This window comes from Rhinolophus sinicus, chromosome 17 (genome assembly GCF_057876585.1).
Source record: "Rhinolophus sinicus isolate RSI-liver-muscle chromosome 17, RSI-T2T, whole genome shotgun sequence".
NCBI classification, from domain to species: Eukaryota; Metazoa; Chordata; class Mammalia; order Chiroptera; family Rhinolophidae; genus Rhinolophus; species Rhinolophus sinicus.
In genome coordinates this window covers 100,699,313-100,987,670 of record NC_142517.1, presented here as the reverse complement: position 1 = coordinate 100,987,670, position 288,358 = coordinate 100,699,313, and the positions used below count along the sequence as shown (strand labels likewise).

Genomic DNA, 288,358 nt, shown 5'->3' with positions numbered 1-288,358 from the left:
CCACTATCTAGAAATATGTGCCCAAATAAGAAGAGAAGGAACGTGGGAGATGGCTGTACCCCAAGTGGCCATTCTACCCTTCGTTCTGTTTTCTTTTGTCTAACACGTTTATTTTTCCCATCATTCATCCTGTTTGATATTTCAATGGTAGCGCATTTCCTCCTGCTCTAGAGCTAGAGCTCTTTTCTCCAGTACGCATCCTTCATATTTACTAGGCCCCCTACCTGGAGTAAAATGGGTCCAAGAGTAAAGTCTAATGAGTCAGGTTTTGTATCTAGAGACCAAGCTTGGGAAATGGGTGGGAAGCATCCCTACAGCAGCCCATAGTAAGAGAAGCCAATAAAAATCACCTGAGGGCTCAGCTACCTTTAAAGCCAGAGCAGCTTAGTGCTACCTGTCCAGCCCCATCCTCTTAGGAATCTCTCTAGATGGAAAGGGACCTTAATACTATTAAGCAGGTTCCTGTCATCTTGATCTCATTTTTAGAGCCTCATGGGAATGCCTGCATGTTCAGGAAAACGAAGACCCACCTGCTGGCCTTCTCCTCAGCACTCTGAGAGTGTTTAGGGTTTGGCAGCAGAACTAGGCTCAAGGAACCACGGAATCCTTGCGGTCCAGGGCTACCATTTGAAAGCAGGAGTACATGAGAAGTATTTAAGAGGTCAATTACATTAAAGTAAATGTTTCAGATACCTACTGCTGCAAAACAAGCCACCCCAAACCTACTGGTGTAAACTGATAAAAATAATTTGTTATTATTATCTCTCATGGTCCTGGGGGTTGACTGAGCTCAGCTAGGCAGTTGTTTTTCAAGGTATCTCATGTAGTTGGTTTCCGATGGTGACTGAGGCTGGACTCATCTCAAAGGCTGTCTGGTGACTGAGTCTGGCTGTTGTCTGAGACCTTAGCTGAGACTGTCAACTAGGACATCTTCAAGTGGCCTCTCCATGTGGCCTGGGTTTCCTCATACTATGGTAGCTGGGTTCCAAGAAGTGTCCTGAAGGAGCCAGGCAGAAGCTGTATCACCATTTATGACCCAGCCTCTGAAATCACACAGAATCACTACCACCACATTCTGTTGGCAGAAAGGTTCACCGAAGCCCACCAGGTTCAATGGGGGGTTATAGATTCCACTTGGTGATCAGAGAGAAGCAAAGTCACATGGTAAGATGAACATGTGGGATGAGAAATAATGTTATAGCCATCTTTGGAAAATATGTCCCACAGCAAGTTTCTTTCAATAATATTGACTAGATGCTGGCTGAATGAATACAAGGTATCTTTATTATCTGAATATTAATCATCAGGAGCTCCCCTAAAACACTGTGATATGGGAAAGCAAAAGTCACCATATAGTGAAAATATTCTCTAGTATGCCCTCAAGCATCTCTTCCCACTTAACAGTGAGAGTATCTCTGTTGGGAATTGTAATATCCAAAATGAAAATGGTAATCTTGCAAACGATAAAAAATTTCATTAAGTCAATTATTTTCAGAGGATATTTGGAATCTCATGTAACTGGTAGGGCAGTTAACAAATTAAGAAAAAAAATTAATAAGAATGAACATGTGTTAGTGGAATTATTTTAAAATCTAAAGATTAAGAAAGGCATTAGAAAAAGTTGTTGAAACCCTTTGAGTATTTCTGCATGGTAAGTGAAGGTTGTCTTCTGTGTTGTTCAATTTTGTTGGAAAAATTATGTGCTCTCCAACAAAAAAAGCAATACTTAATTCAGTCTCTATACATTTCAAGAACTAACCCATAGTTTCTACGATAACCTAAATTTTGTTACATGTAAGACAAAATTGTTTTTATAATTTTCAGTTTTAATTTTCAGATGTAGTCCAAGCCAAACTTCTTCCTATGAAAATTTTATCTATTTTGTCTGGATTTACTTCAGTGGCCTTCTTTCTACTACTTTTCATAAAAGGCCCTCCTATACTTTGCACAAGCTTTCATTCTTCCCTAGAGAGTTAAGTATGAGCAAATCAATTAAAATAACTTCAACAATTGTATTTTCACAACTTTCTTAACCTGTTACATCAAGTGAAATTGAACCTGAGATCTTTACAAGAGTATTCCTTTTTTGCCTTAGATGTTAGGGCAACATGCGCCTGCTAGACACTCTTTCATAAAACATTTATTGAGCCCCTGCTTTGGACAAGGCAGTGTGCTAAGTACAGTGGGAATCATAAAGATGAACAGACTGTGATGAAAGCATCAATACATGTGTTTTCATTCAAGGTCACTATGAAGTTTACACCACCATCTCCACCACCACCAGCAGCCACATAGATCTAACAGCATAAAACACATTTACTATGAAAACTGGATTTAAATAAAAGCTTTACCCTAAAATTATTTGGAAAACAGTATCTCCCATGCATTTAATTCACTTGTATTTCTTGGTATGTGTCACCTATTACTAAAAGATGACACACCAATATGCTGAAATGTTCAGAGTGGTTTTCCAGCATTTTGACCTGTTAAAAGGAAATTTTACATGTGAAGGAATCATAGAAATTATCCTAACTCCTTCATTTTTTAGATGAGGAAGATGAAACTCAGAGAGGTGAAGTGTCTTGTCCAGGGTCACACGAGTAATAAAGGACAGAACAAAATAAAAACTCAATCTTCTTAACTTACTGCCCAAGTTCTTCCTCTCTCCTACAGCAGGAATCTGACTGTAGAAGGACTAAGTAAGAACTATCATTCCAACCTGAAAAAAAAAAATTATCACACCTCTAAGGCAAATAGACACTCTCTGAAGAAAAGGGGAAAGTGCAAATCTTCTCCTAGGAGTCTTACCTCAGTTTGTGTCTGGTTATGTATATGAGGAGGCCTTGGGAGAGAATGGGGTCATGTGTTTCCTGGGGATTAAGTATGATAATGCTGTGTGCCCTGGAAAGAAAATGATACTTTGCACTTGTATAATACCTTTAATCCATCCAACAATAATAAATAAGACTTTGTACTTTCAGCCAAATATTGCAAAGTACTTAACAAATGTTTAACTCATGGATCCTCAGGACAACCAAAAAAGGAAAACTTTTGAAAGGAAGAAAGAAAGCACTCTCATCTTCATGATTCAATGGGGAATCTAAGGTCAGAAGAAATGAGTCTACATCTAGCAGAGAGACCACTGGCAGGACTCGTGACACGCAGAGACCATTCTGTGCTGGAACACTGTCTAAGGTGACCTAGACATGGCATTTCGAAAGGACAGAGGTGGACCAGAAAAGACCCTGCTCCCTCTTCCAGCCCAGTGAATCTATGAAGCCTTCTAAAGAGATTTGGTTCTAAGTCTATAAAGGTTCTTTGAAGTCTCTTCAAAGATTTTTGGCATGTCCCCTAAAGTAATTTTTTAAAACCATGTATCCTGTCACAAAATTTTAGTTGACGTCTAAAATATCTCATGTTTAAATAATTGCAAAGGTTGCAATTTCCAGCATCTTATTAATATAGGTATTTTAAAATAAACTATTGCAATATTCTTTTAAAATATCCAATTGAATCTAAAATCCAAGCAATTTTGTGCCTATCATTAACCATTTAAAACATATGTAAATAATTTCTTCTTTAAGAAATCATTCCCTTTTCTCCTTAAGCTCAGATTTTTATCCCACTTCTCCTACATACTTTTATCTTAATATACTATATTATTATGCTCAAAGGTCTTCATATTCATTGTTATACTTCTCTGCAATAAAAATGTTCGTAAATTAAATTTTTTAATTTCCTGTATTTTTGTTAGGTTGAGCTATAGTCAGAAATAGACCCAACCACATAATGGCTCAACAAAATCAAATTCTATTACTTTCTCACATAACCATCCTGGGTAAGGTGCTTTCCTCCACACAGTGATTAGGGGGCCCAATTTCCCTCTATCACATGGATCTGAGATCTTGTAGAAGAAGGATCTAGCTTGCAGGCCTATTTTTCCGTGTCCTGAGAGCTAAGAATAGATTTGCATAACTTTTAAAGGGCTACTTAAAAAAAAAGAAAAAAGCAGAATATGAAACAGACGCTATGTGTGGCCTGCAAAGCTTAAAATAGTTACTGTTTGGCCCTTTATCAAAGTTTGCCAACCCCTCTCCTAGAGCTTCATTCTTCACTATATGTATCTGGTAGAAGGAGAAGCAGAGTGCATGGAAGAGATTTTATGGGGAAAGGCCTGGAAGTGACCCCCTCACTTCCACTCACATTCTGTTGCCAGACTGATTACATGGCTACACCCTAGGGCAAGGGAGATGAGGAAATGCAGGCTGGATGTGCACCCCACAAAGGGGAGAATAAATTTTGGGAGGCAGCTAATAGATTCTATCATGGTCAGGCTCTAAAGTGCTAAAAGAATTTTATGATAATTATTATTAGTGTAAAATTTATCAAAAGAGCCCACATATGTGACAAATTAAGATAAACATTAAACATAAGAAGTAATATTTTAGTAGAGGTGCAGTTCTTAATAAGATGGATGAGACTGTTTTTTTTTTTTTTCAATTAGTTCATATTTCCCAAGTTAGAGCATCAATTATATTCCTATTGTTACCACCAAGAAAACTTCACAAAAATAAGCAGTTTGGAATGGAAGAAACTTTTTCAAAATGCAATTTTAACTAAATGATTTGAACTTATTCATAATTTTGTAACAAATAATTTTATAATCTATCATCAAAAATTTGCTTTAATAATCCATCAGCTAACAATTCAATTAAAGACTCCTTGAATTTTATGGAAAGATTTTATTTATTTATTTATTTTTTAGAAACAACCTAATTTGCAAAATAATTTGGTACCCAGTTATAAAAACCATTCACTTCTGCAATGTCTGGGATATTTGTTAAAAATTGCTACTAAGATTTATCAAACAACTACCTCTGTTCTCTTTCAATTAAAGGTGACTTGTTTACTCTGAAAATAAAAATATTAGTTCAATCACTTTTGCTAATAATTATTTTCCAAAAATGCTTTTATTTTAACACATTTTAAATAACATTTTTGTCAGAAGTTCGGAACTGCTGATTCAGCTCATTCAACTTATAGGAAATACCTTCCATACAGACTAATTGGAAAAGACAGTCCTCATTGTCAAATCAATCAGCTAAATCAGACTTGAATTTTGTTGCAAAAGTCTGAATTCATTTATCAATTCAAATAAAGGGTTAAAATCCAATTTGAAGAATAGTATGAAACCATGGAGAAAATATGGAATACATCTTGTAAAATAAATTACTCAAAGCTGTACATCGCGATGTAGAGCTAATGTAATTAATGTATACATTTAAAAATGTATAAACAATTAAAAAATGCTATTTCTCATTACTTAATTTGTAATAATCTAAGAAAACGTGGCTGAAATTTTAAGTTACTTGTGAAGCAAGGAATGATAGAAGTCCTGGTATTGCTTTGGTAAATGTGCACGTGTGCAGAAAATAGACTTGAAGTGAGGTGGGGGGCAGAATTAAATAAAAATCACAGATTAAAAAATCAGAAAATAATCTATTAAGGTTTTTAAAACTTATTAACTTTCCTATTTGTTTAGTGAAAAAGAAAAAGTATGAACTGCTAAAAACTAGTATGGCGGGGCTAGACCCGGTGGCTCAGGTGGTTAGAGCTCCATGCTCCTAACTCAGAAGGCTGCCGGCTAGATTCCCACATGGGCCAGTGGGCTCTCAACCACAAGGTTGCTGGTTCAATTCCTGGAGTCCTGCAAGGGATGATGGGTTGTGCCCCCTGCAACTAGCAATGGCAACTGGACCCGGAGCTGAGCTGCCCCCTCCACAACCAAGACTGAAAGAACAACTTGAAGCTGAACGCGCACCCTCCACAACTAAGATTGAAAGGACAACAACTTGACTGGAGAAAAGTCCTGGAAGTACACGCTGTTCCCCAATAAAGTCCTGTTCAAAAAATAATAGTAATAATAATAAAAGTAAAAAAAAAAAAAACTAGTATGGCAGCTAGCATATAATTTTATTTTGTGTTAATAAGAGTGAGAAATATGTTTTTTAAATTAATTAATTTTTTATTTTAGTTGATATTATATTAGTTTCAGGTATACAATTAGTGATTTGAAATTTTTATATCTTACATGGTGCTCATCCCACTAACTCCAGTAATCATCTGTCACCATGCAAACTTAGCACAATATTAGTGATTATATTCCACTTCCCCTTTTTCACCCATCTCTCCATCTTTCTCCCCTCTGGCAATCACCCTTTTGGTCTCTGTTTCTATGAGTCTGGTTTTGTTCTGTTTGTTCATATTAAAAGAATAAATAAGATGAGAATTCACTATCCCTGGAAAAATATTCCATGAAATAATTTTATATATATGAGTTTTAGTTACTCAAGTTTTAATTACTCAGTGACACCCATATTATATAAAGGAAGTATGTGAAATTTTTATCTGCGAGTGTTATCTAGTGTAGTAGAGAACGCAGTCGTCTCAGAAAACATTTCAGTTAAATTTAGAAGAATTTGCACATCACCCCCAAGTTGCACCAGTTTAGAGGGCATCATTCACAGGTATTCTAGTAGTAAAGGTGAATGACACTCAGAAAGGAGTGTGAGAATCTGATGTGTGTGGCATTTTGTTGTGCCACTCAGCCCTGCGTCAACATCAGAAACCTGCCATGTTTCCACCACTCGTAGGTGTCTCTTTCCAACTAACAGTGCCTCCCAGGGCCAAATTTGGAAAATAACTAAAAACAAACGGCAGATACCATGTTCAGTGTTGAAGTGTTCTTTGTTTTGCTGTCATGGGTCTCTCCTTCTAGAGTTATCCATTCTTTGACAATAATTGAGACAAGAGATGCTGAGTCACTCCACCTCTGCACTTTACAACAACATATCTGAATCTAGAGCCTCTCAACACGGGCACAAATACCTCAGGTCTAAAGCCACACTTCCCCTTTAATGGTAAGACCTGCCTGGAGATTTTGCTTATTCATGAAAGGAGGCTGTCCCAGAATCAACGCTTCAAATCTTTCCTTTGTTGGCCTCTTCCCCCATTCCCCAGAGGCTCTCAAGAACCTGGAGGTAATACTCCAAGGTAAGTTTCAGGATGGGTAAAGAGAAGTTATTTCAAAATGGAAGGTGAAAATAAAGAATTTGCATTAAACTTAAGGCTAGTTTTCAGAAAGAACAAGTTGAAAATTTGGAAATTGATTCCCTTAAAAAAAGAAAAAGAAAAAAGAAATCCATGTGCATACAACCACCTTGGAATGTTGCTTCACTCAGATTGAAGATTGCTCTTTTGGGAGATTTCTGTAGAGCATGCCTTTGGTTAGACAAAATAAACATTTAGGTGAGACCACACGTCTGTGTTTTCTAGCTTACAGCTGATATTCCTGGTGTGAGCCTTTGACATTCCAAGCTCCTCGGCCCTTCAATTCTTATGTTCTATAATTCGAAAATTCTATGGTAAGTTTGAATGTTTTTCTGAAGGTCAGGGAGAACAAATGACATTTTTTAACAACAGGGCTAGGTGGCAAAGCAGTTTCTGGAAGATGAATGTGGCAATATTGTGTAAGGCGGGCTGTGAAAGAAAGAAAGTTGAGAGACCAGTTAGAAAGCTATTATACTTGACCCTGAGGGAAGTTACAAGGGCTTGGACCAAAGTGGTAGATGGAAACCAGGATGACATATCTTCCTTCGTTTTATTTCCTCCTTATTTATCATTAGTAGAACTCTAATTTTATGTGGGCATCTATACCTCAGGAAAATTGACCTTGGTCCTGGCCCAGGGGTATATCCTAATCGGTCTAAGCCAATCAGGACAATCCTGTTCTCCTTGCCAGTGATTGCTTTAAAAATGGGCATATGGCCCAGTTTTGGTCAATGAGATGTGAGAAGACGTCTACAAAGGGACTTCTAGGAAAGATTTCTTCATTCTTACTAGACATACATGAGGCGATGCCCCTGTTTTATCGACACATTGCGATACCTAGATCTCTGCCATTATTTTGTAACCGGAAGTGCAGCTGGCCTAAAGGTGGGTAAACAGAAAGACAGGAACAGCAGCGTCCTTGATCATGTTGTTCAGTCACCCAGTCTCCCAATTTTTAAAAAAGATTTTTATTAAAAATATAGTTAACATACAATATTATGTTAGTTTCAGGTGTACCCAGTCACCCAATGTTTGGGCTTGTATCAGCAGGAGAATAACGGCACTGAAGTGAGAAGTGAAGAAGGCCAGAGGAAAAGAAAGATTTGGAGGAAGATGATGAAACTCTCAGTGCTATAAATGTTGAATATGAAGAATAGTGGTGTTTCTACGTGGAAATTGCCAGCACCTAATTAGAGTCATGGGAATAAAGCTCAGGGGAGCTATCAGGCCCAAATGTCAATATAGAAATCATTTGCAAATACTGGTATCTGCAAAGGAAGAAGTAAGGAGGAGCATTGCCTCTGCCCCAAAGTCCCACAGCTAACTCTCTAGGGGATTCTAACATCAGAGGAAAAAAATAATACATGACCACCTGCTTAAGGAAAGCAGAGAGAGAGATGCCACTGCCAACATAGTCTTAAGATAAAGATCTATTTGTATTCCGAAACAGGAATTCTATCCCCCAAATTTAATAAGAACGTTACTGGACAATTTAAGGATTCCAGCATCTCTGGTTTTAACTTTGAAGTTTACATGCAATTTCTGACTATAGTTTCCCGACAGTGATTTCTTCCACTACTTATGAAAGACTTTTGCAGATATAAAATTTAAAAACCACAACTTTTTGCATAGACATTCAAAATTTTACATCAATTGATGTTATATTTAAAGAACCTAACACCGTTGGCAAATGTAATACTGCATTTCTTGAGATAGTGAAATGGATTTCTAATTCATTCCAATTCTTTCCTGTCGGCCATTTCAAAATTATGTTGCATCTCCAACTCACGGAACACCTACAATTTCTTATTACGGTTGCCGTTCAGCTGGCTTGGATGCCACTAAGATGGCGCGTCAACAAATAGACAGAAGTGTCCAATATAGGTAAAGACAGGAATTTAGGCACATCACCTGGAACTGTGGAGCCCCCAGCCATCCTTCCCTCATCTGGAACACAGCTCCTCTGACCGCTCTGCTGGGCTCTGTTCATGATGGGCAGTGGCATGTGCTACATTAGCTGTTGAAGATGATAAAGTACCTCCTTGGCCATGTTCAGTACATCACAGGAAGCAGAGAGTGGCAGATGCTCTTCAGGGACTAAAGTCTGCACCACCAGATCCCATCCTCTGGAGCCTTCCCTCTCATCTCCACCTGCAGTCTGAGGTCCCTACCCTGCCACCCTAAAGGTTTACGAGATCAATATCTTTACATACCAATTGCCAGTGGCATGCTGGTTGGGAAGTTCTGACCCCATCTACCTAATTCTGTCTCCACTATCAAAGATGCGTTTACAGATTTTCCATGAAGCTAATAAACTGTAAGCTTTAGGACCTCCACTTCCATGGGAACTTCCCAAGGCCTTGGGTTGGCTCTTTTAATATGTTGATACGCAATATGCTTTTTGTAAAATTTACAAGAGGAGTATATTTTAATCTCAATTAGGTAAGATCACGGCTGCTTTCCTCTCTGACTTCCCCTCCATCGTGGTTCTCTTCAAGTCAGGTATCAGTGGATTGGCCATGGGCATTTTGGGGGACTGGGTTAAGAGGGAATTGAGTTCAGAATAGATACATTTGTTTGAGTTTACTGAGATATATTTATGTGCTTCATTGTTTCCACATAAGAAGAGTGGGGACAACATTATCTACCTTTCACGGTTGTTGTGAGCATGAAATGAGATGATAGCATGAAACCAGCGTATTAACTATTTCAAGCTAAATAAGTGTCCTCACATTCTAAACATCCAGTCTCTTTCTTCTATACTATTCAGCTTTTCCAGATATATTGGCTCCTAGTAAGGTAGTAAACAATTTGTTGAATTGATATAGTTTAGTTGGAGAGACCACAGTACATATATGTGAGATAAATGTCATTACACCCCTTGGGGTGGCTGTATTGTATCCTTCTGGAACTGAGTGGAGACTACTTCCTCTGAGAAGCCTCCCCCCACCCAGGCTAACTCTGCCCCAACTCTGATCACTCCTTCACTCTGTAGCCATAGCAATCTTTTCTTTCTTTTTCTTTTTCTTTTTTTTTTTTTTTTTAATATTTTATTGGGGAAGGGGAACAGGACTTTATTGGGGCGCAGTGTGTACTTCCAGGACTTTTTTTTCGAAGTCAAGTTGTTGTCCTTTCAATCTTAGTTGTGGAGGGTGCCGTTCAGCTTCAAGTTGTCCTTTCAGTCTTAGTTGTGGAGGGCGCAGCTCAGTTCCAGGTCCAGTTGCCACTGCTAGTTCCAGGGGGCGGAGCCCACCATCCCTTGCGGGACTCGAGGAATTGAACTGGCAACCTTGTGGTTGAGAGCCCACTGGCCCATGTGGGAATAGAACCGGCAGCCTTTGGAGTTAGGAGCATGGAGCTCTAACCACCTGAGCCACCAGGCTGGCCTTTTCTTTCTTCTTTAAGTGTTTTGTTTTTAATTTTGGATCCTTTTGAAAAGAAGTGACATGCCTGATGCTAAAGAGAAAGAGATGCATAGGGCAAAAAAAACACTGTAAAACTATGTTATAATCAACCTTTGAGCATTCTTTCTACCAAATCATTGAACTTTATATAATGTGTAATTTGAGAAAAGCTATGCTAATAAAAATGAAAGTTTATATGAATAGGGTAAATGTTTAATCCTTTAAAGACATGTACTGCTGAAATTTCTGAGGAGTGAAAGAATTTTTTAAAAATCAAAGAAAAAAGAAGATACTACTGCAACTCAAAAGAAAAATTTAATAAAAGGCACAATGTGGGCCAGCCCAGTGCCTCAGGCGGTTGGAGCTCTGTGTTCCTAACTCCAAAGGCTGCCAGTTCGATTCCCACATGGGCCAGTGGGCTCTCAACCACAAGGTTGCCAGTTCAACTCCTCGAGTCCCGCAAAGGATGGTGGGCAGCGCCCCCTGCAACTAAGATTGAACACGGCACCTTGAGCTGAGCTGCCTCCCAGATGGCTCAGTTGGTTGGAGTGCATCATCTCAACCACAGGGTTGCCGGTTCGACTCCCACAAGGGATGGTGGGCTGCGCTCCCTGCAACTAGCAACAGCAACTGGACCTGGAACTGAGCTGCACCCTCCACAACTAAGACTGAAAGGACAACAACTTGAAGCTGAACCGTACCCTCCACAACTAAGATTGAAAGGACAACAACTTGACTTGGAAAAAAGTCCTGGAAGTACACACTGTTCCCCAATAAAGTCCTGTTCCCCTTCCCCAATAAAATCTTTTTTTAAAAAAAGACACAATGTAATGCAAAAAATAAAATAAAGGGAAATAAAATGTTTTTATACCATTTGGTACTTCCACACTTTTTATTTAGTTACAGTAGCTACTAACGATGCTATGTGCCAGACTCATGTTTTTAACTCATTTAATCTTTAAAACAATCCTACAAGGAAGGTACAATTTATTATCATTCCCATTTTGCAGACAAGGAAACCGAGGCACAAGCGGTTGAATAATTTGCAAAGATCACGCATCTAGGTATTGGCAGTGTCTTTAAGGAGACTGGTGTGGTGGAGAGACGTGGGCTTTGGAATCAGACAAATGCAGACAGGATTTATGGCCTCCGCCAGATCTGTCCCTCCCATGTTTCTGAACTCAGAGACCAGCACCAGCACCAACTCAGGTGGCGAAGCTTGCAACCAGGGAGACATTTGGCTCCTGCTTTTCCCCCTGCCATTTTCTAAATGCTCAGTATGTATGGGGATTACACTAAAGCCTTTACAGGGACTTTCTTAATTCTTACGATGAACTTATGAGGTGTGTGCTATATTATCCCCATTTAGATCCAATTTTTACTCCCATTTTACAAGTGAGAAAACTGACACTGAGAAAGGTTAGAATGCCTTGTACAGGGTCACAAGTAGTTCTCTCCTATAGCTCTGCTGCATATCATAAGCAGTTCAAAATCCAACAGCTCTGCTGTTAAGAAGCAGCAGAGCAATGATTCCCGGTGGTTCTAAAGTCTCCCTCCTGACCATTACTGCACAACCAGACCTTGAAAGTCTATTGGTTCCACCTCCCAAATACCTCAGCCTTGACCCTGGCTCAGGCCACCATCATTTCTCCCGTGTGATAGTCTTTCAACCAGCATTGCCCTTTGCAGTCCATTCTCCATTCCACAGCCAGATGGTGTTCCTAAAGTGCCCCTGTGAACACACTCTCCTGCTAAATCTCATCAGGTCTTACAATGCTTGGCCTATTGGGCCTCAGTTAATGCTCCCAGATCTGCTCTGGACACACCCAGAGCAGCCCAGTCATCCTGAAAGCACCTCAACACCTCAGACTTCAGGCTGCGACCCATGCGGTTCACTTGCTTGGCTTACTCTTCTCTCTACTCTCCCACATCTTCTCCCTGCATCTGGCTAACTCCTACTCATCCTTGAGGTGTCAGCGTGGAGGTCATTTTTTTGTTTTTAATTGGGGAATATTGGGGAACAGTGTGTTTTCCCAGGACCCGTCAGCTCTATGTCAAGTCGTCATTTTCAATCTAGTTGTGGAGGATGCAGCTCAGCTCCAGGTTAAGTCGTTTTCAATCTAATTGTGGAGGGCGCAGCTCACTGGCCCATGTGGGAATCAAACCGGCGACTCTGGTGTTATGAGCACTGCGCTGCAACCACTGAGCCAACTGGCAGGTCCCATGAGGTCATTTTTTTCTAGCAGCCTTACTCTGAGTTGGGCTGATGCTACTCCAGGAAGCATCCACAGCACACAATGCCTTTTTAAAACCCCTCCAGGGAACTAAGAGGAGAGGCCTGTGAGTCTCACCATCACATCCTAAACACCTAGCACGGTATCTGGTCCATTAGAGTCACTCAGTAAATACTGAATAAATGAATGAATCTTGGCTCTACTACTAAGAATTTAAGTAGTTACTTTCGTACACAGAACCTCAGTTTTGGACTCTGTAAAATGGGGACTAAAAACTGCATAAAAAATGTAGGCTGAACCCATATACTGGCCTCCCTTTCTTGTCCCAAATCCCAAGAAAAGACCAAAAAAAAACTTTTTTGTATTAAATAAAGTTGGAGCAATAACCAGGAGGCTTAAATGATATCATATATATACATATATACATATATATATATATATATATATATATATATATACACACATATGTGTGTGTATATGTGTGTGTGTGTGTATGTATATATATATATATATATATATATATATATATATATATATATATATAATTTACATTCCTGGTGTTTCTGGAAATATTACACAAAACGGTTAACAATGATTAACTCTGGGAAGTAGAATCATAAGGCTAGGGGCCACAGACAGAGGGAGTCTACCTTTAGTATCCTTCAGAAGCCTTGAACATGTATAGCCTATTTAAAAGAACAGGTAAATTAAAAAAGAAAAATGTGCCTGGCACACATTAGGCATTCGACAAAGGTGAGCTTCCTTCATAGGTGACAAGCCCAGTACAGCTGGTTAGCACAGACACCAGGGACACAGGACTCCAAGTTGTTGCCGTGTCTCTACCAGGCAGGGAGCATGTTAGACAAAATGGCTGCCCAGCAAGCAGCACTCTCAGCGGGCCCCTTCTCTGTCCTGGGTTCGCCATCTGTGTACCTGTGTTGGAAGGTGATTTGCTGGGCTGATGATCTCTGTCATGTAATTGTATATCTTGTATTATAGAATGGACAAGTTTGACTCTGACTGTCATATAACAGCAAGAATAAACACATTTCAGATGTGCCCTACATTCAAAAGTAAACACTGTACAAACCATCTATAAGTGTCATGGACATTGTCTGTCTGGGCATGGCATGCTGGCTCAATGCAAGGATTTTGAGAAAATTTTGAAAGATTTTGAGAAAATTTTGAAAATCCTGCTTTTCGATACCACTTCCATTTTTAATAGCTCTGTGACCGCAGGTAAGTTGCTCAATCTTTCAGAGACTCACCTTTTTCTTTTTTCATATGTAAAATGAATCCAATAATAACACTGCAGAATTTTTTGGGAAGATGAAATGAGACCATGTATGTGAAGCATCCAGCAGCTAGTAGGCACTAAGTAATAACAATTACTATGATTCTTTGATTTTCCAAAGCAGCTTTTCTCAACTTTAATCTTATAAACCAAAATAGTTGTCAGACACATTCTGGTTGACTAATAAAATAACAAGCAAGATTAGCTATCGTTTGACTACGGAGGCCAAAACTCAGTTTAAGGAACTTCAGTTTTGACTGTGCTTACCAGGCTGGCCATGGCATTTCTGAGGTTGCGAGGGCTGTTGATTCTATTTTGCTGAGAGACTGGCCACATGCCGTACACTCCAGGCCCACTCAACTTACTGCCAGAGTCGCTGCCCCACCCCCGAAATTAGCTCTGCCAGAAGGGTGTCAGTTGTAGGAATCCTCACATAAAATTAAAGTTTAAAATGTGGAAGATGGTAACATTTGTACCATGGACCTTACCATGGATGAGTCTCGTTACTCATCTTGTTACTGCCCACCTCCTAACCCTAAGCCCAAATCTGTCCCCACACCTCACTCTACAGAAAGAAGGTAGAACATAAAGGTTCCTATTGAACTTGATATTGAATGGAAACCTTTTCTCAGTGTAGAGATCTTAGTCACTGAGAGATTTCTCTCTGCGGGTGCCAGCATGTGAGTTGATAGGAATAGATTTAGAGACTTGTGTTTGGAAGCCTCTGGTGTTGTGAAGAAGTGTGTCACAAAGTGGGAGCCTGGATGTCAGAGCCCATCTGGGGCACACATGTTGTTTACATCTCTCACCACATAAAAGGTGATGAACAACTCAAGAGGGTTTTGCCAACAAATAGGAACATTTACCACACAGCAGTTATAATGGCCAAAATATTAAAAACCCGTTAGAAATTAATAAATACATTTACAAAACTGTCCTAAACAAATTAGCTGATCTCATCAGAAATATTTAATTTGAGATTCTGGCACAGACAATCTAATTTTTCAGAATACATCATTACATTAAAAATATATTTAAAAAAAATACTGATTAAAGATGGCTGACTAAACAAATGCATTTATCCCTCACCCAAATCTCCATTGAGATAGAAATAAAGGGATTTTTAAAAATTAAAAGGAAAAGGAAATTACAGCAACAAAATTTTGGAGGCTGAAAAATAGGACCATTGGTATCTGACTTAGCAAATTGAGAAAGCTAAATCCTAAACTGGCAAAGAGGAAAACCAAGAAGCAACTCAATTCCTAGGATAGGCCACCCATAAACCCCCCTTCCGAATGCAGCTTAGCTAACTGCCTTTCCTCAAAACAGCAGAAGACTTAAGGTTTTCTTCTGCAGAGGATAAGGCTTTCTAAACCAGAATTAGAGCCGTGGGGGGATGATTAAGACTGGGAATACTTTACTGAAAGCAGAGAGACTGGAAAAAAGTTTTATATAATGGATTGTGATTCCCCCCATCCACGTTCAACTTCCAGGACACGGGCAGCCAGTGTTCTCTAGGCAGGAGAGTAGACATTTCCTCCCTGAAAAATTTAAACAGACCAATAAAAAAGACCTAAAGATGATGACATTTCCCCCCATATAAATGTCTCAAGCAGTTTTCCTTAGAGTAAAGGCTGAACTCAACAAGCTTCATCCATCGCGCAGCATTTCCCATCAGCTTTAAATATGAGTGAAGGGCAAGGATCATCAGCCATCTGAAGAAAGCCTCTACCGGAGACTATAAAGACAAAACACGCAAAGATTAAAAAGAAAAAGAAAAAAATTAACTAGAGAGGAAACAGAGACTATGCAGGGAAATAAATCTTCCCCAAACAAGCTATGATTAATAGTTTCAGAGAAGTGAAATGGTATTATAAGAATAGGATGCTATAAAAAAAGTATTAGAGAACAAAACAGTACTTTTAGAAATTTAAAATATGATAATAGAATTTAAAAACTTAACAGAAAGCTTAAGGTGATAATAAAGTTGAGGAATTCTCAGAAAATAAAACGAAAGGACAAAAATTAAAAAAGGATAATAAGAAAGAAAAGACAGAAGATACTCAATAATGTAGGCAAAGGCTTGTATTACTTTATAGGAAAACGTCAAAATATGAAATAATGTTAAGATGGAACTCAACATCCGTCTTCTAAAGAAGCTTCTTTATTTTACAGTTCTTTTTTTAAAGATTTTTATTATAATATAGCTAACAAACAACATTATATTAGTTTCAGGTATACACCATAGTTATTCAACATTTATATACCTAAAGAAATGATATCTATGCACCGTCTAGAAGGTGCAATATCCTAATAAATAGGAGTTCCTGAAAGAGAGAACAGAAATAATAATGATGAGGAACTCATAATAAATCAATGATTCAAGAAGATTTCCAAAACCCGGGGATACAACCTGCCAGATTGACAGGGCCCAACAAATACCTGGTACAATGGATTAAAACAGACCAACACTAAAGCACATCATTGTGAAATTCCAGAACCCTGGAGACAGGAGAAAATTCAAGAAACTTTCAGAGGGAAAAAACAGTCATCATACAAAGGACCAGGAGTCTGAATATTAGACTCTGTATGAGACAACAATTATTAATCCATACAAGAGAAAGATACTGGTTCGGTTTCTAAGACATAAAGTGAAACAGTAGGAAGAACTCTAGGGAACACTTTGGGGAGAAATTCTAATTCTAAAACATACATCTGTAGGACAGAAAACTGAAAGCAAATGCTCAATGTTTTGGGGTTAGATTGAGAAATAGATTATAGTAGGGATTTCTTCTTAATCCTTGGATATCAACCAAACCACAATCATAGTAGCGAACCTGGGCGAGGCATCTCAGTAAGCATTTCTAACACACTTTAGCTTGTGCACTCCTGATGACAATCCAAATAGGCAGACATAAATTACTACAATTTTACAAATCAAGTTGTGCTAATTGAGTAATTTACCCAAAGGTCACTATCGTTGGTTAAGGGGAGGAGCTAGAACCCAAACACTAAAACCCATTCTTTTAGCTGCTGTGCCACGCAGCCTTGAGAAATAATGTTCATAGTTAAATATTTCAGTTAGAATTTTTGTAAAGCTCAATATTTCTGCCAACACTGACTTCTTAGAGAGAGCACAAGTGTGTGCATCAGAACTCTCTTTTATATCTTTATACTTATTCTAATAAAATAAATTACTAGTTTATGATTTTTCAGAAAAGAGTATCTTGGTTAGCTGGCAGGACTTCTAGGAAATCTTTTAAGAAAAGGAAAGCCTCAAAGATGAGGGTCCAAGAAAGAACAACAATATTTCAGTTTTAGCTGGACTTCCACTCAATTGCTCAGTGGTATTTATGCCCAAACTACAAGAGAATTGTGCACAAGGCTTTTATAAGTTGGCCTGGCAGCCATTTTTATGTACACAAGCCCTCCCATACTGAATTTTCCATATTAATGTGCTTCCATTGTTCTCAGTTGGGCCTGCAGTAACTTTAGCCCTCTTCCAGATGTTTCCTGACATCAGCATCCAAGATGTGCTGGCCAGCTGTCTTTAAAATTGCAGGAACTCTGTGTTGTGTGCATTAGTTATGCAAATGGAAAAGCAAGGACAAGAAGCCAATGTAGAGGATAAAAAAGAACCAGGGGAGGAATTGGAGCAGTGCTTTACTGGCACAAGCAGTGTAGGTAGAAAGCCAAGAAAACAAGCTGTCTTTGATCAAAACCCCCAGCAGCCTTCACCACCACTGCCCACGCAGAGAGGGGTCAATGTCCTCAGTTCCCAGGTCAGGCCTGAGTTTCTGGAAGTTTCCTCCCTCTGTTTTGGTGACTTCACAGGAATACACTGAATACCCACAGATCTATCAACCCTCTAACCAGTTTCTCCTTTACTCTACTTTGTTAACGGAAAAATATCTGCATAGACCAGAGAACAATTCCCCAAAGTGTAGTCCTCGGTAAATTAATAGATGTTTCATGAAAACACACACACACACACACACACACACACACACACACACACACACAACAGTTGGGCAGTCAAAGGAGTTTTTAAAAGTCTAGGTTAAACAAAGTTAAGCAATTCCCTTTCCCAAAGCACTCTCAGGGCCTCTGATATATTTATGTACACTGAATATCGGACAGAACCATTTCTCAGAGGATTGACTCCACCTGAGAAAATGCTGGACAAGAGGCAATATGGCAGCCAGCCCGGTGGCTCAGGTGGTTAGAGCTCCATGCTCCTAAATCCGAAGGCTGCCGGTTCGATTCCCACATGGGCCAGTGGGCTCGCAACCACAAGGTTGCCGGTTCGACTCCCGCAAGGGATGGTGGGCTGTGCCCCCTACCACTAAAATTGAACACGGCACCATGAGCTGAGCTGCCACTGAGCTCCCGGATGGCTCAGTTGGTTGGAGTGCGTCCTCTCAACCACAAAGTTGCCAGTTCAACTCCCTCAAGGGTTGGTGGGCTGTGCCCCCTGCAACTAGAAACGGCTACTGGACCTGGAGCTGAGCTGCGCCCTCCACAACTTAGACTGACAACAACTTGAAGCTGAACAGCACCCTCCACAACCAAGATTGAAAGGACAACAGCTTGACTTGGAAAAGAGTCCTGGAAGTACACACTGTTCCCCAATAAAGTCCTGTTCCCCATCCCCAATAAAATTTAAAAAAAGAAAAGAAAAAGAGGCAATATGGCTTCTCAGCTCCAATCACCCTCTCAGATGCCAAACTAACTGCCAGCTGAACAGCTTTCATATCCCAAACTTAACACATCCATTACTGAACTCACAATTGCCTCTTTGACCTGCTCAGGCTCCAGCTTCCCTTTCCTGGGTTATGGCAGTGACATCACCATTCCCCTAAACTAGCATGATGGCAGTTGTTCTCCATGTTTCCTCTGTTCTCATCTCCACCCATCCCCATGTACCACACTGTAGTAAAGGGCTACTGCTTTGTCTTTGCAGCACCTCCACTGGTACAGATCACCAACTTCAGACCTGCATCCCTAGCTGACAACTGGACATTTCTATTCGGTTCCCTAAGGACCACTGTACTGAGGCTTGTCAAGGATAGTTCCAGTCTTCTTTATTCAAAAGGCACTTTTCTCAATGCTTTGTTAATCTCAACAATACAGAATCACTATGTTCTCAACCCCACTGTGTTGGGTTTTCTTTTTATTTGTTTTCACCTTTTTTTGTTTTGTTGGTTGGTTCATTTTTTCATTCATTTTATTTTTAATTGTGGTAAAATATACATAACAAAAAATTTACCATCTTAACCATTTTTAAGTGTACAGCTCAGTAGTGGTAAGAACATTCACATTGTTGTACAACCAATGTCCAGAACTCTTTTCATGTTGCAAAACTGAAACTGTGCTCATCAAACAACTCCCCATTTCACTCTCCCCCAAGCTCCTTCTAGTTTCTACAATCACTGTTCTCCTTTCCCTCTATGAATTTGACTACTCTAAGTATCTCACATAAATGGGATCATATAGTATTTGTCTTTTTGTGACTAGCTTATTTCACTTAGCATAATTTCCTCAGGGTTCATCTGTTACAGAATATGCCAGATTGCCTTCTTTTTAAGGGCTGAATAATACTTCATTGTATGTATGTACGACATTTTGTTCATCCATTCATCTGTCCGTGGTTACCTGGGTTGCTTTCACCTTTTTTGCTATTGTGAATAATGCTACAATGAACATGGGTATACACGTATCTCTTTGAGACGTTGCTTTCAATTCTTGCAGATATATACCTGAAAGTAGAATTGTTGGATTATATGGTAAATCTATTTTTAATAAATTTTAATCTAGGATAGGTGACTTAACATCTATGCTTTGGTTCATTTGTAAAATTAATTTAATTATATTAACTATCTTGTAGGGTTATTGTGAAGATTAGATGAATTAACAAATGCCTGCAGAACGCTTATAAGGCATTATCATTATCCCCTTTTAACAAAGGAAGGATGAACATAAAGGAGTTAAGTAACGTCCCCAAGTTCAAATATCTAGTAAAAAGGAGAGCCAGGGTATGAACTGAGGTTCACAGCTGAAGTCTGTTCTGGTAACCATTGTGCCAAAGTAATTTCACTCCCCAGTTGAGTGAAATTATTACTGATTAACCCACCCAAGTTAATTATGTATTGATTTAATTATATGAGCACAGTTTTGGTGAAAGATGGGGAAAGGGAAAGGAGGGAGTCTTACATATTTGAAAAGAAAAAGAACAATTAGATTTAGTGTGGTGATCACTTTGTAAGTTATACAAATGTCTAATCACTGTATTGTGCACCTGAAACTAATATAATACTGTATGTAAACTGTAATTGAAAAATAAAAAAGCGGAAAAATGGCGGCGTGAGGTGAGCCTCTGTAAAGCTCCCCCGGAATTTACAAAGAATCGAACAACAAAAACTCCACAAAGGACTCCCTGCACAGCAGACAGGCAACACGAAGAGGCCCACTACCGACTGAAATCACCTACAGGTGGGAGATTCGCGCGAGTGGAGGGAGGAGGAAAGGGAGAAGCGCGCAGAGATGGAGCCGCGCGGGCGCAGGACGCAGACCTCGCTCAGTGCGCCGAGCTCGCTGCTTCCCGGAACCACCGCAGCTGCGGGAGAGGGAAGAACTCGGACTGCTAGGGCTCCGCCAGGGCTCCACAGGGCTCAGGGGACAGCATATAACATGGCTAAACCCAACGCTCACGGCAGAGACCTCGGAGAAAAGACTGAGGGAAAAAGGCTGAAAACGGTGGTTTAAGCCCGCACTGCCGAGCAGAGAACGGAGCCTTAGGCACTGAGACTAGCCGCCCCCTCCCTCCCCTCCCAGAGCTCGCCCCGCGCCCACCTGCCCGGGGCTAGAAACATAACAGTGGCAGTGTCAGATCAAAACAACAGAAAATTTGCTGTTTTGAGATCTGTGGACCGCAAACACAAATTCACAGCCCAACTAGTTCCAGCAAAGGGGAGAGACCAGTGGAAGCAGGACCGGCTGTGGTGGGGGTCGCCGCCATTGCTCTGGGCCACCTCTCACAGCTCACCCCGCCCCTGGCCCCACCTATCTGGGCGGATCCCTGCAGGAGTAAACAGAACTGCTGAAACATACGGGCTCTGAATCAGGAGCTGGAAGAGCTTTCCAACATCAAAAGCTCTCCGCATACCCACCGGGACACTGCGCCCTGTAACCTAGACGAACTATTAACAGAGGAGAAGCCCGTCTCCCAGGGAATCCCCCCTTTGCGTGAGAAGTTGGAATAGTGCAGAGAAAACATAGCATTACTGTGTGGGAGAAGAAAAATAAGTTGCAGTTGGAGAAATAATAAAACATTCTACCAACAAGTACTGGCAAACAAAAGAAAGACCGCTTTCTATCAACCTGTTGCAGAAGTCACTCCTGTAGATGTCTAGGAAGAGAAATAGTAAACCAGTAATCACCATGAATAACCAAGGCAACAAGATAGCTCAGAAAGAAAGTGAAAAATCTCCAGAGAAGGCACTTAAAGATACAGAAATATGTGACTTAAATGACAGAGAATTCAAGATTGCAGTTCTGAAAAAACTCAACGAGATACAAGAAAACACAGATAGGCAGTTAAAGGAACTCAGAAACTCAATCAAAGAACAGCATGAGCATTTCACGAAAGAGATTGAAATTTTAAAAAAGAACCAAATAGAATTTCTGGAGATTAAGAACTCAATAGAAGAAATTAAGAATGAAATAACCAGCTTAGGTAGTAGAGTTGACCAGATGGAGCAAAGAATCAGTGACATCGAAGATAGAAACCTGGAAATGACACAGATTGAAGAAGAAAGAGACTTGAGACTTAAAAGAAATGAAAGAACTCTACAAGAACTTTCTGACTCCATCAGAAAGAGCAATATAAAAATAATGGGCATACCAGAAGGAGAAGAAAGAGAGAAGGGAACAGAGAATATATTCAAACAAATTGTCGATGAGAACTTCCCAAACTTGTGGACAGAACTGGACCCTCGAATCCAAGAAGCAAACAGAACACCTAGTTACCTCAATCCCAACAGACCTTCTCCAAGGCACATTGTATTGAAGCTGTCTAAAATCAACGACAAAGAAAGAATCCTAAAGGCAGCCAGGGAAAAGAAGACGGTAACTTACAAAGGAAAGCCCATTAGATTATCATCAGATTTTTCAGCAGAAACTCTACAAGCCAGGAGGGAGTGGAACCAAATATTCAAACTATTGAAAGAGAGAAACCATGAGCCAAGAATAATATATCCAGCAAAGATATCCTTTAGATATGAAGGAGGAATAAAGACCTTTCCAGACATACAGACGCTGAGGGAATTTTCTAATACACGACCTGCACTACAAGAAATACTAAAGGAGGCTATTCGACCACCATCAACAGGGACAATTTGTGGCAACCACAACTCAAAAAGGGGGAGAGTAAAGGCCTGAACCGGAATATGGGAATGGAGAAAGTACGCGTGCTGAAGAAAATGGAATACTCTAAATATCAAACTTTCTTTTACATAAACTTAAGGGTAACCACTCAAAATAAATCCAGAATTGAAATATATACTGAAATAAAAAAAGAAACAGAGGGAAACATCATAGAATACCACCACACAGAAATAATAGACAACAACAAAAAGGCAAAGAAACAATGGAGACACAACCTTACCACAAAACTAAGGATAGAATGACAGGAAATCCTCACATATCAATAATCACCCTAAATGTAAATGGACTGAACTCACCAATAAAAAGGCACAGAGTAGCAGATTGGATCAAAAAACTAAACCCAACCATATGCTGTCTCCAAGAGACACATCTCAGCTACAAGGACAAGCATAGACTCAAAGTGAAAGGGTGGAAATTGACACTCCAAGCAAATGGTACCCAGAGAAAATCAGGTGTAGCCATAATGATATCAGATGAAACAGACTTCAAGGTGAAAAAGATAACAAGAGACAAAGATGGACATTTCATAATGGTGAAGGGGACTGTACAACAAGAAGACATAACAGTCATCAATATTTATGCCCCCAATCAGGGAGCACCGAAATACACCAAGCAACTTCTAACAGAACTAAAGGGAGAAATTGACCAAAACACAATTATACTAGGGGACTTAAATACATCATTGACAGCTATGGATAGATCATCCAAACAGAAAATAAATAACGAAATAGTAGCCCTAAATGACATATTAGATGAAATGGACATAATTGACATTTATAGAGCACTTCATCCTAAAACATCAGACTATACATTCTTTTCTAGTGTACATGGAACATTCTCAAGGATAGACCATATATTGGGACATAAAATCAGTCTCAACAAATTTAAGAAGATTGAAATCATACCATGCATATTCTCTGATCACAAGGCTTTGAAATTGGATATCAACTGTAAAAAGAAAGCGGGGAAAAACACAAATACATGGAGACTAAACAACATACTTTTAAAGAAGGACTGGGTCAAAGAAGAAATTAGAGGAGAAATCAAAAGATACATAGAAACAAATGACAATGAAAATACATCCTACCAAAATTTTTGGGATGCAGCGAAAGTAGTTTTAAGAGGGAAATTTATCTCATTACAGGCCTATCTCAAGAAACAAGAAAACTCCCAAATAAATAACCTCATGTTACACCTTAAAGAACTAGAAAAAGAAGAACAAGTAAAACCCAAGGTCAGCAGAAGAAAGGAAATAACAAAAATTAGAGCAGAACTAAATGAAATAGGGAACAAAAAGACAATAGAAAAAATTAATATGACAAAGAGCTGGTTCTTTGAAAAGATTAACAAAATTGACAAACCCTTGGCTAGACTTACTAAGATAAAAAGAGAGAAGACACTGATTAACAAAATCAGAAACGTAAAAGGGGAAGTTATCACGGACACCACAGAAATACAAAGGATCATCCAAGAATACTATGAAGGACTATATGCCACCAAATTCAACAACCTAGAAGAAATGGACAAGTTCTTAGAAACATATAGCCTTCCAAGGCTGAACCATGAAGAACTGGAAAATCTAAACAGACCGATCACCAGTAACGAAATTGAATCAGTCATCCAAAACCTTCCCAAAAGCACAAGTCCGGGACCAGATGGCTTCACTAGTGAATTCTACCAAACCTTCAAAGAGGATCTAATACCAATTCTGCACAAACTCTTCCAAAAAATTGAAGAAGAGACAGTACTCCTTAACTCATTTTATGAGGCCAACATTACCCTGATACCAAAACCTGGTAAGGACAGCACAAAAAAAGAAAACTACAGACCAATATCTCTAATGAATACCGATGCAAAAATCCTAAATAAAATTCTAGCAAATCGAATACAACAATGCATTAAAAAGATTATTCATCACGACCAAGTGGGGTTCATCCCCGGGGCACAAGGATGGTTCAACATCCGCAAATCCATCAATGTGATACATCACATAAACAAAATAAAGGACAAAAATCATATGATTATATCAACTGATGCAGAAAAAGCATTTGACAAGATACAACATCCATTTATGATTAAAACACTTAATAAAATGGGTATAGAAGGAAAATACCTTAACATAATAAAGGCCATATATGACAAGCCCTCTGCTAATCTCATAATTAATGGAGAAAAACTGAAGCCCTTTGCTCTACGTTCAGGAACACGACAGGGATGTCCCCTATCACCTCTGCTTTTCAACATAGTGTTGGAAGTCCTTGCCAGAGCAATCAGGCAAGAGAAAGAAATAAAAGGCATCCAAATTGGGAATGAAGAAGTTAAATTATCACTCTTTGCAGATGACATGATGCTATATATAGAAAACCCTAAAGACTCCACCAAAAAGCTATTAGAAACAATCAACGAATACAGTAAAGTTGCCGGCTACAAAATCAACGCACAAAAGTCCATTGCCTTCCTATATACTAACAATGAAATCTCAGAAAAAGAAATACAAAAAACAATTCCTTTTGCAATTGCAGCAAAAAGAATAAAATACCTAGGAATAAACTTAACCAAGGATGTGAAAGACCTATATGCTGAAAACTATAAGACATTTTTGAAAGAAATTGAAGAAGACACAAAGAAATGGAAAGACATTCCGTGCTCATGGATTGGAAGAATCAACATAGTTAAAATGGCCATATTACCCAAAGCAATATACAGATTCAATGCAATCCCCATCAAAATCCCAATGGCATATTTTAAAGAAATAGAACAAAAAATCATCAGATTTGTTTGGAACCACAAAAGACCCCGAATAGCCAAAGCAATCTTAAGGAAAAAGAACAATAATGGAGGTATCACACTTCCTGACTTTGGCTTGTACTACAGGGCTACAATAATCAAAACAGCATGGTATTGGCAGAAAAACAGACACATAGACCAATGGAATAGAATTGAGAACCCAGAAATAAAACCACATAAATATGGACAGATAATTTTTGACAAAGAAGCTAAAAACATACAATGGAGCAAAGACAGCCTCTTCAATAAATGGTGCTGGGAGAATTGGATAGCCACGTGCAAAAGAATGAAACTGGACTGCTATTTGTCACCATGTACCAAAGTTAATTCAAAATGGATCAAAGACTTAAGCATAAGACCTGACACAATAAACTGCATAGAAGAAAACATAGGTACTAAACTTATGGACCTTGGGTTCAAAGAGCATTTTATGAACTTGACTCCAAAGGCAATGGAAGTAAAAGCTAAAATAAACAAATGGGACTATATGAAACTTAAAAGCTTCTGCACAGCAAAAGAAACCATTGACAAAATAAAGAGGTCACCAACTGAATGGGAGAAGATTTTTGCAAACAGTGCCTCCGATAAGGGGCTAGTATCCAGAATATACAAGGAACTCATGCAACTCAACAACAAAAAAACAAACAACCCAATTGAAAAATGGGCAGAGGACTTGAAGAGACATTTCTCCAAAGAGGACATACAAATGGCAAATAGACATATGAAAAAATGCTCAACATCACTAATCATCAGAGAAATGCAAATCAAAACCACAATGAGATATCACCTCACCCCAGTCAGAATGGCTATCATCAACAAGACAAATAATAACAAATGTTGGAGAGGCTGTGGAGAAAAAGGAACCCTCATACACTGTTGGTGGGAATGCAGACTGGTGCAGCCGTTATGGAAGGCAGTGTGGAGGTTTCTCAAAGAATTACGAATAGAATTGCCATATGACCCAGCAATCCCTCTTCTGGGTATCTACCCAAAAAATCTGAAAACATTTAGAGATAAAGACACGTGTGCTCCAATGTTCATTGCAGCTTTGTTTACGGTGGCCAAGACATGGAAACAACCAAAATGTCCTTCGATAGATGAATGGATAAAGAAGTTGTGGTATATATACACAATGGAATACTATTCAGCGGTAAGAAAAGATGATATAGGAACATTTGTGACAACATGGATGGATCTTGAGAGAGTAATGCTGAGCGAAACAAGTCAGACAGAAAAAGCAGAGAACCATGTGACTTCACTGATATGTGGTATATAAACCAAAAACAACAAAAGAACAAGACAAACAAATGAGAAACAGAAACTCATAGACATAGACAATAGTTTAGTGGTTGCCAGAGGGTAACGGGGGCGGGGGGTGGGGGGTGGGAGATGAGGGTAAGGGGGATCAAATATATGGTGATGGAAGGAGAACTGACTCTGGGTGATGAACACACAATGGGATTTATAGATGATGTAATACAGAATTGTACACCTGAAATCTATGTAATTTTACTAACAATTGTCACCCCAATAAATTTAATTTAAAAAAAAAAAAAAAAATATATATATATATATATATATATATATATATATATATATATATATATTTCAAGAGTATATACTAAAGTAACTTTAAAAATATTATAAAGGTCTAGTAGTTAGTTAATAAAAATATTATTGTTATGACTTTTGTTCTCATTCTAAATAAATATTCACTTTTCATACCTAAAGAATAGAAAAAGAACACTCAGAATCTTGATATAACAATCAAAAGTATATAAAGTCAGTAAAATCATAACAAATAATTCTACTATTATTAATAGCATGACTTGTCAAAAGTGATACAAACCAAGTAGATTCACCTCTGTTTTATTTTTGTGTTGCCAAGTGTCAGCAACTTCTCAAGTGTGCGTCTGTGAATAGGAGTGAAGGTGTGAGAGTGTATTTGTGTGTGCTGGGAAGTGGGTGTGACATTATTGCACCCTAACTCCACTCACCTCATCAGCCATTTGACATTCAGTATGGTTATTTCTCTCTCCCTTTTCTTCTTAGGAGTCTATATGAAGGGCATTTTTGTAAGAAACACATGTCTAAAATGAAAGGAAAAGGCTGTCTAATCGTAAGTAATAATATTTTACAAGTAAGTCACAGCTTTAAGCTCAGTACTTATTTTTTTTCTGACAATGCTTCTAAACAGCATAGAAATTGCTAACAAGTTTTCTGGAACCTCTGTTTACCGCATGGGGAAATACCACTAAAGATTAAGTGATTTGTTCAGAGAGACTTAGTAATACACTCTAGTCTTTCATGAAGATGAGCTCTGGTGGTGGATCATTCTGAATGAAAGTGGTTAGGTCAACCAGATGCTTCACTGAGTGCTACAAAAGGCTCTGCAGTTACACCCAAGAGAACTACAAGATGCATTTGTTTTGTGAGACAGTGGTAGTGGAATTTAATTTATGGACAAAAATTTACCTTAGTTCCAGGGCATACACAGTCTGACCACTAGCTCTGTCCTTAGTAGATTTCTGCCCTCAACCTTCACTAGCCAGGCTTCCACCCAGATCACTCCACTGACCCTGCTTCTGCTCAAGTCACCAAAGGCCAACCCTAATAGTCACCACTGGTTTTCATCTCACCTACCCTCTCAGCGGCATCAGTTGACCCGGTCTCTCTTGAAACGTTTTCTTCCCCTGGTTTGCATGGTCCCACATTTTCCTGGTTTTCCACTTATCACTCATGCTGCTTCTTCTGTCTTCTTTGACATCTTCCCTTCCACCCACCTGAGCTCTTAAAGGTGAAGGGCCCCAGGACCCACAGGGATTTCATCCATTTCCTAACTCACAGTTCTGCGGCCCCCTTGCCCTGTGCATGCCATACATGTTCTCATCTTGGGGAGTTTGCACTGGCTCTGCCTGGGACACTAGTCTCCCAGATACCCACAGTGTTACCTCCTCACTTCTCTGAAATCTTAAACTTCAGCTTCTCAGCGAGGCTCCCTGACTTCCCTACTTAAAAGCCCCACCCCTCCCGATCCTAACTCTCCCTTCCCTTCTCTTTTTTATAAAATTTGCACCTTCTAAGATACTATATAATCCACTGCTCCAGCACCAGTATACTGTACGTCCACTAATACATAAGAGGCACTCAACATATATTTTTTGGATAAATGTTTCCATCTCCATGCCAACAGCTGTCACATTATTTCTCTTGAGCTTCAGAACAATATATTAAATGACTATTTCAAAGTAATCTCAAAATTAACATGTCAAAAATAAGCTTGTGACATACATCCTTAACTTGAACTCAGTCAGTAACATCTCAGTAATGGCACCACTAGCATCCTCCAAGTTGCTCAGGCCAAAAACCTGGGAGTCATGGTTGATTCCTTCTTTTTCTTGACGCTCTGTGTCTAATCTATGAGCAAGTCACTTTAACCCTTCTTCTACAGCATGTTGTCAAATGTCTACTTCTCACCTTCTCAACTGCTACCACTGTGTTCCAGCCACTATCATCCCTTGCAAGGAGAATTGACATGACCCCCCTAACTGGTGTCCTTGCTTCTAATCATTACCACCCACAATCCATAGCTATTTTTTAAAGTATGAAGCAGATTATGTAAGCAGATCCCTTGTTTAAAAAGCTGCAGTATAAACACCAAAACCTAACCATGGTCTAGGTCTTTCACAAAATGCCTCTTCAGTTCTGCTTCTTTCAACAGACTAAGTCCATTTCCACCTCAAAGCCAAGACATTTGGGGTCCTCCAGGCCTGGAAAGCTCTTCTCTCAGAACTTCAAAAGGCTCAGACCTGATCAGCCAGCCAGGTCTCAGCTCAAGGTCACTCCTCAGAGAGGTCTTCTTGGCCCACCCAATCTAAAGAGGCTCACCAGTTACTCTCCATTACTTTGGTTTGCTTTATTTTCCTCACAATGTGTAGCACTGTCTGAAATCTTATATTATTTTGTTTGTTTCTGTTTTCATTAAGTGTGTTTTTCCAGGACCCATCAGCTCCAAGTTGTTTCAGTCTAGTTGTGGAGGGCGCAGCTCACAGTGGCCCATGTGGTATGGAACCAGCAACCGTGGTGTTACAAGCAACACACTCTAACCACTGAGCCAACCGGCTGCCCCTGAGAGCTTATATTATTTATGTTCATGTATTCATTATTGCTTCCTTATTGTCTGTCTTCCCAACCAATGTGAGCTTCATAAGATCAGAGACTACGGCAGTTTTGCTCATCGTTGTATTCTCAATGCTTAACATAGTGTCTGATACACAACAAATGCTCAAGAAAGTTTGTATTTCTTGATTGAATAAATGCTGAATGAGGTTGAAGTAAAGCAAAGAAAGAAAAGGGAAGGGTAGGCCAGAAAAGGAAGGGAATGAAGGCAGAATTTTCTTTTATAGTTTTAAATTTTAAATTATTGGGAACTTTGACAGGGAAAAGAAAAGGAGAGAAGGGGTGATTAAAAACAGAAAATTATCATTTCCCCAAATCAGACTTTTTTCTAACTATGACTTTCTTCATGTTCAGTCCTTGATTTGCCATTTAACCAACATTCTCCTTTTCCTGAATTTCCCAAATTCACATTTCCTATGTTGTGATATGATATGATCCCACTTCTTGGGATTCAGGGCATTTTTAGTTGCTGACAAAATCTTCTATCAAGAGGAAAAGCAAGTGTGGCCAACACAATTAGGATTGTGTACCTCCCACTTCATATTTTTTTTTATAAGTCATTGTCCTCCTTTTATTGTTTTATTTATTTATTTATTTTTAAGATTTTATTGGGGAAGGGGAACAGGACTTTATTGGGGAACAGTGTGTACTTCCAGGACTTTTTTTCCAAGTCAAGTTGTTGTCCTTTCAATCTCAGTTGTGGAGGGTGCCGTTCAGCTTCAAGTTGTTCTTTCAGTCTTAGTTGTGGAGGGCGCAGCTCAGCTCCAGGTCCAGTTGCCGTTGCTAGTTGCAGGGGGTGCAGCCCACCATCCCTTGCGGGAGTCGAACCAGCAACCCTGTGGTTGAGAGGACACGCTCCAACCAACTGAGCCACCTGGGAGCTCAGCGGCAGCTCAGCTCAAGGTGCCATGTTCAATCTTACTTGCAGGGGCACTGCCCACCATCCCTTGCTGGACTCGAGGAGTTGAACCAGCAACCTTGTGGTTGAGAGCCCACTGGCCCATGTGGGAATGGAACCGGCAGCCTTCGGAGTTAGGAGCATGGAGCTCCAATTACCTGAGCCACCGGGCTGGCCCCCACACCCCACTTCATATTCTTGAACGTTATGAATAAGAAAATTTTAAAAAGCAGACATCAGTTAGTCTGAGGCCAATCCCAAAAGCTAATCCCTAGGGTATAGTAACAGCCCTAGGTTTACTGACCATATTGATTACTCTAACTGAATAAGTGAAATGGCAAAATAATTTATTGATAGAAATTACCCAGTTTACTACTAAAAAGTATAGGAAGTACTTGAAAACCAAATACACTCCAGGACAGTACAAATGATACCTCAAAATAACTCTAGGTGGCATATATTAATATTATTATTATGATTATGTTATTGCTGAAATGGAAACGGAGGCTCAATCAAGTTAATGTCTATTCAAGGTTGTGCTGTAAATTAGTAGAAAAGTGTCTGATGCCCAAAGCTACATTGTTGTCTCCATCCGCACTGCCTCCGAAACAAATATCCACATTTGACAATTCCTGTTAAGTGAGAGCGACTGCCCTGGTGAGCAGAGTACGCGGGTGGAAAGGAAAGGTAATACTGTGATATGAGAAGGGGGCTGAAACTTAGAATTTGGAGGTGGGTTGGAGGTGGGGGAACTGAAGCTCAAAACATACTTTTCCATGCACGCCATATTAGTTTTAAAATATAGCTCAATTTGAAATATTTGAATTAAAAAAGCTTTTTACACATAAACCATTAGAAACTCAGCATTGTTAGTTCTAAAAAATAAAACAAACAAAAACCTAATTCTCTCCTGCAACGATGTGCATGTCGAATTTTTTAAAAACAGAGCAGGCATTGAATGAGTTTCTTCGTCGTAAATTTACACCACCAGTTCTTGCGGACGAACTCCACTCCTGAGAGCAAACGAAGAGCGAAGGGAGCCCTGGAGCGGAGGAACGACTTTGAGTTTTGGCAGAATTGGAGAGTCCAGGGCTTTCTGACCAAACCTGCGCTGCTCTGTGATCTCATTCTCTTTCCCTGTGGCTGATCTCACCCTCCTAGGGCTTGCGCAGTTCCTTCTGCTTGAAATAAGCATCAGTGATGCTTGGGGATTCTCGTACCACTGATGTCAGTTTTGGTGGAGGTGGCCATGACAGGTTTCTGGTGTGTTCTACGCAAAGGAACTCGATGGAGGGACAGAGGTCCAGTCACAAGCAGCAAAAGCCACTGCACAGCTGCTTCAGGAAAACTACCCTCTTGCCTGGGGGGCTGGCAGTGAGGATGGTGAGAAGGTCTGGGGGGTGATGCTGGCCCCAAGTTTCCTCACGTGCTGACTGAAGGGTTTCTTGTCGTGGCTCAACAGCTTTCCAGGCACATCTTCAGCAGGACAGGATCTAGACATTTTGCGAAGGGTAACCACTCAGGTTGCCACCATTCTTGTCACCACCACTGGTTTTGTGACAGTAGTAAGAACCTTCTCCCTTTTCTTTTCAACCCTGGATTTGGATGAATACTTTCTGTTGTACATGGCCTTTCAGGAACACAGCCGATCGAGACTATCTGCTGATTCCTCTGACCCGGAGGCTGCCCCTTCTGAGGCATTTTGGCCGGGAGGGTACCCGTCTTAACCTTGCCACCTCCTTGCCCGCTTGACTTCAGGTTTCTTCTCTTTAGCGTCCGGCTTCTCAGCTTTTTCACCCGCCATCTTGCAAGATGGGAAAGATGTATGTTGAATTTCACATCAATTTATTTTACTTCTCTGAAGCAGTTGTCCATTCCATAAAATGGAGGTAATAGTCCCACACAGATGTATCTCACATGGGAGTTGGGAGATGGGTAAATACAACTGGTACGTGTGAATAAAATGCTCTACAATATTAATTGCTCTTCCTGTTACTTACAGTAACCACAAAAAGTTAAAATAACAATAGCAAGAGTAGTGGGGATCCCAGAGGAGACTACAACATATTTAACTAGAGAAAATGTTTCACTTTGTCTTGTTTGGGGTAGGGGACATTTGGAGAGCTTTACTAACATTTATAACATTGTCTTCCTAGGAATACTGGTCCCAAGTTTGCTTAGAAAAACAAAATGTTGACAAACTTTGAGCACAGAATCTCTTTATCTAGTGAGGGCTATTTATGTTGAATTCAGAAATTGCTGTTCTGATGCTCTGAAGTCTCACACCTCTTAACCTAAAATCTAATCATAGTTGTCAAAGGAGCCAAAAGACAGATTAAAAACAATCCTAAAAAGTTTGAAACTACTCTAAATATACTGTGATTAAGAGATGGCCCAAAGGAAAATAAAATGTTTTTACTTGGTATCAGGGAAACAAGATATTCTATATATTTGTACTTTTATATTTTCTCTTGGAATCATTTACTCACTGATGGTTGAGACCTGGTTTCTGAAAGTAAACAGACAAAAAAGTCATATTTTACTTTTTAAATTCAATTTCTAAATTTCTTAATAACCACACTATTCTATAAGTGAACAAATGGCTGCTTGAGTGGTTCTGAATGTGCAGTTTAGGAAAAGTCCACAAGAGTTAACTAAAAGGTTTAGAAAATGAAAATTTTTAATAAAGAAAGCTCAAAAGAGAAATCATAAGAAAAAAACAACAACTAGAAGACCTACATTCACAAGGACAAAAAATTAATTTCACTCTTTTCAAAAATGTGTCCCTAGCAACCACTGTTGACCATTTATTGATTACTTACTGTATTTCCCCAAAAATAAGACCTAGCTGGACCATCAGCTCTAATGCATCTTTTGGAGCAAAAATTAATATAAGACCCAGTCTTGTTTTGCTATAATATAAGACGGGGTATAATATTATAATATAATATAATATAATATAATATAATATAATATAATATAATATAATATAATACTGGGTCTTATATTAATTTTTGCTCCAAAAGACGCCTTAGAGCTGATGGACAAGCTAGGTCTTATTTTCAGAAAACATGGTATTAGGCAAATGGCCTTGTCTTGTTAACTCAACTACTTTGCAATTCTATGGTGCTTCTTTCCCCTTTGAAAGCAGTTTCCCTTTATTATCTCACTTTATAAGCTTTGAAGACTAGAGTAAGGAATAGAATTTTGGATTGTCTTTAGCCCTAAAAACAATTAAGAACAAAAAAAAGATTATGAATTGATTGTTTACAAAGACTTTACAAGGACAATTCTTTTGATTGTGCAGATTGATAAAGGGTGGCAGCCTCCTGAGTAATCATTATTTTCTGTCTCTGGTGGGTGTGGTGAGCCATCATGAGAGACGTTCATTATCACGAAGAGCAAACCTCAATTATTCTGTTAAGCTTCTTCAAGGTGCTGGAGCCAGGCTGGAGGGCAAAAGGATTTGTGTCCTAGATAAGTGAGACTTAAGATATCTGCCCTCTGGTGCCCAAGAGGCGAAGGACAGGCTGACAATTCCAACAACCAATTGTTGTAAATTGTAAATGTGTAACATGTTGAAAGACTTTAATTCCCTGATTAGGTGTGGGGTGGGGGTCGTGAAGTAGAATATGCTCAGTTTGAGGTAAGGACATAAAAATTTATACATTTGGAAGGTCTCACTTAAGTGGCAGTTTAGAAAAAGACTGTAATAACTATATTTAGACATTTTCAAAGCATTTATGTTTCTCTCCAAGATTTTATATCACTGTTAATAAAACAAGTAACATTATTATCCTCATTTTGGAAAGAATAGAAATTGTCATATCATCAAGGCTGTACTTACACTGAAAAATAAGTGACCAACAGGGGAAATTATATAAAATTCCAAGCCTAAAAGGTTTATTCAAGAAAACTGGACCATCAACCCAAATATATCATAAAATTGCTTACTCCTTTACCCTGACATACCATTATTGATACTACCGTGTTTCCCCGAAAATAAGACCTAGCTGGACAATCAGCTCTAATGCGTTTTTTGGAGCAAAAGTTAATATAAGACCCAGTTTTATTTTACTATAAGACCGGGTATAATATAATATTATACCCGGTCTTATATTAATTTTTCCTCCAAAAGATGCATTAGAGCTGATGGTTCGGCTAGGTCTTATTTTGGGGGAAACACGGTACTAATTTACCAGGCCTGTCATGCAGGGTGTCATGCGGGTGACCCTGCTCGCTGCACCATGTGTCATGCGGGAGGCCTGCGGGGCCTCTAGTCCCGCGCCCCACATAAGAACATGGTGAGGACATGGTGAGGCCAAAAAGGAACACCCACGGAGTCATAGATAGGGGAGTCATACCACTATAGTCTCACTGGCGGCTGGGTTGGAGACACAGGAAGCAGGATCCAGACGATCTGCAACCCGCCATGCACTTCTCTCTGCCAACAAACCCCACTTGCTAACTGCGTTCTGCCTTGCCAGCCACCATCTTCTTGTTAGCCCCCATTTCCTGCTAGCGTAGCCACAGCAGTTATATTAGTGGCCAATGGCTCACTGGTTACAGCTGACGGCCAAGTAGCCACAGCTGATGGCCATCCAATCACAGTTGATGGCCATTTACTACCTGAGCCAGCACCTTTCCATGTGAGGCCGAGAGCCTGGAAACTGCACTCCTGGCTCTGTCCCCACACGGCCCCAGAGATTTTTTTAAGTCTCTGTGACTACACATTTTTTTTTTTTTTTTTCATCATCATCACAACAAACTTGGAATTTAAGATCTCAGGAAAGTGGGGTTTTTCTCTCAGGGAAGCAGAACAGACAAGGGGAATTGAGGAAGACAAGGGAGCTGATGGTAGGAAATGGGAGCTCGTTACTAACCACTTACTCAGTCACAAGGTGCTGTGAGCCACTTACCTCTGCTCTTGGGACAAGCTCAATGGCTCTCGGGGACATTTTCTCAGGATTTTGTTGCTTTATCATCTGGGGCACTTTGTTTTCAAATATTTTCCATTTTGAAAATTCTGGTAAACATACACAAAATTTTAACCATTTCAAGTGTACAGTTCAGTGGTAATAAGTACATTCATATTTGTCATGCAAGGCGTCTGGCAGGGTCTCAGCTCCCACTCCCCACATAAGAACACAGGATATGGTGAGGCCAAAAAGGAACACCCACAGAGTCATAGGTAGGGGAGTTATACCACTATAGTCTCACTGGAGGCTGGATTCACACGACGTGCGACCTGCTGTCCGCTTTTCTACCAACCGACCGACTCTCCATTTGCTAGCTGCAATCCGCAATCCACACTCCGCCGCTTGCAGGCTCAGCCACCATCTTCTTGCTAGCCCCCATTTTCTGCTAGTGTAGCCACGGCAGTTATATTAGTGGCCAATTGGCTAACCAGCTATAGCTGACGGCCAGCTAGCCACAGCCAATGGCCATCTACTACCCGAGCCAGCCAGTACCTTTCCACCTGAGACTGAGAGCCTGGAATCTGCTCTTTGGGGCTCTGTCCCCACAATATTGTTGTGCATCCATCACCACCATACATCTCCCGAACTCTTTTCATCTTGCAAAACTGAATCTCTATCCTCATTATACAGTAACTCCTCATTCCTCCTTGTCTCTTAGGCTCTGGCTACCACCATTCTACTCTCTGTCTCTATTATTTTTCTGTTTTCTATTTCATTTCTGCCCTAATCTTTATTATTTTCCTCCTTCTGTCAGTTTCAGGTTTAGTTTGTTCTTCTTTTTCTAGTTCCTTAAGTTGTAAAGTTAGGTTGTTGATTTGAGATATTTCTTGTTTTTTAATGTAAGCATTTATAACTACAATTATTCCCTTAGCACTGCTTTCACTGTGTCTCATAAGTTGGGTATGTCGTATCTTTGTTTTCATTCATTTCTATTTCCTAGTTTCTTGTGTGATTTCTTCTTTGGTCCACTGGTTGTTTAAGAGTGTGTTGTTAAATTTCCACAGATTTGTAAGTTTTCCAAATTCTTAGAGAGCTTTGGCAATTATTTCTTCTAATATTGTCTCTGCCCCTTTCTCTCTTCTGCTTCTGGGACTTCCATAATGCATGTTGGTCTATTGATGGTGTCCCACTGGTCCCTTAGGCTTTGTTCACTTTTCTTTTTTCTTTCTGTCCTTCAGACACTATACTTTCCATTGTCCTACCTTAAAGTTCACTGATTCTTGCTTCTGCTTGCTTAATTCTCCCTTTGAATCCCTCTAGTGATTTTTTTTTTCATTTTATTCATTGTACTTTTCAGCTGCAGAATTTCTTTCTTCTTGTTGTTTCTTTTTAGGTTTTCTCTTTACCAATATTTCAAAGTTGTTCATACATAATTTTCTTGATTTTTGTCACATCTTCCTTTAGTTTTTGAGTGTCTTTAAGGCAGTTGTTTAAAAGTCTTTATCAAGGGTGACTGGTTAGCTCAGTTGGTTAGAGCATGGTGCTAATAATACCAAGGTTGCCGGTTTGATTCCGCATGGGCTGTGAGCTGTGCCCTCCTTAAAAAAAAGAAGTCTTTATCAAGTACATCTACCGTCAGGTCTTTTTCAGGGACAGTTTCTGCTGGTTTATGTTTTCCCTTTGAATGGGTCATACTTTTCAGTTTCTTTGTATTCCTTGTGATTTGTTGTTGTTGTTGAAAACTGTACATTTGGGTCTCATAATGTGCTAACTCGGAAAATCAGATTCTCCTCCTTCCCCAAGGTTTGCTATTTTTGTTTGTTTGTTTGTTTGTTTTTTTGTTGTGGGCTGTCTCTGTGACAAAGATGAGCCTGAGGTGTAAACTTAAGATCTTCTCAGGTCTTTTCTGAGCCTGCGCCTTCCCCTGGGCATGTGCAGTGACTTTCTAATTCCCCCTTACATGAACATATTAAATGTCCTAATCTTCAATGTCTGGCTCCCAGAGGGGGGAAAAGAGAGAACTAAAAGGTGAGTGAAGATGCTGGGTCTTTAAGTTGCCTGGAAGTTACTTCAACTGGAGGGGTGGGGGCTTGCAACAATAAGGGGAGGTACAATAATGGCTGTCCACTTCTTTGTCTGTACCTTTGTGATCAGGTCCCCACTATTTGGAGGACAGGATCCTATATTCCCACCCTCATTCCCATATATTGTGCACAAGCTGCTATAGGAACACATGCTGCCTGCCACAAAGCTGAGGGGTGGGAAATGGGGAGCTGCTACTGTGCAAAGAGCTCAAATGGACCAAAATTAACTGCAATTTCCAATCCAACTCTTTCCTCTGGAATTTGTAAGCCCTCCATAGACTTGAGATTTCTCAAATAGTTATGGGTAGATTCTGCCAGTGCAACTGTTGTCTAGGTGGGAAAATGGATTTCTGATACTTCCTACACTATCATCCTCCCTGAGTCCTCTCTGGGGCCCTTGATTTTTTTAAAAAAAGGTTTTATTGTAGAAATTTTCAGACCTAATGAAAAGTAAAGAGATGATATAATGAATCCCTATGTAACCGTCATGCAGTTTCAACAATTACAAATTATCTGCTCCCTCATCTAGAATTTCTGTCTATAGTTTCTTTCCCACCTCTTCTCTGCCTTTCCCCCCAATGGCAGGCTTCAAACAACGTGATTACTTATTTTTTGTTCCAGTGCCAAGAACCCATGGGATCCCTCCAGATACATGACTAAATCAAAAAGTTCTCTCTTCTATCCTCCTAACTTGAATAATTTTTATACCCTCCACTCCTGCCCTCCAGACATGTTAAAACATGTTAAAAAAAAAAAAAAAAAAAAAAAGGTAAAAGAAAGCACCATTAATCCTTTCAAATGGTTTGAGAATCTATTGAAAGTTATGGATCATTACCTCCCTCCACCCCCCACCCCACCCCAAAAAAGGGCACAAACACAATTTCATATGGAATTCCAGGAGATTCATGGATTCCTTGAAGCTTTCCAAAGATCCCAGGATAAGAATCCCAGTTTTAGTTTACTCTAAAATGTAAACCCCCTTCCTAGGCCTTACCTGACCCTTCTTGCCATGGTTCTCTTTCACAGATACATAGAACTATAAGGCTGGGAAAGCATCCACTTCCAACCCTCTTCCCCTTTTTTTAATTGTGCTACTGAGTCGATTAAACATAAAGAACTAATGTGCCGGCCCTAAATCCCGGAGAGTGAGCAACAGAACTAGAAGCTTCATCAATATTTTTCATATTAAACACATTCTACCTCTGTTGAATATTTTTCTGCCCCTTTAAAGCGAATTAATGCCAACGTGAAAATAATCCTAAAACCTACTCTAAAAATACCTTCTTCAGCACACCCTATTCTCTCTTCTCCCTTCTCTTTATTCATCCAGCATTGCAGTTTCATGAAATGCAAGGAAGAAAAATACTAACAGATTCAGAAGTCAGAGTGGAATTAATTGAAAAATTAGTTCAAAATAACTTTCTAACAAATATATATATATATATATATATATATATATATATATATATATATATATATATATGGTATTTCCCCGAAAATAAGATCTAGCCGGACAATCAGCTCTAATGCGTCTTTTGGAGCAAAAATTAATATAAGACCAGTCTTATATTAATTTTTGCTCCAAAAGACGCATTAGAGCTGATTGTCCGGCTAGATCTTATTTTCAGGGAAACACAGGGTATATATATATATATATATATATATATATATATATATATATATAATTAAAAAAAAAATTTTATTGGGGAATATTGAGGAACAGTGTTTTCCCAGGGCTCATCAGCTCCAAGTCAAGTCGTCCTTCAATCTATTTGTGGAGGGCACAGCTCAGCTCCAAGTCCAGTCAGTTTTCAATCTTTAGTTGCAGTTGTAGTTCAATCTTTAGTTGCCCACCATCCCATGCAGGAATTGAACCGGCAACCTTGCTGTTGAGAGCTCACACTCCAACAAACTGAGCCATCCAGCCACCCATCTAACAAATATATTTTAACTCAAAGGTGTCCGTGCTTCTTTGTCAGGGTTCAATTTATGTGCAGCTCTGCTATTGGTGCATTTGCGGGGAATCTTTGGGATGGACCAGTCAATTAACACCTACTCACCTTGCACAGCAGGTTGGGTTGAGTCCTCTGGTGGTGTTCCCTGTAGCAGTCTCCCCAGGACTTCAACTGTTGCTGAAAGTCAGAATCACCTAGAGCATTTTTAAAATTAAGAATACAGGTGGGCTCATGCGAGCCCATTCCAGGTTTATTGGCCTTCGGGCCGGGCTTTGGGTGCCCAGCCAGGAATAAGAATCCTGCTCTAATGCTACGCGCAACGAATTAGCATTGTTACTAGTGGTATAACTCTGGAAGAATACTACAGTCATTCCACAGCTTGCAGTTCAATAATGGAGAGATATTTCATCTTGTTTTGTTAAAAAAAAAAAAAAAAAAAAAAAGGCAGAAACATTTCAGAAGGAACTTGGCAAATGTAAACCAACCTGGGGTAATGTTAAAAATATGCTATTTTTCTCCATTATCTAATTATCTAATTATCATTAACTTCTTGGGTCAGTTGGGATATGGTTTTAGGTAACATATAATACATATTTTAAAACATATTTTATCTTATTTTAATTAATTTATATTATAAAAATAATACATATACTTAGTAAATTTTTTTTTAATATATAGAATACAAAATGAAATCCTAGGGGAAACCCTTAACAATTTTTCATGTTATCCTTCTGGAAATTTACTATCCACATTGATCATGTATATGACACACACTGATATTTATTTATCTCTGGCAGGCTCGGGACTCACAGATCTTGGAGATTAGCATGAAGGCATATTTCCTTTACTTCCATCCTACCCATGGGGTAACAGGGAGTCTAGACTTTTACCAGGTTCCCTTCCCAAAAACCCTAAGAATTCCGGGGAACATTCTCCTGTCCCATAGAACCATTGTGGGCATTGCATCTGGCTTCAGAGGATGAATCTCTGCAAATGCCCCCCTGCCATGTCAGGACTGGTCTCTCACAGCAGGTTGCTATTATTCTCCCGTGTACAGATTTGTCTTGTATGTGTACCCAACCTCTTTTCCTAATTTCATGCCAGACTCATGGAAACAGACTATAACTTTTAACATTTTATTGAGAGTTCAGAGGAAACAGAAGGAAAATATAACACAGAAGACAAGTTATAAGTCTTACTAGATGTGGTCTGTATCAGAATGTTCAAACCCAGATCATGGACCCTCTGTGCCTAACTCCCTGCCAGCCCCAGTAAGGCAGGGGCCAGTTCTCCTCCCCTTTCTAAGTGGGCCTCGAGCCTGTTTTTCCTAACTGGAATCCAAGCTCCCAAGTTCCCTTGGGCCATGAGAGAAAGGCATATGTCTTAACTTCAATCAAAGCCCACCATGGCTGTGCGTCTATCTCCAGATGACAACGGGAATGTCTACTTCCTTCAGGGAACACCTTACCTTTTCACTCAGGAAAATGTAGTCAGAACTCAAGACATTTTCCACAGTCTGGATTCTTCAGTCTTGGAACAAAACCACGTGCGGCAGGAAGGGTCTCCTGTAGCCACTATGGGTCACACCCTGTCAAACCCAGGCCAGCTCCCAAAGGCCCAGGGTGAGATCTGGCCTGCACACCTTTCCTGGAATCCTCAGACTTGCTCTTGTTTCCTGTGAACAATCCCTTAAATAACAGCATGCATCACACGCCCCGAAGCACAAGTGAAATTTTACTAGGATAATGCCTCCTAATCCTATACTTAACAAAGACACATTACTCTAAGGGAATCATAATCTGAAGAAATATAAGTCATCTAACCATAGTAATTTTCATATTACCAGCAAGAATAAGTTTGATTCTCAACTGAAAAATCTCCATCTCAGAAATGATGTCTGAGATTTCACTCAGAATTACATGGGAGTGGGAATGGTGACACAGAGCAAAGTGGGAGGGGTTGTGATAAAACAAAATTGGCCATGAGTTGATTGTTACTGAAATCAAGTGATGGGCATATGAGGGTCCATTATACTATTCTATCTACTTTTGTGTGTATTTGAAACCTTCAATAGTTAAGAACAACAACTGCATCTCTGCCGAGGGTTTGCCAGTGATGTTTCATCACTGGAAGATCCCTCTGTGTTTTTGAGAATAACGGAACTTGCAGTCCTGCAGATGAATTCAGTCTCCACCTCTCACCAATAAGTTTCTTCCTTCCTTGCACAGACGATCCAGAGATTTTAGGGCCAATCTTTTCTCAATGCTCACATTCAGGCTACTGAGCTCTTCTTCACAAGCACTCTCTCTTCAAGGGAGCTTCTCGTAAGCAGCCCGAAGAGGGTGACACCTGATGGTCTTGTTCTCCTTCTACTATGTTTTGGAATGTGTGCCATCTTGCTAGGTACATACTTGTACACCGAGGATTCAGGCACTGCATTTCTAAGTGGTAAAAGAAACTCTACCTGTGTTATTTTATGTCGTTTTAAAAGGATTTTACTGGTACAATTTGAATGGAAAGGAGTCTATTGAGGGTGCTTGAAAAATGACTGTCAGGCTACCAGGAAAGGATAACATCTCTGGTCTTAGTAAAGTTTATGGCAGGGTGCTTGTTCTGGAATGTGGTCCTCGGTTTAATAAACTCAGAAATTTAAATGTTAGCACACGTAGACACAATGGGATTCTAAAAGCTGATGAATGCCAATAATTAACTTGCAATGGGAAACATAACTACAAGCAGACCCTACATCCATGTTTGCTGGTTAGCACATTTCTGTCTATGGGAAACTTTTTATGCAAAGCCAAATTATAATCAGAAGGGTATTTGGTGAGAGCAAGCTCTAGAACAGTGAGTTTTCAACTAGGGAGAGTTAGCATCCCCTGGGAAACTGGGGGGAGGCTTTTACGGGAATTTTTCTGTGTGGTGTTTTTTTCTTTTTAAACATATGTCATTAGAAATGGCATACCCAATGTTATAATCCAGTAATATATTTCAGGGTGGGGGGGGGAGTTTAAACCCTATTGCTTTTATAATGAAAATTATAATAAGCAAAGTCACACAGAATCTTCTTGGCTGGTGACACTCAGCTTGGAGGGTCGAAAGCCACAAATCAGACTCTCTGGAGGTTCTAAGACCTTTGGTTTTCAAAATAAGGTGAGAAGATATTGTTCACTGAGGCACTAAGTAAATGCATACATGAGGCAACTCACATTTTCAGGATACAAATCAAATTTTCTGTTCTCAAGTTCTTGAGAACCAAACCATTTTGTGATGAATATAATCATATTTAGTTTATCATTAGCCACTAACTGTGGGCATTGATGTAAAAATATAGCTGGGTCACTTATAAAAAATTATGTACTTTATAGTATAGTATATAGTATAGTACTATAAAGCAATACTCCAGTTTTTGACCAAATTCTGCAGCTAGGCCGAACCACTGTGTGGTCCTAGCAGACATTTGATGGTCTCAGCATTGCTGTTTCTCCCCTCCTCCTTCCCCAAACACCTATGATCATTTGGGGATTGCTATGGTTCCTGGGAAGATGACTCCACTCTTGTTCTAGCATATTCTAACCCCTGGAATACAACAATTGATCTGTAACCTAACCCAGTCCAATCATCGTGAATTTGAAAACTTTTCCTAATAACGATACTGAGACAAAGATCAGTTCACTTTCAGGTCCCGTTAGCAGCCATTTTTGGCCATGAGGAGGGTCTTACTTAGGAGAAAGCCACCAGCAAGACAGGTGAGAGAAACAGAAAGATAAGTGGTGGCCACTGGATCCATCGCTGGGCCACTGGATTGAGTTTGCCTGAAACCAACACTATCTCTGTACTGGACAGTAATTTGTACCAATGAATTGTTTTTTACTGTTTCAGTCATTTTTAGTTATAGTTGAAAGCCCTAGGGGATGGATCAGGGCACTGCTGAATCTGAATTGTTTGAATAGTGTTGGTTTCAGGCAAACTGATAGTGTTGGTTTCAGGCAAACTCAATCCAGTGACCCAGGCAAGAGAATGGAGGCCACAGGAATGGAGAGGAGTGGACTAATTATAATGATGTTTAAGAAGGTGGAATTGATAGGACTTGGTAACTGACCAGTTGTGGTGAGTAAGGGGGAGAGAGAGAAGCCAAGAGTGACACACATGTCTCTGATTTGAGGAACTGTGTGGATGACAATGCCATTTCTTTTTTTTTTTTTTAGGTGGGGATATGATGCAGATTAGACAATGCCATTTCTTGAATAAAGAACACTGGAAGAAAAGCAAGTTTGTAGGGGATGAGTTGAATTTTTGTTCATCTTGAGTTTGAAGTACCTGTTAGACATCTAAGTGCAGAGAGCTGATAGCTAGTTACCGTATTTTGCCCTGTATTATGCGCACCTTTTGGCCCAAATTTGTGAGGAAAAAATAAGGATGTGCATTATACATGGATAGTACTAATTCTGTATCTACATGAATGTTTTTAATTATTTTATTTATACTTATGAGTTAAAAGTGTAACTCTAGAAATCAATAACAAAATCCATATGCAAAATAATACCCTGGAATATGATAATCAGTTTTATGACGAACTTGCAACAATGAAGAGTTCTTTACCTTCTATGATGGCTAAATATTGTAAATTTGTTACCGGTACATAAAATTTCTTGTACCTTGTACCTGTTCTTGCGTTTTGTAATTATTTGTGATATAAAATTTATTGTACCATAATATGTTAAAAACTAAACGCTAAAATTCCTTTATAATACAAAAAACAAGTACCTAAATGTAAACAAATAAAAATTTGAATTAAATAATTAAAACAAAATATTTTTTTCCTGAAAGTTTGGGCCCAAAATATGGGTGCACCTTATACACAGGAGCGCATTATATATGGCAAAATATGGTACATGTGTCTCAAATTTAGGAGAGCAATATGGGCTAGAGATCTATAGTTGATAGTCATTAGAAAATTAATGGTAATTAAAGCCAAGAGAATGAACCAAATTACCTGGTAAAAGTCTGTAGAGAGAAATGGCGTAGGACAAAGCTCTGAGGAAAATCTACAACTAAGAGGAGAGTAGAGAACAGTCTTGCAAAGAAGAATAAGAACGCATCACCAGAGACATAGGAGGCAAAAGAGGAGAGTGTTTCACTGAAAGGAAAAAAAATGGGGAAGGGTATATGTTTTAGAGAGTGATGAGCCTGCCAAATGCTGTTGAAAGACCTAGTAAGACGAGGACTCGAAATGTACGTTGGATTTAGCAACATGGAAGGTCTGGAAATGTTACCTGGAGTGGCTTGGGAAGGGAAGGTGAATTTTTCAGAAGTCACTGAAACGGAGAAGAGAGTGTGTGGTAACATAAGAAGGATGTGGGTCAGGGGTATGTAGCTGAGAAAATGCTTTTTTTTCCCCTCCTGACGGAAAGAAATCAGGAAGATGGATAAGTAGAAGATAAAAAAGTTTCAGGATCCTGACATGTGAGGGATGCCTCTTCTACTGGATTGGAGAGAAAAAGGAGTGCAGAGAACAGTGAGAATTATAGGTTCATTGAGCAGAAGTGGAGAGAATTCCTACTATTTGTTCTGTGAAGCAGGCAGTCATCGAGAGAGAATGAAGAGGGGGTGGTGGGTGGGTCAGAGGTTTAAGGCGAATGGAGAAGGTTTGAAATAGTTGTTGAAAACGGGAGACAGCTGACTAGGGAAACAGTAGGCTAGTCAGGAAATGTTAAAGGCTTAAATGAGATCGATGATCATTCATATATAAGCTTGATAATCAGTGTGATTCTGCATATTTCTCCTGTAGGTCTCAGCAGCCCATGAAGTAGCAAGAAAAAAGATGCACAGTTGAATTCATACATGGTGGGCAATACAGGTGCAATGGAAGGTGAAATGGAAAGGACGTAGGATGCTGGCAGTGACGGGTGGCTTGAGTGATGGATTGTGAATCGAAGCTGGACAAGGAGGGAAATGTGGACAGGCAGAGGCTGAGAGTAGGGTAGGAGAATAGAAGGTCCATTTGAATCTCAGGAGCTGGACTGTCGGAAGTAACTGACCAGTGAACTGGATCGATTTCAGAGGATGAGATGTCTGAAGTTGTGATTTCAGAAATAGAACAGTTCAGTGGATGACAATGTCCAGCGTATACCAGGGGAAGCAAGAGGCTGAAAGAAACAGGAAAGACCTTGGGAAATAAGATCAAGGAAAGGAGAAGCCAAGGTGTTGGACAGATCGTGCACGTACCAGTCTGATGGAAGAACCTGGGGGAGAAGAACAGTTGGAAGCTAAAGGCCCCGCTTAATCTTGCTGCTGCCCATTGCTCTGATCACGTCTGCCCTCACTTTCCTCCAGGCACACCAACCTCCTCACAGTTCCTCACACATACCAACCTCATTCGCACCTCTGGTCATTTGCATATACTTTTCCTTCTGTCTTGAATACTCTTCTTCCAAATGTCCCACAGCTCACTCCCTCACTTCATTCAGGTTTCTGCTCCAACATCATCTTGTCAGCTTTCTCTGACCAGTCTACCTAAAACGGCCACTCTCAACTTTGACCCTTCACTCGAACCCCTAATCTGTTTTCCTTTTCCTTCAGAGCATTTAGCACAACCTAAAGTTATAGTACACGCTTATTTTCTTTATTGTCCATCACACCACTAGATGGAAAGCACGAGGGCAGTGATTTTTCTCTTGTTCCCACTGTATTCTCAGCACCTAAAACAGACCCTGGAACATAGTAAGTGCTCAATAAATACTTGTTGGATGGATAGGTGGATGGATGGACGGGTGGACAGAAAAGAGGAAGAATCCAGCAAGTACATGAAAGGCAGCTATTAATGATAAAGGGGGCATAGCTGAACAGTATAAATTCTAATGAGCTAGTGCTTTGAAACAAGGGTGAAAGGGGAAAGTTCGAAGGCACAGTGGGTAAATGACACTGACACATGCCCCCACCCAATACCTGAAATACCCAAGGCTCCAGAGAACACCGACCTGCACTAGAAAAGGCAAAGGGAAATGGGTCCCGAGGGGAGAGCCGGATCTAAGGTTGCAGTGATAGGGGTTCATTCGGCACAGGGACCTACACAAGCAGCAACCACAAGCCATACCACAGCTCAGGCTACAGAAGTGCAGCCCTGATTGTCCACTTTTTTGCCTTTTGTTCACCTCCTGCACAGAACGCCCACCTTGCTCATATACGTGCTCAAATCCTGCCCTTCTCTCAACAACTCAGAAACTTTTTTCCAGCCACGCCAGGCAGAAGTGCTTTTTCCCTATTCTGAAGTTCCACAGAGCACACTGTACATACTATTCACTCACTCTTATTTCCTCGTTCATTTGTTCATTGATTTCTTTAACTCTTATGTGGCAGGTACGGTTCTTGGCACTGTTTCATTTGATAATTACTGTTTTATGTTTTTATCTTATTTCTACAAGCAAACCGTAATATATTAATTAAAAAGATTACAGTGAAACCACCAGATCATTGTAACTTCTAAAGAAATAGCTAGGAGACATGATAGAGAGGACACAGGATGCAAATAAAAAGAACAGAACGGCATTAAGAGCAAAATGCTAATTAAGGATGTTTGTTTTGAATTTTCATCTCTCTAATCAACTGTGAGATATTAATTATGAGTCTGTTGCACTCAACCTATGTCCTAAAATAATGCCTAACTTTTATTTTTAATTTAATTTTATTAGGTTCAGGTGTATAAAGCAATGTAATAGTTAGACATTTACACCCCTCACAAAGTGACAACCCCCGCATCTCCTACCCCTCTGACATTGTATGTAGCTGTTACTATGCCATTGACTCTATTCCCTGTGTTGTACTCCACATCCTGTGACTATATATGTATATAGTCATATATATATATGACATTCAGCTTCAGGTGTATAGCGTATTGGTCCGGCATCTAAACAGTCTATGACGTGATCCCCCTGATAAGCCCAGTGCCCATCTGGCACCTTACACAATCTTAACAACCTTATTAATAATCCCTAACTTTTAGATGCCTGACAAAAGAGGTATTTTACAAAAATCCCATGAAATAAAGTATGCAATTTTTTAAATTAATCTAATTGTATTGTTAGCCTCTGTAACATTTAGGGTTATTTAGACCTGAACTTAAGCAGAGAGCAAATTTATTGGGTATGTATTAGGTACTCTACAGAATCAAGGAGCAGCTCTGAGACCAGGTCCATAAAGGACAAGAAAGAACATCTTCATGAGGCCATGGACAGGTCATCAAGGCCCATGCAAGGCTGCCACCACCTTCCCTCTGCCTCGTCAGGTTTCCAAGTCCCGAGAGAGACTCACAGGCTCGGCATGAATAGCGGAAGGCATGGTCTCTTGTCAGACAGTCCTACCCAACTATATTCAATGGGGAAGAGATTATTCCCCAAAGGTAAATGGGATGCAATTACCAAAACAGCAAAAACAACCAAGGGAAAAACGTGCCTCCTGACGTTCTAGCGGAAACTGCTCACTCCCTGTCTATATACGCAAAGCCCCTCGTTTGTTGTGTCTCTCCCTACACTTACTCACACTTTGACTAAATCAACATTATTTTCCTTCCTTTTTCCTCCACTAGCTTATAAGCCCTGGGAGCAGAGGCTCAGCAGCTGCAGCGTCTGGAGAATGGTGTTCCAGAGACGGCTCAGTGCACTCAAAATTAGTTCAGAAGTATTCTGAGGAGTGATACAGTTATTATCAATTTTTAATAGTTTTACCTTTCTAATATTCTAATATGAAAAAGATACAAAGTGAATATAGGAAGACATAAATCTTCCTTAGTTGCTTTCCTATCTTCTCTAAATCTATAAAATGCCCACAGAACATCCCTCATTTTAGTAGGAAATCTTTTAAATTAAAATAAAAAGCGATATAATACTAATAGAATTTTCTTTGGGGCTGAATTCAGCTAAGAATCTCTTCCACAGTTTAGCTGACTAGCTCCCAATACAGTGTAACTTTTGAATAAGACTGAAAATAAAACAGCTCACTGGAGAATAACAAATGACTAGAAAGAAATTGCTCTCAGAATTTTCTACTTGTATCTGGGAAGATAATTCTAGAAAACCATCATCATAGAAAATACATTACTAAATCTGTTAGAGGTTCTGTTATAAACACTACAAAACAAAATGCAACAGATAAATTTCATAGCATCAGGAATGAGACACAAATACTGTAAAAAGTAAGTGAGTGTCCATACAATGGAATATTATTCAGCCATAAAAAGGTATGAAGTACTGACACATGCTACAACATGAACCTTGAAAACATTATGCTAAGTGAACGAAGCCAGACACGAAAAGCCATACGTTATATAATTCTGACACGAAATGTCCAAAAGAGGCAAATCCATAGAAAGTAGCTTAGTGGTTGCCAGGGGTTGGAGGCGGGGGGTGAAGAGTGACTGCTAATGGATATGGGTTTCTTTTTGGAGTGATGAAAACGTTCTGTAATCAGATATTGGTGCCGGTTGCACAACTTTGCGAACATACTAAAACCCACTGAATTGTACACTTTGAAAGGATGAATTTTCTATTATATGAATTATTTCTCAAAAATAAAAATGTTTTTAAAGGGAGGGAGGAGGCTTAATGAGAGGTTTGGCATGAAAATAAATTGCTCTAAGGGCCTAAGAAAGGCATGGAATTTGGTATTTATTTGTAGACAAAGGTTGGAAGAAAAAAGCATAGAAAAAAATACCCAATAATTACATCCTTAGAGTCTAAACATTAAGAAAAAAGGTTTTAATTACATCGCTCGTACCGTGAGACCAATCATTTTCGTCTTCTAGGTGCCAAAAAAAATCTCCTGCAGACTTTCTTAGTTCTCCTAGTCTATGAATTCTGCAAGTCTCAGCTGCAAATCAAGCAATTTTATTATGCTGCAGCACTTAAACTCACTTGAGCTTTGTAAGAACTTTTTATTTATTTGGAATAAGAGCATGGTTTGCAGACCATGCCAGGAAATCATATCCTAACTATTATCTATACTTGCCCCAAAGAAACCCAAAGACTTCCCTGGATTTTCTTTTCCTCATTCTCTGAATTTTAATCTGTGTGTTTTTAGCCTTTGAGTTAACTGAGAAGCCTTTTCATTCTGTGAACTAAGCACATTCCTTCAAAACCACAGGCATCCACTTCTCATTGGATTTATGACAATCACAACACTGGCATGCAGGTAAAAAAAGAACCTGATTTGCTTTTCCCATCACACCTCTGGTTACCTCAGGGAACCCCACTTCAATGGAAAGAGTAAGGATCATTCCTGGCACCCTAACCACGCCCAAGTATTCCATAGTATTCGAGAGTGATCTATTCTTTCCTCTGCACATTCCTCCAGCTCTAGCCATTGAATCATATGGAGATGGAGCTCCAAGGAAAAGTGGTTCAAGCAGACAGCAGCCCAGAGCAGCTTCCCTTCTTCAGAACAGCCCCCTGAGGAGATTCTCTTCTGAAGCCTGATGAGGTTAGGGTTAAACTATTTGCAAGTATGGAGTAGCAGGAGAGCATTCTAAACTGAGATTAGGACTTTATCCTTTGTTCCACGGATCACTCTAAGAACTCAATCAATATTTAACAAAACTGAGTCAGTACCATCATAAAACAGCTTGAAAAGCTTTTACATGTTGCTTTGTTTTCCGTCAACACAATACCATACATAAATGGGTGGATTATAGTTCAATGTAAGAGAGTAAGGACTAAGAAAAATGGAGAATATGAGAGGTAAAAGACCTCACATGGTTCTTGAGAAAGGGCAAAAATCCCTTTCTGTGTTGCCTCTCTTTTTAGCTTGTTGGGCGGACTATTCTGCAAGACAAGATACGACAACTGCAAGAAAGGAAAATGAAAATTGTAGTCTGCAACTAACAGGCATCAATCTTGGCTCAAGTACAGTAAGAGCATGGCCTCCAACTCTGAAGGCCACAGAATTAGTAAGATTCCTATAGATAACAATTTATAATTATAAAAAAACCCTCTCATAAAAAGTTGCTTAGATTTAAAACGGCAACACCCAGAGTAGAGGCCACGTTCAGGTACATTCATGTAGGTACTTGTATTCCTCACACTCCTTTTCACTTTAAGCCCATTAAGGAAATAAAATGACTTTTCCCGTATTTCCCTATTATGGTAAGTAGAATCTTACGGATTTGTGGCTATCAAGAATAATGAAGTCATTTGAGCGCCTGGGCAGTGAGGAGTGCAGCAATGTAAACATAAAACAAGGCGCCTTTACTATTCAGTGATCAAACCATTAAACATGTGATTTATTGCCATAAAGCATATCATTGTTTCCTTCTCTCCATAGGATACTGCTTTGCAAAGCTGAGAAATGAGCTTATTCTGCTTTTATAATTATAAAATCATCATTTTCAGAGTTTGTAAAGCTCACTGAACTAACCATGTCAATGATGGAGTTGGGCGTGTTTTGTTTTTTTAAAAAAGTATTTAAGTTTGAACATAACAGTCATGGTGGTTTCAAAGGTGAATGTATTTAAATAAAAGGCAATGTCTTATGACACCCTTTTCACCAAAATATTTTCTACCATTTGAGAAAGGAAAAGAGATGAGACTAACCTATGATTATGGAAACTGTGAAAGGGTAAGCTAAGGAGGGACTTAATCAAATATGTATTTTAAAAAATAAGTACAGAGATGAGTGAGTAAATTATAGCAGGAAGACTTTAATACAGCGGCTGAAAGAACCTCCTGACCATAGGGCTGTGAAAAACTACTAAGTATTATGTGCTTTCCTCTGGAGATTAAGAATACAGGATAATGCTCTGGTTAGATGCTGTATTACCTAGAAAAAGAGCTGGCTTAGATATTTTCTTGAGATTCCCATTCTTCTTTCACTGGTATGGAGGAAAAATGGACAGAAAAAAGGGCCTCTAGACAAAGCCTCTATGTAGAACCCTCGGTCTGTCCATCTGAGTCCTTTGGGGATTGAGTAGTTTTGAATGACTGTTTTCTGGAGAACTGTATCATTCCAAGAATTAAAATTTTGGATGAAAATATTACTAAAAGTGTATTTAAATTCCCTGATCCGTTTTCTCCTTCCTTCAGACTTGAAAGCTGTTTCTAAAAAATATTGAGTCATCAAATTATAGAAATTAAGCAAGAAAAGAAACAGCCATAATCCTACCACCCAGAAACTACCAGGTAACGTTTTCTGTTTCTTAAACAGAATATATTGTACGTAATTCAAGGCTACAAACTAGTGAGATCCTCAGTCTAACATGAGGATTTTCTAAAGCCTGGTACTATGCTAAACATTCTAGATACACCATCTCATTTAGTCCCCACAAGCCAATGAGGTAGGTGTTATTCCTCTTTTGGAGATAAAGAAAACAAAACTTTGGGAATTTATCAAGGACCCATAAGAAGCCACAGAGCCTAAATTCAAACCCTTTTGTCCAGCTCCAAAGACTGACCTCTGAACCTTCCCATAGGGTTACAGTCTAAAAGGCCACATAGTGTTATGAATTTTAAGGGCTCCCACACATGCGTCCTTTATAACACACACTTAGTGATTTTTTAAAACAATCTTTTTCTAACATTTCTTTTTTTTATTAATTATTTTTTAAAGACTTTATTGGGGAAAGGGAACAGGACTTTATTGGGGAACAGTATGTACTTCCAGGACTTTTTCCAAGTCAAGTTGTTGTCCTTTCGATCTTAGTTGTGGAGGGTGCCGTTCAGCTTCAAGTTGTTCTTTCAGTCTTAGTTGTGGAGGGCACCATTCAGCTCCAGATCGTTGCCTTTGTTAGTTGCAGGGGGCACAGCCCACCATCCCTTGCGGGAGTCGAGGAATCGAACCAGGAACCTTGTGGTTGAGAGCCCACTGGCCCATCTGGGAATCGAATCGGTAGCCCTCAGCGTTAGCAGCACGGAGCTCCAACCGCCTGAGCCACCGGGCTGGCCCCCTTAATGATTTTTCAAACTTTCCCTACTGTCAGGTTATTTTTCAGTTTTCAAAGAAGGTATATTTTCTTATAATTTCCCCACCACCTTTCCAATTCACTGCTTTAAATTTGCCTCAGCTTGGAGACATCAACAAACAAGCTCATCGAAATCCTGTGAAACACAAAGGAGACTTCCAGTGGGTGAAGTATGTAAAGACTTTGTGATACATAGATTATTTCCTACTCACAGCTCTGTTCTGAAAGCTGAGATGTTACTGTTCTGGGTTTGCGACATGAAGGATGTGACACTTAAGTCTAAACACACATCAGCCAATCCAGAAAAATCAGCACGCTCATAATCCAAAATGTTTTAATACGAATTTAGATAGTTATACATGGAAAGGCACATTACCCTGAGTCAAGAAACCTGTGACTCCATCTGCAGAAAACATGTTCATATACAAGCTACAAAAAAAAAATAAAAAAATCCAACGTGCCATAAAATAGCAAGGCAGAGGAATCCATAGGGGTATGGGATGTTTAAACAAGAAAAGGAAGAGGCTCATTCGATGGCCTGCACTAAAAGGTGAGCCCCAGGTTCAAAACGAAGTTGGGAGACTGCTCCCAACTCACTTCGGCCCAAATAGGTGAAAGCAGAACACTGGAAAGAATAATGGAGTATAGAGAAAGGGGGCCAGGGGAGTTTGATACAAATGAAAAAAGAATAACACATGCTTTCTTGTTTTGATTGGGGTAAGGACAGTGGATATGCGGTGGAAGGAAGGTTGCCCTGAGGAGACACAGGGCTATTATTTCAGTCTTGGCTGGGGTCAGCCCCGCTTATCTTCCACCAAATGTGGACAAATAGGAAGCCTCACAGAGCTATTTTTATCATCTAACCTTGGCAGGCATGTTGCTTTTAAACCCAATGACATATGCTACTATTTCATGCAATAAATAGTTTTCTTTTATTTGTGAGGTTATTCATATGAAAGCTTCATTATCACCATAATTAAAAATTATTTCTGATTATAGTTTGCTAATATCTGATAAAATTATTTTGCAACTGCAGAACATATACCTAAGGGAAAAAAGAGTGACTCAGATGTCTGCAGGGGGCGAACGGGCGGCCATTTCAACTGTGCTTTTCTTTCACTGGCCTCTTCCCTGCTAGGCTCCCTGGTGAGAGAAAGAAACATGAGGTCACTGTGACCTGAAAATCTCTAATTCTCAGGAAGCAAAGTGTTGATAGGCCTACAGGGCAGCTTGGTCTGATGGCTCTGGAGGCCATCCTGGGTTGCTCCAGGGGATGAGACTCTCAGAAGAAGGCCCTGGATAAATATGTACCCCATTTCCACCCTTCCATATGATTTTTACCCTTAAGTCTCCTCTTTTCCTTAAGTCGCCTGTGTCCCTGCACTCTCTCAAGCTGATCTGACACATCAGCCTCTGGGCTTTTCAGGCCAATAGCTTATATGAGTAGTTAGTTACCTACTGAAAAACGAAAGAAAATCGAGTTGTAAGGAAGAAGAGATATTTGCTTGGAATGTGGTAAACATGGTTTCCCTTTGCTCTCTTTATATTTTATTCAAACAAAATTATAAAAGTGACACTAATTTATATCCAAAGAATTACGAATTGATTATATTACTCCTACATGCATTGTTTATAAATTTAAATGATAGCATGTTTCTTAAATGCTTTGGGTGTTAGGGAAAAAAGTTGTCCTTGATAAAATGCAATATATGGTCACACAAATTTGAGTTACTATTTAAGCTAATTAGCCACAACTCAAACTTAAGCAACATGACAAGTACTTATTAGCTTCACATGCCAAGAAAAATGCACGAACTGCCTAAACAGTATAGCATTAAAAAAAACTGTTATTTATTTCCAACTATTCTGTGGCTATTAACATCGATGGGTTGCTTTTTAAAGGTCAAAAACATTGAACTGTCTGGAGACATTCTGAATAGTAAGAGTATTAAACTGTCAATTTTATTTTCAAACTTTGGTCAATAAGGAGGAAAATAATAAAGTTAAGCAGTGAAAAGAAATACCAAAAAAGGATAGTCATTCATATATACAGAAAATATCAACAGTACAGATTCACTTCCAGTTGATTCGATCCTATTTACACATTTAAAATATCAAATACATCTTAATTTGTTAAGGAGCGGATCATATTTAGCAGCAGGAAAGGAACTTTACTTTAGCTTTTCAATATGACCTCCATATCTTGTCACAGGAAAAGAACTTCCATGGAATCTACATGTATTTATCACCATCAAGTCATAAAAAAATTAGTTTTTATAAGTAATGTGTGCATATTATTAATTCACAAGTAATTCAAAGGGAATAAACCTTAAAACTGGGACTACTTGATATTACGCACAACTCTCCTACAGTGGTTTGTTTTCATCTCCTCCAATGCTTGTTCCAGTTGCTGAACCAAATGGACCAGGGTGGCTGGGTCTGTCTGTAGAACTTGGGTGCTGTGATCTCCATTCTGATTAAGGTGGAGCTTTATAGTCACTGATGGTTTTATTTGTTGCCTGAGGCTTCTGCTTGCAAGCTTGATTTTAAATGGAATAAGAGCATAATAACTGCTTAATTAGCATGCCAAATATATAATATTTATAATTACCTTACATCATACACAAAAATCAAATTTCACATGAATCACAGACTTCAAAGTGAAAAGTACACTTAAAAACCTTTGGAAAGAAAAAAGAAATGAGATTATATATGCAACCTTAGAGTGAGCACAGATTCTTAAACATGATATGAAAGGCATAAATCATAATGAAAACAATGACAAATTTAACTACATTAAAATTATTAAATTTTCTTCAAAGGATAGCTTAAGATGGTGGGGGAAAAAATGCCACAAACTGAGAAAAGATATTTTGTAACACATATAACCAAAAACAGATTAGTATCCGGAATGTATGAAGAACAGCTCTGATTTATAAGGAAAGAAAACACAAAACCAAGGAAGCTGTGCACAAGACCTAAGCGAGCACTTCACAAAAGAAGTAACACAAACAGATAAACACAGGTAAACGTGCTTAACATTATTAGGAATCAAGAAAATGGCCAATAAACCCATAAGATACTGCTTTACACATACCAGACAAGCAAGAACTAAAAACCTGTCCACATGGGGCACTGCACGTGATGGGAATTGGAATGGGAATTGGAACGCTCATCCACTGCTCGTGAGAGTGATGAGAGACTCATTTTGGAAAACAATATATATTTCCAGCAATTCTACTCCTAGGTGTAGGCCTTAAACTCTTAAGCATATACATATTTTTATAATAGTATGTTTCTAAGAGTCAAAAGTTAGAAACATCTCAAATATTCTTTAACAGAATGGATAAAGTGAGGATATTCATACAATGAAATGCTTACTAAATGGCAGCAAAAAGAAATGCACTACAACAACATAGATTGTCATGAATAAATCTAAAATGAAAATGTTCAATCAAAAAAGTAAGTTGCAAACAAGGTTGCAGGTTCGACTCCCACAAGGGATGGTGGGCTGCGCCCCCTGCAACTAAAACTGAAAGGACAACAACTTGACTTGGAAAAAGTCCTGGAAGTACACACTGTTCCCCAATAAAAAAAAAAAAGTCCTGTTCCCCTTCCCCAATAAAATCTTAAAAAAAAAAAAAAAAAGTAAATTGCAAAAGAATACATGAAATCTAAAAATTATAGTTTACTGAAAAAAAGTATGTTAAAAAAAATCTGCAGAAAAGATTAAAAAGAAAATTCAGGACAGTGCTCCACAGGACTGGGAGGGGGTTGTAACTGGGGGATGGCGGTTCAAACATACTGGTTTTCTATTTCTTAAGCTTAGCAATGAGTATTTGTTTTATTATTAATATTATTCTTTAAACTGAATACCTATAATCTTTTTTTTTTATTGGGAACGGGGAACAGGACTTTATTGGGGAACAGTGTGTACTTCCAGGACTTTTTCTAAGTCAAGCTGTCCTTTCAATCGTAGTTGCGGAGGACACAGCTCAGCTCCAGGTCCAGTTGCCGTTTTTAGTTGCAGGAGGTGCAGTCCACCATCCCTTGCCGGAGTGGAACCGGCCACCTTGTGGTTGAGAGGATGCGTTCCAACTAACTGAGCCATCCGGGAGCTCAGCGGCAGCTCAGCTCAAGGTGCCGGTGTTCAATCTTAGTTGCAGGGGGTGCAGCCTACCATCCCTTGCAGGAGTCCAACCGGCAACCTTGTGGTTGAGAGCCCGTGCTCCAACCAACCAATTGAGCCATCTGGCACTGGCCCATGTGGGAATCGAACCAGCAGCCTTCGGCATTAGGAGCACGGAGCTCCAACTGCCTGACCCACCAGGCCTGCCCAATACCTATAATCTTTTGTTTGTATATTCCAAAATTTAAAAAATAAGTACTAGTGACATATTATTAAAAGAAAAAAAAACACACTAGAAACTATGACCAATTTGGAAGTGATGGTATATAACCCTAGCACCGGAGTGGGCTCGCTGAAGAGCATTCTCCCTTAAAAGTAACCAGGACCTCCTTGAAATAGTAGCTTATTTGAAGTCTGGGACAGGAATTGGACAAGATGAACCTGAAACATCTTGTTATACAAGAAAGCAAGATTGTTATCTAGGACTATTGGAGTCATGTCAAAAGGACAAAAAGCCAAACTGAAGAGGCTTCCAAGTGAGTAACAAATCTAAACCTAAGATTTCAGGATTAATTTAATACCACAACACAATAACTTCTTCCAATTAATTCTAGGTGATTTGGGCATCCAAAAGAATCTAAAATGTTGATTAAGGCTGAAATTCAATGTCTCAAAATAATTTGAAAACAATAGATGAACCAGTCCCCAAACCTAAAACAGGTATTTGGTAAAGTAAAGTATCTCTTTAAGATCGTTTATCTAGTATAGAAGATTATAGATAGACAAACGGTAGTAAATATGATGATTGAAAATACTGCTTATTCATTCAATTATGCATTGCTTATACTTCTTTTTCCTGTATATCTGCACTGTCAGATAGTGATCAAATGTATCTAGTTGTGTAATTAAGCCACAAATTTTTTGTTGAAGGACTTAAGGTCACTCAATCTATCCTCCAATTTTCAGACAACATGATATCTAAATTAATAAGCTTTACAGATAATACCTATACCATTTTCAAAAATTTCTAAAGATTAGGGCCGGCCCGGTGGCTCAGGGAGTTAGAGCTCCATGCTCCAAACTCCGAAGGCTGCCGGTTCGATTCCCACATGGGCCAATGGGCTCTCAACCACAAGGTTGCCTATTCAATTCCTCGAGTTGATGGTGGGCAGCACCCCCTGCAACTAAGATTGAACACAGCAACTTGAGCTGAGCTGCCTCCCAGATGGCTCAGTTGGTTGGAGCGCATCCTCTCAACCACAAGGTTGCCAGTTCAATTCCTCGACTCCCGCAAGGGATGGTGGGCAGCGCCCCCTGCAACTAAAATTGAACACGGCACCATGAGCTGAGCTGCCGCTGAGCTCCGAATGGCTCAGTTGGTTGGAGCATGTCTTCTCAACCACAAGGTTGCCGGTTCAACTCCCGCAAGGGATGGTGGGCTGTGCCCCCTGCAACTAGAAAAACGGCAACTGGACCTGGAGCTGCGCTGCGCCCTCCACAACTAAGACTGAAAGGACAACAACTTGAAGCTGAACAGCACCCTCCACAACTAAGATTGAAAGGACAACAAATTGACTTGGAAAAAAGGCCTGGAAGTACACACTGTTCCACAATAAAGTCCTGTTAAAAAAAAAAAAAATTTCTAAATATTATATAATACCCCTAACAAATACCTAGTAAGATATAATTAGGCCTAGTTTTTTCTCCGAAAGAAATCTGAATGACAGTACTATAGGATAAAGAACAGTAGCCCACAGAGTTCTTGACCTGGGCTTATTTTTTTATTGGAGAAGAAATTCTGTCCTTCCTGTAAAAATAACAACAGCAACTTGAAATGAATCAGCCCTAAAGGTAACTCTCTCCTCCATCAATCTCAGATGCATTCAATTTACTAATGCTATTAACAAAGGCATTAATTATGCTGGCATTTATGAAGTATGGGAAATGTTTCAATTAGAAACTGAACTATGATGTTTAATTTTAATTTACCATAAGCAACTGCACAGTAATTAGATGGTAACTATCCATTCACTACCAGTCTCCATGAGATAAATCAGTTACCCAAAAATGAAAGGTTCTGTATCCATTACTAGTTTCCTAGCATTTTACATGGTCTTCATGTAAGTCTTCCTTTCATAAGCAGAAGAGTCCACTCCAGTTAAAATTCCTTGCAATAATTTCAACTAAGCTCAGGAAATCAGTTAGTTCTGAGTAGCTTTTTTAGTCCTTGAGTGCATTTCACTGTGAGGCAATATTCCTTCAATATACTCGCAACTTGAAACTGTATCAATCCTTGCAGTAACATAGCCATTCAAATTCATTTCAGTGGACAAATGAACTCTCTTGAGTTCAATATTAGAAAATTCAATTGCTTAACTTTCTGACTTCTAAAAACGTCTTCATAATGGAAAAACTTCAAGCAAATCAATAAAGCCAAAAAAAGACCTTCTAAGGACTACTGGACCCCAAATGTCAGAAGATATCCCCACACGAGAGGTAAACATGTCTAAGATCAATTACTGTTGAACCATGAACGTGACCATCCCGTCTCCTCCACCTGGTTATTATGAGGACCTAAACATAAAGGCTTAACTGGTGATCTCCTTCTGCCCATGAACTCTGCAGCACTTGCTGCTTATGTCGTCTCCAAGAGCACAAACTGTGTCCTGTTCTTTACTGTATCCACACCACATAATAGGTATACAGGAAATATTTGATAAATAATTTAAGAAAGTGCTTACCACCACTAGCCCCACCCCACACCTTTTTATATTAGCACTGAATGCCTATTATGTGCCAGGTATTGTGTTGGGGACACACTAGTGAACAAGACATAGTAGCTGCCCTCACAGAGCCTATAACCTGGTTTATAATACCATATCCCATGTTAATATCCATTCACACACTCATCACACTAGATTATTGCTAAACTCCTCTAACTGAATTTCTATAACCTATTTGGACCACCTTACCACCACCATTCAAATCAGGAAGAATCTACTGTAACAGTGGTTTACGAACTTATTGCACATTAGAATTACCTGGGTGAATGGGAAGCTTTTAAAAACCCTGATGGCCAGACCAAACCCCGTATCAGTAAATCAGAAACTCTGGGAGTGGAACACAGAATTTTTTAAATCTCCTCGATCATTCCAATACGCAGTCAAGTTTGGCTAGTGGGCTATACTGCATATTCAATATGCTCATTCCCATATCCATGTGGGCCTTTCCAGCTTCTGCTGTCTCCTGTCAAGAATATTTACCCTGGTTTTCTCTACTCATCTATCCTTCTGAAATTTCACCTCCTTTTGTTGAATCTTTTCTGGATCATTCCTGTGTACACCGAACTGAACTACCTGAGCTATAGCTTTTTAAAAATACTACGTTGTACCTTGATTTATACAATTGTATTCTTTTCCCCCCTCCAGAACCATACTTTATAACTATCTTTAATTACTAGTTACTGTGAGAACATCTAACCTTCCTAACCAGATAACATCTTTTCCAGCTGAGAAAGTATCTTACGCTTCTTTTGTTTCCCAAAGCATTTAGCACAGCTCTAGTCAGCAAATAAATGACATTCAATAAACATCTCTTAATTTATCTGTCACTGTTTGATAAAGGGCTACATGCAATAGTCTGAAAACTCCCTTTTGGTTATCTATGTGGCTTTAAAAGCAACTGAATCACACAAATATTTTGTTTAAAAAGAAGCCAGACGAAAGAATATTTACTGAATTGTTCCATATGTAGAAAGTTAAAGAGCAGCAAAAGTAATCTATGTATCTGAAGGCAGGAAGAAAAGGAAGGGAGAATAATTGGCAGGAGACCAGGAGGATGCTTCTGGGGTGCTGGTCATGGGTAAGTGTTGGTTTCAGGGGTGTTTTCACCATGTGATAATTCAGAATTGTACATGGACCTGTGCACTTTCCTGTATGTGTTTGTTTAAATAGAAAAGTTTTAAAAAATCTAAGCACCACTTAACCATCTCCTTTTTCAAAATAACTTATTTCTTATAAATTTTGCAAATTAAACTAATTTGAAAACATTAAAAATATAAGAAAATGAACTATTTGTGAAACGGTCTGAAAATGAACATTAAAAAACTAGTTTCAAACCAGATTTTGTTTAAGGTGGTAAAGAATACAGTAAGACTGAGGACATAAACCTAAAATAAATCCTATATTTTATTTCAGGTTAAAAAAAAAGTCATACCTGTACATCTAGTCGCCATTCAAGGCTGTGGTAACTGGGAAGATCTGGTGCCAATTCACTCAGAATCGTTCTGATCTCCTTTCTGTTGTCCAGATAAAGCTGAAGCAACAACTTGTTCAACTCTTCAGAGAATCCCAGAACAAAAACAGAGTCTTGGAAATCCAGTTCAGAAATCTAAAAGTGAATCAAGTTTAACAGAACATCAAAATGTACCTTTGTTTATTAAATGCTAAAATACTTGATATACACAAGAGAATATGATATCCCCTAATTCTTTTCTGTCTAGTAAAAGAAACAACACTCCTTAAAGGCAATCCTTGCCCACTATTCCAAAATCTGAGTTTCTGATACATAAAAATACTTTATTAAAGTATAAAATGTAAAGAGTTGTTAAAATGCCCAGTGTTCATTCCTATTCTCTCCATCAAGCCAAATATTGCTAATATGTAAAAAAGTAAATGGTTTAATTTTCCCTCCTCTTAGGATACATATTGTGGTATACGGTTCAATAACCTGCAGAATTAGAGGCAATTCGAATTTATAGGAACATGAGGTATTCACACCAGCAGGTCACATTATAATCATATTGTTTAGGCATGGCTTCACCAAATCAATTATAAACTATTAACAACAGTACTGAAATAAGAAGGTACCTGCCAGGACTATGATACAGAGTATACAGGACCTTCTTAAGGTCCGCTTAAAACAAAAGAAGGGGCTGGTCCGGTGGCTCAGGCAGTTAGAGCTCCAGGCTCCTAACTCCGGAGGCTGCCGGTTTGATTCCCACATGGGCCAGTGGGCTCTCAACCACAAGGTTGCCAGTTCGACTCCTCAAGTCCCACAAGGGATGGTGGGCAGCACCCCCTCCAAGAACATGGCACCTTGAGCTGAGCTGCCTCCCAGATGGCGCAGTTGGTTGGAGTGCATCCTCTCAACCACAAAGTTGCTGGTTCGACTCCTGCAAGGGACGGTGGGCTGTGCCCCCTGCAACTAGCAACCGGCAACTGGACCTGGAGCTGAGCTGCGCCCTCCACAACTAAGACTGAAAGGACAACTTGAAGCTGAACAGCACCCTCCACAACTGAGATTGAAAAGACAACTTGACTTGGAAAAAAAAAAAGTCCTGGAAGTATACAGTGTTCCCCAATAAAGTCCTGTTACCCTTCCCCAATGAAAGCTTAAAAAAAAAAAAAAAAAAAAAAGAGTCCACAGAAGCCCTTACCATGAGCTTTGAGCTTTCAGTGAGGAGGTATGTTAATCCTTCCACACCATGCTGTACAGTGTCACTACTCACATTGAGTTTTCCTGGGGAAAAAATGAGCAAATAAATTATTGTGTGATATTTATCCTTTTATCCAAACTGTTATTTAAGACTAACTATTATCCATTATTTTCTGTGTTCAAACATTGCAACTAAAAATAAGTTGGTAACAGCCTCGTGTTCTTTCTCCACTCCCAGCCAAATGCGGTCAGCATTTCCCGCCGTGTAGGCTTCTTCACAGAATGCTGACCCCGGAGACTAGCACCACGCGCACGGTCCTTGTTTTGAATGCGCAGCTCCTTCCAACCCGGCTGAAGAGGAACTCAAAGGGCCGGACTTAATCTCACAAACCGCCCCTCGTCCAGCGGGAAAAAAACACCATTTCATCAGAAGCAGATGTCTGAACAACAAATAGTCAAACACCTGCATGATCCTTATGGCTCATCGGCTACTCCACACACTTTGCTGCATTTAACGTTTATACTTTATAGTATCTCTGGCGGATGGTATTATGTCTATTCTAAACATGAAAAAGCCGACTTAACAGAAGCTTTAAAATAGAAGCTTTTTATCTCACAGCTACTTAGAGGACGGGTGGGATTTGCGCCCTGACCGAAGAGCCTTTCTGGTTTTCTTCTAGCACAACGGGAACAGGACCCTCGGAGTCGCAACAACCCCTTTCGCTCCAGGACCACAGAGAATGGCTAGCACTTCCCCACCCATCCAGAAGGGCCGCACCCTTCCCTTACTTACTGGCCGCGCCATCGTAGATCTTGGGGTTCGATCCTCGCCTCAGGAACTCCACCGCAATCCGCCCAAACTCGGCAACCACTGCAATGGAAGCCAGGAGACCATGAGCGCCGGGCGCTCCCCCTGGTCGCCTCCCCATACCACTGAACCACCCTCCGCTGCCGCGTCCCCTAACCCGCGCTGTCCACTTGCGGCAGGAAGGCCAGGTGCTCCTTATGCTCCTCGGACAAATCCAGCAGCATCTTCGCGGAGCGACGAGTTTCCCCGATCCGCGCAGACCCCGCCCTCACCACTTCCGGGGCTCGCGTCCAAACGCGAAGAAGCTCCGGCGCCTCAGCATCCCGAGCTTTCGGTTCCGGCCTACGGCAGTCCGACACTCAGACGGCCCCTGCGGTGTATGATGTTGGCAGAACATTCGTCCGTTGGCAAATATCTCGTAAAGACGTGGGCTGCTGGGTGCACCGTGCTAAACTCTGTGGGAGACGAAAAGATGTTTAAACATCCGACACGCCCCCTGGTGGAACTTACATTAATAACATCAATAGCTAACTTGTTAAGCACTGTATCTGGAATTGTTCTTACATTTATTAACACATTTAGAGTTCACAAGAACCTTATGAGGTAGGTACCATTATTGTTCCCATTCGAGATAAGGAAACTGACAGGTCGAGCAACTCAAACTAACTTTTATAGAGCTATTACTTTGCACAGAGCTTTTGTATGTTATATTATCTCATTTAATATGTTTAATAGCCATGACCTTGTTCTTACACATGAAGAATCAGAGCTCCAAAATTATGTAATAAACCAGTGACAGAGCTGGAAAGAGAGGATCAGATCCTTTGACCACCTGTTCCAAAGTCCATTCTACACAGCAGGCCGAAAGATGAAGGTCTGTAACAAGTTCTATGAGTCATTATAAATTAGTATAAAATGATGATGCCTACAATGGCGGATGCTCACGGAGTTTAGAACAATGTCTTTATTTTTATATGTTGAGTGGGGTATGAGAATGTGTTTCTTTTCCCAGTTGTCTCTTACCTACTATGGTTCAAATGTGAGACCATAGAATTGCTAATTGATAGGAATATGACTCTCCAAATCTCACCCACTTTGTGTATGGATATTCAGGAGACAGACCTAGAGAGAAAGAGAGACGCTTTTTATCTGTCTTATATCTAGGGATTAAGACAACTCTTTCTATACTATATGTTTCCTGGGCAGAAATGAAAGTGGAAGTTTTTCAGCTTTGCTCTCTGTGTCTATCTTGTCCCTCACATCTGACTGAAATTGAAATCGTTTTTTTCCTCCACTATGGCACAGAAAGGCAGGTCCTTCAACTTGTTAACGCAGTTAGGTCTTGAAGCAGCGTTTAGAGAGAATACAATTTTTACTTAGACTATAAGTGGCAGATAAGCAAAAATGGCATCATTTCCTGAAGAAGCTTTTATTCATAAATTATTGAGAAAATGGCCATTATTTAAGAACAATGTTCAGAAAAGGTAAAGTGATTCTTTTATAAATATATAATGAACACACATCAAGATTGTAGTGTAATCATGAATTAATGAGAGAATCAATAAGGTTACAATAAACAGTTTCAACTGGTTCAAAGGAGATATTCAAGAACCATACATGTAGAGATGTTCCTGGACTTACAATGGTGTTACATCCCAAAAAACCCATCGTAAGTTGAAAATATCAAAAGTCAAAAGTGCATTTCATACACCTAACCTACTGAACATCATAACTTAGCCTAGACTACCTTAAGCATGCTCAGAACACTTACATTAGCCTGCAGTTGGGTAAAATCACACAAAGCCTAATTTATAATAAAGTGTTGAATGTCTCATAAAATTTATTGAATACAGTACTGAAAGTGAAAACAAATTGGTTGTATGTGTATTCATCATCAACATACATAGTTGAAAGCACACTGGGCCTGAAGAATGTTTGAAACATTGAACTAAAACAACAACCGAAAAAAACACACAAACCAAAACACTGGCAACATAGTGCAATGTAGAGTATTGGTTATTTACCCTCATGATCTCATGGCTGACTGGGGGCTACACAGCATCACCAGAAAGTAATTAGACTGCATTCCGGTAGCCCAGGAGAAGATCAAAATTCAAAATTCGAAGTACAGTTTTTTACAGAATGCATATTACTTTCATACCATTGTAAAATTGAAAAATCATTAAGTCGAACCATTGTATATAGGGTACTGTCTGTAGGGAATAAGAAGTGCTGAAATGAATTTACAAATAGATACAATATTATATTAATACCAATATGACATAGCCTTTCTACCCTGTGATGAAGTGGAGGCAGGGGAGGTGAAGGTAGAGAATGGGGAGCAGTAGAATGGGATTGCCAAAGACGGCGGTCAAAAAACCAAGTTATAGCTTGGGGAAACCAGCCTGGGAGTTAAAACTCCCCAGGCTAATTTATAGAATTATTTTTCACTACCAAATGTGATGTAGTTGTTTAGAGAAAATTATCTGAATGAAAAATCAAGTCTAGATTCCAGATCTCGCTCTGACACTACCTGTAGAGCCAACAAGTTGTTTTTATGTTATAAACTTAGCCTCTTCATTTGTAAAATGAGTATTTTAATGATGACTGTCCTTTTGTGCCATGAAGTGCTGTTATGTTGCTCAGATAAACTAATAAATTCACATTAAGAAATAAATTTTAATGATCAAATGAAACAATAAATTAGCAATTGTTTATTGTTAATAAATGGTTGTTTAACAATCAATTAAACAATTGAAAGATTTGTAAACTGAAGATTTATATTTTATAGGAGATTTTATATGCACAAATCATTGAGAATTCCATGTGCTTGATTATCCTAAAATTCACTCATTTAATTCAACAAATATTTATAGAGCAATTATCCAAAGGTTCGGGCATATGCTATGCCTTGGTAATTTGGAGATGAATAAAGCTATGTCCTTGCCCTCTAGAATATGACAGTAAAGTGAGAGAGACAATCAAATAATTTCAGTGCAGTGGTTATACTTGAGGAATAAAGACAATAACATGGAAACATAAGGTGGCAATTAACTCTGATTTCAATAATACTGGGCTTAGAAAACATATTCTAATAACTATGCTTTAAATTGTATGACGTTATAAGTACATAAGATCTTAACTCCATCTGTCCTAAGTAAGCTATTTTCTTACGCTATCTTATTTCTGGGGCTAAAGTAAAGAAAGAATAAATACTCAGTATTTTTTTCAGCTGATTCTGTCAGAGAGCCTGGCTTCATACCAATTAGCCTCTCATACTCCTCAGCTTTGTATCTCTCTCTACCTTATCCACCGTCCTTTTCCCTCATATGTCCCCATATTCCTTTCTCATTCTTAGGCGTTTCAGCCCCAAATCTTTGCACCGGCCATTTCCTTGGCTGTATTTCAATGATACATAAACTGTTATCATCCCCTGCAAGGAATCACAGTTCAAGTCAGCATACTGTCAAAGGGACACCAGCATGGTGACACCCATCATTCACATGAACTGCCCTCTCATGAGTCTGATGCTAGCACCAAATGCATAAATTAGCCTCCTGAGATTTCTTTCATCATTTTAGTTCACTTTTTAAATTTGATTATAAATGCCTGTGAAAAGGGTACAGATAAAATACTTCTTGTTGAATTTTCTCAAACTGCACACACCCATTAATCCAGATGAAGAAACAGAATGTTTTAAGTACCCAGAACCTCTGCTGTGCCCTCTTCCAGTCACTATCTCCTTTTATTGTCTCTACATGGAACAAACATCTATAAACGTGCTGCCTTACAACACCTCTTTACATCATCGTTGTATTTTCTTTTGCATTAACCTTCTATGTGCCCCAACCCCAAAATATCTAACTAGGAACTTAAAGGTATTTTAAAAATGAGCTTTAAGCTTTAGATGCCTCTGGCTGTTGTAACAGAATCTATCTTAAAAATCTTCCTACCAAATAGAATAAATAGTATAAAATATTTAGGAAAAAATTTAACAAAAAATTTGCAAGACATCTATACTAAAACCTAAAAAACATTGATAAGAGAAATTAAGGAAGACAAACTAATGGAGACATATAGCATAGATAAATATATCCTGGGTTGTAAGATTCAAATATTATTAAGATGTCAGTTGTGCCCAATCAAAATCCCAACAGGCTTTTTCATAGAGAATGACAAGTTCATTTAAAAATGTATATGGAAATGCAAAGAACTGAGAATAGCCAAAATCACTTGAAAATGACAAAGTTAGAGTATTCATAATACCTGATTTCAAGCCCCATTAGAAAGCTACATAATTAAGACAGTATGGTATTATTATGGTATTATTATAAGGAAAAGTTAGTAGATCAATGGAACAGAATAGAGAGTCTGGAAATAGATCTATACATATACTGTAAATTGATTTTTGACAAAAGTGCCAAGGTAATTCAATGGGGGAAAGGAAAGTCTGTTCAACAACTAGTACTAGAACAATTTGATAAACTGTTAAAATGGGGAAAAAAAGAATCCTGACCTTCATCTTACATCACACAAACAAAAATAATTTGACATGGATTATAGCCTTAACATAAAGACTAAAATTATGAAACTTCTAGAAAAAACATATGAAAATATCTTCATGACTTTGGGGTAGAGAGAGAGAATTCTTAGGAAACAGAAAGCATGAACCATGAAAGAAAAAAGTGATAAATTGTACTTCATCAAAATTAAAAACTTTTTATTCATCAAAGACACCATAGTACAATGAAAAAGTGAGCCACAAACAGGTAAAAAAATTAGCAATACATATATCTGATGAAGTACTTGTATTATGAGTATATAAAAATCTTCAATAAACCATTAATTAAAAGATAAACTTGAATTGACACTTTAGAAGATATACAAATGGCCAATAAGCACATGAAAAAACATTGAACATCGTTAGACATCAGGGAAATGCACATTAAAAACACAATGAGGGGCGGCCGGTTAGCTCAGTTGGTTAGAGCGCGGTGCTCTTAACGACAGGGTTGCCGGTTTGATCCCCACATGGGCCACTGTGAGCTGTGCCCTCCACAATTAGATGGAAACAACTACTTGAGTTGGAGCTGATGGGTCCTGGAAAAATACACTTAAAATAAATAAAAGTTAAAAAAAACACAATGAGATGTCATTTCTTTTCTTTTTTCTTTTATCTAGAGATGTCATTTCAATCCCACTAGAATAACTGAAAATCAGAAACACTTTTTGACATCAAATTTTGGCAAGTACGTGAAGCAACCAGAACATTGGACATTGTTGGTGGAATTAGAAAATCATAAAACCACTTTGCAGAACTGTTAGGCAGAACTGTTCCTTGTAATGCTAAATGTACATTTACTCTATTATCCAACGATTCCACTCCTAGGCATCTTCCCAAAAGCAATGAAAACATATATCCATAAAAAGACCTTTACAATAATGTTCATAGCAACTTTATTAATAATACCCCAAACTGGAGGCAACTCAAATGTCCATATAGTTGAATAGATAAATTACAGTGCATCCATACAACGGCATGCTACTCAGTAATAAAAAAGGTTGTACTACTGATACATCCAACAATGTAAATGAATCACAAAATATTACAGTGAGCAAAATAACCCAGGCGCAAAACTGAACAACTGTATGATTTCTTTGATTGGGAAGTTTTATCCATAGAGATAGAAATCAAAATAGCATGGTTGCCTATAGGACATTGGGATAGACTTGGATAGAAGCTTAAACAAACTTTCCAGGGTAATGGAAGTATTTTACATCATGATTGGGGTATTGGAGACACAGATGCATGTATTTGTCAAAGTCATTGAATCTTACATTTAAGATCTGTGCAACTGACTGTATGTAAACTTTACCTCAATTTTAAAAAATTAATAGAAAGCAATCTTTTAGCAGATGTTCAAAACATATCTGAGACCAGTTACTGGACCTGAGTGGTATTTGTAACTGTCCTAGGGACTTTCTCTATATAGAATTAAATTAAAAAAAAATTTTTTTTTTTACTATGTACTACATTCATATGGTTTTAAAAACAAAAGGATTCAAACAAACCCAGGGAAGAAAGGAACAGTAAAAATTCTCATTTTTGTCTTTGTTTCTCATCTTCCCAGTTTTCCTACTCCGTAGGCAACTGCTGTTCCCAGTTTCTTATGAATTCTTCCTCAGACTCTTTATGCAAAAATAAGTGCCCTAAATTTTCACTTAGGGTGAGGAAGTCCAAGAAAACACGGTAGTTAACATTAAATATCCTGTTGATAGTCATGTAGCATTAGAACTGTTATTAGAAATTATAGCATTAGAATTGTTATTCGTAGAACTGTTAACATTAGAACTGGAGGTTCTTTTGACCATGTCTTCACCGGAACTTGGATTGTCATGACTCTTCAAAGCACAGGTTCTGGAGGATTTTCACATGCTCTCAAGCCTCCTTGGGTAGTCAGGTTAGAAATGCTCTTTTTGGCTAGGACTCTTGCTATTTCTAACTGCTGAAGCCATCGTTTCTCTTTAAAAGCACTGTAAGAAAACAAGACATAATTGTTAAGGAAGTCCAATCTTGTCCCACTTATAGTTGAAATGGTGGAAGTCTTCAGGTTGATTTTGTAGCTGTGGCTAGTTTCTGTTGTCACATGAGGTGGAATGTAAAATAGGAAAGAGGAATCTTTCTAAAACCAGTTTCTTGTGAAGCCGGGGAATGGTATTTCCCCAAGGCAGTACTTACTAGAAACTTAGAACCCACACCTGGAAATAAAAAGCCACTCAACCCAGAATTCTCTGGGTCGAAACTTGTTCTATCTGTTCCTCCGATTCATCCCTGTACATGACATGTTCCCTGACCTATTTATTCTGCCTTCTCCTTCTTCTCCCCCACCACAAACACACATCTTTTTCATCGTAAGATATTGTCGTGCAGGGAGTCCGGCAGGGTCTCTGCTCCCGCTCCCCATACAAGAACGCAGGATATGGTGAGGCCAAAAAGGAACACACATGGAGCCATAGGTAGGGGAGTCACACCACTATATTCTCTCTGGCGGCACTATACTCTCACTGGAGGCTGGATCCACACTGTCCGCAAACCGCCATCCACACTTGCCAGCCCAGCCGCCATCTTCTTGCTAGCCCCCATTCTTTCTCTCTCTCTCCTAGCATAGCCACAGCAGTTATATTAGTGGCCAATGGCTCACTGGTTACAGCTGACGGCCAACTAGCCACAGCTGATGGCCATGCAATCACAGTTGGCCATTTACTACCTGAGCCAGCACCTGTCTATGTGAGGCCGAGAGCCTGGAAACTACTCTCTGGGGCTCCGCCCCCACAGATATGAAATATTTTGATGGACTTTAACTGAAACAATGTTTTATTATAGCTACGAGGATAGCGAAGTCACTGTCTTCACTTGTAAATTTGAATGTGATTACTCCTAGTTTGTAGGCTGCAAATGTGACTTACTACAGAGGGGTTTTACATTCCCTTGAATGTTGGAGTCTGCAAGATTCTATCCTTTGTCCTCCTCTCTTTCTTTCTGCACCCTCCTGGGAGACCTCATTTCCTAATCGCCTATATCTGTGACTTCTAAATTCTGACCTTTCTTAAAAGTGCATACATAATCTCTGATTATCAAATAAAAGCGTTTCATAATTGTACATCCCACAGACACTTCTGATTTACGCATCTTTTATCTTCTTCCTACACTGTCCCCCTTCAGTATCCTTGCTAACCGTCATTTTGCTATTCTCACCATCTCCAAAGCTAGAAACAAAACTCAATTCGCTTTATCTGTCCATTCCTACACCCACTTAGTGATAAATTTTGACAATTATTCCTCAGAAATACCTGTCATATTTTGCCTTTCTCCTCTTCTCTAAGTACTTCTGCTCTAGTCCAGGTCTTTGTTGACTCTTGCTTCTCTTATTGCAAAGTCTCCTAACTATTGTAGTCCTTTCAGACCCTTGACATTACTTCTTTCCAGTGAGTCATCCACACATCTCCACCAGATTACGCGACTTGCCTGATTAAAAAAAAGAACTTCTGTGAGTTCCTACCTACTTCCTATCTCACAGAAAGGGGAATAAGAGGCAAACTCTCTACTTGGGCACACAAGACGCTTCTCAGTGTGGGTGCAATCCGTCTTGCCAGTCTCATCTCCTGCCAGTTTCTCCCTGTCCCCTAAAACTCCTTGTGCAGATCCACTTACTTTCCTGAAAACAAAATTTATTTCTTGCCCTTTCACAAAGCAGTGCCTTTGATCACGTACCACCTCTACTTGGCTCCTTTCCTTACCACCCCCACCCTTTTGTCTGGCAAAGTTCTGTAAATTTAAAGGGCTTTCATTCACTCTACCAGGAGCAATCTTGCATAAAAGTACCTTAGTGCTTCAAACATTTAAACTAGACCCAAGTTTCCCTGATTTATCGTTAATGTTCTGGCTCAATTCCTTGCTTTACCTCAATGGCTCTGGCTCCTGGGACCCTCTAAGTGGGATTAACCCATCAGTGCTTCCATAAAATCAAGTCCAAGCCTTGAGGAAATCACGCGGGCACCTTTAGCTTTCCCCGTATCCCCTGACTGATTTAAAGCCCTCTGTCTCCCTGTCTGATATTACCTTGGCCTCTCCTAGGCTCGCTGCTCATCCTGATGTTCTCCCTGGCATTGTAACTCTGGCTTTTCTGCATTTATTCAAAAACTATTTATCGAGCACTCACTATGTGCCAAGCACGATTCTACGTGCCCAAGAAACAAAAAGTGAATAAAACGCACAACGTCCCTGCTCTCATGGAACTTACATTCTAGTGAGGAGGCAAATGCACCAACAGAGGGCTCATGTAATATCAGACTGTGAGAGCACAATGCACATACACAAAGCAGAACTGGAGGGAGGGTGTAAAGGCTGGCACCTCCCAGGTCGGTTTCTTCTCTAAGGCCCCTGCCTCTTTGCCAGGCTCAGCCCCCACTCGGTGAGGGTGTGTGAGTGGGCTAATTGAGGCATTTTTGTCGCCGAGTCATCATTTCCTGGGCTCCTGGCACCCACCCAGGAGAGCAGTTCCTTTCTACCCTCAGGCAAGGATACGGTGCATGCTTATCAGCAGTGCTCCGTGCTCCAGCATGATCTTGCCTCCCCCCGTGGGCGTTTGCTTGGGCTCTCTGAACACTGGGGCCTGCTCCACGTACGTCTGTAGGCTCCTGAGAAGACCTGGGAATTCCTATAGCTGCCTGTGTCTCTCTTCAGGCAGGAGCAGAGCACTATGGGCCATGCTGCTGGGGCAGAGGCTGAGCATCTCCGTGCTCCCAGGACCTCACCCCTACAATCTACCACCAAGTCCTACCTGTCAGTTTCCTTCTTACATTGTCCCAGCCCATCCACTTCTCTCCATTACTCGAGTCAGCCTACCATGTCTCCCCTGGACCCCTGCAGTTGCCTCTCATCTAGATCTGCAGAATCCAGTCTAGTTCTACACTGCCTGCCACCCAAGTGGTCTTTAAACATCCTGAAGCTGGGGTGGCAGGTTAGCTCAGTTTGTTAGCGCGCGGTGCTCTTAATACCAGGGTTGCTAGTTCGATTCCCACATGGGCCACTGTGAGCTGCACCCTCCTTAAAAAAATAAAAAATAAAAAAATAAAATAAAAGAACTATGAAGCTAATCAGGTCAAACCCTTCAGTATTCCTTCATTGTTTTTAGACTAAATCTGCCCAATCCTTCATATGGACCCCTGCCTGCCTCTCCATGTTTGTCCCATACTTCTCTTCTCTCTCTTTGTTCTAGCACGTCTTTCTACTCATGTATCACAGATGCACCATAAGCTTCGACCACAAGGCCTCTGCACAGCCGTTTCTTCTACCCGGAGCGCTGTCTCCACTCTTCCTTCACCTGGTTAACCCTTCTGAATTCAGCTCAAGCATTTTCCTAGGCAGGTCTGAGTCCATGGAAGACTCCCACAGACCCCTCCCTCCAAGGTCCTCTCTTTCACAGCACTTTGCTCAGTTAGCCTGCGGGGTAATGCCCATCACACCCTACTAGACAGTTTGCTTCACAAGTGCAGGACTGTATCTGTGTTTGCTCCCGATTGTTTAGGGTGACCAACTGCCCTGGTTTGCCCAGGACTGATGGATTTCCCAGGAAACAGGACTTTCAGTGCTAAAACTAGGAAAGTCACCAACCACTGTATTTCCAGCTCAGTAAATGTTTGTTGAATGAAACCTGTTCCTTCCACGAGCCTCCCTTCTGCACTACCTCTTTCTTTAATGTGTTTTCCCCAACAATTCCCTTCTTAACCTTGAAATTGCTTCCCCCTGATAACTCCAATCTTTATACCTACAAAAACAGCACGCTGGTACCTCTTTGGAAAACTGTTTGGAGGTGTTTACTCAAACTACACACAATAGACGCTGGCAGCCTTTCTCACCCCAAACCACACACACGCCCACCTCACACACAGATACTTTTGCACATCTCCATCATGCCTCGCCCTGCACTGGGGCATTGTAAGTACTTATTGGATGCTCGAAAAATAACCTCATTTTTAACATGAACCTGTTGATAAAACAAATTAGTATTTTCTTTCTTATGTTTACAGCCTGATTTTAAGATGGGGTATATACATTTTTTCAATTAATAATTGTCTAGTCTTTTTCTAGAATTTTAGATGATCTCTTGTTCTACATTCTAGTCAGAGATACCTCACAAATTACAAAGATTGAAGCTATTAGGCAGTTTCTTCATTTACGATGAACCTCTTTATCCTGAATTATGCCGGTGTTAGAGCTCAAATTACTCTCACCACTAGGTGGCAACAAGCTAGCTGAACTAAAGACCAACCCAGAAATTGCCACTAAACAATTTAGCTTTGTTTTTTTTTTCCTTCACATAAATCGAGTAAGGAAAAAAGCCACTTATAAATCTATATTTCTACTGTAATATTGGCACCCAATAATACCTCATAAGTAGTGAATGGGACCTGAAATATGATCAGAGATGTTTTTTCAGTGAAATCTGATGACCAATATATAAAATATTTCTTATGAAATGAATGTACCTGAAAAGTTCACTTCAGATACACTTATTTATGTCTTTAAATGTGATAGTGCATTACTTTTTAAACTTACCTCAAATAGTAATGTCAATTTTATCACACCCCCCCCCCCCCCCCCGTATATTTTGCCCAATAAGTCAACTGGAAGTCTTTGTGGTTGTCTGTCATTAAATTGTTTCTTTCTTTCCTTCCACTTTCATTACCGCCCACTCTTCCATGACACTTTTGATTTCTCCCTCCCACACTTCAAATTTCCCCCCTTCTCCTTTTAACTATAATTAACAAGTTTTTATTGGTTAAAAGAAGAAGCAAGGGACCTTGTTCATTGATACGGTTCTTTTCATGGTGTCTTTTTTCTTTCTGAAAGCTTGTGGAGTAAAGTATCACACTGCTTGGATTGGCCAAAATCAGTTTGTTTTGTCCTAGACATGAGGCTAAGATGAGGTCTTGGAAGCTGGGTACGGATGCGTTGGAACAACCTGTGTCATACTACCGGGGCTGCCAAAGAAATGCATACAAGTGGACACTTTGGTAAACGCTGCTCAAGCAGTAGTTCGTCGTAATCAGAAGTGTTTGGACACTGATGGTAATCACTTTGAGCACCTCTTGTGATTGCAGAAGTCAAACGTGACTTGTATTCATCTTTTGTTATCGGTATATATTGAATATTACAATTTTAGTACAGTTTTCCTTTCTTAAAATGTGTATGCATTTTTTGGCCCCCTCTGTATATGGCATGGTGGGGCTTCATGGAGCATCCCCTGCACCTAGACCTGCCCTATTAAAGGTTCGCCCTCGTATCTTTAAAGAGAAAGCATTACCTGGCTACAGCTAAGCAGTAGATGGCATTTTCCCTTGGAGTTCTCCCACTGTGCTCTGAGAAAGATGCAACGGAGGATCTGAGTAAAAAGTCAGCGCTGGGGGTTGCATAGTAAAAAGATGGGTGTGAATAGCCCACTCTCGAAACCGGAGGGAGGGGAACTTGGGGGAGATACATATTTTTTATGAGCTTTTCTTTTTTTCTAGCTGTGGCAGTACTTTTTTTCTGATTTTGTTGTTGATGCCTTTGTAATTCAGCGAATGTATTTGCATCTACCAGAGGAGGAAATTTGAGGGTTTGTTCTCTTGTGTCCTGCTGTGACATTGCCAACGGATTGACAGGTTTCCTGCTTGCAGTTTGTATCCCGAGAGGGGGTAGCTTGCCCACAGAGCTTTGTGAGTCTTTGTTTCCAGCCTCATGCCACTTTTTGGAGGTCATTTTTGGTTTGGTGAAACCATCCACCATCACAGTGTCTCCAATTCTTGCCCCACAGACCCTTGCTCCGCAAAGCTGGCTTTTGTGGAGGTTGTGAGTCTGAGCTCTGAGGATCCATTGTTTTATTTTAATATAGATTCTCATGGGGACTGACATTTTCAGAAAAGAAACCGTGGACCACATTTTACCCAGCAGATATAATACACAGTCTTTATGCTTGTGTTTGACCGTGATGGTCAGGGGAGTTTGTCCTGCTGCATTTTTGCATTCCAGGCACAGCACACTGCAGTTGACAAAGGCCTTCAGAATCAACAGCTGGCCCGCTTCTGCTGCTGCATGAATGGGGCATTTAGAGACATCTGCATGAAGGGCGTCCTGGCACCACACTCGGCAGGGGTGGATACCCACCGCCTCGTTGGGCCGCACACCCTGCTTCAGGGCCCATTCGGTGAGCTCAATGTGGCCGTAAAAGGCGGCTATGTACAGGGCCACCCTTTTCTGAAACCTGAATGAGTGAAACAGGTAGAAGGGGGCGTGGTTAGTAAGTCAGCAAACAGACAGATGTAGTCACACCAAATACTCATGAAACATTCCAGTTACAATGTTTGTTTCTTCCTAACTTTTACCTCAAATGTTTTCAGGAAAGGCATGGTGACACAGGTTAACCTACACAGGTCCTGCTTAGAACACATTGCCCTACTATGCACGTGTAAGTAATTCAAACTCGTTTCCTTGGAGCAGTTTTCTTTCTCAGGAAAATCACATGCTCAGGAAAAATATCAAGCTTCATATCAGTTGAGAAGGTACTGGAAGAAGTTCAGCACATTCTAGAAATTTGAAAGTTGTGCATGTTTGTTCTGTGTTTTCTAACCATCATTATTTTCTGGCTTCTCCAAGTCTCCACTGATCGATGCCACTAGGTGGCCTTCCCACCCCCCCACACTCCCCCGCCAGGGCCATAGTCTCCTAACTGGTTTCCCGCTTCCTCTTGTCCCGTCCAGGTTTTTCCTCACACTGTACTCAGTGATCTTTATATTCCATGAACTAGAGGTGGCCCATCCTCTGTTCCAAATCCTCCAATAGCTTCCCACTGCACTTGGAATTCTAACACCTCACCTTGGCCTATAAGGCCCCTCGACTTCTGGCTGCTGCCCCCTTCTCCCACCCCACCTCCCACCAGTCCCCTTCTGTTTCACTGTACTGCAGCCACACTGGCCTTCCTACTGTCCTTTTAATACCCCATAAGGCATAAGTGGAATGATACGTGAAGGCTGTTGAGAGAAATAAGAATTAGGGAAGGCAAACCTAGACAGAGTACCACCAGGTATCATTCAAGATACACGTGGGCAGGGCTCTTTGACCCCATTGTACACATGGAGGCAAGCTAGCCTGGTAGCATCCAAAACACACTGCCTATAACTAACTCTCCTCTCTCTGAGTGTATGCTCACCACACCATTTTTGTTGTGTGTGTGTGGCTTACCATGCAATCTCCCTGAATGAGATAGATGGTCTGCCCGGAGCATGTGGGTCTCTAGGACCCTCTGGCAGTTAGATATAATTAATTAGAGTTATACATTAATACACTGCCATTTTGGTTCACACATCAGTTTACTTTGAAATTCATTAGTGCAAATCTGCATCTCTGTATCTGATCAGTTTTCCCGATCTGGGGAGAGGAGCCCCTCGTGGATGGACTTACTGGCCTTTGCTTTCATCCTCAGCATTCATGTTGTGGGACCTAGAGGTGCTCTTGTTATTGAGACCAGTTGATCTTGCCTCCTAAATATATCTTTTTACAGTCTATCTTCTTAGTCCTAAACCTAATTCAGGCTGCCATCATCTCTTGATTCTCTCCCAGTCTCCGTGTCTGCCACTATTCCTCACGCTGCAGCCAGAGCTAGCATTCTAAAATGCAATTTCATCATGGCCTCTCTCTACCTTCAGAGTCTTCCCAACACTTAAACAATCAAGTTCAATTTCCTTTACATTCCTACGGAGGCATGCATGAGCTGGACTCTTCTTTTGGCATGCATGAGCTGGACTCTTCTTTTCAGCCTCTGGCCACTAGCTCCCTCTCACTCTATGACCTGCCATGTGGAACTTCTTTCAGTTCCTTGAATCTATTCTCTCCCCCACCCCCAGCCCGTCACCCCCAGTCTTTGTACACATGGTTCCATCTGTTTTGGAACGTGGTTTTTCTTCTCCCTGCCATTTACCTGAGTACCAACAATTCAGGTCTCAACTTCAATTCTCTTTCTCAGGATGATCCCTGAAGTCTAGTTGTTCTCGATACTATACATTCCCATGTCTTCTTGCATTATGCCGTTGTCATACTGAATAATAAAGGCAACAACACCGAACATTTATATCCTGCTTCCCGGGTGCCAGACAGCTCTCTAGAGTTCCTTATCGTCACTAGGTCATTTAATCTCTAAAACAGTTCCCTGAGATAAATACTATCATCATTCCCATTTTGTACAAGAGGACACTGAGGAACAGATGACTGTAACCTGCCCATGTTTACACACCTGAGCGCTGAGGGGGTGGGGCTTAGAACGAGGCAGGTGGACACTGCAGTGTGTGCTCCCAAACATTTTGCAGTTCTGCTTCTTGAGGGATTGGTTACTGGTTTTCTGATCCCCCTACTGGACTGTAACCTTGCTGAAAGCGTGGCCGTATCTTATTTATTACTGTGTTCCTAAAATGTTGCATAATCCATAGCAAATGCTCAAGAGATATTTGTTAATTGGGTAAAGGAATAAAAGGAGTGCGATCGTTTATATTCTCTGAGCTCTTAGATTTCGGTTAAATATTAAGTCAAGTGGAGATGGAGAAGCAGATGAGCACTAGAGTTAATTGTCAGGATCCAGTACCTGCCTGGTTGTGGCTTTGCGAGCTGTGAGACATTGGGCAGATTTCCTAACATTACTTTCCTCATTTATAAAACGAGATGAAATAGTACTTACCTAATAAAATTGTTATAAATATAAAATTAGGTAATATTTATAACACACAGTGTCTGCTACAAAGTACTCAGTAAATATACACTATTAAAAGTAACAACATAGTACACCTGAAACTAATATAATAAAAATTTTTTTTTTAAGTAATAATGTAGCACAGCTATTTCTTTAGATTTAGAGTATGAAAAAAGAGAGTTATCACTACCCCCAAATAGAAATTAATTTAGAATATTTGAATATTTTATAAAATTGCAAAAACTGGCTTTCCCATCTGTCACTTCACAGAGCCCTTAGACCTCCTGGTGGGTGTGTGGGCCTCTGTAAAGCATAATTAAATAGCCCACGAGGGGGCGCTGTTCTAAACCACAGAACCACTGAACGAATGGAAACCTAAAAGGAAGTGCAGTTTATGCTTTTGGGAAGCTGCTGAGACACATTCAAAGGTCCACCTGCTTCTCTGAGCCTACCCTCCTCCACTACCTCCTCCACTTGTTCCACTTCGTGTACTGCAAAAGTATGAATGTTGTATTAAATGCAGTTTGAAAATTTACATAGGTGCTTAGGAAAAGTCAGCCCATTTTTTCAGCCAATCAATTAGCAAATGGGGGTGGTGTGTATGTGTGTGTGTGTGTGTGTGTGTGTGTGTGTGTGTAAAATAATTGAATGTGAGAGTGGCAAGGTACTTACTCTGACAGCAATGAACAGAGCTATTAAAAGTCTGATATCCAAACCAAAGTCAGCCATTTCACTAGTGTTTCCTGAGGAATGTCTAACCGAATTCCAATCCATCCCCAAAGGCCGCAGCCCTGCTGGCATCCGGCAGTTTCATTCCAGCAAATATCTCAATAATGACGTGGGCTGAGACAGGCTAAGTGGCATTGGCATGGAGCAGCACACCAGCTGTGGAGTGAACTGCAGACTCCAGGTCTTACGGAGGCTTAGTAAAAATTACTTAACTCAATTTAGCATTTGCTTTATCTCCTTACTTAAGTACTGGTCCTTCATTTGATAAATAGCGTTGGACTTCAAGTTTTTGTCCGAGGAGACAACCCATCAGAAATTCCTTCCATCCATCCCAGACGTCCAAGCGAAGCGTTGAGCCTGTGGATTGAGAGACTCAGTTTATTGTCCTGTTTGTCATTGTGGTTTGGCAATCCATAAACCTTCTAAAGATAGCTGTCCCCAGACAGAGGCATGAATTAGATGCAAAGCGAAAAGTACCCTTGCAGGGAGTAGACAGGGATGCTATGTCCAGCGTAGGACTGAACTGACTTGGAAAAGCCATTTATTTGGCTTTTGTGCACTTCCATTTTCTCTTCTGCCCAGTGATTGCATATAATGCAGAGATTTTTTGCAGTCATCTTAAAACAGCCCTGTGGATATTGATTCCACAATGATGTATACATCACCTTGTAAACGATAGCTGTTATGTTTTGTTAGCTGAAACTAAAGAAACTGTGGCAGGACAGTGGGCTTGCTTCTTGGGCCTTTGGCTTATGAGTGGGCTGTGGGTGGAATTGGGTGGGCTTCTGTTCTGTCTTTCACCCTGTGGTATGAATGTCCATCGCTGCTGGAGGATTTATCACTTGCTCCGCAAAAGTTTACCCTCTTTCGATCCCGTGACACCACACTCGCCTTGTTCCTCAGGCAGGGTTTTCCAGGAATCTTTCCCCAGCCTCCTAATCTGCTCGCTCTACATGTTTCCCTGGATGAAGCCCCATCTGGCCCTGCCTCACCCTTCTCATCTTGTTCCAGGGCACTCTGACCTTTCACCTGTCCTGGAGGCACACCGTGTCCACTCCCATCTCAGGACCTAAAGACTTACAATTTCTTTTGCTTCAAAGGGCCCTTATCCAGATTTTCACAGGGGAGTGTCCTTCTTAGTTTGCTTTCAACTCAAGCACCATGTGCTCTCAGAGGACCTTCTTGCCATTATAGCTAAAGTGACGTCTGCCACCACTGCCTCCTCCGCTCCATAAGCTTTATCCCATGACCTTATTTTAGCTTCTCCATAGCCCCTATAATCAGTACTTGAAATCATTTTACTTATGTAGAGATTGTTTTTCATGCCCTCAATAAAAAGAAAGGCTCCTTCAGGACTCGCTACACAGCCTGACACTTGGTAAGTGCTCATTAAACACCAGTTGGCTGACTAACAGGCACTCGTAGTGACATGCATAGCTTCACTGTCCGCCATGTGCTACTCACGGCCAAGTCCAAATCTCCAGCCCAGGCCTCTGCTGCAGCTGCAGATTCCCCCTGGTGGGGATCTTGCCACCCAGGGCACTGCGCTACTGTCATATTGTTCTAAGATATCCCATCACCTTTCATCCCCAGCCTGCTCTTCCTCCTGTGTTCTGTGTCTCAGTTTGTTGTGCCACTAGCTTCCTGCTACCTAAGCTAGAAATTGCGAGTGGCTCTTTATCCTTCCCTTTTTCTCATGCCCTACATCTGTACAGTCGCTGAAGCCTGACAATTTATCCCAGAAATGCTTAAGAACTCTGTTTCCTTGCATCCATCTCAACCAGCTCCATCCTATTTCAGGTAATCCAAGGTAATCTCTCACCTAAATCTACTTGGAGAAGCTCCCGACAACCTCTCCCTCCCTCCCTTTATTCAGGTCTCTGCTCAAATGTCATCTCCTTTCCCCATTTCTAGCTATCTAAAATAGCCTTCCCTGCCTTACCACAGCATTCTGTCCCCTTATCCTGTTTGTTTTACTTCATAGTTCTTATTTCTATTTAAATTTTGATATTTTTCGTCCCCCATCTTTCTTCGCGTCGTCCCCCCCCCCCCCCCCCACCTCTGGTTCAAGCCGTTGTTTCTTAGTCTAATTGTGTAGGACACAGCTCCCTGGCCCAAGCTGGTATTATGAGCCTTGCATTCCCCTCAGCTGAGGCACTCGGTCCGCCGCTCACGGCAGCTCACGGCAGCCTGGAGCAGCTCATGCCAACCTCCGGCTGCCCACAGCAGCCCAGCTCCAGGGAAAGCTGTTGTTCACAGTCTTAGCTATAGAGGGCGGGGCTCACTGGCCTATGTGGGAATCGAACTGGCGACCTTGGCGTTAAGAGCACGGTGCTCCAACCACCTGAGCCACTGGAAATTTGATATTTTTCTGTTAACTTTATGATGCTTGCCTACTGCACTGAAATGCAAGCTTCAGGAGTGTAGGAACCTTGCTACTCTTGCTCATAGCTCTATGCCTGCTTTCTCAATGGTGCCTGGCTAATATAGAATGTTTGGTAAATGTTTGTTGAATGAAGTTCTGCCCCACTCCCCAAATCCATTCTGGGCACATGCTGCCCTCCTGACCTGTAGTAGGCCAGCCCGCTGGCACTTCTGTATGCACACCAGGCTATTTCTGGCCTTGGGGCTTCTTCTTTACTGCCCCTTCTGTCTGAATTCTTCTGACTCCTTCCCCACCCCCTCCTACCAATAGCTTATGATGCAACACTAGCATCATCTTTTCCAGGAATCCCTCCCTGACTACACCAGCCTCTCATTTCTCCAAATAGGTTCCAGGACTGCGCAACTGGCTGCCATAACATACTTTGAAACTCTTCGTCATTGAACATACATTTCTGCTCTGCAATTGCCAGTTTGAAAACACTAATAGAGAACTCTTTGAGACCAAGCACCATGTCTTATCCAGTCTGTGGGCTCAGTTTTAGTTATGTTCCTGGGATGCAAGGAGGCCTCAAGAAAATGGATTTATTCTCCTGAGATAATGACCGGAAATGGTGCGCATTAGGAATCAAGGCTCCAGAATCTCTTTCATGCCCTCTATGTCTCTTTGTATGTCTTTCCCCTTTCTCTGCTGACAGGCTGCCCTGCTTACAGTTTCTGTCCTATCACCGCTTTGGCATGCCTGCAACATTGCTTTGCCATGATCCAACATGACATCTTTCATTTCTGCCCCTACGGATAATCAGTTCTGTCTCTCTGCATTTTCCAAATTGAATTTACAAGACCAATAATAATGAAGAATAATAATATATGGAATATGAATGGCTAATATTCATTGAATGCTTATTATATGCTCTGCATTGTTCTAAGTACTTTACGTGAATAAGCTAACTTAAAATTCACAACAGCCCTAAGTGATAGGTTGTATTATTATCTCCATTTGACATCTGAAGACACTGAGGCATTATGGGATTAAGTAACTTGCCCAGGGTTTACATACCCAGTATGTAGTGGAACTAGGCGTTGGCCCTTGGCAGTCTGGCTCCTGTGCCCATGTTCCTGTTCTCTGCGTCGTACTTGTCTCCAAACAAGAATCTAGTTGGCTCAGCTGTGATAGCTGATGTCACTGGACAAGCTATGAGTTCACTGCCTTTGAATCAACATGATGGCCTTGGCAATAGGGGCTGGGGTGCATGTGTGACTTGGCTTATCCATACATATCTCAGGCTCGGACACATAGTAGATTCATAATAAATGCTTGCAGGGAAGGAGGGAGGGAGGGAGACCTCATTAGCATTTTGGAGGCATACAGAGCTTCTAACGTGCTTACTTTTGTTGGCTGGGATGTTGTAACACCAGTAATCTTAGTCACAGAATATTGAAGCTAAAAAGATCCTAAAAGACAGCCCACTCAGTTGCCCCTTTTTATAGACTAGGAAGGTGAAGCCCAAAGATATGGGGGAATTGCCTAAAGTTACGTAGCACGCTGGGAGTAGAATTTGGCCTGGAATTTATGACACTTCCTAGTGCCTAGAAAGCCTCCTCCTTTCAGTTGCCTTTCTCTGTCTTTTCTTTCTGCTTCTGTCTCTTTCCCTTCTTGCCTCCACTCCACAGGTGGACACGCTACACACCCAGGTATATGTTCTCTCTGCTGATTGTTCTCTTTCTGGTTGTTCTACATTATAACCTGTAATCCTGAAATGGGGCTGTTCCTCTGTTACTTTCTACTTTGGTTTTGTATTTCTTGACCTTGGCCTTACGTTCCTATGTGGGTTGATTCCTGTTTGCCGCGCTTGTTTGCTCACAGAGCTTGATCTGCACTGTTGCCTCACCCCGCTCACCTGCCTCCACCCCCGCAAATCTGGCCTCAGCTAAGAGAGGTCATTTTTGCTGGAGAATTATGGTATTCTGTAGAGACCAAGTAGTGGTTCGCAGATTTCTGTAGAAATGCCTTGATAAACATTTTCCAAAATATGGATCATCTTTGACAGAATAGATTTAGTTTCTCTAAAGCTTCTTACTGTACTTAAACTTTCTTATAAAATGTGTGATTCCTATGGGTAGCACTGGAAACAAAGGACTTTAAATACTGTTCTAAGTGCATTTATTTTATCTCCTGACTTAAGTGATTTGCGGTGTTTTTAGTTTACTATGCTGCAGTGTGTTCGGGCTTACCATCAATACACGCCATGAAACATTTACAGTGAAAAGAACCAAGGGCACAATCCTGTAAAGGAAAGGCATTCATTCATTCCCTCATTTGTTTAGGCACACCTTGTTCCAGAAAGGATTAGTGTCAGTTTATGAGCATATATAAAACATAGACCGAACAACAAGCAGACAAACACATAGGTAAGCAGGAGGAAAGTAGGGGCCAGGATAGAGATTTAGGAACTAGAGATGGGCTAAAATAAACATCTATCTCATATAGGTCGATACAAGAAAAGTGTGTGTGTGTGTGTGTGTGTGTGTGTGCGCGCGCACACGCGCGCGCGCGCGCGCGCCTATATGATGTGCCACTAAACTGCAAGTCACAAAATCGCAAATATTAGGGGCTTTTAGCTTTGATCAGTTCTTGATAAGTTAGTCATTAAGTATCCTACCACACCAAAAAAATCTCCTAATCCCTTTATTATTTGTCTTCTTAATCCCTGTGATCTTCCTGTCTCCCTCCACTTCATTAAAAATGTTCTCTCTGAGTTCACCAATGACCTTTAATCCAAATAAAAGACCCTAGTGCTGAGTAGCAGCTGGTATCGAGTGTAGTGAGCAGTACAGTACCCGTGTCAGTCTGGTAGTCACTGAGGGTGTTGCAGTCGTACATCTCCAAGCCCCTTGGGGTCCGGAGACAGAAGACACTCACAGGGAAGCCGCATCTCAGAGCTATCAGTGTTCTCAGCTGAGACACTTTTTTACCAAGAAGGGAAGCGCTCTCCAGTATTGGCATCGTCTCTTGGGTCACTGCGTTGAACACATAGAGAGTGGGCTTATCTTCTTCCTAGGAGGCGAGAAAAGGAGGCGACTCAAATAAGCATCATCTGGAGATTGGGACAGGGACAAACCTTTCGGAGGGTGGCTCTGATTGCCTCTAGCTCCCACACATGGGTGCTCAGGACGAAAGCAAAGGCCAGGTACGTCCCCTGACTTCTGGCCTGAGTCTGGCTCTTCCATCTGAGGACATGAATGAGTTCTCCTGCTTCCAGTAAAGTGAAGGAGACCTGGCAGGGCTTCGAGATCCTTCTTACTTCTTAGTCTCCAGACCCAAACACACAAGAGTGCTGATCATTTATATCAGCACTGCGCTTGGGGTGGGGGTGTTAGTTTTGAAACAACTCCTCCATCACCCTGCACTTTCATTTGGAAATACTATGGATTCTAAACTTTCAATTTTAAAGAATGCTTTCTGTGAGGTTATCTCTGGAGAGTGGAATTGATATCCGGGTGGGAGGGGACTTTTGCTTATCATTGTATGCTCTTACTTGTCTGTATCATTTGATCTTTTTAAAAAATAACCATGTGGACTGTAAAGCTCCCCTGGAATTTACAAAGAATCGAACAACAAAAACTCCACAAAGGACTCCCTGCACAGCAGACAGGCAACACAAAGAGGCCCACTACCGACTGAAATCACCTACAGGTGGGAGATTCGCACAAGTGGAGGGAGGAGGAAAGGGAGAAGCGCGCGGAGACGGAGCCGCGCGGGCGCAGGATGCAGACCCAGCTCAGTGCGCCGAGCTCGCTGCTTCCCGGAACTACCGCAGCTGCGGGAGAGGGAAGAACTCGGACTGCTAGGGCTCCGCCAGAGCTCCACAGGGCTGAGGGAACAGCATATAACACGGCTGAACCCAACGATCACGGCAGAGACCTCGGAGAAAAGACTGAGGGAAGAAGGCTGAAAACGGTGGTTTAAGCCCGCACTGCCGAGCAGAGAACGGAGCCTTAGGCACTGAGACTAGCCGCCCCCTCCCTCCCCTCCCAGAGCTCGCCCCGCCCCCACCTGCCCGGGGCTAGAAACATAACAGTGGCAGTGTCAGATCAAAACAACAGAAAATTTGCTGTTTTGAGAACTGTGGACCGCAGACACAAATTCACAGCCCAACTAGTTCCAGCAAAGGGGAGAGACCAGTGGAAGCAGGACCGGCTGTGGTGGTGGTCGCTGCCATTGCTCTGGGCCACCTCTCACAACTTACCCCGCCCCTGACCCCACCTATCTGGGCGGATCCCTGCAGGAGTAAACAGAACTGCTAAAGCATACGGGCTCTGAATCAGGAGCTGGAAGAGCTTTGGAATATCAAAAGCTCTCCGCATACCCACCGGGACACTGCACCCTGTGACCTAGATGAACTATTAACAGAGGAGAAGCCAGTCTCCCACGGAATCCCCCCATTGTATGAGAAGCAGGAATAGTGCTGAGAAAACAGCACTACCGTGTGGGAGAAGAAAAATAAACTGCAGTTGGAGAAATAATAAGACATTCTACCAACAAGTACTGGAAAACAAAAGAAAGACCTCTTCCTATCAACCTGTTGCAGAAGTCACTTCCTGTAGTCTAGGAAGAGAAATAGTAAACCAGTAATCGCCATGAATAACCAAGGCAACAAGATAGCTCAGAAAGAAAGTGAAAAATCTCCAGAGAAGGCACTTAAAGATACAGAAATATGTGACTTAAATGACAGAGAATTCAAGATTGCAGTTCTGAAAAAACTCAACGAGATACAAGAAAACACAGATAGGCAGTTAAATGAACTCAGAAACTCAATCAAAGAACAGCATGAGCATTTCACGAAAGAGATTGAAATTTTTAAAAAGAACCAAATAGAATTTCTGGAGATTAAGAACTCAATAGAAGAAATTAAGAATGAAATAACCAGCTTAGGTAGTAGAGTTGACCAGATGGAGGAAAGAATCAGTGACATTGAAGATAGAAACCTGGAAATGACACAGATAGAAGAAGAAAGAGACTTGAGACTTAAAAGAAATGAAAGAACTCTACAAGAACTTTCTGACTCCATCAGAAAGAGCAATATAAGAATAATGGGCATACCAGAAGGAGAAGAAAGAGAGAAGGGAACAGAGAATATATTCAAACAAATTGTCGATGAGAACTTCCCAAATTTGTGGACAGAACTGGACCCTCGAATCTAAGAAGCAAATAGAACACCTAGTTACCTCAATCCCAACAGGCCTTCTCCAAGGCACATTGTATTGAAGCTGTCTAAAATCAACAACAAAGAAAGAATCCTCAAGGCAGCCAGGGAAAAGAAGTTGGTAACTTACAAAGGAAAGCCCATTAGATTATCATCAGATTTTTCAGCAGAAACTCTACAAGCCAGGAGGGAGTGGAACCAAATATTCAAACTATTGAAAGAGAGAAATCATGAGCCAAGAATAATATATCCAGCAAAGATATCCTTTAGATATGAAGGAGGAATAAAGACCTTTCCAGACATACAGAAGCTGAGGGAATTTTCTAATACACGACCTGCTCTACAAGAAATACTAAAGGAGGCTATTCGACCACCATCAACAGGGACAATTTGTGGCAACCAAAACTCAAAAAGGGGGAGAGTAAAGGCCTGAACCAGAATATGAGAATGGAGAAAGTAAGCGTGCTGAAGAAAATGAAATACTCTAAATATCAAACTTTCTTTTACATAAACTTAAGGGTAACCACTCAAAATAAATCCAGAACTGAAATATATACTGAAATAAAAGAAGAAACAGAGGGAAACATCATAGAATACCACCACACAGAAATAATAGACAACAACAAAAAGGCAAAGAAACAATGGAGACACAGCCTTACCAGAAAACTAAAGACAGAATGACAGGAAATCCTCACATATCAATAATCACCCTAAATGTAAATGGACTGAACTCACCAATAAAAAGGCACAGAGTAGCAGATTGGATCAAAAAACTAAACCCAACCATATGCTGTCTCCAAGAGACACATCTCAGCTACAAGGACAAGCATAGACTCAAAGTGAAAGGGTGGAAATTGACACCCCAAGCAAATGGTATCCAGAGAAAATCAGGTGTAGCCATAATGATATCAGATGAAACAGACTTCAAGGTGAAAAAGATAACAAGAGACAAAGATGGACATTTCATAATGGTGAAGGGGACTGTACAACAAGAAGACATAACAGTCATCAATATTTATGCCCCCAATCAGGGAGCACCGAAATACACCAAGCAACTACTAACAGAACTAAAGGGAGAAATTGACCAAAACACAATTATACTAGGGGACTTAAATACATCATTGACAGCTATGGATAGATCATCCAAACAGAAAATAAATAACAAAATAGTAGCCCTAAATGACACATTAGATGAAATGGACATAATTGACATTTATAGAGCACTTCATCCTAAAACATCAGACTATACATTCTTTTCTAGTGTACACGGAACATTCTCAAGGATAGACCATATATTGGGACATAAAATCAGTCTCAACAAATTTAAGAAGATTGAAATCATACCATGCATAGTCTCTGATCACAAGGCTTTGAAATTGGATACCAACTGTAAAAAGAAAGCGGGAAAAAACAAAACAAATACATGGAGATTAAACAACATACTTTTAAAGAAGGACTGGGTCAAAGAAGAAATTAGAGGAGAGATCAAAAGATACATAGAAACAAATGACAATGAAAATACATCCTACCAAAATTTTTGGGATGCAGCGTAAGCAGTTTTAAGAGGGAAATTTATCTCATTACAGGCCTATCTCAAGAAACAAGAAAACTCCCAAATAAATAACCTCATGTTACACCTTAAAGAACTAGAAAAAGAAGAACAAGTGAAACCCAAGGTCAGCAGAAGAAAGGAAATAACAAAAATCAGAGCTGAACTAAATGAAATAGAGAACAAAAAGACAATAGAAAAAATTAATGTGACAAAGAGCTGGTTCTTTGAAAAGATTAACAAAATTGACAAACCCTTGGCTAGACTTACTAAGATAAAAAGAGAGAAGACACTGATTAACAAAATCAGAAACGTAAAAGGGGAAGTTATCACGGACACCACAGAAATACAAAGGATCATCCAAGAATACTGTGAAGGACTATATGCCACCAAATTCAACAACCTAGAAGAAATGGACAAGTTCTTAGAAACATATAGCCTTCCAAGGCTGAACCATGAAGAACTGGAAAATCTAAACAGACCGATCACCAGTAACGAAATTGAATCAGTCATCCAAAACCTTCCCAAAAGCAAAAGTCCGGGACCAGATGGCTTCACTAGTGAATTCTACCAAACCTTCAAAGAGGATCTAATACCAATTCTGCACAAACTCTTCCAAAAAATTGAAGAAGAGACAGTACTCCCTAACTCATTTTATGAGGCCAACATTACCCTGATACCAAAACCTGGTAAGGACAGCACAAAAAAAGAAAACTACAGACCAATATCTCTAATGAATACCGATGCAAAAATCCTAAATAAAATTCTAGCAAATCGAATACAACAATGCATTAAAAAGATTATTCATCACGACCAAGTGGGGTTCAACCCCGGGGCACAAGGATGGTTCAACATCTGCAAATCCATCAATGTGATACATCACATAAACAAAATAAAGGACAAAAATCATATGATTATATCAACTGATGCAGAAAAAGCATTTGACAAGATACAACATCCATTTATGACTAAAACACTTAGTAAAATAGGTGTAGAAGGAAAATACCTTAACATAATAAAGGCCATATATGACAAGCCCTCTGCTAATCTCATAATTAATGGAGAAAAACTGAAGCCCTTTGCTCTACGTTCAGGAACACGACAGGGATGTCCCCTTATCACCTCTGCTTTTCAACATAGTGTTGGAAGTCCTTGCCAGAGCAATCAGGCAAGAGAAAGAAATAAAAGGCATCCAAATTGGGAATGAAGAAGTTAAATTATCACTCTTTGCAGATGACATGATGCTATATATAGAAAACCCTAAAGACTCCACCAAAAAGCTATTAGAAACAATCAACGAATACAGTAAAGTTGCCGGCTACAAAATCAACGCACAAAAGTCCATTGCCTTCCTATATACTAACAATGAAATCTCAGAAAAAGAAATACAAAAAACAACTCCTTTTCCAATTGCAGCAAAAAGAATAAAATACCTAGGAATAAACTTAACCAAGGATGTGAAAGACCTATATGCTGAAAACTATAAGACATTTTTGAAAGAAATTGAAGAAGACACAAAGAAATGGAAAGACATTCCGTGCTCATGGATTGGGAGAATCAACATAGTTAAAATGGCCATATTACCCAAAGCAATATACAGATTCAATGCAATCCCCATCAAAATCCCAATGGCATATTTTAAAGAAATAGAACAAAAAATCATCAGATTTGTTTGGAACCACAAAAGACCCCGAATAGCCAAAGCAATCTTAGGAAAAAAGAACAATAATGGAAGTATCACACTTCCTGACTTTGGCTTGTACTACAGGGCTACAATAATCAAAACAGCATGGTATTGGCAGAAAAATAGACACATAGACCAATGGAATAGAATTGAGAACCCAGAAATAAAACCACATAAATATGGACAGATAATTTTTGACAAAGAAGCTAAAAACATACAATGGAGCAAAGACAGCCTCTTCAATAAATGGTGCTGGGAGAATTGGATAGCCACGTGCAAAAGAATGAAACTGGACTGCTATTTGTCACCATGTACCAAAGTTAATTCAAAATGGATCAAAGACTTAAGCATAAGACCTGACACAATAAACTGCATAGAAGAAAACATAGGTACTAAACTTATGGACCTTGGGTTCAAAGAGCATTTTATGAACTTGACTCCAAAGGCAATGGAAGTAAAAGCTAAAATAAACGAATGGGACTATATGAAACTTAAAAGCTTCTGCACAGCAAAAGAAACCATTGACAAAATAAAGAGGCCACCAACTGAATGGGAGAAGATTTTTGCAAACAGTGCCTCCAATAAGGGGCTAGTATCCAGGAACTCATGCAACTCAACAACAAAAATACAAACAACCCAATTGAAAAATGGGCAGAGGACTTGAAGAGACATTTCTCCAAAGAGGACATACAAATGGCAAATAGACATATGAAAAAATGCTCAACATCACTAATCATCAGAGAAATGCAAATCAAAACCACAATGAGATATCACCTCACCCCAGTCAGAATGGCTATCATCAACAAGACAAATAATAACAAATGTTGGAGAGGCTGTGGAGAAAAAGGAACCCTCATACACTGTTGGTGGGAATGCAGACTGGTGCAGCCGTTATGCAAGGCAGTGTGGAGGTTCCTCAAAAAATTACGAATAGAATTGCCATATGACCCAGCAATCCCTCTCCTGGGTATCTACCCAAAAAATCTGAAAACATTTAGAGATAAAGACACGTGTGCTCCAATGTTCATTGCAGCTTTGTTTACGGTGGCCAAGACATGGAAACAACCAAAATGTCCTTCGATAGATGAATGGATAAAGAAGCTGTGGTATATATACACAATGGAATACTATTCGGCGGTAAGAAAAGATGATACAGGAACATTTGTGACAACATGGATGGATCTTGAGAGTGTAATGCTGAGTGAAATAAGTCAGACAGAAAAAGCAGAGAACCATGTGATTTCACTGATATGTGGTATATAAACCAAAAACAACAAAAGAACAAGACAAACAAATGAGAAACAGAAACTCATAGACACAGACAATAGTTTAGTAGTTACCAGAGGGTAAGGGGGGTGGCGGGTGGGAGATGAGGGTAAGGGGGATCAAATATATGGTGATGGAAGGAGAACTGACTCTGGGTGATGAACACACAATGGGATTTATAGATGATGTAATACAGAATTGTACACCTGAAATCTATGTAATTTTACTAACAATTGTCACTCCAATAAATTTAATAATATAAAATTTAAAAAAAAAAAGATGTATAACGGAGAAGATATACAACAAACGGCCCACAAAGCCTAAGATGTGTACTATCTGACCTTTACAGAATAAAAAAATCTGCTGCCCTGAAAAAAAAAAAAAATACCATGTGCATTTACATTTATTATTTTAAAAAGTACTAAATATTAAAGTGTTCTTTGTTCCTTTTATTTTGTAATCTAAATAGGAAAGCAAGCGGAACAGAAATGTCTGAAATAGAGTTAAGAAGGAAAGTTTGGGGAAAGTATTAATCCTTCTATTAACAATAGTTAAATCAAGCCAAACCAAAACGGAAAACACGGCCAACATGGAAAATGGGAACAGGGTGGGGAGGAAAAGATTACTAACATTTTCACTTTTCTAACAAAAAAATGGCTTCACTTCCCCTTTAGTGGATTCAGGTCAGTCACGGCTTTCTTCCATGCCCAGCGTTGGCTTGGTAGATGGGAGCTGCCCCTGAGTGACGGGGTAAGCCCTGCCTCTCCAGAGGGGCCTTGAGCAAAGCTGAGAAGCTGGATCTGGCCCTCAGAGGGGCTCCAGCCAGTCACTGCTCTCCAGTCCTTCCCCTGTACCCCTCCCCCTTTTCTCCCATCAAAATTCTGTCTCTGGTTTCTCCAGGGGCCCCTCCCTGCTTCCGGCTTATTATAATGCATTAAATTCATCCCCCACCTCCCAGATAACACTTTGCCATAATATGGTCAATATGCACATTTCTTTGATAGAGCCTCTAAGGAATAACGTTATGGATGGAAGTGTAGGCTGCAGTGCTTTGATCTAGTGTCCCTTTCAGTGACTCAGCCCCTGGGAGCCGGTTCAGGCTCTCCTCCACTGAGCATAAGCCGTCCCGCAATGAGCATAAGCCGTCCTGCAATGAGCTGCCCACAGAGTCTGAGCGCTTGGAACAGGCTTCCTCAAGGGCTCCCATAAATCCTCTCAGTGAAAACGGAAAGGACTTAGGCTTCCTCCTTTCCCTTTCACCATGCTCATGCTTTCCTACGGCTCCATTAAGGCAAGCATCAACCCATGTCATATCTATGGGCAGGAAGAAATTCCTATGCAAAGACAGAAAAAGAGAAAAATGGTATCTTATGTAATAGCTGTTCCTGATTTATTTTATGATTGCTCTGATTTCCCTTTAGCCCTTGAGAAGGGTACACATTTATGTTTAAAATTAAATGGGTAATTTACAAGGTAGCAAAGGCCCAAGTTTCTCGGCTAACTAGCTAGAGAAATAAGTTTGAAAGGTACTACTTAAAATGTGAGTAAACATATATCTCTCTATATATGTAAAAATAAACATCTGTAACCTAGGTGTACATATAGCTCTGAAACAAGTAATACAAGGGAGAATTTCAGAATACCTGGCAAGCTTTAGATGAAAATCAAAAGTGCAAGGAAGAAAATATTAATGAAGCTAGTTTCTTAAGTCTCAAGAAAATTAGCACCTACAGAGCTTGTTAGATTTTCCCCTTTGTTTTTATGTTAGCACCTGGGAGCTTCCCAGGCCATTCAATTCAAAATGTATCTGGAACATAGTTTTCCTTGCACTTTTTTAACTCTCTCTCTCCCTCTCTCTACATATAGATAGATAGATAGATAGATAGATAGATAGATAGATAGATAGATAGATAGAGATATATGTAGATATCTATATCTATATCTATATCTATATCTATATCTATATCTATATCTATATATATGTATATCTCCACCATTTTATAAACCTTGTGTTTGTGGAAAAACCCATTTTAAGTTCTAGTAAGGCACACCAGTTGGAGACACTTCCTCACGTTGATTATAAGGAGCAGGTTGGTGCTGATTAACAGCAATTTACTCACTCACCTTATCTACATAAGAGAAGGTATCTCTCTCTCTCTCTATATATATATATGATACCCCTCCCTAAATATTCTGAATGAGGGAGCACTGGTAGTTATACCCGAGGAAGTCAGATGCTATTAAGTAAACAATATATACACAAATCACTTGGACACATACAAAATTAGATTTTCCCCTTTACAAACAAACCAAGATACCATGGTAGGTAGTACGTGCAGTGTCTTATTTTTCAATAAAAACAAATACATAGATCTAGTTCATGGGAATAATTCCACTTTCATCTTCAAAAACTAAATGCAATTCATTGTAAATACATACATGTGCATTAAAATAGGAAAAATTAAGGAGAAACAGACAGAAAGAAAGCAGAAGTCAATACAAATTTTGAACACTGCTCTATTTTTTTTCAAGTTCTGCTTTTTTCTATTTCGCTATTTTGGAGTTGCAGCACCAAATAAGCAGAAACTTGCCCCAACCTTCTAGAGTAGACAAAAGAGGAAATAATGTTTGTTTTTGCTGAACTGAATGAATTCAAGCTGAGATGTCTTCATAGACACCGAAACCTCATAAATGTCCCTTGTTATATAATAATCATCCTCATCTATTCAACACATATTGATGAAGAGTCTGCTATGTACCAGGCACTATTCCAGCTACTGGGTGACAACAGAATGAAGGAGGCTAATTCAGCAGCACCTCTGCATGCTGGACCATCACCTAGGCCTTGGCAACACCTCATGCCATGGTTTCCAGGAACTCAGTTACTGTCCAGCATCCACAGCGAGGGGCTGGGCTGACTCCTGTGTTAACTGACATGGAGATGTATGCCGTAGACCATATTTCTTACGGTTCCTACAGCATTTTTTCCCCAAAGAAAGAAAAATTAATGCAGTGTTCTTTCCCCACTGTTCTTACATCACGCCCCCCCACCCCCATTCACTTTTCCAAGTGTGTCTACATTACTATTAAAGGGGAAGGTGTAATATGCAGGGAAATTGAAAAATGTACTGACTATTTTAAACATGTATTTAAGAGTAGATCACCTCTTAATTTAAGCTAATGTCTTTCCCTCTTTTCACACAAGCAAAAAATCCACACACAAATATAAACACAATAAAAAAAACCCAAATAGTTTAGAGTTATTTCATATCTACTTGTAACTTTTTAAAAAGAAAAATTGCTTATTTGCCAAATTTTTAAACTTTGCAAAAGTGTTTGGGTCACATCTTGGTATTTCTAAGTTGTGCTAAAATAAATTAAGAGACTCTAGCGTTCCTAGACTTTCTTTCTTTTTTTTTTTTTTTCCTAGACTTTCTGAAGGTAAAACTAATTGTATGAAGTAACATAGGAAAGATACTACTTAAATTTGTACATATCTAACTATGCAATAAAGTAATAATATGACTTAGATTGCAGCCCTTGGTTACATAAGATAGATCAAACAGCGCAGAGCTGGCATGACTGCATTCTTTGTGGCGTGGGATATTTTCATGAAGTATTTTTGTTGTTGCGAGTCCATTTTGGACTGTTAGCATATATACACAGGAAACAGTATGGATTTTTGGAATAGGACTGTTTTATCGTCTGATGTAAACAGGAGTTAAGTTAGGATAGAACCCATATTTATGACTTTCGCATGTAATTCTCTTCCTTCAGATTCAAGATAGTATTTTATTTCGCAGACCCAGTGATAAAAAATTCTCTAAATGTGATTCTGCTAGTGAAGATGAAGAGTAAGATCAGTAAGATTTCCAGGAACTTGAGAGTTCTTAATCAAACCCTATGTGTTGGTCAGTCCTTACTTAGTTATATCCTGCCTCCCTTGAATAAACCCTTTACCTCTACGCTGTTTTTTTCATTAGCAGTTTAAGCTTCAGGGAAGGGTTAGCAGCTTGCATCACTGTGATGGATGATGCTTATTGGCAGAATGAAATATTTGTATAAGTAAAACTGGGAACATAGGTTGTCTCTGGGGAGAAAAACTGGGAACCAGAGGTAAGAAGGAGACTCCTTACTGTGTATATCCTTTTCTATGATATCTTTTGAATTGAGCACAGTGTGAATGTCCTACCTAGTCAAAAATAAATAAAATTTTTAAATTTTTAAATAAGAAAAATAAAGTCAGTGCTTAGTTAAATAACAGTATCCTATTCATATTGTCAACACACTTCATATTTCTGAATAGCCATGGTTCAATCGAATTTCTCCAGCTATCTCAAATATTAGTAATGAACTTATACCACTGTCTCCAACTAAGCATACCACAGAAATGTCTTGAATATCATTATTGTCACTGGATAATTCCAGAAAATTTTAGAGGGTTATCCTATAGAGTACCAAAACCACAGTCTATAAATATATTTAAGGACTTAAGAAAAAACATTGAAGAAATGACATGGAATTTTGTCTGCTTAAAAAAGTATTACGTTACAATTTTCTGAGTGTCAGAGAGAGAAAGGAAGAAATCAGAGTGTTTTTTATTTCCCTTTTTGATATTAAACATATTTAATAGTATAAAAATGAATAAATGAATAAAAGCTTATAAAATAATAAAGACACATGTATAAATAAGGCCTTTTGGTTTATATAAACAGGATCATACAATGCTTATTTTTTTGTGACTTGTCTTTACTACTAAATAGTAAATATTTTAGAGTATTCCTTTTAAATATGGACTTCCAACTTAGTCAATCAGTAAAACATATTAAAACAAAAAGAGTGAGCTTTGGCTACCATAAAAATTTTTTAATGCTAATGCTAAATATTAAAAAATTAGTGCCTCGTTTAGCAGAGAATACATACTTTACTAAGTTCCTTGCTGCTCATGTTCTCATATGGGGTAAAGAACTAGTATTGAATAATATTTCTGCCCTAGGCAGCAGCTCTTCAAGTTTCGGCCACCTATCTCTTTAAGAAATTGTCAAAAGTTAAAGGTCCTCCACCCAGAAAATCTACAGGTACATAATTTCGCATATATTAAGATTTTAGGGTTTTGTAAAGTTCTTAAAGCCCATCTGTAGACCACAAATTAAGCACCACAGATTAAGGACCCTGTACATGGAAAAGACTATCTCTGTCATTCATACATTTAATTTATGAATGGTTACTCTGGCTGGATTTACATGTAGAATCTGCCCCTTCCTGCTTATTGTTACCGAGAATCGCCTCCCTTTCCTCACCTCACTGCCTCTAATCCACTGTGGACCCATGGAAGTCGCCTAATATTTTCCCACCCACATCAAAATTCCAGATCATCTTCTTGGTGTGGCTCCCACGTTGGTTTGCAGGTTGCTCTGTGATGACTGTTTGGGGCGGGCAACAAATTAGATGGGGGAGGGCAGGGAGACAAGGCATAAATGAGGGGAATGGTATGCTACCTCCACCCATTACTGGCCCTCACAGCACAAACTGTCTGAAAGACCAACTGTACAATTAGAAGGGAGAAGAAGGCAAGAAGAGAAAACCTCTTCTGAAGTTATGAATTTACTCTCGTTGAGTTATACACAACTTCATTGAAAATGAAATAGACATCACACACAAATGTTATTCTGATCATCATACCTTAACAAAGCATCTGAGAGTTGAACCAAAAGATATTCCAACATCAGCAAGACTCCAGCTGTCCTTGAGCGCAGCCCCAGCATACAGCAGCTCCAGATAACGCCTGCCTTGTTTGTCTTCAGAGAGAGGAATGTGGAAATAATCCTGAAACACCAATAGCTCATTATGGAAACAGTACATCTCTACATCACTAGACCAACTATGTCATGTGTTGTGTTTACATTTTTCCACTGAGCATTGTAAAATTGTTTGGGACAGTGGGAAGAAGTATTAGACAAGGATTTTTAACTTGGAGTTTACAGACCTTCCCAAAGTTTATGGATAGAATTCAGATGGGGTAAGACTACATCTTCTTTTTATTAATTCTAAATAAATTTGAAGTTGTCTTTCAATTATGCATGTAGGCAACAAGCTAAAGTAGTAGTAGCTGGCTGTGCCTGTGACTTTGTCTCCAATAGGAATCAGCGCTACTTTCCTAGCACATCACAGTTGCTGCAGATATCTAAAAATATTATACTGATCGGTACTTTGAAATTACAATAGTTATTAGATATACTGCGAGAACTTGTTAACTTGTTAATAAAGAAGCCCACATGTCACTATATAATACATTTGTTTTTTAATGTTTGACAATTGTTTCAGTGTCACTGGTTTTCTGTTGTTTGTATGTATTTTATCTTATGCTTTTAAAGACATTCTGAGGAGTCCAGAGGCTTCACCAGATCGTCAAAGGATCCCTGACACATAAAGGTCAATAGCCTCTGTGTTAGAAGATACAGATTTCAGTGATTGCAGCGATCTGCTAAATATCATGTAACTATGATTCAATAGTTTAGCTCCTTAGCGAGTGGAAAGGACCATTTCCAAGTTAAATACCATTTGATGGTCAGGACCTAAATATTTATCTTAATTTCCACTTTAGAGTGAATATTTGTAAGAAATTTATAAGAAAGTTATTGCACCCAAATTATTTCTTATTCTGGCTCTGTGATCCTCAGTAAGATGGAACCTCTCTGAGCTTCATTTTCCCACGATGCATAATGAGGCTGTAGCCCAGAAATTCTCTAAAATCCTCTCCACCTCCAAAATCCTTTGTTTGTTTGTTTGTTTTTTATTTTTAAATTTTGTTGGGGAACAGTGTGTTTGTCCAGGACCCATCAGCTTCAAGTCAAGTCATTGTTTTCAATCTAGTTGTAGAGGGAGCAGCTCACAGTGGCCCATGTGGGGATCGAACCGGCGGTCTGGGTTTTATGAGCACTACGCTCCAAGCAACTGAGCCAACTGGCCGCCCCCCCCCCTTTGGTTCTTTATAGATGCTTGCTCACCAAACAAGCCATCTAGCACGCTCCACCTATATAGTCTAGAGTTAAGTGTCCTCTTTTTATCCTTTTATGAAAAACTGCAGTAATACTATATGGCCTATGCACAGCCCACAGATTCCATAAAGAGAAGTTAAACTTTATTTTCCTGAGAATATACTGACTCACTTTGCTTTGTTGTCTGATATCTCCTTAGTTACTATCTTCTTATGAAACTATTGTGCAAGTAAACAATGATGTTTTGAAATAGTTTTGGTTCCCTGTTTGCTGAAAATGTATCCAATAGTATCATCTCTATCCCATGTACAGTTCACTGCATAGTTAAAATTAATATACACCTTAGTGGCTCAGGGACAAAGTACATACCTTTATTATCAGTTTGACAGCCTCCACGGTTTCATCTGCTGAAACTTCAAATGGTTCAAAAGAGCCCTCAAAGGCTATGAAAATCCTCATTTTCTCAAAAACAAAACACCACAACTTATTTTCAAATATCCTGTTGGATACCTGGAAAAATTCCAATCCGCAATGAAGGACAAAAATGATTGGCAGAAGCAGCTGTTACTGTCTAGATTCAAAGGTGAGTTGAGAGAATGTGAAGACACAAGTTCCACGGAATCACAGTATCCGGTAACACAGACAGCAGCTCTATTGGAGAAAATATTTCTCTACTGATGGCAGCAGTTAACAGCTACCTTGTTCCTGTATTACGGAAACCGGCAAACTGGACAATGGTTGGGGCAAGTGTGAACAAGAGTCAAACATGCCATACAAAAATGGCACAAGTAAATGACACTTTTGTGATGTGACCACCGTCCATTGATTCTTGACTCTGTATTCACTCCGTACAGCTAATTAAAGGACCCTTCAAAATAGATATTTGATTGGCATGCTTAGCATAGAATGAAGCAAAACATAGTTGCTTTTATTGCATGTGATAATCCTGGAAGTTCTCTGCAAATAACTCTGAGCTGAAGCATTCTGGTTTCCATAACAACTTTGTGTACTTGTTTCCCAGCGGTATTTCTAATCCTGCCACAGGGTGCAGAACAATACTCACTCGCACCAGGGAGATGAATGTGTAGGCAAATTATTCTGTGGCTTTCTCATCTCTGCATAATGGAATCTGCCCAACAGCAACACAATATAGTTGGTATTTCTTTTAGTCCTTGTCTTTATGTTATTTAGAACAATTTACCATTGTTATCTCCTTCAACTTCCCGAAACTTGTTGGTGGAAAATATTTCAAACCCCACTCAATAAATGAGCAAAGATGTTAAGCACCATTACTGAAATTTATAGAGTTAGCATTTTACTTAGAACTTAATTCTAAGACTCTTCTGAAATCTCCAGTATGATACACTTGGTTTAATGCTATTATGTCTGATCATTTTTTTCATGTAAGTATGTAAATCCTGTCTTCTTCCTGAAATTCCTCCTGCTTTAGGACAGAATTCTCATCCTGCATTTCTTTTTATTTTTAGTGGCATTTAGCGCAATGAGTCACATGATAGGTGCTCCGTATATATAATCTGTTGATTGATTCTCTTCTGATTCCCAACTATAAGAAATGAAAAACATAAAAAAGGCAAAGGATTTCATTTCAAAGCTAACTCTTTTTGCATTATATTTTTCAAGTGTTGCAACATAATTATACCTTCTTGTGCTGGCAACATTTTAATAGAAAGTATGTTAACAAAGGATGTAGTTGATGCTGTTTTGGTGTCTTGCCTAGCCCCATACACCTCAGCTGCTGTGACTATTGACTGCTAAAGGCTCATAGCTACACCACCTTCTCTAAAGAATTGCCCTCAGTACATGAGAGCTGCCTTGCCAGGAAAGCTAGGCACCCCTCTCAATAACTGAATGCTAACGGGCTACAAAAGGCCCACCTTCTCATCTTAACAGGTGAAAACTCTACCAAGGATCCCTGTAGATCAGGCCATGGCTGGACTTTACCTGAGACTACATCTTTCCTAAGCACTCTCTTCTTGCCAAACCTGTTTAACTCTCTCCCTTATGAGTTTTTCTTTAAGAGCACTCTCTCATATCTGGTCTTCATTATATTGAGGTATATTCCCTGTATTTCCACTTTGCTGGTAGTTTTGATCATAAATGGATGCTGGATTTTGTCAAATGCTTTTTCAGCATCTGCGAGGTGTGATCAAACAAGATTTAAAAAACTTCATTACAGTAAAAGACACATTGCCATTGTGTCTCAAAATACTCCCAGTCACTTTGAACATACTTATCCCATCGTTCTTGCCACTTTCTGAAGCAGTTCTGGAAGTCTTCTTTCGTGAGTCTTTAGTTGCGCTGTCGTAGCTGCCTTCATGTCCAGAATCAATTCAAAACGTTTACCTTCCATGGCCACTTTGATTTTGGGGAAGAGTCAGAAATCACACGGTGCCAGATCTGGTGAAAAAGGTGGATGAGGACACACAGTAATGTTTTTATTTGACAGAAATTGCAGTACCAGAAGTGATGTGTGACATGGAGCCTTTCCATTGTGATCACAAAATACTGTGAATGCTGCTGTCAAGTGCCATCCAATGGAAAGGCAGGGATTTTCAATACAGGAAGTGGCATGTTGAACCTTAGAAACAGTTTGTGACAAGTTTCAACTTGTTTGGTGCAATCAGTTGGGTGTGAGCTATGACTGAGAGAAGGTGTGTTTTAAAGTGTGTAATGAAACATCCTCTATCATGACAATGTGTCCTCCATCACTTAGTGCTTCTGGTATATGGCAACTTCAGTCAAATAAAAACATGGTGTGTCCTCATCGACCTTATTCACAGGATCTGGCACCTTGCAACTTCTGGCTTTTCCCCAAAGTCAAAATGGCCATGAAAGGTAAACGTTTTGAATCCATTCAGGACATGAAGGCAGCCACGACAGTGCAACTAAAGACACTCACGAAAGAGGATTTCCAGAACTGCTTCAGAAAGTGGCAAGAATGATGTTTGAAGTGATGGGGATTATTTTGAGGGGGGATTAATAGCAATGTGTCTTATACTGTAATAAATTTTTGAAAATTTAAACATTCACCGTATTGTTTGATCACATCTCATATTGATATGATGGTGTGATTTTTATCTTTTGTTTTGTTTATGTGCTACATGATGTTAATTGATTTTTGGATATTGAACCAACCTTGAATCCCAGGAATAAATTCCACTTGATCATGGTGTATGATATTTTTAATGAATTGCTGAATTCAGTTTGCTAATTTTTTTTTTTAAGGGCACAGCTCATGGTGGCCCATGCGGATATCGAACAGGCATACTCGGTGTTATTAGCACCGTGCTCTAACCAACTGAGCTAACCGGCCATCCCAGTTTGCTAATATTTTGTTCAGAATTTTTGCATCTATGTTCATCTGGATATTGGCCTATCATTCTCTTTTCTTGTAGTGTTCTTGTCTAGTTTTGGTATCAGGGTAATGCTGGCCTCATAAAATGAGCTTGAGAGCCTTCCCTCCTCTTGAATTTTTTGGAATAGTTTGAGAAGGATAGGTGTTAATTCTTCTTTGAGTGTTTGGTAAAATTCATCTGTGAAGCTATCCAATCCAGGACTTTAGTTTGTTAGGAGTTTTTTGATTACTGACTCAATTTTGTTTGTAGTCTGTTCAGATTTTCTGTTTCTTTTTGATACAGTCTTCAAAGATTGTATGTTTCTAGGAATTTATCCATTTCTTCCAGATTTTCCAATCTGTTTTCATATTATTGTTTGTAGTATTTTCTTATAATTCTTGGTATTTCTGTAGTGTCAGTTGTCAGTTCTTCTCTTTCATTTCTGATTTTATTTATTTGGGCCCTCTCTCCTTTTTTCTTGATGAGTCTTAAAGGTTTACCTATTTTGTTTATCTTTTCAAAGAACCAGCTCTTGGTTTCATAGATTTTTTAAAAAATTTTATTGGGGAATATTGGGGAACCCAGTGTGTTTCTCCAGGGCCCATCAGCTCCAAGTAGTGGTCCTTCAATCTAGTTGTGGAAGGTGCAGCTCAGTTCCAAGTCCAGTTGCCATTTTCAATCTTCAGTTTCAGGGAGCACAGCCCACAATCCCATGCTGGAACTGAACCAGCAACTTCGTTGTTGAGAGCTCGTGCTCTAACTGACGGAGCCATCCAGCCACCCCTCTGGAAGCTCAGCAGCAGCTCATTGTCTTCAATCTAGTTGTGGAGGGCACAGCTCACTGGCCCATGTGGGAATCGAACTGGCAACCCTGTTGTTCAGAGCTCGCACTCTAACCAACTGAGCCATGTGGCTGACCCTCATTGATCTTTTTTATTTAGACTATTTTGTTTCTTTCTACTCTGATCTTTATTATTTCTATCCTTCTACTCACTTTGGGCATTCTTTTGCAGTTCTTTTTCTAATTCTTTTAAGTGTAAGGTTAGGTTGTTTATTTGAGACTTTTCTTGTTTCTTGGGGCATGCCTGTATTGCTATGAATTTCCCTCTTAGAAATGTTTTTGCTGTGTCCACAGATTTTGGGTTATGTTTTCATTTTCATTTGTCTCCAGGAATCTTTTGATATTTTTAAAAATCTCATTGTAAACTTGCTATTGTTTAATAGCCAGTTAGTTATCCCCCATGTGTTTGTCTGTTTTTCATTTTTCTTCTTGTAGTTGATTTCTAGTTTCACACCAATGTAATCAGAAAAGATGCTTGATATGATTTCAAACTTCTTATATTTATTGAGACTTATTTTGTGGTCTAACAATTGGTCTATCCTGGAAAATGTTCCATGGGCACTTGAGAAGAATGTACATTCTGCTGCTTTGGGGTGAAATACTCTAAAAATATCTATTAAATACAACCGGTGTAATGTGTCATTTAAGGCCACCGTTTCTGTATTGATTTTCTGTCTAGAGGTTCTCTCCATTGGTGTCAATGGTATTATCATCATGTTTTCTAAATTTGTGTTTTCCGTATTGGTCTGGAAACTCCCAGAGGGAGGCAATGTATTGTCCTCAGGTAGCCATGAATGACACTCACCTATAGGGATCCCATGCAGAGTGTTCTGGCAAAACTGCTTGCTCAAATGTAATTTAAGACTGGTTTTCTCTTGATTCTGGTCTACATCATTCATTGAGACATTTAATAATACATTCCCTACATAATTCCTTCAGTGACACACAGAGTTACTTTTTGCGTCTGAGGCCACCCTCAGACCCTTCAACTAGGTAGCATTCTGAGACTCTCTTGTAGGCTGGCTTCGGGGCTCTTCCTTCCCTAGGATATTCCCAAGAGTCCTCCTCATGTCCTTTCTGAGCTGAAATTTTGTTGAGATGCTCTCATGGTCCCTGGAAGGTTCCTGGGAGACTCAGCTCAGTCCTGATAGATCCTTACTATTCTGGCCCTGAAGCTCAGAGAGTTGTAAGTGAGCATGATGGCCTTTGTACTGAGATGTGTCTGTTAATTTACATTGAGGCGCCATCAGTGCTGAAGAGTCTAGATTTCTACAGGTGTGCAGGCAGCAGCGTGGGATTATCCCCTTTGGAACATGGAGCTGCAGTTTTTCCTGCAGTTCACTGGTGAGATGATAATGGCCAGGAAGCATGAACCGGGGATGGGACACAGGCCTGGGACAACCAGCTGACCAATGGAAGGTTGGGAGCTTGAGGACAGTGGCCTCTTGAGAGCTTTGGGGAATAGGGACTAAACCCCAAAAACTTTCCTGTTGCTTCTGCAACACATGCCATTCCCGGTGTTGATACTCAGTCAAGATGTGAGAGTCCAACTCATTCTGGGTTCTGTGGGATGACACTCCACAGTCCCTAATCTGGAATGGAGAACAAATTGGAAGGACTGTGAGTCAGGAATGAAGGTGGGCCTGGCGCTAGCCCTGAGTGACAGATTGGGATGGGGGCCTTATTTGGCGCAAAGTTTGAGGATATACATTGAGGAGGGGAAGGACATGGAAATGAGGAGCTGGTGGAGATCCTTGATGCTGCATTTTCCCTGCAGAAGCATTATAGGTTCTATTAAATAAGACACAGCAAGACTCTCGTTGGGAGCTACTTCCTAAAGCCAGGAGAGTAGCTACTAGGACTCACTCTGCAAAGAAGGAAGACCCCAGAAGAGGCTATATGTCTGCTGCACGTTTTCCCATGGACCCTTGACATAAAACAGTTGCTGGCCAAAGTGCTGTGGTATGTCTTCAATGTTCCATCCAGTTTGGGGAGCTGTGGTATCCTGTACCTCAACTGGCTGCAATGAAATTCATGCAGATGTCCGTTGGTATTCTGTCATATATGTTCTAAAAATCGTCTCTCTTCCTTGTCTTTGTTCTTTAAAATCTGAAAAGCCATTCTCTTTTTTCTTTGTCTTTCCAAGTGGGCCTGTACATTATCACCAAGAAAGAATGGCTACTGGCCTCCATGTGCTTTGAAACAGTCTCCCCAGAGAAAGGGCTCTGGGAAGGGGAGGGAAACATGTTCTCACTGAAAAGCAGAGTGTGATAATGTGGGGAGGAACATGTTCTAGGTATATACCTGCCAACAGGACAAGTCTGCAATTGACAGGTTTGAATCGTCAGTGCCTCTGACTGTTGGGACACAAGTGGACAATGCATCAGGTCTATGTGGAAATGAGTCCTGTGGGACAGGCTTCAATAAGACGGAAATCGACTTAGATTGAGTCACTGATAAGTGCGATCTGGTGGTGGTGAAATAGACAGCATTGGTGACAAACAATGCATCAGAGGGATTTGTTGTCTGTTATAAACCTGGTGAGGAGTGGATACCTTGGGAAAGGGAAGGTCAAGTGAAAAGATGGTAATCAGAGAAAAAGAGGCTTCTGGTTGGACAACAGGATCCACACTCTGAGTGCGGTGGTTGGAGGGGCAAAGACAAGGGATTGGTGTAGGGAATGGTCCACTGGGAATTTGGATTTCAATGTAGGAAAGGGTTCTGGTAGCAGAGTGTGAACTGGTGGAGAAGGTGAAAGAAAATCAGCTAAGGGGACATTGGATCAGGGAAGGGAATTGGGGGTGGCGCTGGGAAAGGCTCAGGCCGAAGGGCAGGGATTGGGTCTCTTGGTGGGACACCTGAGAAGGCAGGAGACAGAGTGAATGGTGACTTAGTCACAGGAGCTGTGGAAGCCAAAGGGGACACAGAGGGAGTTATTTGTGGAATGAATGATTTCTGGATAATTCTGGAGCTGAACTGGTCTGGGTGTGAGTAGACTTGAATGTGGAATTTAATCCAGTATTTATATGTTACTTTTAGGAAGACATTTCTGGAAAAACAGAGGTGAAATTTTGCCAAACAGGGAGAATTAAGTGGGATTGGAAGAGGTCCATTTGTAGTGGTGCTTTTTAAACGGTGGTTACCTGAGAGACTATTAATTCTAGCTGAGACAGGGAGGAAAATAAGAGCTGGGATTGACAGGGAGTAAGTGGGAAAATGAATGGAGTGGAGTTTAAGAATTTACAAGGGCCAGGTAAGCTGGAAGGATATAGGAATGCGGCCAAAGCTCGGAATGTATCCTATATTATTACAGAGAGAAGAGATGTGCCTGGTAATAAGCTCTATTGTGTGGAAGCAACTGCACTGGAATGAAAGTAAAGGACCCTAAGATGGGAAGATGTAAGATGTGGGAGGCTGAGTTATTGCTGCTCCGTCCACATGGATGTCAGAGCCTCCACTGCCTTTTCACCCCTTCATGCTCCTGCCATGGGCCCCAACCCACCTTGGTCCTTCCCAGGGCCTCCACAAAATCTGCACTTTTTTCTGTTTCCCCAAACTTCACATACTGTATGGTCAATGGCATAACTTGGGACACAAAGCTTCAAGTGTAGTAGAGAGAGAGGGATGTGGAGGACAGCAGTTTTCTTTGCTTTTGTCCTTACAGGATGCACATATCTTGCTGGGAAAATGACCTTAAATGCGCTCTGGGACACTCACGCCATTTTTGAGAACCAGTGTGTACAAGTGGAGCTGCCTTCCCTTCAGACCCTGTTGTAAGGGTGTGTACGTGTGCAGTCTTGGCTAATGAAAGCATTCCATGGAGGATCATGGCCAGCCCCCAAATATCTGTAACCCTGGATCTCACCTCTGGTTCATGAGCTACAGGTGTTCTGGGGGAAATTGATGAGGGCTCCACCAGGGCCATGAGGATCAAAGGGGACACGTCCACCCTGAGAGCCAAACGGCACTCGCTAAGGACAAGATCTTGTATATTTCCCTGAAGCATGGATGGAGGGAAGTCACCATGATCACCTTCCCCAAACACAGGGACGCCAAGCCTGACCACATCCCCACAAATATCGTTTTCCCACTCAAACAAGAGGCCCCTGCCATTTGGTCTAAGGCATCGGCATGCTGTGTGGTGCTCTGAGCAGCCTCAAGCAGGTGGAGCTTGGAGCAGACTGAGGAAGCGGGGAGCCAGGCAGGGTCTCAGTACGGGGATGATGGGGCATAAACCTTTGTTCCACCGCAAGGTCACTCTTTCCCCTCTCTCTTTCTTTTTATTCTCCCACTCACTCTAAGGCAGCTTTTCCTTACTTTCAGCTTTATTTTACCCTGGAAGCTAGGTGGCTCCCTGGTCAACATTCCTACCGCTGAGAGTTAAGTGATGCTATTGTTTGCAAAAAGAAAAAAAGAAAATGTCATCAATCTGACAGCCCAGAGAAATACCTAGGATGGAAACCACATTGCCAAGGTGACTTTCCAGGAGGGAAACTTCAGTGTCAAGTTTAAAGGATGCTTCTCCAACAGATTAACACGAGCCACGAGACAGACTTGTAAGCAGCATCAGTGCTGTTCCTGGACCCGACCCCAACCAGCCCAGGAACCACTGGACAATGTCCGCCCCAAACACACCCACTGAGGATTCACCCTCCATGGGATCCTCACCACTGACTCTCCATAGCGATGAAGCCACTGTTTCTTCTTCACTGATACTTTCTGAAAATGTAACTGTCCCTGACCTTCTTCAGATGTAGAAGACCTGTCTTCCCCACCGCCCTAAGGGATTTAAAGCATTCCAGGAGGGGGAAGTTGTGGGCTGTTATCCATGGTCACTAAGACTAAGCTAAGAGGCAGGAGACACAGCCCATCTCCTCACACTGCACCAGGGACAAAAGGGGCTTTTGGGGACATGTTGTCTGTTGTGTCCAGTGCAACATGGGCAGTGAGGGTGCAAGAAGGGGCGGTTTGGGTTAAATTTTTAAGAAAGAAACAAACAGAGACTTAATGCAGTTAAATCTCTCCGAAGGCCAGAGGTCTCTCAGTCTCAGAGGACTGGAGTCCAGAATATGGCCGACTGGGCGTTTTTATTGAATAGGTATGCAAAAACAAGAGAAAGCAACATTGTTTCTTACACGGTCTATGAGATTCATACATCATAACAGAAAAATATTTATCTCAATCACCCTTTGTCAGTCAACAGCTGAAGCACAAGGTCCCACAATGTCTTAATTAAGGTATGTACCTTCTCAGGGTCAGAAGGGTCAAGTCTCTTATTTTGTAACAGTTCCGTTGAGCTAAGTGAAGAGAACTGACCTTTATTGTTTTTGTAACTTCTCTCACAAACGGGTGCCAGGGAAAAGGCAGAGCCGGCGACAGCTTTTCCCAGGCAGGGGGAAGGGGAGGCAAGGCCCCTTCCCATATTTTTCTAAGGCAGCTCATTGGGGGTCCCCACTCAGTTCCGTCTGGCTTAGGTTGTATCTCCCGTGAGATATCTTACCCATCTTTGGCTGCAAACCATCTTTTGGGGACCAGACAGAGAGACATAAGGTGTAAACATAAGGATGGAACAAAGACCCAGAAAGGCACAGTCTCACAGATTCTTCTTTCCTTAAGGAAAGACACGGGGGGACAGTTGGCTAGGCTGTTGTGTGACCACAGTTATCTATTTCTAGGCTAGAGCTGCAGGGGACTGGTCACCTTTCAGAAGCCAAAGGAAGCAAACGATAAGGGCTGAACTAAGTCCTTCCTTTCCCTAAGCACAAGCCCTGAGTGACCCAAAACCCATGTCCTCCACACAGCACACAATCAAAACATCACTGTTATTAGAGTGACATTTATTACGGAGAATCAACATTATCCCAAGGTAGGAATTACGTGGGGGTGGGAAAATGTTATGCCTGGAAATTTGGGAACGGGTGTGGTGGGAAAATAATATAGACACATCTCAGAAAGCTGTGCCTGCAGCAGTGGTGAGAGAGAGAGAAGCCGGAGGCTCCAGGCCAGCTCGACGCCTGCAGGTGGGGTTTGGATGGGCCGCGGTCTCCCTGTGAGGCCCGGATTGGGGGTGCTTCTGATGGAATAGCCGCTGCATAAATGCTGCAAATGTCTGGGGTTGTCTGTTCTTGTGTCTTTTTTGTTTAATAATTGGACAAGTCTTGCCCAAACAGACAGCTTCTTCCTGGATGGAACTCTTGTTTTCCCACTTTCCAGCAGGGAGCCCTGGAGTTGAGAGGAGGCCCCTGGGGGGACTCTGCCTGGGCCCCTACTTCTGCCTCCTGCTGAGCTTTCCCAAATTTCACAGGGGAGGGAAGGGGTCTTGGGGGCAGGGGATGTCTGCTGCAGGCTGACGCCCCCGTTTCTCCCGTAGGTAACTCCCAAAACCTCTCCTGACTTTCTTATTCCTGGTCGTCCCAGGCAAGGCATCTCTGCCTTGAACTGGGCCTCTGCTCTGTGCACATGATATGGGGCTCCCTGTGGCCTGGGGATTTTCTTGCTTTTTGCCTTCTCTGTCAGGTTGTAGACAAGGCAACAAGCGTTTTATTTGCTTCCTGAATGGGCTTTCAAGAGCAGACTGCCCCTTCTGTGACGTGGTCTGGGAAGATTTGCTCCCCAGCACCTCCTCTACTGCCACGTCCTGAACCTTCTTACTACGCCCCAAACATCGAGTTTGGGATGTTCCCAACCCTGGATCGCCTCCACCGAGCACTTCTGATGTGGGGCCTTGAGGACTCAGTCTCTTTTGAGCTTGTAGAACCTTCTTCCTATACCACCTGAAGACCCACCTAGGGCCCCAAGGCTCCTGCCGCTGCTCCATCCTGACTCCTCGGTCCTCCACATGGACAGGCAGCCCCTGGGAAGCTCCCACGTCCACACTGGAGACACCCTCAGTATGAGTCAGGAGGGCTTCGTCTGTCAAGCTGTCTGACGGACTCACCCCGGGACCATCTAGTTCCTCCTCAGAGCCATACATGAGAGCTTCATCTGAAGAGCTGTCTGAGTCACCCAGAACAGGATCTTCGGGGCCACTCTCTAGGCTGTTTCCCTTAGCCTTCCCCATATCTTCCTCTAGATGTTGCATTTCTGAGCCCCTCTCACAAAAGCTTCTGGGTGGGCTCAATCCTACATTTAGCATTTTCGTGCTCTGACCTTTGTAGACAGAGATGTACGATAATTCATAATTGCTGTCCAGCTCAGATACCTCTGACAAATCGCTCAGACGCCTCATGAGTGCCTGAGACTCATGGATTCTGCGGGGCAGGCCCCACTGGTGTTGGATGAGCTTCTTTCTAAGGTGACGTTCCTCATTTTTGGAAAGCTCATTGATCAGAGGAAATGCTCCAGGAAGGATGGAGATTGAAACCTGGGCCTGGGAAGGCCGGTGGTAAGCAGAGTTGGGACGGGAAGAACAAAAGTCCTCCTGAGAACTTTGGGCCACAGAGGGTAAACCCCACAGATGCTCAAGTTGGTGGCACAACAGACGCCATCCCAGGTATTGAATTATTGATGAGGTGGAATCATCTGATTCGCTGTGGAGGTGATGGAAATACTCTCCACAGATACCAATCCGGGGTATAGGACCAGATGGTACATTTGGGATTGTGCATTGAAGATGGACTAGAAGTCGGATCTGACTGAGACGTTGGAGCTGGGATGGGGGCAGGGACTGAGGGAAGGGATGAGGCTGCACCCCAGGCAAGGATGGAAGGAAGGCATTGGAAAGTACTGGGTATAACTGGCCTGTGGGAATATTTGTGATTCTACGGAAAGTAAAAACTGATGAATAGTCACCCAAGACATGCACAGAAAAATGTAAGATCTCGCTGGGCAAAGATGGAAAAACCCAGAAAAGATGGATACGATTCTCCACCCAATGATCCTGCCAGGTCCTAGGATGTGAGGGCTGCTGATGGACATGCCGTTCCATTGCTGTGCCTTTGTTTCTCCAAAAAGGAAGGGCGACTAATGAGTCATGCTTAGCAGAAGCTAAGTGTGACACTTTGCGTGAAGAATTTAGGTGGTAGTCTGACCTATGTTGTTTGAGGAACGATCCATTTTTCTTCCCCTTTCCCTTCCACCTCAGGAAAGGACTCCTCTTTTGGACTTGTTTCTCGGATAATGCCATCAGTTGACCACACCCTATAAGGTTGGCTGCAGGATCTCCCCCAAAAGAGGCCTGTAAAGAATAGAGGGCAAGAAACTTGCTTGCAATCACATTGTGCCAAGGGGGGAGGGAATGAGTCTTTGGCATGAGCACGTCTACACCAGGAAAGGTTTGCAAGTGACAGGCGGGAATGGTCAATGCCTGTGACTGTTGGGACAGAAGTGGACAATGCACCAGGGCTATCTGGAGATGCGGTCTCTGCATCAGGCTTCCATGGGATGGATGTTCACTTAGAGTGAATCACAGTGAAATTGTAGCCTGGTGGCGGTGAGGTGCACAGCACTGGTAGTACCTGATGACAAGCCAATGAACCAGTGGGACTCCTTGTCTGGGACATATCTGGTAAGGGGTTGGTATCTTGGGGTGTGGGGGGGCGTTCAGAAAGGTGGTGTTCAGAGTCAGAGGGGCATCTGGTTGGAGAAGAGGATCAGCTCTTGGAGTGCCATGTGGTGGGGTGACAAGGGGTTGGGGTGGGGAATGGGACACTGGGAATGCAGATTCCAAGGAGCAAAAGGCTCTGGTGGAAGAGTGACTCAGTGTTGAAGGTGAAGGAAAGTCAGACAAGGGGGTTGTTGGATTAGGAGACAGATTTGGGGGTGACGGTGGGAAAAGGCTCAGGCAGAGGGGCTGGTATTGAGTTTCCTGGCAGGACTCCTGAGAAGGCGGCGGATGGGAAGGATGACTCAATCACATCATCTGTGGAAGCCAAAGTGGACACTGAGACAGTAACATCTTTCCGGGCCTCAGGGGACTGTAGACAATTGACCTCAGTGGTTGCATTATTGCTCACCTGACAGAAGGGGTCTGGACGTAAACGCTGATGAAAGCAGGTGGTATCATGACGCCGGTGCAGGGGGCTGCAAGAGACAGGAGGTACAGAGCTACAGCCAGGACGGGAACAGAGAGGAGGCCCTAATGGCCCTGTGGGGGTGGGGCCACCTGAAAGAAGCCTGCTGCCCTTCACATGGCTCCACATCCCTGACTTCACAATACACCCAATAGCACTCACCCCGGGCCTTCATTCCCACCCCCGTTCCTATGGCTACTCCATCCCATGACTATGGAAGGCTGCACCGAGCCCCTGGAATTGCACAGAACATGCTAAAGAGGGATCACCGAAGGGGAGGAAAGACTACTCACCTTTTGTAGATAGAAATCAGCCGTGTTTTCTCCTCTCCTGTCCTCTGGTAATGTCTCTGACCTGGGAAGGCAGGAGAGTGAGTTATGTAGGTGAAGGTAGAAGCACAGGTAGTGTACAAGAGTCCCTCTATGGGAAACCATTGTGATACTAGACTGTGACGCCCCAAGAATCAGTCCATGAAGTGAAGTGGTCCCTGACAATACAAACAAGGTTCCCATGTGTCTGTTGCTTCATTTGTAAATTACTTTCACAAACATTATGTCATTTGATGCTGAAAACCACTCTGAAGCATGGAGGTCAATGGTTATATCAGAGAGGAATCTCATCATCCAGGAAGTCAAAGTACTTTCACAAGTTCAGAGGACATAAGTTCTGAGTCTCCACATCTATTGCACAATGTCCCCTGCTCAGGTCCATCACTGCTCATGCCCAGGGAGGGCAGAGCAGGGGACCAGAGAAGTGACTATGTCTCACTGCCTTCCCAGGAGCCTCTCCTCTGATGGCTCTGTTTTCAGACAGGGACTGTATCTAGCAACAAATGGCCTCAGAGGTCATGGACCAGGGACCTCATGGAAAGGACAGAAAGGGCCACCCTTGGAGAGCGCAGGTGAAAGAGGCAGAACCTTACCTTTCCGTGTCCCACCTTTCCTTCTCCTCTTGGCTCTACCCCGGTGCTGAGAAGAAGAGAATCATTTCTGTCACCTTTCTCCATAGGAAACTTAGACTTTCATGATCCCAGAATAACATGATTCTATTTTAATTACTAGAACTCGTGTTTCTTCCTTTGATCCATTTTTATGGGTTCAAAATGTTTTCAATTTTCCCTTCTTTGAAAAACTCAAGGAAGGTTTTGTCTATGAGTCCACACTTGGTATTCTCAGTCAGAAGTCCTCTGCTCAAGGAGGGCAGAGAATCTGAGGCCAACAGTCGCATCGCTGCTGCCTCAGTTAGGACCCTGTAACCTGGGCAGAGCTCAGGCTCCAGCCTCTGCTCAGAGGCTCTCAGAGGCTCAGCGCTGCCCTCCTGATCAGCCCAACACAGAGGAAGGCTCTTTGGAATGATGCCTGACATGGGAATATGACTCCTGATGAAGTGCTGGGGAACACGCTTCTCCTGCAGAGATCTCAAAGTCTCTGAATAACCCAAGCCAGGGCCAGGAGATCAATGTTTGGGGTTTGATCCTGGAATCAGTCCTCTACCATATGCACTTGGTCTGTGAGCTACCAAGGAAACAGGCCCAGCTGAACCTAAGCCCGGTCCTGCCTATTTCCCTAGAAGGATTTCTATTCTCTCAGACTCCCCACCTCAGGTGTTACTCTCAGCAAGCCCTGCTCATTTTCAAAGGTGGGAGTAGAAATAGACACAACACTAAACAAAATCTCTTGAGGCTCCTCAGGGTTCCTTACCTTTGGGATGTTTTTGGTTTCCTGGACAGGTGGTAAAGGTGGAATCTCCACCAGGTAGCACAGGAACAGAAGGAGGGAACACAACCCCCACAGACAAGTGAGGAGAACCTGTAATGAGACAGAGCAGAAGCTCACACAAATTTCAATAATGCTATTCAGAAATGCAAACACTTTCCATTGTAGGAAATCCATTATCTGAATCGCCAAGCTGCCTGAGGCAACTGAGCTGTGACAGTGCAGACTCTTGACTTTATTGTCAGGCCTGCCTCCCAGACCATTGAAGAGTCACAAAGGGTTGTGACACAACCCCTCCCCCACCCACCAGACCAGCAGATCCCTCCACCCCTGTTGGGCTTCTAGGTCCCTCTGCCCTCGGCTGCCATCCTATTTTCCAATCCATCTTTCATCATATATTTACCTTATGGAAAGGTTCTTGTTTCACCTGTAACCCAGATATGACCTGGGTCCCCCTTTACCGTGTGGAGACCTTGACTTGGGGCTAACCATGTCCACTACTGTGGAAGTCTGAAATACCGCCTGGAATGTTTGCTTGTACCCAGACATTTACACTCAGGGTCACATGTATGTCCTCCAATCCATCTTTCCTATACAATGTTTTGCCGTTCGTGAACCCAGGTATATAACTTCAAGTTTTTGTATACTTAGTTCTCTGAATGTTGAAAAGCAAATTTTAGTTTATTTCAGTTAGCCTTTTCAATCAGAGGGGCTGCCTCAAATAATTAGAATGAATAATTCATTGTTCAACATTCACAAACCTGAACTCAGTAGAAAATAAATGTAAAGAATTAAACCTTCCAATGATTTTGGGGGTAAGTGTGACATTAATGAAGGTTAAACTGCCCAAACACTTTCTGGACATGCTACACACACACACACACACACACACACACACACACACACGCACACACAAACACACAAACACACACACACACACACACTTCCCCACTATCACCAGACAGGACCAGACAGGACAGGTTTAGAATGCGAGGACCTACATGGACACAGCGTTATCACTCACACACTCACAGTCCATAGGTCACATGAGGTTCACTCTTGGTGTTGCACATTTATGGGTTTAGACAAATGTATAATGACACGTGTTCCCCCTTATAATCTCAAACAGAGTAAGTTCACTGCCCAGAAAATTTTCTGTTTTATGCCTATTCATACCCACTCACCCCCACCCCAGGGCAAACACTGATGTCTTTACTGTCTCCAGAGTTTTACTTGTCTAGAATGACATCTAGTTGGAATCACACAGGGCATAGCCTTTTCAGGTTGGCTTTTTTCTCTTAGTAATATGTACTTAAGATTCCTCCATATCTTTTCATGATTAATAGCTCATTTCTTTTTAGTGCTAAATATTATTCCCTTATCAGGATGAAGCACAGTTGCTTTATCCATTCAGCCTGGACATCTTGGTTGCCTCCCAGTTTGGGCAACTATGAGTGAAGCTCTTATAAACTTTAATTAAAAAAAATAAAAACCACCTTGTGGAGATATAATTCTCATACCATACAATATACATATTAAAAGTGTACAATTCAGTGGCTTTATATATTCACGATGTTGTGTGCATCCATCACCACCATCAATTTTAGAACACGTTCCAGACTCAGTAAGAAACTCTGTTCCCTTTAGCCTTCACCCTTCAAACTTTTTATTTCACCCCACCCTAGGTGACCACTCACCTACTTTCTCTGTAGTTTGGTGAATTCTGAACATTTCATACAATGGAATCATATAATATGTGTCTGTTTGCTGGTTGTACCCCCACTGATCAGTTCATGTAATAAACGTTCTATTTGAATGCAAAGCATCATATACGTATCTTTAATATGCTTTCGGTGAATATACCTAAATAAGCATCAGTTGGTTCCTGCAGGAAAATTTCAATCTTCAGAGAGCAAAGGAAGAGTTTACCCAGACGTGGGCTGGGGTGAGATGTACCCAACTGATCCAAGATGCAAAGCAGCAGAACCAGCAACAATAGGGAGACCTCAGCATCCCTAGGCCTGAACGGGGAATGGGAGGGAGGGATCGCTCAAGTCCAGAGAGACAGAGCTGGGCTTCTCGCGGACCTGCTGGTGCCTTGGACATCAGCAGGCAGGGTGCCCAGTTGGTGCTGGGCACTGAGCAGGACAGAGACAGCTGAGACGCTCACTGGGATTGGCCAATGGCAAGTATTCAGCCCATGCATATTATATATTTCAGTTTCTAAATTCTGGCAGATGTAATTGAAATATAGAATCCTGAAATTACTTAAAACTGGCAATAAGGTAAAATTTCCCCCAAGTTTCTCAATGAAAATAGAGCTATATTCCTCAAGGCGAAAAAATTAACCTCAGGCCAATGAAATCAGCCTTAAGTATATAGAACATAGAATATCATATGATAAAAATGATTCACCCAAACAAATCTGGAAATAAAAATACTGAAAATAAAAGCTGAAGAAGCAGTGATCCTATGTCAGATCACAACTGGAGCCCCGAGCCTCAGGCTCACGTCCCCCACGCTGACCCGTCTTCATAGACCATTAAAGTACTATCTCCTCTGACATCTTTGTGAAGACAGGTCCTCGTTGCTACATTTTCTGACATTTACACTCTAAAACCATGATGAAATCATCTACAGTCTTAGCGAAACCGTATGCTTTGTCCGGAATGCTTAGCGTCTTTCAGGATCGTTGCTCCCCTTTGCATCACTTCCCGTTACTCTGCCTTCTTATCTTTGTGAACTTCAAGAGGGCCACCTAGACTTTCCATATCTTTGTCTTTTCTCACTGATGAAATAGGAAGTGAGATTTATTCAACTCTTCTTTCCCCAACCCACCCTTCCAGTTGGTTCCCACATTCTAACAATGCAAGTCTCTTTCTCTTTCTACATTCAGATAATGGCAGAGTTCTGTGTTCTTCCCTGTGTTACCCCCACCCCCTCACACACACACACACACACACACCACAGACACACACAGACACATACACACATGCACACACAGAGACATATACACACAGACACACACACACAGATACACACACACCCTCTCAGGTTCCCTTCACTGTCCAAGGTAATCATCACAATGTTCAGTTTCAATGTCATCTCTGTGTCAACTCCTCAGTAATCTTGCCCCGTCCCGTGCCCCCCAGAAGCCACCCCTCCCTCCCACCAACATAACTAAACATCCCCTCTCCTCTGCTCACCTGGCACTTAGTCCCCAAGCTTTAGAACGCTCCTATCACCTGTGTTACAGTTACCTCTTTCGGTGATCATTTCCCCATCAGACTGTCAGCTCTTGGAGGCAGAAATCATGCAGTTTACTTTTGTGTCCCCAGTAGCACAGGGAGAAGGCTCATAATTTATGCTGAAAGACAGGAAACAGTCTGAACAGGTTTTCAAGGTAACTTTAAGGATTTGTAAGAAGACAAGGAACCTTTATGCCCCCCCCCCTCCACTGGCAGGTCCACCTGGGCCAGGTGACAGGGGATAGAGGGTGCACACCTGGCCTTCCCACTTGATCCAGAATCAGGCCAAGACCATCACAGCAATCCCTTTAAGGAAAACACATGAACAGCATGTAATAAACTAAAACCTCCTTTTGCCACTTAATTCTTAGCCAAGTTCTGTCTGTGAAGTTGCTTTAAAATGAGAGGTGGCTATTAATATCTTCTTGTTTATTAATAAGCAATGAGCTGTGTTTACAAAATAGGTTGTGGCTGTAACACATTTACACAGTTAGGAATAAAGCAAACTGCAACGAGATTAGCAGTGGAAGATCTGAGACTTTGTTTCCACGAGGCCCCTCCCAGTGACATCACGTCATAGCAAAGACATGACCGTACCCTGAGGTCTATTTAGCCAAGACTAAGCGGCCAGCAGAAGCCCCGGTGATGCCACAGCAAGCTCAGGGAAGGTGCTTACACACCAGGGAGGAGAATGACGTCACTTTGCTTTTAATAGACACAGTTCCAAACTCTGCATTTTCTTCTCAGTCAGTAAGACAGACCCCAAGTGCACAAGAGAAGCTGCTGAGGATCAGAGCTCCCTTCACGCCTGCCTGCCTGAGTCGTGTTTACTATGCACATTAGTGTTACCCCGTGTACAGGAAGTTCCTGGTATTTATTGCCCTTTGTTTCCTAGCGCTGCTGGGTGACTATGAAATTCACTCCTTTTCCTGCCTGAGGGTGGGACACTCCTCCTCCATCTGCAATTACCGGGACACAAACCACAACTACCTACCAGTGAGATGGACTTTCTCTGATTTCTAAAGCAACGCACTAATGTGGAAAGAATGCTTTCTTTAGGCTTAGGTCCAAATTCTGGCAATGTTACCAGGTCTGGGATTAGGGTGAGGTGAGCGAGGGCCCCAGGGATCAAAATTTAAGGCAAAACTCCCTCTCAAGTTCCCGCTGGTCCTACCCCACCCATTACAAGCTCTGTCATTTTTTCTAAATTGAGGCCAAATTCATATAATGTAAAATTAACTGTTTTGAAGTGTACAATTCAGTGGAATTTAGCACAGTCACAATGTTATATAACCACCACCCCATCTAGCCTCAAATGTTTTCATCACCCCAAAAGGAAACCACATGCTCAGGCAGAGGTCACACCCCTTTCCTTCCTCCCCACAGCTCCTGCCAACCACCAGCTGCTTTTCCATCTATCTCTATGGATACAACATGTGAGCATTTGAATAATAGTTCTAATAACTAAGTTACCTTCTGCCAAGACACTATTTGAAGAGTTTTATGTGTATTAATTCAATTAATCTTCACAAAAATCCAATGAGGTAGGCATGACTATGCCCACAAGAATGGCTTATTAGTCTCTAAATGTTACTTCTAACTGTAAAATGAACAAAATAGCAACATGGTGGGAACAGTTTGCCAAGCACATTTGTGTGAGAGGCACGGTTCTAGGCTAGATCAGGGTGTTATATGAAAGAAAAAGCAAATAAACAAAAATATATGCAGGCAAAAAAAGTTAAGAAACACAACAAGTTAGATTCCACTAATGAGTTTAATAGGCAGCCATTTTAATGGGAGAGAAGGTAGACTATAAGTGAGAAATTGGGCGACTTAAAGAGTCAAGAGCCAAAAACATAAAGGGACCCTTCCTGCCCTGGGGATTCTTTTGGTTCTGAAGTGTTTTCATCCAGCTGAGGAAAGATCTGGTGAGGACATCACATATCCTCTAAAAGGGGCATCCACCAACTAGAGAAAGATGTGCTGTTTCTGTCCAAAGCTCATTAGCAGATTGAAAGTGTGACACTGCATTACTCTGATTAAGGATTACTTTCTAATTCTAGGGACAGAACTCTCCTCAGAATGAGTAGGCCTTCACACAGAAACAAAGACTCACATGGCACGGCTAAGACACAAATAGCTTTTAAGGCTGCTTTCCATCTTCCCAAGACCCAGTGGGAAAGAAAGGGGAGGGTCTCTAGCAAAGAGGGAGTTAAGGGTTAGAGTTGTCAGCTGCCCAAGCCAGGTGCCTTTCCCACTAATAGGGGAGGAGTGTGATGCCATCTTCCTGGCAGAGGAAACCTTGGAAAACTGGGTCCTCACAGTCTCTTTAGGGAAAACACAGTACTTCCAACCTCCCACCCCAGCGGGACAACAGCAACATCACAGACTAGAAGAGGAACCCGCTACCTCAGACGCTCCCAGGGAGACAGCACTTGGGCTCCCACAGTTTATTGGGATAACTGGGTCCCGGCCCTTTGGAAATGCCTAGACATTCCAGGGCTGGGCTTCTCAGGGAAAAGTCACCTGTCAATCCCTTTAAAATAATGTAACGAAAAGCAATCTGCACTTTTATATTTTAAATGTATTGTTGGGGCTTCATTTCAAACTGCAATATTGTAAAATTGCTTGAGGTAGCTTTAAATCCAAGGGAGTTGCTTTCAAACTTTTTTGACAGAGACTCACACAAATATACATAAAATAATTTTTATCATCAAACACTATATACACACATGCACAAAACTAGTATAAAAGTTTTATGTAATATTACGGACCCTTGTTATATACAACACACTCTAATATTATCTATTGCATTTTGTTTCACTGTTTTGTAAGTGTTTGTTACAATCACACAATTATTTCATAATTCATTAATGGGTCAGAATCTGCAGTTTGAGAAACACTCTCTTAAAATTATAGGTTCCAGATAATCTCTGTAGTCTGGTGTCCAAATTTTAAAAAGGACCATTTACAATGCATTATCAGAAAGCAGTATTTGCTAAAGGAACCTCAGTCCCCCAGAGAGCGTTGAATCTAAGACAGGTGCAGGGAAAATACAAGATGGTCCTCATATGTGTTGCATGAGAAAGAAAGAAAATGTTAAAAAAAAAATGATAGAGACATGTCAAAAGGACCCAGAAGCCTATTTAAAGTGACTCCCACTGTCTAAACCTGTGACAATATGAACATCAAAATAAATATTGATTACAGACTACAATTAACAGAGTAAAATAGAAAACCATGTGCTCATCTGAATATAAATGAATGGAGTGAATGAAAAAATATATACATATAGTCTCTATTTCTAATTAAAAATATATACAGAAAGTACCACTATACAAAATAGTAATAACAAAGAAAAAAGAGAACTTTACAGTATAAAGCTCTGGCAGATAACACCTTAATCAAACACTTAAATTGAGTAATGAGGTAAATGAGAATCATGCAGGATGAAATAAAAGGTCAGCTCACTTGTGTGCTAATCCTACTAAAGACATATAACCTAAAACTAAGCATGAGGAAATGACAAACAAACCCTAATTTAAAGACATACCGCAAATAGCTAGCTTATACTATTTAACACGTATTAAAATCAAGCATCAACTGAGGAACCGGTCCAGACTAAAAGACACAACCTTTTGCTACACAACTTTTCAATGATTTTTTTCACCATGTGCATTTACTTCCTATTCAAACAATGTATTCATTGAGTGTTTTACATAAGTAAATACATGCTTTTAAAAATGTGAACCTTCTGACCCACAAGAGTGTGATCCATTTCTTGGAACATACTCTAGAGAAGCACTTGAACGTATGCACAGGGAGGCAGGTAGAAAGATGGTCACGGCAGCATTGTCTGTAATAATGAAAAGTAGGACACAGACATGCAGCAATCTGAGCGTGCTGACTATACATTTACAGAAATACCACACAGTGGTTAAAAGGCATCAGAGACGTCTATATGTGCTGCTCTAGGTAGGTGGACAGGATATCTGTGGAACACAAGAAACATGCTGCAGACAATGTGCACTACATGATACCGTTTTATGTAAAATCAATAAATGAACCATACATATTCCAGGTCAATGCACAGCACAGAATGTATCCAAACAGGTATAGTGATCATAGTGTTTACCTCCTAAGAAGGCGTGATCAGTGGGCGTCTTTATTTTTACCTTTATTTTGTAATTGTTTTAATGTTTCAATTACAGTTGACATAGAGTATTATATTAGCTTCAGGTGTATAACATAGTGATTAGACATCTATATACCTTAGGAAGTGATCACCCTGATAAGTCTAGTACCATCTGACACCATCCATAGTTATTACAATATTAGTGACTATATTCGCTACGCTGTACCTTACATCCCTGCGATTAGTTTTATAAAGGACAATTTGTACTTCTTAACCCCTTTCACCTTTTTCACCCACCCCATCCTCAACCCCCTCCCATCTGGCAACCAATAATTTGTTCTCCGTATCTGAGTTTGTTCCTGTTTTGTTTGTTCATTTATTTGGTTTAGATTTCACATCTATGTGAAGTCATATGGTATTTGCTTTTCACTGTCTGACTTATTTCACTTAGCGTAATACCCTCTAGCTCCATCCATGTTGCTGCAAATGGAAAGATTTCATTCTATTTTAGGGGTGAGGAATATTCCATTGTATATCTGTACCACTTCTTCCTTATCCATTCATCTAGCAATGGACACGTGGGTTGCTTTCATATCTTAGCTATTGTAAATAATGCTGCAATGAACATAGTGCTGCATATTTATTTCTGAATTAATGTTTGTATTTTCCATGGATAAATACCCAGAATTAGAATGGCTGGGTCATATGATAGTTCTATTTCTAACTTTTAGCAGAATCTCCAAACTGTGTTCTGTAGAGAATGCCCCAATCTACATTCCACCAACATTTCACAAGGGTTCCCTCTTCTCCACAATGTTGCCAACACTTATTTGTTGACTTTTCGATAATAGCCATTCTCACAGGTGTGAGGTCATATCTCATTGTCGTTTCGACTTGCATTTCCCTGATGATTAGTAACATTGAACATCTTTTCATAATGTCTGTTACTTATCGGTATGTCTGGGATATGTAATCTTAATGGGAATGTTTTAATTTTGACTTAGATAATGTCAACTTATATGATTTAATACAATTAAAAACTAATTTAGGGGCCGGCCTGGTGGCTCAGGCGGTTAGAGCTCCGTGCTCCTAACTCCGAAGGCTGCCGGTTCGATTCCCACATAGGCCACTGGGCTCTCAACCACAAGGTTGCCAGTTCAATTCCTCGACTCCCGCAAGGGATGGTGGGCAGCGCCCCCTGCAACACGGCACCTTGAGCTGAGCTGCCTCCTGGATGGCTCAGTTGGTTGGAATGCGTCCTCTCAACCACAAGGTTGCCAGTTCGACTCCCGCAAGGGATGGTGGGCTGTGCCCCCTGCAACTAGAAAATGGCAACTGGACCTGGAGCTGAGCTGTGCCCTCCACAACTAAGACTGAAAGGACAACAACTTGACTTGAAAAAAAAAAAAAGTCCTGAAGTACACACTGTTCCCCAATAAAGTCCTGTTCGCCTTCCCCAATAAAATCTTTTAAAAAAAATTTAATTTAAAAAATACACCTCCTGATCTAAAAGATCTTACAGTGTATTTTGGGGGGTGTAGTGGACGGTGAGAACTTTACGATTGCTCTGCCCAGCATATCTGTCCATCCCATGGAGAAGATGACAGGCTGTGCGGGAAGTGAAGAGGGAGGAGCACAGAATGGCTCTTGTGTCCAGGTGCTGCTACTGATACTGGGCAGATAAGAGGAAGAGACGGTTGAGGGCAGAGATAATGGGTTAAGTTTGGGAGATTGTACGTTGAGGATGCTTAGCAGGCTTGGTTTTGTTGACTTGAAACTCAGGACTAGCCTTTAAATAGCTAACCACATGAGGGGGTAACTTGTCTAAGGAAGATTGGAAAAAGAGAAAAGTAGTCAGCCCATGACAATATCCGGAGTTAAGCAGACATCTAGGAAAAGTTTTGTGCTGTTTGGCATAGAACAGTTAATGAGCAACTATAATTATGGGCAAACATGGTAGCAAAATATTGAAAATTTTAAAAATTAGAAACTACCCAAATGTCAACAAAAATAGAATATAATATTCTACCACTTCTAGGATGTCATCATTAAAAATGTTGTTTATGAAAGTTTATGACATAAAAAATATTTATGATGGTGAGTGCTTTTCTTTTAAAGTGCATTTCATTTAAGCAATGTAAATATGGGCATAGCAAAATATGGAAAGAGATGCATCAAAAAGTTAACAGTAATTGTCTTGAAGGTTCGTCTTACTTTTCCGTCTTTCAGATTCACTAAATGATATTTTCTAACAGGAGAAACAGTCACGAAAAGGATTCTCTTTCAGGTCTTTCTAAGAGAAACATGGTGACAGTGCCTTATTCACACAGAACCGCTGCACACAGTAGTTCCTCAGTAATCGCATGAACCTAGCAATACCTGCATCCAAGGCAGTTACCTGAGATTTTCTTACCTGTAAGAAGCCGCTCAGCTGGGGAGGCTCACGTGCTGTTGTCCTGGACCTCGCAGGGCGTGACAAGGGCTCTGCCTCTACCCTCTCTGTCCGCTGACACTAAAGCCTTCATGGTCTTTACCTGGGGTTCCCAGGAACCACTCCTACTAGAGTCACTGATGGGTCCCACGGGAGATAAAGCTCTGAAAACAACCACCAAAGGACCGTGAACATCCTTCTTTGGGTCACTGGTCCTGCAGAGAATCAGAGATGACGACTTCTTAATTGAGTGTGTGGACCGGGGGCATCTTGACATGTCACTGTCCCTCTGACCTGTGCAAGCACGTCCACGGCACCGGGCTCTCTGGGGGCTGGCGAGGCGCGTGTGCTAAGTGCATCAAGGACCCCAGCCTCCTCATTAACAACGGCTCTTAACTCTATTTCATGGTTTTCACTTGTTTCTTCCAGTTCTCAGGACATTATGCTATTAGTCCGCATTAGTATCACCTTACACAAGAGATGAGATCTGAGACGTAGTTTATTTGTGCAAAGCCAGGCAGCCTGTGCAAAGTGAAGCCTTCACACCTGTCAATATTGTTATTGTGTTTATTACTGTCATCGCCTTGGTGGAGTTTCCGTGAGGTTCCTGATGTGAAGGGGCCAGTGGTCATCAGTCAGGCGCAGCACCGCACCCACGTCTGAGCATCTTCTGGGGCGGCATGGACTCGCGCGGGGACTGGGGGCTGAGAGGGCACGAGGCCAGGCTGCTGGGTGTGGAAATGGAGGTTGGAGGGAAGGATCCATCCTACAAGCAGGGCGGGGGGGGGGGCGTTACCTGGGAGTCCAGAAATCCTCCTCAGAACTTGTCTTTGCGTTAAATCTCAACTCTAATCTTCCAGAAGCCATGGATGGATGACCAGGAATCCCGAGGTCAGACGCCTGGCCATCTGGTGCCGTCCTTAAGAAGCCAAACCTCTTAGGCTCTCAGGCCCCGCCCATGGCTGTGGCCCCGCCCCCGCAGGCTGGTTGCTCGTGGGGCACCTTGGACTCAGCACGGTGGGCGGAGCCTCCCTTGGGAAATCCCTCCCATCGCTGACAGGTTCCTGCAGAGGTTTCTGAGCTCCACTAGGTGCACCTGGCTACGATGAGGTAACCACGGTCTTGGTCCTCTGGGAAGGTAGATAATGAAGGCAGATGTTCCCCCTGGTGTGAAAAGTGCTGTGAGTTGGAAAGCAAGGGCAGATCCCAGCTTGGGAGGTGGAGAAACGCATCCAAGGGAAAACTTTCAGCATAATGGGAAGAAAAGGAAAGAAAGGATGGGCTTTCAAGTATCGGTTTGGTTCTTGTTTTTGTTGTTGTTGTTGTTAGTTTGTTTTCTTTTAGTTTTGTATGACTTTAAATTTTTAAATTAGTTTCAGGTGTACAAAACAATGTAATAGTTAGATCAACTCTCACAAAGTGGTATCACCTGTCGTAACTCCCCTCTCTCAATCGATTACCTCTCAGACATTGTCTTTAGCTGTTACAATACCGTTGACTCTATTCCTTATGCTGCACTCCACATCCTGTGACTATAAAATTATAGTTGACATGCAGTAATATTCAGCTTCAGATGTATGTACACTGCAGTGGTTAGACAGCTACACTGTCCATGAAGTAGACTCCCTAACAAGACAAGTGTCCGTCGGATACCCTACCAAATCTTTATTGATTATATTTCCCCAACCTATCTTTCTTTCCAGGACCCATCAGCTCCAACTCAAGTCGTTGTTTTTTCAGTCTAGTCGTGGAGCGTGCGGCTCAGCTCCAAGTCAAGCCCTTGTTTTCACTCTAGTTGTGGAGGGCGCAGCTCACTGTCCCAAGTGGGAATCAAACTGGCAATGTTGGTGTTATGAGCACTGGCTCTAACCAACTGAGCCACCCGGCTGCCCCTCCCTGTGGCAATATTGTAGTTACCAATTTGTGCTTTCTATTCCCCTCCCTGTTTTCCTCATCCCCTCCCCTCTCCCATCTAGCAACCCTCAGTTTTTCCTCTATATTCCTGAGACTATTTCTGTTTAGTTTGCTTATTTATTTAGTTCTTTAGATTCCACATATAAGTGAGATCATATAGTATTTGTCTTTCTCTGTCTGACTTATTTCACTTAACATAATGTTCTCTAGGTCCATCTATATTGTTGCAAATGGTAAGATTTCATTCTTCTTTATGGTCGAGTAATACTTCATTGTATAAATGTACCACAGTTTCTTAATCCGGTCGTCTACTGATGGGCATTTCGGTTGTTTCCATGTCTTGGCTATTGGGAATAGCCCTGCAATAAACATAGGGGTGCATATATTTTTTTGAATTAGTATTTTGGATTTCTCTGGATAGATACCTCAGAGCAGAATTGCTGGGTCGTAAGGTAGTTCCATTTCCCGTTGTTGTTATTTTTTTTTCTTTCTTTTTTACAGGACTTTATTGGGGAACAGTGTGTACTTCCAGGACTTTTTTTTCCAAGTCAAGTTGTTGTCCTTTCAGTCTTAGTTGAGGAGGGCGTGGCTCAGCTCCAGGTCCAGTTGCCATTGCTAGTTGCAGGGGGTGCAGCCCACCATCCCTTGCGGGACTCGAGGAGTTGAACTGGCAGCCTTGTGGTTGAGAGCCCACTGGCCCATGTGGGAATCAAACCGGCAGCCTTCCGAGTTTGGAGCATGGAGCTCCAACCTCCTGAGCCACCGGGCCGGCCCCTCCATTTCCAGTTTTTTGAGATACCTCCATATTGATTTCCATAGTGGCTGCACCAATCTGCAATCCCACCAACAATGCATGAGGGTTCCCTTCTCTCCACATCCTAACCAGCGCTTATTGTTTGTTGATTTATTGATGACAGCCATTCTGACCAGAGTGAGTTGGTATCTCATTGTGGTTTTTATTTGCATTTCTCTAATAATTAGTGAGGTTCAGCATTCTTTTCATATGTCTGTTGGCCATCTGTATGTCCTCTTTAGAGAAATAGCTCTTTATATCCTCTGCTCATTTTTTAATTGGGTTGTTTGCTTTTTTTGGTGTTGAGTGCTTTATAAATTTTGGATATTAACCCCTTGTCAGATGTATCATTGACAAATATCTTCTCCCATTCAGTAGCATGCCTTTTTGTTTTATTGATGGTTTCCTTTGCTGAGAAAAAACTTTTTAGTTTGATGAAATTCCATATGTTTATTTTTTCTTTTACTTCCCTTGCCCAAGGGGGATATATCAGTAAAAATATTACTCATGGTAATGTCTGCAAATTTACTTCCTATATTTTGTTCTAAGAGTTTTATGGTTTCAGATCTTACGTTTAAGTCTTTAATCTATTTTGAATTTGTTCTTGTATATGGCATAAGGAGGTGGTCCAGCTTCATTTTTTTTGCATGTATCTGTCCAGTTTTCCCAGCACCATTTATTGAACAGACTGTCTTTACTCCAATGTAAATTCTTGCTTCCATTGTTGTAGATTAAATTATTTTATTTCTGGGCTTTCTGTTCTGTTTCATTGATCTATGTGTCTGTTTTTATGCCAGTACCATGCTGTTTTGATTACTATAGCCTTGTAGTATGAGTTAATGTCAGGTAGCGTGATACCTCCCACTTTGTTCTTATTTCTCAAGATTGCTCTGGCTATTAGGGGATTTTTTATGGTTCCATATAAATTTTAAGATTATGTATTCTATTTCTGTGAAAAATGTCATTGGTAATTTGATATGAATTGCGTTGAATCTGTATATTGCCTTAGGTAGTATTGACATTGTGACTATATTAATTCTCCCTATCCATAAGCATAGTATGTGTTTCCATCTATTTGTATCTTCTTTGATTTCTCTCTTCAGTATCTTATAATTTTCTGAGTACAGGTCTTTTACTTCTTTGGTTAAATTTATTCCTAAGTATTTTATTGTTTTTAAAGCAATTGTAAATGAAATTGTTTTCCTGATTTCTCCTTCTGATAATTTATTATTGGTGTACACAAATGTAACTGATTTCTGAATATTAATTTTGTATCCTGCTACTTTACCAAATTCTCTTATCAGTTCTAATAGTTTTTTTGTGGAGTCTTTGGGGTTTTCTATATATAGTATCATATCATCTGCATATAATGACAATTTTACTTCCTCCTTTCCAATTTGAATGCCTTTTATTTCTTTTTCTTGCATGATTACTGTGGCTAGAACTCCCAGTACTATGCTGAATAAAAGTGGTGAAAGTGGGCATCCTTGTCTTGTTCCTGATGTTAACCGTGGGTTTATTGTATATGGCCTCTATTATGTTGACATGTGATCTCTCTATTCCCACTTTGCTAAGAGTTTTTATCATAAAAGGATGTTGGATTTTGTCAAATGTTCTTTCTGCATCTGTTGCTATGCCCGTATGATTTTTGTTTTTTATGTTGTTAATGTGGTGTATTACGTTAATTGATTTGCAGATATTGAACCAACCTTGCATACCAGGTATGAATCCCACTTGATCGTGGTATATGATGTTTTTAATGTATTGCTGAATTCGGTTTCCTAATATTTTGTTGAGGATTTTTGCATCTATGTTCATTAGGGATATTGGACTATAGTTTTCTTTTTTTGTAATATCTTTGTCTGGTTTTGGGATCAGAGTAATAGTGGCCCCATAAAATTAGCTTGGGAGGCTTCCCTTCTTCTGGATTTTTTGGAATAGTTTGAGGAGAATAGGTGGTTTTTTGTTTTGTTTTGTTTGTTTGTTTATTTTGACTATTTGGTAAAATTCACCTGTGAATCCATCTGGTCCAGTACTTTTGTTTGTTGGGAGCTTGCTGATTACTGATTCAATTTCATTGGTAGTAATCAGCCTGTTCAGATTTTCTGTTTTTTCTTGATTCAGTCTTGGAAGATTGTATGTTTCTAGAAATATATCCATTTCTTCCAGATAGTTTTATTTGTTGTCATATAGTTGCTTGTGGTATTTTCTTAAAATTTTTTTATTTCTGCGGTATCTGCTATCACTTCTCCTCTTTCATTTTTGATTTTATTAATTTGGGTCCTCTCTCTCTTTCTCTTGATGAGTCTGGCTAAAGGTTTTTTTATTTTGTTTATTTTTTCCAAAAACCAGCTGTTGGTTTCATTGATCTGTTGTTGTTTTTTTTGTTTTTTGATCTCTATTTCATTTTTTTCTGCACTGATCTTTATTATTTCCTTCTTTGTACTCTCTTTAGGCTTATTTTGCTGTTCTTTGTCCAGTTCCCTTAGGTGCAAAGGTAGACTGTTGATTTGAGATTTTTCTTGTTTTGTTAGGTAAGCCTGCATTGCTATGAATTTCCCTCTTAGGACTGCTTTCACTGCATCCCACAGATTTTGGGTCATTGTGTTTTCATTTTCATTTGTCTCAAAGTATTTTTTGATATCCTCGTTGATCTCATTTTTGGCCGACTTTCTGTTTAATAACATGTTATTCAGCCTTCATATATTTGTGAGTTTTCTGGTTTTCTTCTTGTAATTGATTTCCACTTTTCATAGCACTGTGGTCAGAGAAGACGCTTGATATGACTTCAATCTTCTTAAATTTATTGAGATTTGTTTTGTGGCTTAGCATGTGGTATATCTTGTAAAATGTTCCATGTGCCCTTGACAACAATGTAAATTCTGTTAATTTGGGTGTAATGTTCCAAAAATATCTATGAAGTCTCTCTGATCTGATGTGTAATTTGAGGCCCCTTTTTCCTTGTTGATTTTCTGTCTGAATGATCTACCTACTGAAGTCGATTGGGTTTTAAGGTCCTCTATTATTATTGTGTTACTGTCAATTCTCCCTTTATGACTGTCAATATTTGCTTTATATTATGTATTTCAATGTTCCTATGTTGGGTGCATAGATGTTTATAAGAGTTATGTCCTCTTGTTGACTCATCCCTTTATCATTATAAAATGCCCTTTTTTGTTTTTTGTTACAGCATTTTGTTTTAAAGTCTATTTTGTCTGACATAAGTACTGATACCCCCCACTTTCTTTTCATTTCCATTTGCCTGAAAAATCTTTTTTTGTCTCTTTATTTTCTGTCTGTGTCTTTTGATCTGAGGTAAGTCTGTTTTCAGCAACTTACGTATGGTTCTTGTTTTCTTTTTCACTCAGCCACCTTATGTTTTGATTGGAACATTTAGTGCATTTACATTTATGCAATTGTTTATAGATATGTAGTTATGATCATTTACTGATTGTATTTGTAGTTCTTCTCTGTTCCATTCTTATTCTGTTGCTCTCTTCTCTTGTATGTTCATGACTTTCTATAGTGTCATGCTCAGATTCCTTTCTCTTTGTTTATTGTATAGCTCTTATAGATTTTTGTTTTGAGGTTACCATGTGGTTCATATATACCAAACTGTAGTTATAGTGGTCTATTTTAAGATGATGGTCACTTCAGTTAGAACATATTCCAAAATCAATTTTAGAGTTACCATATGACTCAGTAATCCCTCTTCTGGGTATTTATCCCCCAAATTTTAAAAACATTTATTTGTAAAGATATACGTATCCCATGTTCATTGCAGCATTATTCACAGTAGCCAAGTAGAAACATGGAAAGAACTAAATGTCCTTTGGTGGATGATTGGATAAAGAAGATATGATACATATATAGAATGGAATAATATTCAGCCATAACAAAGGAGAAAATACTGCCATTTGTGACAACATGGTTGGATTTTGAGAGTATTATGCTAAGTGAAATAAGTCAGACAGAAAAGAACAAGAACCATGTGATTTTACTTGTGTGAGATATAAAACAGAAAGCAACAAATTAACAAACAAAACAAATAAACAAGCAAACAAACTCATAGATCCAGACAACAATATGAAGGTTACCAGTGGGGGAGGGGACGAGGGGAGGATGAAAAGCGTAAAGAAGATTAAATATATGGTGTAAAAGGGAGACTAGACTTTAGGTGGTGAGCACACAATGCAATATATAAATGATGTATTATAGAATTATACACTTGAAACTTATATAATGTGATGAACCAGTGTCACCCCAATAAATTTAATTTAGAAATAAAAGAAAATCACTACAATTTTTACTCACCCCCTCCATGTTTATGTTTTTGTCATTATTACTTCTTTTGTGTGTGTGTGTGTGTATCCATTAATCAATTGTTGTAATTACACATGATCTTGCTACTTTTGTCTTCTGACCTTTATACTAGATCCACAATTGATTGATCCACTGCTTTTACTAATTGTTTGCCTTTGTCAGTGAGATGTTTTTCTTTCCTATATTTTCTTATTCCTGTTTTTTATCTTTTCTTTTTAAAGAAGTTCCTTTAAGATTTCTTGTGCTAGTGGTTTTGTGGTAATATACTCCTTTAGCTTTTTCTTGTCCAGGAAACTCTTTTTCCTTTGATTCTAAATAATGACAGCCTTGCTGAGTAGAGTAATATTGGTTGTTGATCTTTGCCTTTCATCACTTCACTTTGAATATTTCTTGCTGTTCTCCTCTGGCTTGCAAAGTGTCTGTTGAAAAATCAGCTGACAGTCTTATGAGAACTCCCTTGTATGTGACTAACTGCTTCTCTCTTGCTATTTTTAAGCTTCTGTCTTTTCCTTTAAGCTTTGGCATTTTAATTATGATGTGTCTTGGTATGGGACTCTTTGGATTCAGCTTGTTTGGGACTCTCTGTGCTACCTGGACCTGTATATCTGTTTCCTTCACCAGGTTAGAGAAAGTTTCAGTCATTATTTCTTCAAATAGGTTTTTAATCCCTTCTCTCATCTCTTTCTGGGGACCCTATGATATGAATGTTGATTTGCTTGATGTTGTCCAAAATTTCCCTTAAGCTGTCTGCAATTTTTAAAATATTTTTTCTTTTTGCTGTTCTGATTGGATATATTCTGCTACTTTCTCTGCCAGATTGCTGATTTGATTCCCTACTTCATCTAATCTACCGTTGACTGCCTCTAATCTATTCTTCAGTTGGTGCTTATTTATGTTTTCTATACTTTGTCATGTTTTCTATCTCTTTGTTGAGTTTCTCATTGAGTTCTCATATTTTGCTCCCAAGGTTCTTGAGCATCCTTATAACCAGTGTTTTGAACTGTGCATCTGGTAGATTGCTTGTCTCCATTTCATTTAGTTCTTTTTCTGAGATTTTGTCTTGCTATTTCATTTGGGACATGTTTCTTTGTCTCCTCATTTGGGTTCACTCCCTGTATTTGTTTCTATGTATTAGGTAGATCTGCTACATCTCAACATAGTGACCTTATGTAGAAGGTGTCCTGTGGGGCCGTGGCGTAGTCTCTCTGGTTGCCTGAACTGGGTGCTCAAGGCATGTCCCTTGTGTGGGTTGTGTGTGCCCTCCTATTCTAGTTGGGCCTTGATTGCTGCTGGCACATCAGTGGTTGGGGTTGACCCTCAGGCTGACTGACTGTGAGGGCTGCCCACGATTACAGCACATGAGCTGTTGTGTGGGGGCTCACCCCACAGAGAGGAAGTAGCTTTAACAGGATTCTGGAGCCAGCCAAGTCCACCCTTCCTTTGTGTTGGTTGTGGAGCTGGGTTGGTGGGGCTCTGGTCAGTTTCAAACTGGCCACTGGGTGTGTTGGGTCTCGAGCGTCTTGGAAGTGGCTCTGAGTTAAACCAAGTTTACCTACTGCTTGTGCACAGCATGGGTCTGTTTGGTAGGAGCTACCATGTTTCCCTGAAAATAAGACAGAGTCTTATATTAAGGTTTGCTCCAAAAGACGCGTTAGGGCTTATGTTGAGGGGATGTCATCCTGAAAAATCATGCCAGGGCTCATTTTCTGGTTAGGTTTATTTTTGGGAAAACAAGGCATAACATGATCTGTGGTTGGTTGTATCTTATGCTAAACTTGTAGGCTAGGCTGTGATCTGAAGCTGGTTCCCACCTGTGTTGGGTTTGGGATCTGTTGGTGGGCACTGTGTTGTGAGCTGAAGTCAGCCACCACTTGTGCTGGGCTTACAACTCCTTAATGGGAGCTATGTTATATACCAAGACTGGCCACTGCTGTCACGTTTGGGGCTATCTGATGGGAATTACAACGTAAGTTGAGGTGAATTGCAGCTTGTGCTGGTATTAGGGCCACTTGGCAGGAGACTGCCACTGCTTATATGGGGTTTGTCATCTTTTGAGAGAGTGTGTAGTACATGCCAAGGGCAGCCACCACTTGTGTGAAATTGGTGGACCTTTGAGAGAGTCTGCAGTGCAAACCTATGACAGCCACCACTTGCTTGGGGTTTGCAGTCCTTTGAGTGTGTATGCAGCACATGCCAAAGTAGGCTGCTCCTGTGGAAGAACCCCTGGAAGAGGCTCAGGTTGAGCAGGCAAGTTGCATGGGGTGGTGTCTCAGGGAATTACCAGGGTGGGGCAAAATATTTTACCCAGTTTAATAGAAGCACAGATTTGGAACAGGGTTGGGGGAAAGGAGCTCAACAAAAGAACAATGGTAACTGCTGGAGATAGCTGCCCTGACCATAGCCCCTCTAGCCCTTGCCCTGAAGTTAGTCAGTTTAGTTCCTCCCCATATATCCCTGGTGCTTCTTGAGCTGCTGCCCCTGCACTGGAGCTTAGAGCGAGTGAGTTTGTGAGCCAGTGAGTTTGTGGGAAAGCCCTTTAAGATCAGTGCCTTGGTCTCTAGCAGCCCTTTGTCTCTCTGGGACACGATCCCTGCTAGTTTTCACAGCTAGATGTTATAGGGATTCCTATTCCTGGCACTGGTGCTCCAGGCTAGGGAGCCCAGTGTGGGATTGGGACCCCTCGCTCCTCAGGGGGGACTGCCACCGCTGACATATCCCTCCAATTTCTTAATTGCCATATACAGTCTACATCTGGGACATATACAGTCTACATCTTTGTCAGTCCTTCCAGTCTCAACATGGCTTCTTCTTTATAGCCTTAGTTTTCGGAATTCTGTTATAGTTAGTCTTCAGGTGGTTTTCAGTTGTTATGCTGTAATTTAACCATAATTTTGATGTGATCATGGGAAGAGGCAATCTCAGGGTTAACCTACTTCATCATCTTGACCAGAGATCTATGTTGTTCCATTTTTCTGGGTGTTCTTACTCAGCATTTGTTCTATCTTCTTTTGATAACATCATCCCAATTTCAACATCCAATGGTGTATGATCCGATGGGACAGTTATTTAAGGCACTCTGATCAAGAGATGAGCATGTGTCACAAGGTAAGCTAGTGGGAGGGGGTGATCTCAGAGTTAAGCTACTCCACCATCGTGACTGGAAGTCCAGGTTGTTCAATTCTTTCTGAGTGACCTTACTCAGCATTTGTTCTATCTTTTTTAATAACATCATCCCAATTTCAACATCCAATGGTATATGATCTGACGGGACAGTTATTTAAGGCACTTTTATCAAGAGATGAACATGTGTCACAAGGTAAGCCAGTGGAAGTCTCTGTTCCTGGAATTTGAACTGTGAGCAGAGTGATAAAAATGGAGTGGTACTGCTGGGATGAGAATGTTGATTCTGTGGGAAAATTAGAGCTACTGGTTATTGGTCTTTCAAAGACTGTACTTTCAGCATCCTTTTAATGCTGTGAGTATTCCCATATCCTTCAAATAAATTACTTTTTTTTTTTTAACCTAAATTTGCCAGAGTTGGCCTCTGTGGCTCACAACCTAGGAACCCTCATTCTTTAAGTCTCAGCTTATGTCAGCTTTTCAGAGAGGTTTCTTGGAAAATCTTGTACATTATACATCCTTCCTTAAATCCTCAAATGCTTTTTCTGCATATACAAAGGGTGCCAAAAAAATGTATACACATTTGAAGAAAGAAAAAACTATATTAAAATTGTAATATTCAATATATACCAATAACAAAAGATGAATACAAGTCACGATTGACTTTTGTAATTATAAGAGGTGATCAAAGTGGTTACCATCAGTGTCATTTTAATACAATTTTTTCCTTTCTTAAAATGTGTATCCAAAAAATGTATGTTTTTTTGGTACCCTCTGCATTGAGATAATCTAATAGCTTTTCACTTTTAATGCATTAATATGGTGAATCATATTAATACACTTCACAATATTATCTTACATTTAAGGAATAAACACTGGTCATTTTTTTTAAAGCTTTGCCAGTTTTAGTTTATCAGTGTTTCATTTGGGATTTTTGCAAATTCATTCAAAATGAGATTGGCCTATAATTTTTCTTACTTGTACTATCTCTTCAGTTTTGGTATCAAGAGTATACTACTTTCATGGAATTAGTTGAATAGCTTTCCCTTTTGATTCTATAAAATGGTTTTTAAAAATTTTATTATCTAATTATAATTATTTTATTCTAGCATTTGAAGATGTTTTCATTGACTTCTAGTCTCTTTTGTTGTTATTGAGGAGTTAGTCTCTATTCCTCTATAGTATAGTATTTTATTTTTCTTTCCGCCTACGTAAGTACTTTTGTTTTCCTTTGATCATCTTTAAATTTCACTATAATGTACCTCAATGTGTATTTTGTGTTTCTTTAGGTTGTGTTCCCTGGTTTGAAATTGCTGTGTCATAGAAAATGTTTTTTTTTCAGCCTTTCCAGATAATGCCAATTTGTTTCCTAACATGACTGTATAGATCCGTGCTCTTCAGTTATGAATTTTTGCATGCATATTTGGTAATACCTTAGTTAGAAAGTAGACTGCCTCTCAATGCCCCAAATAAGAAAGGAAAGGTTGAATGTGTGTCAGTTAGCTGTTCTGAAGTTTCTCAATTCCTTGAGAATAAATAAACCTTTTTTGAAAAATCCTTTTGATTGATACCTGACTTTTTGTGTTTTGAACCTTTCACGCATTATCTTACAAAATACATAAACTTATTCGTTAGCTTAGAACTTGGTAAAGAAATGCGAGGTGTTTTTTTTTCTAATCTTTGGCCAAAAATTCCCTAAAACAGTTTTTAAAAGTTCTGTTTGGTAACTTTTTCAAATGTACGTACTCCATGCATGTGTTGATGTAAGAAATGTCAAAAACTGTAGAGAATTTTATGAGTTTATTTGAGCTAAACTGAAGACAACTGCTTCAGGGAACCAAGATCTCAAATGCTTTCAAGAATAATACTTTTGCAGTTTCTTTTGTACATTTGAAATTAAGAAGGGAAGTAAGGAAGATTATATGAAGGTGGGAGAAAGCAAGGGGGGGATGTGATTACAGAATAGTTACAAGATTATGTGCCCTTCAAGGGGTATTATTACTGGAATTTCAAAGGTATGTTAACCTAGATGCACAAGAATAATAGACAGGTCTGGCTTAAAATCCTGTCACCAAAGAAGCTGTGTGCCTGGGGGGTGACTACTCATCATGACCAGTGTAGTTAGGAATTTATGACCAGATCACTCTAGGAAGTTACCTTTCATAGAATCCTTTTATCATCCACGTATATGGGTTCCTGTGGATTCTTTATAGATTCTTTTCCTTCTTTTATCACAGGAATAATTTTATTTTCTCCTTTTCAAAATAAAAATAGCATTTTCTCTGATTCTAAAATTACCTTTTTTAAAAAAAAAAAAATTCTAAATATAATAATGCCTAGAGACAAAAGTTTAATGTCTTTGGTTGAGCTCAGTGCTTAAAGAGATTTCCTGCATTCTTTTCATATTCTAGGGAGAACTACTTCTAGACCATTTTAGACAATTAGCTAATTGGGTATCTTGTTTTTTTAGTTGTTATTGCTGTCTTAAAATATTTTGGAGGTAGGAAATTCTACAATGTTATATTCTGTTTGTACTTTTAGGAGGATTTGAAAAAACACCTGTCAAATGCAAAGTCCCAAATGTTCATTTTCTTTTGTTTTCATAAAGATATAATTAGTGGCTATTAGTAGCATGTGCCATGGTTAACCCCTATGTTCTTGAAAATCGTAATTATCTCCCAACCTTACCATCTAACCTACTTTGAAAACTTTAGTACGTTTTTCCAATCTATTTTCTTCCCATCTGCCTTCATTCAATACAGTGGGGAGAATAAATGCTTCTGCAGGGTGGAGCACAATTAGTCTGCCTCTAATACCAATTGTGATCTGAAGATCAGAATAGTTGGATTAAAATGTTCTGTACTCAAGGCGCTTTTATTTACAGAATAAACAAAGTTCTTTGTTCTTTTTTAACCTGTAATATGTGAACATTGTTATTATTTTTTACTTTTTTCAATGTCATGCAAGAAATCTCTGAATATAAAACCAATTTGAGAATTTGATGAAGTGCTTGTAGATATTGTAACTGTGTTTACACTAATTCCACTAGCCTTCATAGTTAATATTCCCAATTCTGAGTTTTATTTATGACTATCTTAAAGACACGACTATGTAATAAGTATTGAATGTCTAAACAACTGGTGAAATTTAAAAATATATAGAATATATAATCATAGAAGAAAACACTTTTGATGGCTTTTATTTGTTATTTTATTGTAATTTGATTTTTAAATTTTTTGTATTTAAATTTTGAGTAGGTAATATTCACAAGGTTCAAAATTCAAAGGCACAAAGGATACACAATAGAGACAGAGTCTTTCTCCCATTCCTGTGTTCCAGCCACTCAGGTCTCCTCAGCAATCACGGTTACAAGTTTCATCCAACGGTATTCTACAGGGGTTCTACGTTATAGTCCTCTCTCGCCCCTCCTTTGTTTAAAAGCCGAGGTTGAAGGATAGAAACCTGTAAAGGCCTTTTAAAGTCGTCTTAGTTTGAAGCAGAAGCAGGACCAGAATCTAGGTCTCCTGGCATTCTAATTCAGGACTCTGCATTCTTTGCACTAAACCCATTGCCTCTTAAAGTGGCTAGCAGCCGTGGATGGTCCAGTCCGGGCAATTTAAATTTCAAAGTAGCTTGTTTAGACGTTGGAACACCTGGGGCAGGGAAGGTTTATCAGAAGGGCAGTAGGGGAATAGATTTTTTGGTTCATCAAAAGGAGGCAAAGTTTTAAAAGGCTGTCCTAGGACTTAATCACATGGTTTAGCTTTTGCTGAGTCTCTGGATGGCCAGTGTCAGGCACAGAGTGCTGACGTCAGCACGGCTCCCAGCCAGGAGTGGGAGGACTCGCGTTCAGCCCGCTGGCTGCTCACACCTCTAGCAATACGACCCGGACTCGAAGGCTTTGACCTCGGTCTCATCCATCCCGAACTCAGCCTGGATACCGTGCAGAGGCAGTGAGGCGTCGTCCGTCCTCGCCTCTTCAGCGGGTCGGCTGAGTGCGGTGCAGGGAGATACGCGCTGGCACCAGAGTCAGGCCCGCCCAGGGGCAACCCGCCAGCTGGGTCTGGGGCTGCTATGGCTCAACAGCCAGAGCGGACCAGGCCGGGTGGTCCTGGTCACTAGGTCTGGTCTCCTCCTGACCCCACGGCCTCCACTCCTGGGGGCACATAGCGCTCACAGCCAATACCCTTGGCCAACCTGTTCTTCCCCCGCCAGAAGCAGATCCTTCAGCTGCGCTCCAGAAGTGTGCCCCACCCTGCCCTTCCCTCCAGGGAAGATCCGTCACGCGGCCAAGAACGCGACTCTGCAAACTGGGCATTCCTCCGAGCCCAGCGCTAGCAGGCAGAGAGACCTGGCGTGAGAGTGGGAAGGAACCTTAACAAGCAGCTCTGTAGCCCAATGGCTTTCTTCAGCCTTCGGGTGCGGGCCAATGAGGCGCGCGGGGCGGGACTTCCGCCTCATTTCTGTGTTGTCCCCGCTCCGACTCCGGGTTGTGGGGTTAGGTGCGCATCTTCAGTCATGGAGTCGGGGTAGGGACTCCTCCCGCAGCGACGCAGCCGACGACCCTGTTTATGTTGCGGGGTCAGGCTTCCAGGTAAGAACCTCTCGGACTCTCAGCGGCCGGGCGGCGGATTGTCTTCGCGGGGCCTGGCCGGGAGAACACACCCCCTCGCGGGCCCTGGAGCTCCGAGGCGGCCCCGCCGCTTAAGGTCTTTTTGGTACTTGACCCCAGGCTGCGCGCGGAGGAAATCTGGCGTTTCTCAGAAGGTTAAAAAAATAAAAATAAAAAGCCCTGCTCTGGGAAGGCCGAGTTCACCCATATTCCCATCCGGTGACTTTGTACGTAGCTAAAGTTGGTTTATCCGTTTGGCTTCTCACATTCCCCTGCTGAGGTGGCAGGAACCTGGGAAGATGTTTAGAAGATCTTCTCTTGGTCGAGTACTTGCCGCAAGTTCCGGGGCGAAATTGCTTGACTGTAGTTGCGGAGACTCTTCAATCTTTGAGAAAAAGAGGGTTGTCACCTCCTTTCTTTCTAGTCTTCACCCCCTCCTCCTACCCCCTCCCCCGCCTCACTGGAAACTCAGCTTGAAGGTGGGACGTGACTCTGCCGGGACAGATTGCACATCCCTTCCCTCTTCGAGTCAGCAGCTCGGTCAGAACGCTTATTGAGTTGACCCGCACTGATGAAAGAAATCGACCGGAGAGGAAGTGGGCAGACACGGAAGCCCAGCGATTCAAGAAGAAGTCACACAACTTTGGTGGTAGCCATTGAGTGCTCTCTGCCAGCTTTTGGTGAATTCCTCTGTTTTGTGCTGGTTTGGCAATAGTAAATTCCCGAAACTATCGTTTCATTCTCAGTTTCAGCATCGTAGGCAGCCCCTCAAGTCCTCAGTTGTTGCCCCAAACCTGCCCGACTTTTAGTGATGCTGCGGGAACAGTGAAAACTAATGCGTTTCTTTCAACAATGATCTGTTGTTCTCCAAGGAGAACATCTGCAGTTTTTGATAACAATATAAACAAGATGGGTGTGTGCCAAAGAATTCTAGTAGAGAAACATCGATTCAAGATTTAAGGAAGGTCTTTGAAGCGTTTAATCTATTTAAGGACAATTTTTAAAGGATCGAGGAGATTAGCTCCACTTTAGAGTAACAAAACTGGATTGGGCTAGCAATAAAAAAGAACTTGAAACAGGAGGTAAGTGTAGTGCAGTGCTCTAGTGCAGGGACATGGGAACGTATTCATGTATTACAGAATCAATTTAGTGGATTGACATTAACATTAGAATGAAAGAAAAGAAAAGTACATCCTATGGAGTAAGAGTAAATATTTCATGAGGCTTTTGTTTCAGTTTTATAAAACAATGTGTGTGTGAAGAGGGAGGTGTAAATGTACACCATGTTATTGTGGATTATGGCACAGCACTGGATCCCAAATTTGGGAGTCTGGCTGGGTGCAGCCTTCAGCTCTGCCACTTACTAATTCGGTGGTATTACCTGTAAATAAGGGAAGAATTGTAGGAATTAATTGAAATAAAATGTTGTTATATAGTTAAGCTTCAAAATTTTTTTTAAATGATTGGATAGCAGCCCATTTATTTCTGTGTCAGGAAAGACAACTGTTTTATTAATATATTTTTCACCTCTGCCTTTATTTGAAGCCAGCCGGCTTGATGTCTCCATGTGTTATAGTAAATCATATGGACAGAATCTTGGTTTGTGAGATTTAATACCTGAAGGGTTTGGAGTCAATTCGTATCTGTCCTTGTTTAAAACTCATTTCTCTCAAGCATTTTGGAGGGGCCTAAACTGTTACTAGCATCCAGCGCCCTTCCTTTGGTATTCTTCTGTATTCCAAAATAACATAGATTTATCAGAAGTTTTTTAGGCACGAATTTTAGCGAAGCAAGGACAGGACTAAGGGTCTGATAGGTTTATGTCTTTGAGTTAAATTGGATAGGAACCCATTTTATGTTTTATACTTCTTGCCATAGATATATACGGAATGAAATGGGTTGGTCAACTATCGTGGTATACTTCATGTTGGTATGACCTAAAAACGGTTGGTGTTTTAATAAAAAGTATGATTTTGGACATTTTAAAATCTGGGAATTAATAACGTTTAGCAGGAGGCAAAATGGGTTTGACTCAAAATAGTGTTGCACCATTTGACGTATTAGTACTACCATATGGCATTGCATATGGTAGTTTCACATGACAGAAAAGGGAAGAAAGTTGGTAAGCAGTGTTAGTTTTCTCAAAAGATGAAACAAAATTAATAGGCAAGTGAATTTCTTTTAATAAAGCATGGTGGTTAATCATTGTTAAAAAATTCGTATATTCTGCAAATATTTATTTAGCATGTAAAATACAGTATTAAGCTTTTGCAAAGCTTTTACATTACACAAACGTTGATTAGGGAACAATGAGAACATATAATTGGTATTATCAGAGTTTACATATCATAGCATATCAATAGCACCAACAGTAATAATAGCTACCATTGATGGTTAACTGTGGGCCAAATACAATTGTAAGCACTTTATATTATCTCATGTAATTCTCACTTTATCAATGTGGTAGATAGTAGTACCATTATCCCCTTTTAATAGCTGGGGGGGCGAAAGAAAGCATCACAAATACTATATAACTTGCTGAGTTCACACAGATTGTTAAGGGAGTAACTGGAATTTACAACTAGGCATTCTGACTATAAAGCCCTCTGTCTTGTGTCATGTTTTATTAAAAAAGACAGAATGCTATGGCGTTACTTTGAATTTTTTACTTGGAGGTTTGGATGACTTTGCATAAGCTCCTTTGGCCCCAGTTTCCTCAAGTCCTTCCTCAGAGATAGAATATTAAGCCATTATGTTTTTGTGGGCATTAGGATAATTTATAAAGCACTAGACAGATTATGAATCTGTCTGTTCAATAAATATATGCCTCAGCTGTTTTGCTTTCGTTGAGGATGTGGCCATTCGAAGTATTGTTAGCAGTTGGAGAAGGATGGGAGAATAAAGCTAGTTCTGCATAAGAACACTACCCCACAAAAGTACAGAGGTAGGAAAGCAGGACATTTGCCAAGGTTGTATGTTTAAGGAACAGGCTGGTAAGGATATTTGGATACAGATTATGGAGATCCTTAAATACCAGATAAGGATTTTGTACATGATTCTTACTTGAAAAGAACCCCTCTTTATGGACATTAAACTGGAACAGAAGTCCAGTGAAGGAGAGGAAGCCGGGAGGTAGGAATAACATGGAGTGTAATTACAGTAGTTCAGGCAAGAAGGATGATGGCAGGATTGTAGTGAAGGGTGTAGATCTGAGAAACGTTGACATTGACATTGGGAATGGGCTTCAGACAAATTTTTTGGGTGGATAATGGTGCTGTTTAGGATATTATGATGAAGAACAGCATTTGATGGAAGGGGATTTAGGAGGAGGATTTATGGTAGGAATTATAGTTTTGGAGCTGAGGAGTTGTTTAGATATTTGGAAATGTGAAATGGGAACTGGGAGCTTTGTGTATTCCATAAAAAGGGAAGAGACAGATGCTTACATTTTGAGGAAATGGTCTAAAGCAGTTGTCTCCGTGGAGGTCAGAGTTTCACAGAAGTGATGTGACTTGAAGAGACGCTCAGAAATGCGCATTTCTCACTTGGTAGAGAAGTACCCACCATTTTCCCTGTGACATATTTTGTATCCTGGGAGGACAAGAGGAAACGTAGTGGGGAGGACAAATTTTGGAAACCTAGTAAGGCTCCCATTTTTTATTTCAAAAGAGGGCCAGTAGATTGGAGGTTCACTAAGAAGTTGGAAAGATGCTGTGATTTTTATATAGTGCTAGGCATTTATACACATGGTTGAACTTTGAATTGTTGTAACATCTCCAGATTTTGTCATCTCCTTTGTTCCCCGCAATTGATTGACAGCAAAATCTTTAAAATCGGAGAGGCTTTGTGCTTGTTATGGGGCTACAACAAAGAGGGAACATAGAGAGATTGTATTCTACTTATAGCTAAGACTGTGGGAGAAGAACCTCAAAGGATCAGAGGAAATGGTATAGGGGAGAGGGAGAATAGAGATTCTGTGAATGAATTCCTGTGCCACCCATTCTCTGGCTTCAGTTTCCTCATTCTGTAAACCTATGATGGTAATACCAATTCAGATCTGTTGTACGAAAGAAAGAAACAAATCTGGAGACTATTTACACTTGAAAAACAACTCAGGTCTAAGTAGTAGAAGGGCCTGTAGGTTTCCTCTTTTGGCAGATTTTCTAGGGTTTGGTGCATTCGGGTGGGGTCTAATATTAAACCATATAATTTATCTGTCTCTGAACTATGTTTTAGTTCTTTGTAATGCAAGGCCAGAGTAACTGGCCAAATCAAATAAAAAATTGAACATTAGGCCACAAGCCGTAGGGCAAGGAAAGGTTTATATGTTGACACACCATTGTTGGAAATATTACTTGGATTCTACTTCTCATGGGTTTTTCTATAGCATGAATTCACTCAATAAATATTTAAGTATCCTCTATGTCAGGAACTGTTCTAGGTACTCAGAGTACATCAGTGAACTAGAGACAAAAATCCTGTCTTCATAGAGCTTGTCTTCTAGTGGGAGAAATAAGAGATATTTTAATAATGGCAAGTAATCAGATTTTCTTATACTATGTTTTTATAAAATCACTATTAAATAGATGCTGGTAATAAGAGTGCTATACCAGATTGTACCTAATTTTGTAGAACACTTTGAAGGAAGGGACTATGCCATTCTTACTCATGTGTGTCTCCCCATTTCCTTTTCTTTCCAGTGGAATGACTTTCGTGTAGTTAATACTCAGCAGATATAAAAAGTTTATGATGGGGAGAAGGAGGCCGTGTTAAGGTGGAGGCCGGATCTAAAAGAAATCAGTTTAATGTAGCAAGTATTAGGACCCATGTACTCACTACATTGAAGGTAGGGAAAAAGAAAAGGGTGCTGTGAATTGCATCGCCTGGCTTGCCTGTGAGGTTGAAATAGAAATAAGGTTATGTTGCAGCTGACAGCATCAACATTGAGGGAATTTGGGTGTTACCCTACATGCCCACTAATTAGCTGGGTGACTTTGCATAATTACCTTGACCTTTCAATTCACTTCCTCATTTGTAAAAAGAGATAGTTGGAATTTTCCAGTTTAAAAAGTCTGCTTTTAAGATTTTTTACAAAATGTCTGTTGCAGTAATGTGTCACTTTACTAATATAGATAAAATAGATCTGATCATGATCTTCCATTGAATAATCAGAATAAATTTATACTCTTAGTTAATGAACTCGATGTTTAAAAAAGATGCTTACAAAATTAATGTTATCTATTTGATGTTATTTACTAATAAGACTGCATTGTAATTTTAGAAAAATAAAGCAAAGTATAGCGTAATATGTAGTTTTCTCTTTTGTTGTTATTAGGAAAAATAAACCATAGTATTTTACACTCTAATAATGGATCTTGATAGTTATTCATACTTTCATACTTTCATTTTATAACAGCCTTTGATTGTTGTGCTAGGTACTGAGTATTTATATTGTGGTGGCACAGAGAAGGCACATAATGAGAGTCTGGAAGAGGAAAATGTTCACGTGGTTAGAGAAGAAAGACTGAGAAGGAATGGCAAGAGGTAAAGCTGGAGTCATAGGCAGAGCCAGTGTATGAAGAACTTGCTGTGCTAAGTCATAATTTAGTTCTGAACTTTATTCTGAAAGTCATTTAATCTGTTAAGGAATTTCATGCAGGGAGTAACATGTTAAGGCATTTTTATATTTACTTCAACTCATATATTCCTCTATTATCTAGATCCAAACATTTTTATCACTCCAAAAGAACACCCTGTACCCATTTAAGCGGTTCTCCCCATTACCCGCTGCCTCCAGCCCCTGGCAACCACCAGTTTGCTTTTGTTTCATACGGATTTCCTGAGCATCTCATATTTATTCTGGAAATCTCATATAAATGGAGTCAAACAACTTGTGACCTTTTGTATCTGCTTTTTTCACTTAGCATACTGTTTTTGAGGTTCTTCCATCTGTTGCAAGCTATATTGTTATATGTATCAGTACTTTCCTTTTTACGGTTGTCATTTTATTGTATAGTATTCACCACATTTTATCCTCTCGTCTGTTGGTAGACATTTGAGTTTTTTCCACTCTTTGGTTAGTGTGAATATTGTTGCTGTGATTCAGGTACAAGGATTTATTTGCATGCCTGATTTTCATTTCTTTTGGATATATACAAGGAGTACAATTGCTGGATCGTATGGTAATCCTATGTTTAGCCGTTTGAGGACTCGCCAGACTGTTTTTCACAGTGATCGAACCATTTTACGTTCCCACTGGCAGTGTACGAGGGTTCCAGCTTCTCTGCATTGTTGTCACCAATACTGTTCTGTTTTTTAAAAAAATTAATATTATTGCCATCTTTATGGGTATAAAGTGGTATCTCACTGTGGTTTTGTTTTGGCATTCACTAATGATGTTGAGCATCTTTTTGTGTGCTTGTTGGTCATTTGTACTCGTATATCGTCTTTGGAGAAATGTCTATTCCAGTTCTTTGCACATTTTTAAATTGGCTTGTTTGCCTTTTGGGGTTGTGTTTTTATATATTCTGGATTCTAGACCCATATCAGATATATGATTTGCAAATATTTTCTCCCATTGTGTGGGTTGTCTTTTCATTTTCTCAATAATGCCTTTTGATGCATAAAAGTTTTAAATTTTGATGAAGCCCAGTTTATTTTTGTTGCTCATGCTTGTGGTGTCACATGTCTAAGAATCCATTGTTGAATCCAAAGTCATGAAGATTTACCGCTATGTTTTCTTCTAACCCCTTATCTGATGTCATTGGTGAATATCTTCTCCGTTTTGTAGGTTTGTTTTGTTGATGGTTTCTTTTGCTGTGCAAAACTTCTTAATTTGATGTAGTCCCATTTGTTTATTTTTTTCTTTTCTTGCCCCTTGCCCAAGGAGACATATCCAAAAAGATATTGCTAAGACTGATGTCAGACAATTTACTGCTAATATGTTCTTGTAGGACTCTTATGTTTTCAGGTCTTACATTTAAGCCTTTAATCCATTTTAGTTTATTTTTTTATATGGTGTAAGAACCTGGTCCAATTTCATTTTTTTGCTTGTGTCTGTTTAGTTTTGCCAACATCACTTATTGAAGAGACTGTCTTTATCCCATTGTATATCCTTTTTTTCTTTGTTATAGGTTAATTGACCACATAAGTGAGGATTTATTTTTGGCTTCTCTATTCCATTGTTCTATATATCTGTTTTTATGCCATTATGATACTGTTTTGATTATTGTAGCTTTGTAGTAAAATTTTAAATCTGGGAGTGTGATACCTCCCACTTTGTTCTTTCTCAAGGTTTCTTTAACTATTTGGGGTCTTTTGTGGTTCCATGTAAATTTTAGGGTAAGTTGTTCTAGTTCTGAGAAGAATGCCGTTGTTATTTTATTAGGAATTGCATTGAATCTGTATAGTGCATTAGGTAGTAAAGACATTTTAACAATATTACTCCTTTCAGTCTAGAAGATGGTTTATTTTTCCATTTATTTGTATCCTCTTCAATTTCTTTTTTTAGTGTTGTATAAGTTTTCAGAGTACAGGTCTTTCACCACTTCGTTAAATTTTTCCTAGGTATTTTATACTTTTTGATGGAATTGTTCTCTTAATTTCTCCTTTTGATTATCCATTATTGATGTATAGAAACACAAGAGATTTCTTTATATTGATTTTTGTGTCCTGCAACTTTACTGAATTCATTTATTAGGTATAATAGTTTTTGGTGGAGTCTTTAGGGTTTTCTATGCATAGTATCATGTCTACAAATAATGAAAGTTTTACTTCTTCCTTTCTGATTTGGATCTGTTTTATTTCTTTTTCTTGTCTGATCGCTGTGGCGAGGACTTACAATACTATGTTGAACTGAAGTGGTGATAGTGGGCAACCTTGTCTTGTCCCTGATCTCGAAGGAAAACCTTTCAGCTTTTCAGCATTGAGTATTACATCTGTTGTGGATTTGTCTCTTATAGCTTTTATTATGCTGAGGTATGTTTCTTCTATACCCACTTTGTTGAGAGTATCATAAAAGAAGGTTGACCTTTGTCAAATGCTTTTTCTGCATCTATTGAGATGATTCTATGGTTTTTATCCTTTATTTTGTTAATGTGATATATCGTGTTGATTTTATGGATGTTTGAATTATCCTTGCAATCCTGGGATAAATCTCACTTGGTCATGGTGTATAATTCTTTTAATGTGTTATTGAGTCCAGTTTGTTAATGTTTTGTTGAGAATTTTTGCATCTATGTTCATCAAGGACATTGGCCTGTAATATTTATTTTGGTAATGTCTTTAGTTTTGTTATTAGGGTAATGATGACTTAATAAAATGAGTTTGGAAGCATTCCTTCATTTTGAAATAGTTTAAGGAGGATAGGTATTAATTTTTCTTTAGATGTTTGGTAGAATTCACCTATGAAGCCATGTGGTCCTGTACTTTTGTTTGTTGGGAATTTTTGATTACTGCTTTTATTTTATTGGTCGTAATTGGTATATTTAGATTTTCAGTTTTTCTTGGTTCAGTCTTGGAAGGTTATATGCTTCTAGAAGTTTATCTATTTCTTCTAGATGGTCAAATTTTTTGGCATATAATTGTAGTATTAATGATTCTTTATATTTGTGTGGTGTTGGTTGTAACTTCTATTTCATTTATGATTTTATTTGGGCTCCTTTTTTCTTGATGAGTTTGCTAAAGGTTTGTCAATTTTGTTTATTTTCTAAGAACCAGCTCTTAGTTTCATTGATCTTTTCTATTGTTTTTTAAAATTTCTATCTAGTTTATTTCTGTTCTGATCTTAATTATTTCCTTGTTTTTGGTTTTTTTTGTTGTTGTTGTTTTTTTGTTGTCCTTATTTTTCTAATCAGTTAGGAGTAGAGTTAGATTGTTTATTTGGGAATTTTCTTGTTTCTTGAGGCAGGCCCATGTGGCTATAAACTTTCCTCTTATATGCTTTTGCTGCATCCCATACGTTTTGAAATTGTGTTTTCATTTTTATTTGTCTGAAGGTAGTTTTTGATTTTCTGTTTGATTTCCTCTTTGATCTATTGGTTATTTAGTAACACGTTGTTTAGTCTACATATACACACACACATTGTCCCACCCCTTCCCCCACTCCCACCCCCAGTTTTCTTTCTGCAGTTGATTTCTAGTTTCATGCCATTGTGGTCAGGAAAGATTCTTGATATAGTTTCAGTCTTCTTGAATTTATTGAGGCTCATTTTGTGGCCTGTTCTGTAATCTATTCTGGAGAATGTTCCATGTGTACTTCAAAAAAATGTGTATTCTGCAGTTTTTGGATGAAATATTCTATAAATATTTATTAAGTAAATCTCATCTAATGTGCCATTTATGGCCATTATTTCCTTATTAATTTTCTGTCTGGATGATCTGTCCACTGGTGTGAGTGGGATATTAAAACCTATTCTATCAAATGTATGGTGATGGAAAGAGAACTGACCCTGGGTGGTGAACACACAATGTGATATATAGATGATGTACTACTGAATTGTACACCTGAAATCTATGTAACTTTACTAACAATTGTCACCCCAATGAACTTTAATTAAAAAAACAAACCTATTCTATTATTGTATTATTATGGATTTCTTCTTTTATGCTGATTAATATTTGCTTTACATATTTACGTGCTCCTATGTTGGGTGCATTGATATTTATGATTGTTATATCCTCTTCTTGGATTGACCCTTTTCTAGTTATGTAATGGCCTTTTTCTTTCTTTTTTTTTTTTTTTTTTTACATTTTTTAAAATGTTTTATTTGTGTGAGTATTGCTGCCCTAGCTTTCTTTTTGTTTCTGTTTGCATGGAATATCTTTTCCCATCCCTTCACTTTCGGCACATATGTGTTTTCGATTTGAAGTGGGTTTCTTGTAAGTGGCATATAGATGGACCATTTTTTTAATCCAGTCAGTCACCCTATGTCTTTTTATTGGAGCATTTAATCCATTTACATTTAAAGTAATTATTGGTAAGTGTGTATTTGGTGCCATTTTATTAATTTCTTTTAGGTTGTTTTTATAGTTCTCCTCCGTTCTTTTCTTTTTCTCTTGTTCTCTTCCCTTGTGGTTTGCTGGTTTTCTTTAGTGTTTTGTTTGGGTTCCTTTCTCTTTATTCTTTGTACATCTCTTGTAGGTTTTTGGGTTGTGGTTACCATGTGGTTTATGTATATCATTCTGTAATTACAGCAGGCTATTTTAAGCCGATAGGTATTTAAGTTAGAATATATTCTAAAAGGACTACATTTTTACTCCCCCCTCCACATTTTATATTTTTGATGCCTTATTTTACCTCTTTTAGTCTTCTGTATCTCCTAATTACTTATTATACTTTGAGTTGAGTTTGGTACTTTTTCCTTTTAACTTTTGTTATATCTTTTTTTTTTTTAAAGATTTTATTGGGGGCAGGGAACAGGACTTTATTGGGGAACAGTGTGTACTTCTAGGTCTTTTTCCCAAGTCAAGTTGTTGTCCTTTCAATCTTAGTTGTGGAGGGTGCCGTTCAGCTTCACGTTGTTGTCCTTTCAGTCTTAGTTGTGGAGGACGCAGCTCAGCTCCAGGTCCAGTTCCCATTTCTAGTTGCAGGGGGCACAGCCTACCACTCGAACCAGCAACCTTGTGGTTGAGAGGACGCACTTTAACCAACTGAGCCATCCTGGAGCTCAGCGGCAGCTCAGCTTGAGGTGCCGTGTTCAATCTTAGTTGCGGGGGTGCTGCCCACCATCCCTTGCGGGAGTCGAGGAAATTGAACTGGCAACCTTGTGGTTGAGAGCCCACTGGCCTATGTGGGAATTGAACCGGCAGCCTTCGGAGTTAGAAGCATGGAGCTCTAACCGCCTGAGCCACCGGGCCGGCCCCTGTTATATCTTTTAAAATGTCTGGTTCATTGTATTTATTTTTCTTTTTCATATTTTCTTATTTCTGGTTATGGCCTTTACTTTTCTGCTTAAAGAAGATCCTTTAACATTTCTTATAAAGCTGGTTTAATGATAATAGTTTTTGCTAGTTTGGGAAACTCTTTATCCTTCAATTTTGAATAATAGCCTTGCTGAGTAAATTATTCTAAGTTTCTTTCCTTCAGCACTTTACAGATGTCCTGCCACTCCCTTCTGGCCTGTAAAGTTGTGGCTGAAAAATCAGCTTATAGCCTTATGGGGCATCTTTTGTATAGAATTGTTTGTTTTCCTCTTCTTTCAAGATTGTTTGTTGTTTTAATGGTAGCAGCATGGTTTATTAAGCTGTGTGTTAGTACAAGCATTGGGGCTTGCCCCTCGTGCTCTGGTTGTAGAAAGCCTGGACGTTCTGCCAGTTCTTTTTGAGCAATGACACAGGAAATTGAGAGCTAAGTAGATGTTGTACATAAGCTCTTCATTTATCATCTTCATATGGCAGCTGCCACTGCCAGACATGGGGCCTTCTTCTGGGACTTGACTACGGATTTCACTTCATCGACTTTGGCCACCATGTTCTCATTGTGGGTCAGCAAGGAAGGGAACTTGCCGGCCTTGATTGGAGACTCTGAAGCCAAAAATGCATCACACTTCTTGGCCAGCTTCTTGACCGACTTCTCATTCTTGTTGAGTTTTTTCAGGGCCTCAATGTCCATGTGGGGAATATCTACCGCCTTAGCCTCATCACAGTGCTGCTGGTCCCCAGAACATAGACAGAGAACTGGGAGTGGAGGGTGAATTTAAGCCTGATGGTGCCCGAGAAGCATCTGTTCTTCATAGTTCTTCAAGCTGATCTGCAGCTCCATTGTCTCCAAAAACTGGCGCTTTGCACTGGTTTTCATGCAGGACTTCCCGCACCACCTTGTAGAAGGTATCACGGGAGACTTTGCTGCTCGTGGGGCCTTGTGCTGCAAAAACCAGAAAAGAATCAATATTGTACTTTAACTTTTGCCATTTGAATTACAAATGGTGTGGTTCTTGTTGGGTTCGTCTTGTTTGGATGCTTCATGGACCTGGATGTCTGTTTTCTGTCCCAGGTTAATAATGTTTTCAGTCAGTATTTCTTTAAATAAAGTTTCTGTTCCTTTCACTCTTTCTTCTCCTTCAGGGATCTCTATAATGTGAATATTTATATGCTTGATGTTATCCCAGAAATCCCTTAATCTATCCTCATGTTTTTGAAATTCTTTTTTGCTGTTTCGATTGGTTGATTTTTACTAGTCTGCGAAAATCTGTCTTCCAGACTAGTCTCCTTCTGTATTAGCTAATCTGATGAGCTAATGTATTTTTTATTGCCGTTATTGTATTCAGCTCTGCTTGGTTCTTTATTATACTTTCTAACTGTTGAAATTGTCCCTAAGTTTCTCTATTCCACTCTCAAGTTTGGTGAGCATTCTTATGACTATTTCTTTGAATTCTTTATATTTCTGCTTCCTTAGGGTTTTTCCTGGGGATTTTTCTTGTTCCTTCATTTGAAAGATATTCTATGTTTTCATTTTTTTTTTTTTTACTTTCCAGGTTTACTTATATGAGTTAGACAAAATAGCTCTCTCTCCCAGTCTTGAAAACAATGGCCTTGTGTAGAAGTGGCCTTGATGTGGGCTGTGTGTGCTGGGTGCCTTTGGCAGGGAGTTGGAGCTGAAGTGCCTCTGCTGCCTGGGGTTGGAGTGGCCCAGGCGGGAGGCCAGGTGCAGGGATAGAGCTCTGTTCATCCTGTTGCTCCCTTTGTCTAGGGCCATAACTGGCTGGGCAATGTCTCCAGGACTGCTCTGCCGGGCCCTTGCAGGTGGGCCAGAGCACCTGGGTAAAGTTCCCGCCTGCTCTGTGGGGGTGGAGGGGGATGTAGGTCATGGCTCTCACTGGCACCTGTATTCCCAACAATCCCTGCTGTTCTCGGAGAGCTCCCGCCCTCCCCTCCCGTCGCTTTTATACCGTCTCTCTTGTTTGTTTTATAGAGAGCGATCTTGTGTAGAAGTGACCTGTGTAGGTTGTGTTGTATGTGCTGGGTAGTTCTGACAGGTTGGGTGAAGCTGGGCAGTGGCGTATGTCCCTGGGGCACTGGCTTGCTCGGCTGGAGTGCCTGCGGGCACGGAGGCCCGGGTGTGGTGACGCCCTGTTGCTTCTTCTTGCTCCTTTTGTTTGCAGTGGCGGGGATTGCCCTGTGGTGACCTTGCAGGTCGGCAGAGCACCCTCACAGAGGTGCCCCTCGCCCTGTGGAGGTGGAGCGGGATGTACACAGTGGTGTTCACTGGCATCCTCAGTCTGGAGAGTTCCCGCAGCTCACTGAGAATGCCCCAGTTTCCCAGCCTTCTCTGTTATCTTCTCTCCGTTGTCGAGAAGCAGTTCATTTGTACTTCAGTTGTCCCAGAGGAGTAATTGCTCTCTCGACGTGCGTATTTCAGTGTGCTCACGGTGGCGGCGAGCTCAACAGCCTCCTGCTGCCACCGTCTTGGACATCCGTGATTCACTTTATTCATGGGTATTGTGTTTTGGATACCTAAACATAACTATAATTGTTTTTTAAATTTCATTTTTGGATTGTTCATTGCTGATGTATAGAAACAACTGGTTTTTGTGTATAGCATTAATTGCTTTTAACAGTCATTTATTTAGGTAAATAAGAAAGTGCAACACTAAAGAATCTTGATCTTGATGATGTGTGATTATTCTGGATGTGAATAATATGGGGTGTCCTTTTAGCATGGTGTTAAATGATTACTTAATTATACTTATGCTATTGTATTTCAGGTAACATATTACATGTACTTGGCTATTAAAATAGAAGGTAGAACATTTTATTTTCTTTAAGCTTAGAGAAAAGTATGAATATAATAATTCATTTTAAAAGTTATTATTATTATTGACTTAATTCTGATGTTACAGTGAAAGCCTTAGAGATAAAACGTATTTATCCCCAAATCTGGTTTAGAGATTCATGAATGATAAAAATAAGATTGGAATGGAAGATGATTTGAATATATAAATTATCATTAATATACTTTAGTTTACTTTGCTTAGTTTTCCTTGAAAGAAGTTTTTAAATTTAGCCTTAAAATTTCATTATGAATAGACATGTGAACAATTTCAACCAGTAATTAAAGAAATGCAAATTTTTACAATAACTGGATACCCTAGAAAGGCTGGCATTTCATGACACAGAGCGGTATTTGAATCCTGGATCCACTATTTAAGAGGTGTCATTGGGCAAGTTACTTAAAAAATAAGAGCGGATATTTATAAAGTGCTTGATATAAGAACTTGATATAGGCACTATTATATGTTATTAATGTAACTCTCAGTTTCCTATCTTTGTGGAAAAATAGTAGAACCTACCTCTGTTAATAGTGTTGTGAGGATTAAAGGCAGTAATGCATGTTCAGTACTTTGCCAGAGTGTAGTAAGCATTCAAGAAACATTAGCTGTTTTTATCATTTGTAACTTCATCTAACACCAACAATGATGAGAAAAGGGTAATCAGTGCAATGAAATGCACATTTATATGGAAATACAAAGAGGGACACTTTTTCTAGACAGCATTTTGGCAATGTGTATAAAGTTTAAAAATCTTTCTTTGGCATTGTGATTCCACATCTAGGAATCAATCCTGAGAAAATAATGAGAGATGTGGAAAGAGATTTATATTTATCATAGAATTATTTGTTATTTATTACAGAATTTGTAGTTGGGTTCAATTTAAGATTGAACAGTAGGGGAATAGGCAAAGACATGAGTTAGCCGTATAATGTGACGTTAAGCAGCTGTTAACATAATGCTTATGAAGAGTTTTAATAACAAGGGAAAATGATACAACTTTAAGTAAAAGCATGCAAATCATAATACAGTGTGGTACAAATGATATAAAATATGCATGGGAAGAAGACTCACTCATGGTTGGATCAGAGAATGAGAAGCACTGTGAGTGAGATGAGTGATGTAGAAGATGAGATTAGACTTCAAGAAATTCTGACGGCTGGTTAAGAAGTATATTACGAGGCTGTTGCCTTTGTGCCTTGTATGTTAGGTGAGGGGGGCCCATTATAGGTCAGCTGGGCGGCAGTGCGGAAGGAGAGCTGAAAGTGTGGCTGGGAGAGCAAGATTATATTAGAACCTGTGAAAACAAACTATAACACACGAGGACAAATACTCATGTTACCTGTAAATGTTAACATTATGGGTAACCAATATTTCATCTGTACCTTCCAATGAGCATTATTTTTAGTATTAGAAGAAAAGCCATAAACATTTTTAGATACCAACATAATGAATAATGTATGAAGATTAGAGGCTAATTACAGTGGCATTAACTTAAGTCAGTAAATGATGGAGCCAGGATTAGACCTTTGATCTCTTATATTACATTTCTCATTATAGTCTTTGCCATTATACTTTAAAAGCTAAATTCAGTTTGCCAGGTTCTGAGAGAAATCACAGTGATTTTTATAGCTGGTAAATTTTCAGTTATCTCCACTAGTAACATTTAGACAAGCCTCAACTAATTTATTTTGAATTTTGGAAGACATTCTATTATTAAAATAAAATATTTTTTATTTTGCTGGAATCACAAAGTACCAGAAAAGTTGTAAGATCAGTATAGAGACCTTCCCCCCACGCCCACCTTAATCATTTGGTAGTAAGTTGACCTGATGCTCTATATTCACTAAATACTTGAGTGTAAGATTCCTACAAACAGGGATATTTTCCTTGGAGAAATGGCTCATTTCAGGGCTGGGTCAGGAAAAAGTACAGGATGGGACTGGAAAATCTTGTGCCGGAAAACAATAAGTGTTCCAGAATGATGGGAACATGTCAAAAACACACGGGGGCCTTTTGAATGGGCCTCGTCTGGCCAAACTGGGAACAATTGGGCATCCAAATAATAACTACTATATTATAAAACATTGAATAAAACAGCAATCCATACTATATAAATGAATGAATTGAAATTTTGATGAGAAATGGGATACTTACTGTAGTAGACAGAATAATGATCCCCCTTTCCCCGAAAAGATGTCCATATCCTAATACCTGGAAGCTGTGAATATGTTACCTTATATGGCAAAAGGAACTTTGCAAGTAGTTAAGGACTTTTGGGTGAGAAGATTATTCTGGATTATCTGGTAGGCCCACTGTAACCACAAGTGTCCTTAAAAGTAGAAGGAAGAGGCAGAAGAGGAGTTTGGAATAATGTGATGTGAAAAAGAATCTACCCGCCATCGCTGGCTTTGAAGATGGAGAAAAGGGTCACAAGTCAAAGAACGTGGGCAGCCTCTAGAAGCTAATATACACAACAATCAATTATTGTACAATTTAAAACATTTTTATTTTAAAACACACGTGGATAATAGCCAAGACTAGAATAAGAAATTAGTGTGATTTAAAAATAAATGATACTTCAAAGAGACAATGGGCGCCTTTTTCAGATATTGGATCTTGATAACACAGTAATCGCCATATATTCACTTACCTCTTTTCCCTGTTAAGTGAGAAAAGCACTGCCTTATTTAAATACTGTTAAAAAAATAACTGTCAGTTATCTATTTTCTTTCTGCTCCAAGGTCACCCTTCAATACCTGTTATGCATAATGTACTGGACTCTTAAGGATTTTTCCTTTACCAAGAGGCATGTTAAGCTTTGTCAGGTATTGGAGGGGGAAAATTCTAGAGGGAACTTACAAGAAGAAGTTTTTTCCTTCTTAGTTTCCATGAGCTGTTTTCCTTTTCCTTGCTTCTGCTGCGTGGTCTGTCAGCAGTACATGTGGGAGGGGATATCTGGTGGTGCTCTGCCTCAGCCATGGACCTAGAAAACACGGGGCTTCAGTGATCTTGTGGCCCCAGTGCAGACTGGTGACCACCTTGCCATAGGCCTTCTGAAGTGGACGCTGCCCACCTTAGCCTCATGCCTGCAGTGTCTGGATTACGTCTGCGTGCCTGCCTGCCCGCCTTGGCTTGCCTACACCCCGGGAAATAGTTCCCTGCAGTTCTCTTGACATGGATACTGTGAATTGCAGGCATTGTACCTGCAGCAGTGTCCTGACTGCCCACCAGCCCCGCCTTGCCTGTACTCCAGAGGATTGTTTCCTACTTGCCTGGTAAAATTGCACCAGCTCTGGTTTTGGACAACCCAGTGAGATTCTCTGTTATCTAGTGTGCTGCACCCATACCTCCGCTAATGAGAAACCCCAGCCTTCCAGGGGACCCTTTTTCCAGGTTCATCCCTTTTGGGTATTTTCCCTTACCTTACTTTTTTTATTTTTATCATAGTTTATTATTTTTCTTTAAAAAATTAAAAACAGCTTTATTGACTTATAATTGACATATAATAAAGTACATATTTAAAGTGTATGTTTGAAAAGCTTTGAGATATTTAGATATTTGAATTATAACTGTGAAACCATCACCATAATGAAGTTAATGGACATAACCATCACTCCCAGAGTTTCCTCATGCCCCTTTGGGATCCCTCTTTCCTGCCCCTCACTATCCTGTTATGTCTTTATAGTTACTACCATGTTTCCCTGAAAATAAGACCTAGCCGGACAATCAGCTCTAGTGTGTCTTTTGGAACAAACATTAATATAAGACCCAGTCTTATGTAAGATCCAGTTTTACGTAAGTCCCGGTCTTATATTATATTATTACATTACATTACATCACATTATATTATATTAGACCTGGTCTTATATTATAATAAAATAAGACCAGGTCTTATATTAATTTTTGCTCCAAAGACACATTAGAGCTGATTGTCTGGCTAGGTCTTATTTTCAGGGAAACACGGTATCCTATCATAATTTAATAATTATTTATGTCAAACTCTCTCTGTTTAATTTACTGTGTAGTTTCTGTCTGTTGATTGAACTCCCACTGATACTGATTTGGTGCCTAGGGGTTCTAGGTGTTTGAGGTGTGGGTATTAGTTAGGTCATGCCTTTGGGCCCGAGCACAGTGCTGACTGATCTCCTAGCCAGTGGACAAGGAATGCTAGTAATCCATGGCATCACAGTTCCCCAAGCTGTCATCTGTGGTTGGTTGTGATGTATAGTCATGTGCTGCATAAAGATGTTTTGGTCAGTGACAGACCACATATATGACAGTAGTTCCGTAAGATTATAATGGAGCTGAAAAATTTCTGTCGCCTAGTGATGTTGTAGTACGTCGCGTTACTTATGCGTTTGTGGTGATGCTTGTGTCAACAGCTCTACTATGGTGTCAGTAGTATAGCACGTAAAACTGTGTACAGAATGTTTGCTAATTATGACTACCAATTGATAATAATTAATAATTGATAATAACTATGTTACTGGTTTATGTATTTATTATGCTATATATTTTTATTGTTTTAGAGTGTACTTTTTCTACTTATAAAAACAAGTTTGCTATAAAACAGTATGTTATGTTATGCTGGTAGCAGCCTCAGACATCTCCTGTTTACCCCATCTCTTGGTTGCAGCATTTTATCTTGTGCTTGATTTAATCTCATAGTGTCCCTTAAGCATATAAAATCCACTGCTAATGTTGCGAGTAAGAAGCCACGTTGAGTGATTGACCTGGAAATGAAATTAGAAGTGATTAAGGACTACAAAAGTGGAAAATCAGTGATGGTTCTTGCTCTCCACTTAGGTCCCTTAAAAAGTAAGAAAACATGGACCCCAACACCAAAAGGTTGTCATAAATAGAGAGTAATGTTCATGGTGCATTATCTGCTTCAAGCAAATCACTAGGGATATGTTTCTAAAAAAGAGTGACACCTCCTCAAGAAAAGCTTCAGGCAGGTCCTTCAGGAGGCATTCCAGAAGAAGACATTGTTACCATAGGAGATGGCAACTCCATGCATGTTATTGCCCCTGAAGACCTTCCAGTGGGACAGGATGTGGAGGTGGGAGACAGTGATATTAATGATCCTGACCCTGTGTAGGTCTAGGCTAGTGTGTGTGTGTGTGTCTTAGTTTTTAACAAAAATGTTTAAAACGTTAAAAAAGATTTTAAAACAGAAAAAAGCATATAGAATAAGATATAAAGAAAGGATATTTTCGTATGATTGTGTAATGTGTTTGTTTTAAGCTACGTGTTATTATAGAAGAGTTGAGGTCAGAAACATGGCTACATGAGGGGTTTCCCCTTGAAGTCACCACAAGTTGAACAGCTATAATTCAAAAGACTCCTTGCACAACATACAAACATGTCTGAGAGATCTGCACATCGAAACATCTGAAGGTGGGCGAATCAGGGCAAATAGGAGGAGGGAAGGGAAAAGAGCAGAGACTGCTGCTGTGGACGCAGCCTGGAGCTCACTGTGGGTCCCAGGAAAGGGGAGGACTGAGGCTGCACGTGCACTTTCTGTGGCCTGGAGCGTTCTTGTTTGAGTGATCAGCGTATAATATGGCTGAACTCAGCGATTGGGGCGGAGACTGAATACAGTAGTGCCACAGCTGTGGTCTAACAGCCCTCACTGCCAGGCAGAATACAAGGCCACGGAGCCTGGCTGCCTCCCTCCTAGAGCTTGCCTCCCTGCATTCTCCCAGGAGAGCTAACAGCAGGCCCCAGAAAAAACTGTAGCAGTGAATGGCGGGTGAAAGAGCAGAGTATTTACAGCACTGGGAACTGGAGAGAGAGTTCCTGAGCGGCAGACACACACTGTGGCTAATCCCAGAACAAGGGATGAGATACAGGGGCGAAGCAACTGTGGTCAGGTAGTCACCATTGTTCAGAGCAGAACAAAGCCATAAACACACCAGCAGGCTCTCCCAGCCCACCCCGCCTCGCCCCTTCACAGCTGATCCCAGCAGGGGCACGAGAGACAGCTCAGGCAGCACAGCACTGTGTCTGGCTGTAGGGGCAGCACAGGTATTTCAGGGGCTCAGAACCTCATTACTCACCAAATTCTCCTACGGGACCAAGGCAGTCTGGTCACAGAGGAGATGCCTACCTCCCCAGGGAATCTTCCACTGCGAGAAGCTGGAATAGCGCAAGAGGAAATAAAAATGCTCCAGCGTTACCTACTGGAAAACAAAAGAAAGACCTCTTCATATAAACCTGCTGCAGTACTCATTCCCATAAATGCCTACGAGGAGAAATAATCTGTCAGTTGCACTGAACCACCAAGGTGGTAAGGCAGCTCAGAGAATGAAAAAATGTCCAGAAAATAAGCTTAAAGAAATGGAAATACATGATTTAAATGACAGAGAATTCAAGATGGCAGTTCTGAAAAAAACCTTAATGAGTTGCAAGGAAAATGAAATAGGCAGTTTAATGAACTCAAATAAAATTAATGAACAAAATGAACACCAAAGAGATTGACATTTTAAAAAAGAACCAAATAGAAATCTGGAGCTGAAGAACTCAATAAAAGAGATGAAGAGTGAAATAGCAAGCTTAGGAAATAGAGCTGACAAGTTGGAAGAAAGAATCAGTGATGTTGAAAATAGAAATCTGGAAATAACTCAGATGGAAGAAGAGAGATTTGAGAGTTAAAAGAAATGCAAGAACTCTACAAGAATTGCCGTGTTTCCCTGAAAATAAGACCTAGCTGGACAATCAGCTCTAATGCATATTTTGGAGCAAAAATTAATATAAGACCCAGTATATCTTATCGTATATCATATCATATTCTATATCATATCATATCCTATATCATATCATATATCACATCATATATCATATATCGTATCATATATCATATCATATCATATCATATCATATCATATCATATAATATCATATATCATTATATAAGACCAGGTCTTATATTAAAATAAGACTGAGTGTTATATTAATTTTTGCTCCAAAAGGTGCATTAGAACTGATTATCCAGCTAGGTCTTATTTTCGGGGAAACACAGTATGTGATTCCATCAGAAAGAGCAATGCAAGAATAATGAGTGTACCAGAAGAAGAGAGGTGAAAGGAGCAGAGAGCCTATTCAAACAAATATAGTCAAAGGAAACGTCCCAAACCTATGGAAATAACTGGATCCTCATCCAAGAAGCAAACAGAACACCTAATTATCTCAATGAAGAAAAGCCTTCTCCAAGGCATGTTATACTGAAACTGTCAAAAGTTAATGACAAAGAATTTTCAAGGCAGCCAGGGAAAAGAAGACAGTAACCTATAAAGGAAAGCCCATTAGAGTATTATCAGAGTTTTCAGCAGAAACTCTACAAGCTAGGGGGAATGGAATCAAATATTCAAACTTTCGAAAGAGAGAAACTACCAGCAAAGAACAGTATATCCAGCAAAGTTATCCTTTAGCTATGAAGGAGTAGTAAAGACCTTTCCAGATATAGAAGCTGAGGGACTTTTGAACCACAAGGCCTGCATTACAGGCAATACTGTGAAGGGCGTTATTCTACCTAAAACAAAAAGAAGGATGCAAAACTATGAGTAAGATGACTAACAGACAAATAAGTAGGAAATGGCAAACCCTACTCAGAATAGGGTACTAGTCACCTAAATATAATATAAAGGTTAAAGTATATAAAGACGTAAAAAAGAAAAAGAAGAGGACAGTTTGCTACTATAACTCAGAAATGAATTCACAACATATGTAGGCATAATTTGTGACAACAAAAGCATTAAAGAAGAGGGGCTAAATACCTGAATTTGCAAAAGGGACTGGAGATAAGATGCATGATGAAAAAAAGGACTACTGTATATATGAAACTGTCTTTTGCGTACACTTAATGGTAACCACTCTAAAAAAGAACAGAGACTCATAACATAAAAAAAGAGGAAACAGAGGAAAAAATTCTACAATACCACCAAACTAAAATAACAGACAGAAACAAAGGCAAAGAAACAATGGAGACACTGAGTTACCAGAAAACAAAAGATAAAATTGCTATAGGAAATCCTCATATATCAGTCACCCTAAATGTAAATGGACTGAACTCACCAATAAAAAGGCACAGAGTAACAGATTGGATCAAAAAAACTAAACCCAACCATATGCTGCCTTCAATAGACACATCTCAGTTACAAGGACAAATATAGACTCAAAATGAAAGGATGGAAAACGATACTCCAAGCAAATGGAATCCAGAAAAAAACAGGTATAGACATACTTATATCTGACGAAATAGACTTCAAAATAAAAAAGGTAATGAGACAAAGGTGGACATTTCATAAGATAAAATGGACAATGCGTCAAGAAGACATAACACTCATCAATATATGTGCTCCCAGTCAGGGAGCACCAAAATATATAAAGCAACTACTAAAAGAACCAAAGGGAGAAATTGACAAAAACACTGTTATGGTAGAGGACCTAAATACATCATTGACAGCTATGGATAGATCATCCAAGCAGAAAATCAATAAGGATCTATCAGCCTTAAGTGACGTCTTAGACCAAGTGGACATAATCTACATTTACAGAGCCTTTCATCCGTGAATGTCAGACTACATTCTTTTCTAGTGCACATGGAACTGTCTCAAGGATAGACCATATGTTGGGATACAAAACTAACCTCAACAAATTTAAGAAGATTAAAATTACATGAAGCATATTCTTCGACTAAGGCTTTGAAATTGGAGATCAACTACAAAAACAAAGTGGGAAAAGCCACACATATGTAGAGATTAAACAACTTGCTACTAAAGAATGAGTGGGTCAAAGATGAAATAAAAGGAGAAATCAAAAGCTACATAGAAATAAATGAAAATGAAAACACAACTTATAAAAATTTTTGGGATGCAGCCAAAGCAGGAAGTTTGTATTATTACAGGCCTATCTCAAGAAACAACAACAAAAAAACCAAATAAATAACCTAGCATTACATCTTAAAGAACTAGAAAAAGAACAAATGAAGCCCAAAGTCAGCAGAAGGTAGGAAATAAAAATTAAATAAAATTAGAGCAGAATTAAATGAAATAGAGAACAGAAAGACAACAGAAAGAATTAATACAACAAAGAGCTGGTTCTTTGTAAAGATTAATAGAATTGACAATAGACTCACTAAAGAGAAAAGGGAAAAGACTCAAACAAAATCAGAAATGAAAGAAGTTATGACAGATACCACAGAAATACAAAGGATCATACAAGAATACTATGAAAGACTTTATGCCACCAAATTTAATAACCTAGAAGAATGGACAAGTTCTTAGAAATATACAACCTTCCTAGACTGAGTCACAATGAACTGGAAAACCTAAATAGATTGATAAACAGCAAGGAAATTGAATCAATCATCAGAAACCTCTCAAAAAGCAAAAGTTTAGGACCACATGGCTTTACTAGTGAATTCTACCATTCAAAGATGATTTAATACCTGTCTTTCTCAAACTCTTCCAAAAAGTTAAGGAAGAGACAATACTTCCTCACTCATTTTATGAGGCCAACATTACCCTGATACCAAAACGTTGTAGCTACAACACAAGAAAACTACAGACCAGTATCTCTGAATACAGATGCAAAAATCCTAAACAAAATACTAGCAAATTGAATACAACAATACGTTAAAAAGATTATACATCACAACCAAGTGGTGTTCATTCCAGGAGCACAAGGATGGTTCAACATGTAAATTGATCAGTGTCATTCACCACATAAAATAAAGGATAAAAATCATGATCATATCAGTAGATGCAGAAAGAGCATTTGACAAGACACAATGTTCTCTTATGATTATATAGCTTAATAAAATGAGTATAGAAGGAAAGTACTTAATAAAGGCCATATATGATAAAACCTCAGCTAATATCAAACTTAATGGTGAAAAACTGAAAGCTTTTCCTCTAAGATCGGGAACAAGACAAAGATGCCCACTCTCACCACTGTTATTCAAAATAATATTGGAAGTCCTTGCCAGAGCAATCAGGCAAGAGAAAGAAATAAATGGTACCCAAATTGAGAATGAAGAAGTCAAATTGTCACTTTCTGCAGATGACATGATTCTTTATATGGAAAACCCTAAAGATCCCACCAAAAAACTATTAGAAACAATAAACAAGTACAGTAAAGTTGCAAGATGCAAAATCAGTGTACAAAAATCCATTATGTCCTATATACTAACAAAGAAATTTCAGAAAAAGAAATGAAAATAATTCCTTTTGAAATTGTAACTAAAAGAATAAAATACCAAGGCGTAAACGTAACAAAGGATGTGAAGGATCTCTACACTGAAAACTGGTTGTCTGGCTTTATTAGAAATTGCAGAAGACACAAAGAAATGGAAAGATATTCCATGTTCATGGATTGAAAGAATCAACATAGTTAAAATGGCCATATTATCCAAAGCAATATACAGTTTTAATATAATCCCCATCAAAATCTCAATGACATTTATTAAGGAAATAGAACAAAAAATTATCAGATTTGTATGGAATTAGAAAAGACCCTGAATAGCCCAGGCAATCTTAAGAAAAAAGAACAAGGTCAGAGATATCACACTTCCTGACTTCAAATTATACTACACAGTGATAACAATCAAAACAGCGTCATATTGGCAGAAAAACACACACAGACTGATGGAACAGAATTGAGAACCCAGAAATAAATCCATATATATATATATGGGCAAATAATTTTTGACAAAGGAGCCAACAGCATTCAATGGAGAAAAGAAAGCATCTTCAATAAATGGCGCTGGGACAATTGGAAACCCACATGCAAAAGAAAGAAACTAGACTGCTGTCACCGTACACCAAAATTAACTCAAAATGAATCAAAAGTCTAAATATGAGACCTAAAACAATAAACGGCATAGAAGAACGCATACGTACTAAACTTATGGACCTTGGGTTCAAAGAGGATTTTATGAATTTGACTTCAAAGGCAAGCAAAGTAAAAGCAAAAGTAAATGAATGGGACTATATCAAACTAAAAAGCTTCTGCACAGCAAAAAAAACCATCAGGAAAAGAAAGAGGCACCCAACTGAATGGGAGAAGATATTTGCAAACATCACTTCCGATAAGGGGCTAGTATCCAAAATACATAAAGAACTCGTACAACTCAACAACAATAAAAGAAACAATCCAATTAAAAATGGGTATAGGACCTGAACAGACATACAAATGGCCAACAGATATAAGAAAAGACGATCAGCTTCACTAGCTGTTAGGGAAATTCAAATCAAAACCACAATGAGATACTACCTTACACCAGTTAGAATGGCTGTTATCAACAAGACAAGTAATAAACAAGTGTTGGAGAAGTTGTGGAGAAAAAGGAACCCTTATACACTGTTGATGGGAAAGTAAACTGGTACAGCAACTATGGAAAACTGACTGACTCACCCAGAGTGACTTCCAGTCCTGCAAGCTCCTTTTATGGTAAGTGTCCTATACAGCTGTGCCATTTTTATCTCTTATACTGTACCTTTTCTATATTAGGTATGTTTAGATGTACTAATACATACCATTATGTTACAGTTGCTCAGTACAGTGTTCAGTACAGTTTTGTGCTGCACAGGTTTGTAGCGTATGTGAGGTAGGCTATACCATATAGCCCAAGTGTGTGGTAGGCTATGTATACCATGTTTCCCCGAAGATAAGACCTAGCCGGACAGTCAGCTCTAATGCGTCTTTTGGAGCAAAAATTAATATAAGATCTGGTCTTATTTTACTATATATAAGACTGGGTCTAATATAATAATAATGTAATGTAATATAATTCCACATCTTATATGAATTTTTGCTCCAAAAGACGCATTAGAGCTAATTGTCCAGCTAGATCTTACTTTTAGGGAAACACGGTACCATTTAGGTTTGTGTAAATACACTCTGTGATGTTCTCACAGCAACGAAATCACCTACCATCACATTTTTCAGAACATACCTCCTTCATTAAGTGGTGCATGACTGTTGCCAACTGATGCACATGCCTTAGAGCCCAAATGCATTTGACGTTTCTAGCAATAATAACTAAGGACTAGATTGTGAGAAGGAATCTTTTGAGTGTAACTGAGTGCTTTAAGGGAGAAAATGACAGTTTGGATTTGTTAACTTTCAGCTCAAGATCTGCCCTTTTTTCACTCTTTTGATTGCATATTTCACTTCAGAATCAATCATTACTTCTTCTCCAAATTATTGATATACTTGTGAATTGTAAAACCTTGTTGCTTGCTCATTAAAAATTTTTTTTGGTATAAAAGCAGTGCACACTTAGAAAACTTGAACAAGCAAAACAGATTTCTGTAAAAAATTCTGTGTATTTTCTTTTAGGCTTTTTTTGGTATATGTTACATAAAATGAAATAGACTTTAGAAAGTTTTAATTTTTTATAGTGAAACATGCAGATGAATGAAAAATAAAAACCACATGGAGTCTCACCTAGAGTTTACATGTATTAAAAAATTGTTTTGGTTCATAGTATTTATGCATGTTTTTAATGTATACGTAAAATGTTTTTCACATTAAGGTCTTAAATTTTTTAAACCATAGTTAAGAGGAGGGCACAGTTCAGAGGCTTTGTGGTACTGTTAAGAGAGGACACATGTGCCTTCATTCTAGAAATACTAAGTACCTAATATGTGCCAGACACTATTTAGGTACTTTGTAATATACCCATAATATAAAGATTCCTATCTTGGAGGAGTTTATATTCTTGCAGCAGAGATGGACACTAAGTGATAAACATAACATTTAAGCAAATTATAGCATGATAGACAGTAATGACTATTATGATAAATAAAAAATGTAGAGAAGTTTAAGAGGCGTGAAGCATGGTAGGTACGCAGGAAGGTCGCAAACATTTGTCAAGGGAGAATGTGGTGTATAGAAATGAAGGCCAGGAACAGAGCTCTGGGGTAATATTTTAAAGAAACGATTTTTATAACCATTTGATCTGGTGCCCCATAACCCTCCACTGTTAACATAATAGGCCAAATAGTATCCAAACAGTGTGAGTGGGTCATTGGGCATGCTCAGCTTTTTGTTCAGAATCATGCATAAATTAAAGAAGGAAGAGATGGGTGTGGGGATAATGGGTAAGGGAATTGGTTCACTTATTCAACCAGTTAGTCTCTAGTATACTTCACATAGAAAAGGAGTCCTCTAAAATAGGGAAACTGGAATGATGATGAAGCTGCATTGTTTTTGTTTACTCGACAAGGTTGTTTTGAGGGTTATATGGAAAAACATTCATGTCATGTGCTTAACAGTGCCAGGCACAAAATTAAGTTCTGTACTGATTTGTCTGTAGTGAGGATGGTGACATTTGTGTGAAGCATCATAAAAAAACAGAAAATTCTGGTTCAGGAGATTGCTACTGTGAAGTACACTGGGCATGACACTTTTGATTAACTTAGAAAACCAGAATTTCCTGCATGTTTCCCTAAATGGTGCTTACAATTCTGATATCCGTGAAAGCAATTTTATTGTCATTTGTGTGTTTCTTGTTTGCTGAGTAGCATATTGCTGGGATTGGCGACAGCAGTGGTATTTGAGAGAATCATGAAGTGTATTTTTGCTAGCATTCCTATTTTTCTCCCTTTTTTTCTTTTTCTAATGTGACTCTCTGTACCACCCTTTTTTAACTTAAGTTCACCAATAATGACTTGGTGTGCTATATGCCAGTCTATGGCTCAGAACAGTATTTTCCAAATAGAGCTTGATCATAAGGATTCACTCAGCGACTTTTTTTTGAAAAAGCAAAATTATAGATTTTCTGTCTGAATCTCCAGTGGCGGGGCCTGGGAATGGTTATTTTTATCACAAGCCCCCAGGTAATATGTACTATACGGGGCTAAAGCATATTTTCCAAACTTCGTTGGTGGTAGAATCACTTGAAGTACATGTTAATCATGTGCATAGTACAGATTACCAGATCCCATCTCTTGTCCATTGACTAAGAAGTTGTAACTTGGGTTGAATCTGAGTCTGGTTTTTAATAGTTTTTGTTGACTTTCTTATTGTGTGTTTGTGATCTTGGTAGGCTTCTGCTTGCTAGCTTTCATAATATTTCCATGTAGTCAGAAAAACAAAACAAAACTTGTTTTGAATGGCAGGCTGCTTTATTCTTATTTTTTTCTTTTAAAAAATGGTTAGATAGCATAGATACAGGAGAGTGCATAAAACATTTGTGTATGGTTTAGAGAATAATTGTAATGCAAACTCCCATTTCACCATAGTTCAGGTGTAGATGCAGAATATTGCTGGCATCGCAGAGGCACCTTTTCTCTGATCACACTCCTTTATTACCCTTCAGGTAGCTATTATCTTGATTTTTATGGTAACTTCCTCATTTTTCTTTGTTTTCACCTCTTAAAGGTGAATTTCTATGTAATATCTGTTTTGACTTTTAAAGAACTTTGTATGAGAGGAACATGATGTTTGTGACTTCTTTTGCTCAGGGTTATTCTTGTGATACTCATCTGTGTTGTTCATGTAGCTGTTATTCATTTTCATTGTTGTAGAGAATTACATTCACGTACCACAATTTTATGCATAATGCTCAACATTCAGTATCAAAAAAGGACAACTCATTGCCTATGTCTGTATAAGGATAAGGGAAGTGTATTTTAAGGAAGAACAGGACATGAGTTCTGTCGCTTAACAGTATAAATATCCTTGATTCTATTATGGTTGATATCTTTTGGGAACTAGCCAAATACTGTTTCTGTTGCAGGAAAAAGTCAATTTGAGTACACACAAAACATTGGGAACAGTTTGTATGAAGCCATGAGGTTGGAAAGAATTGATATTTTGGAGAAACCTGTTTGCTAACCTTTGAAAATTAAAAATTTGTTCATTTTGTTTCGTTTTTGGAAGAAACAAATTGTGAAGCAATTGTCTTAGAATCTGAAAAAAAAATGGCTTTGGTTGATGATAATAGTTAAAAATCTTAGGTGAGGCCTACATTTAGTTTGGATGGCTTCATGTTAGAGAAATTAGCTGAGTAACCTTCAGTTTCCTTGCGAAGAACTATGGGGCATCTTTAAAAGTTAAGCCTTGTTTTTTCTGATGTAACACTTTTGTTCATGACAAGCTTTCAACCACTTCTTTAAAAGCTTTAAAGAAATGTGCTTTACGGGAATTTAGTATATGTTAGTAGTTTCCAGTTGTTAGAATTTTTGGAAGTCATGATGCTTTTTAGAAAAGGAACACTATAAAGTTATTGATATATTTATTTGTATGACTTGAGAACACTATTTTGGAGGAAAAATTATAGTACCATATATATGTAATATACATACATGACCATGAGCACATTTGTAAGAGCAACCTATTTAATACAATGTGATTTGGCTATTATAAATTTTACACTAAAATAGTTAACTAGCTATTTACTTGTTTTTTTTCTGTTAGTGATAGCTACAGTATATATTCTTTTGATATATATTGTAGTATACATTTATGGAGAAAAACTAATTGAAATTACTATCCATTTAATATTTATGCAGATTAGGAGAGATTACCATTATGTTAGCAGTGGAATATTTTGGACCAGTTTTTGAAATGCCAGTGATGCGCAGGAATGTAGCTTGAGAACCAATGGAATATGAGCTTATTCAAAGGCTTTCTAATGGAGATAATTAGCTGTTTCATGAGTATTATTTGGCACAGTACTAGTTAATGAGATGTGAGTCATCTTCAGAATTAATAGTTATTTGTTAAGGAATTTCCTGAAAGTAATGTTGGTCTTAAGCACTAAATGCATCCCATTCGTAAAATGAAGTTTTAGAATGTCATTTTGTATAGATGAGTTATATGGTATTGTCATAGATTTAAATGTGAGGTTAGGTTTTACTGTGGTGTTTGGGGAAGTTTTTAAATTTTGCCATTACCAGATCATCATCAGATGAGTAACTGGCATCTGTGCTCTTAAGCCATACAGATAGTCACATGTGCTAGCCAGCGTGCTCAAGTTCTCAAAAATGAGGCCAAGAGAAACATCAATGAAATCAAGAGTTGCTTTTTTTGGGAAAATATCAAAATTAATAAACCTTTAGCTAGATTTACTAAAAAAAAAAGAAGACTCAACTAAAATTAGACGTGAAAGGAGAAACATTACCACGGATTTTACAGAAATAGAAAGGATCATGAATGCTGTGAACAATTGTAGAGCAAAAAATTGAATAACCTAGGTGAAATGGCTAAATTCTAAGGAACACACATCTTATCAAAACTGAATCATGAATAAATAGAAAATATGAGTAGACCTATGACTAGTAAGGAGATTGAATCAATAATCTGAAACCTCCTAAGAAAGAAAAACCTAGGACCAGATGGCTTCATTGTTGAAGTTTACCAAACACCTAAAGAACAATTAACACCAATCCTTTTTAAACTCCTCCAAAAAGTTGAAGAGGAGGGAACACTTCCAAGCTCATTCTACAAGGCCAGTGTTACCCTGATACCAAAACCAGACAAAGACACTACAAGAAAACTACAGACCAATGCAGGCATACCTCATTTTATTGTATTTCGCTTTATTGCACTTAGCAGATACTGTGTTTTCATCAACATCAAAGCAAGATGCTCCATCAGCAAAAATATTACAACTTGCTGAAGTCTCAGATGGTGATTAGTATGTTTTAGCAATAAATCATATTTATTTATTTATTTTTAAAAATTTATTGGGGTGACAATTGTTAGTGAAATTACATAGATTTCAGGTGTACAATTCTGTATTACATCATCTATAAATCCCATTGTGTGTTCACCACCCAGAGTCAGTTCTCCTTCCATCACCATATATTTGATCCCCCTTACCCTCATCTCCCACCCCCCACCCCCTTTACCCTCTGGTAACCACTAAACTATTGTCTGTGTCTAAGAGTTTCTGTTTCTCATTTGTTTGTCTTGTTTTGTTGTTTTTGGTTTATATACCACATATCAGTGAAATCACATGGTTCTCTGCTTTTTCTGTCTGACTTATTTCGCTCAGCATTACACTCTCAAGATCCATCCATGTTGTCACAAATGTTCCTATATCATCTTTTCTTACTGCCGAATAGTATTCCATTGTGTATATATACCACAGCTTCTTTATCCATTCATCTATCGAAGGACATTTTGGTTGTTTCCATGTCTTGGCCACTGTAAACAAAGCTGCAATGAACATTGGAGCACACGTGTCTTTATGTATAAATGTTTTCAGATTTTTTGGGTAGATACCCAGGAGAGGGATTGCTGGGTCATATGGCAATTCTATTCGTAATTTTTTGAGGAACCTCCACACTGCCTTCCATAACGGCTGCACCAGTCTGCATTCCCACCAACAGTGTATGAGGGTTCCTTTTTCTCCACAGCCTCTCCAACATTTGTTACTATTTGTCTTGTTGATGATAGCCATTCTGACTGGGGTGAGGTGATATCTCATTGTGGTTTTGATTTGCATTTCTCTGATGATTAGTGATGTTGAGCATTTTTTCATATGTCTATTTGCCATTTGTATGTCCTCTTTGGAGAAATGTCTCTTCAGGTCCTCTGCCCATTTTTCAATTGGGTTGTTTGTTTTTTTGTTGTTGAGTTGCATGAGTTCCTTGTATATTCTGGATACTAGCCCCTTATCGAGGCACTATTTGCAAAAATCTTCTCCCATTCAGTTGGTGGCCTCTTTATTTTGTCGATGGTTTCTTTTGCTGTGCAGAAGCTTTTAAGTTTCATATAGTCCCATTCGTTTATTTTAGCTTTTACTTCTATTGCCTTTGGAGTCAAATTCATAAAATGCTCTTTGAACCCAAGGTCCATAGTACCTGTGTTTTCTTCTATGCAGTTTATTGTGTCAGGGCTTATGCTTAAGTCTTTGATCCATTTTGAATTAACTTTGGTACATGGTGACAAATAGCAGTCCAGTTTCATTCTTTTGCACGTGGCTATCCAATTCTCCCAGCACCATTTATTGAAGAGGCTGTCTTTCCTCCAGTGTATGTTTTTAGCTTCTTTGTCAAAAATTATCTGTCCATATTTATTTGGTTTTATTTCTGGGTTCTCAGTTCTATTCCATTGGTCTGTGTGTCTGTTTTTCTGCCAATACCATGCTGTTTTGATTATTGTTGCCCTGTAGTACACGCTAAAGTCAGGGAGTGTGATACCTCCAGTATTGTTCTTTTTTCTTAAGATTACATTGGCTATTCGTGGTCTTTTGTGGTTCCAAACAAATCTGATGATTTTTGTTCTATTTCTTTAAAAAATGCCATTGGGATTTGATGCGGATTGCATTAAATCTGTATATTGCTTTGGGTAATATGGCCATTTTAACTATGTTGATTCTTTCAATCCATGAGCACGGAATGTCTTTCCATTTCTTTGTGTCTTCTTCAATTTCTTTCAAAAATGTCTTCTAGTTTTCAGCATATAGGTCCTTCACATCCTTGATTAAGTTTATTCCTAGGTATTTTATTCTTTTTGCTGCAATTGCAAAGGGAATTGTTTTTTGTATTTCTTTTCCTGAGATTTCATTGTTAGTATATAGGAATGCAGTGGACTTTTGTACGTTGATTTTGTAGCCAGCAACTTTACTGTATTCGTTGATTGTTTCTAATAGCTTTTTGGTGGAGTCTTTAGGGTTTTCTATATATAGCATCATGTCATCTGCAAAGAGTGATAATTTAACTTCTTCATTCCCAATTTGGATGCCTTTTATTTCTTTCTCTTGCCTGATTGCTCTGGCAAGGACTTCCAACACTATGTTGAAAAGCAGAGGTGATAGGGGACAGCCCTGTCGTGTTCCTGAACGTAGAGCAAAGGGCTTCAGTTTTTCTCCATTAATTATGAGATTAGCTGAGGGCTTGTCATATATGGCCTTTATTATGTTAAGGTATTTTCCTTCTACACCTATTTTACTAAGTGTTTTAGTCATAAATGGATGTTGTATCTTGTCAAATGCTTTTTCTGCATCAGTTGATATAATCATATGATTTTTGTCCTTTATTTTGTTTATGTGATGTATCACATTGATGGATTTGCGGATGTTGAACCATCCTTGTGCCCCGGGGTTGAACCCCACTTGGTCGTGATGAATAATCTTTTTAATGCATTGTTGTATTCGATTTGCTAGAATTTTGTTTAGGATTTTTGCATCTGTATTCATCAGAGATATTGGTCTGTAGTTTTCTTTTTTTGTGCTGTCCTTACCAGGTTTTGGTATCAGGGTAATGTTGGCCTCATAAAATGAGTTAGGGAGTACTATCTCTTCTTCAATTTTTTGGAAGAGTTTGTGCAGGATTGGTATTAGATCCTCTTTGAAGGTTTGGTAGAATTCACTAGTGAAGCCATCTGGTCCCGGAGTTTTGCTTTTGGGAAGGTTTTGGATGACTGATTCAATTTCGTTACTGGTGATGTTTAGATTTTCCAGTTCTTCATGGTTCAGCCTTGGAAGGCTATATGTTTCTAAGAACTTGTCCATTTCTTCTAGGTTGTTGAATTTGGTGGCATATAGTCCTTCACAGTATTGTTGGATGATCCTTTGTATTTCTGTGGTGTCCGTGATAACTTCCCCTTTTACGTTTCTGATTTTGTTAATCAGTGTCTTCTCTCTTTTTATCTTAGTGAGTCTAGCCAAGGGTTTGTCAATTTTGTTAACCTTTTCAAAGAACCAGCTCTTTGTCACATTAATTTTTTCTATTGTCTTTTTGTTCTCTATTTCATTTAGTTCAGCTCTGATTTTTGTTATTTCCTTTCTTCTGCTGACCTTGGGTTTCACTTGTTCTTCTTTTTCTAGTTCTTTAAGGTGTAACATGAGGTTATTTATTTGGTATTTTTTTGTTTCTTGAGATAAGCCTGTAATATAAATTTCCCTCTTAAAACTGCTTACGCTGCATCCCTAAAATTTTGGTAGGATGTATTTTCATTGTCATTTGTTTCTATGTATCTTTTGATCTCTCCTCTAATTTCTTTTTTGACCCAGTCGTTCTTTAGAACTGTTGTTTAATCTCCATGTATTTGTGTTTTTTCCTGCTTTCTTTTTGCAGTTGATATCCAATTTCAAAGCCTTGTGATCAGAGAATATGCTTGGTATGATTTCAATCTTCCTAAATTTGCTGAGGTTGATTTTATGTCCCAATATATGGTCTATCCTTGAGAATGTTTCCTGTACACTAGAAAAGAATGTATAGTCTGATGTTTTAGGATGAAGTGCTCTATATATGACAATTATATCCCTTTCATTTAATGTGTCATTTAGGGATGCTATTTCGTTATTTATTTTCTGTTTGGATGATCTATTTATAGCTGTCAATGATGTATTTAAGTCCCCTAGTATAATTGTGTTTTGGTGAATTTCTCCCTTTAGTTCTGTTAGTAGTTTTTTGGTATATTTCGGTGCTCCCTGATTGGGGGCATAAATATTGATGACTGTTATGTCTTCTTGTTGTATAGTCCTGTTTACCATTATGAAATGTCCATCTTTGTCTCTTGTTATCTTTTTCACGCTGAAGTCTGTTTCATCTGATATCAGTATGGCTATACCTGATTTTCTCTGGGTGCCATTTGCTTGGAGTGTCAATTTCCACCCTTTCACTTTGAGTCTATGCTTGTCCTTGTAGCTGAGATGTGTCTCTTGGAGACAGCATATGGTTGGGTTTAGTTTTTTGATCCAATCTGCTATTCTGTGCCTTTTCATTGGTGAGTTCAGTCCATTTACATTTAGGGTGATTATTGATATGTGAGGATTTCCTGTCATTCTATCTTTAGTTTTCTGGTAAGGCTGTGTCTCCATTGTTTCTTTGCCTTTTTGTTGTTGTCTATTATTTCTGTGTGGTGGTGTTCTATGATGTTTCCCTCTGTTTCTTCTTTTATTACGGTATGTATTTCAGTTCTGGATTTTTTTGAGTGGTTACCCTTAAGTTTATGTAAAAGAAAGTTTGATATTTAGAGTAGTCCATTTTCTTCAGCACGCTTACTTTCTCCATTCCCGTACTCCGGTTCAGGCCTTTACTCTCCCCCTTTTTGAGTTGTGGTTGCCACAAATTGTCCCTGTTGATGGTGGTCGAATAGCCTCCTTTAGTATTTCTTGTAGTGCAGGTCGTGTATTAGAAAATTTCCTCAGTTTCTGTATGTCTGGAAAGGTCTTTATTCCTCCTTCATATCTAAAGGATATCTTTGCTGGATGTATTATTCTTGGCTCATGATTTCTCTCTTTCAATAGTTTGAATATTTGGTTCCACTCCCTCCTGGCTTGTAGAGTTTCTGCTGAAAAATCTGATGATAATCTAATGGTCTTTCCTTTGTAGGTTACTGTCTTCTTTTCCCTGGCTGCCTTGAGGATTCTTCCTTTGTCGTTGATTTTAGACAGCTTCACTGCAATGTGCTTTGGAGAAGGCCTGTTGGGATTGAGGTAATTAGGTGTTGTATTTGCTTCTTGGATTCGAGGATCCAGTTCTGTCCACAAGTTTGGGAAGTTCTCATCGACAATTTGTTTGAATATATTCTCTGTTCCCTTCTCTCTTTCTTCTCCCTCTGGTATGTCCATTATTCTTATATTGCTCTTTCTGATGGAGTCAGAAAGCTCTTGTAGAGTTCTTTCATTTCTTTTAAGTCTCAAGTCTCTTTTTCCTTCCATCTGTGTAATTTCCAGGTTTCTATCTTCGATGTCACTAATTCTTTCCTCCATCTGGTCAACTCTACTACCTAAGCTGGTTATTTCATTTTTAATTTCTTCTGTTGAGTTCTTAATCTCCAGAAGTTCTATTTGGTTCTTTTTTAAAATTTCAATCTCTTTGGTAAAATGTTCGTGTTGTTCTTTGATTGTGTTTCTGAGTTCATTAAACTGCCTTTCTGTGTTTTGTTGCATCGCGTTGAGTTTTTTCAGAACTGCAATCTTGAATTCTCTGTCATTTAAGTGACATATTTCCATATCTTTAAGTTCCTTTTCTGGAGACTTTTCCCTTTCTCTCTGAGCTGTCTTGTTGCCTTGGTTATTCATGGCAATTACTGATTTATTATTTCTCTTCCTAGACATCTACAGGAGTTGCTTCTGCAACAGGTTGATAGGAAGAGGTCTTTCTTTTGTATTCCAGTACTTGTTGGTAGAATGTTTTATTTTCTCTCTGACTGCAGCCTTTTGTTTCTCTCTCACGCGGTAGTGTTGTTTTCTCTGCACTATTCCAGCTTCTCACACAATGGGGGGATTCCCTGGGAGACCGGCTTCTCCTCTGTTAATAGTTCGCCTGGGTCACAGGGCGCAGTGTCTGTTTGGGTATGTGGAGAGCTTTTGAAGTTCCAAAGCTCTTCCTGCACCAGATTCAGAGCCCGTATGTTTCAGCAGTTGTGTTTATTCCTGCAGGAATCCGCCCAGATAGGTGGGGCCAGGGACAGGGTGATTTGTGAGAGGTGGCCCAGAGCAATGGCGGTGACCACCACCACAGCCGGTCCTGCTTCCACAGCTCCCTCCCCTTTGCCAGAATTAGTTGGGCTGCGAATCTATGTCTGTGGTCCACAGTTCTCAGAACAGCAAATATTCTGTTCTTTTGATCTGACACTGTTACTGTTCCGTGAAGGTGTTGGCAGGGTGAGCTCTGGGAGGGGAGGGAGGGGGCGGCTAGTCTCACTGCCTAAGGCTTCTGTTCTCTGCTCGGCAGTGAGGGCTTAAACCGCCGTTTTCAGCCTTCTTCCCTCAGTCTTTTCTCCGAGGTCTCTGCCGTGAGCGTTGGGTTCAGCCGTGTTATATACTGTCCCCTCAGCCCTGTGGGCCATAAGCGGAGCCCTAGCAGTCCGTGTTCTTCCCTCTCCTGCAGCTGCGGTAGTTCTGGGATGCAGCAAGCTCGGAGCACTGAGCTACGTCTGCGTCCTGCACCTGTGTGGTTCTGTCTCCGCACTTCTCCCTTCCCTCCTCCCCTGTGTGCGCGATTTGCCCACCTTTAGGTGAAATCAGTAGTGGGTCTCTTCATCTTGCCTGTCTGCTGTGCAGGGAGTCCTTTGTGGAGTTACTGTTGTTCGATTAGTTGGAAATTCCAGGGGAGTTTTACAGAAGCTCACCTCTCGCCGCCATTTTGATCCAGATCATTAAATTATTTTTAAATTAAGGTATTTACTTATTTTTTAGATGTATGGTATTGCACACTTAACAGACTGCAGTATAATGTAAACATAGGTTTTATATTCACTGGGAAACCAAAACAATTTATGTGACTTGCTTTATTGTAATATTCACTTTATACAGTGGTCTGGAACCAAAACTGCAACCTCTTTGAGGTATGCCTGTATTTCTTATTAGTGTTGATGCAAAAATTCTCAATAAGTACTAGCAAACCAAATTCAGCAGCACTGTAACCAAGACAGAGTGATTCTTAGAATTCAAGGGTGGTTCAACATGAAAATAATCAATGAATATACCACATTAACAGTATGAAAGGAAGAAACACATGACTATCTCTGTGCAGGCAAAAGCATTAGAAAGAATTCAGTACCGTTTCATGATTAAAAAAGAACAACACACTACAAATGAAAAGTAAAAGGAAATTATCTCATAATAAAGGCTATATATGAAAAAACCACACTTAACGTCGTAATCAGTGATGATAGATTGAAAGCTTTTCCTTTAAGATCAGGAAGACGAGGATGCCTTATCTTGTCTTCACCGCTTCTATTCATTACAGTGCTGGAAGTCCTGGCCTGAACAATTAGGCAAGAATTAAAAAATAAATGGCATCCAAATTGCAAAAGACGAAGTAAAATTATCTCTTTACAGACAACATGATCTTATACGTATAAAACCATAAAGATTCTACTAAAAAAACCTATTAGAACTAATAAATGAATTTAGTAAAATTCTAGGATACGTAATCAGCATGCAGAAATCAGTTGCATTCTAAATACTAACAGTTACCAATCCCCAAAAGGAAGTTAATAATTTTATTTATAGTAGCATCAAAAAGAATAAAATACTTAGGAGTAAATGTACCAAGGGTGGCAAAAGATGTATATCCTGAAAACAGAGTGTTGCTAAATGAAATTAGACACATATAAATGGATAGATGTCGCGTCCAGCACGACAAGAGCAGTGGGAAGCGAGAAAGGTGGCACAAGGCTAAGAAAGACAATAGACGAGTAAGAGTGCAAGCAGGGCCAAGGGACCTGCAGCTTCAAAGACTGAGCGTCGAATCAGGCCAACGCATGGCTTTTTATTAGTTGGATGTGGAAGTAAAAGAAGTGAAGCTTGTCAATCTCAAGATCTGTGAGTCCCATATATTACAATAGGAAACTGATTTAAGCCAATCACCCTTGCCTGCAGGATAAGTACCCAGGATGAGTCCCAGGATAAGTACTTCCCCAAGGGACAAAACCTATATGCGTATGAATAGATGGAAAGCACATCATTGAGTCACTTCCCCTGCAGGTTTGTGGGAAGGAATGTAGCCACAGAGGCAGAGGGTCTTCTTAGCCGGGGGAAGGTGGAGGGCTGTGCCCACCTCTGTCGACCCCGCAAGTTCCCCGATGGTCCCTATGCGGCTGTGTCTGACTTGGGTTGTCCCCCCCTCCCCCCCGTGGGGAATCTTACCCATCATTGGCTAGCCAGCCATCTTTTTGGGGCCTAATGGGGAAACATAAGGTGTAAGCACAAAGGTAAAGCAAAGTCCCTGAAAGGATCCATCTTACAGACTCTCCTTTCTTTAGGGGCAGATACGAGGAGATAGACGGGTAGTCTGCTATGTGGCAACAGATAGACATCCCATGTTCATGGATTGATAAACTTAATATTGTGATGATAACAGTATTATCTAAATTAATCTGTAGATTCAGTGTAATCCCTGTCAAACTCCCAATGACATTTTTTCCTGAAATAGAAAAATCCATCTTAAAATTCATATGAAATCTCAAGGGACTGCAACTAGCTAAAACAATATTGACAAAGGAGAACAAAGTTGGAGGTCTCATATTTCCTGATTTCAAAACCTACCACAAAGCTACAGTAATCAAAACAGTATGGTACTGGTGTAGAGACAGACATAGACCAGTTGCATAGAATGGAGAACCCATAAATAAATTCTCACATATACAGTCAAATGATTTTTGACAAGGGTGCCAAGAACATTTAATGGGGAAAGGACAGGTATTTCAACAAGGTTTTGAGAAAAGTGGGTATCCACAAACAAAAGAATGAAATTGGACTCTTGTTATATACCATAAATAAAAATTAATTCAAAATAGATGAAAGACCTAAACATAGGGCAATATATAAAACTCTTAGATGAAAACAGAGGGAAAAACCTTTATGATATATTGGATTTGGCAATGAGATGTTAGATATTAAAAGTCAGGCAACAAAAGAAAAAAGTCAATGATTTGGACTTCATTAAAATTAAAAACTTGTGCATCGAAAAACATTATACAAAGTGAAAAGACAATCCATAGCAGAGAAGAAAATGTTTTTCAATCATATATCTGATAAGGGAAAAATATACAGAATATATATAGAACTTTTACATCTCATCAGCAACCCAATTAAAAATGGGACGAGGACTTGAATAATCGTTTCTCCAATGAAGATATACAAATGCCCAATAAGCATATGAAAAGATACTCAGTCAGCATCACTAATCATTAGGGAAATTCGAATCAAAGCCACAATGAGATACCACTTTATACCCATTAGGATGACTGTTATCAAACAAACAGAATAGTAAGTGTTGGTGAGGATGTGAAGAAATGGAACCTTTGTGCATTGGTGATGGGAATGTAAAATGGTGGAGTTGTTGTGGAAATCAGTGTGGCAATTCCTTAAAAAATAGAATTACCATATGATTCAACAATTCCACTTCTTGTTATATACCAAAGAAGTGAAAGCAGGGAATCAGATATTTGTATACCTATGTTCATAGCAGCATTATTCACAATAGCCAACGGTTGCAAGCAACTGAAGTGTCCATCAGTGAATGAATGGATAAACAAAATGTGGTGTATACATGTAATGGAATATTATTCAGCCTTAAAAAAAGAAGGAAATTCTGATATATGCTACAACATGGATAAACGTGGAAGACATTGTGCTAAGTGGAATAAGCCAGAGTTAAATGGACAAAAAGTGCTTCCAGTTATATGAGGTACCTAGAGTAGTCAAATTTATAGAGACAGTAGAGTAGTGATTGCCTGGGGCTAGGAGGAGAGGGGAATGGGGAATTAGTGTTTAATGGGTAGCGTTTCAATTTGGGGAGATGAAAAAGTTCTGGAGATGGATGGTGGTGATGGTTGCACAATAATGTGAATGCACTTCATGTCACTGAAATTTATACTTGAAAATATTTAAAATGTGATATTTTATATATTCTATACCACAATAAGAAAATGAGGCCTTCCAAAAAGATCACTCAAAATTTAAAATGATTTTTTTGCACTGCAATATAAAACCCTTTTATACAAAGATAAAAAATACAGAAAAGCAGAATAGTATAATGAACCTCGGTCTAATCGTCACCAAGATTTAACATTTACTAGTCTTTGGTTTAATTTTTTGTTTGTTTGTTTTTGGCTGGAATATTTTAAAGTAAATTACAGATATCATGACATCTCATTGCTAAGTACTCACCAAGCATCTCCAAAAGTAAGGACTTTCTCATCTGAGCACGAAACTGTGATCATGTTACCGAGCGAGGGCTTGCTGCCAACGCGCACGGAAGGCAGTACTGTGGCACCGCCATTTGAGAAAAGAAAGCAAGCTTTTATTGTGAAGTTGACTGGCAAGGAGATAGGAGGCAAGGCTCAAATCTGTCTCCTCAATCCAGAGTTTGGGGTGGAATTTAAGTGGTTAGAGGAGGACAGGCTGGTATGCGGAAGCGCTGGCGGGGCAGGTTCCAGCTGGAGCGCGTCAGCACTGGGTCACGTGGGACGCGGGCCCTTGGCTTTTAAACGGATTCTGATGATAGATTTCCTGTCAAGTCTCAGCTTTTCGGTTCTGTGTGTGTGTGTGTGGGGGGGGGGGGGGCGTTGGGGGTGAAACTTTGGTTCCAGATTTTATTAGAGGTCAAAGTTTTCTCCTGCACATGCTCCGGTTGCATAACTAATGGTTTTGTTCTGTTGCCCCTGAAAAACAACTCAGTGTCTTGTTAGGAACAGGATAAAGCCAGTTTGGGCTGGTTCTGTGGTTACAATCATATCTAAGAAAATTAACAATTATTTAAAAAATGTGTCTAACATCTAGAATATATTCACATTGTCCCTCTTGTTCCTAAATTGTATTTTTGTTGGTTTGTTTGAACCTTGTGTTTTGCATTTGGATTTAACGTTTCTCTCTTTAATGTATAACAGTCTCATGTTTTTCTCCCATTCCATCTCCCTATAGTTTTTCTTTATTCCATTTAATTTTATAGATATTGGTGCAGTGTCCTCAAGTAACACCTTGTCTTGTGGTTTATTTTTTTCTAGTCCATGTATTTCCTATAAACTTGAAGTTAAAGCTAAAGGCTTATTAGAATCAAGTTAAACAATTCTGGCAAGAATACATCTTAAGTGATACAGACTGAACAGAAAGTAGAATGAGAATTTCCCAGTTGGGAAACCCTTTAGATAGAGTCAAGAAGCAAATTTCAGATAAAATGTCTGTTAATAATTGGTAGAATTCTGTCAAATAGTAGACAAAATTGGATGTAATCAGAGATGGTGGTGATGGAAACATCTCTAGAAACCCGCTTGGTACTTCTCAAGGATTTCTTGCATATTCTCTACTGTATACTTCTCCTGAAGCAGTGTAACCTTCTTATAACATTTTAGGCATACTCAGAATGAAGATAGGCTCATGTTCTGTCTTTGGTGAGACAGAGAGAGAGAAAAAATAAAAAAGAGAGAGAGAGGAAGGGAGGGAACAGGAAAAGGAAAGAGGAAAAGAGTGGATATTTGTAATTAGCAATATATTATTAGAAGGTTTTTCTGTGTGTTCTCTGTTTCCAAACATAGTTCTAAAGAAATGTCAAGATGAGTGTGTTCTATCTGGGGGTTATTAGAGTTACAACAAACAGTTTATTGTATTCTATTATAGAGGCTGCAACATTTCAATAAATTCAAGGATGAGAGGCTGACAAGAATTGTAGTGGGGAAGAAAGGTCCAACAGCCACTCCGCGTGACCATGGTTAGCGGTTCTGGGTGACCTTCACAGTCTCAGTAACTGATTGGTCACAATCTGGCACCAGGTTCACTGGCTCTGTAGCACGATGGAGACTCGGAGCACAGCGTAGCGACATAAGCTGTATCTTCACTGAGAACCTTCCATTCATCCAGGTGCAGCATTTATGCTCAGCAAGGAGTATACTGGGTTGTAACAGACAAGATCCGGTGTGTGGGCTGTGTTACCTCAGCACAGGAAAGTCTCCTATATGAAAGGAACCACTTCTTGTAACAGTCCATGAGTAGCTTCCAGGTTGCCTCAAGGATCATGCTCGGGGGGAACAGAGATTGTTTTTGTTTTTGCTATAAGCTTTTATAGTTAACTTATAGTCTTTACAGTTTTAATGCATTTCACCAATTAGCAAGTCCTTTTTATAATAAGTAATGTTGCCTAGTAACATAGTTGACAGTCTATATTTATTTTTACCCACTAGTCTAAGTGCTAGGAGAAAGTATCAAGGACTTAAGCTTTTTAACCTTTCTCTCCAGAAGACTCCTTGAAGAAGGGAAGATTAACAACAATAACAACAACAAAACCTTTCGTGCTTTACACATTATTTGCGAATGTGTTAACATCCATGGGCCTCTTTCACAGAAACTGCATATATTTATACAGACATAAGATTTTGCATATGATTTCATCAGATTCTTAGTTTTCCCCTCAGTTTCCCTTTGAAGGTAGAGCGGAGTGTCTTTTGTTTCTAGATAACACGTGAATGAAGCTGTAGAGTGGGCCGAGGCAGGGTGCGTTCTTGGAAGCAGTGAGTGGATGGGAGCAAGGGTGCCTGTTAGATTACAGGGAAATAGAATTGTTTAGGTTGGATAGACTTGAAATGTGAAAATTTTCAACCGTTTTGCCTCTTCTCCAGCATTTACTTCTGTTGACTAACTGCTGTTCTTCCCCCTACATTCATCTCAAAGTTCTTTTCTTTCTTGACTTTTGTGAAATCAATGTCTTTTCTCTGCCTCCCCTTAAATTTAGATATTACTCAGAGTTTTCTCTAGCCCGCTTCTCTTTTTAATTTTAATTTTTATATTAAGTTCACTTTAGTTACCACTTATTTATTGATGATTCTTAAATCTCTCTATGCCTTGGGTACAATTCCTGAGTTTTATTTATCACTGCTATTTTTAGTTCAGCTTTAGAGTGTAGACTTCGGAGGCGGACTGCTGGGTTTGAATGCCGGGTTTGAATGCCTGTGTCGAATCCTCGTGGTAACTGTTATTCATTGTTTGACCTTGGGCCAGTTATTAATACTTAACAGTGCCTGTTTTCCCCATCTATGAAATGACACCTACCTAACAGGGCGTTGTTAGGATTAAATGAGTTTAACTCAATACCATGCTTAGAACAATGCCTGGCATTTAGTAAGTGATCAGTTGTGGTTATTATTATTCCTATTCTTAGAATCATTTGCCCTCTAAACTCTCTCTCCCTCCCTAATCCCCAAAGTTCGCTGGCAGTTCCAGAACATTACAGGGAAGTCATAGTTCTCACTCAGATTAAGTTTGTCAAACAGGTCAGTCGTCAACATACTGAATATTTATTTTTCCTAGCAAACGTTAGTAGCAATTATGCCTTATTTCGTAAGGATTGTATGTTTTTATGGTATAATTTTTGGCCAGAAATTGTCTAAATGGACCACCCCCAGGTTCAGTGATTCACTAGGATGATTTATGGGACTCAGAATATGGTTGTGCTCACGAATATGGACTTATTACAGTGAAAAGACACAAAGCACAATCAGCAAAGAGAAAAAGGCGCATGGGATAAAGTCCAGAGGAAACCAGGTGTAAACTTCTAAGCGTCCTTTCCCAGTGGAGTCACACAGGATATGCTTAATTCCTCAGCGTGAGTTAGGACAACACTTGAGAAAAGTCTACCAGGGAAGCTTATTAGAGATTCTGTGCTTGCGGTTTACACTGGGATTGTTCATGTAGGCACCTCTGCCTAGCGTGTCCCCAGATTTCAGACCCTCAGAAAGAAAGTCCACGTTCAACATAAACTGCATTGTTTGCAGCGTTTAGGCACAATGAGCTGTTCTTATCATGGAATGGTGGGGAGCCCTTCAGAAATCTAAGTTCCCAGATGCCCCCGAAAGGGCCAACCCTGCAGGGACACCTGTCTAAGGATAGCAGCCTTAGGCCTGCTCTGTTAGCTCTTTTCTGCAGAGGTATATTGTAAAATGTATTTTACCTAAGAAACCACTATCAACAAACATACGTTTTTCAAACAGGTTTATTGAGATACAATTCACACACCATAAAATTTTGCATTTAAAGTGAACAGTGCAGTGATTTTTAATAGGCTTGTAGACTTGTGCAACCACCACCACAGTCTGATTTTAGAATATTTTTATCACCCTGGAACAAACCCCACGTTCATGAACAGTCATTCCCCCTCCCTTAATTCTTACCCCCTGCCCCAGGCAACCACTCATCTACTTCCTGTCTCTGGAACAAATCTATTTATTCAACATGTTTTCACCTTTATTTCATCTCTGATATTAATGGGTTTGGAAGATGGTAGTTCAGTAACTGTTCAGAGGTATTTCTCTTTCGGTGCATGTCAAAGAGTCCGAGTTTGAGTCTGAATGTCGTCTCCACACCTAGAGCTTACCAGCAGTTATCACCGTCACAACTGGTGTTATATGAGTCAGTGGCATTTAATGAGATAATTCTCTATAAAGGCCCTTGTCTTTGCAGACTTTGGTCTCACCTTTTAAAAAGTATGTTCTATAGTTAGTTGACGCTTACCAATGAGAATTTTGATACTTACTTGGTTAACATTTAGTCCTTTCATCTTTTTGCTGTAAGATAGGGACTCATGCAGAGAATTGGATGAGCCTGGGAGAAGTAGCTGCACTATTGCCATTGGTATGTAGATAGGGAAAGAGGGATATATTGTCAGGAGGGAAAGGCAAAAGTATTGCTTTATAGTAAGTGGCTATTATTATTTTTTTACATTCTCTAATATGGGTACAATATGCAAGAATAAATAAGTACATTTACATGTAAATTTCTAAATTATATTTGAAGAATTATAAAAGTTCTTTAAAGTTAAAAAAAATTTAAAGCAAAGATGCTTGTGAGTCTTTAAATCATTATTTTGATTGAAATCTAGTTTCTCCGGTAACTGAATTAGTAGACAAGGGATACTGTAAACAGAGAACTGTGGGAGGATGTTTGTGGTTAAAACACAGAACTTGGTCCCCTGTGTTACATAGATATTGATTAACCTTGGGTGTTTACCCAAATGTTCAAGTCTCTGTAAGTTCTTATGCTTTTGAAATAGGTTTCATTTTAGTGTTATCACATGTTTATAGCTATTTTTGGACATCAGGAACTAATGTATCAAATGACTTGCTATCAGGGACAAAGCACCACAGCTGACTTACCCATCTGCCTGCCTCCCAGGTGACCCGCGCCATGCTGCTCTCCATAGGGATGCTTATGCTGTCGGCAACACAGGTCTACACCATCCTCACCGTCCAGCTCTTCGCCTTCCTAAACCTGCTGCCCGTAGAAGCGGACATTTTAGCAGTAAGTACAGTAAAATGTATTCCTATCTAAAAAGATCCTTAAAGAAAACCTTTAAGAAGTCCTCAGTGATGGGCTCTTACAGGATGTTTCCCTACAAACATAGGCACACACACATAGTTGTTACTTGAAAGTGAGGGGACCTTACTCATCTTTTTATTGCTTAATATCGGAGATTAGATCTAATGTACAGTAAGTGCCTGATAAATGTTGTTGCTTTTGAGAGTGTGCGTACACTGGCGAGTGCTCATGCACACACTTGGAGCTGCGTGCTGTGCATTTGTGTAGGATCTTACTGATTTCCTTGCTGATTAGTGTATCTATAATGACTTTGATAATGATATTTTAAAAATACACAAGATGTCCATAGAAACTTTCAGCCTAAGATTAACGTGAATGGGTCAGAAGAGAAGCACAATGGTCTTATCTTTGATGGTGGCTAGAAAAGGTTTTAGAGACGATTGCTCTTCAGAACCTTAGGTGTCTGTCCTTTCTGGGCAACTGTCGTACTGTCCTCTAAACTGGGAAGTGTGTGTGTTTCCTAGTTCTCATTTCTGTGAAACTAGAAAGAGAATTAACTGTGTGTGGTATGTTATGTTCCTGTATGTACCTGTGCATATCCGTCCTCCAGATACTAGGCTAAGGATTTCTTGTTTTTACTGTCTGGGTACAAGTGATTTGCTTAATGACATTAGGTGAGAAGTAGAAGGGCCAGAATTGTTGCTGACCAAAGCTTGATGTGGTCTTCCGCTGTGTTTCTGCATTCTGTGGCACTTGTGGAACGGTCTAGAACATGAGAGAACCAGGCTGATTTTTATACCATAGCTTTTGAAGGCATAGCAGCTCTAATCCCTGAGATTTCTCACCCTCTGTCATACTCTTTAGTAGGGAACAGGTTGATTAGATTCTTTTCTACAGTCCTGAATCTGAGTTGGAATGGAAGTAGAACTAAGTCTGTTGCGATTCAAATCTCTCCTCTAAATGGGTCCCTAAAGTCCTTGGGATATTCTTGGGATGACTTTTAAAACCAGGTAGAAGATTTATGGACTGATGAAGGAGTGAAGCTCTTGTCTGCCTTTTCTCCTTTGATTTCTGCTGTTTTCTCCCTCCCTCTCTCCTTCCCTCTTCCTCTGTCGTTTCTAACATCTACGTACCTTGTCTTTCCTTATTTACCTGAAGGGGCTTGTTTTTCTGTGGTTCAGCTATGCGATGCATTAAATGCCTGTAAGTGGACTGCTCTGGGAACTTAGCCGCTGGAAGTGCCTCAGTTTCTTCATTTTATAAGCTGGAGTGTGGCAGTGATAATTAAATGGGGTAAACTGCTTGGAATCGTATCTGACACGTAGTCAGTGTTTTGTTATCTTTTTATCTTCATTATAGTTATCATTCTCCTCATCCTGCAGTCACTCCCTTGAGCACTGTAAGACACGGCCCAAGGTGTATTTTTTAAGAGACAAAACACAGTACTAGGTAGAGAAGAAAAATCAGTCCTTGCCATCAGTGTTCCCTGTGCTTTGGGCAGGTGAGTGGGCTGCACGTTGATGTTATCTAGTGAAGGAACCATCAGCAGGGGAGCTGCTCGTTCTGGTCTCTGTGCTGACGCTAGGACAGAGGCTGACAGGAAGCCGAGGTAGGGGAGGGGCTGAGTTGTGAAGGCCTGTGACTGGTCAGAAGGGGAACGACATGCTGGAGAGCTGGATGTGGTAACACAGTCATTCAAAGGAAGCAAGTCAAGAGGCAGAAAATCGTAGCTCTTCCTTTTCATTGAATAAGGGCATCCCCGAAATCTGAGTTGCAGTGATACAGATTTAAAAGTTGCTGTAAGATTGATTCTAGTTCCATTTTGGACAGGTATTAGGGTACTGCCTTTGAAAAGATAAAGTCAGTTTTAGTCCTGCTGTTTGTTTGCCAGATGATTTTATTTTTGGCAGTTGAATTCTGCCATTTGACTGTTACTTTCCTGGCAACAGTATTTGTCCAACCAGTTGGTGAGTTGTAAGAGGCTGTTGGAGATGCTACCGTAGTGTGTTTCCCTGAAAGTAAGACCGGTCTTATATTAAGTTTTGCTCCAAAAGACGCATTAGGGCTTCTGTTCAGGGGATGTCACCCTGAAAAATCTGCTAGCGCTTATTTTCCGGTGAGGTCTTATTTTCAGGGAAACACGGTAGGTGTTGCTAACTAGTCAGTAAGCCCCTAAGATCCTGAGGAAGGCAGGGCTGTGTAACTAAATGTTATGTGTCTGGCGCCTAGTGAGAGTTACACAGTAGGAATTCAGTACATGTTTGAACTGATTAATACAATAGCTTTTCATTGGAGATTTAGTTCCTTCATGTTTTAATAGCATTCATTCCTTGGTACTTTAGATTATTGTTGTTTCTGTTGGCAGTTCATTCTCTTTTCATCTCTTATCTCATCATTTCTCTTTTCCTTTGACCCAAAAGGAAGTGTGACATTATTAATTATGTAGGTTTATATCTAGAAACCTGGAGCTTTAGAATTGTCAGGGGCATTATGCTTTAGAAATAAGCAGATCAGTGTTGCATATTCTGAGGTCCATAAGCTACATGCTTAGCTTTGATCTGCGCCATGATGTTATTGAGAAGCAGTATCCATCTTTTCTTCCATCTTGTAGTTTCAGAGTCAAACAATCCAATTTTTGTTTACTCCCAGTCTGCCTGTTGATTCTGTTTTGGGGATTTGTCGGAGAGAAGTCTTCGTCTGGTAGGTGGTTGTGAGGGTCAGTGGGCAGAGTGGGAGCGAAGCACCCAGTGGGTGTGAATGGATTGGATTATGTAGCATGGTAGTTACGAGCTCTAGCAATGGAGTTAGACTCTGAGTTGCATTCGTAGCTGCATGACCTTGGGCTAATGACATTTCTTAAGTCTCACTTTACTTCCTCTGAGAGTGAGACTGTATGAGAGACAGTATAGGGTCATGGGGTTAGAGCCAGCGCTGGGCCCAGACTGCCTGGGGGGGGAGTCCTGCTGCCCTCAGACACTAGAGCAAGTTATTGTCAACATCGGTGGTCTCTCTAAAATCAAATGAGGATGATGATAATAGTGGCTGACTTTATAGGATTGCTGTAAGAATTAAATAAGAGAATACCTGCCAGGTATTTAGCGTGCTGTCATAAATGCCCAATAATTGTTACTTTTTAAGTTAAATTAAACCTTCTGTTAAGGCTGCTGTAAAAGAGGAGAATTGCTTAAGGAAAAGACTTTTTTTCAAACTAAGTGCCTTAAAGCTGTTAAGTAAGACGTAATCACTGAGGATGGGATTCCATAGCGGAGTAACTTTATTTTCTACTTCTAAAATTTTAATAGTGAGCATGCTTCAATTTCATGAGCAGTAGCCGCCCCCCCACCCTCCCCTCTCATACTAAAAAAATAAAGCACCTCTGTGCTAAAGATGTTTCCATTTCTCTTGTTCATGATGGGAACATTTTTTGTTTTAAACATTGTGGTTGTAAGAGGCAGTGTGAGACCATCCTTATTTTGCAAAGACAAAGCAATTTCAGAGTGGGTCTCACTCAGTAACAAAACTGATTCCAAGTCCTACAGTTCCAAATACTGTACTTTAAGCTAGATATTTTATTTCTGAAATTCTAGCCAAAAAAGTGTGAAACTCCTCAGTAATAGGAAATGATATAAGAGTAATTTAGTACAGTTGTACATTTTCCATTTCCAGATTTTAAAAGTACCTTTTAAAAAAGAGTACTGCCTGTGCACATTTGTGTTTTTGTTTGGTCTGTCTGTATCGATCTAGGTCAATTTATTTTATAGTAGTTTCTTTGGCCGTGGAGATGTTAAATGACTTTCTCAAGTTCAACACAAAGCTGATCATAATTGCATTAAATCAATTGAAAAAAAGGTGTTTTAATTAAGAGATTGAATGATACATATGATAATGGATATATAAAAGCACTTTGTAATCATAGAGTGCTCTGCAAATCTGAGTTAGTGTTACAGTAGGAAATTACCCAGATGCAGTGCTGGCCTCCAAGTATACTACCAGACTGATTATTCCAGAGGTAACAGAATGCATAGGTTCACTGGCTAAATTCAGATGGTTGAGTCACACAGTTTATTGCATTAATTACAAACATACAGTGAGAAACAGGTGAAAGACCGATATGTTAAGATGTTTGGGACAGGGTGCGAGTGGAATGCAAGAACCACGCTACTACCCAGGTCCTGGGTTACTGTTATTAGTTTGTTACTGTTATCAGTTTGTCCCATTTCTCTATGCTGCTTCGCTTTTCCTGTTGACAGTATGGTTACTAGGACCTTAGTTGAGGGTGAGCAAAGGGACTTGACAGATGGAAGATGTTTGGAGCCCCCGTTTGTCTGCTTTATTGGAAAGGTGTGAGGTATTTACATCTGAACACAGCGGTAACTTTCTGTTCTGCACAGCTGTTTATCTGAATGTCTTTGGCAAATGACACATGAGGCTCTAGTGGGGATCATCACCAAGAAGGGTTGGATTTAGGATGACATAGCTGTCAGTCTGGATGTGAGACCTATTCCGTGCTCTGTGAATATTTAAGATTTGCTTGATCCTTACATCCTTTGCTATTTATACAATGGTAACTCCTGGCTTTGTTCCATCCTTTTTATCTATATTCAAAACAAATGTGTTCTATTTTTTGCCTGTAGTTTATGGCAACTATCTTACCTTCTAACACATCATACCAATTTTGCCTGTTTCAGAAGTTATTTGTTTACTATCTTTGCTTAGTTTCATCTATATTTGTTTCTCTTATTTTCTATATAGCAGATTGAACATTCTTAAACAATACAGCAAGACCATTTCACAATTATTACTGTTATCTTCTGAAAGCACAGAGAATGCTTGTTTTGTTCTGTTTAGGTAGAGGACTGATAAATATTGTAGCGTAAGAAGGGGAAAGTTGTTAAAATAATTCAAATGCCTTCAGCTCTCTATATGTATGTGTTTCATTTAATTTAGTCATGTCATTGTTCAGCCCTAGATAAAAATGTTCAGATTATTTAAAAAATGACAATGCTTTAAAAGTATGATTTGATTCTCTTTCTTGCTCTGGGGAAGAGGGCGTTTTTCATAGCTACAGCCAGAAATCCTGTAAATCTCGTCTATTAAATCAGACCGTTATGATATAGAGAAAATAAAAGGGAATTCTTGCTGGGAAATAATCTGTCTAGAAAATTCCTTGCTAGGGACTTAATTGTGGGAAAAACTGAGAAAACGGTAGATGGTTTAGTGTTACAGAATTATTGCTGCTGTTTAACGATTATTGTATGAAATCAGAATCCAATGTAAGTAGTTCTATATGTAGTGAATTGTATATTCCTTGCTATTTTAGTGGATGTGCATTTACAAAATTGATGTCATTGTGATAGCTGTGATAGTAAATTAGAATTGTGGAAATGACAACTCAAATAATTTAATAAACTTTTTGTTTTTAATGGTATATGTAAATTGGTTGTAACTTGATTGTTTTTTAATTTTGTATTTAGTATAATTTTGAAAATGCATCTCAGACATTTGATGATCTTCCAGCAAGATTTGGTTATAGACTTCCAGCTGAAGGTTTAAAGGTAAGAAAATAGTAATATATGATAAAGGCACAAGATGTTTAGTATTAAGGTAATTTTATTGCTCTTTGTTTAAAAAATGAAAATATTTCTTCCTATTTCTTATCATAAAACCCATACATATTCATTTGTAAAGGGTTCAGACTATTCAAAAGAAGAAAGAAAATCACCTATGATTGTATTATTCTGGACTAGCCTCTGTTAACATTTCGGTATATATAATACTTCAGATCTGTTTTCTAGGATATGTGTCATGTGTGTTTATAGATATGTGTGCATATACATATTTATGTAAATTTTTGTATATGTAATGAATCTATATTTAACACTAATGGAAACATACCACTTTGATTACCTACCTTTTTCACTTAATTGTATATCTAGAAAATCTTTTCATGCTAATAGAGAAGGAGGTACATTTTTATTTGCAATGGCTGCATGATTTTGCAATATCATAAAATACTGTGGATTTTTAAACATTGGTTTGTTTAATTTTTCATAGCAGATATTTAGGTTGTCCAGTTTTTGCTATTACACATGGTGCTACAATGAATGTCTTCATCCTGGCGTATTTGTCTGTTTGCATAAGATACATTTGCAAGTATAGAATTGCTTTGTTTATGGACCGCATGTTTAAAATGTGGTGTATTATATTAAATGATTTATGGTTGATGAATCAACCTTGCATTTATGGGATAAGTCCCACTTGATAAGGTATGTAATCCTTTTTATATGTTGCTGGATTCAATTTGCTAGTATTTGTTTTGAAGATTTTTACTTCTATATTCATAAAGGATACTGGTCTGTAGTTTTCTTGCACGGTCTTTGTCTAGTTTTGATATTGTGGTAATGCTGGCCTGATAGAATGAATGGGGAAGTGTTCCCTCTTCTTCTATTTCTTGGTATGATTTTGTAGAACATGTGTGTTAAATGTTTCCTGAAATATACCAGTGAAGCATTGGGGCCTGGCCATTCTTTGTGATAGTTTGTTGATTATTAGTCCAAACTCTTTAGTTGTTATAAGTCTATTTAGATTTTCTGTTTCTTCTGGCATCAGTTTCAGCATTTTCTTTTTCTAGAAATTTGTCCATGTCATCCTGATTACCCAGTTTGTTGGCAAACATTTGTTCATAATACTCCCTTATAATTATTTTTATTTCTGTAAGGATGCTAGTCATCATGTTCCCCCTTCTTGCATTGCTGATTTTATTAATTTGAGTCTTATTTTTTGCTTGGTCAATCCAGCTAAAGATTTGTCAATTTTGTTTTTTTGTTTCAAAGAGCCAACTTTGGTTTTGTTGATTTTCTTCATTTTTCTGTTTTATTAATTTCCACTCTAGTCTTTGTTATTTTCTTCCTTCTACTTGCTTTAGATTTAGTTTGTTCTTCTTTTTCAAGTGTTTTAAAGTGGAAGCTCAGGTTGTTGAATTGACTTTTTTCTTCTTTTTTAATATAGGTATTTATAAGTATACATTTCTCTCTAAGCATTGCTTTAGCTGCATGCCATTAGTTTTAGCATGTGTTTCTGTTTTTATTCATTTTAAAGTATTTTGTAATTTCCCTTGTGAGTTCTTTGATTCATTGGTTATTTAAGAATGTGTTGTTTAATTTCCACATATTTGTGAGTTTCCCCAAATCTTTGTTATTGGTTTCTAAGTTTACTCCATTGTGGTCATAGAACATACTTTGAATAATTCAATACTTTTAAACTTACTGAGTGTTGTTTTATGGTCTCATGTATGGCCTATTGTGGAGAATGTTCCATGTACACTTGAGAACAATATATACTCTGATGTTGGTGAGTGGTTCTATAGATGTCTGTTAGGTCTAGTTGGCTTATAGTGTTGCTCAGGTCTTCTCTTGTTGATCTTCTGACAAGTGCTATCCATTATTGAGGGTAAAGTACTGAGGTCTCCAACTGTTATTGTTGAATTGTCTGTTTTCACTTTCAATTCTATCAGTTTTTTATTTCATGTAATATGGAACTCTGTTGTTTGGTACATAATTGTTTATAGTAGTTATATCTTTCTGATGAATTGACCCTTTGCACATTACAAAATGTTCCTATTTATCTCTTTTTATTTGTTTTAAAGTCTATTATGTTTGATAATAGTATAGCCACTCCAGCTTTCTTACGGTGGCTGTTCTCATATCTTTTCATCCTTATACTTGCATACTATTTGTATTTCTATCTATTAATATATATGTTTCCTGTAGACAGTATAGAGTTAGATCTTCATTTTTAAAATCCATTTTGATAATCTCTGCGTTTTGATTGAATTGTTTAATCCATTCTCATTAACATTATTATTGACATTGTTGGATTTACATTTGCCATTTTACTTTATGTGTTTCATGTCTATTTTGTTCCTCTTTTACTGCTTTCTTTTGCATTAAGAGAATATTTTCTAGTGTATCATTTTAATTCATTATTGGTTTTTTTCCACTAGATTTTTTTGCATTCTTAGTGGTTGCTAGGGCTTTCCATATGTATCTTTAATTGTCAGAATCTACTTCAGATGTTTCTAGTTCAATTCCAGTAAATATAGAAAAAAATACAGAAACATTATTTCTATATAGCTATATTTTTCTTCCTCCTTTATATTGTTTTTATATATATTGCATCTATATATTTTATAAACCCAATGGTACATTGTTTTAATTATTACTTTATATAATTTTATATTAACGAATCTGAGAGAAGAAAGGATAATTATATATTGTTATGTTGTTATATTAATCTTTTTGTTTATCATTTCTGGTTCTCTTCATTTGTCCCTATGAATTTGAGTTACCAACTGCTGCATTTCCTTACTTTAATACAGATCTTTGATACATGCTAATTGGAAGCTTGACTTTCCGGCAGCAACTGGAAAGGTCAAGACATTATATATATAGAGAGAGAGAGAAACTGGGATTTGGGTGTTTTGGTTACTCCCTCTGTGCTGAACCAGAGGGAACAGCCACTGGAAGTGCTCATGTTCCCAAGTAGAATCATTTCTTTGTTTAGGTGATTTGGGAGCCAGTTTTGCTTACACCCTCTGTGTTGAGCCCTGGGGGGTAATAGCTGGGGTGAGTGCTCCCACACCCGTTACAAACTGCTTCTTTGTTTAAGATGGTCCAGTGGGACTCATGAATGCTGAGCCCCATTGGCTGTCAGAACGAGGTATTCGGCCTGTCCTCCGTAGGACAGCCATAACACATTTGGGGTGCTAGACATATGGACACACTCCTTTAATGGCTAAACTGGAAGCTTGCTTTTACTGTATAGCAAGCAGAGAGAGAACTGAAGTGCCCACCAGCTCTTTGGCTTCAGTCGTAATCAAAGTCAGCACCTAGATACGTGCTGATTTAGAAGTTGGACCCTCAGACAGTAGCTTGTTTGTCAAGTCTAAAGTCAAAATCCCTTCCAGGAAAAGACTGGGAGATTGGTGTTCTGCCAGCTCCCTCTGTACTGAATCCTGGGTGATAGCTGTGGGTGGTGCTCTCGTGTCTGATAAGAACTGGTTCTTTGTCTGCTGTCATCCTGTGGGACTCATGACGCAAGCCCTGTTGGCTTTCAGAGCTAGGTGATTTGGGGGGCTAGCCCTTGGGTAGGAGCCTTAAAAGTTGGAGTGCGAGATGTGTGGCTCCAAACCTTTGCTTCTCAGGGAGAAGCTGGGAGTTAGGGGTTCCCTCTTGATTGTATGGAGTTGAACTGGGGTAGAATTTGTGGCCTTTTCTACCTTTTACGATGTCAGTATTTTCTCAGTTGCTCTATGTGTAGAAGTCACTCAACGAGTTTCTGGATTTCTCTCAGAGCGAATTGCTCCACCTGTACCTGTATATTCTCTGTGTTCATGAGAAGAGGGAACTTCAGGGGCCTACTTTATCAACGTCTTGGTCCGAAGTCCATATTCATATTGTTGTGTGACCATCCACTATCCATCTGCAGAACTTTTCAATTTTCTCAAGCTGAAACTTTGTACTAAACAATAAGCCCCTACTTAACCTTCCTGCCCATTGACAACCACCATTCTACTTTCTGTCTCTATGCCTGTGATTACTTTAAGTATCTCATGTAAGTGGAGTCATAGTCCTTTTGTGTTTGGTTTGTTTCAGTTCACATATCTTCAGGGTTCATTCATGTTGTAACATATATCAAATTTCTTTGCTTTTAAGGCTGATATTCTATTGTACGTATGCACCACATTTTGTTTATCCACTCATTGTGGATGGATACTTCAGTTGCTTCCACCTTTTGGCTATTGGGAATAATGCTGCTGTGAACAATGTGTACGAATAGCTCTCCAAGTTCTTGCTTTCACTTCTTTTGAGTATTTGACCAGAAATATAATTACTAGACCATGTGATAATTCTATATTTAATTTTTTGAGGCATCATTGTACTGATTTTCCACAATGGCTACTCTATTTTAAGTTCCCACCAGCAATGCACAGAGTTCCAGTTACTTCACATTCTTGCTCATTCATTATTTTCTGTTTGATTGTAGTCATTCTAATGGCTATGAGGTGATATCTCGTTGTGGTGTTGATTTGCATTTCCCTAATGATTAGTGATGCTGAGCATCTTTTCATGTGCATATTGGCCATTGTTTATCTTTTTTGGAGAAATGATTATGCAAGTACTGTGTGCATTTTTAAATCAGGTTGCTTGTTTTGTGGTTGTTGAGTTGTAGGAGCTCTTTGTATATTCCAGATAACAATTTATGACCAGATGTATGATTGAAAAATATTTTCCCCCTCTCCATGGATTGCCTTTGGTGATCTTTTGTACTTGGATGCACAGAAGTTTTTAATTTTGATGAAATACAACTTCCCTATTTTTCTTCCGTTGCGTTTGCTTTTAATGTCATATCCAAGAAATCATTGCCAAATCCAATGTCATGAAGCTCCCCCCTATGTTTTGGTCTAAGTTTTATATATTAGCTCTTTTGTTTAGGTCTTTGATCCATTTTGAGGTAATTTTTTTTATGTGGTGTAAGATAAGGATCAACTTCATTCTTTTGTGAGTGGGTATCCAGTTTTCCCAGTACCATTTGTTGAAAGGACTGTCCTTCCCTGTTGAATGATCTTGGAGTCCTTGTCAAAATCATTTGACTATGTGTTTCAGTGTTTCTTTCTGGGCTCTGTTCCACTGGTATTTATGTATCCGTCTTTATGCCAGCGCTATATTGTTTTGATTACTGTACCTTTTTAGTAATTTTTGAAATCAGGATGTATGAGACTTCTGAGTTTGTTCTTTATTAATTATTGTTTTGACTATTTGGGGTCTTTTGAGATTCCATGTAAGTTTTAAGATGGAGTTTTGTATTTCCGCAAAACACTTTGTTAGCCTTTTGATCGAGATTGCATTGAATCTATAGATTGCTTTGGCCAGTACCGACATCTTAGTAATATTAAGTTTGTCAACCCATGAACATGGGATGGCTATCCATTTATTTGTGTGCAAAAAGATAATTTTACCTCTGCCTTTGTAATTTAGATGCCTTTTATTTCTTCTTGTTACCTACTTGCTCTGGCTAGGATTTCCAGTACTATGATGAATAGAAGTAGCAGTTGTCTTGTTCCTTATGTTGGAAGAAAAGCTTTCAGTCTTTCATTACAAAGTATGATAGTAGATGTGGGTTTTTTTATATATGGTCTTTATTATGGTGAGTTAGTTTCTTTCTGGGTTTTCTGTTTTTGTTTTTGTGTTTCTTTTAGTTTGTTGGGAGTTTTTATCATTAAATAGTGTTGAATTTTGTCAAATTCTTTCTGTATATGAATCGAGATGATTATGTATTTTTTCCCACTATACTCTGTTAATGTGGTGTATTACATTGATTAACTTTCATCTTTTGAACCATCCTTGCATTCTAGAAATAAGTCCCGTTTGGTTGTGGTGTATAATTTGCTTTTGAAGGTTTGCTAGTAGGTTTTTTTTTGGGGGGAGGGGGAGGTTTAATATTTATAAGGGATATCAGTATGTAGTTTTCCTCTCTTGTGGTGTCTTGTGGTATCAGGGTAATGCTGCCGTCACACAATGTGTCAGGAAGTGTTTCTTTCTCTTCAATTCTTTGGAAGAGTTTGGGAAAGATTAGTGTTAATTCTTCTTTAAATGTTTGGTAGGCTTCACCAGTAAAACTGCCTAGTCCTAGGTTTTTCTTGGGAGGTTTTTGATTATTGATTCAATCTCCTTACTAGTTATAGGTCATCAAATTTTTTTATTTCTTCATGACTCAGTCTTGGTAGTTTGTGTGTTTCCAGTTATTTTTCCATTTCACCTAGGTTATCTAGTTTTTACTCTGTTAGTGTTTATAGTATACTCTTGTAAATCGTTTTTATTTCTGTAAAATAGGTAATAATGTTACCTCTTTGTGATTTTAGTTATCTGAGTTCTCTTAGTCAACCAAGCTAATAGTTTGTCAATTTTGTTGATCTTTTTGAAGAATCCACTCTAGTTTTAATTCATTTTCTCTATTTTTTCTAATTGCTATTTTACTTACCTCTGCTCTAATAATTATTACTTTGAGTTTAGTTTGTTGTTCTTATTCTTGTTCCTTAAAGTGTAAAGGTTGTTGATTTGCAGTAGTTCTTCTTTTCCAATGTGAGTATTCACAGCTGTGAATTTCTTTCTTGCCCCTGCTTTTGCTGTGTCCCCAGTTTTGGTACATGGTCTTCACTTACATTTGTCTCAAGACATTTCCCGATTTCCCTTTCTGTTTCTTCATTGCTTTTTAAAGGTCCTTGCTTAGGTTTGAACTTTCCCTCACTCTGTTTCAAATAAAGTCAGTTCTTTAGGAAGCGCTTTGGAGGTCTTTGTTCTTATGCACTGCCTCTCCCGGAGGACAAACTTTCTGAGCCATTTCTCTGGAATTGTCTTCATCCAAAATGCATCACCCTCACTCGTTTTCTTTCTAATCTAGGAAACTGCCTGTGCACTTAATGTTTTCTGTGTTTGTTTTTTCATTATTAATAGCTGTCTTCTGGATGATTGCCCTAGCATAAAAATATGTTTTCATTTTTCTGTGACACCTGCTTTGTGTGCAGTGTGCTGATTGGGGGTGGTCACTGCCAGTGTTCTGTGTTTGCCTCTCCCAGCAGGACTCCTCTGCCCTGCAAGTGAGCTCGGGTCAGGGTGATCTGGGCCCCAGTGTCTGTGGCCTTGGGTACTTTGCTACATTTATTAGCCTTTGCAGTTTGGAACTGGGGAGGATGGGAAGGGGTGGTGTCCTTTCTTTCCTACTGAGATGCCGTGTTTACCTGAAAATAAGACCTAGTCGGACCATCAGCTCTAATGTGTCTTTTGGAGCAAAAATTAATATAAGACCCTGTATTATATTATACCCAGTCTAATATTGTATTATATTATATTATCATATTACATTATATTATATTAATTATTATATTAATTATTGTATTATATTATATTAATTATTATATTATACCTGGTCTTAAAATAAGACCAGGTCTTACATTAATTTTTGCTTCAAAAGACACCTTAGAGCTGATGGTCCGGCTAGGTCTTATCTTCAGGGAAACACAGTACCATGTTCCTTACCTGGGAGCTGAGGAGAGAAGGAACCCTGTCACCTTTGCCGCTACGGTCCAGAGTGGAGCTTCCATCTTACTGAGCTAATGGGGTCGGGGCATGGGTTGCGGCTCCAGTGTTACAAACTTTTGATTTTCTCACCTCAGTTCTCCTTGAGCATAAATTTCTCATCAACCTAATGACTATCATTCTTGGTTTAACCTTGCAGTTGTTTCAAATGAATAAATTTTCCTAGTCCTTTGAAATAATCTCCTTAATAATAAGGATATTCTTCCCTATCCTCTTTCATAAAGGTCCTGTTTCAATATTAAGAGGATTTCTAACTTGAGACTTCTTTATATGATTTAGCTTATAAAATTTGAGTGATTACCAACTATATCAAATCCTGGGGAAGTAGCGCATTCAAAATGATCACAACATTCTGGGAGTATTTCTTTCAGTCCTGTATGAACAGTTTTACCAATATGAGTAGATACAAGAGCTGTTTTCAGTATGTATAAGTTGAAAATGTGATAAATGTAAAACCAGGAAGGGTAATATTACAGCAGAGGTGCCTGCGAGCAGCAGGTGCTTTCTCTTACTCATTTCTGTTGCAGTGCAGCGTCTGGCGTAGGATGTACGTTTCTTGAAGGCAGAATATTTATCTTTGGCAGTGCCTGGCTTGTAGGGATTCAGTAAATATTCAGTGAGTGAGTATATCAGTAAAATAAAAAATTAAAACTGCAGTTAATGCTTCAGGTTGACTTGTTGGGAATAAATTATGAAGTAGGAAATGACCAAAATGTCCATAAATATATTGAAGTTTGCTGTCTCATGTGTTCTTTAGTAGGCATGAAAAGCCATGTTTAAGAACCTGGTAACCGGACCTTTGCTAATTTTAGGGTGACGTCCCAACTATTTTCTGCTTAGCCTCCAACTTCAGGATTTAGTTTGCTGGCTGATAATAGGAAGTAGATTGGAGATATACCAACCCCTTTGTGCTAACCTTCACACCTTGATGACTAACTCATCTTGTTTTATATGTCTCATTTAGGAGTACTTTTTATATTGAGTACCTCATATAGAGCAGAGATGCAAAACTGTCAACATTTACTTGGCATCAAGGGGAACATAAGTTGAACCACAACTGCCTATGATTATTCATCGCTTCTTCAATCAGTACACATTTTTGGCTTCACCACTATTTCCTAACCTTTCCTCTCCCAAATGGAACATATTTTACTTGGAACGTTTGGCATATGTAATGATACAATAGATGCTAAGAATTTGCTTTGTAATTATTAAATCTGAAAATGAATCCTTGTATTAAACAAGGAATCTTTTCTTAAATACTTGTATTGCTATCTGTTAGAATAAAAGTATTGACATCAGGTAAAAGTTTTACTGATTGGTTCTGTGTGTATAGAACTATCTTTGGTTTGATGCTACCAGTTCCCTTCTTGACACCGTGTAATTCCCTCTTTAAGTAGTTAGAGCTTTTTTCTTTTCCAAGTGTATTTGTTTAGTGCAAATATCATCATCATCATAATGGAAATACAGTATTAAAGAATAATCTTTAGTTTCATTAATCTCACTGATATTATTTTCTTTTCATGTTTATATTAAATTTTGAAAGACTGTTTTGGAGAAAAGAAGCATCATTTGAGACAGCTCTGGGTTTGACTCACTATACCATCCTTTAGCAGCTGAGTGTTCTTACCCTGTTTCCCCGAAAATAAGACCTCGCTGGACAATCAGCTCTAAAGCATCTTTTGGAGCAAAAATTAATATAAAAACCTGTATCGTGTCGTATCACATCGTATCGTATCACATCACGTCACGTCACATCACATCACGTCACATCATGTCACATCACGTCACATTACATCACACCTGGTCTTATATTATAGTAAAATAAGACGGGGTCTTACATTAATTTTTGCTCCAAAAGACACATTAGAGTTGATTGTCCGCCTAGGTCTTATTTTCGGGGAAACACGGTAGGTACGTTATCTTCTTGGAAGCTGAAGTTTCTACTCTAGAACAGGGATGATAATGCCTCTATGATCCTCAGTTGTGAGTATCAAGCAATCTGTGTATCCTAGGACTTCAGCTTAGTCATGATACTTAACTTCAACAACAGCGAATAACTTGAAACACCAGTTGTCCGTAAACCACATTGCAGACTTTTACACAATCATTAGGTGTGTCTACTTGTCTATAATACATATCCAAGGACTAGCATGAGGATAGTGGCTATTATTTATTGTTTCCTTCTTTCATTTTGAGTTTAATTTGCTCTTGTTTTTTTCTAGTTTCTTTAGATGAATGTTGAGATCGTTGATATGAAACCTTTCCTCCTTTCTAATATAGATATATAGTGCTATACGTTTCTCTCTGGTACTGTTTGAGCTGTGTCCCACAAATTTTGGTAACTTGTGTTTCTATTTTCATGTGCTTCAAGTGTTTTGGGCAAATTTGGCCCACTCTGAGCGGTAGACTTCTGAGTTCTCTATTTGGTGCTTTCTGTTAGAAAGTTTTTCCGCTCTGGCCGATGGGAACAAGAACCGTTCCAGCCCTGTGTGAGCTCCAGAGGTTGTTCTCTTGACAACCTTTCTGATGGTTCCTTCTGAGTTTTGGTAGCTCCCCCACACACATGCAGATTACTGCTCAGCTAGGGTCTTGGGTGGACCCCTCTACACATGTCTGGAGCCCTCTCTCTCTGCAGCCCCTCCCTCCTCAGTGTTGTGCCCACAGAGCTTAGCTGCCTTCGCCTCTCCAAACTCTGAACTCTTCAACTCATTGAGGCCACCAGACTCTGTTGGGTTCCCCTGCCCTTTTCTGAGGCTGGGAATCTCTCCAGGGAGTGAACTGAGGTATTTGTAAGTGCTCGTCTTATTTGCTTCCCTCTTCTCAAGAATCACTGTCCTGCGCTGTTGTCCATTGTTTGAAAGCTGATATTTCATACCTTTTGTTTGGTTTTCTAGTTATTTAAAGCAAGAGATTAAATCTAGCTCCTGTTACTTCATCATGGCTGGGAAATAGTTCAACTTAGCATCCAGTAGATAATTGATAAATGCTAATTATCAAATTCTTTTTAAAACAAATCACTCAAAAATTATCACTGAGGAAATTATTAAGATGGATGGTGTTAGAGCTATACATCAGCATTGTATAAATCTTTAGGCTTTTTTCTTTCCTTTTTTTGTTTGTTTTTAATCTCAGTGTAATGAATAAACAAGTATCATAGTCTGGGACTTTTTTTTATTAAAGCTTTGACAGTTTTAGAATATTAATATTATCCAAATTTTGTTTCTAATGCTTTTTGAACTTTTTAGAAATAAGTTCTTGTTTTAAAAATTATATAGTTGGTCTAAACAATATTATTAATGACTTAGTGATCACTTTTAAGTATTTTAATGTTTTCAGTTTTTAATGGGCTTATTGTATTTTCATGACGTCTTTTAGTCAGATTTTATTAAAGTCTAAAATCTAACTCATTGATAAAATATAAAACCAAAAAAGGTTATTGGGGAGAATTCTAACAGTATACAAGGTGAGATGTAACTTTGAGGTGAAAGATATTCAGTTACTACTCTGAATAATGCTACAAATGTAATATTTAATTTATGAGGTTTTTGAAAAACCTTTTCTTTTAATCCAGTTAAGGGCTTAACTTGTATTTAGACTCACATTTCTATCTTATTCAGTGCTTCCCTCAATGATATGTAGAAAGACATGGAAGGTATGGCCATCAGATTTGCACATGGCGTTAGCTTGGAATGGTTAATATAATAATGTTTTGCCTTTGAGTCTTAAAAGATAGGTACTGAAAAGCGTAGAAATATAGCTTAGTAACATGTCAAAAAGTTGTTGGAACAACTGTGATGTGTTTGCCAGAAACCTAATGTGGTTTTACAGTGCATCAGTAGAAGTATAATGTCTAGGACAGGTTAAATAGTGATAGTTCCTATCCATTATATCGGTCAGGTCATTTATAGGAGGAGTATGTTCACGTTTTGGCACCCGACTGAAATACAGTCAAGTTTAAGAACCAAGTCAAACACCACTTTTTCTGTTACCGCCTCCCATAGAATGATTTGCTCTGTTCTATGCAGTTATACTACATGTTGTTTATACTTTGTTTTATCTTATTGGATCTGTTAGTTCTTTTCAGATATTAATTACTTGAGTAGGGACTCGGTCTTATCACCCTAGTGTTTAAACAGAGCCCTCATGAAATGAGACAAATGTATTCAGAACATAGTGTTAAAGGAACTGAATATGATATGAATAATAGTTAAAGTATGTTTTGCTGCATAAGAGGAGAGTAATCAATAACTATTTGTGAAAAAGTGTATGTTCTCTGTATGTGAAAGTTACTGGTAGATTTTGGAAGAATGATCTAATAAAGAATTAGAGAGAAGGGCAGTGGATATTTTTAACATTCTAAGTTGTTGTTGATATAAACAAATTCATCTGTCTCACATTCGGAAAACATTAATTGGTAAAGTCTGATTGATCAGTATAACTCTTTTTGGACTTTGTTGGAGTGTAAAAATGGGGGCGGAACGGTTGACGTCATCATCATTTTGAAGTATTTGAATCAATGTTGGAATCGGCCTTAATTGCTTCTTAGTCTAACATTTTTGTGTGTTCGTTGTTGTAAATGTTCATGCCTCTTCTTGTTGCCATTCGTTCTTCACTACTCCGTCTTTGGAGGCAGTGACCCACTGTGGTTGAGAACACAGGCTGTGGAGTCCGACTCCCGAGATTGCACGCCTGCGGTGTGAACCCATTAAGACTCAGATTCCTCATCTTTAAAACAGGCATGATAAGAATATCTTAAGTTATTTCATAGGGTCATTGCAAACGTCTTTGCAATGAATGAGGACATTTAAAGGGCAAGTGCGTGGCCCTGTGCTGAGTGCCATGGCTCAGCGCATGGTGACTGCTTGCTGTCACTGCAGTTGCTAATTACTAATTCATAGCTTCAGGTATTCACTAACAAAACAACTTACCACATCTTCCCCCGTCTTCCTGCCTTTACTTTTATACTCTTACATTGGGAAAGATGCACAGCTGCCTTGTTTTCAGCATTTTCATTGACATTATCATTGCAAATACTCTGCTTTATTTTGCTCATTATATAGTTTGCCATCCAGTGCAAGCTGAAGGGAAGGAAAGTCTGAGGCTCTTTTTAGCTGGAAACAATCATTTAAGCAAAACCACTTTATTGAGTTACATATCTCTTTATGACTTTATTAACCAGTATAATTTATCAACAAGAATAATTTTTCCTAACATATACCCTGAAACATTGCAATACTGAATGCAATACCATCTGAAGCATTAAAATAAAATTGTATTTAGTAAGATTTTTATGTTTAGATTATTTGAATATTCTACTTAAAAAGTGGTAACCCAAACCACTTTAGAAAACTGGTGGTATTTACTAAAGCTCTATACCCTATGATCCAGCTTGATATCCTGTGGTTCTACTTCAGTGTACGTGCTTAACAGACTTACACATGTGTTTCTTCTTGTACCAGAATATTTATAGCAGCACCATTTGTAATAGCCTCTTCTTAGAAATTACCCAAATGCTCATCAACGGTAGAATGAATTTTGGCATATTCACATAATGTAATGCTGCATGGAAATGAAAATGAAAGATCTACCAAGTATATCTCAACAATAGGGTTGCTCAACAGGAGGGTTGAATGTGAGATACAGCCCTGAGAAGAAGTCTGAAAGAGCATGTGCTATACTGCATGGTTCTGTTTACGTCAGATTAGGCAGAAAGTCATTGAAGCTGTTGGAGGTTCCGATAGTGACACTGGGGGTGGGGTTGGGGAGGAGTGACAGGCACGGAGAGAGAAGGGGACTTCCGGAGTGCAGTTAATGCTCTGTTTCCTGATACAGGTGTGTTCAGTTTGTGAAAACTCATCAGGCTGAAGAGTTATATTTTGTGCACTTTGCTTTATGTATAGTCATAAAAGCTTTTTAAAAATCAACATTTATATACTGTAAACTTACTGTATTATACATTTGATGATAATTGTGGTGCTAGTCTGCATGCACTGTTTTTGTTCAGCATCCTTGTTTAACCATCAGAGAATCACAACAAAGAGAAGATAGGTGGGCATCCGGTTTCTGAGTCTACTGGGCACTGGTAGTTTTCTCGGGCTTCCTCCATCCTGGCCCCAAGTGCCCCATCAGAAGATAGAGACGAGGATTCTTGAGTGCAGAGTGACTATCCTTTCGATAAGAAGATTAGCGCTGGAGGGTGATGCACGGGGACCTGGCTTTAAGGCAGCACCTATTTAAGGGACCAGAGAGTTCTGCAAAACAAATGGGCAAAGCCCATTATGCTACCTCACAGACTGTGCATGAAACAAAGTAAATGTGCACTTAGGTTTCAGTGACTCACATCTGAGGGAAGAAGACGAATTAGTAAGCTATTTGAGCAAGTTATTCTTTTTTTTTTTTTAGCATAGTCCACAGGAAAGATTATATTTAATAATGTAAGACCTATTTTTTAAAAGGCTACAGTCAATTTCCATTATGCAAAAAGATTTGGTTTTTGGGCTTTTAGCTTAATGTGTATTTGATTTTTATAAATTTTAAGTTTAAAAATAATACACGCTTGTCATAACACATTCAACAATACAGAAATGATTAAAAAGCAAAACCTTTTTAAAGTTCCACTTGTGGACCCTTTTTTCTGTCTGTACATACCACAAATATATTGATTCTAAGACGCATTTTATTACCCCATGTTTTAACATCTCTGAAATTGGGATGTGTCTTTCAATTGCTGTCCACCAGGTGGCAGTCACGGTGGGGCTGTCATCACCAAGAAATGGGAAACTTGGTCCCAGCTCTTCATGTTGTCTGCACTTCAGTTGAGTTATATGCCTTGTTAGTACTAGGTTGAATTTAATTGCTGTTATAAGTGTATTGAAAAGAGCTGTACTTTGTGATTTGGCATTAAAACAAAATATGTGTGTACAGAAAGGTGCAGAAAAGGCAGCAGTGTGTAAATTTAACATGAGCGAAGTAAATATTCATTGTTGGAATGATAACCACAGTTCTGTTTCCCTGCGAAGTAAAAACCAAATGCTTTGTGGAATCAGGAAGGGGAACTATTTTAAGAGTAAATGAAGGTATGCTGCGTTTTATTCCTGATACATATGCACAAGCATTCCCTGTCACAAGCTAAGCAATGCAACCTCAGGCAGGAGAAATTGCCATATCCTGTGGAATAGGTGGTTGGTGTAACCAATAGACCATATAGACTGTTGTTAAGGTGCTATGTCATAGCTTTAATTGCTCATTTATTCTTATAAACGAATTTAATGAATTTGATCATCTTTTTTTGTGTTTATTCAGTGTTTTACATCTGTTGAGATAGTCGTTTGATTTTTATTTTAATCTATTAATATAACACTTTATATTAATACATTTTCTGATGTCAAAACATCCTGTATTTCTGGGAAAACAACTTGCTGTTTTCTTCTCAAATTAATAATTATCTTGTGGACACCATTTCAATTTAGTGCATATAGGTTTACCTCCTCCTTTTCAATGATTGCATTATTTTTCTATTGTATAAGTATACTATCCTTTTTTAAATGGCTGCCTTATTGGTGTGCATGGTTTCAAGTTTTTGCTATTAAAAACAATGTATAAGGGGACATCTTTTACATATACCTTTATTTATTCAGGCTAGTGTTTCTATAGAATAAATTCCTAGAAATTCTGCATTTTCAGTTTGATAACATAAAAGAAATTTAAAAGTTAATTTAAAAAAGTATTTGCTTGGTTTAGAAATGTCAATCATTGTTGGAAAATATACCAAACTGCCAATAGTGGTTGTCTTTGGGGGATGGGTTTATGTGTGATTTTTTTCCCCCCAAAACTTGAATAGTAAAAACAGAACTTACTTTGAAAAACTACATGCTTATGAATCCAAATACTACATTAGAAGTTCCGGAGTGGTGAGCGCTTGGAGGGTAGGAACTGTTGAGTTGCCAGATAATTCACGTAGCATAAAGCAAAGCACATGAAACAGGTTCAATAGATGTTGTACAATAACTGATTTTGGGGTTTTAATAGAGGAAAAAACTGATTGCCAATTCTTTTTCAGGGTTTCTTGATTAACTCAAAACCAGAGAATGCCTGTGAACCGATAGTGCCCCCACCACTAAAAGACAATTCATCTGGGACTTTCATCGTGTTAATTAGAAGACTTGATTGTAATTTTGATATAAAGGTAATGTTTGCTTTTTAAATTTTTTTGTTACTGTTTGTTAAGTTAGTAACTTAAGTACTCCCTTGTTTCAGAAAGGATTTAAGAAAGTTTACACAATTCATTCAGATTAAAAAAGGAAAGGACTGAAGTCAAAAAGAAACTAGGAGATGGTGAAAGCAAAAAAAAATAGAGGAGCAGGTTTACTTCAGTCTTAATCATTTGCTATAAAATGTATTCTTAGCTTTTTGCAGCCAGTAGGAAGGGGAAGATACCTTCAGTTTCATGACCCACAGTTTTAGTGAGATTGACAACAAGCAAATTGACTAGGTTGTAAACAATTACTAGTAGTTCTAAGAATTTCCAGGTGGCTGTTGGGCATCTTTGAACTGTGGTTTGAATGGTGGCATCTTGCTTGATCTGATCTGGGAATGGAAACGTTAACCTTTAATTTTATGCCTTCACCCTCTCAGCTTCAGCGCTACACCTATGTCTATCTCTCTTGAGCCTGTCACCTGTATAAAGCTTGTCTCCCTGGCGTGCCTTAAGCTGGCATTTCAGACAGTAAAATGCAGTTTTGGCCATAGGACCTCACTATAATCAGTGCTATTCTAAAGGTGTGGTTTTTTGATGCTTTTAATACTGTCTTTACAAATCTGTTTTTGGATTGGCTGTGGCAGAAGAGAGCCACATTGTGGCCTGTATAAAATAAGCCTTGATGTTTCTTTTAGTTTATTACCTCAGCCCTGAGTGTCATGTAATTTCTTGCATGTATCTGAGAGAGTAGACATGCGATATTATTTCATGACTTTCCGTAGCCTGATCTTAGATAATTTGTCTGCTTGGTAGGAGAGCCTGCCCTGACACCTACTGTGCCTAAATTTTCTCTCTGCTCCTTTCATTTCATAAAAGAAATGACACCTCCACTATAAACTTATTAAAGAAATAAAATAATAACTGTAAAGGGGTTTGAAATGTAGGGCACTTTGTAAACTATACTGTGTTTCCCCGAAAATAAGACCTAGCCGGACAATCAGCTCTAATGTGTCTTTTGGAGCAAAAGTTAATAAAAGTCCCAGTATCATATCATACAATATCATTATTATATAAGACCCGATCTTATATTATATTAAAATAAGACCAGGTCTTATATTAATTTTTGCTCCAAAAGATGCATTGGAGCTGATTGTCCAGCTAGGTCTTATTTTCGGGGAAACACGGTAGGTAGTTTTACTGTTGTATATTAATTCCAAATCTAAACTCTCATCTCAATTGCCTTTAAATTAGAACTCGAAGTCAAATGTAGATTTCCTGCTCTTCAGAGATATGTTTATAATAGTTTGAATTTAAACCATTGTAAAATTTGATCCAGAACTAAGCTATAATAATTACAGATTGTTCCAACAAAATGAAATACTATTGTAATAATTTCATTAATTTCTTGCCCCTGAGAAATTAAAAATAAACTAAATTTGCTGATTCCAAGGTTTATTGCACTATTATGCTATATAATTTTTGGCTCAATTCAGTCTTTGGTAATTGGAAACCAGAATACCTTTTAAAATTTTTAAAAACTTTTTTATAACTTTCTTTTTTAGGTGGGAATGGGAGATTTCACTGCAAAATTTAGGAAAATACTGTCACATGAAATGAAAACACATTTCAGGAATGAATAGCTATGCTTGTTAGTCTTGGGCCCTCAGTGAATTGGACAATGCCTTCTCTCATTGGTGAGGGCTGATCTTATTTACTCAGTCTACTGAATCAAATGCCAATCTCTTCCAGAAACCCTCTTATACATACCACCCCCAAATAATGTTATACCAGCTCTCTGGGTATTTCTTAGCTCAGTCCAGTTGGCACATAAAATTCACTATTTCCTTGACCTTTCAGAAACTAAATTATTGACTGATAATTCACATTGTGTCAGTTGATGTGTAAAATTTCTAATTTATCTTATAAAGGAAAGTTTAAGTCATGTCAATGTATAATATATAAAATGTAAGTTTCATAAATATACAAGTATAAGAATTATGGATTACCTATCAAAGTAGTGTGAATTGGTAAATGTAATTCATCATGGTTACTGGAAGAACAACTGGAATCTTGTCCCAGAGAGAATTTCCTTTCTGAGGGTGGTTACTGCTTACTGGAGGTAGAGGGGCTATTAGCTTTATTAGCTACAATCTTCAGATCAGAAATCTATGCCTGTATTTTCTGGGCATCCAAATTGATGATTATATACAGTTTTGTATTAGGTATGTCATGGAACCTAATCATTTACAATGTATGTATTGTACTGCTTTCCTGAATTGCAAATAAATAGCTTTTTGTAGATAATAAATAGTGGTTCATTCATATATATTTACAATTTTGTGTGAATGCAGCCACTTAAGAAAATAGTTGGAAAAATAACTCATTTCCTTATTCCTGACATAGCAAACTGGGACAGAGTACTGAAAAAAGCTTAATTCTGTACCATACAGAATGCTGCAGCTGATAGTAGTCGCAAGGTTATTTTTTTGCCATGCTTCCTACCTGAAGTGACAAATTATCTCAGACAAATGAGATTTGGCTCTGTCTTACAAAGCTTTCCTTGGAGAAAGGAACCCTTTCCATTGTAGACAGCACAAAAGAAAAGAAAGAAGAAATAAAATTTTAACAAGATACTTCAAATGATTAATGGTGGTGGGTATTTCAGGGTTTTACTTTTTGTAAACTCTAGATTCTTTTGGAAGATGAATATTGTAGTGTAGTTAAAGAAACCTGGACATCTCTTATTTCTTCTGTAAAAGTAAATTAGGAAGTGAAAATTGTGTGCTATAATAAAGAAAACGGCAGATTTTCTCTATAAAATCTATCCCAAGTATTTTGTGACTCAGAGATAGCCAAATAAGATGGCAGACATGCAATTAATAATTTTTGGAGAGTAGGAAACTGAATTGTTTGTAGCATTCTGAAATAAAGAGAGCACTGTTTTAATTTTTTAATCTTCTATTGGGAGAGGCACATTTGAGCTTTTTAATATATCTTGCCCTGAAGAGATGCAGGAAAACACATATTCAGAAGCAGTATTTGGATATGTGGAATGTCCAGAAGGCCAGTAAGAAGAACTATTGATTACGTGCCAGCTGTTGTTCTGAAAACAATCACTTTTTACTCACACTGACAAAAACTGTATCCTCTGAAAAATACAGCTCTTTGGAGGAAAAGCAAAACGTTGTTTTGTTCATCTTTGTACCGTGCTGTTCTTTACTGTGACAAAATATAATTGTTTCGAAATATTAGCTTTTGGTGGGTGAAGTTAAAACACATTGCTGGCCCTTTGGTAAATAAATTAAGGCTATATTAAATCTTTTAATTGAAAAATGACTTTTTAGCATTCTGAGGCCAAGAGTTCTCGGACTTGTATTGGCATCCCAGTGGGAAATAGGACATTTAAAAAAAATTCGTAAAAATATCTGTTATTTCAAAAATATTAAAATAATCACTTAAAAGAAAACTTTTCAGAACTGTACAAAAATTCCTGTGTTTATGACCAAATTAGATTAGTTATCAGAAATCTGTTCCATTGTCATTACAGTCCAAGATATTTCCACCATGTAGTTTTAATGCTAAATTAACAATATCTTCAAATAGTCAATTTATTTTAACTGAACTCTAAGGAAGCTTAGTAAACAGAAATGGTACAATGCATGTACTTTTGCTGAATTTTATTATCATCTTATGTTCTAATACCGTGTTTCCCTGAGACTAAGACCTAGCCAGACAATCAGCTCTAATGCGTCTTTTGGAGCAAAAATTAATGTAAGACCCGGTATTATATTATAGCAAAATATTATATTATAGCAAAATATATTATATAGCAAAATATTACATTATATTATATTTTATTTATTATATTATATTATATTTACTATATTATATTATATATATTATATTATATTATATTATATTATATTATATTAAGACCGGGTCTTATATTAATTTTTGCTCCAAAAGACGCATTAGAGCTTGATGGTTCAGCTAGGTCTTATTTTCGGGGAAACACGGTAATTATTTTTGAAAAATGTGGCTTCACAACCATCTAGGCCAGTTATCAAGAGGCTGAAGAGACTTAGATATTATTTCCTCTACTGTTTTTTTTGGGGGGGAATGGATGGAGTTACGTTTGGATTGCAGATATAAGGAAGATGTTGGCACTCATTTTCTGTTGGCATGTGACTTTTACAAAATTTAGTTGGGATACAAGTCCCTGCCTTACCTGACTTCTGCCTCTCAAGTCACATCTGTACTTTGCCTGTTCTCTCTCAACCTTACCCTGCAGGAATGTACAGGTCCCTACATGTGCTGAGCGGTCTCGCTCTCTCTGTCTTGGTTTCTCTCATGTCCTTCACCTGTAACATCCTCTCTCTTGTCTGTCTCGGGAATCTGACTGTGTTTTAGGTCAAGATGAACTATCATCTCCTATCTGAAACCTTTCCTGATTTTTCTCCAAGGCAGAATAGATTATTTCTTTCATATATTGGGTTAGTGCAAAAGTAATTGTGGTTTAAAGGGTTAAAAAAAAAAATTGCAAAAACTGCAATTACTTTTGCACCAACCTAATAGTACTTATTTACTCCCATGTCAGTCTCTGTGAAAGAAAAGATAATGTTTTTGATTCTGTAGTTCTAGTGCCTAATACATTTTATGGTACTTGATAGCTGATTAATACATTTTTGCTGAATGAACTAATGTGCAAAACTGTAAGCACTTACAATTCAATTTAACTAGATTAGGGAATAAATAATATTATTGGAACCTTCTATTGGCTTCATGTTCATTTCACTTAATGCTCTTGGGTATTTCTAAATCTAGTTATTCATTTGTCCCACAAACATTTTTATCTAGGTTCAAATGTTTTATGAGAATTTAAAAAAGTTACCATAAACCTTTTTGGGGGAATTATTTGGGTGATAAGGTCATAAAAATAAATAATAATTTTGTTTTGCAAAATTTTGTTATCTTACAAAATAGTCTTCTGTTTTCCTTACTAGGATTACCTTTCATTATTCTCTCTTAGGCCTCCATTTTCTGTCTTGTGTTTGAAAAAGCTTTTGATGGGAAAGATTATTTGCTAAGGCCAGAGCAAACCCCAGTAGTACAGTGCGTTTCCTGTTTCTTTACTGTAAATTCTTTCTTTTTGCTCTGTTGTATTATTTTCTTTCCCTCTCTTGATTCTAGCCTAGAAAACTCATGGGTATATCTTTTCTCACTTCAACTGCTTTGGAGTAGAGCTTATGTTTTCTGCAGTTCTGTGTACTGAGCTTTTAGTACAGTGCCTAGAACACCAAAATTAAAGGGCAGTAAAGGGAGGAGTATAATCAGAGTTCTGTCACTGGGTGGCACTGAGCACCAAAATTCTCATTGTAATTCCTCCATCAGTTATTTTTCAAGTGCAGTATAGTCCCTGTCGTTTCTTGGAGATTCCTAGTAGGCTGATAGCAAGTTCAGAGAGATATCCTTAAGTGGCATACAAAGTTCTTCCAGCAAACCTTATTTACAGAGCTAAGTGGGTTCACATGGGGGGTCTGCTGTGTTAGGATGAGAAATAATTAAGATTTGATTGGATATGAATCCTGTTAGTATCCAAAAAATAAGAACTCAGATCAGATGCTTCATTTTAACATGCACTTTAATATACGTGGGTAACTGGAGGATATTATATGGATACCTTTGTTAACATTAAATTGCAATTCTGAAAATTAAGTATTTGGGCTGCTTTTAACTCATGTAGTTTATTTTCACTGGTATAGTTCATTGCAAAGTAAAAGTTTTTTTTTTTTTTAATCCATCTTTACTTCAGACTATAATAAGCATCCGAAATAGCTGCAGATAAAGTTTTATTTGGGTTTTCTTAATGTTACTGAGAATAAAAAGGATTATTTTTCGTTTTAATCTTTTGTACAAATCATGTGCCAATGCAGTATTAAAACTTCTTTGGAAATAGCCACATTCAAAGACCCCTGAGCTAATGACTTTGATTTTGTGATGGTGTGTTGCAGAATATTCTTGTTACAGTGAGTGGAAAAGCACAAATCTTTTCTGATTGCAGACAACCTACAGAACATTAAGAACTCACTATGTGAGTGGGTTTCAAACTCTTTTGAGTGCAACCCACAGTAAGAAATTTATTTTTACTCATGCCCTAGTACATATACAACACAGCCTATAATCAAGTTTCATGAAGCAGTACTTTCTTATACTACGTACAGATTTTCTTTTTACTTAAAAAAAAATAGTTCACTCAGGGCCACTAAGTTATTTTACTGTCCACAATTTTCACTACCCTCATATTTACAAATTACTTTCCCATGTACCAAAGATTGACTTTTAAATACTGCCACTGGAACATAACATAATGTCTTAATTTTTAAAGTTCCAGGGATTCTGGCTTCTGTTTTCAGCTATATTTGAAACAACTAACTATGGCTTTGTATATAAACAGATTTTGCCAGCCAGCCCTACCAAAAACTTTTCTAATGAAACAAATATACTCAACTTATCTCTAAGTCTCAATAAACACACAGTTGTAAATGCCATTTGTTAAAAGGTCAATGCCCTCAGAACATAACCCAAAATAAGAAAAGGAAACATACCTTTATACCTCCATAATAAGTGTCACAAAGCTTCAGCTTTAAAACCATATACTTTTCCTCACAATTTTTCTTGGAACTTTTATATACTTAATTTTTTTAAAGATTAGAATTCTTAAGTTTACTTCTCTGTTTACTAAGGATGGAGCGAAGGTGGAATGACTATTTAGTGGTCTGCTAGTAGTAAGCACAGAGAGAGAGGAAGTGATATTTGACACGTAACATTAAGGAGAAAAACCACGTAAGGTCTGATGAAGCACGTTCATGATCCCCAAGTCACTGGAAAAGGTCAAATTACATTTGGTGCCTTTTGCATGAGAAAGCGGGGAAAGTGCAAAATATTTCAGTAAAATTTTTATCCACAATGACCGAAGTAAAATTTTTGGTATTTTTTAAAAAAGAACTAAGGACGTTTTATTTTTGTGGTATATCTTTCTGGGTAGGGCTGAATAGACAGTTACCTTAGTTGTGATTTAGTTTGACTCAACAGGTATTTATATAAGAGATTCTTCTAGGCTTGAGATACATACAAATAAACAAGATAGTTCCTTTCCTTAAGGAACATAAAGGCTTGGCATTCACAATGCTTTAAATGTTATTTTATCAGATCTCTGTTTTTCAAGGTGACAATAGGCTTAGTTTTCTGATAATTAATGTTTTTACCAAAAAGCATGAAAAAATTATCTTTTGTTAATTTTTAGGGTAATACTTTCTAAATCATAACAAATTTAGTTTTCTAGTATTGTGATTTCCATTTATCTTTAACTGAAGCAGGATTTTGCTTTTATCTTTTTGAGAAATGGTGTGATTAGTTCACGTTTATGTCATGTGATTAATGAACCATGGCAGTTGAAAATTATTCTATTTAAAGATAATTATGTGATGTTGGCTTGATTAAAATGTATCAGGTTGTCAAAATACCCATATGAGTATTAAAAATAATGTCCTCAAGACAAAAACTTGTGGTTTACATAACAAAGATGAAAACATAGGTATCCTGTTGAAGTTACCTTTGTTAGTAATTCTCAAGTGTTTTGTCTTAAACTATTTTAAAATAGCCCCATCTTTTATGTCTTATGATTTTCTTTTTCCCACAGCTTCATTCTTCTATATGTCTACAAAATACAGTCATCATATTTAGGACATTTGATATTGATAAACACTATAAATAATATAGGATATCAGTGTGTATATATGTAATATATTTTTCAATAGTATATTCTCTCTAATAATGTAGAGCACATGTTTACCTTTCCTAATTGTCTTCAGAATATCCTGTGTAACTGTTTTGTTTTTTAACCGTTTCGGGATCCAATCATGGATCGCATATTGAATTAGTTGTCATGTCTCCTTTAATCTGCAACAGTTCTTGAACCTTTTTCTTCCACCTTTCTACTTGTGTTTCAGTTTAGATAATTTTTATTGCTATGTCTTCAGATTCACTGATCTTTTCTTCTACACTATCTTCTGTTAAGCCCGTCCACTGAACTTTTCATTTAGATATAGAATATTTCTTTTCTAGACATTTCATTTGGGTCTTTTAAAATATATGCGCACGCGCGTGTGTAGATCCAGTTCTCTCATGTTATGTTCACATTTTCTTTAAAATCCTTGACCATAATTTGTAATTTTATATAACTTACATATGTTATTGTAAATAAATACATAATAAAGTCCTTTTCTGCTAATTCAATATCCCTGTCATTTCTGGGCCTGTTATGCTTTTGACTGATTTTTTTTCCTGGTTATAGATCACATTTTCCTGCTTCTTTTGCATGTCCAGTAATTTTTGCTTGGATGCTGACCCTTATGTTATGTTTTTGAGTGACTGGGCTTTGTTGTCTTTCTTTAAAGAACATTTAATTTTGTTTTGCTGTAAGTTACTTGCTGATGCGCTTGGTTCTTTTGAGGCTTGTTTTTAAAGGTAAGTTGAATAAGAGCAGTCTTTACTTGGTTTCTGGTCAAGATGGTGGAATAGGTAAATGCTATACTGGTCCCCTCCCAGGACCACATCAAAATTGTAGAACAACCATCATTGAGAATCACCTGAGGTCTAGCTGAACAGAAGTCCTATAACTAAAGACATACAGAAGAAGCAATATCGAGACTGGTAGGAGGGGCAGAGATGCTGGTCAAATGCCTGCGTGTGGTAGTTAAAAATAAGGAGGGCTCTCTTGGCTGTGGAGGTCCCCCTGAGGATCAAGGGGTCCCAGCTCCACACCAGAATCCTCAGCCCAGGGTTCCAGTGCCAGGAAGAGAAGTCCCCACAACTTCTGGTTGTGAAAACCAGCAGAGATTGTGGCCGAGTGAGAGGATGGCTGGAGTTCTAGGAAGTCCTCTTAAAGGGCCCATGCACAGACTCACTGATTCTGACCTCCAGTGCTGGGGCAGCAGCTTGAAAGGTACCAGGGATACACCGGGAGAAACTGAATTGTCTGGCTATAGGGTGAGGGATGGAGGGGTAGCTTTCTCCCAAATAGAAATGCTGGCAGAAGCCATTGTTCTTTGTTGAGCCCTCCGTCCTCCCATGTGCAGAAGCAGGCAGGTGCCATATCTGAGTCTCCATCAACCTGGCTAACACCGGTCACCCTGCCCTGGCGTTTCCCTGAGGCCTCACCCAACCCAACTTGCAGTCCCACCCAAGCCTTTTCCAGTGGCCTTCTTTTCTCATGCTATGGACTTGCCTAAAATTTCTCAAAGGTTCACAAACCTCAAACAAGCAGCATTGGCTTTGGTGAGACTTGTACCACTTGCTGAACAGCTCCAACCACAGCATTGGTGGTAGCCAGCCTCAGTTTGAGGCCTGACCTTTCCCAGACACCTAGCCCAGTGAGGGTGGCAGCCATATGTGGATTGCTTGCTGGCACATTCCAGTTTGCTCCTGGCAATGCACAGGCTGCAGTTGAACTTGGCCTGTGGCATGGCCCCTTCCAGGAGGTCCTGGGGTCAGCATGCCCAGTGGCCAGCTTAGGACCAAGCTGGAGCACCATTCGGCTGCCTCCAAAGATGACACACCCAAAGGCCAGAGTCGACAGGCACCAGAGCCCTGATTAAGCAGACCCTGCTCCTTAAGGTCAACCTCTATACAACAGCTCCTCCACTGTAGTCATGACCAGCCTTCAATCAGTTAGACTGAGAGTCAGTCCCTGCCAACAGCAGTCAAGGCTCAACTAAAAGAGGAGGGCACACACAATCCACACTCCTGGAGCATGTGGCTCAGGTGACCAGGGAGACTGTGCCATTGGAACCCACAGGGGACCTACTACATAAGGCCACTTTACGAAGACTGAGAGACATAGCACCTGTACCTAACACTTAGAAACAAACATGAGGAAGAAGCCAAAATGAGGAAACAAAGAAATATGTTCCAAATGAAAGAATAGAACAAAGCTCCAGAAAAAAGACTAAACAAATGGAAACAAGCAAGCTACTAGATGCAGAGTTCAAAACACTTGTTATAAGGATGCTCAGTGATCTCTGGGAGAACTTCCAACAAAGAGACAGGAGACATACAAATGGAGATAGAAAACATAAAAAAGAAGCATTTAGAAATGAAGAATACGATAACTAAAATGAAAACGTTAAAGGGAATTAACAATAGATTAGATGAAGCAGAGGACTGAATTAACAATTTGGAAGATAAGATAGCAGAAAACATCCGATGAGAACAGCACAAAGAATCCAAAAGAATGAGGATAGTTTCGGGGGCCTCTGGGACACCGTATCAAGTGTACCAACATTATAAAGGTACTAGAAAATGAAGAGAGAGAACAAGGAATTGAAAACATATTTGAAAAAATAATGACAGGAAATTTCTTTAACCTGGCGAAGGAAATAGACATACAATTCCAGAAGCTCAGAGAGTCCCAAACAAGATGAACCCAAAGACACCCACACCAAGAAACATCATAATTAAAATGCTAAAGACATTAGCAAAATGTTAAAGACAGAGAGAATCTTAAAAGCAGCAAGAAAAAGATCAAAGTAGTTAGTTACCTATAAGGGAGCCCCCATAAGACAGCCAGCTGATTTCTCAACAGAAACTTTGCAGGCCAGAAGGGACTGGCAGAAAATATTTAAAGTGATGAAAAACAAGCGCCTATTAATACAACCAAGATTATGCTACAAAGCAAAGCTATTGTTAAGAATCAAAGAACAGATAAAGAGCTTCCCAGACAAGAATAAGCTAAAGGAGTTCAGCATCACCAAACCAGTATTACAAGAAATGTTAAAGGGACTTTTTTAAGAAGAAAAAAAAGATTAAAAAATACATGAATAATAAAATGGCAATAACTATGTACCGTATCAACAGTTACCTTAAATGTAAGTGGATTGAATGCTACAATCAAAAGACATAGGGTGGCTGAATGGATGAGGAAACAAGACCCTTACATATGCTGCTTACCAGAGAATCACTTCACATTGAAAGAGACACACAGACTGAAAGTAAAGGAATGGAATAATTTATTTCATGAAAGTGAGAAAACAACAACAAAAAAAGCTGAGGTAGAATACTTATACCAGACAAAATAGACTTTAAAACCAAGGCTTTAACAAGAGACAAAGAAGGACCCAGTAATTCCACTTCTGGGTATTTATCTGAAGAAATTCAAAACACTAGTTCAAAAGGATGTTTGCATCTATATGTTTCATTACATCATTATTTAAAATAGCAAAGAAGTGGAAGCAACCTAAAAGTGTCCATTAACAGATGAATGGATAAGGAAGAAGTGGTACATATGAGTATATACAACAGAATATTACTCAGACATAAAAAAAATCATGAAATATTTTTTCCTAAGTCAGAATAGTTGAATTTCCCTAACAATTTATTACATCTTCTTCTATTTCTATTCCTATTACTTTACTTGTTTTAGTAAATAAAATTGTAACTTGTCACTGAAATTTTCCCCTCTGTCACATATATTTTTATTCTATATGGATTACTCACAACCTGACATTTCAGTCTATTCTTTTAGCTTCCCAATTTTAATAACAGACCTTTTTACACTTCTAATAAAAATGTTGAAATAAGAACTAAATTTAAGGTTGTATTGTCATTAAAATTAGAACAGAATATATTTAAGATGACTTTTATTCTGAATCAAACATCTTGTGCCCATCACCTGAAGACAGATGTTCTCAGAAACACGGGGCATCTGCGGGAGCTGCGAGCACAAGCATCACCTGTCTGTCTGAGCCAATCCTGGTTCTCAGGTTGCCTTTTCACTGTTGTTCAAACATTGCAATTGTTCTTCATGCAAGGGAAAAGCAACACTGTAATTCAGTGAAAGGCTTTAGGACTTGAAATGCATTTCAAATAAAAAATGTTCGTGTTCCAAGTGTGTCTCATTTTACCTGAGTATCCAGACTGCTGTCTGATACAAAATTGGGTTCTTTTCAAGGTTCTTTTCCATCGGTCACCTCTGTTGCATTTTACCATTCTTGCAGGCTTATAACCCAGAAATATACACAGGTCTGCTCATTTGTAGTGTCTCTGCCCAGAGGAAAACACAAAGTACACTTAACTTAGTTCACATATAGATGTTAAAGGGGGTTGAAGACTATAGGAAATACAAAAACAAATATGAATGGTTTATGATTTGTTAGAAGTTTATTGTCAACAACCAGGTGGCTATATTTTTTTCAGATATGTGTTGAATGAATAAATGATTTAATTTGCTGAAAATCTCTAAATTTTTACCTGAAGTCCTACCTAGGAAATCTATGTATAGAAACCTTGTTGCCTCTTAAATTTAGTGTGCTCACAGCCATTCCCTTTTTCTTCCTTCTTAAAGTAAGCTCTGTTTCTCAGCTTTCCCATTTTTGGATAAATACATTTCCCGAGTTCCTCAGGTTCATAAATTGGTTGTGGAGAAGATAAAAGAGGGTGTTCTTTCACATATTGCCATCATCCTGCTTTGTCGTAACAGCTTCCAAATCTTCAGTCTCTTCTCTCAGTATCAATCCAAGCATTACCAGATTGTTCTAAAACATTGCTTTCTTTAGTGATGTCAGGTGCCTACTGGAAACCGTCCACAGAGACGACCCCCACATCTGCTTTTCTGGATGGCCTTCAACATTCTGCACCGTCTGTCCCTTTTTCCTACCTCTCCTCACTTCTGACTCTCCAATAGCAGCAGCACAAACCAGTAACAATGACAATAATAAGTAGCACTTATTTAACATGTGCCAGGCACCGCCAAAGCGTTATTTTAGATGCTTAGGTAAGTCATTTATTTCTCAGAATAACTCTTTAATTTGGTATATCAATCATGCTCATGTTCATTTTACAGAAGTTAAGTTACTTGCCTATATACGGTTTGTATATGAAGAGTCAGAATTTAAAGACAGAAAATCTAGTTCCAAGTTTCTATATTTTTAACTCCTTTGCTGTTCTTCCTTTTTGTAACACACTTATTTACTAAGGTCGCTCTTTGTGTTTTCTTGTTTGTTTTGTTTTGAATATGCTTGCTAGATTTTGCCTTTTGTCTTGTTCTTTCTCTCTAACACCCATATGAGAAATTTCCACCAACTCTTTTCACTGTTAACCCAAATTTTCTCTCTTTTGAAGTATAATTTGGTCCCATAAAATCTACCATAGGTATTTTAGTCCACAGCCTTTTCTCCGCGAAGTTTCTGTAACCTCTACAACAATATTTTAGCATTTTCCTTCTTGGCTTATACTCTGTTTTGTATAAGGTAGTCCCCAGTTATCTTCACAGGATACATACCAAGACCCCCAGTGGGTGCCTGAAACCATGGGTTGTACCGAACCCTACACACACACACACACACACTATTTTTTCCTATACATACCTATGATAAGCTTTAATTTATAAAGTAGGTACAGTTAAGAGATCGACAGCAACAATAATAAAATAGAATAATTATAACAATATACTGTGATAGAAATTATGTGAATGTGGTCTGTCTCTTGCATAACTGATCTGGTAGCCCAGATGGCTACTAATGGGTGGGTAGAGTATATAGCCTGGATGTGCTGGACCAACAGGTCCTGGTGGGATGGAGTGGGATTCAGGAGATTTTATCACGCTACTCAGAATGGCACACAATTTCCAACTTATGAATTGTTTCTGGAATTTTCCATTTAATATTTTCTGACTGTGGCTGAGCACAGGTAACTAAAACTGGACAGTGAAATAGCGGATAAGGCCGGGACGACGACAACTAACTAGGTTTTATTTTGCCCACAAGATTTTAATAGTGTTTTCTGAGTCTTGATGTTTTTTCATTTCAATTCCTCTTCCCAGACATTTGTAAAATGTTAAATAAGGTTATTAATCCTGGTTCTCATCCTAATTCATTGAGAGACCCATGCTTTCTTACCTAATCAAAAAAGTTGTGTTCAAATCTCAGCTCTGCCTAAGCGTAACCTTAGGGCAATTTCATTTACCCATCTTTCCTCATTTCTAAAATGTAGAAAAGAATATTTGCATTGTAGAGTTGTGTTAGTTTTTAGAGATAATATACATGTATGTAAATCATTAGCACATAATGGCTTTTTTTATTCGCATAGCCTTTGATCTGGAGCCTTGTTAAATATATTCTATCAACAGTTTCCCCCCAACTTCTTATGCCTACATGTCCCTTAAAAGATCTCTACTTATGATCATCTTGACTGCGTAATCAAGCCTGTCTTATTTGTGTTAGTATTAACAGTTTGTCCAGTCTGGAAGTAAGATCTGCTATTGTGTCATTTCCAGAGTTCCTTTTAGGACTTGTTTTATTGAAAGCTCTTCTGTTAGCGGTCTGCTGCTTTCTGACGGACAAGCTCTGGATAATAATAAACAGCAGCCCCATATTTCTTGAAAATTCTTGGTTAGGTGCCTGCCACGTGGTCTACATTATTTAGTTGCAGGTAATTTGTTGACTAGATGTGAAATATGTAAAACATGGAGTGCCTTTACCACAATCTGAGCTGATATCTCTGATCAGTCTCCTTATAAAGGCAGTTTGGCAATATGATTCAGAAGGCTTTTTCATGCAATTTTCAGTTTTGGTGGCTTTGGAATTCAGATTTGTTCACTGTGCATGCTTTTTATTCAAGAATCTTTGAGTTCTTTGCTTCCATCCAGCATCATGTGTTTGATGTTACATTTTATGAATGTGAAACCTTTCACATGCTTACTAAATGATTTAGGTTTTATTTCTGCCTCATGTGTTCTTAAACGTACCAGCTGCTGCTTAGTAAAAATGTAATTTAATTTGACTGACACATGAGGTTTATAGTTCATAAACATGGATATATTTTCCTTGTTTGTATTCATACGCCTGTTGGTCCATATGTTAATGTATTTCTTGATTTAATTTCATTATTTTAGAAACCAGTAAAAACAACAACAAAAGCCTTGTGAAAGACTTGTTATTTTTTTGAAAGCATGTTTCTATTTTTTGGAATTCACACTTGTCCTTACACAATTTCTTTCTATATCAGTGTTTTCTAAGTTCTCTATTTTAGGAATTTTATTTTATTTTATTTTTTTAGCAGAGAACAGCTTTTGATACTGATATAATTTTATTTTTTTTGTTTATGGAAACAATGGCATTTTGAATGTGTGAAAGAAACATTTCTCCTCAGTTGCTTGGTGTCCTGTTAAGAATTGAATGGCCAGATTTAATTACATACATAGTAGATTGTTGTAAATCCATTAATTTATATTGGTGGTTCTTAACAATTTGGGCATCAGAAAGCCTCCTGTAAAATTGATGTTTACTTTGTTCCTTCTTACCAATGACTATGCATTAGTTGGCTTTAAGAAGAAACATAAACTTGTTTTACTTTAGCAGAGAACAGCTTTTGATATCAATTTTATATTTATTAAATTGTATCTCTGGGAACAGTTGTTTTTGGGTGTGTGAAAGAAACATTTCTCCTCAGTTAGCTTTTTGAAACAGTTAAAATGGTCACTACAGCATCAGATAAACTAATAGCAACGCCAACCAAGTATACTTTTGTTTACATAAAAGCTAAGTGACGTCTGTATGGCTATGTAATAGATTAATATATAAGTAAGAAATAAGGTTTAGAAATTATAATATCCTTTTAGAAAGATTTCCCTTCTCCCCTTGAAAAGCAGTAATATACTTGTATACGGGGAAGGGGCTGTGCGGCTGGCATTTTCTCAATTTTAGTTGGATAACAAAATTCACCTAAAAATAAAAATAAAAATGTGCACATTGACAAAACACAGTAAATTTACATTCTGCATTATTGTCCTTTTCTTGCATGACTGCAAAACATTGCTTACAACAGTTTTGTTGGCTGGTTGATTTTCTTGCTGTTATTCTTAACATTACAGCAGTTGGTCCTGTGTTGGTCAACTATTTATCCTATTTTAATTAGTTCTTTAAAAATCTCTGCCTAATTTTCTCTCTTGTGTTTGTAATATTATAATGTGAGCTATTAACTTAAGCACATCTTATCTATTTATTCTTATACATTTATTCATTCAGGTAATATTTAATGAGTGTCTACTATTGTGTCAGGCTGTTTCATAGATGCTATAGAGGCTGTAGAAATAAACAAAATATTAGTTCTTTTAGGCACTCTTCTCTCTGACAGTTCAGTTTTTTTTCAGTGACAGAATAAAATTATTCTGATCCACATTTTTGTCTCTTTGAGAAACCCAACTTGCATTTGTGGGCTAGTTTTAGAGAAATCAAGGGTAATGTAAAAGAGAATTTTACTCTATGCAAAGCCAACTTTCCTGATTGGGGTTGAACATATAAGGCTCATTTCTTTTTCCTAGCATTCACTATGTAGTGATCATAAGGTGATATATTTCAAGAGTTTCTTACATATTAAGTATCCAAAACTGCATGTGTGTACGTATTTTATATATATATATATATATCCTATCCAATTTTCATTTTATTTAACCAATATGCAAATAATGATCTGATCCTTTGTTTTTCCCGGTGGTCCAAAGGTTATATAATAAGTAGCTTAGGTCTGGGTTTATTATTTAAAACAGATTGTTATTTTTAAAGTGAGGTGTGTGTTTGCTTATTTTTAGATTTCTCATGTAAGGAAATTCTGTTACATATCTAGCCATATTCTTATGATGCAAAGGTTACTATTGTGTAGATTAGCTTTAGGAAAGGTAGCTTTAGGAAAACTAGCTAGGTAGAACCAAAGTGAGCAGTTTTGGCCGGAGATGTTTTTAATCCTTTCAAAGCTTTAGAAAGGAATTTTAAAGAACATGGTTGATAATGAAGCTAGTAAAAAAAAAAAAGCTTTTATTTGACTCATTTGTACATGTTCGGCATGGTATGAAGCATTTTAAACCATTTTTTACATATGAGAAAAATGTTGTTGTCATTCTCATTTTAAAATTGGAGAAACTGAGAAATAAGGAAGAAAAGTAATTTGCCCAAATTATCCCACTAATAAGTAGTGGAGGTAGGTTTGAGTTCCCAAGGTCTGAAGACTCGAGCTTCATCACATCAATTCTCTATCTCTTTAGAGCGAGACAGGTTTATTGCTTATATCCCTGTCTTTATTTGTTTCTCATTTCACTTAATGCTGTGAAAGAAATCAAGAGATGTCTAAAGAAGTCCATGATAATCAATTGTAAGACATCTATTTATGTTTGAAGAACACACGAGATCTGTTCTTAACATATATATAATCTAGACATAGATGTGTGGTATAGACTCGTTGATTTATGTTTGTTGAAGTTGAGGGTCTTTATGACAGAGCACTTTCTTCCTCATATCAAGACCGTTTTCTGTCCTACAGGTTTTGAATGCACAGAGAGCAGGATACAAAGCAGCCATAGTTCACAATGTTGATTCTGATGACCTCATTAGCATGGGATCCAACGACAGTAAGTACAGGTATCACTTCTCTTCTCTCCTGTTTGACAGATCTTTTCGAACTAAAATTTAGCAGGATTTCTCTTTTCTCATTTTCTGTTTAAAAAGCAAAATTTCTTCTCTGTTGGAAAGGTATTCCCAAATTTTAACCCCCTTCGGACAACTTTATTCACAACGGAAGTAGAATTGACTTGTTCTTATTTGAACAGTTAGCGTTTTTTTGTTTGTTTTTTTTTTGTCTATGTGTTTCATTTTAGAAGCTGTATCAATATTTTGGTGAAAAACAAAGCTTTAAATAGAGATAAACATATGGAGTTCAGAATGCCATAGAAGAGTTTTTGTGATTTAGTCAAATAATCACAAGATTAAATTTTAGGATATGAGGGTATACTAAATAGCTACAGTATTCTTGTGGAATTTCAAAGCCACATGCTTGTTAATTTCTTTATATTTTAATGTTCTAGCTGGTTAAACCATCATAATTGTAAAATGCCTAAGTACCCTTAAGAGGTTCTAGCATTTCACAAAAGTTTGACAACCACTGCTAGGAAATTAGATGAGTTGATGAAGGGATTTTACTTACCAAGTAAACTAGTAATGTTGGAATTCCAGATTTGACATATTTTTCTTCTCCTTTAACTATCTCCCTTAAAATTTATTATCCTACATGATATGTCTCAAGTCAGTAACTTTTGTCACTTGTATACATTACTGGCAAAATGGAAAGTATACACACTCTAGAAATAGGCCAGAATACAAATTCAAGCTCCCACTTGTATTAGCTATATAACTGTGAGCAAGTTACTTAAACTTTGTGTGTTTTGCTGAAGGCTGAGCCCAGGTGTTAGCTACCCTCAAGACCTTCTCAAGGGTTTTGGGTTGCACAAACTTTAGTATTTGTAAACTATTTACGCTTTTGGCATGTTTTTTCCCTATAAAAATTTTGCAAGCTGGAAGTGTCAGTTCCCTTTAACTCCTATGTCTGTCTGTAAGACTATAAAATCTTTTTGTGATGATCATATCAGTTCCTAAGGAAATGTGCTAAATATTAACAGTAGCACCTAACCATATAATCCTGTTGCCATGGAAATGTTCCAACTCAATTGTACATATCAGAGATTGCTCAGCATTTTGGTTCTTGATTTAATTGCTTGGATTACTTTCTGTGATATTTTGCTCCATCCTTGCATATGTGTGTGTTTGAACATTTCATATTTCCAAAGAGAAATGTAAAGATCTGTATCATTTTTCATCTCTGCTGTTGCTGGTAGAGAAGAGGAAAACATGGATTGATTATTAAAAGAGGCATGTAGGTATTCCTCTTTTCCAGGCTTAGTCCGTACCCACAGGAAATAACTGCACATGTTCTTCTCTAAGAGCAGAGGTCCTAATATCTGGGAACAAAAGGAAGTTTTAAAGCCCCTTGCTGCCAACATTTCATACAAGGAACGTGTCTGCTTTTGTCTCAGCTAGGACATAGGATGGGTTGACTTAGTGAGCCAATAACATTTGTCTTCTTTAGGAGGCAGCAGAATGTGATGGGGAAAACAACTTCAGAACCAGGAAATGTGGGTTTATTCCAGGCTATTTGATACATGAATTCGTCTGTGCCCTTGGGAAAGATATTTAACCTTTCTAGGCCCTTTGTTTTCACCTGTAAAAGTGTGAATAATTTTAATTTTTGTCTGGCCTGACAAGACTATGAAGATCATGAGAGTAGGTACATGAGAAAAGTATACACTGCCACATAGTATTACCATGACATCAGAGACAAATTGTAATGTAAATGGCCATACCGACCTCTCCAGAGTTGTACATCTGATTGCCTGTGTGATAGCCCCACTTGGTGGCCTAACAGGTGTTTCAAATTTAATGTTTCAGTTACTGTATTCTTCCCTCTTGACGGGTTCTTTTTCATGGTTTCTGTGTCCTGTTTCATGCATGCTATCTCTTTGTTGAAATTCTCACTAAGTTCCTTGAACATCCTTATAACCATTGTTTTGAACGTTGTATCTGGTAGTTTGTTTGCCTCCATTTCGTTTAGTTATTTCTCTGGAGTTTTCTCCTGTTCTTTCGTTTGGGATGTATTTCTTTGTTTCCTCATTTTGGCTGCCTCTCTGTGTTTGTTTCTAGGTAGATGTGCTACATCTCCCAGTCTTGGCCAGGTGGCCTTATGTAGTAGGTGTCCTGTGGGACCCTGGTACAGTGTCCCTGGTCGCCTGTGCTGGGTGCTCCAGGAGTGTCCCTTGTGTGGGTTGTATGTGCCATTCTGTTATAGTTGAGCCTTGATTGCTATTGGCACATGAATGGGTGGGATTGACCCTCGGCTGATTGGCTGTGGGATTTGGCCACGTCCACAGCTTATTGGCTGCTGTGCTGGGGCTTACCCCATGGAGCAGGGTTATCCCTAGTGGGCTCCAGTGCTTGCTGAGACCACCCTTTCCGTGTGCCACTTGTGGGGCTAATTTGGTGGTGGTCTGCTGTGGTCTGAAGCTAACCTCCAGGTATGTTGGTTCTGGGGCCTCTTGGGAGGAACTCTGGTTCAGGCACTGGTCACCCACTGTCTGTGACAGGCTGAAGACCACCTGGTAGGAGCTACGAAATGATCCGCAGTGGGTTGCTCCCTGTACTAAACCTAGAGGCACATGGGAATGGCCACACTGAGAACCGAAGACTGTTGCCACTAGTACTATGCTTGGCTGCAAAAAGCCAAGACACCCTGAGTCCTGCTGCCACCTGGCAGGTCCTGTAAGGCTCGTCTGCTAATAATGCCTCGTGTGATATGTGAGTTAGGTGAGGCAGGGTCTCGGAGTTACCAGGGTGGGACAAGTGGTGTTCACCAGGTTAATGTAGATTCTGGTTTGGTGCCAATGCTGAGCCTGGAGTGACTCAGCAAAAGTCTCAGAGCACACTAACGCCAGCTGCCATAGGGCCCATGGACCCCTGATAGTTGTCCAAGAAAGAATGCAGTGCTGGTGGAGCTGGCTGCTCACAGAGAAAGTGCTTCTGGTGTTGGGCAAGTTGGGTGGGGCGGGGTCTCAGGGAGTCATGAGGGTGGAGTGTGCAGACCACCAGGCCAATGCAGATTCAAATTTGGCTGTGTAGGGGAGGGTTCAACCCAGGAAAGACGGTGCCTGCCTGCCTGCTAGTAGTACCCCACACAGGGAAAATGGCAACTGTCCCTTTGGTCCTTGCTCTAAAGCCACACAACTCAGTCTTTTCCCATATGTCTCTGAAGCCTCCTGAGTCACTGCCTTCACTGGTGCCCAGGGTGAGTATCTGTGAGTGAGTGAGTCTGTGCATGCACAGTTTAAGAGGACGTCTGGGTTTCCCACAGCCTTCCATCCCACCCAGACAGTTGGAATCACCACCATTTTTCACAGCCAGATATTGTAGGGGTTCCTCTTCCTAGCACAAGTACTCCTGTAAGAGTACTAGGGAGCCTGGTGTGGGGCTGGGGTCCCTCGCTCCTCAGGGGGAAACCTGTGACTGAGGTATCTCTCCCAATTTTCATCTGCTACACGGAGGTTCAGGGCCAGTCCGTTCTGTGTCTCCATCTCTCCTACCACTATTGATGTGGCTTCTTTATATCCTTAACTATAAAATTTCTGTTTCACTAGACTTCAGATAGTTCACCAGGTTGATAGTGCAATAATTTAGTTTTAATTTTAATGTGGTCACCAGAGGAGGCAAGCACAATGTTTACCTACTCCACCATCTTGGATCTCAAAATTGAGTGTTTTTAAAGTCTTTTGTGAACTAGAACATGTTTGTTTTTTTGTTTTCAGTAGTTAAATAATATTTCAGAGTCTCCAGTATGGCTACTCATATTTGTGTATATCATATCCCCCCCTTTTCATAATCTTCTGACAAAAGTGAGGATATCATAAGTCAAAGAAGTTACGTTACCTCCAATAATCATAAGCCAGTAGTTAGCAACCCCAAAATTTCTCCTCGAGTTTATCAGAATATCTTCATGAAAGAGTATAAAACATTCATTTTACAAAGGGTATATAATTTCAAGTTTTAATTATCAAGTAAATTAAATTTTAAACTATGTTGTAGAGTAACATCTCTTAGCAAGACAGAAAATATCTTTTTAAAATAAATGATTATATCAATACCTCTGCAGTTATTAAAAATGATGAGATGGATCTTTACTGATATGACAGATTATCTGAAGTGTATATTGAGTGGATAAAAAGCTTACACTTTTTTTTCATTACTATGTGATCCCATTGATATAAAAATAAATTTTTTATTGATCCCATTGATATAAAAGTAGTTGTTAAATATTCCTTTACTAGCCATTTTGGTTCCTGCCCTTCTGGGACTTATATGACTTGTGTGTGTGTCTGTGTGTGTGTGTGTGTGTGTGTGTGTGTGTGTGTGTGTAGAGGGGGAGAGAATATGAGTGGGAATGAATGATTGATTATATTTGCATAAAACAAAACCATCTGGAAGTAAAAAAAATGTACTCTACAAAGGATACCAAGATTTTAAAACATTAAAACTTGTCTTTATAAGATTAAAGAAATACACATCAGTGGTTGCTGAGGTGGGGCAGTAGTTGACTATAAAAGGACAGGAGGAAATTTTGGGGGGTGAGAGAGCATTCTGTATATTGATTGTGGAGGTGATTACATAATTACATGTATTTGTTGAAACTTACAGAGCTATTTATTCAAATAAAACTTTTGTCTTTGGATGGGAAGGATTATGATTGTTCTGTTGTCTTATAGCCCCTCCCCTTTTGAATAAATAATAACTATGCATGTTTTTAAAGACATTTAGAACAAAGTTATTGTGAAAAATATAACAAAAAACAGTCTTTCTCTTAAGCCAAATCTGTTAAATTAACTCACATTGAAAATGAGGCTACTTTTTCTATCGCAACATTAGGAGGATCATTTTTCTCTTCCTGAGTAATAGGTATTTTTACAGAGGGTTTTTTTTTTTTTTTTTTTGGTTTGTTTTTTCTTCCTTTCTTTCTTTTTTGACATTTGGTTTTAGTTTTGTAATACAGTTAAGAGTCAAGTTTCTTAAGATACCAGTCAAAACACACAACTTTACCATGAACTCCAGGCTTATGAGGAAGTAGAAATTTACCCAGCTTTCCTAGCCTATGCCCTTTCTCACTTGCCATCAGCCCTTTCACTTTGGAAAGCTTTAGATGTATGGTGTCATTTTTCAGACTGTTGTAAAGTGGTCTTTTCTTGCATTCTTTGGCTTACACCTCTCCTGAGAATGGGTATGTACAAAAAGCTTTTTCACTTTTTCATTTAGGAATTAAGTGTAGAAAGAAAACTTTAAATTTCTTTCTCTTCTTCCTTTTCTGATAGTTAATCATGTCTATAGAGGAATAAATCAAATGGAAATGTTAAGAATAATTACCCAATCTCGAGGGACTTTTGAGATAGTATAGTAATGTATATATGTAGAATATTAGCTGTCATTATAGATATAACGTTTCTCAGCCCCTTTGAGGACTGTATAAATCTGCAATCGGGGAAAATCATAAACTATGAATTCAAGTTGATTGTAATTGTTTCCAGTTGTGTTTGTTGCTATTATGAAGGAAAAAAATGCATATTCAATATTTATTTAAAAGGGGGGATATAAGAAGAAAACAGAACAATCATAATCCTTCCCATCCAAAGACAAAGGTTTTATTTGAATAAATAATTCTATAAGTTTCAACAAATATATGTAATTATGTAACCACCTCCACAATCAAGATACAGAATGTTCTCTCACCCACCCCCAAAATTTCCTTCTGTCCCTTTATAGTCAACTACTGCCACACCTCAGCAACCGCTGATGTGTATTTCTTTAATCTTAAAGACAAGTTGTAGTGTTTTAATATCTTGGTATCCTTTGTAGAGTACATTTTTTTTTTTTTTTACTTCCAGAAGGGCAGGAATCAAAATGGCTAGTAAAGGAATGTTTAACAACTACTTCTATATCAATGGGATCAATACAAAATTTATTTTTATATCAATGGGATCATATAGTAATGAAAAAAAGTGTAAGCTTTTTTTCCACTCAATGATACATACACTTCAGATAGTCTGTCATAACAGTAAAGACCCATCTCATCATTTTTAATAGCTGCAGAGGTATTGATATAGTCATGTGTCTTAAAAAGATATTTTCTGTCTTGCTAAGAGATGTTACTCTGTGACATAATTTAAAATTTAATTTATTTGATAATTAAAACTTGAAATTATATACCCTTTGTAAAATGAATGTTTTACTCTTTCATGAAGATATTCTGATAAACTCGAGAAACTTTTGGGTTGTTAACTACTGGCTTATGATTATTGGAGGTAACATAAGTTCTTTAATTTATGATATCCTCACTTTAGTCAGAAGTTTAAGAAAAAGGGGGGAAATGATATATGCAAATATGAGTAGACATACTGGAGACTCTGAAACATTACTGAACTACTGAAAACCATCAATTTAGAACAGTTATTGTGAAAAATATAACAGAAAAAAGTCTTTCTCTAAAGCCAAATCTATTAAATTAATTCACAGCTGAAAATGAGGCTACTTTTTATGTTGATTGTACATAAAGTATAGACTTTTTGAATAATTTCATTATTGTTTTATACAGTTGATGTGCTAAAGAAAATTGACATACCGTCTGTCTTTATTGGTGAATCATCAGCTAATTCCCTGAAAGATGAATTCACATATGAAAAAGGGTAAGTAATGGAAATAATCATGTAGATTAAAATTTTCTTTATAGTAGGTTACAATTAGATAATATTAGTTGTAATCAAAGTTCTGTTTTAGAATGAACTCTGTTGTGCTGATTTATCTCTTAAGTCATTATGATTTTTAAGATTTTCTATATTGTACTATTTCCTCTGTGTATGATTGCATATTAAAAATGTATTCATGCTAAAGAACTTAAGGCACCAATGTTACTAAAAAGATACAACTTTTTCTTTTATAATTTAATCAAACTATTGGTATTTAGAAACAATGTGATTTATAGTTATATGATACTTCATTAAGACATTGGTATTTTATTAAAAAGAAATTTGTTATTTTATAAATCCAAAACACAGTGTGTTAAGTGACTAACTTTTAGAGACAAAAAGTTTGTTTGCAAGTTTAAAAAGATTGATTTGGAATGAAAACTTCTATATGGAATTTCTCTCCAGAATCTCATTATCAAGGTAACATATAGACTGATACCAACTTAAGGCACAGCTCTCTCATCTAATATATAAAACACTGCAAGCAACACTTCAGAGCTTCTTCCATGAAACAGATCCCCAAACGTAGCGTGCAGGAACAGGCTTTTGACGAAGAAGAACAATACAAACTAATAAAAGCAGTAATATTTATTGAGTATTTAGCAAATGCCAGGCACTCATGAAACCAAGACTTTTACATTTGTTATCCATTTAATTCTCACAACAACACTCTACTCTAGAGGTTATTATAATCTCTTGTTAATCTACATTTGCAGAAAGAGGAAGCTGGCACAATGAAATTTAATTCTAAGTATTTAGGGGGAATAAATCCATGAATATTTGAGTTTAAAATGCATAAAAAGAGGGAAAGGTTTTCTGTTTCCTGTTTTTGCCATTTTCCCTATTCAGTTTTGATATTTAAAATACCACTCATATATTATATGCTCAGCACATCTTTAAGTTAGGGGACATAATTTTGGATGTTGTATTAAAAGTAATCAAGACGCTATTTTGTCAGCCACGTTTGCGTAGTTGATAGAGGGGGGAGAAATCATATTTGCTATTACCTCAGTATTGTTCCCTCATTTAGAAAAATTCTGTATATTTTAATATGTATTTTAAATACTCTTGTTTTCAATTATAAAATCGTACACTTTTAATTAAAAAGTAATACATAACATGCTGGTAAAATATGGAACAATTCAGAAATATAAAGCATTTAAATGAAAGCTTCTATGATGCTGTTCTATAACAACAGCTACTGTTTTAAGAAAGTTTTTAATGTTTTCCCCATATTCGAATACTCACATTAATTAATGATAATGTGCTCATAAAATAGAACAATAAAATACATAGTATTTTGTAACATGCTTTATTTACTTAATATTTACACCCTTTCCATGTTAGTACAAGTCCACAAGCTTATCCCAGCTTTGGGGACAGATGTATTGTGGATTTGAAAATTTCTCAGATTTTTAAAAGTTAAGTAACATTCCACATAGGATTGAGGGAGCATCTCATAATCAAACAAATTATATATATCTGCAATGAATGTATGAGTATGTTATGTCAGTTCAGTTTAGATTGACTGTCAAATGAATTGCAAACATTATTTTAAAAGCTTTTTAGTTTTCAAAATTAGGCATAAAGGACTGTAGACCTCTACATACAGATCTGCCACATACATCTGATGGCTGGCCTGCCTGCCTGCCTGCCTACCTACCCACCCACCCACCCACCCACCCACCTACCTACCCACTCACCCACTTATTAATTTATTCTACTTTTTGTTATGGAAACTTTCAAACATACTTAAAACCAGAGAGATGAGTGTAATGAATCTTGTTCAGTTTCAAAATTATCAACTCACGGCCAGTTTTGTTTGGACTGTTTACCCTCTAGCCCTACCTCACCTCCCTTTCTTCCCCACACCATGATTAGTTTGAAGCAAGTCCCCGATATCCCATCATTTCAATGTAAATATCTTAGAATATATCACTAGAAAATAAGATTATGTAAAATATAACCACATTATACTTATTATACCTTTTCTTGAAAAAAGTAAACATTAATTGAATATCAAAACATATTGCAGTGGTCAGATTTTCCCAACTGTCTGAAATCCTTTTTTTTATTATTATTTTTTAAGTATTCCAAATGTGCACACATTTTATGTCTTAAGTTTTAATTTGTCCTGTAAATTTTACCACAGTCTGGACTTTTTGATTAAGTCTTTGGGGTATTGTCTAGAATATTCCTTTGTTATTTATTTTCCCTGTAAATTGCTAATTAGATCTCGAGGTTTGTTCCAATTCAAGTGTTATTTGGGGGTTGGGAGGCACAATATTTGGTTGTCTCTTCGTGATGTTAGCACTCATTGATAATCATTGCCTAGATCCATTAGTTCTTTAGGATTTACAAGTAATTTAATTTTATAATTCCTTCTTCATTTACTAGCTAAAATCCTTCTATAAAGAAAACTTGCACCTTATCAGTTCTTTGATTACGTTGATGTACAGTCTGTTTAGGAAAAACAGGATAAAGACTTGATTCTTTCCATTTCTTTACTGTTTTTCAAAATGATTTGGATCACTAGTATCTTCTAAAGATGATTTAATGTATGTATTTGAAGTATCATAGCAAATTCATGAGTTAAAGCCTATTTAATATGCTTCAGTTGTTGCAGTTAGTGTCTTTATTGGTGTTCACATTGTACCATTTCAGACTTCTTCAAGTTTAATCCAAATTTCTTTTGATAGGAATCTTAGGAGCTTTTGATTGCTCCTTTTTTGTGTGTATGACAAGATGTTCCAGTCCCATCTTGTTCTTTTCCTCCCCCTCGCCCGGAACTAGTCATTTCTTCCAGGAGCTCTGCTTCCTTTTAATTGGATATGGATTTGGAGACCAGGGATGATCATTGTTCCTGGCTTTGTCATTATTTCTAGGGCTTTTCAGTGGACAGAGCTGCGAAATATGTATGTTTTTAAAGATACAATAAATCATGAGTGTGCATACTGTTATTTCCAATTTAAATTCAGGACTATAGGATTTTTACTTTACTCTGTTGATCTTACATCTGTATTTTATTTTTCTGCGCTTGAAGACACGAATATAATAATTTATTTATTTTTAAGTTACACAACAGACTCAGAAGAACAATACCAACACTACTACGAACACTTTTAAAAAACAGTTATTTCTCTGCTTAAGATATATCATACTAAATCATGTTTTAAAGATGTGAAATAATTCTTGCATGTGCTGATTCTGTCAACTGGAGGCACAAGTCTGTTTGATGATATGTGTTGCGTTTCCATTTTGGGGGTTACTTTTTACTCCCGTTGTGACTTTTATAATTATATATAAACTTAAAGTCAAAATCAACAGAACAATGCATATACAGACAAGTTCAGCTTCTATTTAAGTATTCTCCACCTTGTCCCTCCTGTTCCATTCTCACTTTATAAGTAACAATTTTTAAAAGTTTTAGTTTATTCTTTAGTTTTAAAAAAGTTATAAGCAAATACCTATCTGTTCTCTGCCAACTTCTGTCCTCAATACTAAATATTATTCCCCATGTTTTTTTTTAATTAACATTTATTGGGGTGACAATAATTAGTAAAGTTACATAGGTTTCAAGTGTGCAATTCTATAATGCATCATCTATATATCACATTGTGTGTTTACCACCCAGAGTCAGTTCTCCTTCCATCAACATGTATTTGACCCCATTTACCCTCTTCTACCACCCACCTCCCCCCTTACCCTCTGGTAATCAATAAACTGTTGTCTATGTCTATGAGTTTTTGTTAATTTTTTTGTCTTGTTCCTTTGAGGTGTCTTTTTTTCTTAACAGTGTGTCCTGGAGATCACACAATATGAGTAGATAGTCTTTATTACTTTTCACCTCCTGCATAGAACTCCATTTTGTACATGGGCCACAGTTCAATCAGCCAGTCCCCTATTACTGAACGTTGGAATTATTTACAGAGTTTTGCTGTTATAAGTAGTGCTATAGTGAATAACCTTATGTAGAAGTCTTTTCGTGTTTTTGCTACTATACCTTTGGGATAGATTCCTAGAAGTGTGATTGCTAGGTCAGAGGTTAAATGTATATGTATTTTTGCTAGATATTGCCAAATTCCCATCCATAGGCTATGTCAACAGTATATGAAAGTATCTCTTTTCCCACAGGCTCATCAACAAGGTATGTTGTCAGATTTTCGCATTTTTACTGATCAGATAGGTGAGAAATGGTATCCTCTTGTAGTTTTAATGTGTGTTTCTGTTATTCTGAGCAAATTTGAGCATGTAATGCATAAGAGCTATTTGCATGTCATTTTCTATGAACAGTTTATCTTTAGCCCATTTTTCTTATTACTACCTTGTTGGTAATTTTCTCTATTTTAGAAGCTTTTTATTGATTAGGTATGTTAACCATTTGTTATATTTGTGATATATTACAAGTACTTTTTCATAACTTGTTACTTTAATTTTACTTACCTGTTGCTGTTTTAGTATAATCAAATGTATTAATGTTTTCCTTTGGGCTGCTTAGGAGTTTCCACTTCTAAGTTACAAAGGAATTTACCCACATTTACACTTGTATGTTTTCATTTTTAACATTAAATCTATGGCTCATTTGTATTTATCTTTTATATGGCTTGGGGAAATATCTCATTGTCTCTTTTTTCAAATAACCATCGAGTTATTGAGACACTACATAAAATATTCATCCCTTTACTCCATTTGAGATGCTGCCATATTTCCATACATAACTGAATTTCCTATTCTTTATCTCATGTCTGCGAATACCACACTGGTTTTCATTACAGGGTTTTATAATATGCATTAGTATCGGATAGGGCTGGTCCCCCCACTCCCACTCCTCTTTTTTAGTTTTTCAAAGCTATTCTTGCTTGTTCTTTCAAAAAATGTTTACAACTTTATTGAGCTATATTTCACATACTATAAAATTTACTTATTTAAAGTATGCAATTCAGTGATTTAAATATATTTACAGAGTTGTACAGCCATCATTGCATTATAATTTTTCAAACACCTCAAAAAGAAACCATGTATATATTTGCGGTCATGCTGCTATTCCCCACTTCCGCTATTCCCCACTTCCTCTTCCCCCAAGCCAGCCCCAGGCAACTACAAATCTACTTTTTATCTCTATGGGTTTATCTCTTCTGATCATTGCACATAAATGGAATCATACAACATATGGTCTTTTATGATTGGATTTTTTTCACTTTGCATAATGTTTTCAAGATTCAGCCATGTTGTAGCTTTATTCTTTTTTTTCCTTTTCCTTTTTTTATTTTTATTTTTTTGCTGTATGGACAACATACCACATTTTGATTATCCATTCACCAGCCAATGGATATTTAGCTTCTTTCCACATTTTGGCTGTTATGAATAATGCTGCTATGAACATTTGTGTTCCAAGTTTTGTGTGTACATATGTTTTCATTTCTCTTAGGTTTATACTTAGAATGGAATTGTAGGTTTATATGGTAACTCTGTGTTTAGCTTTTTGAGGAACTGCCAGACTGCTTTCCAGAAAGAGTGCCTGTACCATTTTATATTCCCACCAGTAATGTATAAGTGTTCTAATTTCGTCTTCCAAAGGAATTTAATAAGCAACTTGTCTGGCTCCAGAAAAACCTGATTTTATTTCTATTGGAATTACATTATATTTATAAATTAGGAAGAATTGACATTTTTAGAATGTGAAATGTCCTTATCTGAGAATATGGTATGCCCTTCCATTTATTCAATTCTTTTATGTACTCAGGAGGCATATTTTTAGTCTAAAGCCTATGTGAGAAAAAACATTGCTTGTGTTTATTTATGACTAGATATTTTATTCTTTGCTATTGTAAATGGGATTGATGCTTTTATTATATCTATTAACTGGATTTTATTTGTAAATATGAAAATTTATTTTCATATACTGATTTTATAACCTACAGTTTGACTAAATTCTCTCTTACTGTTGGTAATTTTTCTGTTGCCAATAGGAATAGTTTTATCTTTTCCGTTCTAATCTTTATGCATCTAATTTGTTTTTCTTACTTAGCCGTACTGGCCAGTACCTTCAACACCATGTTAAATAGTAATGGAGACAAGTAGGCATCTTGGTCTTGTTCCTCACTTTGGTGAGAAAGCTTCTTCTTTTCTCTGTTTTTTTTAACCATATTAAAGTATCCATCAATTTCTGTCTCATTGTACTTAATTCTTTTTAACTGCTGTTCATTCTTTTAACTACTGTTTAAAAGATAGTATAGTAGTCCATTGTTTAGCTATACCTTCATTTACATAACCAGGAAAGCCACTGGTTATAAGCATGGGCTCTGGAATCAGACCTGTGTGGATTCTAATCCTGGCTTCCATCAGTTCTTAGGTGTGTGACTGTCAACAAAAAATGATCATATCAGGGCCTTAGCCTCCCTCATCTTTAAAAATCATGCAGCATTGCTGTGAGGATTAAACACCTTAATCCAATTCCTAAGGACTACCTGGTACATATTAAATGGTTCATAAATGTGAGCTCTTACTCCCTTCTCCCAATTTTTGTCTCCTTCAGAGAGTGTTATGACAATATCCTTGATCACACATCATATGCAGTTGTACAAATGTTTCTTTATCAAAAAGCACTTGAAAGTGGAATTGCGGGAGCAGAACAGTTTTAAACTTCAGTAAACAATTATCATATTGCCCTCCAAAAAGTGTGAACCAATTATATTTCCACCAACATATTAGGAAAGCCAATGTTTTTCTCTACTCTTGCCAATAAAATATATATATATATATATATATATATATATATATATAATATATATAATATATATATATGTATATAAAGTCTGTCTTTTTGATTACTTACCACTCTGATAAGAAGAAAACTCACTGGTTAAATTAGCATTTCTTTATTCAGAGAGAACATTTTTGTAAACTCTTCGGTGTCCTTTGCTTATTTTGGCCTTTTTAAAAATTGAACTCTACAAGCATTTCATTTTTTAGTAGGAAAGATAACATATTGGATGACATACAGCTTTTGACAATTGTAGGCAGAGGGGAGGATTGTTTTTGATCATTATGAGCAGTGAGGTGCCCTGGAGATATTGCTGGGCTGTGGCTTATAAGGGGTCATTTAATCTTCAGGGACCTATTTTCTTTTTTGAAAATGAGGAGCTAGAACAAAGAATCCTTGAAGTTCCTTTCAACTCTACACTCTCCATCTTCTCTCTCACATTAAGGACTCTAATTTTTCATATTTTGTCCCTAGCGCCAGGCACAGTGGCTGCATCGAGACACCAGTAAATGCTGGGGAGCTTAAACTGCTGTTGTGCCACCTTAGGACTCCTCAGCAACACAGGGCACTGTGCTGGCAGCAAAACAGGGTGTCCGCAAATGGGGACACAGGACCGAGCAAATGGGCCTGTCTGGTAGGCGATGTAGAATGTTTGGTGAGGTAGCTTTGAGCTTTGTCTGAAGGGGGCAGATTCAGCAAGTGGTCCCCGGAAATAGTGAGGGCATCCAGCAGGTGGGCTCATCACAGGTCATTGCCTGGAAGGTTGGTTTATGGGAAGGAGGGCTTTGGTACATGGTGTATATTCGTTGGGCCTCGGTAGTTTGGCTACACCTCTTTGATCCAGATGGTGGGGGTTGGATATCAAAACAGACACCAAGGCAAGATCTCATGTGTCAACAGAGGGATTGGGAAATTAGACAGGTTACTGTTACAAAGTTTAGGCCTAGACACCTGGTTTGAAATTAGTCTGGGAACTCATGGGTAGGAGAGTAAGACACTATATCCTGGGTTGCCTAGGTCTCTACTTCAGTTACCAAATCTTAGCTGCAGAGCTCATGGACTGTGTGGTATGGAGGGTGGACATGGAGGGCGTGTGTAAGATACGAAGGCTGTTTAAGTAGCTCCTTTTTCAAATACAGATTGATGTGGGATTAGGACCGGGATGAAGCTGCATCCTCAGGCAGAGGGAATGGAAACACAGCTAGAGGCCGGGTGGTCTGCTGTAGTTCTCATCCTGCGTCATCACTGTCACCCTGTCATCATTAGCAGTTTGGTTAAGACGCAGCAGTGTATTGAACGCATTTGGCTTTTGATTTAATATGCTCAAAACCTTCTTAATAGTAGACTCTTTAAAAATCCTCATAATACGTCTCGACCGTAAACTAAAATGGCTTGAGGAATAACAAGCAAGCATTAATAGGACATACAGAACATTGGATTTAGAACCTAGGCATCTGAATCCTAACATGCTTACTAGAAAACTCTGAGCTTGATATCCATAGCTGTGGTTACACACACAGGAAGTTTCCAATAAAGTCTCTTAATTCTGGTTCACTGAGTCTTCCTGCTTTGTTCTTTTAGCTTCTCTCACCGAGCTGTGCCATTCATTTCTGAGCAAGCCTGGGAGGTGTCTCCTAGAACAGTGTTTATTTGTTTATCTCATTCAGGCCAAAAGTGCCTTAGGAAGTCATTAACATCAAAGGAGAAGAAAAACAATAGTCTGGGAACTACTATTCTCATGTGACCTACAAATGTCTCATGTGAGCTTTGCTGTGCCTGAGATATTTAGGTGCTACAATGGGTTGAATTTCGGATATGCAGTCGTCTGGTTTCTGAACCGCCACCAGCCTTAACGGACAGGAGGTTGGTGGGGGTGGTGTACGGAGGCTGCCAAGGACCAGCGCCTCAAGGAACGGCTGCCTTGTACAGTGGCCCCACCCTTACCATTATGTCTCAGCCCTGGTGTGGGGTGGTTTCAGAGGCTTTGTGCCAAGAGCAAGGACAGTATTTGCAGAGCTGGCCTCATGCCAGCTCTGGTATTAAATAGAGCAGCCCAGCTCCTGCTTTTCTCTTTTTATACTGGTGATGTATCACTTTAGTATTTTGTTTCAAGATACAAAAACGCATGTAATTCTTTTATCGTCCCTTATTCTGCTGGAAAGTGATTGAAGTAAAAAGCTACTTTTATTGTAGCAATCTTAGCTGTTTTGGAGGATATTTAAATTATTGGGGAAAAATTCCTGGTACGTATTTTGGTTTTGTTTCTGGAGAAGCTTGATAGAGTTTCTTGGATGTGAAATAATAAATAATAGCATGAAGACTTAAAAATCGCTTTGGAGTAGAAGTCATTTGCCTGCATGTACTACGGTGTCCTAAGCATCTCTATATGGGAAGGGAGTCAACCAATTTTTATTTTCTTCTATAAAATTGAAAATTTTTGTTTTGCATTTAATCCTGTGTTCTGAAGTACCTGGCTTTGCTACCTAAGAAACCACCCAGCAGTGGGTAGCAGACCAGTGTCGCTGGCACCGTGTGAGTCATGTAGCTTAGTCGTCCGATGGAGAAATCAGTCATATTACTGACCAGTATACAGAACCTTCCGTAGACTTAGGACGTTTTCTAATGCAGGATTTTGCTGCCATGTAAAATTTGCTCATGCAACACAAATAGCGTGCCTATTCTGATCCCAGTTTCATTTCATGAGTCCCTGTCAGTATTTATAATAGCAATACCACAGTAACAATAGCATGGTTAATAACAAAGGGAAATGAGGCAGGTAGCATTCTCTACCCCTCCCCTGACAACATACATATTTTTGTAGGTTTTTTTTTTTTCCAGTTAAGTAATGGAGAAGATGGAGAATAGAGAGGAAGCGACAACTGTGAATTCCTTACCAGTTTTCCATTCCATATCTCACAGATAATGTATAGTCCAGAGGCTGTGTCCGTCGTATCTGGTACGATGAGTTCATGTAAAGCATATAGGGAGGAGGGAGTATATTTTCCTCAGTGATGCCTCCAGCGTTGAAGGAGGAGCTGGTGAACAGTAATTTGGTTGTGGTGGAGGTTCTTGTTCACATACTACCCGAGGTACTGGCATTTCTTAATGCTGATTTTGCCTATAAAATATGCATACTTTGCCCAGGTTGCTAAATTAAGTAAATAACAGGTTTCCAGGATGGACATTGTAAGTATTGATTGGCTGATTTCCACTACCCAGTCTAAAAGCTTCTTTTAATTATATAGGCAAGTTATTTTGGCAAATATGTAAAATAGACTTAAATAAAGATGGAAAAATCATCCCTTAAGTTGTTAGCAATCATGTTAAAAAATGAGATGTGTCTAGTGGATTAAATTATAATGTCTAAATGCTTTTTAAAAAAATATCTTCTTTAATTTTGATTAGATCATAATTTGGCAACTCTTAATATTTCTCATTTACTAATTTTTGTTTTCTTCCAGGGGCCACCTTATCTTAGTTCCAGAATTTAGCCTTCCTCTGGAATACTACCTAATCCCCTTCCTTATCATAGTGGGCATCTGTCTCATCTTGATAGTCATTTTCATGGTAGGTACATTCATTTAAATACTTTAAAAAAATAGTATGGATGGCTCTAGAAAACAATGTATTGAATGAGAAAAGCCTTACATGGAAGCCTTATATTGTATGAGTCCATTTGTAGAGCTGGTTCGGGAAGAGACAAAGATAATCTGTGTAGAGAAGAAAAAACTCAGACCAGTGATTGCTTCTTGGGGGCTAACATTTACTGAGCAGAGTACGAGGGAGCTTTCGGGGGTTCTGGTCATGTTCTGTATCTTGAGAGGGGTTTGGGTTGTACTAATGCCTGAATCACCAGACTGTATATTTAAATTTTGTGCATTTTATTGCATGTAAATTTTACCTAAAAAGAAAAAATTTTTAAAAAATAATAAACTCTAAGTAATGACATATATGCTGAAGTGTTTTGGGAGAAGTAGACTGATACCTGCAACTTTGTAAATAATTAAAATGAAAAAAGATATATTGATGAGCAAGATAGAGGGATGGATAGATATGTGATAAAAAGTAGTATAGTAGTAAAATGTTAATTGTAGAATCTAGGTAGTGGATATATGGGTATTTATTATAAAATTATTTCAATGCTTCTCTATGTTTGAAAATTTTTCTATTAAAATGTAAATAAAAGATAGTATGAGGGCTTGAGGTTAAGGGGACAAAACAGTTCTTACCACTGTATGGTCCCAGGCCTCTAGGCAGGTCTGTGAGGTTAAAATTATTTTCATAATAATACCAAGGTATTATGTGCCTTTGTCACTGTCATTCTCTCGGGGTTTATAGTGGCGGTTCCTAGAGGCTATTATATGGTATGCGATATCAAAACAAATTGAAGGCAGAAGCAGATATGAGAATCCTTCTGTATTCCATTAAGATAGATACTAAGAGATTTGCAAAGATGTAAAACAATCCCACAATTCTCACTAACTTTTTTTGTTTTTCATAAAGAATATTTATATTAACATCCAATAAGTTTATTATTGTATTGAATTTATAGATTAATTTAAAAATTAAATCCCAAATCTTTGAAATGTTCAGTCTTCCTATGATGCTATGGTATTTCTTTTCATTTATTTAGGTCTTTCATATCTATCAGTTTAATAATTTTTTTTTCTGGAAACATTTTACATGTCTTTTGTTAGACTTTTTTGAAATTACATTTTCTAGTTGGCTATCACTAGGCTATAACATTACTGATTTTTTTCCACAAATTTCAATTTTGGAATAACATTACAATTTACAGAAAAATCACAAAGAAGAGAGTTCCTGTACATTTTTCATCTAGCTTCCCCATTGTTAACATTGTAAATGACCAGGGTCCATTTGTGAAAACTAAGACGCTGACGTTGGTACATTATCAGTAACTAAACCCCTGACTTTGTATGGATTTCACCATTTTTCCATTAATGAACCCAGACCAGGGTACCCCATTGTATTTAGTTATCACGTCTTCCCAGTCTCCTCTGATCTATGACAGTTTCTCAGTCTCTTCTTATTTTTCATGACCTTGACAGTCTTAAGGAATCCTGGTCAGGTATCCTGTAGAATGTCCCTCAGACTGATGTTTTTCTTGTGATTAGACTGGGTTACAGGATTAAAAGAATATGAGAGATGAAATGCCCTTTTCGTCATTTCATGTCGAGGTATGTTATATCTGCATAACATCACTAATGATGTTAACCTTCCTCCTTGGTTAAGCTAATGTTTGCCAGGTTTTTCTTGTTCTCTATTCTGTTCTTCCTTTGGAAGTGAGATACTAAGTGTAGCCCACCCTAAAGATGGAGAGAGGTAAGGATTAAGCTCTACTTCCTGGGAGTGGGAGTGAGTAACTACATATATTATTTAGACTATATGGATTCTTTTGTAGGGAAGATTGATCTCTTCTTGGCATTTATTTATTCAATCATTTGTTTGTATTAATAGGTACTCATGTATGTTTATACTTTGGGTTATAATCCAGTACTACATTATTTTTCTTGTTTAAATTGTTTGAGCTTTGGCCATCTGGAACTGTTAGGCTTGCTCCTAAGTCCGTTTAATTTGATTCATCCTTTTGTTTTAAGCACTTCTTTAGTGTCTGGTACCATAAGAAGTTTCAGGCTCATCTTATATTTTTCTTGCCCCAGCCCTAGAGTCAGACATTTCTCCAAAGAACCCTGGTTTCTTTTATTGAAGAGTTTTACTTAGCAATCATGATTTGGACATTATTGATTTTTATGTATTAATTTTATATCTATAAACTTGCTGAATTCTCCTGTTCTGATAATTTGAATTAGTTGATTCTCTTGGGTTTTCAGTGTAGAAGCAAGGGAGTATAGAAAGTTGGAACAACAAACAAACAAAAAATACTCCTGGCAGACTGGGAATAGAAGTAAATACCCTTAAGCTAATAAAGATTATTGACTGAAAACTTAAACATCATTAAATGGTGAATTACTAGAAATTCCTTGAAATTCAGGAATGAAAAAAGGATGCGTATTGTTGTACCTTCTATTTGCATTGTATTATATTTTCTGGTAAAACCAGCAAAAAAAGCAGTATAAGGATTAGAAATAAAGAAACCAAAATTTTATTTGCTTTTTTTTTTTTTTTTTTAATAATGAGTGAGTGCTGAATTATGTCTTTCTTCTATCTGTTGTAACGGTCATTGGTTTTTCTCTCTTTTACTCTATTCTTATGTTGGATTACATTAATATGTTTTATAAATTTGTATTTTGGGGATAAACAATTTGATTATGATGTATAAATTTTATCTTTGCGTTTTGGATTATTCAGGTTTCTAATATGGGTCAGTCAGTTTTACACACTTGGATATAAATACAAAAATCCTAAATAAAATATTAGAAATCTGAATGTGCAGGTAAGAGAAGGGTTTTAATTTTATCGAGCTAGAATAATGTTGACATCAGAACTAGAGCACTGTTGGTAGGATGTTAAATGGAATAGCTACTCTAACAATTCTTCAAAAATTTAAATATAAATTACCATATGATCTAGCAATTCCACTTCTGAGTATATATATACCCCAAAGAATTGAAAGTAGGGAGTCGAAACTATGTTCATAGCAGCACTATTTGCTATAGCCAAAGGTGGAAGCAACCCACTTGTCCATCGATGGATGAGTCAATAAACAAAATGTGGTACACACATACAATGGGATATTATTCAGCCTTAAAAAGGAAGTTCTGACACATACTATAACGTGGATGAACCTTGAGGACCTTCTGCTAAGTGAATAAGCCAGTCACAAAAGGACAAATAACTGTATGATTCTATTTATATGTGGTATCTAGCATAGTTAGATTCAGAGACAGAAAGTAGAATGATAGTCCTCATGGGCTGTATGGAAGGGAGAATGGGGAATTATTGTTTAACAGGTACAGAGTTTCAATTATGCAAGATGAAAAGAGTTTTATGGATGGATGGTGGTGATCATAGCACAACAATTGGAAAGTACTTAACGCCACAGAACTGTACACTTAAAAATGGTTAAGACAGTAAATTCTGTTGTTCGTATTTTACTATATTTTAAATAACATAAAAATAAGTAGACAGGATAAAACTAGCCCCATAAAAACTGAAGCTTTTCCTTATTTTCTATTTTCTAAAATAGTTTTTTTACAAAATTGGAATTATCTGTTACTTGACTTTTTGGTGAAGGTTGCCTTTAAAATCATGTAGATCTACCGACCTTTGTTACAGTTACATGGACATTCAGATGGTTGTCTACTTTATAAAATTAATGTGAAATTGTCTGTTTTCAAATATAGTGGCATAAAGTGATTTATAATGTTTATATACTTATATAACAATGTAAAGAGAATTTTACTATATCTGTGGCATTAGTGCTCTTTATTCATATCCATCTGTGCCTTGCACAATGTTGTCAGAAGTTGAACTGTTTTTGCCTTTCAAAGAAGTAGACTTTGAGGGTTTTTTCTCCTTTCATTCAACAAATATTTTTTCTGCACCTAGGATGAACTAGGCACTGCTCTAGGGTCTGAAGTTTCATCATTAACAAAATAGGTAAAAAATCCCTGATGTCAAGCAGCTTACATTCCAGTGGAATTGATATTCTAAATCTTCACTTTTGTTTTTATCAATCTCATGAATTTCTGCTGTTAGCATCATTATTTCTTTTTTTCTACTTTTGTTTGGATATATTGCTTTTCATTTTTCTAGCTTGTTCAGCTGAAAGCTTATTAATTTTTTTCTTTCTAGTAATATACATTTAGGTTATAAATTTCTCTTTAACAATCACTTTAGCTATAACTCATACATTTTGATAAGGAGTATTTTTATTTAGTTTAAGTTAAAATTTTTTTTATTGTTTTATATGTGTTTCTTTACCACTCTTGATGTCTCCACGCATGTGAAGGGGGAACTCAGTTACTGTAACTCCTCGCCCTTCCCTCCCCTTTCACTCATTTGGTCTTAGAGGAGGTGAAGTATCTTACTGGTGTGTGGTGTGGTACATTTGGGAAGAATAAATTACAGCGTGCTTGACTCAGCTCCACCTCTTTCTCCGGACCAATCTGTCTTCCACTCCTCCAGAACTGGTTCTGCAATTCTGAAGGAGGGTGAAGGGAAGGCCTACTTCATTCCAGACTTGTCTTTGTCTTTGTATCTGGGTAAGTCAGGCACTCTAAGTCTGTGGTTCAGTAAAAGGTTCTATTTCTTTCTCCACTGAATTAGGTACTCTACTTACCTCCATCTGCTAGTTCATCTTCTTATTTCTCAAGTTAATTAGAATACAGGTGGCAAAGAGGCATGCTTTTTATAAGGGCCCCTCAGAAACTCAAATATCCATTATGATTTCTTCTGTGACTTGTTGACTACTTTAAAAGTTTTAAATGTTCAAAGTATGTATTTTTTCCGTATCTTTTTTTCTATTGATTTCTAATTCAATTGCATTGTTAGAAAAAATTGTATGTTATGGATTGTTTGGTTATTTCCAAATAACTTGCTTTTTGGTTATATGTTATGAACGTTCCCCTTGTGTAAAAAGAATTGTGGCTTTCAAAGTTCCATATATGTCCATCTGTTTGAGTTTGTACATTTGTTTAGTCTTTTTTTATTTTTTTTAACGTTTTATATATTTAAGTGTGTTTTTTCTAGGACCCATCAGCTCCAAGTCAAGTAGTTGTTTTAATCTAATTGTGGAGGGTGCAGGACACAGTGGCCCATGCAGGTATCGAACCAACAACCTTGAGTTAAGAGCACTGTGCTCTAACCAACTAAGCTAACCGGCCTCCCCCTACTCTTTTTTTTTTTTTTTTAACTATGTTTAAAATAGCTTTATTGAAATATCCACATAACATAAAATTGACTCATTTTAAGTGTACAGATTGATTTTTTTTTTGTATGTTCACAGAATTGTGCATTCATCACAATTGTCTATAGTTTTTTGCACTCTTCTATTTTCTAAAGCAGTGCTAGGCAATAAAACAATATTGTGAATCACTTTTATTATAATTTAAAATTTTCAACTAGCCATATTTAAAAAGGTATAAAAAACAGGTGAGATTAATTTAAATACTGTATTTAACCTAATAAATCTAAAATGTATTTCAACATTCAATGAGTATAAATAATTATAAAATATTTTTACATTCTTTTTGTACTAAGTCTTTGCAATCTGGTGTGTATTTTATACCTTTATAACAAATCTCAGTTGAGCCTAGTCACACTTCAAATGCTCAGAGTCACATGTACTAGGTGGCCACCCTATTAGATAGTATATGTCTATAGTCTTTAAATTTTTTGTCTGCTTGAACTATAAATTACTGAGCTTGTGCATTTGTATATTTCTCTCCTAATTTTGTCATTTTCTAGGTGAAATGTCCTTTTTATCATTGTCATGACTATCCCCTAATGATTTTTGTCTTAAATTCCATTTTACTTGATATACTATCTTTTCTTTTGCTTAGTATTGGCATAGTATCTTTGTCACTTAATTTTTTACCTTTATATTTGTCTTAATATGTTACTAAATTTTAATCTTGTGTCTTCTAAATAGCATATGGTTGAAATTTTTATTTATCCAATATAATACACTCTTTTAAAATGGTGAATTTAATCCATTTACATTTTTATGATTACACATATATTTGGACTAATTTCTATTGTTTACATTTTTGTTAATTCTGTTTTTTTTTCTTTTGTGCAAATTTGAGTTACTCAACTTTTATGTATTCTCATTCTCTCTCTGTCTCTCTCCCACTGGTGTGAAAGCTTACATGGTGTTTTATTGGTCACTGTTAATTTATTTCAAAACATTTATTGATGTGTGATTAGCATATAATAAACTGCATATACTTAAATTGTATAATTCGGCAAGTTTTGACATATGTATCTGTGAAACCACCACCATAATCAACAAAATATCGATCAGCTCAAAAAGTTTCCTCATCTTCCTTGGTAATACCTCTCTCTAACCCCTTCCAATTTCCCCTTCATGTCCCACTCAACTTTATCCCTAGGCAGCCACAGATCTGCCTTTGGTCACTATTGAATTTCTACAACTTTATATATTATACACAGAATCATAAATTATGTACTCTCTTGTGTCTGCCTTCTTTATCTCAGAATAATTATTGTGAGATTCATATATGTCATTGAGTACATTGATTATTTCTCTTTTTTTGAGAGAAAAATGCTCGATATATTTATTAGATAACGAGGTCATATGAGTAAATAAGAACATTGAAACCTTGATAGCCAAATGCAAAAGAGCACAGGTAGGTAATGTATGGTCAGGAAAATAGAATCAATGATCAAAATACGGTAAAAAAAGAAACCCAAAACACAGTGATCCTCCTTGTAAGTGAAGTTAGGTAAATGAAAACAACAAAGTGGCCACATTTTTCACTTTGTAAATTGAATTTAAAAATAGGTATTACTCTATTCTCTTTTTTCAATTATAGTTGACATTCAGTATTATTTTATGTTAGTTTCAGGTGTCCAGTGTAGTAGTTAGACATTTATATATTTATGAAGTGATGCCCCCTGGTAAGTCTAGTACCCCCCTGGCACTATACATAGTTATTACATTATTATTGACTATATTCCCTCTATTGTACTTTACATCCCCATGACTCTTTTGTAACTACCAATTTGTACTTCTTAATCCCTCCACCTTTTTCACACACATCCTTTACCCCCTGCCCCATCTGGTAACCATGAGTTTTTTTTCTCTGTGAGTCTTTTTCTGTTTTTTATTTTTTTTATTTTGTTGTTTAAATTCTACATATAAGTGAAATCATATGGTATTTGTCTCTCTCTGTCTGACTTATTTCACTTAACGTAATACCCATCAGGTCCATCCATGTTGTTGCATATTCATTTCTTTTTATAGCTGAGTTATATTCCATTGTATGAATATACCACAGTTTTATTTACCCATTTATATGTTGATGGACATTTGGGTTGTATCTAGTTTTTGGCTATTACAAATAAAGCTGACATGTATATTTGGGCATGGACGTTTGTGTACAAGTTATTATATGGATATATGCTTTCATTTCTATTGGGTAAATATATGTAGGAGTGGGATGATTGGGTCATATGGTAAATGTATGTTTAAATTTATAAGAAACCACTCAACTGTTTTTCAATGTGGTGGTACCATTTTACAATCCTACCATTATTGTATTAGAGTACCAGTTTCTCCATTTCCTTGACAATACTTGGTATAGTCAGTTTTTTTACTTTTAGTCATTCTAATAAGCGTATAGTGGTATTTGTAATTTGAACTTTTGTTTTACTATGAACTAATTTATTGAGCATCTCTTCAAATGTTTATTTGCCAACCGTATATCTTCTATGGTGAAATGTTTATTAGAATATTTTGCCGTTTTTTTTATATTGGGTTGCTTGTTTTCTTATTATTGAGTTTTGAGTTCTTTTTCTACTCCGGATACAAATCCCTTACCAGATACACAGTTTACAAATATTTGTAACTGTGACTTGTCATTTGTTGCTTTACAGTGTCATTTGAGGATAGAAATCCTTAACATTTGTCAAGATTTTCTTTTATAGATGTTGCTTTTGGCATTTGGTTATGGCTTTGTGGGCTTCCTTTTTATTCTTGCAAGCATAGTAATTTATAGTTGAAGACATTTGTAGTAGAGGTGTTCTGTAGTTTGTTGTTGGAACTGACAGTGCAGTGACTAATAAGTGTATGTTTGAAAATTTTTTTAGTTTACAACTTACAGGAATTTCAACCCTCTCTATCTTCTTGAACCAGTGGAGTCTTAGAACCTATAGTTTACCATTTGTATTTTTGCAAACAATTATATGTTATTTATAATGTTTCTGTCAGAGTAAATTAAAGATAATTTGGGTCAATGAATAAAAATTCAAAGACCGTGTTTCTCCGAAAACAAGACCTAGCCAGACAATCAACTCTAATGTGTCTTTTGGCCCAAAAATTAATATAAGACCTGGTGTTATGTTGTGTTATGTTTTGTTATGTTATGTTATGTTATGTTATGTTATGTTATGCTATGTTAGACCCAGTCTTACAGTAAAATAAGACTTGGTCTCATAATTAATTTTTGGTCCAAAAGATGCATTAGAGCTGATTGTCTGGGTAGGTCTTATTTTCTGGGAAACACGGGAATAATTTAATGGAGGGAATTAATCATAAATGCGGTTTAATACTTTTAATAATATTGCCATTAGGATTTAAGTAAATTGAATTGATTTGCAGCAGCTATCCAGAGACTTAAAAGATATTTGTTATTTTAATGGCCATTTTCTGTTTGTATGTTTAATATCTGATTCCTTTTTTCCCTTTTACTTTTAGATCACAAAATTTGTCCAAGATAGACATAGAGCTAGAAGAAATAGACTTCGTAAAGATCAACTTAAGAAACTCCCTGTACATAAATTCAAAAAAGGTAAGTGAATACTTTTAGTTTCTAAATAGTCACCTTTGTTTATTAAATAATACACGGGGACCATACTCTTCATACTACCTGTTGAGTCCTTGCCATGCGCTGTGCCTAACGGTAATGACTGAGTGCGTGTGGGAGGTGCGCTTTGCTGTGGCACAGCCTCGTGAGGGCAAACAGGGCACGTGGGCAGCAGAGAATTTAAAAACAGTAATGAAACTGACCGAAATGCTTTTTATTATCACCGTATGCCGCAGTTTTAAGCATCAGTAGATTAAATACTTCTCTGTGCCAGGGTAGCCTGCTCCCACTGACCTTCCCACTCTCTCCCACCGTACACCAGTGTGGCTTTTCTTTTTATTTTCTAGCAATGTCTTTCTCAGAGCAGAGGTTTTTAATTTTAATGAAGTCCCTCTTACCAGTTTTTTCTTTCATGGATCATTCTTTTGGTTATGTGCCTAAAAACTCATTGTCAAACCCAAGGTCACCTAGATTTTCTGTGTTATCTTCTAGAAGTTTTGTAGTTTGCCTTTTATATTTAGGTGTATAATCCATTGTTAGTTATTTTTTGGGAATGGTGTAAGGTCTGTGTCCAGATTTTTTTTTTTTAATATTTCTTTTTATTCTGGTAAAGTATGTATATAACATAAAATTTGTCATTTTAACCATTTTAACTCAGTGGTATTAATTACATTCGCAATGTTTTTGCAACATTACCACTATCTATTTCTAACTTTTTCATCACTCTAGAAACTCTGTACCCCTTAAACAATAACTTCCTATTCCCGCCTCCCGCCAGTCTCTGGTAATTTACCTCTAATCTTCCCCTTCTGTCAGTAAGAATTTGCCTGTTCTAGGTATTTCATATAAGTGGAGTAATATAATATTTGTCCTTTTGTATCTGGTTTATTTTGCTTAACATTATGTTTTCATGGGTTACCCGTGATGTAACATGTTTCAGAATTTCATTGCTTTTTATGGCTGGATAGAATTCGATCCTAGGTTTTTGCCACTTTCTGTTTATCCATTTATCTGCTGATGGACACTTGGGTGGCTTCTACCTTTTGGTTACTGTGAATAATGTTGCAATGAAAATTGGTGTAAAAGTGTATGTTTGAGTTCTCGGATACAGTTCTTTTGAGTACATACCTAAGAATGGTATGACTGGGTCCTATGTTAACCCTATGTTTAACTTTTTGAGAAACTGCCATACTGCCTTCCACAGCCACTGCACTATTTTACTTTCCCAGCAGGAATGCACAGGGGATCTTATTTCTCCACATCCTTGTCAATGCCCTTGGAAGCACAAAAGTTTTTCATAAAATGCAGTCCAATTTCTCTGTTCTTTTTTTTTTTGTTAATGCTTTTTGTGTCATAATTAAGAATATATTGCCAAGTCCTAGGAAATGAAGATTTACCTTTATTTTTCTTCTAAGAGTTTTATAGTTTTAGCTCATACTATGTCTTTAATCAGTTTTGAGTTAATTTTTATATATAGTGTGAGGTAGGGCTCCAGCTTTATTATTTTGCATGTGGAAATGCAGTTGTCCCAGCACCATTTGTTAAAGAGACTATTATTGAATTATCTTTTACCTTTGTCAAAAATATTGGCCATAGATGTATGGGTTTAGTTTTAGACTCTCACATCTGTTCCCGTGGTCTGTATGTCTGCTTATGCCAGTACCACTCACTTTTGGTTACTCTAGATTTGCAGTATATATTAAAATTAGAAAGTATGAGTCCTCCAACTTTGTTCTTTTTTCCCCGAGGTTTCTTGGCTATTCAGAATCCTTTGCAATTCCATTTGAATTTGAGGATCAAATTCTCCATTTCTGTAAAAAAAAAAAAAAAAAAGGCTATTAGAATTTTAATAGTGATTATGATGAATTTGTAGACTGCTTATGGAAATATTGACATCTTAACAATAGTAAGTCTTCCAATTCATGAACATGGAATGTCTTTCCATTTATTTAGGTGTTCTTTAATTTCTTTTATGAATGTCTTAGTTTTCAGTGTACAAATCTTTCGCCTCCTTCGTTAGATGTTTTCTTAGGTTGTGTTTTTTTAGATGCTACTGCAAATGGAATTGCTTTCTTAATTTCCTTTTTGGATTGTTCATTGCTGGTGTCTAGAGAATCCCAACTGATTTTTATATGTGGATCTTGTAATCTGCAACTTGGCTGAATTTATTAGCTCTAGCAGCTTTCTTGTAGGTTCTTTGAGATTTTCTATGTGCAAGATCATGTCATCTGTGAATAAACATAGTTTGGATTGCTTTTATTTCTTTTTCTTGTCCAGCTGCTCTGGGTAGAACCTCCAGTACAATGTTAAATAGCAGTGGTAAAAGTTTGTACCTTTGTTTTGTTCCTAACTTAGGAGGAAAGCTTTCAGACTTTCACCATTGAGTAGGATATTCGTTATGTGATTTTCAAAGTGCCCTTTATTATGCTGATATTATGCTCTCTTTTATAAAGATTCATTTTTTTTCATGTCCACCTGTTGTGGCACCATTTGTTAAAAAGACCGTCGTTTCTCCCTTGCTCTGCTGTCAAGGAGCAGTTGACTGTATTTGTGTGGATCTATTTCTTGGCTTTCTATTTTGTCCCATTTATCTGTCTGTCTGCTCTTTCAGCAATTCCATACTGTCTTGATTATTGTAGCCTTTAGGAAGTTTTGAAGTAGGGTAGTGTCGGTCCTTCAACTTTCTTATTCATCTTCAATATTGTATTGGCAGTTCTGGTCTTTTGCCTTTCCATATAAACTTTTGAATCAGTTTGTCAATATCCAAAAAAGAAAAAAAATTCTGGTATTCGGACTGGGATTGCCTTGAATCTCTGCTGATGGTTTATAATTTTAATATACACTATTGGATTCAATTTACTAAAATTCTATTGAGGATTTATCTATGTTCATGAGAAATATTAGTCAGTACTTTTCCTTTCTTGTAATGTTTTTGTCTGGTTTTTGTATTTGGGCATGAATTAGAAGTAGTCCTTCCGCTTCTGTTTTCTAGAACAGGTTGTAAAGAATTGGTATCAGTTTCTTCTTGTGTGAGTTTTGTTAGATTATGTCTTTCATTGAATTAGTCCACTTCATCTGTTATCAAATTTGTAGGCATACAGTTGTTCATATTGTTTCTTTATTGTCCTTTTAATATACATGGAATCAGTAGTGATGGCCCCTTTTTCATTTCTGATATTGGTAATTTGTTTTCTTTTAGCCTGAACAGTATAGATATTACTGGTCTTTTCAAGGAACCACCATTTTTTAAAAATGATTTTTTTATTTTTCAATTACAGTTGACGTACAACATTTTATTAATTTCAGGTGTACAACACAGTGATTAGACATTTATATAATTTACAAAGTGATCACCCCAATAAATCGAGCACTCATCTGACACCATACATAGTTATTATAATATTATTGACTATATATTCTTTATGCTATACTTTACATCCCCATGACTGTTTTGTAACTACCATTTTGAACTTCTTAATCTCCCCTTTTTCAAAGCTGGCAATTGTCAAAATGTTCTCTGTAGCTATGAATCTGTTTCTGTTTCATTTGTTTGTTTATTCTGTTCTTTATAGTCCACATATAGGTGAAATCATAGTGGCATTTGTCTTTGTCTGACTTACTCCATTCAGTATAGTACCCTCTAGGTCCATCTATATTGTTGCAAATGGCAAGATTTCATTCTTTTTTATGGCCAAGTAATATTCCACTGTATATATTAATATGTACCACCACCTCTTTATCCATTCATCCATTGATGGACACCCAGGTTGCCTCCACATCTTAGCTATTGTAAACAATGCTGCAATGAATGTATGGATGCACGTGTCTCTGCAAAGTAGTGTTTTGGGTTTCTTTGGGTAGATACCCAGAAGTGGAATGGCTGGCTTCCTTGTCTCTTGTTATAGCCTTTGTTTTAAAGTCTGTTTTGTTTGGTATAAGTGTTGCTACCCCAGCTTTATTTTTAAGTTTCATTTTCATGAAATAATTTCTTTCCATTCCTTTACTTTTAGTCTGTGTTTCTTTTGCTGTGAAGTGAGTCTCTTGTAGGCAGCATATGTAAGGGTCTTGTTTTCTTATTCATTCAGCTACCCTATATCTTTTGATTGGAGCATTAATCCTTTTACATTTAAAGTAATTGTTGATAGATATGTAGTTATTGCCATTTTATTATTCAAATTTTTAAAAATCTTCTCTTCCTCTTCCTCCTCTTCCGCCTCCAGGAAATCCCCTAATACTCCTTTAAATACTGGTTTGGTGGTGGTGAACTCCTTTAGCTTTTTCTTGTCTGGGAAACTCTTTGTCCTTCGATTCTAAATGATAGCTTTGCTTGGTGAGTAATCTTCGTTGTAGGTCATTGCTTTTCATCACTTTGAATATTTTGTTGCAATCCCTTCTGGCCTGCAAAGTTTCTGTTAAGAAATCAGCTGACTGTCTTATGGGGAGCTCCTTTGTAGATAACTAACTGCTTTTCTCTTGCTGCTTTTAAGATTCTCTCTTTGTCTTTAACCTTTGGCATTTTAATTATGATGTGTCTTAGTGTGGGCCTGTTTGGGTTCTCTTGTTTAGGACTCTCTGTGCTTCCTGGGCTTGTATGTCTATTTCCTTCACCAGGTCAGGGAAGTTTTCTGTTATTATTTCTTCAAATACGTTATCAATTCCTTGTTCTCTCTCTTCTCCTTCTGGTACCCCAATGATGCAAATGTTGGTATGCTTGATTTTGTCCCAGAGGCCTTTTAAACTATCCTAATATTTTTGGATTCTTCCTTTTTGTTGTTGTTCTCTTTGGGTGTTTTCTGCTACCTTATCTTCTAAATCGCTGATTCAGTCCTCTACTCCATCTAATCTACTGTTGATTCCTTCTAATGTAGTCTTTATTTCAGTTATTGTATTCTTCATTTCTGAATGGTTCTTTATGTTTCCTATCTTTTTGTTGAAGTTCTCCCTGCGATCATTGAGCATCCTCATAACAAGTGTTTTGAACTCTGCATCTCATAGATTGCTTGTCTGGTTGTTTAGTTGGTTTTTTTTGGAGCTTTGTTCTGTTCTTTTATTTGGGTCATGTTTGTTTCTCTCTCCATTTTGGCTGCCTCCCTGTGTTTGTTTCTATGTATTAGGTAGGGCTGCTATATCTTCTGTCTTAGTGGAGTGGCCTTATATATATAGTAGGTTTTCTGTGGATTCCAGTGTGTGCAGTGTCCCTGATCACCTGAGCCAGGTGCTCCAGGTGTGTCCCTTGTGTGGGTTGTGTGCCCTCCCATTGTAGTTGAGCCTTGGTTGCTGTTTGCGTGTTAGTGGGAGGAATTGACCTTTAGGCTGATTGGTTGTGAGGACTGGCTGTGACTACAGTGGAGGAGCTGTTGTGCAGGGGCTGACCCTATGGAGCAGATTCACTTTAGTTGGGCTCTGGTGTTTGTCCAGTCTGCCTTTGGGTGTGTCTTTTTGCGGAGGTGCTTGTGTGGTGCTCTGGTGTGGTCTGAAGCTGGCCATTAGGTGTATTGGTTCTAGGGCCTCTTGGCAAAAGCTCTGTTTCAGGCCAAGTTCAACCACAGCCCGTGCCCTGCCTGGGGCCACCTGTCATGAGCCACAAAGCAATCTACAGATGGCAGCCACCCATGCTGGGCTTGGAGGTGCCTCTCGAGGGCAAGCTGCGAACAGGGTGGCTGCTACTAGTGCTTGTCTGGGGCTGCTCAGCAAGATGTGTTGGTGCATGTGAACCTTTGAGAGATTTTAAGTAAGTGCTCAGCATGAGCCAAGACAGGCCATCTGTATGATTTTTAGTTTCTCCATTGTGGTCTGGGTCTTCAAGTCGGGTGGGGCAGGGTCTCAGGGAAACACCAGGGCAGAGCGAACGGTGTTAGCTAGGTTGATGGAGACTAAGATATGGTCCCCACCTGCATGTGCAGGAAGGGTGAGGGAGGGTTCAACAAAGGAACAATGGCTCCTGTCAGCACTTCTGTCTGGGAGAAAGCTGCCCCGCCAGCCCTCACTTGAAGCCAGACAATTCACTTCCTCCCTATATGTCCCTAGCACCTTTCAAGCTGCTGGCCCACCATAGCAAGTGAGTCCATCAGCGAGTGAATCTGTGCACAGGCCCTTTAAGAGGAGTGCCTGGGACTGTAGCAGCCCTTGTCTCACTCAGCCACAATCTCTGCTGGTTTTCACAGCTGGAAGTTCTGGAGACTTCTCTTCCTGGCACTGGAACCCTAGGCTGGGGAGCCTGGTTTGGGGCTGGGACCCCTCACTCCTCTGGGGGTCCTCCACAGCTGAGCTATCCCTCCTGATTTTTAACTGCTACACGTGGGTGTGAGACTAGCTCATTCCATATCTTTGCCTCTTACCAGTCCTGAGGTGGCTTCTTCTGTGTATGCTTAGTTGTAGTGTTTCTGTTCAGCTGGACTTCAGGCGTTTCTCAATGATGGTTGTTCCATAGTTTAGTTGTAATTTTGATGTGGTCGTGAGAAGAAGCAAGCACCTTGTTTACCTACTCCACCATGTTGACCAGAAATCTCAAGAACCAGCTTTGTGTTTCATTGATTTTTCTCCGTTGATTTCCTGTTTTCATTGATTTCTCTTCTAATTTTTATTTCTTGTGATGTTTTTGGATTTAATTTGCTCTTCATTTTCTAGTTTCTTAAGGATTAATGATTTAACTCTTCTTTACACACACACACACACACACACACACACACACACATCCATTGCTATAAATTCCCCCCTAAGCATTGCTTTCATTGCATTCCACAAATTTTGATAAGGTTTAATTTCATTTAGTTAAAATAGTTTAAAATTTCTTTTGAGGTTTCTCCTTTGATCCATGTGTTATTTAGAAGTGTGTTGTTCAATCTCTAAGTATTTGGGGATTTTCCAGCCCTCTTTTTGATACTGATTTTTAGTTTCTCCATTGTGGTCTGAGAGCAGATATTGTATCATTTCTTTTAAATTTGTTTTATGGCCCAGAATTTTCATCTATCTTTGTGAATGTTCCATGTGAACTTGAAAAAAATACATATAGCGTTTCCTCAAATAATGTCATTTGTTTCAATGCTGTTTCATTAGTGTTGATGAAATACCTTAGGAACTTATATCTTATTTATAACTTACTTATATCTATTAGCCTATGGTAAAACTGGTTTTGTTATATGTCATTTCACTTAAAGTTGCTGCATCTATCAATGTTAAGTGAGGAATTACTGTATTCTGCTTCTGATTGGATGAAACTATACCCAGTTGATTGCTGTTGCTGTTGAGTTAAACTCTATCCTTACTTATCATGGTTTCTAGTTTTCTTGTATCTTTGTCTGGTTTTGGTATCACGGTAATGATGGCCCCATAAAATGGGTTTGTGAGTATTTCCTCCTCTGCTTTTTTAGAAGAGATTGAGATGGATTGGTCTTAATTCTTTTTTAAATATTTGGTAGAATTTATCAGGTAAGCCATCTGGTCCTGGGTTTTTCTTTATTGGGAGGTTTTTGATTACTACTTCAATCTCTTCACTAATTATAGGTCTGTTCGGATTTTTACTTCTTCATGATTCAGTTTTGGTAGGTTTTACAATTCTAGGAATTTATCCATATTTTCTCAGTTATTTAATTTGTTGGCATATATAATTGTTCATAGAAGTCTCTTAATCCTCTTTATTTTTGTGACATCAGTTGTAATATCTCCTCTTTCATGTATAATTTTAGCTATGAGTCTTCTCTTTTTTTTAGTTATTCTAGCTAGTGGTTTGTCAATATTGTTGATCTTTTCAGTGAACCAACTTTTGGTTTCATTGATGTTTTCCCACTTTTTATGCTCTATTTCATTTATTTCTGCTCTAATCTTTCATATTTCCCTCCTTCCACTAATTTTGGGCTTAGTTTCTTCTTCCTTTTCTAGTTCCTTGAGGTTAGGTTAGATTATTGATTTGAGATCTTTCTTCTTTTGCTGTATCTCATAAGTTTGGTATGTTTTCATTTTTCTTTGTCTCCAGATATTTTCTAAATTTCCTTCTGATTCCTTTTTTGAACCATTAGTTATTTAAGAATATATTATCCATTATTTGTGGATTTAATTTTAAATTTGTTAATATTTGTTTTGTGGCCTAATATGTGGTTTACCTTGGAGAATAGAATGTTCCATGTGCTCTTGAGATGAATGTATATTCTGCTGTTGTTGGGTGGAGTGTTCTGTTATATGTGTTTGGTACAATTGGCCTATATTGTTCACATCTCCTGTGTCCTTACTTAACTTCTGTGTGGTTGTTCTACCATATCTGATACTGGGGTTTTTAAGTTTCCTACTACTGTTGTGTTGCTGTCTCTATTTCTGGCTTTAGTCTGTCAATGTTTTCTCCATATATTTGGGTACTCTAATGTTAGGTTGTGTATATATTTATAATTGTTACAGCTTCCTGGTGAACTGATGTTTTATTATTATATAACATCTTAGTCTCCTGTGATAAGAATTTGTCTTAAACTCTATTTTGTCTGATATTTCTGTGGTCACCCCTGCTCTCTTTAGGCTCCCATTGGCATGGAATATCTTTTTCCAGCCTTTCATTTCTACCCTACATGTGTACTTAGATCTAAAATAAATCTCTTGTAAACAGCATATAGTTGGATCTTGTTTTTTTTGTTCATTCAGCCAATCTGTGTCTTTTAATTGGTTCATTTAATCCATTTACATTTAAAGTAATTACTACTAGGGAAGGACTTACTATTGCCATGTTTTTAATTATTTTCTGTCTTGTAGCTTTTTTGTTTCTTTTTTCTCCTCTTGCTATCTTCCTTTGTGTTTTCTTGATCTTTTTTGTAGTGACACGTTTTGATTTCCTTCTCATTTGCCTTTTTGTATATTCTTTCAATATTTTTTGTGTGGTTACTACTGTAATTACATAAAATGTCTTCTAGTTATGAAATATACTTTAAACTAATAACAACTTAACTTCTGTAATATACAAAAATTACTTTTTACACCTCTGCTTTGTCCCATGTTGTTATTGATTACACAAATTATATTGCACATATCTATTTACATTGACTTATAATTACTTTTTATGCTTTAAAAATTTTTTATATCAGATTTATATGTAATTTACTTACATAAGTTTCAATATATTATTCTGTATTTGTCCATATATTTACCTTTACCAGGGAATTTTATATTTTCATATGTTTTTGTATTGTTTTTTATTGTCCTTTTGCTTCAACTTGTAGGGCTCTTTTGAACATTTCTAGTAGCATAGGACTCATGGTGATGAACTTTCTGTTTTATTTTTTTCTAATCTGTCAAAGTGTTAATTTCTCCTTTATTTTAGAAAGAAATGTTTTACTGGATATAATATTCTTGTTTGGCAGTTATTTTCATTCAGCACTTCAAAATATATCTTCCCACTCCCTTCTCCTTCAAAAGTTTCTGCAGACAAATCTGATAATCTAAAAGTAATTCCTTTGTATGTGATAAGGTGCTTTTCTCTTGCTACTTTCAATATTTGTTATTTGCAACGTTAGACAGTTGGATTATACTGTGTCTTGAGGTATCTTGAAACTTATCCTAGTAGAGCTCTATGGGTTTCTTGAATTTGTAAGTCCATTTCTCTCCTTAGATTTGGGAAATTTCAGGCCATTATTTCTTCAAATAAGTTCTCTGCTCCTTTCTCTTCCTTCTTCTTGTAGGACTCCTGTAATGCATATGTTGTTCAGCTTGATGGTGTCCCATAAGTCCCTTAGGCGCTCTTCGTTTTATTCACTTTAAAAAAATTTTTGCTCCACTTCCTTGGTAATTTCAAAGTACTGTCTTCAAGTTTGCTGATTCGTTCTTCTGCTTGATAAAACCTGCTGTTGAATCCCTCTGTAAAAATTTTCAATTCAGGTATTGTATTTATTCTTCAGTTCCAGAACTTGGTTCTTTATAGTTTCTCTCTCTTTGTTGACATTACTTTCTTTTCATGCATCATTTTCCTGATTTTTATCTATTTGTCTGTCTGTGCTCCATTTTAATTCATTGAGGATTCTTTTGACAGTGCTTTTGTTTTTTCTCCCCCATCTGCCCTCCCCTTTGGCAACCATCAGCTTTTTCTCTATATATGTAGATCTGTTTCTGTTTTGTTTTGTTTATTCATTTATTTTGTGGGGTTTTTTTATTTCACAGATAAGTGAAATCATACAGTATTTGTCCTTCTCTGTCTGACTTATTTCACTTAGCATAATATCCTCTAGATCCATTCATGTTATCACAAATGGCTAGAATTCATTCTTTTTTATTGCAGAGTGAAATATATGTATATATAGTTTTGTTTTTTAATCTTGCAAAGTCTTAATTTCTCCTTTGTTTTAGAAAGAAATTTTTTTACTGGGTATAATATTCTTCTTTGACAGTTATTCTCATTTGGTACTTCAAATATACTGGAGGTGCCAAAAAAATGTATACAAGTGGACACTTGGGTCAGCATTGCTCAAGCAGTACTTTGTCAAAATCAGAAGTGTCTGGATGCTTGATGGTAACCACTTTGAGCACCTCTTGTGATGGCATAAGTCAAATGTGACTTGTATTCATCTTTTGTTATCAGTCTATATTGAGTATTACAATTTTAATACAGTTTTCCTTTCTTAAAATATGTATACTTTTTTTGGCACCCTCTGTATACATACACACACACGCACACACGCCACATCTTTATCCATTCATCTATTTATGGACATCTAGGTTGCTTCCATATCTTGGCTATTACTAATAATGCTGCAGTGAACATAGGAGTACATATATCTTTTCAAATTAGTGTTTTTGTTTTCTTCTGATGAATACCCAGAAGTGGAATTGCTGGACCGTATGCCAGCTCTACTTTTCAATTTTTGAGGAATATCCATACTGTTTTCCATAGTGGCTGTACCAATTTACATTCCCACCAACAGTGTACAAGGATTCTCTTTTCCCCACATCCTTGCCAGTACTTGTTATTTGTTGATTTTTTGATGAAAGCTATTCTGACAGATGTAAGGTGATAGCTTATTTTTGTTTTAATTTGCATTTCCCTGATAATTAGTAATTTTGAGCACCTTTTCATATGTCAGTTAGCCATCTTTATGTCCTCTTTGGAGAAATGGCTATTCAGGTCTACTGCCCATGTCTTTAATTGGATTGTTTGTTTTTTTTTTTGGTGTTAAGTTGTATGAGTTCCATATACATTTTGGATATTAACCCCTTATTAGATGTATCATTTGTGAACATCTTCTCTCATTCTGTTTTTTGCACTTCACAGTGCAAAAAACTTTTTTATTTCATGTAGTCCCATTTGTTTATTTTTTTCCTTGTGTTATCCTTGTTCAAGGAGACATACCATATTTTGCTGTGTATAATGTGCTCCAATGTATAACGCGCACCCACGTTTTTGGCCCAAACTTTCAGGGAAAAAAATCTTTCATTTTAATTTTTTAATTTAAATTTGTGTTTGTTTATATTTAGGTACTTGTTTTTTTGTATTATAAAGGAATTTTAGCACTTATTTTTTAACATGTTATGGTACAAGAAATTTTATGTAACACATAATTACAAAACACAAGAATAGATACAAGGTACAAGAAATTGTATGTACCGGTAACAAATTTATGATATTTACACATCATAGAAGGCCAAGAACTCTTCATCGCTGCAAGTTTGTCGTGAGTTCAACAAAATTGATTATTGTATTCCAGGGTGTTATTTTGCATGTGTATATTGTTATTGATTTCTAGAGCTACACTTTTAACTCAGAAGCATAAATAAAAGAATTAAAAACATTTATATAGATACAGAATTCGTACTACCCATGTATAATGGTCATCCTTATTTTTCCCTCACAAATTTGGGCAAAAAAAGTAATCATTATACACAGCAAAATACAGCATTCAGAAAGATATTGCTAAGAGTGATGTCACAGAGTTTACTGCCTACATTTTCTACTAGGAGTTTTATGGTTTCCATTCTTGAATCCATTTTGAGTTAATTTTTGTATATGGTGTAAGAAATTGGTCCAGTTTCATCTTTTTGCATGTCTATCTGTCCAATTTTCTCAACACCATTTATTGAAGGGACTATCTTTACCCTATTGTACATTCTTGGCTCTTTGGTTGTAGATTAATTGGCCATATAAGCAAGAATTTATTTCTGGGCTCTATTCTTCTACATACCTGTTTTTATACCAGTACCACACTGTTCTGATTATTGTAGTTTTGTAATACAGTTTGAAATCTGGGAGTATGATACCTCTAAATTTGTTCTTTCTCAAGTTTTCTTTGGCTAGTCATGGTCTTTTGTGGTTCCATATAAATTTTATGGTTCATGCTAGTTCTGAGAAGAATGCCATTGGTATTTAATAAGAATTGCAGTCAATCTGTAGATTGCTTCAGGTAGTAAGGACATTTTAACAATATCAGTCCTTCCAATCCATGAGCACAGTATATTCTTCCCTTTATTTGTATCCTCTTCAATTTTTTTAATGTCTTATTATTTTCAGAGTACAGGTCTTTTGCCTCTTTGGATAAATTTATTGACAGTACTCTTTAATTTTTTGGCAATTCATACATTTTCATTTCTTTAGATTTGGTTTCTGGAGATTTAGTTTGTTACTTAAAGTGCCATGGTTCTGTTTCTGTATATATCTTGTATTCTTTTCTTATTGGAATTTTGGCATTTCAAGAGTCATTCACCTCTCCAGACTTTGCAGTCTGCTTTCAAACACATAGGACTTTTCCACTCGACACATTCTGGGTATGCGTCCTCTTGTGCTTGTGCATGTTATCTACTTGAAGAGGTTTCCCTGTTTCTATTCAGGAGCTTCCCCCGATGTCTGTGTGTGATTTTGCAGCCTCTGTGCTATAGTAAATTGTGATACTGGAGCTCTACCCAGTGTGTGTCTGTAGTACTGCAGACTCTTGTGCATGGTTGATCCTCTTTGCTCTCAGACCCCCAGTCTGGGCGTCATTCTTGTAAATACTTGGATGTGTCAAGGCGTACATTCTGCACCTTTCCCTCCCTAGGTAGAAGGCAGGACTTGAGGGTTTCCTCCCAAAGGTGCCCGCCAGCGGGGAGAGGCTCTGGTGCAAGAGAGTGGACAATGTTATGAATATTCTTCCTGGGCTTTTATGCTGTTGGTGTCACCCTTGCCTGGGGTGCAAGGACCTTTTAACTGTTTGTTTGGGTTTCTGACAGAGGCATTTGATCTGTTTGTTATTCTTAAGTCTGTGTCTCCATGGCGGAAGGTGGACCTAGGCTTCCTGTTCTGCCATCTTGCTTATACCACTCCTCTCCTTCACTTTTGAAGTGAAGAGTACAGATTTCTGTGTTAGTGGTTTTTATTCCTCTTACCACTAAATATTTCACTCCACTCCCTACTTGCTTGAATGGTTTCTGAAGAGAACTGAATGTTATTCTTCTCTTTGTCCTGTATAGGTATGATTTTTTTTTAACTCTGGGTTCTTCCAAGATTATTTTTTTGTCTTCAGTTTTTTGCAGTTTGAATATGATGTGTCTAGGTGCGTTTTGGCATTATCCTGCTTGGTGTTCTCTGATTTTTCTGGATCTCTGTTTTGCTGTCTTACATTAACATGGGGAAATTTTCAGTCATTATTGCTTCAAATATTGCTTCTTCTCTTTCTGGTATTCCTATTATGAATATGATGCACCGTGTTTTAATTGTCCTACAGTTCTTTGATTCGCCCCCTCTCTCTTATTACCTATGTCTAGTCCCCAAATCTATGAGTTTTCAAAATGATGATTGGATCTGATCATTTCTGTCCATTTTTGTTGTCACTGTGTTGTGCGAGCCCACATCAGTTTATTACTGGAATCGGGAGTCAAGCAGGTCTGTCTTCCTGTCTCCAGGTTCGCTTCTGCGTCTTAGGCCAGGGCCCCTCAGCACGTTGGTGAAGAATTTGTAAGATGTATTTTCACACGTCAATCAATCATTCCCTGCTTGAAAGCTTTCAGTGGCCTTTCCTGCCTAAGAGATCACATCAGCCCTCATCTTGATATCAGAGCTTTTTATAATTCGGCTCCCCCATACTCATCCAATCTCACTTTCCACTACTCCTTATTTCTAACCTTGCATAACTTTGACACTGCCGTGTTCATTTCTTCTCTGCAATGCTTTTAACTGTTTACTCTTCCAGTAGTGTCTTTTCCTCCTTAGTTTTCCTAAATCCCTTTTATCTTGAAGGCCTGACCCTAGTCCCTCTCTAAGAACTCTTCTCCAGTATCTCCTGGTACAATAAGCACATCTTTCTGTCTTCTGATTATCAATAGGCACAGTATTTATTTCCTCTGTGCAAACATTATATTCCATATAGGACTTTGTTGCATATTTTCTTGTCTTGAGAGTTGGCTGGCACATTCAATATTGAATTAAGATGGTAAAATCTGAGGCCAGTCTTACTCCATCAGTTATAGATATGTAGAATTTGTCTGTTACATAAAAATATTTAGCTTTATGTGATTAGGTCCTCCACTTAGCAGTTGGAGGCCGAAATCAGGATTTCCTGGGACTTATTCACATTCCTTCAGTAAATATTGACAGAGTACTTTTACTATGTGTCAGGCACTGTTCTAGGTCTCAGAGAAACAGCAATAAACATAACAGAGAAACAAAAACTGCCTTTGTGGGGACAACCAGACAAATAAGAAGTAAAGTCACAAAGCAATAAATGGGATGAGTGATGGAGGAGGGGATGGGATGCTATTTTAGATAAGACGGGAAGACCTCTCTGAGGGGGACACTTGGAACTGAGATCTAAATGAAGTGAGAAAATAGACAGTTGGGGGAGGGGAGGAGAGAACTTCGCAGGCCAAGGAATAGCAAGTGCAGAGGCCCTGAGGCAACAGTGTGTTTGATCTATTCAGGGCAGAGTAAAGAGAATGCGGCTAAAGTGTGTAGTGGTCCAGAGGGGGCGTGGTTAGAGATGAGATCAGTGAGACAGATGGGGTGGCAGATCCCGCCATGGCAAGGACTTGTGACTTTATTGTGCGACATGGTAAAACTTGAATGGGTTTTGAGCAGAAGAATGACATGCTCAGATAACTGTGGAAAAGGGTCCCTCACACTGAGGACTGGAACAGACTAGGTGTTGACAGGGTGAGTCCACGTGGCAGGATCCAGGTAAGAGGCAGATGGTTCCTTGGTAACCGTCCACCGGGAAAGGAACAAATGCTTGTGGCATCTATTATTCTGCATGTATTTATTGGGAGCGTCCTCTATACCACACACGAAGTCAACACTTACGGATATAATGGTGAGTAAAAGCCATAGTCCATCGACTCAGAAAGCTAAGACTATATAACCAGAGTTCAGTCCAACCAGTGGTAGTTGATATTTGTTCTGTGTTGAACTTTTCAAGGGAAAGGTGTTCTGAATTTACTCTTCAAAAGTAAATCAGAAAAGGGAATATTTCTCAGTTCCTCTAAGGCAGTGCTTTTCATAATGGCCACAAAACAGTAACGTAATGTGGTTCCAAACTGGGTAGGAGTTACTGTTGTGGCTGTGGCTCCAGAGAGAACGCTACACTCTTCACTTACTTGAAGATGAACTGTTTTATCATTTCATGTGTAAAAATAGAGATCGCAAGGTCTGCACTGTAGCTTTGAGGGGTTGAGGGGACTGAGAGCTGGATCCACAGGTTAGTTTGTGTCACGACACTCTCAACCTTTATCATCTGCCTGCAGCTGTGATTGCTATGGAGAACTGTGCCTTCAATCCACTGACTTCTAACTGAAGAAGTCAGTGTAACTTATACCAGATAACTTAATCAGGGTTACACTGGATTGGGGTGGGCATTGCACCCAATAAAAATCTGATAACCCTCCCTTTTAGACTTTGTAAGTATATAACACCTGTTACGTAGTGTAAGAGCAAACCACATATTCTGCATTCATGATCTCATTTAGTTCTCAGAGCAGCACAATTAGAAAAGTGTTGTCATGACCATTTTAAAAAGAAGATGAGACTCAGAAAAGTGAATTACCTGAGGTTGCAGAGCTAGCAAAAAGCTAAAGGTAAGAGGCAGGGCTGCAATCCACATTCTTGACTCCAAACACTATACGGGTAAATACTAGCCTACCCTGTCTTTCCTCTTCAGTTACTACCATTTCAAAATAAAATAAATTGCCTCCTGGCTTTAATCTTTCCCATTGCCCTTCTCTCGTCTTCTTCCCACACCCACCTGCACTTACCCTTCTCCACAGCTCACTGTCAAAGAGAAAGAACATTTTTGAGACAAAACTAATTTCCTAAAGGTTCATGTCTACCAGCAGTATGAGAATATTCTTTTCATCATATTTTACATTAACAAGGTAAATTATTTATAGTTCTGCTTTTGTAACCTGTTTTATCCTTTGCTCACATTTCTATTGGGATCTTAGTGTTTTCTTATCAATTTGTATGCACTTTTTAGAAGGAAATTTTATGTCTGATTTTTAGAGTCACCCTTGCTACGTTAAGAATTGTAATAATATTACCTCAATCTAGTCAACAGGCAGAAGTCATCTAGAAAAATTTCTGCAAAAGTAACGTAGACCCTATGCCTCCTCCACTTTAAATCCCAAGTATACCTGAGGCTGCTCAAGGTTTTTGTTTAATTTCCTTTATATGAAGGAAAATTAAAATAATTATTGGATTAGAACACACAAATATTTAAGCATGTACATAAATTTGAGGTTGTTGAAGTTGGCTCTGGAAGGGTATTGCACACCAATTTTCTAGGAGCCTGAAAAGGAATATGAAACCTTTGGTACTAAGTACAAGGAAATGCTTTTTAAGTATGATAGTATTTACCATTCTAAAATTCCTTTATTTTTCACTTCAGGATAATGACAAATCTTTGAATCTATTTGCTTCTCTATTCAGAAAGATACTGGGTGAAATTGTAGTTTACCTGCATAATGCATCCAAGTCAGAACCAATAAAGAGTAATATAGGATGGCTGTTTAGAATATAGGGAAAAGTTAGTTTTTAAAAAATTACCCAAAATGGAATTTGGCCAATGCTGAATATCAGTGCTTCTGCCTGAATTTTAAGTTTGTTATATGGATTTATTCATGGTCCCTAAGGTAATCATTTTTATTCTTACTCTCAATGAAGGAATTACCATATTTCAAAAAAAAAAGTTGCTAATATAATGCTCTTTCAGTGGAGTCTGTTTCCTTACTGTGCATGCGTGCACTAGCATTTCATCGTAGGAATGTATAAGAAATGTTTGACCCTTAATTAAAGTTGTAAAATATAGCTGTTATGATGTAGCATCGTAAAAAGGTTTGTAAAAATATGAAACCATGGGAGATAGGAATAAAAAAATGATCTTTGTTCCTTCCCAATGTGTGACAGTTTTAAGACCAAAAGTATTCTCGTTTATGAGTTGGAAACATTTTAATTTCTAAAAAGTGGCTGCTTAAGAGTATTTCTTAAGTTCTTACCCTTTATACACTATGAATCAAAGGGGGGTTATTTAAATGTGAAATTCTAACACATGTGCTAGAAGACAGTACAGCATAATGGTTAAAACTATGCATGGACTTGGGAGTCTGACAGACCTGGGCTGGATTCTGGATCACCGATTTGTTTGGCTGTGTGACCTTGTGCAGGTTTCTTAACCTCTGTGTACATCCCTTCATGTGTAAAGTGTGACTAACCATAGCTACCTCATAATCAGCAATTACTATTACAAAAAGAACCCCTTAAAAATCGTAACTAACATTAGTGTCATCAAAATTCAGTCATTAAACATAACTGCCACAATCATGAAGCAGCATAAGAAAATGTAACTATAAACATTACACTTGTAATTTCTTTCCAGTAACCATAGTTTAAGCTAGTTATATTTTTGTTATAGAATGTTTTGGTAAGGGTGGGATTTGGCATTTAAAGTAAAAGAAAGAGGTATTTTGTCATGTATATTCTAGTGTACTCTAATGGTTTTAGCAAAGATACATAGATATTAGAAAGAAAAAAATGCCAATTGTTGCAATTTTCCTATAGTTGTAGATGCATTAGATGGTTGAAAACATGAAGGGAAGTGTAAGCCCTTCGGCGGGGCCTCATCACGCCAGTGAGGCACAGCACCAAACTATGGAAGCCTTAAAAGAATTCCCGTAGGCTTGGGATGTAATGGAAATGTTAATGTTAGCGGAAATATTTGCCAACAAACCAAAAAAAAATTTGACTTTTGGGAATGTTCCGTACGCACAGCCTGTCATCAAACCCATAGAAACCACCAGCTTGAGGCGCTGGCACAAGAAGCGTATCTGTAAAGGTTGGTCAGCACTCATGTTTCCCACACTTTGGGGGACATGAGCATCTTAAATCTTCCCAGTTATCTCATTGACCTTCACCTTTGCAGCTCTTTCAGAAATGTTTGCGCTCATTAATAAATGATTTAAATATTGACTTAGCCATTTCCAGCACATATAAAATAATAGGCTTTTAGTTGTCTTCTTGCTTCTGATGCAGCCAACTTCCTTATAAATTTCTTCATTACTCGTTATTCTCCTCAAAATTGCGATTTTTTGAGTTTCCTGGGCCATTCAATTAAAGCACTTCTCTGAGTCTGTAACCATAAGGACTGGTTACCACATGCCGTGTTTCAAAGCAGAGGAAAACCTCTTATGTCTCTGTGGGAGCTGTCTCACCTGCCCCATCAGTATGTGAAGGAGCCAGATCCTGAGATAAAAATGATACAAAATGGGTTTTATATTTGAAATGTTAAGATTCCAGGCATTTTTCTTTTATAGTTTAATCATTGCGATTTTCCAAGACAATATGTATAAAAGGGGAAAGATTTTATTTCAGAGATGGGGGAAAAAAAAGCAATATAGCATTTTATAGCAGATTACCTAAAAAGGGAGCAATACTTGTATAGTTTTTTTTATTTCTTTACCTATTAAGGCATGCTTAGTTTTTCTAACTACATTTAACTGCCTTAAATCTGACCTTAAAAGTAAATATTAGTTCCTTTGCTCAGGGCTCAAAAATAATCAGGAAGAATTCTCAAGTAACTCTGGCTTTAAAAATACTTTAACCCATTGTCTTTTGTTCAAATTTCTTGGCAAGTGTTATGCAGGAGAGGAGAACAGAAGATAAGATTTGTTTAGTTTTATTTGCTGGAAAGAGCTGCCATTGTGTTCTTTACTGGAAAAGCGGGGAGTAAGTGGCAAGGCACACACTTTCTCTGCAAGGACAGTAGTTTTCGCTTTGAAGTGCATGAGTCCAGCGCTACATCTTCTGTGGGCACATTATTTAAAATGTGTGAGAAGCCATTACTTCTCATGAAAGCTGTATGTGTTCAGCTTTGACTGCTGTGTTTAACGCGGAGGAAGCGCACCCTGGCTGCTGTGTGGCCGGTGAGTGTGTGATGAAATAGGACAATTAGGCTGTGCACCGTGCCACACGCACGATGGCTGGGTTGTCTCAGACCAGCTCATGTTTGAGTCATCGCTAGAAATGGTGACTCCTCTTTATGCCTAACTTCATGTCCAAATGTTTTTGTTACAACTTGGCTAAATGCAGGTACCCCGCTCCCCCCAACTTCCGTATTAGTTGGTTCTAGACTGAAAGGCCAGTGTGGATGAAGCAGGAGTGAGGGGGGAGGGGAGACAGGCGTGAGGTGAGGCGGCAGAGGGAGGCAGGGGTCGGATCCTAGGCAGCTGTGGGAAGGCCATCGTAAGCAGCTCAGATTTTATTCTCAGTGGGATGGGGAATCATTTAAATGGAATTGACATGATGTGATTGCCATTTAAAAACAGTCACCCTGGCTGCCATGGAGAAAAACCATATGGGGCAGGAAGAGAAGGGAGACTCTTAGGAATAGACTCTTACAATAATCCAGCTACTGGACCATGGTAATTGAGGAAACCGAAGGGGAGAGATTAAAGATGCGTTTCACATATAAAAGTTGACAGGACTTGGTGCCAGAATGAATGTAGGCTGTAAGGGAAGTGGCGTCAGGGCTATGCCCAGGCCTGATAATCAGTTCCTGCCACTGCAGCGGCTGCCGTAAGTCTGTGGGATCCCTAGTCTGATGGGTCAGTGTTTTTGCGGTACCTCATGACCCAAGATTTTGTGGATAAACTGGGGAGGACTAGGCTTAGAGGGGAAAATCAAAGTTTTGTCCACCTACATAGTATAACTTTAAAAGTGCCTTCGAGAAAATTTTCTGAAACATTATTCAAATAACAATGCCAAAAATGTTCCAGACAGAAGCGTTTCCATATTGTTTCACACAACAAACATGAATCTCACCTCTCCTCCCACTTCTGAACATCTACCCACTAGTAAATTAGCAAAGTCTTTGTTTGATAAAGTCTGGAGGGGTTTTCTATCAGGGTTCTCAACCTCAGCATGACTGACATTTCAGGGGATAATTCTGCTTGGGGGGAACGTGCAGGACATTGCAGGCTGTTGAGCAGCAGCCCTGGCCTACTACATGCCAGCCGCACCCCCAGTTCTGAAAACCAAAAATGGCTCCAGGTATCAGCCAAATGTCCCCGGGAGGCAAAATCGTCCCCAGCTGAGAACTACTGGTTTATACTAAGCAACAGAACTTTCTAGTATGGTGCTGATAGTAACAAAACTAACATTTATTAGCACTTGTTAGAGCCTTTTATGTTACCAGAACCAGAGGACAAATTGGTTATTTAAAAAAATCTGCTAAAGTTGTACATCATAAAGAAATAAATGCCTTAAATTTAAGGTAAAAGTAAATATAAATCCACTCAACAGCCATGGTCTTGAATATGAATCCACTGACTGAATTTCCAAGTTGTCATGGTACATGGTGCATTTTCTACTATTTTTAGTTTCAGGTATTTTTAAATGGGACAAAAATTAGATTCTGCTTTCATTTTTGCTTTTTATTAATATGTTTGTCCATTTTTTTAAGATTGCGCACCCATACCCTCATTTGATCAAATTTTGGCTGGAGCTGGGTCAGGAGCAACTAGCTTTCATTAAGTGTTCCTAATACAGCCAACCTGGCTTGCAAATAAAACCAGATGTCTTTTATAGTCACAGTTCAAGGGCTATGAATATTTAATGAAATGACACAATCACTCTGAGTACAACCAACAGGTTCAGTGCCCACTGCGGCTGGTTCTTTGTCAGCTCATCTGATGGGACAGAAGCACGTGGGGGCTGGGGAGCAGCCTCGTAGCCACAGCCTTCAGTGTATCCACCCTAAGGTATCGGGCCTGCTGGGCCAGTTTCCTCAGGGGCAGGTTAAGAGGCGCTGTGTGCACCAAACACTATGTAAAGTATCACGTGCATCATTACTTTTAATCCACAACAATCCTAAAATAGGTATGTTAATATTTGCTTTTCTTTGAGACTACTGAAACAGAGAGATGCTGAGTGTCTTGTACAAGGTCACACAGGTAATAAAATGATCAGGATGAGAACCCCAGACATTCTAACATGTGCTTTACGATTTCATCACAAGTCCAAGGCCATGGGGGTTGATTCTCTACAGAGCACCAGGCTCCAGTCTGGTCCGTGATCACAAACTCCACATTTGAATCTTGACCTGTCACCATCAGAGTAAGTGCTCTGGCGAGAACATAAGGGAGATCAATATAAATCCATCACTTGGAAAAATTCAAAGGATTGAGAGGAAAGCTCATTGACTGAAGCTGCAATTCCATACATTTAAGGCTAACCCACATATTACCTGTATTTATTTCCTGTTGATGTGGTAGCAAATTACCACAAACTTAGTGGCTTAAAACGATACAGATTTATTATCTTACTGTTCTGTAGAAGTCCCACACAGGTCTCACGGGGCTAAAAATCAAGACACTAGCAGGGCTGCTGCGTTCTTTTCTGTGGACTCTACAGGAGAATCTTTCCTTGCCATTTCCAGCTGCTAGAGGCCACCAGATTCTTTGGTTTGACACTCCTCCCCTCCATCCGCAAGGAACATTGCATCTCCTTGGCCATTCACCCATAGTCACGGCTCCCTCTGACTTTTGCCTCCGTCCTGTACTTTTAAGGGCCTCTTGTGATTACATTGGGCCCCCTTGGATAATGCAGGAGAACCTGCCCACCTTAACAGAGGCTTGGAGTCTTGGCAGGCACGCCTTGGATCAGTCTGCTCCCGTTCAGTTATTGTAACTGTTTTTAATGGACATCGTCACAGAGTTGTAAGACTGAAAGTTTGATTTGTATGAGAAATCAGTCATGATTGAATTGCTTATTAAAACCGTCCTCAAAGCCCACGAAAAAATGGATCAGCTGTATAATTACAGTAATTATAGGTATATTGTAGTCCTTCAGTCTCTTTAGTAGTTTGAGATGGGTATAATCAGTCTCACCAAATTCCACACATGAGGTTCTAACACAGAACCTTGTTTTTGTTATAGAACGTATGTGATAGGTGATGGATACCACAGTAACCAAATTCAAGATACTGAACAAAAATTAGTAATTTTCATTAAGCTTTCTATTTAGGACTCCTCCTAAATGTGCTATTTTAAATGATTAAAGGATGTTGAAGATTGTTTCGATAGAACTGTCATATCATTCTGTTGTGTGTCATGTTCATCCAGCCTTTCTATCCAGACACTGGCTTGCTTTCTGACATGCCTCCCAAGGTTGTTACCTGTGTGGGTTGGGCAATGAATTTAACTGTCGTTTGCTCCCTGAGGTTTTTGCAAGTTTTCACCTAACATATTCATTTAATGAAAAACACTGAATTGAAAGTGGTCCCAGTGGTCACTGCCACTACATAAAAAGCCAGTAGTGACTCAAAAAGACTCTATGTGCCATATGATGTAAAAACTTGTAACTACACTTAATTCCAGAAGGAGCTATGATTAAGTAAACTTCCATGATTTAAAGGTGGTAAGTTCAGTAAGAAATTAAAAGGCAGTGATTATGATCAGTAAACAGCCATTAGTGAATACCTGTGTGCCTGACCCTTTGCTTACATCACCCCGCTTCATCCTCACAGCCCTGCACGGTAGGTAGAATCTTTTCAGACAAAAGAGCTGGATGTCAGAAGTAACTTGCCAAGCAGGCACTACAGAACTGACAAATGTTGGAACGGAAATTTGAAGCTCAATGTCTCGCTCTAAAAGTGTTTTTATCACTAATACAGTTTTAAAAAATTATGTTCTAACATGTTTCCATTTTTATTTAAAAAATGATCCAGAGACTTTAAGAAATCTAAATAGTGAAAATTTGTCTTTTGCATAAAATATTTCAAAACTAGTATTTGAATAGTTAAATAAAACACTTAAGGAATTATGATTATTTTTATAAAAATCTTTTGCAAAGGTAATCAAGGTAAATAATTTTGGCATCCACTTTTTATTTTAGGTAAAAGGTTAATTTAAACTTCAGGTTCCTGAAGTTGAACTTGAAGCAGGTAGGTCCCTGATCTGAACGAAAACAAACAAAAGCAATCGTTTAAAGACAGATAAATCAAAAGGCATTTAAACTCACTGACTGAAGAAGACCTAATTTGAAAAGTTGGAATCGTTAAGAATACGTATCTTTATAATGAATTTTATTTACCGTCTTCTGTTGTAGGAGATGAATATGATGTATGTGCCATTTGTTTGGATGAATATGAAGATGGCGATAAGCTCAGAATCCTTCCCTGTTCCCATGGTATGACAGATTACATTTGCTTGGAATTGACATAGTCAATTTATGTTTAAGTTCAGTGTTAGAAGGGGAGACAGAAAATAGTTATTAGTACACCATAAGCCAGGCCCTGTACTAATTAATAGTCTCATTGAAGGAGGGAGGTGTATTAATAAAAATTTAGTTTTCTTCTTTTCCCTAACATGATGCATGTAGTTCAGAAGAACATGAATAAACATGGTAAGAGATTAATGTTTTCAGCCACATGTACCACCTAAAGATGTGTACTTTTGCTTCAACAGCTTATCACTGCAAGTGTGTAGACCCCTGGTTAACAAAAACCAAGAAAACCTGTCCTGTCTGCAAGCAGAAAGTTGTTTCTTCTGAAGGGGACTCAGACTCTGAAACAGACAGTAGTCAAGAGGAGAACGAAGTGTCCGAACACACCCCGTTACTTAGACCTTTGGCTTCTGCCAGCACCCCGTCATTTGGGGCTTTGTCGGAGTCCCACTCACATCAGAACATGCCCGAATCTTCAGACTATGAGGATGATGACAATGAGGTCACTGACAGCAGCGATGCAGAGAACGAAATCGGCGAGCACAGTGTCGTGGTCCAGTTGCAGGCGAACGGCGAACGGGGTTACAACATAGCAAATACCGTTTGACCTTCAGAGGGCCATGGGGTGATTTCCCTGTAAAATGTTTATTTAGGTATATAATTTGACTTTTTTGCTCCCTTCAGAGATTTGTGTAGAAATAACTTATTTTTCAGTATTCTACTGTTTTAACCAGATCACTGGAACAGGTGTTTTTGATCTGGTATTTATCTACAGGAGTGTACTGCATTTCACTAATAACTAATAGACTGGTACTATAACTCAAGCATTAAATCAACTTATTTTGGAATGAAACATAGCAAAAACATTAAAAAAAAAATCCTTCAGTATAGCTTGCAGTTAAGACCTAGATCAGAGTATGCCAATTTGGGTTTTACACACGAGGTCAGTGCTGTGGCCCCCTAGCATGAGCCAAGCTGACTTCCGCCTCCATAAAGTTACCTCCAGTTGTTGAGCTGGAATGTTTGTTCTGGTATCACCCCAGACTGCTGTGTCAGTGAGAGGCCACAAGGGAATTTAGCACTTTTCCTCCTATCGGCACCACAGAGAAACTCAAAGCTTTTTCCCTTTCTATTCCCAAGTAGCCTTGTCTTGATAGGAACAGTCTGTACTAGTGCAAATTTCAGGTTTTAAGGGTTTTAATACTATAGTGTTACGTATGAATTTGATTCATCAACTAATGTCTCTGAACTTACCGAACTTCAGTATCCTTAAGGGTTTTGTGTTGTGATCAAAGCAAAAAGGAAATGCTGTACAAAAACACCAAACTTCAGCAACTGTTAATACACAGATCATATACCTCTTAATAAAGAGCATCTTATGCTAATTTAATATAGCCCTGCTAAACTGTACAGAGGAAATTGTTCAAGTATTGGATTTGAAAATTGCTTATGTTTAATAGAATAATATAGTTAAACAATGTATTATGAAAAGCTAAATTATATTATACATCATTGTAACTATGTAGAAAATGTAGACTTATGTATAATCAAAATGCTAAGAATTTTTATATGGCCTTGTATGAAGGGAGTTTGAATGTTAATAAACACATTTTCCACTTTAAGAACTGGCAAATATTTGTTGTACTGTATGATTACCATATTAGCCTTATCTTTAGATGCACAGTGCTGTAAAGGTATAATGATTAAGGTAACAGGTCAGATTAAACACCTATCACCTTAGAATTTTGTACAAGGTAACTGCTCACAAGCAATTAGGTAATTCCCCAAAAAGTTACAATTGCAGCCAGTCATTTGAACAATAGTGTACATTATGGTGCCGTTGTAATTCCAGTACATCCTACAGTAGTAGGCTGCCTTGAAAGGATAAATATCTGGAGGTATCTGCATTGACATGGGAAATTGTTAGTGAACAAAAGCATATTGGAGAATATACACAGGAGCTTTTTGTTGTAAAAAGAAAAATACATTTTAAAAGAAATGTAACACTAGTAGGGGGAATTTCACTTTCTGAATTTTTTAGGAAAATCCTTATAATCGACAACAAAAAAAGGTATGTCCACTTAGGAAAATAAAAGTTTAAATTCAGTATCTACTGTCTGATACCACCTCATTTCCATCCCCTTCCAACACTCCCATTTCAAAAACACAGGCCTGAGAAACAGAACATTTATTGTAGTTAGCAAAGCTTTGGAATTTGACATATTTGTATGGCCCTAGCCTTTCTAAACCTGTTTAATCATTTGTATAATTTCATTTAAACCAAGGTAGGGTGTGAGGATAAAACACTGAACTCAGTGCCTGGCACATAAATACACAATAATAGCTTTAATAATTATTAAAGTAAATAATAAAAACATAGTACCTAAAACAATTTTTTAAGAAAAGGGAAAAGTTAAAAGTCACTGTAATGTACGTGTATTAGATGGTCCCTCAGTTCTTAATCCACAATTCAGATCAAGGATCTGTTTCCTTTAAATCTAAGTTAGGAATTTTATGAGGCAAAAATTATTTTTTTTTGTAAACTTCAAACTGTTACTTTGAGTTGAAAAATTAATGAAGTGTCTTAAATAGTACTGTCTAGGATTATTACTAGTTACAATACTCGAATTCTTCTGTTTTGGTGGTGTAAGTATACAACCTCGTAAACAGGACATTAAATAAAATCCAGTATCAAATACCATCATAATTTAATTTTTATTGTAAAAATATGGTCACCTGGAAACTTACCCCAGAAATAAATTTATCTTGATATTTTGCCTTTAGAAACACATACCTAAAATACATGTAAGATTACATACTCTATTACACTCTATGTAACATGTTTATATCCCGTTAATTAACATTCATTGGTGAGCATTTTCTCATGTCATTCTTCAATGACTATTTCATCCTCTGGACAATCATTCATACAACCCATAACCTTGAAAGGTAAATTTTGTAGTCTTTTTAGATCAGTTATTGTTAAGTAATACGGTGTGATGGATGTTCAGGTGTATTAATTTGTGTAACTCCATTTCCTTAGGTTAAATTCCTAGAACTAAGTACAAAGATATATGCATATGTTTGCATCAGTGTTTTTCTAATAAAATTGTGGACAGAGGGCCAATGACTAGTTTCATTGTTTACTATTTTAGTGATACACTGTCCTCTACCTTCTTCTGCTCACCTCCTCACATCCCTGACACACATCCCCTCACCGACTTACAGGTTCATTCCTTAAGGGTTTCACAGTTGTTTGCTGCTTTCCACTTACCCTAACAGTTCTTCACAACTGAAGTGTGAATATATATTAATGTATATTACCATAAAATCTCAAATCATCGCAACCCAACCACCGAATTTTCATTTGACTAACCTTGTGTTCCTAAAAAGGATCTTAACAGGTCAAGAAGTTGAGGTTTTTGTTGCTGTTGTTTTACAATTTCTACAGTATGCCCAACTACCAAAGTAGCCCCAAATCCCTATTTTCCATACTTGTACATCTCTGTATGTACAATCAAATTCAGAACTACTGCCTGACAACTCTCTCAAAGCAAAAAATTTATTTATGCACAGTATGTTTTAAGTAAGGCAGAGAGATTAATTCCCATTCTCCAATCCACTGTTTTTCAAACGGTAGCATACAGGCTGCTAAAGTGAATCCGAATGACCTGGCAATTGTTTCTAAAGGAGCTCCTGGGGCTTATGGAATCACCATCTCCAGGATGGACCTCTAGAGCCCGGAATTTGCATTATAACCGGCTCCCCAGTTTTACTTAGACTCACCAACTTCTGAGCACCCCTGCTCTGAGCTTCTGCTCCACAGTTCCTGGTAATGATTTAATATTAAACTAACATATTTACTAAATTTCAATACATCTCAGGGAACTTACAACCTCTGGGACTAAACTTGACTTACATAATAGCCATTGTTAGTATGTCACTCCAAAGCCAGTAACTGCAAGAACACCCCAGTTATCTTATATGCTGCCTAAGGAATGTATAAGTGATTATACGAGGGTCCCAGCTGGCTGACTTCAGCCTGCCAACACAGCCTCCAAATCTAGAGAAGTCATATGCCATTTCAGCACAGAAGAACCCACAATGCAGAAACCCTTTTTGGTACTCGGGCCCTTACTGTTCACTGGATTTCACATTTAGAGACCAGCAACAAGAGAAAAATATTTAATTTCTAGTAGATACAGTAATTTTCCACTCAAGCCTGAAGATGAGACTGAGATGACTAAAAGCCATTTTTAAAAGATCAAAACCCATTAAAAAGATATTCCCAGGCACTCATTTTATTTATAATAAATACTACAGGAAATAGAATAGGCCATCAACTCAATTTTTTAAAAGATTTTATGCTTGCAGCAGAGTTGGCCTGTTCTGTATATTCCCATTATGTCAAAAATCAACTATAACAGTAAGCCAACAATTTATATAAACAACAGGAGTCTAGAATATTTGGTTGGAATAAATTTATTTCATCTGTCTGTAAACAAGGTGTTTAATAGTTATGGCATTTTTTTAAATGCATATTAAATCAGATGAGTTAGACTGTATCCCAGATGTAACAAAGTGCAGGGAAAGAAATGGACAAATCAGCAACAAGATTTGTTTTTAAACCTGTACATTATCCACAAGGCCCAAACAATAGAAGCAAATACTAGAATGTCCCTAAAGTAGTGCCATTCGAAAGAAACCTTTTATAGGTCAGTTAAAATCCATCTCACAATAGCAACAGTTCATTTTAACAATAGTATGGCACAGGATACATATGAAAAAAAATTCATCACAAGACAGCCAAGTCCACAATAATGCAACTTCATATAAAAACTCAAGCTGCAAATAAAAATTGGTCCTATGAAGAACAAACTGGACACACTCCAGATGGTTACGTTGGGATACCTAATGTCCATAATGGCAGCCTTTTACAATTTTACTAAAGAGTAGAGCTGGTGTGCAAAGAAAAAGACGAACAAAAATGTGAGCTATTGCAGTGATGGAATGTCCCTGGGGTTCGATCAGTAAGGTCACCGTAAGGTCATGGGAGGAAGTGCCTTTTGCTCTTGTTTTGCAGTTGCACTCTTTGTATGTCCTGTAGACACTATGAAAAAAGATTTGTCTACTCAAGTGCAACAACAATACTAGAAGCAAACTACTGCAGCTCTCAATAGCTCGTCAACAAAAGGGATTATTAATTGGTTAAATAAACCAGGCACTGCATAAAATAAGATGGAAGCAAACCAAATACCTTATGTGCGAAGGGAGGGGGGTGAGAAAAGAGGTGAAGAAAGATGCATGCACTACCTCCCAACCATGCGCTACAAAAGGAAGACTAAATGAGCTAAGTAAATGCTCAAAGTGCTGAAAAGACATTGATCAAATTAGAGATTGTACAACCGGCACCTTGCTTAATAGTAACTTATTTTAGTAATCAATATCCCATTAATTGCTAAGACAAAGTGATGCCCAACTTGGCATGCCCCCTCCCCCCAAATTTCAAGGTATCATGCAAATCATTATTGTGCTGCAATTATGTTGCCAGAGAAGGGTTGATTACATACAGTGGTTAACATACAAATGATCTACAGGGCAAACAGGAATCATGACATTAGAAAATAGGTGAAGAAAAATTAGCCACCATATAGTCTGGTAGCATTGTGACCATATTGGGGTGGTGATGAAGACAGTTGCTAGGTAGATGGGGAGAGGCTGCTTACACATCAGACCTCCTCAGGTATAAAGCGAGTTCATATGCTTTCTTGTTAAGTGTGCCTCCGTGGACACCTTCCTTTCCCATCACTATAACCAATGCTGGAGTACACAAGGAAACAAAACAAAAGTGAACAGAATTATTTAAGGGGGGGAGGGCAGAAAGAAAGACCTTTCCCCACCAACAGAGGGATACAAAGGAGACACAGGTTCATACCCCATCACCCTGCATTGCTAATAAAATTTCCAGAATTAAGACTCAAGCTTACAGCTAGGAAAGTTTAAGAGCAATTTTCCCCTAATACTTAACAGTCTGCCTAGCAGCTAGAACCCAGAGTCTCTCAAGTATTTTGCCATTGAGTATGCCTTCTTATTCAATCCGCCTCCATGGACCCCTTCTTTTCCCATTACAAAGACCAAGACTGAAAGAGAAAGAAGAAAAGTGTTTCAAAAGAAGTGTTAATCAAGAAAGTCACATAAGTTTTAGCAGACAGAACCCCAATTAATAAGTTAACATTAAGTCAGTTTCCATGAACTGTCAAGCACTGAAATCAACTAGGTCTCCAAAACGAGAACTTTCAAACTAGTTATATGCTAAAACCATTATAACTATTAATTGCATCTTGGAAGTCCAATCAATGCAGCTGCAGCTCTGTATAAAAACATCTTTAGCTAGGAGAAAAAATAAGTGTGCTCATTTATCTCCTAGGGCAAAAAAAATTCTGGTTAGTATGACAAATACATATTAGACTGGCTCCCAAAATATAAACTTAAAACTTAGGTGATTATTATTTACAAAATTCTTCCAATTTAACAAGCTTGATTAAGTATGAAGTCTTACTTGTGAGGCTAAATGTGCCTATTAACTTCCGGAGGAAAACCAAGGACAAATTCTAGGAGCATTTTCAGTGCTACTGAAAAAAGGCCAAATTAAAAGGCTTGTGCTTACTTACTGATATCCTCACTGTTCTAGCTTTGTTTTTAATTGAATCTAAAATCCTGAAATAGATTTTCTATTTCCAACAACAGGTTCTTCTATGATGCAGTTCAAAGGTCTATCCCCAGAATACATGTGTATGTCAGATTTTATATTCACTGCCACTAGATGTCAGCAGTGCTATATGGTATGAAAATCTCATTCTGGTTTTGTTACATGGTTGATGCTTTTTAATATTTACCTGAGCTCAGCTAATATTTAAAGAGATTAATCTATTATTTCAGTTACCTATTTTCCTATAGAGAAATATTCATACACATCAACTCACATCAGAATAAGAGGAACCTTTAGGACAGTCACAGGGAGTTGGTAGGACCATTAAAGTAAATTACAGCTCAGAGTAGCTTCAAGTTCTTCACATGGTAGATTTGGTCTTATTAGATATGCCAAGTCTGCTATATGAGACTACACAAGCCCTCTTTATTTACAAAATATTTACACAGGTTAACACATTTAAATATATTTGTAAATTAATTCGATGTCATAATAAACCTCAATTTTGAAAGTTCAAAGAAGTAGTGAGACTTATTTAGTGTGGTAAGAATTTCTGCAATGTTGACAACAGTCAGGAAACACCAGAATTTCTGGATCAAATGAAATAGAATTTCCTACTTTTCAAATCTAAATCACAGACACACTCAGTCTTTGAGAATATTTTAGTAAAAGGACAACTTACTCCAAAACCCTAATTCTAATTATTTCTCTCTTCCCTAGCAATGTTTCCAATAGAAAAATGAGCCAATGTTAATTTTTCCTTATTTTATGCTGAGCAATGAATGATCAAAATGTAAGCAAGAAAGAAAAAGATGAGATCCAAAAGTCAGACTCAAAAGGACTAAAGTAACCAAACAATGTGAACAATTTAACAATCTGGATACACCCTAAGATTATCATTTGATGTGGCAAGCACTTTAAGAAACAAATTTAGGTTTTCAGTTTACTAAAGCTGAAACGGCAGAGTTGATATGAATAAAGTCGTATCTTTAGAATAACGCCAGGATCTCAGAGACTAGGCTGTGTATGCGGTAAATCTAACGCAGTACCTCACTTCAGTGCTGGGCAGTTCACCAAAACCACCTTAATCGCCATTATGGACTAACACTTTTATTCCGAATGTTAAAGGAACCGCTTAATGAGTTGTAATGTAGCATGCAACTTTGAACCAAAAAAGTGCCTTGCTTACCTCTACCAGCTCTGCCCACAGCAACGTTGTATGTTGGCTCCCCACCTTGACTCTTTGTCCGGATGTCCATTGTGCAGTCCCCATCGACGTATAGGCTATCTCTGATCACTGAGCACTTCTTTGCGCCAAGAGTCAAACCGTTGGTAAAGAAACCTTCTCGGTCTTTTCCTACAATCATATCTATTTCTACTGGCTGCCCCCCCCAAAACAAAGAAAAGAAAAAGGGGGAAAAAACATGAAGTTACAGTTAATTCCTTTCAGGCCTTGATATAACAGGAAAGACTGTATGCCAAGTTTGTACTACCAGTACGAGACATCCACATTTCACTAATGTAAAATAAAGTTTCAGTCTTTTAAAAGAATTACTTAATCTTACATGATTACATGTTTTATATTAATTAGATTTTAGTTAACAGTGTAGTCTACTAATTAAAGACTAGTCTATGAAAAGAATCTATGAACAGTTGGTAGCTGACACCAGATAAACTACAAACTTATTTATAAACTGTATCAAGTCAGGTGGGACCTGAAGTACTTATGTAATGGTAAGGATTCACCTATAAACTTTCAGCAACAGCTTGTCTATCATATTCAGTTACATTACAGTCAGTCCCGTTGCATCAAATTTAAACTTGCTTGAAAGTCTCCTGAAATAAAGCCCATGCTTAGCCGGTCTGTTCACTTCTACTCTGCTTCAAATAGCTTGACATCTCCCCTCCCCCACAGCATGAACTTCAAACTCGAGACCTCAGCGCATTCCCAAATTCATATTTCCCTCCTATTTTTGTAGCCACTACTCCTTTTTCTCTCCCACTTACCTTCCCCTCCCACCTCAGTAATCAGTTTTCCTTCTGGGCAAATGAAAAGAGGATTCTGTCTGTAGCACTGCAGTAGGCAATGGTAGAAGAACAGAGAAAATGGAGGGGGATTTGGAAAGAAACTGAGGTAGCCACCAGAACCGGAAAGGAGAAAACGTGCATTCTAACATTCCATGAATAAGAAGGAAGGCGTCGCCCCCATCAGAACTGCAGAGTCATAGCAGGCCCCAGCCATTTCCAAGCACACTCCCGCAATCTTCCCAGCCAGACAGCGGGAACTCACACACAAAGACAGGAGGACTGCAGAGAAAAAAGTTGATCACCAGATACCTATTCCCGGTAAGAATTGTCGTCCACTGCGGTTAGGGGAGACCTTTAAGTGCGAGCATCAAGGACTGAGTTCTACCCAGTTAGATCTTAAACCATGTCAAGTAGTACAAGAATAATTAGTAGCACCCGTAATAGGGGGCCTGATTTTAGCGTTTGATGGGAAGGGAGCATGAGACTAAAAAATTAAGAGACTGGCCCTATATGTGACACAATTGTCACAATTTTAGAAAGAGCCTTGTGCAGAAAGCAGCAAAACAATAAAGCAGCACTAGAGGCTTAGTGACAATTATTCTCCACATGTGGCAACCAAGCCAAAATCATCAAGTCACAAAATCAGGCGCTGTGAAGCACAAATCTGCATTAGTTCCTTACTATCATCACTAAAGAGCTCCCTCTTCAAGGGACTCCAAGAGACTTGGAGAAGTGAGGTGTCCCCTTGGTCCTCGCAGATTACTCAAAGCCCCACAAAAGCACCCCCTTTTTTGGAGCTATGTTGCGTAATTGGGGATAACGGTATATCGATGAATCTCCATAGGAGGAGAGAAATCAATGGCAGTTCGCCATCTTGGAGAATTAAAAAAAAAAAAAAATCCTATGGAGGCAGAGCTGAAGTCGAGATTCACGAATCCACCTACGTTGTGGGCGTACATTTCCCTCAAGCCCCAGAGGCCTGGACACCGGCAAACCTACGCAAAGTCGCCGCGAGGATCCCGGGGGCCGGGCAGCCGCCACCTCCCACAGCCCGCGGCGCGGGCGGCGCGCTGTCCGCGGCGCGAAGGGTGGCCCGGCCGCGAGAGGACCCTCGCCCCGGCCCAGTGCGCCCCGGCCTGGCACCTCGGGCCCCCGCTTCACCCCGGGACGTGCAAAGCAAACCTCAGGCTTCCCGGGTACCTGAGGGAGACGCACGAGGGCAAAAAAGGCGACCCCCCACCCCGCTCCGGCCGGTGCGTGCTCCCTCCCCCAGCTTCCCCCAGACCCGCACTGGGAACGCGGGGAGCCGGGCCGCCGCCCCCGCCTGTCAGTGCAGCCCCTGGCGAGGGGGCGTCCCCGGGCCTCGGCCTCCCCGCCCGCCCGGCAGCCGCATCCTCGGCGCCGGCCGCCTCGCACACCTGCCCGCGCGGCCCTCCGTGCCCCGGGCCCGCGCTGCGGCGCCCCCACGGCCGGCCGGCACCACTCAGGTCGGGGGACGGGTACCCGCGCCGCGGCCGGTCCTCACCGTAATGCTCTGGAAGACGCCCCCGGCCGTGGCTGCCCAGACGTATTTGGCGTCGCAGTAGCCGACAATGGCGGCCTCCTGGCAGCAGCCATCGCACATCAGGTTATCCACGTAGCTCTGCCAACCGGCCATCTTCGAGCCCTTCGCACTGCAGCGGGTACGCGAGGAGCAGCAGGCGCAGCGGCGGCGGCGGCGGTAGCGGGTGGCGGCGGCGCGGGGGGAGGCGGGGCGGGGGCGGGGAGGAGGCGGCTCTGCGCAGGCACCGACCGCCCCCCTCCCCGAGGAGCTGCGGTGGGAGGACGCGGAGACGGCAGCGAGGAAGAAGCTGTGGAGGGCGCCCGGCCCGGCTGCCCGCCCGCAGCCACGGGGCTGACTAACCAGCGGCGGGAGGCTGCGGAGTGGCTGTGCTGGCGGCGGCGGCGGTAGCGGCAGCTGCTCCTCAGCGCGGCGCTCCCCGTTCTCCGCGGTCACGGCGGAACGTACGCGCGCGCGTGCGTGCGATCCTTCCGCGGTGCCCCGACTCGGAGGGTCCCGGGAAGGCAGAAGGAGACTGAGGCGGGGGCGCGGAGGGATACCGCTCCGGTACAGTCACGGCCGCCACGTGCGGAAAACCGGGACCGGCGCGGCCGGGTGGCTGCCGGTGGCGGAGCCTCGGACCCGGGCGCGTGCAGAGGACGTGTCCCCCATCGCATTAGGCCCCCCAGGGACGGCGGTGTCTGTCCCAGCGGCCGGCCTGCGATGCGCCTCTTCTGCGTGGCTCGGGATGCGGCATCTTGAGCCTGGGTGTCGGATTGCAGCGTTGCCCTAGTGACGGGATGCGGAGCGTTGACTCCTGTTTGTGGTGGGGGTGGCTGGTGATAGCGTCGCGCACGCTCGTCCCGGCGTCCCAATGGGACCCTCTTCCCTGGACCCCTGTGTCCCTCGGCTGTAAAGGCAGCCGAGCGGGCGCGCTCCGGCGTCCTGAAATCAGAGCAGGCGTTGGTGGCTCGTCGGAACGTTTCTGAGTTTTGTGGACCTTTCATTGTTGCCTCGTTTGGGTACCAGGGGCCTCTCGTTATGTGTATTCTTTGATTGGAAGAACGCCTCTCCCCTTAATGTTGCTAATCACGTGTGGCTAAATTGCTCGTAAATTCCGAATAGCGACCTATGCAAACTATTTTTTGTTAACTGGGAAAGTTATTGGTGGGTTGAAGAAATCGCTGAAAATACAAAAAATAAAAATCTAAGAAAAGGTTCACTGAATGAACATAGTAATATTTCTGCTCTTGAAGAGTAAAATAATTTCGGGACCCAGATCTGAAAATGGCTTGTATTTACAAAGTAAACGATGGGTAGAGTCCCTGTGAATCTCGCATCATCTGTAAGTAACCTCTGAGCGCTATGACTAGACGAGGAATTAGGGGACGTCCTACAACAATTTCAGTTGTAAGTGAACAAAGATGATCTGCCAATCGAAGGAAACGAAAACATTTAAAACGTCAAAAAGCTGATTTTCAACTTTTAAGTTACCGTGTAGTCACAGTTGGTGACAGGAGGATTACACGGAGGTAGCTCAGGAAAGAAGACAAAAACGTTGCTAAGCAATCTAATTGGTTCAGAAGTTTTATATTTTTTCTGCTGTTTGTTTGAAATGTACATCTACTGCCAAGAGGTGGGGGAAAGCACAGTAGAAAGCCCCAAGTCAGAAACCTATCAGATTAGCACTTTATGCCAATGATCAGATGATTTGGAATATCTATTCAGAATAAAATGTGTGCAAAAAATTGTTTACATTTTGCAAGTGTGCCTCCTACCTGGTTTAGTTACACTTGTTCTTTACTGCACCGCCTTTTTGTAGTGGTTATTAATGGTTTTAATGCTTTAATTTTAGCAGATTGTCACCTTAAAAGTTAATGTTACAGTGTGCTGATAACATGGATATGGTCACTTTGTGGGAATTCATCAAGCTGTACAATTATGATTTGTGCTTTTGGTATGCATGCTATAATTCAATTAATTTGAACAGTAAACAGATAATGAGAGGAAAGAGAAATAATAAAATACTGACAGTTTAAAGAAGTATATTGAAATCGAGTTTTATTTATTCTGAAGTTTTTAAGATTTCATTTCTAGACTTGTAATATCAAAGGTGGAAATAACTGCATTCTATTATTATTCTTTTATTGTCTTTAAACAGAAAAAAGATTAGACTAACTGAATATTCTGGATATTCAAATCTCAAAAGATTCTAAAATACATCTGTTGGATAAGACATAAGAGTTTAGAATTTTTGTCATTTTTCTATATTTTTCAAAATGTAACGATACATTTTACAATGATGGTTTTACTTTTCCAACATAGTGTTATTTCCTAGAACTGCATATAGTGAAATTTAAACAACTATGAAAAATATATTCTGTGTATTGATTAACTAGGTTTTACAGTTTAGATTTTTAGATGATATGTTCAAAGAGAATCTCCGTTTTCAACAGTATGATAAAAAATCTTGTGCTGATTTTCTTTAGAACCAGCTTCCTAGCATGCTGCTTTGTTTTCTATTTGTATACAAAGATCTGTTCCTATTTTATATAATTACTGCTTACCACAAGATGTTTCAAAAAGTATAAGTAGAGGTAGAAAACACTGAGTTTAAGGAATAACAGTATAAATTAAGGTAGTATCAGTATGAGAAAAAGAATTACCAGCTTGTATCTTTCTTACTTTTTTAAGGGTAACTGATCTCTACAGTGATAATAGCGATGTCTGTGCAGAAGCAGATACAGATATCCAGAATGACTTAGCCTTTAACAATCAGTAATAGCATATTTAAATTTGGAGTGCATTATTACACATTCTTTTCAAAATTTTTTTATCTAGGAAAACACAAACTGTGGTAAATCAGATTCTTTAATGTATCAGTCAAGGATGCTTGAGCCATTTAAGTCCCAAGAATAAATACTTTGACATTTTCGCAAAATACGAAGAAACAAGAAGTCGTAGTTGTTAAAATGTATTCAAACTGATAAACATTGGTGTAGGAACTAAACCATGGAATATAATCATCCTAAATATGGTAACACCATAATTAACTAAGCCCACCCTAAGCCCTCAATTACCTAAATTTTTCACCTTCATACTTCATTTTTCGAAAAAAGTGTTTTAATTGTAAAAGTAATTGTCACATCAAGAAAGTTTAGAAATGGATAAATTTTCCCCTTCATCCCACAAGCAATACCAATATGATCTTTGGGATGTATTCACTCATTTGTTGATGGTTTTTACACTGAAGGACAAGTACCACCTACAATTCTGGTCCATTTTACCCTGAAACTCTGAATTTTTGCTTTTTATAATTTGAGATTTTGTCATTAGGTACATACAAGTTAAAATTGTTTTATTTTCTTTCTGATGATTTTAACCTTTAAGTAGTGGCCCTCTTTATCACCAATGCTGCTTTTTGTCTTACAATCTATTGGTCAGAAATTAAGGTAACTATGCCAGCTCTCTTTTTATTGATATTTATCAGCTAGATCTTTTCTCCCTCTCCCTTTTCCCTCTCCTTCCTCTCCTATCCCTCCTCCTCCTCCTCCTTTCTCTCCCCGCCATTCTTCCCTGTTCTTAATTTTATTTTTAAAGATTTTTATTAAAAATATAGTTAGCATACAGTATTATATAAGCTTTAGGTGTACACAATAGTTATTCAACATTTATATACCTAAAGAAGTGATCACCATGATAAGTCCAGCAACCATCTGACACTGTACCACGCTATCACAATATTATTGACTATGTTCCCCATGCTGTACATTACATCCCTGTGACTTATATTTTATACCTGGAAATTTGGACCTCTTATTGCCCTTCACCTTACCCTCTTTTTAAGTTTTCAGTTACAGTTGGCATTCAATATTATTTTATGTTAATTTCATGTGAACAGCATGTTTTCTTAGACATTTATATAATTTAAGAAGAGATCCCACTGACTACTGGTAGTCTAGTATCCATAGTTATCACAATATTATTAACTATAATCCTTACGCTATACCCTACATCCCCCTGATTACTATGCAACAACCAATTTGTACTTCTTAATCCCTTCCCCTTTTTCACGCATCACCACAAGCCCCATCTGGCAACCATCAAAGTGTTTTCTGCATCTATGAGTCTGTTACTGTTTTATTTGTTAATTTTGTTCTTCCGATTCCACATATAAGCAATATCACATTGCATCTGTCTTTCACTGTCTGACATACTCCACTCAGCACAATACCTTCCAGGTCCATCCACGATGCTGCAGATGGTTAAGAACCCATTCCCTTCCCTGGCCAATCAATATTCCATTGTATGTATGTACCACCTCCTCTTTATCCATTCATCCATCGACAGACACCCAGGCTGCCTCCACATCTTGGCCATTGTAAACAATGCTGCAATGAACATACGGATGCATATGTCCCCTCGAAATACCGTTTTGGGTTTCGGAAAAATACCAGGAAGTGGGATTACTGGGTCCTTCTTTCTCTTGTTATAGCCTTTGTTTTAAACTCTATTTTGTCTGGTGTAACTATTGATACCTCAGGTTTTTGTTTGTTTTCATTTTCATGAAACAACTTTTTCCATCCTTTTACTTTCAGTCTGTGTGTGTCTTTTGATATGAAGTTAGTCTCTTGTAGGGAGCATATGTAACGGTTTTGTTTTCTTATTCATTTAGCCCTCCTATGTAATCCACTTACATTGAAAGCAATGCTTGATATATAGGTAGTTATTGCCATTTTATTCCTTTTGTTTTTTTTTTTTAATAGAATGCCCTCAGTTTTGGGTTTCTCATGGATATTCCCTCATGATTACATTGACTTTACCCGTTCTGGCAAGCATCATTCTTTTTTTTTTTTTTTTTTTTTTTTATTGGGGAAGGGGAACAGGACTTTATTGGGGAACAGTGTGTACTTCCAGGACTTTTTTCCAAGTCAAATTGTTGTCCCTTCAATCTTAGTTGTGGAGGGTGCCGTTCAGCTTCAAGTTGTTGTCCTTTCAGTCTTAGTTGTGGAGGGCACAGCTCATCTCCAGGTCCAGTTGCTATTGCTAGTTGCATGGGGGCATAGCCCACCATCCCTTGTGGGATTCGAGGAATTGAACTGGCAACCTTGTGGTTGAGAGTCCGCGCTCTAACCACTGAGCCATCCGGGAGGCAGCTCAGCCAAGGTGCCATGTTCAATCTTAGTTGCAGGGGGCGCTGCCCACCATCCCTGTGGGACTTGAGGAATTGAACTGGCAACCTTGTGGTTGAGAGCCCACTGGCCCATGTGGGAATTGAACCGGCAGCCTTCGGAGTTAGGAGCACGGAAGCTCTAACCGCCTAAGCCACCGGGCCGGCCCTTATTCATACTTTTGATCTTTTTTTTTTTTTTTCCATCTTAAAGAAGTCTCTCTAACATTCCTTGTAATACTGGTTTGGTGGTGGTGAACTCCTTTAGCTTTTTCTTATCTGGGAAACTCTTTGTCTCTCCTTCAATTTTAAATGATAGCCTTGCTGGGTAGAGTACCCTTGATTGTAGATCCTTGTTTTTCATCACTTCGAATATTTTGTGCCAATCCCTTCTGGCCTGCAAAGTTTCTGTTGAGAAATCAGCTGACAGTCTTATGGGAGCTCCCTTGTAGGTAACTAACTACTTTTCTCTTGCTGCTTTTAGGATTCTCTCTTTGTTTTTAACCTTTGTCATTCTAATTATAATGTGTCTTGGTTGGGCCTGTTTGGGTTCATATTTTGGGGGGCTTTCTGCCCTTCCTGGGCTTGTATATCTATTTCCTTTGCCAGGTTAGGAAAGTTTACAGTCATTGTTTCTTCCACTAGATTCTCAATGCCTTGCTTTCTCTCTTCTCCTCTGGTACCCTATGATGCGAATGTTGTTGTGCTTGATGTTGTCTCCGAGGTCTCTTAAACTCTCATTTTTTTTAAATTATTTTTTCTTTTTGTTGTTTCAGTTGGGTGTTTTCTGCTGCCTTGTCTTCCAAATCACTGATTTGATTCTCTACTTCATCTAGTCTGCTGGTGATTCTATTGCATTCTTCATTTTAGTTACTATATTCTTCACTCTGCCTGGTTCTTTTTAATGGTTTCTATGTCTTTTTTTTTTTTTTTATGCTTACTATCTCTTTGTTGAAATTCTCACTAAGTTCCTTGAGCATCCTTATAACCAGTGTTTTGAACTCTGTCTCTGGTAGGTTACTTGCCTCCATTTCGTTTAGTTCTTTTTCTAGAGTTTTCTCCTGTTCTTCCATTTGGGACATATTTCTTCGTTTCCTTGTTTCAGCTGCCTCTCTGTATTTGTTTCTATGTATTAAGTAGATCTGCTGTGTCTCCCAGTCTTGGCATGTGGCCTTATGTAGTAGGTGCCCTTTGGGGCCCTGGCACTGTCTCCCTGGTCACTTGTTCCACGTGCTTCAGGAGTGTCCCTTCTGTGGACTTTCCATGTCCTCCTATGATATTTGAGCCTTGATTGCTATTGGCATGTCAGTAAGTGGGATTTTCCCTCCAGCTGACTGGCTGTGGGGTTTGGCCACTGTCATGCAGGGCGTCATTCGGGGTCTCAGCTCCCGCTCCCCACATAAGAACACAGGACATGGTGAGGCCAAAAAGGATCACCCACGGAGCCACAGATAGGGGAGTCATATCACTATATTCTCGCTGGCCAGGGGAGACACATGCAGTAGGATCCACACAATCTGCAGTCCGCCATTCACTTTTTCTGCCTGCCAACCAACCAACCAATCAATGCAGTCCTGGCAGTTACATCAGTAGCCAATTGGCTAACCAGTTACAGGTGACGGCCAACCAATCACAGTTGATGGTCATTCATTACCTGAGCCAGCACCTCCCCACTCAAGGCTGAGAGCCTGGAAACTGCTCTCTGGGTCTCTATCGCCACACCACATACACAGTTTATGGGCTGCTCTGTGG

General features: G+C 38.7%; 6 protein-coding genes and 1 pseudogene across 9 annotated transcripts; 1 reads left to right on the top strand and 6 right to left on the bottom strand.

The window, feature by feature from the left end:
* Positions 1-53,766: 53,766 nt before the first annotated feature.
* Positions 53,767-62,940, bottom strand: COMMD2 (COMM domain containing 2). The gene is made up of 5 exons (XM_019748847.3): positions 62,786-62,940; positions 62,614-62,691; positions 61,822-61,904; positions 60,600-60,773; positions 53,767-54,794 (listed from the first exon to the last, which is right to left on the bottom strand). The coding sequence occupies exons 1-5, from the start codon at positions 62,850-62,852 to the stop codon at positions 54,597-54,599; spliced, it is 600 nt and encodes a 199-aa protein (XP_019604406.1). The 5' UTR covers positions 62,853-62,940; the 3' UTR covers positions 53,767-54,596.
* Positions 62,941-67,313: 4,373 nt separating this feature from the next.
* ANKUB1 (ankyrin repeat and ubiquitin domain containing 1) lies at positions 67,314-98,634 on the bottom strand. Its single transcript, XM_019748837.3, has 6 exons — positions 98,094-98,634; positions 96,409-96,552; positions 83,862-84,078; positions 78,881-78,995; positions 74,496-75,434; positions 67,314-69,162 (listed from the first exon to the last, which is right to left on the bottom strand). Exons 1-6 carry the CDS (start codon positions 98,181-98,183, stop codon positions 69,033-69,035), a joined length of 1,635 nt encoding a protein of 544 aa, XP_019604396.2. The 5' UTR covers positions 98,184-98,634; the 3' UTR covers positions 67,314-69,032.
* Positions 98,635-107,001: 8,367 nt separating this feature from the next.
* On the bottom strand, positions 107,002-111,896 carry LOC141573199 (spermatogenesis-associated protein 31D4-like). Its single transcript, XM_074340759.2, has 4 exons — positions 111,855-111,896; positions 111,226-111,286; positions 110,876-110,942; positions 107,002-110,097 (listed from the first exon to the last, which is right to left on the bottom strand). The coding sequence occupies exon 4, from the start codon at positions 110,044-110,046 to the stop codon at positions 108,220-108,222; it is 1,827 nt and encodes a 608-aa protein (XP_074196860.2). The 5' UTR covers positions 110,047-110,097; positions 110,876-110,942; positions 111,226-111,286; positions 111,855-111,896; the 3' UTR covers positions 107,002-108,219.
* A 24,545-nt stretch (positions 111,897-136,441) lies between these two features.
* Positions 136,442-272,792, top strand: RNF13 (ring finger protein 13). Of its 3 annotated transcripts, XM_088794063.1 has the most exons (11): positions 137,084-137,205; positions 172,291-172,394; positions 182,571-182,696; positions 188,189-188,269; positions 203,931-204,056; positions 221,436-221,523; positions 228,132-228,222; positions 238,507-238,612; positions 247,410-247,503; positions 271,043-271,123; positions 271,402-272,792. In XM_088794063.1, exons 3-11 carry the CDS (start codon positions 182,583-182,585, stop codon positions 271,764-271,766), a joined length of 1,146 nt encoding a protein of 381 aa, XP_088650189.1. In that variant the 5' UTR covers positions 137,084-137,205; positions 172,291-172,394; positions 182,571-182,582; the 3' UTR covers positions 271,767-272,792. The 3 variants fall into 3 exon arrangements, with proteins under 3 accessions (XP_019604415.3, XP_088650189.1, XP_074189859.1); XM_019748856.3 differs by lacking the exon at positions 172,291-172,394 and having other exon boundaries at positions 136,442-137,205; XM_074333758.2 differs by lacking the exon at positions 172,291-172,394 and having other exon boundaries at positions 137,100-137,205; positions 221,436-221,533.
* LOC141567896 (large ribosomal subunit protein uL1 pseudogene) lies at positions 147,890-150,433 on the bottom strand (annotated as a pseudogene).
* Positions 272,793-275,625: 2,833 nt separating the features above from the next.
* PFN2 (profilin 2) lies at positions 275,626-282,456 on the bottom strand. Of its 2 annotated transcripts, none has more exons than XM_019748857.3 (3): positions 281,422-282,456; positions 279,058-279,250; positions 275,626-277,299 (listed from the first exon to the last, which is right to left on the bottom strand). In XM_019748857.3, exons 1-3 carry the CDS (start codon positions 281,551-281,553, stop codon positions 277,202-277,204), a joined length of 423 nt encoding a protein of 140 aa, XP_019604416.1. In that variant the 5' UTR covers positions 281,554-282,456; the 3' UTR covers positions 275,626-277,201. The 2 variants fall into 2 exon arrangements, with proteins under 2 accessions (XP_019604416.1, XP_019604417.1); XM_019748858.3 differs by having other exon boundaries at positions 275,626-276,979.
* LOC148754834 (uncharacterized) lies at positions 281,889-282,443 on the bottom strand. The gene has a single exon (XM_088794064.1). It carries the CDS (start codon positions 282,441-282,443, stop codon positions 281,889-281,891), a length of 555 nt encoding a protein of 184 aa, XP_088650190.1.
* Positions 282,457-288,358: the final 5,902 nt, after the last annotated feature.

Coding starts and splice junctions, on each gene's coding strand:
- RNF13 (XM_019748856.3), top strand. CDS start 137,041: ATGAGGCGCGCGGGGCGGGACTTCCGCCTCATTTCTGTGTTGTCCCCG. Junction 247,504..271,042: donor TGTACATAAATTCAAAAAAG/GTAAGTGAATAC, acceptor CTTCTGTTGTAG/GAGATGAATATGATGTATGT. Junction 271,124..271,401: donor AATCCTTCCCTGTTCCCATG/GTATGACAGATT, acceptor TTGCTTCAACAG/CTTATCACTGCAAGTGTGTA.
- LOC141573199 (XM_074340759.2), bottom strand. CDS start 110,046: ATGGCATTATCCGAGAAACAAGTCCAAAAGAGGAGTCCTTTCCTGAGG.
- LOC148754834 (XM_088794064.1), bottom strand. CDS start 282,443: ATGAAAGGTCCACAAAACTCAGAAACGTTCCGACGAGCCACCAACGCC.
- COMMD2 (XM_019748847.3), bottom strand. CDS start 62,852: ATGCTGCTGGATTTGTCCGAGGAGCATAAGGAGCACCTGGCCTTCCTG. Junction 60,774..61,821: donor CTGAAAGCTCAAAGCTCATG/GTAAGGGCTTCT, acceptor ATTCACTTTTAG/ATTTCTGAACTGGATTTCCA. Junction 54,795..60,599: donor AATGGCGACTAGATGTACAG/GTATGACTTTTT, acceptor TTTAAAATCAAG/CTTGCAAGCAGAAGCCTCAG.
- ANKUB1 (XM_019748837.3), bottom strand. CDS start 98,183: ATGAGGATTTTCATAGCCTTTGAGGGCTCTTTTGAACCATTTGAAGTT. Junction 84,079..96,408: donor CTCTCAGATGCTTTGTTAAG/GTATGATGATCA, acceptor CTCGCCTCCTAG/GAAGAAGATAAGCCCACTCT. Junction 75,435..78,880: donor AATGAAGGACCAGTACTTAA/GTAAGGAGATAA, acceptor TCACTCATTCAG/GTTTCAGAAAAGGGTGGCCC.
- PFN2 (XM_019748857.3), bottom strand. CDS start 281,553: ATGGCCGGTTGGCAGAGCTACGTGGATAACCTGATGTGCGATGGCTGC. Junction 279,251..281,421: donor GCGTCTTCCAGAGCATTACG/GTGAGGACCGGC, acceptor TGGGGGGGGCAG/CCAGTAGAAATAGATATGAT. Junction 277,300..279,057: donor TGTGGGCAGAGCTGGTAGAG/GTAAGCAAGGCA, acceptor TTTCTCTTTCAG/TCTTGGTCTTTGTAATGGGA.